General features: G+C 49.6%; 2 protein-coding genes across 3 annotated transcripts; one reads left to right on the top strand and one right to left on the bottom strand.

The window, feature by feature from the left end:
- Positions 1–6,389: 6,389 nt before the first annotated feature.
- Positions 6,390–205,867, top strand: GLIS1 (GLIS family zinc finger 1; the record flags this gene model as incomplete). 2 transcript variants are annotated; one of them, XM_084241894.1, is made up of 10 exons in its annotated part: positions 6,390–6,648; positions 125,142–125,319; positions 128,158–129,043; positions 186,903–187,064; positions 191,611–191,721; positions 195,262–195,394; positions 200,783–200,939; positions 204,105–204,283; positions 204,894–205,061; positions 205,710–205,867. In XM_084241894.1, 10 exons carry the CDS (start codon positions 6,390–6,392, stop codon positions 205,865–205,867), a joined length of 2,391 nt encoding a protein of 796 aa, XP_084098020.1. The 2 variants fall into 2 exon arrangements, with proteins under 2 accessions (XP_084098020.1, XP_084098021.1); XM_084241895.1 differs by lacking the exon at positions 204,894–205,061.
- Positions 205,868–231,393: 25,526 nt separating this feature from the next.
- DMRTB1 (DMRT like family B with proline rich C-terminal 1) lies at positions 231,394–236,883 on the bottom strand (the record flags this gene model as incomplete). Its single annotated transcript, XM_084243742.1, has 4 exons — positions 231,394–231,458; positions 232,063–232,240; positions 234,646–234,851; positions 236,304–236,883. The coding sequence occupies 4 exons, from the start codon at positions 236,881–236,883 to the stop codon at positions 231,394–231,396; spliced, it is 1,029 nt and encodes a 342-aa protein (XP_084099868.1).
- Positions 236,884–247,905: the final 11,022 nt, after the last annotated feature.

Genomic DNA, 247,905 nt, shown 5'->3' with positions numbered 1-247,905 from the left:
ACTGATCTGTTCTCCATGCTTTTGTGTTGTGCAGAATGTCACAAAATGGAATCGTACAGTTTGCAGTTTTTTGTTTTTAATCTGGCTTCTTTACTTAGCATAATGTATTTGATTCATTCAGTTATATACCAAATATATATGCCAAAATACATGTACATTATTACCAAATAGTATTCCATTCTGTGGCTTTGCCATAATTAAAGCAGCTTACCTGAGGGACATTTGGTTTCCTTTTTTGAGGGTGACAAATTGTCAAAAAATTTTCATGTAGAGGTTTTTGTGTAAACGTAGGTTTTCATTTCACTTGGGTGCATACTGGGAGTGGGATGACTTGCTTGCATGGTATTATGTTTATAAGGAAATAATAAACTTTTCCAAAGTGGTTGTATCTTTTCACATATTATCAACAATGTGTGAGTTCCAGTGGCTCCACATCCTTGCTAGCATTTGATATTGTTTTTAACTTTATTTTAAGTTTTAATTTTTTAAAATTTTTTTTTATAGAGGCATGTTTTATTTATTTATTTATTTGTTTGTTTGCTTGTTTTGTTTATACATGCACTGGGTACAGTCAGAAGTGTCGGAGGGTGAGAGAATTCACCAGAGCCAGAGCGGGGAGCAGAGCAGGCAGAAGGACCGAAGTACACTGCTGAGGGGAGCAGCGGGCGGCAGGAGAGGTCTGTGCGCCATGTGGGACACTCCTCCGGTGGCCGGGGAGCTGCCGGGGATTGAACCGGTGCTGCAGAGGCCACGGGCAGCCCCGCAACCCAGCGCTCAACCGCTGCGCCACCGGGGAGGCCCTTTATTTTAAGTTTTAACCATTCTAATAGGCATGTAATGGTACCTGAATAAGCATACAATCTGTATTCACTAATGACTAGTGATTCTGAGTTTTGATTCATGTGCTTATTTTCTTCTTGCACGTTTTCTGTGGTGAAGTATCTGTTTAAATCTTTTGCCTGCCTGCAAAAAAGTGGTGAAAGTAAAAAAGTGGTGGGAGAAGTAATGTGGATATTTCATTAATCATCATCATCATTTCTTATTTTCTGGTTGATTTATCTTTTTCCATCTTCTCATTGACTCTCCAGGGAAGCTCTGATGAATCAGGTACTGATATATATATATATATATATATATATATATATATAAAATATATATTATGTGTGTGTGTGTGTGTGTGTGTATATATATATATATATATATATATATATATATATCATGATATGAGATAGGAATCCAGTTTCACTCTTTTGCTTATGGCTATCCAGTTGCCTGAGCATCATTTGCTAAAGAGGCTGTTCTTTCTTCAGTTGGCCTTGTTTAAAATCAGTTGCCCATATGGGCCTCCCCGGTGGCGCAGTGGTTGAGCGCTGGGTTGCAAAGCTGCCCGCGGCCTCTGCGGTGCCGGTTCGATCCCCGGTTGCTCCCCGGCCACAGGAGGAGGGTCCCACGTGGAGCGCAGACCTCTCCTGCCGCCCGCTGCTCCCCTCAGCAGTGTACTTCGGTCCTTCTGCCTGCTCTGCTCCCTGCTCTGGCTCTGGTGAATTCTCTCACCCTCCCGCGCTTCTGACTGTACCCAGTGCTTGTGTAAACAAACAAACAAACCAACAAAAACCAAACAAATAAATAAGTAAATAAAACATGCCTCTATAAAAAAAAAAAAAGAAAACAAACAAAAAATAAAATCAGTTGGCCATAGGGAAAGCAAATATTGTTTAAAAATGAACAATGATGTAAAAAATAAAAAAATATATAAAAAAGTTTATGTAATGACAATAAAAGTTAAGTCAGAATTAAAAAAAAACAATTGCATATCCAAAATAAAATAAAATAAAATCAGTTGGCCATAGAGGTATGGGAGGCAGAACACTCTTGACTGAAAAATTTGAGAAATGATTTAATTTTTAACTTTTATTTTCTCACTCATTATATGAGGAAGATAAGTTTCCCCTCTCTTTGCTTTTGCAGATGGGTCCAGATGGAGATATCAAGACTATAAATGGGATAGAGGGACCTGCTAGAGGGAGAAATGGAATTTATTTGTTTTGCTTTATTTTGTCCTTGACAATTAAAATGTTAATGAGTTCTAGTTTAATAACAAAAGTCTAAAGAAAAAAAAAGCCAGTCCATTATCCCACTGCTCAGAAAACCTCTGTTGAAAAGAAGGCAGGGGCCTCCCCGGTGGCGCAGCGGTTGAGCGCTGGGTTGCGAAGCTACCCGTGGCCTCCACGGCGCCAGTTCGATCCCCGGCTGCTCCCCGGCCACCGGAGGAGGGTCCCACATGGCGCGCAGACCTCTCCTGCCGCCCGCTGCTCCCCCCAGCAGTGTACTTCGGTCCTTCTGCCTGCTCTGCTCCCCGCTCTGGCTCTGGTGAATTCTCTCACCCTCCCGCGCTTCTGACTGTACCCAGTGCATGTATAAACAAAAACAAGCAAACAAATAAATAAAGAAAACATGCCTCTATTAAAAAAAAAAAAAAAAAAAAGAAGGCAGGATAGGAAACTCTATGGGGACTACACCTGAGGGGGTGGGTGGAAGCAAATATTGTTTAAAAATGAACAATGATGTAAAAAATTTAAAAAAATTAATTAAAAAAATGAAAAAAAGATTTAAAAAAAAAGAAAAGAAGGCAGGATAATATATAGTAGTCAGAAAATACAAACAGTTTGGAAAAGTATAAAATGAAAAGTACAGGACTTCCTTGAGTACGTCCCTTAACCACTGTTAACACTTTCTTGTGTTTCCTTCTAGGAAAAGAAAAACAAAAACAATATATACTCATTGGGTTCTGTATGTCCCCAAAGGGTTCCTGCCACATACAGCGTTGAAGAGGTCTGTTTCATGGAGCAGATTAACCTTCTCATTGCTTTGCCAGGCTTCACAGACCTGGGGTGGGGGTAGGGGGTGGAGCTGTCCCTCTCCATGTCCCTCCATTTGGCCTGGGAGCTGGTTCAGGGTAGGTGCTCAGTAAAAATACCTGAATGAGCTGTTGCTGCATGTTGGAAATTTGCAGAGACTACCTACAGTTTCCGGTTGATTTAGTGACTTCTTCAGCAAATGTTTTCCAGTCTTGACTAAGCATGCAGTGCTGTGTGTGTGTGTGCAGTGCTTTGTGTGTGGAGTGGGGGAGGGAGAGCGGACAACTTGATTCCTGGCTTCACCAAAGGGCAGAACTGGAAAGGTCAAACCTTTTGCTTTCTGAGAGGGGAGGTCCAGTGTGAAGTCATGATTTGTTAAAGCCGCAGGGGCTGGAGGCTGTTGGAGGCAGAGCCAGCCTGCCTGAAGTTTCAGAAGAGTTGGGGGCAGGAAGAGCACCTGGGCACCTGGGAGGGCTTGGTGAGCTCCCCTTGCTCCTTTTTCCTCCTTCCTCTCCTTCTGTAAAGGTAGCAACAATTCCCATCTCCAAGTCCCCAGACAGAGGCAAGACCTTTGCCATGCTCTATGAAGCCCTGAGCTGTGTATAATGAGGGTGAGTTGACATCCCTTACCTATTAGAGACTGTTGGCTGGCATAGGAGGAGGGCATTGGACTGGGAGTTAAGATGCCAGGATTCCAGTGCTGGCTGTGCCAGACTCCACCATAGTGTTGTGGGCCTGTCACATCCTCTCTCTGAATGTGAGGTGTGTCTAGGGAATGATCCAAGATCCTTTCTACCATTCTTGTAATTATAAGATGCTATGTTCAGTCAATTCTAGAAATCAATCAACTATTAGGATTCTGTGGTTCTAAAATTCTGGTTTCCCAAGATTCCAGGGATGACACTTGAGGTCTCTTACTCCGTGAGGATCCTATGTGGTGAGACCTGACCTGATTGTATAGTAAGGAGGGGCTCCATATACATTTTTCACCTTGAGACCAAGGCCAAAGAGACCAGATCCCTCCCTACAGATAAGAAGCCAGGAGGACCCTTAGAGTTGGCCCAGGTCACCAGCAAACAGCCAAAGGCAGCAGAGAAAGATGAAGGCAGAGGCCATCCGGGTCTGGCTGGATCCTTCAGTAGCCCTAGCAGAGAAGCCGGGTCTGGGTGAACAACCCTGTTTTACACAGGCAGGAGGGAAGGTCCAGAGAAGGGAACTGAGGCACTGATTCCAGTTCTTGCGCAGTCTTTCTCTTTATCGGGTATTTTTTCTACACCTTGGGCAGGACTCCTGTGACTGTGAGGGGAGCTCTGAATGTAGGGGAACGTGGTTCCATGCTCCGGAGGAACGTGGACAAATAGGGTCTCAATCCCCAGGCCTGTGAGGATCTCCTGCAAGCACGCTAAAAATCTAGACGCGGGGCCCTACTCCCAAGACAGAGTCAACTGAAATATTTTCTACTTTGGATTAGGGCATCTGTTTTGTTTGTTTTTTAATTTCAGAGTTTGAGACCCTGTGGCTTGGACTCTTTCTGGTGAAAAACACTACAAAAACAAAAATGTAAGAAGTGGTCTAAAAACCCTCGGTTCGGGTCCCATCTTTGGTGTGACTCGCTGTGAAATGGGTGCGAGTGTTGGCGTGAGGGATGCTGCAAGAAAACTTTCAAAGCTCTTGCACAGCTGTTACCTCAGGGGTAAAATGGTTTCGCCCACCCTCTTTTTAAAAAAGATTTATTTATTCATGCGTACAAGAGCTGGGGTGCAGACCAGAGAGCGGAGGTGGGGGTGAGAGGATTCACCAGAGAGTGGGGGGGCAGAACAGGCAGACTGACTGAAACTGCTGAGGGGAGCAGCGAGTGAGACAGGAGAGGTCTGCAGCGCCATGTGGGTAACTCCCTGGCCAGGGCTCGAACTCGTGCTGCAGAGGCTGTGGCTCGCCTCACAGTGCGGTGCTTAACCCCTTGCGCCACCAGGGAGGCCCTCGCCCGTTTCTTTTGACGAGGAGAAAACGGACCCCAGAAAGGAGAAGGGGCCTGCCCCAGGCCACTGGGGGAGGCGGGGACAGAGCGGGCTTGAGCTCGGCTCCGGACGCGCAGTGCGCTCCGCCGCTCGGGCCAGCCCCGCCTGGACAAACGCGCCCAGCCTCTCCCGCCCGCGGCGCCGCCCCGCTGGGCTGCTGCGAGCAGCGCCGGGCTCCAGCGGCCGCCGCCTGTCAAACTCCCGCCCAGCCGGACCCCGGGCCCCGCCTAGGCCCCCAGGCGAGGAGGCCCCGCCCTCGCCCGCGATTGGCCCGGCAGGGGCGGCCGCGGCGGGCCAGTGGCTGGAGCGGCTGTCGGGCAGGCGGCAGTCCCGCCCCTGCCCCCTGGGGTGCCGCCCAGCTGGACGCGGCGCTGGCGGCGGCTGCGGGGGCTGCGGCGCCAGCGGAGGCGCGCGGAGTGGTGCGCCCCGCGAGCCCGAGAGGCGGCGGAGAGGTGAGAGGGGGCGCGGCCCGCGGCCGGGGAGGGGGCGGGCGCCGGGGCCCGAGCCGAGGTCCCAGGCTGGCGTCCCGGAGACGCTCGGACCCGGGCGCCTTGGGATGGAGCGGGGAGCGCCCAGGAGAAAGGGAAGTTTGGGGGTCCCGGGCCCGCTTTCCAGAAGAGATCATGGAAGCGCCGAGCCTCTGGCGAGAGAGACGCGGCGCGCGGGGGCATCGAGTGTGCGCCTTCAGCAGCTGGGGCGGCTGAGTAGTTATTTGAGCGGGTGAATGAGAGTGTAGTATGTGTGGCACGTCGTGTCCCCAGCGCTGGCTCGCGCGGGGGGTGGTGTGCGTGGAAGCGGGTGTGCGGGGCGTTGCAGAGTTTGCGGGGTTGCACGCGTGATGGGTTCATTTTCTCAGCTGCGCGTCGAGAGCGTGCGGCGCGCGCTGCGAGAGGCGGTTTTGCACCGCGGCAGGGAGCACCCTTGCTCGCACCCCCACTTCCCTGGGGTTGCTTGGCCGCGGGTGGACCTTGGAGGGTCTGTGTCCGCGACCCGTGGGTGTGCAGTGTGCGGGCGGTTGGGTCCCGGAGCGCCCACGAGGGGCGCGGCCGGTGACTCACCTGGAGCAGTGTCCGCGGCTCCGCCAAAGCCCAGTCCTGGGAATCTCCGTGGGAGACGCCGGACAGGCGCGCTCCCCGCTCCATGCCTCAGTTTCCCCATTTGTCCTAAAAGAGCTGGTCTCTGAGGAGGCGGATTGTGAACTAGGGCGAAGGGGCTTCGCGGAATGCGCGGTGGCAGCGGGATGAGGGGCCCTCTGCAAGCCAGGGGAAGTGGAGCCGCTCCTGCGTCTGGGAAGGGGTTTTCAGCGCGGGCGGGATCGGATGGGTTTGTCAGGTTAGGGTAGTGTGGGGGTGCTAATCCATCTTAGACACTAGGAATAAACCGAGGGGTGATGACCTGTGCAGACCTTAGCGGGGACAATAAGGTGGCGGCTGCCCCATTTAACACGCCTGTGCTGTCTTCTCTCCTCAGGAACCCGGCGCGACCCCCCAGAGGTGTGCCCCGCCCCGGCGCCATGCACTGCGAGGTGGTGGAGGCTCACTCGGACAAGAGGCCGATGGAGGCCCCTGGCGCCCCGGGACCCGGCCGCGGGCCCGCTGGCCTCGGCGTGCACATGGCCTTCAGGGTTACCGTGAGCGGTGGCGGCTGCGGGGATGTGGGGCCGCGGGACCTGCTGCCCCGGCCACCTCTCCCTCTGCCGCGCGCCCACGACCTCCTAAGACCCCGGAGCCCCAGAGACTATGGCCCTTCGAAGACCGGGGCCGCCGGCAAGGGTAAGTCTGACCCAGAAACGTGCCTGGCAGCATGTGTGGAGAGATGGGGGCTACCTGCCTTCGCCTTTGTAGGAATCCCCTCGAGAACGCTGGTGGAACTTTCTCCAAAGAACTTGGGTGGACTTTTCTCCGAAGCTCTTCTCTGTCCTAGTTGTTTGGGTCTAGCCTGTGTTCCTGAAACGATGCCGGTTTGGGAATCATGTAACTAAAGTCAGTATGTCTCTTTGTCAGAAATATGCGTATAGAAAGCTCAGATCAGGTAATTTTGCTTCTCTGTGTTTTTGATGAAAGTTCTGTCAAAGTTGAAAGTTCCGTCAACTTCTTATTATAAATTAGGTGAGTCGAAACTCAAGCTGCTACTTACCGTAATTTTTATGCCTTTAGTCTCTGAGCCCGCTAAAGATACTATGAAGGATTTCAATCTCAGTAAATAACAGACACCAATGACCTTAAAGCAAGACCCCCCTTTTTTTTGGGACCTCAGTTTCCCCACCTATCAAGTCAGGAATTAATTACACCAGATGATTTCTGAAATGCTGATGGAAAATTTTATGAGTCTTTAATCTAGTCTGAGTCATCTCCTGACTTTAAAGATGACTTTTCTGTATTTATGCTTACAAACTTAGTTTTTGGTCAAAAGTTACTTTGCAACACCCTTTTCTCTCTGGTGAAGCTGGTAGATAGAGGGTCAGGCCCCACTACAGTTTATGGGCTCAAAGTCAGTGCCGATGCCAGGATTCTCACTAATATGTTCTTTTCATCACAGTTAATTATTATTGAGCCATTATTTATAAGTTTCATGTTGACAGATAATTAACCAGAAATTGGGGCAATTGTTAAGATGCTTTGTCCCCCTCTGTGCTCCCCCACTCTCCTTTCCCCCTGGGAAATACCAAGGCTTCACGATTAGATATTAGAACTTGGGATCTCTTGGCTCTTTTTCCAGGTGATTCTCAAGGAAGATAAAGCTAGTTTATTTTACAGCTTTTTATGTATCATTCCTTTAGCGTCAGCCCCAGCAACTTAGAAAAACTAGGGTGGCTTGCTTTTTTGAGAGGCGAGCCCTTCTGGAACAAAAAATACCCAACTTTGCTATTCAGGGACTGGTAAAATGAAAGAAACATAAACAGTTTCTTTTTAATGAAACACCTGACTTCCTAGGAGAGAGCTATTTCTTGTCTCATTGTTTTTTAAACGTCAGGCTTTTTTTTTTTTTCCTCCAAGAGCTGAAGACTATTTTTTAAATGATAGATTTGGAAAAGAACGCCACTAGAGTATTATTGCTGGAATACACATACAAGGTTCGTTTTTACTAGGGAAAGGGAACGTTGTGCTGCAAAGCATGAGTAATATTTGCTGCCCCAGCTTGCCTCCTACTACACACAATCCTCCCTTAAACAGATACCCTCCTGTGATGTGCGTTGAAAAAAATTCCGTAGCTGTCATCCTAAGATCTGGTTCTCCACAGACCTGGAGACTCTTCTCTCAGCCATAGCCTTGTTCTAATTTACAGTTAGAGATTGCATCTCATGTGTTGTGTATAATTTCCACTTCGATTCCCCCAGACACCAGTTCTTTTTATTTACACCCTCACACCCATGTTGAAAATCTGAGCTCTTAAAGTCAGGGCTGTATTTGGAAAGAGCAGACAGGGATAATAAAGAGATCGGAAGAAGATCTTTCTCTGTCCCTCAAGATACGCATTCTGGTTAAGGTTTTTGTAAGAGGCTTCTAAATGGTTTTCTTCCTATACTCCAGACGAGACTGGTGAGGTAGGATTTATCACCCCCATTTGAAAGATGAGGAAACTGAGGCGTGAGGGTAGGAGAAATGTCTCATACTTAAATGGCTTCCCAGCAGGTTGGGGCCGAGTGTCTGGTTAGCCCCATTACTCACAGACCTGGGCTTGAAGAGATTTCCGATTTGGCCTCAGTGTCCCTAGGCAAGTTCTTCTTCACAGTCAGGTCACCCAGTGGCCTGAAACAAACCCAGCTTCCTGGCAGAGCTTTGGCAGCCCTGTTAAAAATGCCACAAGGAAGCAGCACCTTCTCACTGCCCCTACACCCAGTAGAATATTCCCCAGACCACGTGTGTTTGGTGTCTGGCTAAACCTCTCAGGCTTATTGGAAACAGACAGAAATACCAATTGAAAAATATTTATTGACTGTGCTGGAAATTGTAAGACCCTGCCACCTATGATCTGTGGGACCTGGGGGAATTTATTTCGTTCTCGGAGCCTTCCTTTCCTCATTTGTAAATGTGCTGTGAGCCTCACTCTGGACGTGACAGAGGGTGAACGGCCTGGCGAGTCTGGGGATCCCTAGTGTAATGCGTTTCACATTCTCAACCTCTGGTTTTTCTTTTGCATATGAGGTGTATCTCAGAGCAATGAAACTATCCTGTTGCAGGAATGCTTTTCCCAACTAAGGAGGTGGAAGCGTCATTTTTACTCACTCAAGCAGGGCACCATGCTGGGGTCGGTGATACTTCAGATAAAGAGGGTAGGACAAGTAGGGAGAAAGGTTTGACTTAAAATGTTGGCTATGAAGAGAGCTAGTTCTGGTGTACTAGCCGAGGAAGCAGAGAACAGCCTGGCTTCAGGTCTTTTGTGACCACTGCTGCCCAGTGACTGACAGAGAAGACAGTGCTGCTTGGTCTGGGGTCAAGTTTCAGAGGATCTGCCTTCTGCCTCCAGCAGACCCTAGGCTGAGGGAGGGAGCAAGCTCTTGAATCCAGCAGCTCGTCCGTTAATATTGGGGTCTTCTGTGCTTCCAGATCTGGAGTCGGGAGGCACTGGGGAGGGGGCAACGTCACGGTCTAACATTGTCATCATTTACAATAAGAATCACGATCTGTTTATGGCAGAGTCCCGTTTATCCAGATTCCAAACAGCTGGAAAGGCCAAATTACCAGATGCTGCATTTTTCTTTCTTATTATTAAACACCCGACACTCTGCTTTTGGAAGTCTTGACAAGGAAGGAAGGTAAACATCTGGGTTTTATGGAGGCGGACAGTTTTGTGGTGATGGCCGATGACGCTCATTCCCGAGCACGGCGCTTTACAGTTTTTAAGCGTATGTTCCCACACATTCTCTCATCTGCCCTCTCCCCAGCTGTACCCTGCCTACCTTGTGGCGGTTCTGAGGGAATAGATGTAGAAGCACTCTGCAACCAGCAAAGCGCTGGGAAGATACAGCAATTATTGCTACAATTCCCACTTGGTAGGTGACGACATCAAGGTTCAAGGTTCTGTTCAAAGCCGTGGACAGTAAGTGGCAGTTTCCAAGGTTTCCTGTTCCAAATATTTGATCTCGGTTTCTATAACTTGTACCTTTACCATATGTGAGTTGGTGGCCGAGAGCTGGCATTCACGGTGGCCTCTTTGAATATTCCCAGGGAATTAAAACTATTTTTGCTTTTCATATTTCTTCTGTCTTGAATTTTTGGAAATCGGTCGCTGGTATCGATGACATCGCTAGAAAATGCCTAGTTTACCTAATGATGCCGTTTGTCCAGAGTTTATTCCCAGACCAAGCTATATAATGAGCCCACTATTTAATTCTCAGCAGCTCAGCCCTTTTTACTGTGCACTGTGACTGGACAGGACTTAGTAATAAAAGGGATGCTGATGATCATGAAGGTGGGCTCTGCCATTAGTAAACAGCCTCATAAGGACTGTAAAAGTCAAAAAGTAACTTCAGAAAATAGCTAGTATGTATATATTATTCTTTAAAAAGGAAAGCGATTGTAGACTGTGTGCATGGGTGGGTGTTAGGAGCTGTGTGTGTGTGGGGGGTGGCAGAGCTGGTGGTGGGAAAGTAAAGAAGCCATGATTTTGGATGACTTTGGTGGCTTTGCTGGGGAGAGTTTTTTTCATCGGAATAAGAAGCCACTGTGATGTTCAGGGGAGGCTTTGGAGAGGCGAGTGCATCTATAATAGAAAGGTATGAGTTATTTTTAAAGCATTTACCCCCTCTGGCTCTGGTGGGCAATTTGCTTGCATTTCATCCATTTTAAAGTGCTGGTCCTGTGATCCGGAAATAATCAGATCCAAATTTTTTTGGTGCTTGAGGTTTCAAATAAGGGGGAGAAAAACCTGCTAGCCAAATGTCAGGCTCAGTAAGACAAAGAGAAACATGTATGTGTGCGTGTATACAAATAAGATAGGAACATGTTGCGTCTACAATCGAAAGAGTTATGTATCTGACAAATCTTTTATGGACATGTAGCAGAAATATAATTCCCAAAGATTCCCTGGGAATCTTATGCAGCTAGAATTTCTCTTTTCTTCCTGCCTCCCAAGTTCTCTAGGAGCTGTTGAGACTTGGCGAGCATAATGGAAAGGGGACCATCATCAGCCGATGAGGTTGGAGCTTCATCTAGCTCCCCTGGTTTCTGAGCAGCCTACCTGTAGCTCATTCAGCTGGACTGGGGTCGCTGGGCCCTCAGCTGTGCCCTCCCACTGACAGGCTGGGTTGCAGCCTCCCTTTGTCTGTGATTTAAATACATCCTCTTTTTATACATCGTGGTTTTTCTTCACACCTCTCCTCCTTCTGAAAAAAACCCGAGGTCACCCCATCTTTGAGTTATTCATACCCCTGTGTTATGTTCGCGTGAGAAGCTAAATGAGCCAGCACACTGATTTTTACAGTGCGTTAAAAACCCATTACAGGCATAAGTGCACAATGAATCATTAAAAAAATATATTCTTATGTTCTTTGTTCCGAATGTTGCATAATTATCATCATTTTCTTCGGTTTTATTTTGCGGAGTTTGGCCAGCATCCTAGAAAAGGGGAGAAACTAAAGTTTGGAATAGGGTTTTCAATCCTTTTTTGGATAGGATTAGGGAAAAAAAGAACCAACAGACCAACTTTATTTGTAAGTTGACCAGCGACTGTCACTCACTGTCACTAACGGTAGCTTTTGCATAGAAAGGATAATTTCCCTTCCTTCCCTCATTTTTCTTAGCAAATAATTCCCTGTTTTGAAGTCAAAATGGTGGTTATTTCAACCACGTCACCTTTTGTATATGATTATATTCAAAGCTAAATTAGAATGTGTGGTTTGCCATTTTTTTCCCCCTAATACAAATTTTACTTGCAATTAGTTTGGACCTAGACAGTTGTCTTGTTTCTTCTGGTTAGGGGGTAGTTTATTTTTGTGTTTAAAGAAACAAAGACATTTAGTTCAAGGCAGAGAAGAAATGAAACAAATTCTGTAATGGGCTTTGTAAAATTCAACTGCATTGTGTAAAAAGCACGGCTGAAATACCAGGGCCAGGAACAAAAGCACAGAGGCCTGAAGTATCTGTGCCGCTCGCCTTTACCACGCTTATGGTTCTAGCACACGACTTGGTGTTTGTCAACAACCACTGCCCAAATTAATAGTTTACAATGAAAAAAAAAAAAAAAAAAAAGCTCTCAGCATTAGAAGCAAAGTCCGGGACTGCTTGCTGAGTTACTGAATAAGAAAAGCAGAAAAGAGGGGGAAAGGTTTGTGGCTGCTTTGGTCTTCCAAAGCCTTATTTATAAGAAACTGAAAGAAAACAGAGGCTGGGATCCGGTGGGGGTGGAGAGAATGCAGCCCTAACCCAGTGGTCTTAGAGTTTAAAGTCACTTAAAGCATCTGTTTTCTTCTTTTTCCCTGTCTTCTTTTAAACTCCAAAGGGTTGTTCCTTCAGAAGGTTACCGCGGAATCGAAGCGGATTGTGTTAGCATTACGAGCTGTGTTTTTAAAGTCAGCATTTGAGTCAGATGCACTGAGAGGAGACCTTCTGTCCGCTAACTGAATAATGCATTTCCTGTATGGCCTGAATTTATTTGGTGGTTATGCTTGGGCTGCCTGGAGCAAACACATTCATTCGCCGTTGAGCGGCCTAAGTACATGTGGGCCACGCCCTTTACTCTGAGCCTTGGTTTCCCCATCTGTAAAATGGGAAGCAGTTCAATGGATGATCCATTGTCTCTTGTGACTTTGATACGCCAGGATTCCAGACGAACTGGGCTGGGAGGTTGGGAAGGATCCAGAGTGTGGGAAGAGGCTGCCTTTGTCTCAGTTACGTTATACTTGACCTCTCCTCGGAGCTCTTGACTCCTGAAACTCAACACAGAGGAATAGAAAGAGGAAGGTCAACTCACCTTTACTGAGCACCTACTCTGTGCCACGCCTAGCATTTTATAACTGTGATTGTATTTATTTATTTTATTTTATTTTATTTTTTAAAGTTTTTTTTAAATGATTGGAGGTTACTATTTTTTTTTTTTTAAAGATTTATTTATTTATTTATACAAGCACTGGGTACAGTCAGAAGCGTGGGAGGGTGAGAGAATTCACCAGAGCCAGAGCAGGGAGCAGAACAGGCAGAAGGAGGTCTGCGCACCACGTGGGACCCTCGACTGGCGGCCGGGGATCGAACTGGTGCTGCAGAGGTTGCGGGCAGCTTTGCAAACCAGTGCTCAACCGCTGCGCCACTGGGGAGGCCCTGCGATTGCATTTAAATAATGCCCAACAACCCTTTGAGAAAAGGAAGCATTATTATAATTTTATGGATGAGGAAACTGAGGCTTGGGAAGGTTAGGTGATTTGTTGAGGGTTGTACAGGAAGCAAGGAGTAGAGCCTGGGATTTGAACCCAGCCCTGACAACAAGGTGAGTACACTCTTAAGCACTGCATTCTCCAGGACCAGCTTTTCAAATCCAGCAGTGGAGGGGGTCGCTGCGGTTGTTGAGGGTGCCCCCTAAGCCCTGGGAAGGCAGCAGAAGGCCACAGACTCATCCAGACAGTCATCCCCTGAAGCCTGCTCTGAATCTCAGTTAATAGATTGAATGTGACATTAAGGGGAGACTCTGTCTCCATTAGGGCTCTGCCTACTCCCCTGCTAGAAAATGGGGGAAAGACAGTAGTTTCCGCTGTGATGTACGGCCCTCAGGCAAGTTCTCTCTGTGACTAAGGAGGCCCCCCACCCCTCTTAGAAGTAACCCTGTCTCAGAAGCAGTGGTACCTCCAACCCTCTCCAAATGGTTATTGCAGGTTCTCATCTCTGTTTGAGCCTGTCCTGCAGTGGAAGATTTCTTTGCCCAGGCCCCGGTTGTGATCTCCCTTCTACTGCTTCTGAAGACATCTGTTTATAGAGAATTCCTCGTGAGCCCTCCATGCCGGTGTGGAGAAGGCATGCTTCACTGGCCAGGGCAGTTTGGAATCTACTAAATAATTGTTTCTTGTGAAATGCTTGGTGGGGTGAGGAAGGGCTCCGGACGGAGAACAAGCCAGGGATCAGGGTGAACCTGAGAGTTTGTGGGAGATGGGTCTTTTGTGTCAAATGATGAATGAGCCAAATGACCCCCTATGGAAGGAAAATGACAGCCACTGCTGGGTTGTGTCTGTGGCCTTGCCTGAGGGCCTGTGTATCCATGACAATGTAAGCCTAAGGAACTCATCCTTCAGCCCAAAAGAAATGGCAGGAGTCTGTGCCTTTGCAATTTGACCCTGGTTCTGGAAGGGGGAAGAGGAAGAAGTATCAGGGATGGTCCGGGTTGTGATGTGGCCCAGCCTCTTCCGACTTGTATCCTTTCAGCAACCAGATCACTCTTAGAGGTTGTTTTGTTTTTAAATAACAGTCTTGATGGAAAATAAAGCTTTAGTAAGAAACCAAGGGAGTATTATAAACCCAACTTAAAAAACACAGATCCCACGTGCTGTTTTAAGCTCTCAGGAGGGCTGGCATTTGGGTTTATTTTGGAACGTTGCTGAACTATATGAATTATTTCTCTGAGGTTTGGGTATTTAATACCTAGTAGAAGTTTGTGTAAGAGTTGATGATGTATTTTGCGGACTCTCCAACCCTGTAAATAAATTACACGTGCCGGCTGAGGCTGCCAGGATCCACTGTGTCAATTGAAGCTTAATTTTTATCCCGAACTACTTAATACTTTTGCCTTAGTGAGCAAAGTTACCAGGTCTCTCCCAGCCCCGGTCCGGTTCCAGGAGGGGGATGGCGTAGGAGCTGGTGGCTAGGCCCTGCCGATTCCCCGGTCTTGACACAGTTTTCGGTGGTTAAGTAGCTTCAGCACTCCTAAGTCCAACCCTTCAGGCAGAGAATGATAATATAATTTTAAGTGTATCGTAAAAATGAAACCAAATCCCTTCCACTCCCCAAACCTGTCTCACTCTTCCTCTCTCTGGAGAAAACGGCTGTAATTGTGTGTTTAATCTCAGGACTGCCTGTGCATTTTATCTTATTTGAGTGCAAAGCCCAGGTAATAACGTTGGCATTTCCAGCACGAAACAAAATAGGGTTTCTAATTTGGAGACACTATTAAATATTTCATGCTTCAACCAAACTCAATTCTTTTTTCCTATAATAAGTTTAAATATTAATTCTCTGGAATGTCAGATGCCTAAAGCTAGGCATTTAGTGATCTGCAGTTTCAAGTATCTCGAAGAAGGTTTATGAAACAGGATATTTCACTGGGAGGGATGAGTAGTGTGCTTCAGAGATATCTGAATTCAAGGCAGCGTCTTCTGATTTACTTTTTAAAGGGAAAAGGTCATAAAATAAGTTGCTTTATGTGCTGAAGGATTAAGTGGCTTAGGCTGAAATAACAGCAGAGACTTTTACTGTTTTTCCCCATGATATTTTAACAATGCTTTTTGGGGGAGGGGGTGGGTCATTTTCCCGCCTGCTTGTCTCCTCCCCTCCTACCCCCACCAACCAGATGGCTTTAATTCTAACCAAATCCCATGCTGAGGCCAAATGATTGATCAAACAGTCATTTGTACTTTCTTAGCGCTCTTTGTGAGAATGTCTCTGCATCGGAGAGTCTCACTGGGGTAGGCTCTTCTTTGGGGCTTCAGATGGTACTTTTGCAACAGATTGAGGGGGCTTGGAGAGGTTGGGGGCATAAGGGAGTAAAATCCTAGGCCTTGAATCCCAAGAATTTCTTGCTCAAAACCTTTCTGTCACTTTGCATCCCTGAGAGCAGGGTTAGTCCAAGTTTTCTAAATCCAAGGACAAAAAACTTTCCCTTTCCACATGATAACAGTTATATTTTTAGTATCTGTTGATGGAGAAGATACCTAACATGGTCATTTTAAATAGATTTGTGTTTTATCACTCAGACAACCCCTCCACACATCAGTGGAGACATCTGCTTGTTTTGCGGACAGACACTCTCCCCCTAAGTTGCAGCTTGGCTGGTAGGTGGGCAACCAGTTGACAATAGGAAAAAGCAGAGTCCTTTGATCTGGTCTTCAAGGCCTTTCCACTGGTCCAGCTCCATCTCCTGCCAGTGCCAGTTTTCCTTGTTCTCGGCTAGCACTGGAGTTTGTAGCTGTTGACCTGAACCTTTTTTCTTTACTTGTCCTTATTTCCTTATACATTGTGCGCTTCTTTGATCCATCTTTGTGCCTTTTTACACCACTTTGGGATTAAGTTGAAAAAATCGTTAATATTCAAATATTTATCTTTGTATCCTTGTGTCCAGCACCAGAAAATATCTGAGAAGGTGGTATTGAGGCTGTGGGCATGGAACCAGGCCACTAGATTCCTAACTTGTTCTGGGTACTAACTTGGGAAACTTGGCAACTTATTGTGCTCTCTGGGCCTCAGTATCTTTAGCAGTAAAATGGGGATGATCAAAGTAACTATCTCAAAAGGTTATTAGGGCATGAAATGAATTAATGCATGTATGAGTCCTTAAATGCTGAGATTGACAAGTGATAAAATGCTCAGTTAATGATGGGGTCGTTGTTATTGCTTTTGCTATCATGTGGAGTTTGATAAACAGAACCTTTTGAGGGGAAATTCCTTCCTTTCCCGCCCACTGAACCAGTTCCTACTTATTCTTTAAGACCAGCTTAAATGTCACCTCTTCCCAGGAGACTTGCTTTTCTCCCTAAGAAAGGCATACGTTTTAAGTAGGCAGGCCCATGCTAGAGCCCTGGCACCTGCAACCCTCATCCTTCCTTTTGGTACAGCACTGACCACACTGCCGATTTTCTATTTCCTTGTCTGTCCTTGAAGATAGAGACAGAGTCTCATTATCCCTTCTCCCCGTGTGCCCAGCGCAGGGCCTGGCTGGGAGTACGCATCCCAGAAAGCTGGGAATGGAGTTCAGCCTAGTCTCTGCCCACAAGGAGCTGGTAGCCTGGAAAGGAGTTTTATGTTCTTGTTTTTCCCACGCAGTGGAGCACATGGCGAGCTCTCAGAGTGCTCTAGACTCCAGTAAGTGTGCGGCGATTTCCCATGAGCAGATGTAGTCTCTTTCCCGCACCATCTTGGGGCTTCACCATGAGGTCTGCGCTTGCTTGCTGGTCCCACCTGTAGGACTTCTCTGTCCTCCCCTTTCTGGGAAGAGTTGGCCTTCGTAATCACAGGCCCTTTTGGTTGCAAGCTGTCAGAGCTTCCAGGCTGGGCCAGGTGAAGCAGCGAGGAGGCTGTGGCTGCTCTGGAGGACTGGCCAGGATCGTGGGCACACTCAGCTGCCCTCCTTTTAGGCATGGGCAGTGCTGGAAAATGTGTCTCATTGTATGAAAAAGAGCAGATTGGTGGTTGCCGCACATCTGACCCAGATTTCTTAAAGATGAAGAAGAACCTTGGGCCAAGGATTGGGACTGAGAACCAGGAGCCAGATGATGGATTCTTAGCAGCCCTGCGGGCGTGAGGATTAATGGACACACCCCAGATGCCCACTCCAGTGTGGGCTTAGAGCCCAGGATAGGGGTGGCGGTGGCAGTGTAGTGACCTCCTGTCTTGTTTGGGCACTGTTGTGGATTGAGCTGAGTGAACTATAGAACTTTGCCCAAATTACTACTATTCCTTCAATCCCCCTTTGAACAGATGGGAAGACCAAGGTTCAGAGAGGCCATGTCACCGAGGTAAACACATGACTATTGGAGTGACAACTGGGTTCAGATCCTGACTAAACCTCCTATGGGGCCTTGGGCAAGTGTGTGCACTCTGAGCTCCAGGTTTCCTCATTTGTCAAATATAGAAATTCCTATCTCAGAGGTTTGATGTGTGGATGAAGATGACAAGTCTGTGGAGCAGCTACGTCAGGGCCCAGCACAGGGTTTGTGCATAACAAACTCAAGCTGTTGTTGTATGGAGGACAGAGCTGGAACCAGGTCCCCAGGCCAGACTCAGACTAATGCTGTTTCCTCTGCACCACAGTAGCCCATCCCCTTAGTTTGACTTTTTTGGGGGGCGAGGAGAAATTTAAAAAGTAAGGAGTTTGGAGGCAGAGACTGACCTTCTAATCCCAGTGCTAGAGGACACTGGTCTGATTGGTATCTTGCTTCCCTTGGTGCTAGAGGAAGGGCATGTGGCCTGGGTTGCCTATGCATAGCTCTGCAGACCCTGGCCCCAGTGCTGAGGTGTTCAGTGGGGTGTGGAGGTCGTGGTGTTTATGGAGTGGAAAAGGAAGCACAAACTCCCTACCCCTCCCCTGGTTAAATGGGTTGGGACATTGCCTTCCAATGCTAATATCCAACTGAGTTACTTGGATTCTACCTGTGAACTCCTGATGCCCTTGCTGGTCTGCTCCCCACATCCCCATGCTTGCACTCTGCGGAACTCTGGTGGCTTCCATTTGTGAACAGATAGCCCTTGAGGCCATTTTATTCTTCCTACAGGTACTCCTTGTGCGATATCACCAACGTGTTTGACAGGTGAGGAAGCTGAGGCCAGACAGGCTAAATGTCCCGTGCATAGTTCTAGAGCTGTTGGGTGGTAACTGCCGTCCTGTCTGACTCTGAGAGCTCACCCTTTCCCACACCTTGCCACCTCTCTGGGCTTGCCTGTGGGTCCCATGACCCACTGCTGCCTTGGGTCCAGTCTTACCCACTCCAGCCAGAGTTATCATTTCCTTTTTTCATCTTCTGGCTGCCCTTTGTCTCTGTTCTTTCACTCAACAGTCAGCTTATCATAGATACTTGGTCTGTGTGTCTTCTCCCATGAGATTCCAGAACTGGGTCTGTAAACACAGACTGAAAGTAAAAGGTTGGAAAACAATCCTACAAGCAAATGGACCAAAAAAGAAGGCAGGGACAGCCATGCTTATATCAGATGAAACAGACTTCAAATTAAAAAAAGTAAAAAGAGACATAGATGGACACTACATTATGATCAAGGGGACAATACATCAGGAAGATATAACACTCATCAACATATACTCACCAAATGAAGGGGCACCAAAATATATTAGACAATTATTATCAGCTCTGAAAACAGATATTAAAGAAAATACATATATAGTGGGAGACTTCAACACCTCACTCTCACCAATGGACAGATCAATGAGACAAAAAATAAACAAAGACACTAGAGCCCTAAATAAAGACATAGAATTCATGGACTTAACAGACATCTATAGGACACTGCACCCAAAAAAAATCTGAGTACACATTTTTCTCAAGTGTGCAGGGATCATTCTCCAGAATCGATCACATACTGGGCCACAAGACAAACATCAACAGATACATGAAAATCAAAATCATTCCAACTGTCTTCTCCGATCTTAAAGGTATCAAGCTAGAAATAAATCATGAAAAGAAAACAAGGAACCTTCCCACTTCATGGAGATTGAAATCCACACTACTGGAAGACCACTGGACTAATGAGGAGATCAAAGAAGAAATTAAAAAATAATTTGAGTTGAATGACAAGGAGGGGACAGCACTTTCTGGAATGTATGGGATGCAACAAAAGCAGTAATAAGAGGAAAATATATAGCAATACAGGCTCACATCAACAAACAAGAAAGAACTCAGAACTGGGTCTGTAATGAACGTGTCCTCTGGCATGGGCCAAAGAGCAGACAGAACACAGGACACCAGCAGAATTAAATCTGTCCCTTTTTGGTCAAGGTGCAGTTTCCTAGGGAGTTACCCAGGCGGATTTTCAGGATAGCAACCCAGAATGACTATTTTGGAGCCTCAGTTGTCCGTTTGTAAAGTGGAGAGAGTGATCCCTGTCCAGCCATTGTTTGAAGCCAGAGGGATGATGTGTTTGAAAGTATCCCAACAATGGGAAGTGCTGGACCTGGGTTTGTTGATTTGTTGATTTGTTCATCAGTGTCTATGGGTTTCCATCCTGAACCCAGGTATTGGGTTGGGTCTGGGTTAACAGACAGAGCCTTCGTCTGCCAGGAGCTTGCAGTCTAGAGGGTAGGTGGGTGACGGAGAGTTTGCAAACTGGCTGGGGCCCAGGTCCTCCCCTGTGCAACTTCAACCCCTTATTACCTGGCCCACTGTACTAAGCAGGCTCCTGGGCTGCAGCCAGACTACCTCTTATGCTTGACCTGGGACAATAGGAATGAGTCCTGGTTTGCCAGCTTAAAATGGAATGTTTCCGATATAAAATGGAAATATTTGCTAGCTGGCTCCCCTTACCAGGCTAGTGTGAGAATCTGTGAGATGTGGGGAGGTGGTGTGTGGAGAAGGGACGCTGGGCCTCCGAGGACAGACTGCAATCGACAGGCAGCCCTTTCCTCACACCTGTTGCTGGCTCCTGCTTGCTTGAACTTTCGTCTTGGAGGAAATGGCCTCTCTCTTTGGCTCTGGCAATACAGAAAAGCCAAGAACTTAACTTTCCTTTTGCAAGATCTTTGGAGTCTCTCATGCCCCAGCCTCACACCTTCCCTCTGCATTCTTCCAGTCTTTTGTTTTCTGTTTCTGGCTGTTTGTACGTGAAGTATACAGGAGAGCTCTGCATAGGGAGACAGGAGGCAAGTAATGCCCATTATTTCATGTGGGCCAAATAGATGGGAGTTCTAGGGCTGTTAGGAGTCTCCTCCTCCTCCTCTTCTCCCTCCTCTTCATTAGTGTAGTGATCATTTATTGGGTACTGTGAGATACTGGATCTATTTTTTTTTTTTAATGAATCATTTGTGTCATCTTATAACTACACTATAATGTTCAGTGCTCTTTTTTTTAAAGATCTGTTTATTTATGCATACAAGAACTGGGGTACAGGCCAGAGTTGCAGGGGGTAAGAGGATTCACCAGAGACAGAGTGGGGAACAGAACAGGCAGACTGACCGAAGTACACTGCTGAGGGGAGCAGCAGGCAGGAGAGGTCTGCTGCACCTGTGGGTTTGTTCCCTGGCTGGCTGGGGATCAAACTTGTGCTGCAGTGGCTGTGGGCAGCTTCACAGTGCTGTGCTTAACCCCTGTGCCACCAGGGAGGCCCAGTGCTAAGTGTTCTTATGGAAGAACTTAGAGCCATTTTAATTGAAAATAATCAAATAAAAATTAAAGGATGAGGGCCTCCCCTGGTGGCGCAGGCAGTTGAGCACTGCGCTGTGAAGCTGTCTGCAGCCTCTGTAGCACTGGTTTGATCCTGGCTGACCGGCAAGGGTCCCACATGGCACAGCAGACCTCTCCTGCCTCGCCCACTGCTCCCCTCAGCAGTGTATTTTGTCAGTCTGCCTGTTCTGTTCCCCGCTCTGTCTCTGGTGAATCCTCTCACCCTCCCATGCATCTGGCCTATACCCCGGTTCTTGTATAAAATAAATACATAAATCTTTAAAAAAAATTAAAGGATGAATTAAAATAAAAAGTTCAGGTTCTCAATCATTCTAGCCACATTTCAATTACTCAGTAGATGCCTGTGGCCATTGGCCCCCATATTGGACAGAGCAAATATAGAACATTTCCATCACCATACTTGAATTTACTCATTTGTTCAGCAAACATTTCCTGGAGCCCTGTCATTTGCTAGGCTTTATGTCTGACCCTGGAGAAGTAGGCGTAGCCCAGGCTGGCCCACTGCCTTGGGGCGTGTCCATTTGAAGGGCAGGCAGACATGCCAGCATGAAGCAGGGCTAGTGTGCTGGTCACCAGGCCTGGCTCCTATTGGGGACACAGATGTGAGCCCCATGGTCTGTCCTGTTCTCAGCAAGTTCACTGGCCAGCCTGATAGGAGAGAGAGCACAGCAGGTCTCCTTGTAAGGTGGCCTTTGAGTGGTTGGTCCTGCTTCATGGGCTCTGCTGGTTCCCCAGGCCAGGAGCGCAGAGAGGATGGCTGGTTTATGCAGAGTAGCCTCTTCTCCCCTGGAATCGCACTCAGGGCTCCCTCTTGGCTGCAATGGCAGGCAATAGCTTTATAGCTCTGTCTTTAATCCCTGCGCCACCAGGGAGGCCCTACATTTTTTTATATAGTGATATTTTTAAGATTTTTCCTTTGTCATTTCCTTCATGGCTGGTTTTTTGTTGTTGTTATTTGCCAAATCTTGTTGATTGCTCTTATTGTTATTTTGGGGAGCTTATTTTATTGATGTTCAAAAAATGAATTTTTAATTTTAGCAAAATAATACTAAACATCATTTGAAAAATCTTCTAATACTCTAAGAACTTGGAGAGAGTCAGCTCCTCTTTCCTTCATCGGCACATTGGGAAGAGGCAGCTGCTGGGATGCCTACCTCCAGAGGGCACCACTTACCCCCATCTGTACATGGTGCTTCCTGGATTTGTACCACACCGTGGCCCTGATTTCAGCTCATTTAGCTGGCTTTTCCTGGTGTCCTTCTATATGTCTCAGTTACAAAAATAAAAACAGTGATAGCTAAATATGGTGCTTACCACAGTCCAGTCACACTCTGTGCATTGCAAACCTAATTCCTTTAATTCTCCCAACAACCCCATGGAAGTGCTACAGTTATCACCTGCAATTTGCAGAAGAAGAAACAGATACAGAGGAGAGTGACCTGTCCAAGGTCACACAGCTGGTGATGGGGAAGCCTTAACCTCTGTGCTGTGAGACCTCTAAGTAAGATCTTTGCTGCTGATTCTGGAGTATTTGTACTCACTGTCCACTGTCTTACTGTGATAGATGAGAATCTCATTCTCTTAGACCCTACCTGTACTCCAGTTCTTATCCACTTGGACTGTCCCTTCTATCCCTTCTGCTCTAGTTGCAGCACAACTCTTGCATTAAGCCCAGGCAAAGGTGGATCTGTGTGTGGCAGGATGCCATGGTGGGGATTTTGCTGTCTCGGTTCTGGCTCAGGCAGTAGTTATTGACAGTAGGCACTGGCTGCTACCTTCTAAAGTGGGACTCAAGGCACCTACAATAAACTCTAGTTTTGAGTTCTTTACTTGGCACACATTTTCAGGGTAAAAAGGTTGAGGTGGGAGAAATCTCAGAATTTCTTTGAGGGAATTTTTAAGAAAGCTGTGACATGTTCTTCCTCCGGCCAGGTGGGTTGAGAGGGATTGCTTTCTCCCCACCATGACTGAATAAGAGGCTCTGTCCAGAGCACCCTTCAGAGACTAGGCATAACCCCTGAAGCTGGGAAATAACTGACCTGTGCCTGAATGTATTAAAGACCAAAGCCGTGGTTGGAGCATGGTGGCAGAGTGAGGAGAGGTGGCTGCCCTGGTGCTACCAATGATGGGCAGAGGGTCATGTTCCCCGGGATCTGCCTGGCAGTCATTTTCAGGCGAACCTCCCTGCCTGAGAGGGTTTCTTGCCAGGTAGAGGCGAGAAAGATGGGAGGTGTCCCATGGGATGCAGTGGGGGTGGGACGTGTCCACCAACTAGGGCAGTTCTGGGAACCTGTGAAAGTGGACTTTGAACATCCAGGTCCAGAATGTGTGCATGATCCTGACCAGGGAGCCCCTTCCTTCCACCCCAGGAGACAGAGCGAGAGCATTGAGATGTTGCCTGTCCACCTGTCCACCCTACGCAGGTTTGCCAACCTCTGGGCAGGCTCGAGCTGGGGGAGTGAAGAGCTTGACTTTAAATGAAGCTCAGAGTTGAGATTATTAATCTGGATGGGATATCTTAATTGCTAAACCGCGACTGTTCTTGGGACTGGAAGTGTCTGGATGATGCTGTATGATTTAAGAGTGATCCAAAGAGACTTCAGTGGGAGTGGCGATGGAGAACAAGTCTGCAGGTGGAGTTTTAAGAGACAGTGGGGATGGAAGGGGACTGGGTTTTGATAAATTGTTTCTATAGCACCCTCTGGAGTCCACTTTTTTTTTTAGCATAGTGAATGCTCATTTGGAACAGGAAGTTGAATCAAATCATGTACCAAGGGAACTTTTCCTTTGGGGAATAACATATCCTTGCTGGGTTTTAAATATGACTTTTTTTTTTCATTTGCTTAGTTTTATATTTATGTGTCTACACCCACTTCCCCCTAAATATTCCATCAGGGTTGCCTAATGCCTGCCAATCTCACTTTCCTAAATGTTCAAATGTATTGGGCTATCTTAGTTTTGTCTCTCCTGTACCCCAAAGAAGTAGGAGGTACTTCCAAACCAAGTACCTCCTGGGACTTCTCTTTGAAGCTCTTCTGTGTGTGATTCCCTGTTTTCTGACTCACACATGTGTCACATACTCCAGGTGATTTAAGCAGAAAGGAAATTTTATTTAAAGAATATTAGATGACTCTCAAAATTTCCTGCAGGCTAGAGAACAGACTAGGAAGCTAAACGGTCAAGGACCAGACCTCAAATCCCGTCACAGGCCTTGCAATGAAATAGTGAGCAGCAGAATAACAGCAGAGCCACTGTCACCGGCTGTCGCTGACTCCTTCTTTCTACCTGTGTAGATGGATTTGAGTCATTCCCCTAGATTCACACCCAGGCCTTGGCTTCAAGGGAGACTGGAAGTACATGTTTTCTTCCGTCGACAAACTTTCATTGAGCATGTGCTGTGAGATAGGCGCTCTTCTAGATGCTGGGAAGACAAGCAGACAGGGAAACATTTCTGCACTCATGCAGCTTATATCTAGAGGGAGGAAGACTAGTGAGCAAATAAACGAGTTAAATATAAAATTTGCAAGTGATGGTACACACTCAGGGAAAGCAGGAGAGGGAGTTGGGGGACTGTTCTTTTACAGTGTGGTCGTGATAGGGTGACTCTGAGGAAAGACAAAGGAGGTAAGGGATCTGACATTTTCAGTTTGGTATTTTCCACATGTGTGTGTGTGTGTGTGTGTGTGTATCCTGGGCTGAGGGGGTTTCCTCATAAAGTAATATTCCTAGTTGAAGAATGGTGTTCAGTTGCTGGGCGCCCAAGATGAAAGGCAAACCAAATGTTCTTAGTTTAACTCCATAAATTTCTGGAGCACATCTTCTAATGACTTTGTAAGAAAGGTAAATAAAGATGTTTGAAAACTGTCTTGTTCCTCATTAACTGCTTCGTTGGGGAATTCCAATAATGGTAAGAAAGAAAACTAACCTTTAAATGCTTATTGCTGTGGGCCGGGCACAGTTCTAAGTGTTTTACATGGACACTCATCCTCATGACAATCCTTTGAAGTAGGTGTTAGAGACTGTTATTATGTCCATTTTACAGGTGAGATCCAGTGAGGTCAAGTAACTAGGCCATGGGCACACAGCTAATAAGCGGCAGGACAAAGATTTAGACTCAGCCTGTCTGATGTTAGAGCTGACAGTGATGTGTGTCCCAGTATCTTCCAACTTCTTCCAGTGCTGTTGACATCGTTAGTGTCCTGCTGATTCCTGATATCTGGCACAGGCTCTGCCCTCCCTTCCCCCCACATCCCACACTATCTGTTTTCTAGAAACTTTCTGGATATTCTGTCCATCTCTGATGTTTTGAAAATTTCAAATGATGTTCCTTAATGTGAATTTTCCCATTCATTGGACAGGGTACTCAGTGGACTCATTATTCACGGAGATTCATGACCTTCAGTTGTAGACATTTTTGGATATTCTTGGAATTTTTTTGTAAGTTATTTCTCTTTGTCTCTGGGAGGGCAAGCTCACTGCGCTCACAGGACAGGCTTAGAGCTGCTCTGCTTTTTGTATTGATCTCATTTTCTTAACATTTGTCTTTGCTTCTTGATCTTTTTTTCTGAGAATTTTCTTGACTTTTTCTCCAATTTTACTTTTATTTCAATTATGTTAAAATGCGGAAGCCTTGTTGTGATCTCTGATGGTTCCTCTTCACGCATCTTCTTGGATGTAGCATCTTATCATCCTTCTCTTAGGAGAATTTTAGGATTTAAGCCACATCTTCTGCTTCCTGTGTTGTTGTTTTCCATTTGTCTGATTACCACTGTTTGATTGCTGAGGCTCATTCGGTCACATTGAGGGCTTTCTTCACATGCTGGTGACAACGATCTGACTTTGTGAAGACATCACACCTACCAGTCCTACATGTTTCTGAGACCCAGACCCCAGGCAGGCGTCACCCCATAAACGTCCCTGTTGCTGCCCTTCCCGCTGTAGTCCATTCTGTACCCAGCAGCCAGTGTAAGTATGTAAGCCAGACCACAACACTCTGTTTAAAGTCTTTCTCAGTTTCTGTCCTCCTGCCCTGCCCCGTGAGGCTGATAGGGTGTCCATCCTCATCACTCTCTGCATCCGTCCCTGGACTTCAGCCATGCTGACCTTTCTGTCCTGTGAGCACAGTGACCTTGCCCTCCACTAGGGCCTTTGCATGGTCTGTTTCCTCTGCCGGATGCACTTTTCCAGCTTTTCTCCACATGGCCCACCGCAGTGTCTGCTTTAAGAGTCTCCTGCCGGAGAGGGCTTCCAGATCAGCCACTTCCTTGTGTTATTCACTCTGCTGGATTTTCACCTGAGTGCTTGTCATTATTCAGTCTTTGATGTTCATGTCGTCTTTTGCTCTCCAGCAAGAAGACTTTAAGTAGCAGAACCTTGCTGGGCCTAGAAAGTTGCTTGTAAAGAACAGGCTTTTGCCCAGTTGGTAGAGTGGCCCCAGCTCCTGTACGTTTTAGCAGTGGTTGTGCCCTGGTGTGCTTTGTCCGTCTCTGTGTCCATCTCTGCACAGGGCCTGAACCAGTGTCAGTGGAGGTCACATTTTTTTTTTTTAAGGTACATTTCTTGTAACCATGTATGGGCCTTGGTTTTGACATCGCCTGTAGATGGGACTGAAGAAAATGTGGTGGTGGTGGGGCGGTGTGGCCCCGAATTTCCTTTCTTGAGCCCTGGGTCTGCCACATAAGATCTCTCAGTTTTCCCTTCCGTAAATTGGGATAATAACCCACACTCGGGCTCTGTGAAGTTCAGGGGAGAAACAGGGTGGAAAAGGACTTAAAAAAAACAAAAACCCAAACAGCTAAAAAAGGGGCAGTAATCTTTTTTGAAATACTTATTATGTTTTACAAGAAGGTGAAGTTGTCATGTTTGCTTAACACATTTAATATTTTCAACAGTTGTGAGGATGCTGGTGATTTTGCAGCTGAAGGAGCTGAGGCTTGGAGAAATTGAACGACTTGCTGATAATTTGTGCATCTGGGGAAGCCTCTGTTTTCTTAGGCTTAGCTCTGTTTCCTACTAGCTTTGGACCATGTTTGTCTTCAGATTTAAAAAAAATCCAAATTGTTGTTTCCAGTTTCTTATTTTCCTTCTTTCAGTAATTTATGGGGGAGCAGTGGGGTACTGGGAAGGTAGAAGGAAATGAGGAAAAGACATTAGGACTTGCCTTCTAGTCATGTATTTCAAAGCTGGGGTGTGGGTGATAGGCATGGCAGATAGGTGCTGTGTTACACCCCGTGGATTAATATCTTTCGGGATGAGGTAGCTACAGTATTAAGGGTCTCCCCTCCCCCCAATCTCTTCTCCCCCATTTCTTTTTCCTTCTTCTACTTGTTCTCTGGCCCCTATGCACTGTCTTCTTTACACTCAGATGCCTCTTGTCTCCTCTGTTGCCCCCTTTTCTGTTGTCCTTTTTTTTTTAAGATATATTTATTTATTTTATACAAGAACTGGGGTACAGGCCAGATGCGCGGGAGGGTGAGAGGATTCACCAGAGACAGAGTGGGGAACAGAACAGGCAGATCTACTGAAATACACTGCTGAGGGGAGCAGCAGGCGAGACAGGAGAGGTCTGCTGCACCACGTGGGACCCTTGCTGGCCAGCCGGGATCGAACCGGCACCGCAGAGGCTATGGACAGCTTCACAGCGCAGCGCTCAACTGCCTGAGCCACCAGGGGAGGCCCTCTGGTGTCCTTTTTTATACTATCTTTATTTCCGACTTTCTCTTTTCCTTCAGGATCTCTGCAGGTCTTTATATCTAGGCTTACTCAGAGTTTTTTTCCTTCCTTCTCTTTTCTACCTTCCTGGGCCCACGTTCTTTTAGGATCCTGTTTCCTACTATTTTGGCCAGTCCACTTCTGTGGTTGTGATAAAGAAGAGTCTGTGTTGTAGCCCACTGTCCATGGTGGCTCTTCCCTGCACTGGAATTGCCTAGAAACCCAGTTCTGGTAGACCTGGCCAGGGCCTCCAGGGTCCAGTCCTGAGGGCAGTGGGGAGGGCCAGGGCTCTGCTGCCCTAGGTGGCTGGATGCAGGCCTGAGAACGATCTCAGCACCTAGAATTTGCTTTCAAAAAAGATGCCAGGTGATCTGTGTGCATATGAAAGCTGGAGAGACAGTGGTCAGGCACAGACTTGGCCTGGTCAGGAGAGAGAACTGTTGTGTGGGCAATGCAGAGGATTTTGTTGCTGCAGGGGCATGGATGTGGCTAAAAGTGGCCAGAAGATGGCAAGAAAGACTCTACTCAAATTGTGCTGGGCCTTGAACAGCCCTCTAAGGATAAGAACAGAACTGGGGCCGTGCCTGCTGCTTCCCAGTACCTGCCAGACCCACAGGCTGCTGTGTCAGTGAGGACCTTTGGGTGCCATCAGGTCCTGCCTTCCCATGAGATGAATGGGGCCCAGAGACCCCAAGTGAGTTGCCTATGGTCACGCAGCAAATAAGAGGAGAGACGGGACCAGCTGACCATACAGCTGGTGCTCTTTTTGGAACGTGCTTGTTCATTTTAAGAATGTTGGCTACTTGTTAAGGTCGTGTGACAGGCCAGGCAGGGGTCAAAGCGCTTCCCATTGGACTAATGAAATCGTTCTTTTCTCTACTGTGATCTGCATTTCATACACAGGAAACTAAAGCTCTGAGAGGTAAAGCCATTTGCCTGAGGACGAGTGACAGGAAGCAGAGCTGGGTCTGAATTTTTGTTTGACTGACTGCAAGGCCCAAACTTCAGGGCCAGCTGTGCTCTCTCTACCACCTGGAGAAGTTGGGAGAACTGAACTTGATCCCAGAGGCAGCAGGAAGTCATGGGAGCCTTTGATCAGGGGAAGGATGTGATCAGTGGTCAGTCCTGGGTTGTGGGGAACATCATACTAGTCTGGCATCCGCTAAACTCTTTGGTGGCCTGGGGTGAGCCAGTTCCTTCTTAGTGTCCTCACCTGTTAGGTTCACATGGCAGTTCTAGTAGAAGGTCTAGTAGGTCCACTCTGAGTCTGACTTTGTGTATGTCATGCTATGGTTGCAGAGCTGCAGGTGGGTGGCTGGGCCATGGTCTCATGTGTTTTCCTGTTGGCCGGTAAGTAGTGGGGTACAGAAGTTTCAGTTCTGGGGTGAGGTCATCAGAGAAGCGTGGCTTAAGGAAGACAGAAGGGGTGGTGGTTGAGTTCGGGGGAGGAGACAGACCGATTAGCCCCCTCCAGCTCGGCCACCGTCTCGGACTCCTTCCTACATATGATTCTGATTAGGGGGCCCGTGTAAGAGTTACCTAAACACCACTCTAATTGCTCTGTTTAGGAACATTCTCATGCGTGGGCGGGTGCCTGGCACTGGCTCCCCACATGTGCTGGGGGTCTGCAGGGAGGCACTGCGCTTGCACGAGCATGACAGGCACCGTATCAGAGCTCCACGGCCGCAAGAGCCAGGGCATCCATCCTGTAGCCCCATGGGCTTAGGGAGTTCTTCCCACCAAGTCCTCAAGCCCTGGCAGGCACAGGGGCTGGAGTGACTCTTCTAGGCACTTGTAGGGGAGAGCTGCTTTAGAGTCACTTGTCTTCCTGGGAAACTGGTCTTACCCCATAGGGAATGACAGTGCCTTCAAGGGATGCGCCGTAGCAGAGCAGGTGACCGAGAGCCAACCAGATAGTCTCTGTATATGAACTGTGGGCCAGTCTCTTCACCTTTTTGGGCCACAGTTTCTTTATCTTAAGACGGCTGTCTTGCAGGCTTGGCGTGAAGGTAAATTGAGGTATAGTCTGCGAGAGGACTTGAAATGTTGCATGTCCAGGCTCCTGGGGCTCCATCGGCAGCATGAATGCACAGCCTCTGTGGCTGCACTGAACTCGGCCACGGGAAATGTAAGCGGCTATGGAGCTGGTTATTCCATGTGGTCTAGTCAGAGAGATGCCTTAGGCCAAGTAAGATTCTGAGTGTCCCCTAGAGATGGGGAAGGATGGCATTTGGACATCGTGGGTGAGCATGTGCAGCACCAGGGCTCATTAAAGCTTCAAGAATAAGGGGCCTCTCCTCTGATCTGAAAGGTGGTCCCAGAGGGGGGATTGCAGCTAGTGGACTTAGAGTATTTCCCTACTTCTTTAGGGTTTTGTGAAGGGGTGTGGGCAGCATTCCATCCCAGGGAAACTATGTCCTAGTGAAGGTTTCTTGTGCTTTGTATTCCCCTTGCCAAATGTCCCTATTCTGTCCAGGTGCTCCTCTCCCATCCTTCCATATAGCTGTGGGTGCTCCCATGTACATCTGCAGCTGTCCACTCGCCAGTCTCCCCCTGCCTCCCTCCCACAATAGGGTTTTCACCCATCCCGATAGCCACCATTCTTTCAGCCATCCAGCCTCACCTCCATCTTCATGCCCATTTGTATGAACACCCGCTGGCATTTTTTCCATCTGCCCCATCACTCATCAGCCAACATTCACCAAGCCCCTTCATGTACCTGCCCTTGGTCTGCACTAGTTCACACTGGGATGAATCAGAACTGCGTGGGGTTCTGAATCTGTGTGGGGTTCATTGGAGGTGAGTGTGACTTTGACATCAAGGAGGGTGTAACCTCTTTGACTTTCCTTTCAAGAGGAGTCAGATCAGAGAGTAAGTCTGAATGAGTCCTTTACATCTTTCCTTTCTCTTCCACCTACTTGTCTATTTACCCACTGAGCCATTTATCCACTCATGTGTCCGTCATCTAACTCTCTGTCCACCTACCCACCTATCTGTGTAACCTACTATGAGACCATTTAACTGCCAGGAACCATCCAGCTACCCTCCTTCCCCTCCTTCACCTTTATACCATCAATACATATGTTTTTAACATTCCAATATATGTGAGGTAGTGTTATTAGGTTCCAGAATACTAACTTGATATATGATCGGGTTGTTGAGTTACTGAGATTTGATTTTAAAGTACCTTCTATCTCTGTAATATGCAGAGGCATAAGACAGGGATCCTACTCATTTATTCAAAAATCCCGCATTCAGCTACTGAGTGCCTAAAGTAAACCTGATACTTTTCTGGATACTTGGGATACTGTGGTGAATAAGACAGGCAAGGCAGTCCTTGACCTCATGAGTTTATATTCTCCTGGGAGAGACAGGCAGTAGACAAGTGAAGGCATAAATAAAGATTGTAACAAGTGCCTGTGTGCGGGGTATGGGCTTGGCGCCCTCAGGGAGCTTCCAGTCTACATGGAAGTGAGACAGATCTGAAGAAAGATAACACTTGTGGGCTGTGTTCCAAACTGGAGTGTGCTTGAAGAGCAACGACTCCACAAGTGATCAGAAGGGTGGTCAAGGAGGACTTCTGGGGAGGGGAAGCCAGAGTTCAACTTAGGAAGTCACAGAACAGGGGACCTGCTGAAACATGCAAAGTGCTGTCTGTCTCTGGGTCCCTGCCTGCAAAGTAGCGATGGAAGGATCTCATCCAAGCAAAGGCACCGCCTGCCACCTTCTATACTTCCTGCGGCCAGATTATCCCACTGCCTGGAATTCCATGTTGACCTTGCTACCAACTTGCTGATGAAACCAGTCCCTTGCCCTTTCTGAGCCTGTATCCCAGATCCACAAGAGGAAGGAGTGGGGTTAGATGAACTGTAAAGTCTCCTAGACTGTGACTCTGAGATTGATGAGTTTAATGAAAAGGAGAGACACTTATAGCATGCTTTATAGAGGAATAAGGTGCTTTATAGAGGAAGAAGTGTGGAAGAAGGTGCTATCCCTGTTTTGAAGATGAGAAAACTGAGTCTTGCCATTCTCTCAAGCTTCCTTCAGCTTTTTCTTCCCTTTTGAAGCTCTGGGAGGAATTCGTATGTCTGGAAGCTGTTAGACCAGGCACACACTATGGGGACGTGAGCCCCATCTTTATCTAGTACCTTATGTGAGATGGCAAATACTCATTTTCATTTTTCACACACACAAAAAAATCAGTTAATAGTGAGAACACTGGAACAAAACCTCTGGTTATTAGCCACTTTCCTGTTAGATGAAGATCAAACCAGATGCTGGCAGCAGCTGCTGGTCCTAAATGGCAGAGCTGGGACTTGAACTCATGGCTTGTAGACTCTCCATCTCCATTTCAAGGCTCTTTTTCTTTTTTTTTTTTTTTCAAAGATTTATTTATTTATTTATTTGTACAAGTACTGGGTACAGTCAGAAGCGAAGAAGGGTGAGAGGATTCACCAGAGCCAGAGCGGGGAACAGAACAGGCAGATGGACAAAGTACACTGCTGAGGGGAGCAGCGGGCGGCAGGAGAGGTCTGCGCGCCATGTGGGACCCTCACCCGGCAGCCCGAACCAGTGGATGGAACCAGCGCTGCAGAGGCTGCGGGCAGCTTCACAGCCCAGCGCTCAACCGCTGCGCCACTGGGGAGGCCCTCCATTTCAGGGTTCTTTAAACCTCCTGGGAGAGTGCCAGGGAAGAAGCGGATTGAACGGGAAGAGGGATGGTTTTATCATATCATCCTCTCCTGCAGCCTCTGTAAGAGGAAAATAAGGGGAAATGCCCTCTTTTTTTTTTTATTTTTTAAAAAAAGAAGCTGCTTGGGCTCTCACAATCCTCTTGCTGTGGAGATGGACAGGTTTTGGTCCAGCGAGGAGTGCGTTGTGATTTAACAGGTGCTGCAGAGCAGATTCTTTTGTTGAAGGGTTCTGCAAGCACTCGCCCTATGCAAACGGAACCAGCTCCAGGTCCCTATTAATTATGAACATTTAGAAATGTTCCTAACTGTACCCAGAGTTCCTGCTCGTGAAACTCCGCAAGGTCAGAGGCCACACATGTTTTGATTTTCTTATTTGAGGTATTATGTGTTCAAGGTAGATTTATGCTACAACCTTTGTTTATTGACTTGTACTTTTCCCTGTGAACCTAATGGAACATGACAGACGATATTTACAAGGCACGTGTTTCCGATTAAATCATGTGAGACATTAAAGCCCGATAAATGAAAGCCCCTTTGAAAGGCCAGATTCTGAGAGAAGGAGGCAGTCCCTGGTGGGGCCTTGATGGTGGAGTCACCCCCTTGGCTGGCTGCAGGAAATGCGGAAGGTGGCAGGCAATGCCTTTGCTTGGATGGGACCTTCCATCACTGCTTCCCAGGCAGGGGACCCAGGCCGCATAGACGCCTGGAAGAACAGACACCACGCACCTCCTGACTCTCAGCCACCTGGGAAAGAGGGCAGGGAAAGGGATGCTTCTTTTTGAAACACCTTCTGCATGCCAGGCTCTGTCACATAAACGTTTTCTTATGATGTTAAGTAGCTGAACTTGACTGTAGCACTGTGGTGTTAATGTCTTGAAGGACAGTCGGAATAGCAAGGGGTTAAAAATGGTGACTTGGGCCTCAGGTCAGGTCCCTCCTCCACTCCTCATTGTGACTTGGGGCAAGTTACTTAACCTGGATGAGCCTTGGTTCCTCCTTCACTTGGTTTCTTGGTTCCTTGGCCTGGATGGCAATAATATCACAGTACATCAGTGACAACACTACCATAATGTTAGCCAACATTATTACTGATGTTCAAGATAAAAGGAGGCCCAGAGAAGCAGAGTGGCTCCCAAGGCCACTGCCTGTGGGGGGCTGCTGTGGACCCCCAAGCCTTCCCCATTCTGCTCAGGCTGCTCTAGTAGGGCAGGGCCGGGCTGCAGATGGGCAACAGGGGCAGCCTGCTGACTCCTGCAGCAGGACGTGGGTTATCCCTTGGCCTTCCTCAGACTTCCCGGGAGCATTAATGGGCAAGCTTGGTAGGCAGGATTAGCTTAATCGGGAGTTTTTCCAAGGAGGTAAATTAAAGGATTTGGGTAAATATAAAAAGTGGAAACAGCTTGGGATCGTAGACTTCCCCTCCTTTTTTCCTGCCTCCTTTCCTCTCCCTCCCTCCTTCTGCCTCCTTTTATTTCTGAAGGGGTCTGGGGGTGTTGCTGACCTTGGGACTGAGTATACACGGTATTTACTCCCTGCCCCACTCCCACCTTTTCTGGACACCTGGTGGCAGGTGACCCGAGAACTCTTGAGAACAAGATTGCATGTTTTTCATATTTAAATGTTCTTTTTTTAGGACCTCTAACTAGCTGCTTTATAGGAGCAGAGCCTAACAAAGGCACAAGAAGGAAAGATTCCTACCCCCCTCCACCTCCCATAATGGAAAAGCTTGCTTTTGGAAACACTGACTTTCTCTCTCTATGTAAGAGCCTTTATTGACCATCATCTGCCATGTCCCTGGGGATTGGACATCTGATTTTCATCGAGTTGCAGGGGTAAGGGAGGAATCTGTGGAGTGGTGAGGCTGCTGGCTCTGGAGTCAGCCTGCTTGGATTCACCCTCCGGCTTTGCCACTAGTCCACTAGGTATCTTGGGCCTTGCTATCCTTGTATGAGAAATAGTTGCTATGGGAGTCAGATGCCATAGTCGATGTTGTGGGCTAGGGCCGCACTGAAGTAGAACCTGCCAGACCTTCCTAGGAGGCAGCATAGGGCCTAGGATGAATCATGAGAAACTGAAAGCCTCCTTCATTCATTGCCTATTTGGACACATGCTAGGAATGGGAGTTCAAGGCCCTCCCCCCCGCCCCCCCCCGCCCCGTCATTCCCCCCCCCCCCCCCGTCATTTCCCCTCCCCTGGCCTCCCTTTACTCATCTGTAAGATGGGGAAGACAATTCCTTTTCTCTCTTCTGCGAGGTCGTGTGCATAGGAAAGCGCCTGCATAGCTGCAGTCATATAAAGATCAGCAGTGATCCCAGTGACTGCTTTACAGGGAGGGTTGCAAACAGCATTGCCTCTTTCAACCTCACTCCTCCAGATGGGTGTTGTCTCTTACAATACAAGCCGGGGGAGGACCAGAGGCCACCTAGTAAAGATTTATGTTTCACAGAGCCAGGAGCTAAGTTGAGGTCTGTCCCTGGGCAGGTCAGTCCTGCTCTGTTCCAGCCCTGTTGTCTCATTCTGGAAGAGACCCTGGACTCCTGGAGTTGGAATTACTCATAAAGCAGCCAATTCCCTCTGTCCTAAAATGAGTCTCCTCTCCTTTGTTTCCCCTCCCCCCTTCATCCCAGGCTTAGGGGGTTGTCACCAAGTGGTACAATGTGGACCATCCACTGAATTAAAAGCTCTTGCCACTAATTCTTTGTGTCCCTGGGCAAGTTACTTTCCCTCTCTGTGCTTTGATTTCTCCATCAGGAAGGTGGGAATGGCAATACCTGCTTTATTGGTGCCATAGTTTTGTTAAAGGGATGAAGAGGAGTGTGGGCAGTGAGCAGGTAGGACTCGGTTGAAGGCACTGCTGTGAGCACCTTGGCCCTGGGAGAAGGCTGTGTGTTCTGTAGCCTCCGCTTTGGGCACATGTTTCTTCCAAGTGAGGAGGGGAGAAAATTTAAAGGCCACGTACAGTCTTAAATACTCAAGTGGGACTGAGGGTTTTGTTTCTTTAGTAGGTAACACTGATTCTCAGAACAAGCTAAACAAATCCCTCCTTATTGAAGAATGTTGCTCGGGGCTAGGCTTGATTAAAATCGGAAAATCTAAGAGGCTTAAATGTGTGTGGTTTGGGTTGTTGAGGGCTCCAGCATGCTTTGCCCTGCCCTGAGTCTCCCTGGCCATGGTCACAGAGTTCTGAGGCCACGGAGGGTCAGTGGCAGTGGTCCACCGCCCAGCAGCTGGTTTTACCAGTGGGGAGCCAGAATGCCCTCTGCCCTGGACAGCAGGACTCAGAGCACCAATCCTGGTGGTGGTGGCCTCAGGGGGCAGCTTGTGTTGAGGGCTGTGTGGGGACTGTCTTGCTCCATGGACCCTTGGGGACAAGGACTGTCCTTACTCTCAGAGACCCCAAAACCTGCCCCATCTACTCAGGGAAGGGAGGATTTGTGCTTTAGTGGCCATGGATGCAGGGCCGGTACCAGACACCCATGTCTGTGTTTCCTGCTGCGTCTCTGCTTGTTTCCTCATGGGGATCACGATGGTGTCTGCTGCTAGGATGAGGGTGAAGATAAAGTGAATTGAAACATAGAAAGATCTTAGGTGCAGCGTCAGTTCCCACGAGCACCCTGCCAGGAAGGGTGGAATCACTTCTTATATTGAACGGGACCGAGGCTTAGCAGGATAAAGTCACTGGCCTGTGCTGTGTTGGGCTGACTTGGAAGCCAGCAAAGGTCTGTTGAGGGGACAAGAGTCTGGATGCTGTGAGGCACAGGTGAGTATCTTTAGGTAGCAGGAGACCCCTACAAAGGCATGAGCTGTCGTGTCTTCAGTGCTCCTTCCCCCATAAGCCCACCAGCTGGCCGAGATTCTGAGGACAGAATCCCGAGGCCTGTGGGAAGGTTTTAGCAAACTGGTCGGGACTGGCTCTTTGCTTAGGGTTTTATGACCATGCAGAGAATGTGGCCAGAATCTTCTGTGGCTGCAGTCCCAGGGCAGACGGTCCCTTGCTGACACAATCGTTCCTCATTAATTGGGCTGGGTCGAATTTTGGGGCTGTCTGCCAACTGGCAGTCACCCCCGCTCTGGAGACCAGCCCCCATCCTCCCACCCCAGCTACCCGGGGTTGCCGGCAGGGGTGCCCGGGGTCTGGCCTGTGAGAGGAAAGCTCTGACCCATGGCCAGGTGGCTCAGAGTCTGCCGTCGCCCGTCCCCCTGTTCCTGCCCCAGCCAGGAAGCTCTGCCACCCCGCCCCAATAGGCCACAGTCTGTATTCCCCAGCTTTGGCAAGGGGGCAGATGTGAGAGGAAGGGCCCCTCGTGGGAACTGACATCTCTTGTCACTTTCCCTGTGCCTGGCACTGTTCTAAACTCTTCGGTTGTATCAGCTCACTTAATCTTCACCCCAACCCTGTGAAATAGGTACTGTTATCACCCCCGCTTGCAAGTGAGGAAAGAGCCTTGGTGTCCTCCCAGAGAGGGGAGGAACTTGAAGCCAGGGCCGAGTTCTAGCCCCAGCACCATCTTGACTGTATCATCCACTTCCCTTGATGGAAAGGAGTGGAGGGATTTGAGGTAGAAGTCACCAGTGGGAGCAAGTGCAGGGAGGGGGACATAGGGGAAGCATGCCCGCCTGCCTCCCATAAACATTTACTAGATGCTGACTGTTTGCAGGGCTGAAGGCCGGGACTTCTGAGGGTAGTAATAGCTAATGGTGGTGCTGTCCTATAATTTTCTTTTTTTTTTTTTTTTTTTTTATATAGAGGCATTTCTTTTATTTATTTATTTATTTGTTTGTTTGGTTTATACATGCACTGGGTACAGTCAGAAGCGCAGGAGGGTGAGAGAATTCACCAGAGCAGGGAGCAGAGCAGGCAGAAGGACCGAAGTACACTGCTGAGGGGAGCAGTGGGCGGCAGGAGAGGTCTGCGCACCATGTGGGACCCTCCTCCGGTGGCCGGGGAGCAGCCGGGGATCGAACCGGCGCCGCAGAGGCCGCGGGCAGCTTCGCAACCCAGCGCTCAACCGCTGCGCCACTGGGGAGGCCCTGTCCTATAATTTTCAAACAAAATACATTTCCAGCATTGCCTTTTTTGACTCAGGAGGCAGAAGATTCTGGTGGTCAAAAGCCAGGGCTCTGGAGTCAGACTTACAGATTTGAACCCAATTCTACCACTTACTAGCTTGGGCAGTCATGTCTTTCTGTGCCTCAGCTTTCCAGCTGTGAAATGGGATAATAATAGGACTTAGGGCAGAGAGGAAGGTATTGGATGGAGGAGATGAGGGAGGTCAGACTCTGGGAGGCTGTGAATCCTAAAGTTCTTCCCTAAGGGAGTAGACTAGCCCTGAAACAGAAGCTCAAAACCCCGCCTAAGTCCCTATGAGATGCCACGGCACACCACCAGGATGGCTGTATAACAGAGACAGACAACAGCAAATGCCGACAAGGATGTGGAAAGATAGGAACTCTCATACAATGCTGATGGGGTTGTAAAATGATGCAGCTGCTGGGAAAACAGTTTGGCAGTTCTTCAAAAGGTTAAACATGGAGTTACCATGTGACTCAGTATCACAAGATTTATACCCAAGAGAATTGAGTTAATACATTTATTTTTAATTTTTTAAGTTTTTAAATTTTTTTTTGTGGGACCCTTGCCAGCAGCTAGGGAACGAACCTGCGCCGCAGAGGCTACGGGCAGCCTCGCAGCCCAGCGCTCAACCACTGTGCCACCAGGGGAGGCCCTTGAGTTAATACATTTACATAACACTTGAACATAACCGGTAAGCGGTATCATTCATCACAGACAGAAAGTTGAAACAACCAAAAATATCCTTCATTTGATGAATGGGTGAACAAAATAGAGCCTGTCCACACAATGGAATATTATTTAGCCATAAACAGGAATGAAACACTGATTCAGTTATAAAAAGGCATGAAAAATGCTACGATGTGGATGAACTTTTGAAAAATGTGCTAAGTGAAAGAAACCAGATGCAGGAGGCCACAGACTGAGTGGCTCTGGTATATGAAAAGCCCAGAATGGGCACATTTATAAAAACGGTCGCCAGAGGCGGGGGAGAGGGCACAGGGAGTGACTGCTCCCTAAGTAGAGAGTACAGAAGTTCTTTTGAGCTGATGAAGATATTGTGAAATTAGGTAGTGGCTATGGGTGTACAACTTTGTATACTAAAACCCACTCAATATAATACAGGTGGAAAGGGCAAGTCTGATAGTATGTGAATTGTATCTTAATTTAAAGGAAACAAATGAGAAAAACAATCCCCCTGCCTGAGACACACACATCTCATTTTGCTCTAGGGGTAATACCCGGTGCAGCCAAGTCTGGGCTTGTGAGGTTCCACACCCCATTCCTACTTCACAGTCGGTCTGGACCCAAGAAGCAAATATTTCATAGATGACATTTTAGGAAGAAACCTGGAGCTGTGGAGCCACCAAGCCTTGTGTTCACCCATTCCCACCCTTCCTTGGGTCTGAGTTGGCCTCTCTGAAAGCAAAGAAGATAGCGTCTATGGCTAGTACTGTCATGAGGGGGAATTGAGGGCAGGCAGCGGCCCTGCGTGGTGTCAAGAGGAGTATAACCGAGATGAAAATGCATGCATTGTGCAAAAATGAAAAATGATGTAAAAAATACATAAAATAAAATAAATAAAAATTAAATTAAAAAAAAAAAAAGAGCAGGAGAGTCTGAGTAACCCATCGGCAGCAGTTACTCCAGGCTGCATCCCTTGCACACATAGGGCTTCCAGAATGTGTGGGGTTGTGCAGGACAGTGTGGGCCCCGGGCCTGGGTTGAACATGTAGCTGGACTCTGCTATCCTCCTGTAGGGGCAGCCCAGCTTTAAGTCAAGGGGGCCTGAATTTTTTTAAGGTTTATTATTTTTATTTATTTATACATTCAAGAACTGGGGTGTAGGGCAGAGGTGTGGGGGGTGAGAGGATCACCAGAGACAGAGTGGGGAACAGAACAGGCAGATCAACTGAAATACACTGCTGAGGGGAGCAGTGGGTGAGACAGGAGAGGTCTGCTGTGCCATTTGGGTATCTCCCTGGCTGGGGATTGGGATCAAGCTCAGGCTGCAGTGGCTGGTGATAGCCTGATAGAGCTGAGACTTTACCCCCTGTACCACCTGGGGGGTGGGGTGGGGTGGGGTGGGGGCTGAATTTGAATCCCAGTTTTTCTCCTTCTAGCAGAGTGACCTTCTGCAGGTCACTTCTGGTGTCCTGTTCAGTGAGCAACGCTGTGGTAGGCATGCTGTGTATGACTGAATCGTGTCCCCCCCAAATTCACATGTTGAAGCCCTAACACCCATTGTATTTGGAGATGGGCCTCATCTAAATTAGGTTTAGGTGAGGGTGGGTACCTCATGATGGGATTAATGCCTTTGTAAGAAGAGGCACCAGAGAGCCTTCTCCCCCACCCTCCTCTCTGTCTCTGTCTCTGTCTCTGTCTCTGTCTCTGTCTCTGTCTCTGTCTCTGTCTCTGTCTCTCTCTGCCTTGGGAGGACGCATTGACAAGGCAGCACCCACAAACCAGGAACAGAGATCTCCCCAGACACTGACCACGCTGGCGCTCTGGTCTCGGGCCTCACACCTTGCAGCACCGTGAGAAGTAGACATCGGTTGTTTAAACCATGCGCTGTGCCGTTTTGTCACGGCAGCCAGGGAGACGCAGTCTAGGCACAGACAGGTGGATGTGCGGCTCGGCACGCTGGCATGTGGGAAGCCACCTGCTGTTATTGCCGTGGCTCCTTTATGGCTGGGGTGCTCACTGAGAGTTGTAGGACCCCGGTGAGTTGCTTCACTCTTGGAGCTCTTTCCTCCTCTGCAGAACGAGGTCAAGATGCTGCCCACGCACGCAGGACGGCGGCAGGGTCAGATGAGATCATCTAGGTCGAGGGACTTATAAACTGGGATATGGCTTGCCTGTGGGGTGAGGGGGGGCTGGGTGTTTATGAAATGGAAGCAATGGGAGAGCCCGGCAGAGGAATGGGGTGAAGCACAAGCACAGGATGGTGGGGGTCTGGCGGAGTCCAGCAGGGCGGCTCTCCAGCTGGCCCTTTGAGGAAGTAACTATCTTGGCAGCAGCACCTGTCCACCTGTGCCCAGCTGGCAGCGGCTGAGCAGGGGTCCCTGGGCTTGACCCCACAAGCTGTTGTTCTGGACTCACATGCCTGAGTGGGGAGCAGGCATGGGGGAAAGGAGAGCAGTGTCCACAGGCAGAGTGGGGAGGCGGGGGCAACCTGCAGGCAGCTCATGACCTCACCTCTGGCATTGGCAGACTGTGAGTGAGGGGGACCTTACAGATCAACCTCACTGGCTGCCCCCAGAAGCTGTCTCTGGGCAGATGAGACGCCCTAAAAGCACGGGCCTGTTGTCTTCTCTTCCTGCTCTGTGACATCAGGGACGTGAACATCTTTGGCTGGAAAATCACTGTCTGGAATGCCTTCGGCGTCATCCGCTGGGGTGTAGCCCAAGGGCCGCTGCCTGTTGCATTTGTCTTCAGAGCTGTGGGCTGAAGTTGTCCACCTCTCAGACATCCTGCAGGAGCAACCCCGGGAGGGGTGTGTTCCTGGGAGAGTTTATGGGATTTTTTGGTTGGTTCTTTAATGGCATCCTGTTTGTTTGCTGTCTGGTCTGGGGTGATCTGTGGGTGGGGTGTGGAGTCCTCAGGATGTCAGCCTGGGCAGCATTGAAGGCCTCTCTGGGACAGATGTCAGAGAACTGATGTGGCCACAGGGAGGTTTTCAAGTATGAAGGGAAAGGAGTTTGCTTGCTAGAATAACTCTCGGCTGGCCCCCCACTGACAGTGGAGCAATCCTCTGAGCCTATCCTAGGGTCCCAGGAATGCTCACTGCCTGGGCAAGGTAACTCAAGAACAGTGACACCTCAGAGGAGGGCGGGGTCAGGGAGGTGACAGAGGACTGTGTTTTGAAGGATGAATAGGAGTTGCTTAGGCAGAATGGCAGGGAACAATTGCATGTATAAGCAACTGGAGTACAAAGTCGAAGTGGGCAACAAGGTGAGGAGGCCAGTAACTTGCTGACCAAGGGCCTTGAATGCCACGAAAGTCTGAAGTCTGTGCAGTAAACAGGGGAGCCACTGAAGGAATTCTCTGGAGAACTTGTCACTGCATCACGTTGGGGTTATATGCTGTGTGATTGTCTTTCCCCTTACTGGGCTACTGTCTAGAGGGTCCTTGTCCTACCCCCTTCCTGCTCCCTCCCCCAGTTTGTGTTTTCACCCCATGTGTTTGGATACACCTGTGAAATCCAGAGCAATCCCGTGTCCAAGGAGCTCTGTTCTTGTCCAGCATGGCTTCCCCAGAGACTATCAGCCGGTGCCAGGAGGGAAGGTCTTCATGAGCAGAGGTGCTGCTGGAGTCCACTAGGGGACAACTGGCCATTGGGCGAGGCTCTTGGAGGAGGTGGGCCTGAAGCATTGGTGGGAGGGAATTCCAGGCAGCACTGTCAGGCCGGGCACAGGTACAGAGATGAGGGAGCAGGGGGTGTGGGTGAGGAACAGGCTGGAGGGGATGGAGAGAAAGAAGGTCGGAGAGTTTTATATAGATATAGGGAGCCACGAGCGCTTTTAGCTGTGCCTTGGTACCCTTAATTTTTATACACTGGTTCTTTGGAGAGGGTAAGGAATGAATTTATCAATCTCTCAGCTGGGGGTTGGTAGTAGAGCCCGTGTTTGCAGAAAGGTAACTGGTTATGAAACCATTATAAAAATCCTCAGAGATTTCTGCTTTAATGAAGGAGGCAGTTTTTCTCTGATAGATTCTCTAAAACTTGGGTTTCAAGCGAGTGGGGAAAAGCGACACGTAATTTATTTCTCCCGGTGCTTGATCTGAGATCCCTTGGGAAAGAACAGGAAGGAATTAGTGAGCTCTATATTACAATTTAATTGCTTGAAGGAAAAATATTATTTTTTATTGTTAGCCATTAGCTGCTTCTAGTTTTATTAAACTCAACCTTTTGCCGAGCATGCATTAACCACTTAGAGCTCACTGGCTCCCCGAGGGGAGGAAAGCCCTCAGAATGGTCCCACCTTGTAAATTGGGGCTTACTGCTGGGATCTGAGCAACCCCAGGGATTCTTGCATCTCAGGCATCTCCATACCTGGAATGCAGCCTCCTGACCGCAGGTTCTGTCCCCTGACACTGGGGACAAGGGTCAAGAAGGAAATGACCAGGGCCCCTGGGTCAGACTGAGTCTCTACAGAGAGGGGTTTTCCTTTCTAGGGGTAGTTGCTAAATGAGACCTGGAATGGGGTGGGAATACGGTGGTATTCACTAGGTGTTCGATAAATGCCAGTTTATGTGTCTCTAGATCATTTCCTCTTTGTTTTGACTCCAGGCTCCGAGTTCTGCCTGCTGGATCCCTGCTCAAAGGGCCAGCCCCACCCTGCTCCCCGGGCACTGGCACAGCCTGCCCCTTCCACTGTGCTGGGTGGTTCACTCCTTGATACGGGCCCTGTGCCCAGCCATGGACTGGCACAACAGAGGGCTGTGCCTTAGACAGGCCCCTGGGAGCTCCCTGTGGGACAGATGAAGACAGACAAGTGAATGGCCATGGTGGTGCAGGTACCTCAAGCTGCCCCAGGCTTCCTCTGCAGGGTGCCCAAGAGGAAAGAACTTGGGGGTGGGGCAGGAGGAGGGGCTTTTCTTCTCTGTCACGGTGCTCTGTCCACCACCTTATCTCAGGTGGAAGGTATCAACCTGCCCAGGCCTTATCTCCATGTCCTCTCTCACCCCATTCCTTCACTCTTTGGCTGCAGCTTGTGTCTTATACACATCATGTGGGTGAACTTTGACCATGACCTTGGAGGCTTAGACACATTGATCTTTACAAACGAGAGATCTGGGAATCTGGCTGGGAATCTGGCAGAGAGCAGTGGACCCTTCTACTAAAGGACCCACGAGGACTTTTTAAACAGATGTGGGGGCTTGTCACGTCTCCATCCCCAATGTACCTGGAAGCACTTGCCCCCTGGACCTGGTTCCTCATGTCAGGGAGGTAGCGAGCCAACATTCTTTTAGAATGGTCCAGTGGCCTTCTACTGAGGCTGCCCTCTCCCCTCCCTGCCCGGATGCCTTTGACTTTCCTCTGCAAAGGAGCTATATCTACATGATATATCTCACGTGTGTTAAGAAACCCTGGATTTTTTTTTTTAAAGATTTATTTATTTTTATACAAGAACTAGGGTACAGGCCAGAGGTGCGGGAGGGTGAGAGAATTCACCAGAGACAGAGTGGGGAGCAGAACAGGCAGATGGACCGAAATCACTGCTGAGAGGAGCAGCGAGCGAGGCAGGAGAGGTCTGTCATGCCATGTAGGTATCTCCCTAGCCGGCTGGGAATCGAACCTGTGCTGCAGAGGCTGCGGACAGCTTCACAGCGCTGTGCTCAACCCACTGTGCCACCAGGGAGGCCCTAGCATTCTTTTAGAATGGTCCCAGTGGCCTTCTACTGAGGCTGCCCTCTTCCCTCCCTGCCCAGGTGCCTTTGACTGGCCTTTGCAAAGGAGCTGTGCCTACATGATATAGCTCATGTTGTTATAGGACAGGGAGAGGGGCAGCCCAAACCCCGCAAACCTGCCTATTCTACATGGGTTCTGCCATCCGCCACATCAACACAAAACATAGGAGACTTTAATGGGAAGGAACTTTAATAAAACTAGGAAACAATACAGGTAAGGCAAAGAGTCTAGTTTCTAAGTGAAGCACCCAAAGTTACCCGTCCCCTCGTGGGTAAAACTCCATCCATATGGGATCGGCCCAGAGCAAGGCCCCAAAGCCTGCCACAAGTCTAAAGCATCTTCCAGTGGGGACCCACAGAAAAGAGTCAGAAACAACCAGACAAGCCCGGAAGGAAAAGAGCAAAATCAACATCAAGATAAAAGCTGCCATGGTCACCTCTCCACGGGTCTCACCCACATCTGTGTCACCCAGTCCACGACCAAAAGACAAGCACAGTTTCTTTACGTGTCTCTAGGCTCCATGCGCCTCCTCCAGGTCTCCTGGCTCCATCCTGCTTCCTTCCTCAGTCTCTTCTTCAGCTTCTCCTCTTCCTGCTCAGCTCCACCCTCCCTTGGGTGGGGCAGGGAACCTCCCCCTTTCCTGGGACCACCCTGTTACAATGTGTGTTAAGAAACCCTGGATTTTTTGACAGCCTGAATTTGTTAGCACATGACCAAGGTGTACCCTGGAACCCCAAGCAATTTATACACTGTAAAGGGATCTAGCCGTCTGTATGCACAAAGGCAAAATAAAAAAAGGCTTTTAGTGTGAAAGATTTTAATAGAATTAGTTCTATAGAGAGAGATGAAAGGATATTCCTAATAAAACTCTGAAAATTACCCATTCCCCTACTGGTTAAATGCCTAGCCAAATAGAGTTGGCTCAAGAGCTTGCCACAAGTCTCAGGCACCTTCTGGCAGGAAATAGCAAAAAGGGGGTTAGTCAGTTCTTGGAGAGCTCAGACAAAAAGTGATACCACTTCACGATAATGACAGTCATTGTCAGCCTCCCCCCATGTCTCTTTCAAGTGTCTCTACATGTCTTTCTTCCATGTGTGTTCTTCAGTTTCCCTTCCCAGTAGACCTAGGGTGCAAGTCAGGGCTTCAGAAGCAAGAAAGAGGTGGTCCCATCTGCCTTAGTGTTATATAGGTCTGCTACGCTCTGCCTCTTGTTCCCAGTAACTTTGCTGATCAGGAAGTCTAGTTCATGGCATACTGGGACTTGTAGTCCAAGGTGGCTGTATGTAAGTGTGGGCAAGGGAAATGGCGTCACTTCGCTGCACTGTTCCTTTCCCTTTTATGGAGATGCAGTCTATATCAAATTGACTCTGGTGGTGAGAATTTAGCTCCCACTGTGGAACACTTCCTGGTGTGTGCAGGTCTGTGCCAAGAGCCTTGTATAACCTTGACTACAATAACTCCTTTTATGGCAAGTCCAGGGGATGAGGCCTGGAGCAACTTGTCCCGAGTCACACAGCTCTTAAGAGCAGATCCAGGGTCTCCTGGGCCTCTTCCTGGGTGGTACTCCTGCCTCGCCAATCTCTCCTCAGGAAGCTGCCCAGTGTCACGGTCCGGTAGAGCCTGGCCTCCAATTCCAAGGCTTGCTGGACTGTCTCCCCTTGTTATAGGACAGGGAGAGGGGCAGCCCAAACCCCGCAAACCTGCCTATTTTAAATGGGTTCTGCCATCCGCCGCATCAACACAAAACATAGGAGACTTTAATGGGAAGACACTTTAATAAAACTAAAAAACAATACAGGTAAGGCAAAGAATTTAGTTTCTAAATGAAGCACCCAAAGTTACCCGTCCCCTCGTGGGTAAAAGCCCATCCAAATGGGATTGGCCCAGAGCAAGGCCCCAAAGCCTGCCACAAGTCTAAAGTATCTTCCAGTGGGGACCCACAGAAAAGGGCCAGAAACAACCAGACAAGCCCGGAAGGAAAAGAGCAAAATCAACATCAAGATAAAAGCTGCCATTGTCACCTCCCCATGGGTCTCACCCACATCTGTGTCACCCAGTCCACAACCAAAAGACAAGCGCAGTTTCTTTACGTGTCTCTAGGCTCCATCCTGCTTCCTTCCTCAGTCTCTTCTGCTGTTTCTTCTTTCCCTGCTCAGCTCCACCCTCCCTTGGGTGGGGCAGGGAACCTCCCCCTTTCCTGGGGACCACCCTGTTGCACCCTGACTGAGGGATGCCGTGGGTGGTGCCTGCTTCTGGTGCCCACACCCTTGGTGACCCCAAGACCAGGCGGCTTGTAATCAGATTGTTTTCTTCCCCACTGAGTTCATGCTGCTGAGAGAATGGAAATGTGGATCAGTGGGCGGGGTGAGAAGCTGGACTGGGGGGCAGCTCTGGCTGGGGTGCTGGGGGATCTGGGCAGGGCAGGGTGTGGTTGGTTACACACACTAGAATCAAACTAAGTAGTTCTCACCTTAGCCTCAGGGCTGTTGAAAACCATCCTAAGTGGTTGGTCAGGCCCCCGCCCACATGTGTTGGCGTCCAGAAGGTTTTGGATGGTCAACAGCAGTGTTAACCAGATTTACTCTGACCTCATTAGATTGAGTTGACTGTGGGGCTGGCCTTCCACAGAGAGACCTGGGTTCAAGTCCTGCTGGTCACTGTGCCTCTGACTTAACAAGCAGCTGTGTGAGTCCCTTCCTTTCTCTGCTTTGCTTTCCTCCTCTTTAAGAGGGGGATCATGGTAGCCTCAGAGGGGGCTAGGGGATTAAATCATGAATCATACTGAATACTGGTGATTTCCTTTTCCAAAATGGAATCATGCCTTCTTCATCTTCATTTTCCTGGCTTGGCGTGAGGTTCAGATGAAGCAGTCTGCACGCTGTCAAGTGCTATGTACCTGTCTTTGCTCAGAAGGAAGGGAGATGATGTGGAGAACAAGCTCTCAAGCTGCTTTCTGGGGAGGATAGACCCCCAGGAGCCAAGCTGGGGCCAGGCTGACAAATGGACTCAGCGAGGGTGCAGGTGAGCTGTTGGCAGGTTCCAGAAGAGTTCCGGCCTTTTCTCAGGGTGGTAGCCCTCCCAGGGAATTGGGCCTGCAGGGGGACCTGCGCCAGAGTGTGGTTCTACCCCGGAAGGGAGAAAGAAGGCTGAAGCTGGGGTGGTCCTGATTTCTCTTACTTCCCTTCTCAGTCCTGTTCTCACCACAACCCCTAACTCTCAATCAGGGACCAAAAGAGCACCCACTTGGCAGGGTTGTTGTGAGTCCGTGTTGAGGTGTTAAACAGATAGGAAGAGCTGCAGAGTGGTTTGCAGACCTGGTGGGGGGTGGGGCTGGGGTTGCCAGACAATGTCCCCAGATCAGGTTGTAGGTGTGGATCCCCCCATCCCAACACCCCCTATGTGTGAGACTTGAGGATAAACGCACTATACATAATCTCTGTGCCCTCAGAGATGCAGATGTCGGGGTGGGGCTAGTTTGATTGTGGAACCAGGGTGTGCTGGTGGTGTGACTTGTTCGAGAGGGGGTAGTGACAAGGGAGGCTGGGATTGACCAGAAGGAAGGCCATTTAGAGAACCTGGTAGTTTGATGGGGGGAGCAGTGCAGAAATGCAGGACCCTTTGTTGGCAGCTGTGGAGCTGGGCCAGTGTATGATTTGATGCTGGCTGAGAGGTTTCAGGAAGTGGCCTGTGGAAAAGCCAGGCGAGAGACCAGCATGGAGGAGGGATGAAAAGCAGGAGGTTCTGGGGAGGAAGGGAAGGAGAGGAGATGGGGGTATAGGTGAGCGGGTGCCCAGTTCCCTCTAGGGACCCTGCAGTGATACTGGTGCACCCCTGACTTCCACAGTGTGTGGAGGGGTTGATGTGGCAGAGGGTGGTATGAGGGACCCAGTCTGGGATGAGGGACCGCAGGGAGTGGGCCCTCGCTGGGCAGAGGTGAGGACCCTAGCTGGGTAGTGAGATGATGCAGTTCATTCCTGCCTGTGGCCCCAGAGATGCTCCAGCATGGCCTGATTATGCCTCCATCAGAGCACACGGTTCAGGCCTCGGCTAGACCACTCTTGCTGGGTTCCTCTTCTCTGCCAGTTCTGGCCACTGCTGATGCTAGAAACCCCAAGAGGAATCAGGTCCAGGCCTGTCTTGAGGAACTTGTAGCTGAGGGGTCAGGCAGTGGGTAGATGATAATGACCACAAAGGATGGCTCAGGATGGGGAAGCCCAGTGAAGGGCATTAGGAAACTTCATTCTAGAAGAGATGGGCTGCCTGGGTTCCTCCCTACTCTCGCCCCCTTCTGCTGATACCTGGCCTTCCCCTGGCCTCCGCTGCCCCTCCCCAGAGGGCGAGGACCTGGTCTGGTACACAGCCCCCACAGCTACTACCCTGCAATTTTGCAGCCTTTCCTCTGGTCACACGCAAGCATGTGCTCTTTCCTCGCGTCGCTGTGCCTTTGCCTATGCTGTTCCCTCTCTCTGAACTGCCCTTCTTTATGTTTTTACCTATTTTTTTAATCTATTTTTCAAAATTTAGCCTGAATGTCACCTGTTTGATGTCTTCCCTTTAATTGGGCCCCATGGCCCCTCTTCTCCCCTCCTTCCTTTCTCTGTTTGTCCTTCTAATTTCTGCTTAAGAAGTGATTAAATGAGTGGACAAGCTGATTTCACCAGGTGGTGTCTGTGGAGACCATTAACTAGCTGGAGGGAAGTGCTCAGTTATCCACAAAGTGCTACTAAAAGCAAAGGCTTTCTGCAATTACAATGGCTGTGCTTTGTCCCCCCATTGATGGCTGGCACAGACCTGGGGGATATGGCTGCTGCCAGATCTACTGCCTTTTTGGTAGACACTGCCAGTTAGTAGCCTCTAGAGTCCTCAAGCCAAATGAATCTTTCACCATTCAGTATGAATTTGAAAATTGTCCAAAGTGAGGACATTTATTTATTTACTCACTTAATATACTTTTCTTTAGCATCTATGGTGGCTCATGACACTTCAGAGGTGCTGTAGACCTGCTCTTGAGTCTCAGTGGGGAGAAAAAGTGGAGGCAAACCAGGGAGACTTCCTGGAGGAGGGGGCATTAAAGAATGGGAAGGGTTTTAGCAGTGGTGAGGGGAGGGAAAGCAGAGAGGGTGGTGGGAGAGGGAGGCACAAAAGTGTTGAAGGGGCCTGGGGTTGGCACAGGGGTCCCTTGTGCCTGGCTCTCTGACTTTAACAGGATCTTGCACATCTTTACAGGAAGGAAAGAGAACCTTCTCTGTCCTGTCCTCCCACCCTCCCACCTTTTCCCTCTTCCACTTCCCCACCTTTCCCTTGCTAAGTGTTCAGAGCACATGTTGTAGGTACTAGTCAAAATATAGACGCAGACGGATTTATCCCCTGTGAGGCCATGGTTGCATTCCTGGGCACAGGAGGGGTGGTGGGCCCGTGGAGATGTTTGCAGAGAAAACAGAGCCTAATGAGAGTCTGATGAGGTGCTTGTCACGAACCAGCAATGGAGCAGGCGTTGCCTGCCACACACAGGGCTGAGTGAGCCGGTGCAGGAAATACCGCTTCTCTGGTGATGGGGCCAGTCTGGCCTCCAGCGGGGCAGCCCTAGGTTCCACAGCAATGACACTGTCCTGATGGCTGGAAGGACTGGGGTTCTGTAAGCTCGAGGTGGCCGCAAGTAGCTGGGTTCCCCCTGTGCCAGATGGATACTTCTGGCATCCCAAATTGGGGTGAGAGATACAGGGAAGGCATAGTTGGCTCAGAGCCGCCCCGGGGGCCTCTGAACACAGGGAGAGTTATCATTGTCACCAGGTGATGTGGGGCTGCCGTCAGGGCCTGGGCTGACAATCCCAGTTAACAGCGACCTTCATTAGCCAAAATTCCTGCTTTACCAACCTCACATAGAGAGGAGGTGGCCAGGTGGTATAGGAAGGACCTCTGGGCTGGGTGGCAGGAGGTGTACCTGTGGGCTGTCGCTTCTTAACTGGGTGAACCCACCATTTGTTGAGCAAATTCTATGGACTGAGGAAGAGGAAAAATGAACCCTTGCCAGCTGGGTGACATAGGATGTCCCTTGGCCTCTCACTGGAGTAATGGTGGTATTGTGGTATCGCCCATGAGGGATTGTTGTGAGGATTGAATAATACAAGGCCTGACTCCAGGGCTGGGGGCTTCAAATTCTGCATGGTCAGACCAGTTGATAGATGCTGCCTCAAAATCTCTTTGGAATGACTGGGATAAATAGTGGAAAAACAAACAAACAAACAAATAAGCAAACAAACAAACAAGCAATTCCAGGAACTCAGGAGACCTATTCTTTCTTTCCTCCTGCCTGTTGCAAACGGCGTCCCCTGAAAGAGTATCTACATGACCTGACTGGTGGCACCTTGAAGGGTGTGTCACTGATGTAGGCCCATTTCTCTCCCAGGTCTGTGGAAGAGGCCAGGGACTCCTCTTGAGTTCAGTTGTCCTGTTTGGCTTTGGTTCCAGCCTCTACCTCTCTTGACTCATCCGCCTCCATCCTGTGAATATCTTCCTTTAACTCCAGAAAAACTGGATTTCAGGTTAGGCTTTGCCCCTCACAGATTGTGTGACCTCAGCCAAGTCACTTGCCTTTTTTGATCCTGGTCCCTCATGGGACAAATCCTGGCACTGGAATAACTCTCAGGAATCTCCTACACACACAGTTCTAAGATTCTTTGGATGTTAAGCCAGGGGATGGATTCAGCCGTGTCAGGGACTTTAGGAGACAGACTGATTCTGTATGGCCTGGTCTGATCTCCCTAGCATGTGGAGAAGGAAGACCCTTCATGATCTGGTAAATTTATACCCTACCTCCCTTCAGGCTGCCCTGAACTTTTTCCATCCTCTGAATATACCATGTGTTCTCAAGCTTCTGTGCCTTGCATGCTCCCTCTTTTCTAGGTTCCTATTTATCTCTCAAAACCCAGCTCAAATGTTCCTTCTTTGAATCTTCCCACCTCTTTCAAGCAGATCACTTGCCCTGACTAGGTACAAGTACTGTCTACCCCATGTTCTGGGTTATCTCTTCTTTTCTCTGACTCTCCCAACAGACTTGGAGGTTCCCAAGGAAGGGGGGGTCTGATTCATGTGTGCCTTCAGCCCCCCGCTCACACCCAGACCAAGCAAGGGCCATCATTCGGTGCTCAAGAGGAGTTGTGCTCCATTTTCCATCTGCTCTTCTTTTCCCCTTTGGAGGAAAGAAACAGTATTCTAGGTGAGAACAAAGCAGTGAGTGTGCTCTGTTGGAGACACATAGGGGCTGAAAGAGGAATGGGGCTGAGCCAGCGAGGGGAGAATTGTGCTTTGTGGAAGATGAGAAGGGGCCTCAATTTGATCTGCCACTGCTTCCTCTAAATCGTGCTGCAAGGGAACTAACCTCCTCCCTTCTTCCCTCCCTCTTTTCTTTAAATTTATTTATTTATTTATTTATTTATTTATTTATTTTTTAAAAATAAATAGCCTTTTTTTTAAAGGTTTATTTATTTCTACAAGAACTGGGTACAGTCCAGATGCGCAGGAAGGTGAGAGGATTCACCAGGGACAGAGGGGGGAACAGAACAGGCAGACTGACGAAATACACTGCTGAGCGGAGCAGCGGGCTTGACAGGAGAGGTCTGCCGCGCCATGTAGGACCCTCACCGGCTGGCTGGGATCGAACTGGTGCTGCGGAGGCGTGGACAGCTTCACAGTGCAGGGCTCAGCCACCTGCGCCACCAGGGGTGGCCCTTTCTTTAAATTTAGTGAGAACCCAGCCTCATGTCAACCATTGTTCACCCCCTGCCCGCCCCCGCCAAAAGAAACAATGGAGAATTGGAGAAACACCCTGCCTGAAGAGGCTCACAGCCAGGTTGGAGAGATGGAGGTTCCAGTGGCCCTAGGCAGGGTGACTGGGATCCTGGAGGGAAGGTGCCTGGGGGTACCAGTGTCTGGGAACCGAGAGGACCCAGCCCAGCGCCCACTGAGAGGAGCCTGGCATGGGAGGTGAATGGTGGGGATACATGATCCAGAAGGCAAAGGGCAAGGCATGCTTCTGATAACCTCTGGGTGAGTGCTGTGTCCATGGTCAGGTACTGGGGATCACAGTAGACTGGGGGGTCAGGAGGGAGCAGAGCCGTTGTTGAGGTCAGATGGTTGGGGACAGTGGTAGCTCTGATCAGATCTGACTGGCATGTGGATTGGCGGGGCCAGGCAGGGTCAGGAAGTTCCTGGTGACCAGGGTAAAGAGTGTGGGGATGAGGGGACGGTCCTTGTCGCTATTTGAGACTTGGCAACGGACTGGATGTGAAAGATGAGGGTGAGGGAGACCGTCACAGGCTAGTGGGGAGGTGACAGTTGTTTCAGGAAATAGCTCATTGGAAGAGGGGGAAAAACACACAAACCTCAGCAGGGATCTCTGCCACTCTGGGTAATTTTGGCTTCGGAGAGCCAGCCCTGCTAATCAGATTGTAAAAATCAGGTACTGGGGTTTTTGCAGAAAATGGAGCAGATCAAAGCCAGGGTCGATTAGGCTCTGATTAAACATTGCCGAGGAGGGTCAGACTCATTACAGAGGAATGTACACAGGCCGGCAGCGCTGACGGGGGATAATAACAGATCGCACCCGACAGCGCAGACACCAAGGCGCTCCGGGGACGCAATGCTCCGTGGCGGGGCGGCCACAAGGAATGGTATGTCCCCAGGCTCCGATGGGAATGAAGGTGGCAGGGGGCACGTGTGGAAGTCTGCTCCTCCTCTGTGGCCTGTTCTCTTCTATAGCCCCGGGTGGACGGGGACGGCTCCCGCAAGCTGGGTGCTGGCATAGCTCAGGCAGAGCACACGCGCTTCCCGGTTTCCACCTCTGCACGCTTGCTCACCCTGCCTGCTGTGTGGACTGCCTCCCTCATGCTCTGCTGTTTCCCTCCAGGACACAGCTTGCTTGCACCTCCTCCAGGAAGCCTTCCCTGACTCCCAGTCACTCTGGGTTTCACATCTGTTTATGTGTGTGTCCCTTGACCTCTTTATAGCTGGAGCCCCTTGACAGCAGCATGTTTCTTCCTATCCTCTGTGTCTGGATCAGCACCAGGCATGCAGCAGACCCAGGCTATGTTCACTGACCTGGGCAAAACCAGATCTCTGAAACCACAACTCTGAGGAAGAGCAAACCTGGCTTAGGCTCTGCTTTTCCTACTTTGGGAGCAGTTCCAGGACTTCTGCTGAGAGGATCTTACGGGGTAGGGGTGGGGTGTTACCCTACTTACACTGTGGGGTAGTGTTCTGCTGGCCAGTATAAGGAGCCCCCAGGTATTTCATTCATTTGCTTACCAGCAGAGAAGGGACAGATTTATTGGAAGGGATGATGGGTGTGGACTTGATCCTCTGGGCACTGGGGAGCCCCTGAAGGTTCTCGATTTGAGGTAGTGATAGAAACTGAGCTGTTTCAGGATATATCTCAGTTTCATCTTTGAGAATGGAATCCCTCTGGACAACCAACTGCCTGGAGAGTCTGACCTGCACAGCCTGCTTTATCTTACAGGGAAAACCGAGGCTGCTCTTGAAATCCTCCCTTGACAAGGCCCAGGCTGCTCCTGACCATGGAGAGTCTATATCAGCCCAAGAGTGAGAGGGAGCAGGGAAGTCAGGCTCAACTTGGTTTATTCACTCCATCAACATATACCTACTGTGCATCACCTACCGTGTGTGCCTTGGATGTGCTCTGAGGTTCTGGCAGCCTCAGATGGGAGAAAAAATTGGACTGCAGATGACTGGGTCTTGGAGGGGGAAGCATCCCTCTGAGGGAGACATGAATGCCCGCAGGCCTGGCTGGAAACATTTGGGGTTTAGAAGGAAGGAACACAAAAGCCCTTAACCTCCCAGCTGGAATGTGGACACTTCATCCATCCTGTGTCTCTGTCCCTCCTCCAGCCCCATAAATGTCCAATTTGGGGAAAGGATTCAGCTCTAATCCCCAGGCAGAGTAAGGCTGATTCAGAAGCTGAGCTCCATAAAATTGTCTGTGTTCTGGCACACTGGTGGGTTTAGAGAGTCTCTAAACCTTAGGCCTGGGAAGTCCTCACCCTTCTAATCCAGGCCCTCCCAGTGCCCGAGTCCCTTCTGCAGCCTCCACAGCCAGTGCCCACTGTGTGCTTGAGCATCTCCAGGACAGGTGCTCACCGCCTTCCCCATGCACCACGTCGGGACCGTAACTCTCATTCCTGGGTGAACACTTATGGCCACCTGACTTGTTTCTTCCTTCCATATACCTGCCCTTTGTCAGGCCTTCTGTCAGTACTAGACACACAGATTTGCCAAGACTAGCAGTGCCTTGCATCCCTTGTGCTCACCAAGAGCTAGGCAAGATGCTGGTTTGTTTGATGCTCTCATTCCATCCATGTGGTGCTTCTTCGTGGTAAGCATGTTGTCCTAACCCATTTTACAGATGGGCCCACACAGGCAGAGTGGGCCCAGGGTTATGCAGGGACTGAGAAGCAGATCTGGGCTTGGACCCAGGGCTCTGTTCTCTGCTCACGGCTTGTTGAGAGGGGGGGCCTTTGGTCTCAGACTCTGGAGACTGCCCCCTTGGGTTTATAGTCCCAGCCACTGGGTGTAAGGACTGTCATAAAGAAGGGCCCAGCCCTTGGTAGTTGCTCAGCAGGTGTCAGTGACATATGCCAGCTGACAGGTTAGGCGAGAGAGGAAGTAGGACCCAGATTCCACATGTCAGGACACACGTGGTCCTCCCTGGTGCACCTGGCTCCATGAAGGGTGCCACTACCCAGACCTCAAGAGTTGTGCTTGATTGGCAGCTGGCTCACTGCTGCTGGCTGATTGCCTTCCGCGGAAGCCCTGACCTTTGGACCTCCTAGATCTCTCTTAAGTGTGTCCACTTGTCTCCATTTTCACTGTCACCATCCCAGTCTAAGCCTGGTCAATTGCAGTGACCTCCCGATTGGTCTCCCTGTTTCCCGCCTTACAGTGAAGATGATCTTTTTATAACACAAATCTGATCTTGTCACATACCTTCACCCTACTTAAGGCTTTACTGATTTGCTGTTATATTCAGAATAGCACCTCCATTTTGCACGTGGGTCTACAAAAACCTACATAATATAACCCCTGACTGTCCCTTTGGCTTCGCCTCTCAGTGGCTGTCCCCTCATTCTCCATACTGTAGTCACAATAGCCTTCTTTCCTTCCCCCTCAAAACACAGATACCTCTGCCTCAGGATCTTTGCACAGGCTGTTTCCTTGGCAGGGGACATTCTCCCTTCCTCCACTGCATCCTTCACTCACTTAATATTTTCTCATTCTTTATGCCTCAGTTCAAATGATGCTTCTGTAGGGAAACCTTCCCTGACTTTTCTCTTGTGAGCTCCTGACTCACTGTAAACACCCTTCAGGCCTCTGACACAGTTTATAATGCGTTCGTGTGATGCTTTGGTTACTATCTGATCCCTTCATCAGGTGCCAAGCTCAAGGCAGGGACATCTGTTAGCTCATCATTGTGGCCACGATGTCTGGAACATTAGTATGTTTTTGGAGTGAATTAGTAATACTCTTTGAGTGAATGAAATTTCAAAGGAAAGAAGCGCAAGGGACCTGTGGGGTTCTTGGGGGGAGAGGAAGAAACTCTAGTGGCCCAGGTCCCAAGTAGTCAGCATTCCCACTTCACTGGGACACTTTGCTGGGAAGCCTACGAGTTAGGCATTTCTTTGGATTGGCCACATCATCCCTCAGCCTCTGGGAGGCAGGGGGCAGTCTGGGCTAAAGAAGTCTTTCTGCTGGACACCACACCTCGCTTTCTATCCAGACCCTGTGAGGCCTGGGGCAGTCCTTTCTCTTTTCTGGGCCTCACTCTTCACATCTGTAAAATGGCAAGGTTGTCTGAGATAATCTTTGAGGTCCTGTCCTATTCTCTGGTAGTATGATTTAAACCATGACTGCTGCCCTATTTCATGTAAAAGTTTCTCACAGATTAGCAAATGGTCAGAGAACCCCCTCCCTATCCTTTTCCTCCTTGTCTGCTGTCCCTGGCTCTGTGGTTACTGCTCATGAAGAATTAGTTCAGACAGGAGCATGGGTGTGCTCTTACTAGTGGTGCCAGACCCACCCTGGTGGGAAGTGATCAACCAGACCTTGGGTCACCATCAGGGCCCCTGGGATCTGCTCGGGCCCCAACCTTCCTTATGGGGACACATGTTGAAAGGTAATCACAGAGGAAGGCCTTGTTCTGATTATGTCCCATTTATTTCTGTCCCATCTACAGGCTGAGAGGTGAATGGCCCTAGACCTCCCCTGCACCTCCCAGACTGTGAGCTCCTCAGTATGGTATGCGGGGACTGTGCCCGTTCACCTTTCGTTCCCAGCCTAGACCAGGGTCGACCGCCAGGTGTCAGCTCTGCTGGTGCCTGCTGCGCAGCCGAAGGGGAGGCTGAACGCTTGCAGAGGGGTCCTGGTCAGGGTTGTTGCAGGGGCTGCGGAGGGAGCGTGGCTCCTCACCTTTACAACAGGAAGCATCTGTTCAGGGCTGGTGCCGAGTCCTCCTGGAATGGCCCTGCCGGCCACATGCCAGGAGTTTATTGCATGCAGCATAGCAAGTTCAAATTTCCTTTATTCTCCAAGAGCCGATGAATTGGTTGAAAGATTAAGAACACTTGCAAAGTAGCCGACAAAGTGGTTTAAGTTAGTGTAGCATAAACTCAGCACAGAAGTGTGTGCGTGTGTGCACATGTGTGTGTGATGGGGGGTGTTCAGAAAGGTCCCTGAAAGAAGGAACAAATGACTGGCTGGGTGCATTGACTCTAAGGGAGGAAATAATGGCAGAGCAGAAAACAGGTTTGAGTCCCAGTCCCATCACCTGCCAGCTCTGTGAACTGGCTTGAGAGCATCACTTAACCTCTGAGCCTTTGGGAGAATAGGAGGTGTCTGTGGTCACAGGGCAGGGCCCATGTCTTTGTCCCAGAAACCCACATGTCTGTGGGATAAACCATTGCTAGTGGGCTCAGGCTCCTTCATTTGCCACTCTTGGGGAGTCGTTGAAAAGCAGCCGCTACCCGAGAGCTGTGGAGGCGTCAGAAGTTCAATCATTCCCTTTGTCAGCATGGACCAATGTCAATGTCCTTTTTCCGGCCACCTTGACTGGACGCATGTGCCTCCTTTCTCTCACTCTGCTCATGGTTTTACACTAATTCCCCCAAGTTTCTCTCTCAGGGCCAGGTCCCAACTCCGACCAGCACGTTCCATGCACATGGCATTTTCTCGGGAGCAGCGAGGCCAGTGAGGGGCTGCTGCACTACCCAGACCAGACAGCGAGGCCCTGGCGCTCTGCCCGATGGCCTTTGTGGTGGCTGCATTCTCTGTTCTGATGGAGCCAGTGCTACGTGGCCATTACCTAGACCACTTACTCAGCTGGGCGCCATCTTCGCGCCATCACAGACGTGCGGAGATCCTGCTCCCTGGTACCTGTGTAGATCCCAGGACCTCCGGAAGAGGGCTTTAGCGTTCCTCTTTGACTTCATCTTAGAGGCTTGGAGGCTTGTATGGACCCGAGTCTAGGCCTCCTTCTGTCACTGGCAGATGGTATCAGTTGGGCCCATGGCCCGGGAGATGTTTTCCCAGTTGTGTCCAGGGTTGAGATGATCCAGCCCACGTCTGCCACAGGGCAGGAGTGTCAGATGGTGGTGTGTGTATGTGTGATCTTTGGAGAAGCTCACCTTGGTGTGGTGACAGCAGACTTTCCTCCCACAGTCAAGTCCAAGCCTTCAGTTGTATCTCGCCTCGCTCATTTAGATAGTGGTGACATTGGATCTGATATTTTATTCCTACTGCTTAGTTTTTGGGGCAGATTAGCTTAGAATACATTCAAATGGCTCTAATAGCTTTGGTCTGGGGATGTCACTCATTTATTCAATAACTCATTCATTCATCTCCTATCAGTAGCCTGTACTGACCCTTCTCAAATAGGATTGGCCTTTTTCCTGACCATGTGAGTTTTAAAAGCTTCTCAGATAATGACAGGGTGATAACCCTTCATAGTTCCTTGTTCACAGTTCATGGGGCACCTTTCCATTATTTCATTTATAATGAAATGAGGTGAAGGGGCTTCAGTATCTTTATTTCGTAAGAGAAGGAAACCAAGGCTCAGAGAGGTTAAGCATCTTGTCCAAGGTCACACAGCTCTGTCAGTAGCAGAGGACGGTGGCTGTGCCCTCTCCATGAAGTACCCCTACCTAGTATTGGTGGCATTGATTGGAAGACCCTGTACTCATGATGCAGCACCCAGGCTCTGCCAAAGAGCAGGGATTGTGGACTAGGAAGTATGTTTTCCTCACCTGTTTGGGCCTCTGATGCCATCTATGAAGTCAGCATGTTGGAAATCTCTCTCCTTACCTTTTCTGAAGAGGACATCAAGGGCAAATGCTATATGTGACATGAAGAGGTTTTCAAGCTATCAGTGACTGAAACAAGACAGACAGACTCCCTGGCAGGCCTTTCCTGGCCCAAGTGTGGGTGCCCTTACTCCCTGCTTTCTCCTTCTTCCATTCAACAGATGTCTGGATGGGGCCTGGGGACCCAGAGACTCGACCGGGACCCTGGCCGTGAGGAGTTCACAGGGCATGGTGGTCACCCTCCCCAGACTGGGACATCCCAGGTGGGCAGCCTGAGTGTCGCTCTTTATAAGAAATCAATCAAGCTGTTGAGAGACCTGGAAGGGAGGAAATAGAAGCCAAAAGAAGAGGAGACTGGCCTTGCCATTACGAAGTCCTCTATAGCCAGCCTTGATTAGGGGCTTTCCAGACCTCCTCAGAGAGGCGGGAGGCAGCACGTGGCTTTCTGGCTGAGCTGACAGGCTCCCAGCAGCACAGCCCTTGTCCAGGGTTGCACTGCTACCTGTGCTTCGCAGGCCCAGCCTTCTCTCTGGGTGTCTCCTCGCCCTCCCCAGTCCCTGTGTCTGTGGGTGAAGCTGACAAATGGCCTTCTGGGCTCTGAACAGGGGACGCTGGGGAGCCCGTGGTCTGGGGCAGGGGTCTGGGTCTCTGGTCTTTGTCATGTGTTCTGGACTGCCCCTGCCCCAGAGTACGCCAGGGCTCCTGCTGAAGCAGCAGTGCTGCAGGTCAGACGTTCAGCCGCACATCTGGTCTCTCTCCTCCTTTCATCTGAAACTCAACTCGGACTGTCTCAGTAAACAAACAGTAAATTGAACAATACAATCTTCTTACAATCTTCCTTGTAGTTATTTTAAGGTTGTTTAGGGGTTTATTTTAATTGCGGGCCAACTCCCACAGTCATCCAGCTGCTGCTGGGGGCATATTCAGCTGCTACCTCCCTCTCTGCTCTCGAGTGCCCGGTCTTCTGCTCTCTAGGGTGGCCTGAAGGTAGTGGAGGGAGATAATGTGACGTGTAAGGCTTCTCCTTCCATATCCAGCTGCCAGAGACCAGCTTTGGGTCTTGGCTTGGTGGGAGGAAGGTACAGGAACTGGGTGGTGGCGGGGGTGACTGCTCAGGTGTGTGTGTGTGTGTTGGGGGTCACTGAAGGAGTAGACCTGGTTGTAGGTTCACACCTTGGGAACCAGGACCATTGATGTACCCCATTTTATAGCAGAAATGGCCAGGAAGTGGGATCCCAGTAGAATAATTTTCTAACTAGGAAGGGATCTTGGGAGTCATTTTATCCAGTGCTTTCCTTTTACAATTAAAGAGATGGAGGTCCGTACATGGAGGGGCTGGCTTACTCTCCTCACCTCTCTGGACCCGAGCTACCCCAGTTTGTCCCTGCCGATAGACCAGGTAGGACCCTTCACACATACCCCTTCAGTGATGTTTTCCATTGGAATTAGTGCCTCTGAGAGCCAGAAGCCCACAATTCCCGAGAGAACTGGGCACTCACGGTGGATGTTCATTCTTGGACAAGCCATAGGTTGATGTTTCTGTGCTGTTAGCTCATCCCTGCAGTGGCCTCCCCATCACGGCTTGGGGGGCAGTACCAGCTCTTTCTCATTGGTGTGAATTAGAGGATTTGGGGACTGTGGACCTGGAGACCTGATTTTCTTTTTAAAAAAATTTTTTTTTATTAATTAACTTTTTTCTGACATCATTGTTGTCCCCATAGTCTCCCACCACCTTATCATCTGTGAACCGTAACATATTCCCTTGTGTTCTCCCTGGCATTGCCCCACTCCTGCCCCCTCCTTTGCCGTATGCCTCAGCTTGGTAGTTTTGACTTTTTCTGAACCTTTCGTTTGGTTGGAAACATGACTTTCTGTGTGATGCTAGGCAAGTGATACATCTTCATCTGCATGATGGGGTGAACTGCCTTAGCCCATCTCAAGGCCACATCGCTCAAGCTGCTGGAGAACTGATGTCAGTCTTTGTGTCTCGAAGACAACTGCCCAGTGGGGTCTTGGCAGCCCGGTCCCTCAGAGGTTGTGACGCCCTGGGTTGTGGTGTGGGTCTCTAGGAAGGGCTGGCAGGGAGTCTCTGGGACCTGGCCAGGGGCAAGGGGGGAGCAAGTTTGGGAATGATGTCAGGAGTGGGGCAGGGGACAGTCAGGCTCAGCAGACCCTCTGGTCAACAGCCCACAAGTTCCCGTAAGACCTGAGAGTACCAGGGACCAGTGGAGGAATTCCACACTGAGGGGGCATTTCCTAAGTGCCAAGCACTACGATAGAAGACACCATATCTTCATTTTACATATGAGGAGATATGTGTAAAGGGGGAAAGTAACATGCTGAGGCCTCCCAGCAGGGAGGCAGGCCAGAGCCCTTGCTCCATCCCTGGGGAGGGGGACGGACTAGAGGGCCGCCTCCCCCTCCCCTGGGAAATTCATGAAGTGATGACAGAACAGGGGGAGAGGCGTAGGCAGACTCTGGAGATGGCGTGAGAGTGAGTGAGAAGTGAGGGTGCCCTGCGCGAGTGCCCGGGGCCAGATCCAATGGGAGCGGGGCCCAGGCCCTGGGAGACGTCTGGTCTGGGCCTGGACGAGGCCCCTCTATTTATTTGTACATCACCAGATGTAAACTAATTTGTTTAGCAAGAAAAAACACATTTTTATTGCCTTCCAAACTGAGCTGTTTTTCCTTGGGCCGGCCATCAAGTGTTGAATGGCCAGGCCAGGGAGCAGAACTTGGGGAACTTGCTGAGGTGTTGCTGAGGCCAGGCTGTCATTTACAGGGTGTTTCTCCACTGTGAGCCCCGGAGCCAGCAGACCTGAATTCCGAATTCCAGCCCCAGCTCTTTGGTGCCACTTTGGAAACTTATGTGGCTGCTTTGGGTCTCCATTTGGTCACCTGGAAATGAGGGTGACCACGTATCCAGCACAGAAGGAGCCTAGCTGGTGCCACTAGTCTTGCTTGCTGGAGAAAAGTAGGTTCAGCAGTCAACTTGCCTGAGAACCAATCTGCAAACTGTACTCTGTTGATGGAATTGTCAGCCCCGTGTGAAGCTTATTCTACCCCTTACATGTACTTATAATTATAGGCTGTAATAATGGGATGCGCGTCTTCAGGGGGCGAAACAGGGAGACGGGAAGGGCAGAGGGAGGACTTGGGTTTCTCAGATACCTACTGTGTATTAGTCGCTCTGCTTGGTGCAATCATCATAAAGTGATGTCACAGCTACAAAACAGCTATTTCTGATATTTTCTTTTTTTTTAAGAAAGCAAACTTTTTTTTTTTTTAAGATTTATTTATTTATACAAGCACTGGGTACAGTAAGAAGCGCGGGAGGGTGAGAGAATTCACCAGAGCCAGAGGGGAGAGCAGAGCAGGCAGAAGGACCACAGTACACTGCTGAGGGGAGCAGCGGGCGGCAGGAGGGGTCTGCGCGCCATGTGGGACCCTCGCCCAGCGGCTGGGGATTGCCTGGGATCGAACCGGAACTGCAGAGGCTGCGGACAGCTTCACAACCCAGCACTCAGCCACTGTGCCACCGGGGAGTCCCCTATTTCTGATATTTTCATTTTGCTTACAAGGCTCAGAAAGGCCAGGGGTTCTGCTCAATTTATGTGACGGATTTCAGGACAGTTTTGTCCGAAGCCCATGGTCCTTCTGGGATGAGGCAAGAGTGCAAGAGAAATCTTAATAACTTCATGTGGTTATTATTAACGCTCACAGTGCCTGAGACTGAGGCTGGGGGTGCAGCTGTGACTGGACTTTAGGGGGTGCTGCAGGCACTCTGTGGAAGTGTGGATGGGTGATGTGTCAGATCCCAGGCCACAAACATCGAAAACTGGAAGTCTCAACCTGTAGGCTGGGGAAGGAGCTGACACCTTGCTTGTTTTGGCCTTAATGAACATCCGGACACCCACTCACCTGTGACGGCCTGGAAGGGGGTGATTTCTGACTGAGGACCTGCTGTGGTCAGGTCTGTGATGGCATGTGGGCCTGTCTGCAGTGGGTGGAGTGCGGTGGAAAAACCATCAGGCAGACCAGGGCGGGCGGAGGGAATGTGGTTGGAGCTCTCTGACTTGGAGGATCCAAACTGGGTGGCTCTGCCGGGGTGTGGGGGGAGTGATGACTCTGGGCTGTCCTCCCAGCAGCAGTCAGCCAGGCTAGAGGAGGAGACAGAGCTAGTCAAGGAGGGGGCCTCTCCCCATAGGCACATGCCAACTATTCTTAGAGCTTTCCTGAGAACTGGGGTTCCTGGCTGAAGGGGGCTTTCCTCACTCCCTGCCCCTCCAATGCACCCACTGAGGCTGATGCCTTTTGGGCCTGTGGAATGTGGTGTCCCCCATGGTTGTTTCCCACAGTCCTGACCAAAACCTCAAACCCCAAACCAGAGCAAACAGTGCTAATTTGCTGAATCCCAAAGTGAACCCACGGATTAATTTTTTCCCCTGAACTGTGAACCACGTCTATGAATTCTTCCTCAAAATGAATGAAGGTTCTGTTCAAGATGTTTTAAATCTTAACTGTGCCTCTTTCCCCTCTTCTGCTTTTGCTTGGGGATTCTTGGACTAGGTCCTGGTGGCTGCTGGCTCCAGGTTAGACTCTCTGGGCCAGGTACAGGGGATGTAGAATGGGGTGGGCTGGGAAGGCCCTACTCTGGAGAATGGTTGAGGGATGAAGTTGGTGAAAAGGGTGACTGGACAGGGAGAGACCGGATGGTAGGGGCCCTGGCCCAGGAGCCAGAGGACCTCGGTGCAAGTCCTGGCTTTTCTGCTGTGTGCTTTTGTGTGAGAACTGCAGGTGTCTAGCCTCTGTTAAAATGAAGAAAACGTTCTCCTTGACTGGAGCGTGCTGGGAAGTGTCTGCTTTGAGACCAGTGTGTGAGGTGACCACACAGTGCCACCTGCACCTTTCCACATCTCCTTGTTTCATCTTCTCATTGAATTTTTCCAAACAGGCCTAGGATCTAGATGGTATTTTTGCCCCTGGCTTTGGGGCATCTGGGCTCACTCAGTGCAGGGCTGTGATTGCCTAATCTGGGCCCTAATTTGGAGCTAAGCTAGGTATAAATCCAAGATTTTTTTTTAAAGATTTATTTATTTTTATACAAGAACCGGGGTACAGGCCAGATGCGTGGGAGGGTGAGGATTCACTGGAGACAGAGTGGGAAAAGAACAGGCAGAGTGAAGAAATACACTGCTGAGGGGAGCAGCAGGCGTGACAGGAGAGGTCTGCTTCGCCATGTGGGATTCGTGCCGGCTGGGATGGAACCCGCGCTGCAGAGACTGCGGACAGCTTCACAGTGTGGCACTCAACCGCCTGCTCCACCAGGGAGGCCCTAAATCCAAGATTTTAATTCTGGGAAGTGGCAAGAACAGAGCAGGCTTCTGTGTCAGGCTACCCTGCATGGCCTCGCTTGAGCTGTGTGAAGACAGGCAGATCACATAACCTCTCTGAACCTGCTCTCTAAAAGTGGAATAATCCCACCAGAGTGATTTTCTTTGCCCTTGCTAGGATTAAAGTCACCTACCTGGAGCCTCGCACACAGGAGGTACTCAGAAAGAGGCTGTTGAATGAGTAAATGAGTGAATGTAAGTTTGGGAAGGAGGCTGTTTTGAGGAATTCCAGATTGCTAGAGTCACCTAGCTCCCCCATCTTTAACACTAGCCAAGCGGGGAGTTTGAGTGAACCAATCATTACCAGGTCAGAAGCTGTGTCTTCTCATCTTGAACTTCAGTGGCCAGGAGTGAGTTAGGAGCACTAAGTTGGCCCCTGTTGTATGCAGATAGCCTGTCCCCACTTCTTCTGACCTGAGGTGAGTGGTGAGTCCTGCCATAGGTACTTATGCTTGAACTCTTCACAGTCTCCCCGAAACCCTTGTCTTAATTTTGACTCACCTTACACTGGTCGGGTGACCTGAGGCCAGTCATGTCCCACTCTGTCCTCAGTTTCCTCCTTTGAAATGGAGTCTACAGGTTCCTGTGTGTTTCTTGCATTCCTGTCGGGACAGTATGAGCTCAGTCCCCAGGGCCTCTGAATCAGCAGGGAAGTTTCACCCACATCAGACACAAGGTGCCTTTGTCCTGAGCGTGCAGTCTGGGTAAGAGAACTCTGGAGAGCAGAATGGGGCTGAGCCTGCTGCTTCTGCTGCCTCCGGTGGCTGGCTCCTGGTGTCAGCATTTAGTAATAACAACAGGCCTGCCACTCTCCTGAGCACATTTACCTGTATTGTTCTTAGTTTGCAGGGGTGGAAACAAGGATGCTTGTTACTTAGCTGAACTTAGGTACTTAGACTTATGATTGAAACCAGTATTTCTCAAACTCGCCAATGCAGAACAGTCAACTGACAGACTTGTTAATATCCAGATTCCTGCTGCCATGCTTAGAGATTCTGTTACAGTAGATCTGGGGTGGGACTTGGAAATTTGCATTTCTAGAAACTTCCCAGGTGATGCTGATGCTACTGGACCTGGCCCTCACTTTGGGTGGCACAATCCAAACCAACCTCAAATAGAATGTATTTGCAGTGAGGTGTTTTCACCCCCATCTCAGCAGATCCTTCCCACAGCTCCAAGGAGCCAAACCACCCTGCCTTCCATTCATTCTTGCCTCCATTCAGTCATTAGCATTTACCACCCTCAGGTACTGTGCTTCACTTTAGGGAGGCTTGATTCCTATTTTAAAATGGAAAAGTAGGCCCAGAGAGCAGAACTTTATTTGTCCCTCTTTCCTTCTTCTTCTCTCCCTTCCTTCCTACCTTACCCATTTGACAAATGCCCACTCCTGCTCCTCTGCCCCAGGTCCTGAGCTGGGTGTCCTGGACTGGGAGGAAATCTCCGTATAGAAGGAAATTCTTGGGAAACTCAAGGGGTAATGATTGCCCATAGATGGGGACCAATGGGGGATGTCAGGGAAGGCTCCATGGAGGAGGTGACTTGCTCACGATGATACAACTGATAAGCATAGAGCCCTGACTTGAAGCCAGGGTTTCCCCTCACCATGCTGACTCTCTGTAAACCCTTTTGGCTCATTTTTTCAACACAGTATAACTGAAGGCATGGGTTTATTTTGTTTTTCCTTTGAATGTGGGGTTGGGTTTTTCCTGGGCAGTTGGCCCTAGAGTTAATCCAGGCCCTTTCAGAGTCATTTTATCACCACTATCTCTCTTAGCCACTCTAATGTTCCACTAATAAAAGAAAAAAAATCTGTGGGGACGGTGTGGACAGGAAGTTAAAGACAGAACACTCATGGTCCCAAACTTGAGGACGGGCTCAGGAGATGGAGGGGCCTCACGGGAACCCAGACTGGAATGAGGCCTCCGTGATCACTGGCGCCGCTCTGGCCTTTATAGGCGTGAGATTGTGGGGAACATGGTGTGCTTGCCAGCTCAGGGAATAATACACCGACACTGAGCGACCTGGCTGGGCAGAGACCTGGGGACAGTCTGGCCAGGCTGGGCCTGGGGAGGGCCCCATGCTGCCTTGGCCTGGTGGGCAGAGTAAGGAGTGACAGGGGCTAGGTCTCCAATCCAGCAGAGTGGGGTGGGGGAGCCTGCAGCAGCTTTAGGGCCTTCCCTTGGATTTCTAGATTAGGGGGGATGTGGTTCTAGCACATCTAGCCCTGAGCTGGTTATTGTGGGGTATAGGAAGGAGAGAGGAAACAGGCTAATGTGGGGGGTTTGGGGGGGAAGAACAGGTAAGAAACCTGCTCTCAGAGATGTGAAATGCACAACCTTAAAGGCTGAGTTGTTTTGGGGGTGATAGAGCCCTATATTATCAATCTAGCTCTCCAGTATGCGCAGCTAGAGACCTATGAAACCTCATTCTCAGAAAGTAGGGTACCCAAGCTATTTTTATAATGTGGTATTGAGCCTGGTATCAGGACTGAGCCTGGCATCCAGGTGCCTATGTGGGTCTGGGACAAGAATTTTGACACCCGAATGTGTTTCTTCTAGCAATTTCAGCTTCAGAGCTCATCAGCTTGTTGACTTAGTGTATACAAACATCTTCATCCTACAAAACCTTCTATCCTATAAAAACATCCTCTGCTATTAAGACAGGTTTCCAGCTTCCCATCCTTCTGCAAATTATTGTTTACAAAATTCTTCACTGAGCACTGTAGCAATAATGCAGAATTAAGAATGGGGTATGGGGTATGCCCGCAGCCTCTGCAGCGCCAGTTCGATCCCCGGCCACCAGCGAGGGTCCCACATGGCGCGACAAACCTCTCCTGCCGCACCCGCTGCTCCCCTCAGCAGTGCGTTCTGTTCCTGTTCTGTTCCCCGCTCTGGCTCTGGTGAATTCTCTCGCCCTCCCGTGCTTCTGACTGTACCCAGTGCTTGTATAAATAAATAGATAGGTAGATAGATAGATATAGATAGATAGATAAATAGATAGATAAATTAATAAATAAATCTTTAAAAAAATTAAAAAATTAAAAAAAATAGTGTGTGTACTTCCACAAATCCATCCCCAGAAGAAATCACGTCTCCCCTCCTCCTTGATCTTTCCACCTCTGTCCACACGCATTGTGTAAAAATAACTTCAACCATGGCATAGGTGATACTTCTACATTTTACTTTATAATGTCTCTTCATGAGCTACACCCTCTCAAAATAATGACCACGTAGGTGTGATTACCTGGACACGCCCTAATATCTGCAATTGTTCCTCTGCGGTTGGACCTTCACCTATTGAGTGGTCATACTCTCGTAAATAATAATTTGATGAACATCTCCATTTAACCAGGAACCATTCATCTTCTGCAGGACTGGTGATGTGCTGTGTGCCAGCCTGTCGGGTCCACAGGACTGGGGTATATCTGGCTTTTTCTCCACGGTACCTCCTGCATCTAGCATGCAGCCTGGTACAGAGTAGATGCTCAGTAAATAGTTGTGAAATGAATGACTGGGAAGTTCTTGACCCCGCCTCTGTGCAGGTTTGGGAAGAATCAGGTCATCACTGAGTCTTATCTGGTAGAAGAAAATCTTCCCTCTCTCCCGTCCCCTCCACTCCCATCTTTCTTTTCTCCCTTTCTCCCATGTATTCCTTGCTAGGACCCCTGCTGGGTTCCTGCCCTGTATGCACAGGGGAGCTCTTGGGAGGGAGCAGGAGGTGGATCTGTTCGCACCCACCCCATTCCCCTGGATGTTCCCTCATAACCCCTGTCACCCTTCATTGTTCCTATGCTCACCCAAGCTCATCCAGGACAGGGGAGGACCTGCGCACGGGGCCACGTACAGAAGATGTTTTCAAGCACCCTAGGTGAGCCAGTGAGAGGAGGCCCAGGGACATGGCTACCAAAGCCCTGAGCAAGGAGGGCCTGGTTGTTTTAGCTAACAGTTGTCTGGGACAGTGTCATGCCTCCCCTGACTTACTGGGTGACCTGGTACAGGTCACTGGTTCTCTGGTCTGTGCCACAGTTACCTCATTACAATGTGGGGCTCCTTGAGGGCTGTGAGGAGGGTCAAAGGACACAGTGGTTGTGGAAGCAGCACAGAAAATGTGGTGTGCTCCCTAGAGTGAGGAACCAGTTGTGAGGGGACTCAGATCTGATCCTGTCATCATATGTATGTATGTATGCATGTGTGTATCTGTGTGTGTGTGTGTGTATACACACACCATGCAGAGAGAGGGAGGCAGAGACTGACTTCATCATGCCTGCCTGTAACTTCTCAAACTGGCCCCAGACTAGTAGAGTGGGGGGTAGGGCTTGGTAAAGTGGTGAAGAAAGAGTGCCTGGGGGTACACACGATTATCTCTCCATCCAGGGGCTTGCCAGGTTCTGTGCCTCTCTGCGATGCTAGGCCAGGGTCTGGATTTTCAGGGCCACTGCACTGGGGTGGAGGGGCAGGAGATGAGTTGGAGGGGAGGCAGTGGGATTTAGGGGCCCTAGGTCAGGGCATTTGGCCTGGCCCCTGCCTGGGTAGAGTGTCTGGCCCATGGGACCTGACCCCATCCTGGAAACTGTCAGTTGGGGTACAGGCACTGGAGTCACCGAGACCTGGGTCTGGACGCTGCTGACCTGTTGCTGACTTGAGCCCGTTTCCTCATCTCTGGGAGGTCGGGAAGCAACAGCCCACCTTAGCAGGTGTTGAGTGGTGTTTGTGAAGAGCTGGCCCAGGTTCAAAGCCTGGTCCACCACCTGCTGGGTGTGCAGCCTGGGATGCCCTGGTTTGTCCTTTCTGTGTCTCTTTTGTTTTGTAGTTTTTAACTTGTGACTATGAGAAAAGTCATACTGACCTCCTAGGATTGTTGTGGGTATGAAGTGAATGAATCCCCTCCTTCTCTCTTCCTGCTTTCTGAAATCTACTCACTCAGACTCTCACTCCATCCGGAGGGACACCACAGTCAAGGTCTCAGTGCCCTCCACGTTGCCCCTCAGCAATATCTGAGGCCACTGCCCCCTCCCTCCACCATGGAGCACTTTCTTCATTTCACTCCAGGACACATTTTAGTCTTTTCCCGCCTCCTCTGTGCTCCCTCTCACTCATCTTTGCTGGTTCCTTCCCCTCCTCATATCTGTATTCTTGTAGGTGTTAATTGACAGCAAACCAATGAGTGGGTCAAATAGTTCCTCGGGTGGTGATACCCAGGTCCTCCCTGCTGTCTCCATTCATTCTCTTTGATCATCATCTCCAAGTTCGTGGCTTTAATTATCATATTGTGGATTTCAAATTTATATTTCCAGCTTGGACCTCGCCTCTGAACTCCCTATTGCCCCATTTTTCAAATGGATTTCTAATAGCTTAAACTTAGCACATCCAGAGCTGAAACCTGGTAATAGCCCCCTCCCTGATCTCCTCTGTTTTCCTGCTTGTTCAGGCCAACAGCCTTGGAGTTCCCTCGTATCTTCTCTCCCCCACACCCTACATGGAATCCATCCCCAAACTTGTAGGTTCTACCTTCACGCACAGGCAGAATGTGACCTCTTTTTATCATTTCTCTGCTGTCATCATTCTCATGTGGACTATTGTAGTAGCTTCCTCTCTGGCCTCCCTGCAGCCAGGGGCCTGTCCATACACAAGCTCCGTGGAATCACTTCTCTGCCTAGAACCCTCCAGTGGTGCCCATCTTACTAGGATGAAAAACCAAGTCCTTATAATCATCTGACAGGTTTTTGCACAGTCTGCCCCCAGTAGTCCCTGATGTCATTTTGTATTACCATCTCCTCCTGCTGTTTCTGACACACAGGACTCCTTGCTTGTCTTCAAACACACTGACCTCAGAGCCTTTGCACATGCCATTTGTGCCCTCTACCTGGAATGCTCTTCTCCAGATCACTTTCTGTATTGCTCCCTCTCTCTTTTGGTGTTTGCTCATGTGTCAGCTTACTGGGGTTGTCCCCGACTAGCTTGTTTAAATAGCACCCCCAGTGTGCCCTGTCTCCCTTTGTTTTTCTCAGTAGCACATCACCAACTGATGAACCACTTTACCCATTTACTGGCTTGCTGTCTGTATCACCTACTAGAATATCAGGTACATGATGGCAGAGATCTTGTCTGCTCTGCTTACTGCCCTATCTCCAGCACTCAAGATAGTGCTTAGCATATAATCGACACTAAGTCACTACTGCTTAGAACTTGGCCTCCCCAGAGAAAATACCAAAAACATTGCAATTGTTTTTATTGTTATATGACATTGGAAACATGTTCTTTTCAAACTTTCCAAATTCAGAGAATCTGCTTGTTCATTTGATAATTAATGAACATGCCATGTACCAGGTGCTGGACAATCATCAGCAGCATGCCCCACTCTAATCTTGCCCCTGGTGTAGAAAGCATCAGGGAAGGCTTCCTGGAGGGGGTGGGGCTGGGAGGCAGGTTGCTCTAAGCTGGGGGCCTGTGCATAGAAGCAGTGTAGCTTTACGCCCACCAGAGTAGAGGGTGTGACTTGGTCCCTGGTGCAGGGAGGGTGGGGGTGCCATGGGGCTTGCATACCAGAATCTCTGCACGCTGGGCTCTCCCCGGGGAATGGACACTGTGTGGCCCCCATCAGGGTTTATTTCAGACGTGGGAGGGTGGTGGGGCTTGTTCCAGGTTATTCCTCTTTTTCTGAACCAGGTTCCCTATGCCCTTCCCAATAACTGGACAGGAAAAGGCAAAGGGAAGTGAGAAGGGAGGGCCACCCTGGGATGCCCCTCACTCCCAACCCTCAGTGTCATGCTGTACTCTGACTCCTTTAAGAGTTGTCTGGAGCCACATCAGAGGAGACCTTTCCCACAACGTGAACCCATAAATCAGGATTCCTTATAAAGGCCAGTGCCTAGGGCCGCCAGGCTGCTGGCCCAGAGGGAGTCACAGCTCAGCCTCAGAATGGTTTGTTCCCGACCCCTGGCCCCAGCGCCTTCCCCTGAGAGGGACCTCCGTGGAGTGTGGACAGCCAGCGTTTCCCCAGCTCCACGTCTGTGTCCGCCAGGGCGGAGTCAGCAACTGATGCTCACTCTTCTGGCCCCAACTGGATATACCCCTCCCCCAGCACAGGTGGGGAAGCTGGGGCATGGACCAGTGAAGTGGGGGCACAGGACCGGAGGGGCCTTGTGTGGGAGAATGCATGGGAAGCGTGCAGACCTGGCACCAGGTGCCATCTATTTGCTGTCTGTGGCTCCCGGTGCAGTGGCCCAGCCCCAGCCTCGAGTGGGTTTGGTTTGGTTGGCTGTGCTCAGTGCTCACGGATGCCTGCCTGCTATATATAGGCCTAGCCCTGGGCCAGAGTTTAGATGCCTAGAAAAGAACAACACAGGTCCAAGTGCAAGTGCTGGGGTGAAAGGTGCTGGTGGCATGGACAAGGGTGGTGGCAGTGGTCACAGAGCAGAGTGGGGAGATGTGAGAGACATGTAGGAGGTGGAAGAGGCAGCGGGTTGTCCAGATTCTAACACTGGCTCCAGTATTTACCAGCTGTGTGACACTGAACAGGTTACTTACCCTTCCTGTACCTCAGCTTCCTCATCTATAACATGGGGCTGTTCGCAGTGTTCTCTTTGTGGGCTAGGTGTGATAGCCTTAAGAAGCACAGAGTAGTTTTGAGGTGTGTATGACTATTAACTGCCATTATTGGTGACTGGGTGCATGGGGGATGGCAGAGGGAGGCATCTAGGATGGTGTCCTGGGTGTCTGGAAGTGGGGCAGGAGGAGCAGGTTTGGGGTGAGGTGGGAGGGACAGTAGCTGAATCCAGGGTACCTGGAAGTGTGGAGGACTTTCTGGGGTTGCCATGGCCTGTCGGAAACTACTTCCCAGTCACCTCCAGTCCAGGAAGCTGATGGCCCTGTGGGGGCAGGTCTGCTTACAGGATCTGCGGGTTGATTATATTTGGCCACTGGAGTGCCCAAGCAGGAGACAGGAGAACAGCAGTCGTCATCATCACCATCATGGTGATAATGGCAATGATAACAACTACCATTTGTGTGGGGATTTACAGTTTACGAAGTGCTTTCTTGTCCGTTACCTCACTGGGAACACATGGTTCCAATAGAAGGCAAAGGATGCGTTTATCTTGGGTTCTGTGGGGCCCACTCCCCTGAAGTCTGTTTCAAATGATGATAATGCCACACGTTTTTACAGTGCTTTGTAATTTGTCAGGTGCCCACACGTCTGTACTTGCATTTGGAGCTCACTTTGGCGCCTCACATCCTCTGGGAATGAACATTTTGTTGGACAAATTAAAATCTGAGTCCTGAGAATTCCAATGACTGCTTGAGGTGGCTCATTCATGAGTGGTAGAATGGGGGCTTAGAGGGTCTTCATTTTAAATGTCACCTGCCACAATGGAGCAGGCATCCCTCTATAGTAGCAGCTGAGCCACTTGATTGCATACCTCCAGGGCTGGGAAGCTCACTACCTGAATTGAGCAGACGTCTGACCCCCAATCTGTGGCTATCTGTCCTTCCCACTGGCCCTACTGTGTGGTCTGGTGAGGCACAACCTGAGCCCTCTCCCCCACCCTATGTACACCCCTGAGCTGGATGACCTTTCACGGGGCCTCAGACAACTAGCTGGTGTTCAGCCCCTGCCGCCCCCATCCTGCAGAGTTCGCATCTTTGTGATATGCGTCTGTCCTACTGTCCCTGCTCCCTTCCCCCATTGGAGTCTAGTCTGCGGCTTCCTCGGTGAGGGGGCAGAATAGGTCTAGGGGAGGTAGAGGAACAGACATTTGGAGGATTTTCAGCCTTAGGGATTGTTTCTGATGAAAGCAAATTAGCCTTTTTTGAGAATTTTGTTCCAAGTGCATAGTTGAGCAATGGACCATCCAGGTGGGCCTGGCGTGCTTCTTAAACCCTTCTGTTCCCCCTCTCCCCTGCGGGCACTGCCCTTAGCCTCTTCACGCCCCACCCTTCTGTCCAGGTTAAATACTCCCTTCCCTGTCCTGGCAAGGGAAGGGTTCTTTTCTGGGCTCTTACAGTCCTCAGGCAGCTCTGTCACCACCATTTGCTTTCTGTTTCCCAATGGTCAGGGACTGCCCCTGATTCCCAAGAAGTGCTGGCATTGCTCACTTTGCACCTTCTCCTGATGGTGTTTGATGCGCCAGGCAGGGCTGAAATATACACACATACATATGTATCTCTGTGCCCCATCCTACCGAGTGGTGTAGGCATTGCCCAGGGCAGCTCAGTGCTTGTACAGCCACAATTCAAACACGGGTCTGCCAGTGCATATTCTACCCTCCCCAGCTGCCTCCTCAGTGAACCCCACTGTGACTGCCGAAGACCGTGGTCCACCCTGTCCAGCTGGGAGAGCAGGGCTTTGCTGGTGGACGGCGCTTTGAATTGCAGTGACCCACTGCTTTCTTTGTAGTCTCTCCTCCTTTCTAGCCCTGGGGGGACACATTCCTGTAACCCTGAGCAGGCAGGGAGCCCCCACCTCTCCCTTACAGCCAGATGAGAAGATGAGAGGGAGGAATGTCTAGCTGGGCTCTGCTCAGGGGTCTGAATCTACATGCAGCCTCTGGGCTGCTTTTTCCCTTCCCTTCCCACCCAAAGCTGGCCTAGTTGCTGTTCTTTTCCCCATCCCAGTGCAGCGGCGAGGTTCAGGGAGACTGTGCTCCAAGATCTCTCCATTTCCCATTTATACTCAGCCCAGGGCTCCTGTGAAGACCTGAGGGTGGAGGGGGGCGCTATCCTCTCTTTTCTTTTTAAAAAAATAATTATTTTTTATTTTTAAACAGCTTTCGTTTTGTCTTTTTTTGTTGTTAACAATGTATGAGGGCCTCCCTAGTGGCGCAGCGGTTGAGCGCTGGGTTGCGAAGCTGCCCGCAGCCTCTGCAGCGCCGGTTCAATCCCTGGCTGCTCCCCGGCCACCAGAGGAGGGTCCCACATGGCGCGCAGACCTCTCCTGCCGCCCGCTGCTCCCCTCAGCAATGTACTTCGGTCCTTCTGCCTCTTCTGCTCCCTGCTCTGGCTCTGGTGAATTCCCTCACCCTCCCGCGCTTCTGACTGTACCTAGTGCTTGTATAAACAAACAAACAAACAAACAAATAAATAAATAAATAAATAAATAAATAAATGTTTAAAAAAAAACAATGTATGAAAGCATTATTTTGCTTACATTATCACTAGTCATTAAGCATTTATTTCTTATCAGTATCATAGACTAAAAAGATATGTTTTGTTATTTATTTTTTTACCATTAACATATTCTTTATTCTTTGTTTTTTTAATTTTTAATACATTTTATTTTATGTAATTCTTACATCATTTTTCATCTTTGCACAATGTATGCATTTTCATTTTGGTTATATTCCCCATACAGTTCCGCCCCCCTTATTTTGACCCTAATCCCTTCTCTCTTCCCCGCCACCCCATAGTGTGTCTTTAGTTTATAGTTGCTGGTTGATTTTGATTTACTCTCCTGCACTTCTGGGGGAAGTGCAAAATGGTCCAGCCACTATGGAAAGCTGTATGGAGTTTCCTCAACCTGCTAAAGATGGAGCTTTCATATGATTCAGCAATTCCACTCCTAGGTATTTACCCAAAGGACACAGAAACATGCACCCCTATGTTTATAGCAGCACTATTTACCCTCTTTTTTCTGCCACCAAGGGCGAATCACTTGCCTTCTCTGAGCTGGCTTCCTTGGTACAAGTGAGGTATATTCTGTTGCTGTGACTACTAGGTGAAAGCACATAGGGGAAGGGCCTGGTGCCCTGTCTGGTGCATAGTAGATGCTGAATAAATGTTAGCCACTCTTACTCCGTTCATGAAAAACCAGTCCCTTCCTTGCTGAAAAAGATTGCTGGGGCTGAGTGAGGGGTGAAATGAGCTATGAAAGGCCTCCCTAGAGGTCTGGAAGGTGGAAATAAGGCAGTGGATCCCTGGGATCCTCTAAGGAAGGCCCCAATGTTTTCAGCTGTTTCGCCACTGGAGGTCTCTGGAAAAGGGGTGAGGCTTCTTGTATACTAATAAGATGTCTCCCTAACTGGAGAATGTCTGGGAAACCCTAAAGTAATAGATGTGAGGAGCTGACAAGGCCCTTTGTGGTCACTTACCCACATTGCTCGCTTTAGGAGGGGCAAAAGGACCAGAGAGGGAAAAAAGCCATCCCCAAGCCCTCCCAGCCAGAAGGGAGCGGAGCTGGGGTCTTGCTGCTCCACGGTTCTCAAATGGTTAAAAAAAAAGTCAATGACTGACATTTACTAAGCTCTTTCAAAAAAATGGGTCTGCTTTTAATATTTTATTCTGTTAATCCTCACATAAACACTTTGAGATGGTACCTATTATTATTTCCATTTTACAGAAGAACCAACCGAGGCTCAAAGTAGCTGAACAACATTCCCAGGCTGACACAAGGGTTCAGCCTCACTGGGAGGGACTTTGGATACCTTGGACTAGAGTTCTCCATAGGCCCCCTCATAATCACCACTGGCTCTGGGTCAGCTGAGGACTTGCATGGAGTGGTGTCTTGCCTGGAAGTAGGGAGACAAGTGCAGCAATTTCTCTGCTATCAACTCAGCATGTAACCTTGAGCAAGTCCTTTCATTTCTCTGGGCCTCAGTTTCCCCATGTGTACAATGAGGAAGGTTGAAGCCACCAACCCCACCCTCAGACCTGACATTGTCTAGTCCAAGTTTGTGATGGGCAACTCACTACCTGTCTGGTGAGCACACCCCAGCGCTGGACAGCTCTCCTCCCAGGGAGCCAAACCAGCTGAGCGGTCAAGGTTTTTTCTGCCACCTGTTCCCCCGGCTCCCTCCTCCAGGGTTCTCTTCCTGAGCATGGCAGTCAAACCCAGGGCTGCTTTGGAAAGTTTCCTTCCCTTTCCTGGTCCACCCACTTCCAGAGACCTTCTCCAGGCTTGGCGTTCCAACAGGCCTACAGGGCCTGTGATCATCTCCCAGCACCCCCAGTATGTCCAGACTTTTGTTGAGATCAGTCTAGATTATCTGTGCCCTGCACTTACCACACTGTCCTGTCTCCATCCCTGCTCACAGGAGAGCTGTGGGGCGACTCGGCCAGGACAGCAGTGCTGCCAGTATACCAAAGTCCCTTGGTGCATTATTTGGGCCCCTCTGACCTTTCTCCTGCCGACAGGACCTCTCTAACCTCCCCCTCATTCATGTTGACAACCAGATACTTTGTGCCTGCTCAGGTTTGGACCCTGCATTGGTCCCTTTCTCTCAGCAGGAGGAGAGATAGCTAACCTGGTTATGATGCCATGGTAGAGGTCAGCTTGTCCCTGGCTGGGCACTGTAGTGTCAGCAGTGGTAGGGGAAAGGAGCATATGAGCAGCGTTCAGTCAGGTGAGCGCAGACAGTAGGAACACAAAGGGAAGCCTCTGTACAGAGGATTTTCTAGGGCAGATATGGTCCTCCTCTTCCAGAAAGTCTTCCCTGACTACCCAGACCTCAGTGGCTTTTCCCTTCTCTGATTGAAGCCCATGATCACTGATGTGCTTATAGGAATTCTTTGTTAGAATTCAAGTTTTCAGGTTTTCCTTTCCTATGGGCAGCTTGGGGCTAGGACCAGCACTGAACTTCCTGTGTCATGTATTTGCTATTTTTTTAATGTATTCAATAAAACTCTATTCACTCTATGCCAGGTATCATGTTAGCACTGGGTAGACAAAGTCCCAAGAGCTTCTTCCTCTCCTCAAACTGCTTTTATAATGAGGGTCATTTCACAGAATGGTGAAAACTAAAAAAGTCCAAAAGAAGGAGCCAACAGGTGCTGTGGATTTGAGTTGGGCCCTGAAGGATCAGTAGGAGTTTGCTAAGCACGCAGCAGGGATCAGGGCTTTAGGCAGAGGGAATAGCATGTACAGCAGCACGGGGGCCTTTCAAGAGTGCTTTCCTTTTGGGGAATGGTAAGCATGGGGCTGAGATAGGGGGTTCTGGGGGAGGTGCTCAAAACCCCACAAGGTTTTGAGGATTGGTGAGGTTTGGTATGACCAGGGCTTCAGCTTAGCAAGATCACTGGAGGCCAGGGGCAGTGTGGCTGGTAGGGGACCAGATGGGAAGCTGGGAATGAAGGCCAGGCTGAAGTGATGGGGCTGAAAGGGAGGGCACAGTGAGGCTGGGAAGGAAGGGGGCAAGAATGGAGGACTTATAGAAAACTACCCCAAAACCTGGTGACTTCAATCACCAAAACTTTCACTATGTCTCACAATTATGTTGGCCAGAAATTTGGGGCAAGGCTCTTCTGGGTGATTCTTCTGTTCTGTGTGACATCAACTGGGGTCACTTTAATGGCATTCATTTGGCAACTGGTATGATTGGAGAGTCCAGGAGAGATTGACCGTACGCTAGCACTTGAATGAGGGTGACTTGGAGGCGGGCTCAGCTGGGCTCTGCTCCCTCTTCATGTAGTCTCCATGGGGTATTTGTAGCGGGGTAGTCAGACTTCTTACGTGGAAGCTCAGGGCTACAGGAGAACAAGAGGGAGCTCCCGCCAGTGCTTAGAAGGGCCAACTCATGAACAAGTACAGCAGCACTGTATGTGCACCAATGGCTACTGTCAAGGTGGTCACAGACAGGCCCAGATTCAGGAAGAGGGCATGCAGACCCACCTCTTAAAGGGAGGAATGTCAACGAATTTGTGGCCATCTTGAATCCACATGCCTCCTCTCCCCCAACCCCATCTCCCTTGGAGAGATCTGATCCCCTTCGAAGTCCGGGAGCTGTAATCTTATAGATGCTGGGTGTCATCCACTTGGTAAAGAAACAACTCTCTAGCATAGATTTGAATCTGATCTGTTAGCACACACCTTAACTGTTGACCTGTTCTGTGCACCTGAGCCTCTTACTAGCTTGCATCAAGATCATCAGGAGTTTCATGCATGCCCATTTCCTTCAACATCCAAGCATACTGCTGGTGCTCCAGCTACCAACACACACCATGAGGCCCAGAGCTGGCAAACAGGTGCCCCCCCTCCTAGCCTAGCTTTGACCACTTGCTTAGTGCGGACTGGAGAATTGTGTTGAGGAATTTGAGCTTAGCAGGAAACAGATGGTGTGATCGATTAGTGACGTCTGCTGTGTCCAAGTCAGGGGACGAGGCAATGTCACCATCCCTCACCTCAGTAATTGTGGTGTCCTCTTTCCCCTTAGCATCTCCTGAGTCACTGACCTTACTAGGAAGGATCTCTCACAGCTCTCATCTAGTCACGTATACCCTGCAGAGGACCTGCAGATTTGCATATGCCTGTCCCTTCAGAAGCCTGTGAGCATGCCTCTGCCCCCAACCCATTGCCATAAACCGGACCTCCAATCCAGTGGTGTGTGCCTGGGTTTCACTGCATTAGTGCAGCCGGACTGTCTCCTATTAGCCAGTACCTGAGCCAGGCAGGGACCCAGCTCTGTGAATGGCTACATCAGCCTTTATCAGCCTCACATCACATTCCTTAACTTCACCATCTCCTTCTAGCCCCTCCGACCCCTTTCTCAACCACGGAAGGTTTAATTGTTGCAAATGGAATCCGTGTTCTACAGAAGTCCAATAAATCTGCAGTCTGTCTTCCTGGTAATCAATCACAGATTGCAAATCGCACGAGGAGCAGTCTATAAGATATGTTCTCCATGTCTAGTATGTTGGGTTATTTTCATGTCTTGTGGTTTGAATTTGGCCACTGTCATTTTAGAGGAATTTCCTGCCATCTGCGTTCAATTGAATTTTCTCACAGATTTGTGCTTGCTTGTAAATACTAGGGGCTGGCAGAAAGGGGAGCTTTGTTCTTGGTGACATTTCAGAAATCCATTAATGCAGCCTTGCAGGCCGATCTGCAGCTTGGCCAGGAGGGAGGTGTGAGGTGAAGGTGTGGACTCTCAAATGGCAGTGATGCCACTCTGCCCAGGCAGGCTCTGCTCTGGGCTTGGAGTGAAGTGTGCTGGGATGCCAAGTGAGGGTCTCTGCCCTGTGGCCTTTCCTGCCTACACCCTGTTCTGTTTTCCTCTGTGCTTCTGGTAATTATGAGGTGTAGGTGTATTTGTCCAGCTAATCCTCCCTTCCTCTTCTGCCTGAGAGGTGGGAGGGGTAATCCAAGAACCACCTCCCACCCCCTTGAAGCGGCCACACCCTAACAATCTATCCTGGCTGCACCCCTGCTGGTGAGGAGGGGGCCACTAGCACAGGACTAGGCACCCAGTGTCCCCAGGGTATGCCACCTACTCTATGACCTTAGACAAATCACTTTACTCCTCTGCACCTCCATCTCTCCCTTGGTAAAATTGAGCATCAGTCCCACCTCAGTGGATCCTGCAAGGATTCAGTGATGTATGGCTCAAGAAATGGGGGTTCTCATTCCAGTGAAAGTTAATCGCCTGCTTGCCATGTGCCGGGGCCTCTGCTATTTGTGAAATATAAGGATGGATAAGAAAGACATGGATTGTGATTTAAAAAGCATCTGCTAGTGGGGTCTGCTTTGTGTGGACCGGGCTGCTACGGTGGGGGGTTATCTATGGTGGGGTGGGGAGAATATTAGGATGTGGTTAATGTTTATGTCACATCATTTTTGGTGAAGAACGATCAAAAGGATGATCCCACGTGTCGGGCGCTGTTCCAAGCTGCACATGGCTCAGCTCGTGTGGTCCTCACAATGACCCTCTGAGGTGGGTGCTCTTTTATCTCCCATTTTATAGATGGGGAAACTGAGGCTCAGAGAGATTACTTGGGCAACTCCCTTTGATAATATATGAAAGAATATAGTAGTATATGTCTATGGTTAGTACATGAACACATTTTCTCCTGTTAGAGATCCAAAAGTTTGGAGACTGCAAATCTAGAGCAGTGGTTATTTGTGCATAAGGAACATTTAAAAAGCGGCTAACCACACCTTGTGGGGTTAGCAAGCTTTAAGCAGGGGGGTAGGTGAGGAAGGGAAGGCAGGGAGGCTGTTGTAGAGGTCCAGGTTGGTCTCGGTATCCTCATCTGGGCTGAAGGCCACCAGCCTCTGTGGGGCAGACATGAGGGCCATGCACTTGAAGCCCCTCACCTGCGCCAGGAGCCTAGTGTCTGCCTGTTCCCGGGCCTCAGTTTTTCCTCTCTGCTGAGTCATTCCTGTCCCGTGTAAGCAAATTGTTATTTCTACCATATTACAAAATAAAACAAACTTCTTGACCACTTCCTCTTCGATACCGCCTCACTTCTTTGCTTTCCTTTAGAGCAAAGGCCCTGGAAAGAGTCAACCGCGCTTTTGGCCCAGTTTCTCTCCTGGACCCACGCTGGGTGTTCATGTCCACAACCTCACGCCGCTGCCCTGTAGAGGTGCCAGCGCTGCCCAGGACACCGGCGTCCCGTGGTGCCTCTGCCCTTGAGCAGTTGCCCCTCCTGACTGACCCACAATCTTGGAGTGGGTGACCACTTTGCTTTCCCCCTTTCCTGGTCCCTCTCCTCTCACTGACCTTTCTCACACTCTGTGATTCATCCAGGCTGTGGCTTTGAAGACCCGCCATCTGTTGATGACTCCCAAATCTACATGCCCAGCCCAGCCGTTCCCCTGCAGCTCAGACGTGGCCAGGGAGCTGCCCTCCCTGACTTTCCACTGGATGTCTAGGCAGCACCCATAGTATCAGCAGCTCTGTCACACCCATCCTCCGAAGTCCCATGACGAATGTTGCTCATTGCCTGTCTCCTGCACTGGAATGTCAGCTCCACATGGGCAGGGGCTTTTTTGTTTATCTTGTTCCTGGTCAGTCCCAGGACCAAGAGCTGTGCCTGGCACAGCGGAGTTTTTGCTCAGTCAGTACTGGCTGGATGGATAGAGGGGGGTCAGGACCTTGGAATTGGCACAGTGCGGGCCCACGTGTGCAGGCGACCTGCATCGCTCTTGTGTTGAGGTGTCCTGTGTCTCTTGGCCTCAGCCCCAAGCCAGGGGCAGTTTGGTGCTGCCCTTCACAGAGAGATCCTCCTGCGTCTGCTCCCTGGCAGGGTGGCAACATTTTGGTGGGGAACCCTTTAGTGCAGATTAAACCCTGTGGTCCCTTGACACCCGTTCATGAGGGTCTGGTCCAGGTGGGGACTCCCTTGGGTGCTCTCCTTTCTCATCACCCATGCTGGGCGCCAGGATGCTTGGTCAAGGGAGAGCCAGGATAGTGCGGAGGTGATAGAGGTGAGAGGGTGGGCATGTCAGGGACACAGGTCTCCCCCTGTCTATGACCTGGGTCACATCTGGGCTTTGGGTCACTCCCCCTTTCAACAGGGATATCTGTCTCACCCTGTCCTCTCTCACTGCTTGCAAGCACTGTCTCCCTGGACAGAACACCTGCAGGCACACCTGTGCCGGCGGAGAGCGAGGCTCTCTCAGGGGAATAGGAAAGATAGATGGGTGAGGGGGTAAAGTAGAGAAGAAAGGGCGGGGGGAAGGAAGAGAGGCCAAAAATAGAGGCAGAGACACCAAGAGAGATGGAGAATGATAGCCATCTGTTGAGAAACACAGTGATACACAGTAAGTGAGATATGCAGAGAAAGATGAAAAGAGAACAGAGGGACACCTGGGAAGAGACATAGAGACATCTGGGAGAACAGAGACTTGGACAGTCTGGTCTGGTGCATGCTGCTTCAGGCACTTTTATGGGGGTCTTGGGGAGAGTATGGGTCTTGAGGGGGGGTGGTTGTTTTGGGGACACTGTATAGCAAACTGCCTCCATTGGAGGAGGAACCAAAAACTAGAGGCTTGAGTTTTGCCCAGTTCTTCATTTGTTCATTGGTCTCCATCCCTGAGACTACCATCCAACTGTCTGTCAATCCATTTACAAAGCTCCCACCTAACCAGGCAAGTGTGGCCACAGCTGCCTTTTCTTTCCACTCTGACACTTTCACCCTTGGTGATGCTCAGAACTCCCATACTCACCTCCAGTCTGACCTCTAGCCTGGGCTCCTCCCCATGGACCCTGGGGCTTTGCACACAGTAGGTATGCAATCCAAAGCTGCTGAGAGATAGAGACAGAGACAGCAGAGAGATGGCACTTCTCAATCCCTTCCCTCCTGTCATCTCATTCTCTCGGCCACTCTAGGAGGCAGGTTGGTTTCATTGCTGTACTCAGAGGTCAAGAAGTGGAACCTCCGGCAGGCCGTGTGGCCAGGAGGTGGGCCAGGTTGTCACACTACTCCTCCCTTCTGTGGCCTCAGCCTGTCCTCCTGCATCCTAGGACTGGCCCCAGAGTCTGGGTCCCCCCATGACTCAGTGTTAAGAGGGGTGATCTGGGAGGTTTGTATGACACAGGGATCCAGGCTTCCACCCAGGATGACCTCCCCCCACCGAACCACAGGAAACATGTGGAAGAGATCATTGAGGGCTCGTTTGTTTATCAGTATCCTTCACTGAGTTTTGGTCTGTTCCCTGCCTGGCTGGGCACTGGGAGTTAGAGATGAGTCAGACACTGCCCCTGCTTTCAGGGGGTTCATGGTCACCAGGCCTTGGGACGTGGACATAGAAATCATCCATCCCAGCATGGTCTGGGGCACCCAAAGAGACTTTGGCCATATTATCCCAGCCTGACCTCCTCAACTGGCCACCCCCATTGCTGGTTGGCACTGGTCTGAGTGGCTAACGGTAGGGGTGGCACATGGGAACTCGCCCCTGGGCCTCAGATATCAGCTTCCTTGTCCCCAGGCCCCCACAGCATGCCATGCCTCCTGCCAAATGAGCTGATTTCCATGGGGAGCAGCGGCTGGCTCTGTGTCCACAGCACCAAGCTGCCACAGAGGGGGAGGCAAGGGGCACGGATCAGAAGACCATCGAATGCATAGAACAGCCTCACTTTACAAGCGAAACACTGAGGCCACCGAGCTAGGAAGTGGCAGATTTGAGATTTAAGCCCATGTCCGTCTGACTTGGAATAAGTCCTGCAGTCTGACCAGCCCACAGGGGGTGCACTGTATAGCATGGTCCTCAGGGAGGCCACAGGAACTGGCATTTGTCCCACTGGCCCTGAGTCCCTCCCACTTCCCAGTCTTCAGGTGGAGCCCAGGCCTAGAGCACCTCAGCTGATAATTGGACTGAGGTACACAATAGCTCTTGGCACCCAGTGCCAGCCACCCCACTGTTGCCCACCAGAAGAGAGTGCCATGGGGATGGTGTCTCTGCTGAATTGACACGCTCGTGCTTAATGCTGGGAACATGTTCTTGGAAAGTATGTGGTTAATTTTGTGTTTTTGTTTGGGGAGGGCTGGGAGTGGGAGCCCTTATTAGTATCAGTTTGGAAAAAATACTGAGGCATTCACGGCCAACTGCTTAATAGTTTTCATTGAATTAATTTTAAAATGAGAACCTTGTTTCCCTTATTTAATAGTAGAAAACGACTTCCACATTCTGCCCGGGAACAGCCCCGGTTACGGGCTCTCCACAGACAATGTGCACTTTAAAGTCAGCGCTCGCCCATATGTGGGAGGAATAATTTTGTGCAAACTATTTATTATAAGCACACGATGCACTTAAACTTTTTTTTTAATTTTTATTTTTTACTGTCGTGGTGACAGATCCAACCCAGAACTGGACTGTTAAAAAAGACTCTGGCTCTTTCAGGCTGTGAAAAAATGGACTAACATTTGAGAAACGCCATAGGGCTGAAAGGAAATTGTTAACTCATTTGGCCCAACGTGCAGGCTCTCTGGGCCAGTGTGTGATGCCGGAGAGGATGGTGAGGGGTTTAATGGGGGCTGCACTAATTAGGCCAGTGCCAGGCAAAAGGAAACATGAGCCTGGGGGGACCCTGCTGGAGGATGGGAGGGTGTGACCAGCCTTAGGGGCACGTCTGGCTTCACCTATTTGTCCATCCACCTCTTCCCTCCCCCCTCCCTCCCCCCAGTTTTATTGACATGTAATTGACATATATAATTATCATATAACATTGTATTGGTTTAAGGTGAACAGCGTACATACATTTGATATGTGCGTGTGTGTGTGTGTGTATATATATATATATATATATATATCACAAAATGATTGCCACATAAGTTTTGTTAACATCCATCACATACTTTCGATTTTTTTCTTGTGAAAAGAACTTTTAAGATCTACTCTCTTAGCAACTTTCAAATACATAATACACTATCGTTAACTATAATCACCATGCTGTGCATTAGATCCCCGGGACTTATTTATCTTACAGCTGGAACACCCACCTCTTCATTTAGTATTTATTGTAAATCTGCTGTGTTCCAGACACTGAAAAAAATCAAGAAGTTATTCCAGTTTTGACTAAGCTCCGTACCACGTGTTTGTCTCATGCCTGTGTGGTGGATGGTGGGGGTCTGATTCCAGTGACTTTTTTCCCTGAAATGTGGCCCTTTTTATGTATGGTCAACCCTTCACCTCCCTGCATTTCTGCATCTTTGGATCTGTAACTGTGGATTGACAATGTGTATTTTGTAGCTACGTCTACGATGGCTGTGGGTGGAGTGAATGTGTAGACTTTTGTCCTTGTTATTATTCCCTAAACAATACAGTATAACAACGATTTGCATAATGTTAACCTTGTCTTAAGTATTATGATCTAGAAATGATTTGTATATGGGAGGCTGTGCTAGATCTCATGGAAATAATATGCCATTTTTTTTTAAATCAGGGACTTGAGCAGTCTCGGGTTTTGATAGGACGGTGTCCCAGAACTAGCCCCTGCAATTAAATGTTTAATCTTAAATGCACAGGACTTGGATTAAGCACCACCATTAGTTTGTGTCACTGTCTTCTTTGATCCATTAATGTGCCCATGTCTCTCTCTCTCTCTGTGACTCTCTCTTTCTCTCTCTTCCTCCCTCTCCCTCTCTCTTTCTTTTGCCTTCTTCTCTCCCTCCCCATTTCTTTGACCGTTAATAAGAAAATACATTTACCTGTGTGGTCTATCCTACCTTGTCTCACCGCCTCCAGTCTGGACGTGATCACTTTGCAGAATTTCCCCCACACCATTCTATTTTAGTTATACTTGTTATTGAAGTAAATCTTACATACAAAAAAAAGTGCATGACCCATAAGTGTACAATTGATTGAAGAGCACAGTGAACCTAAATGTGAGATCAATAGATCAAGAAATGGAATATTACAATTCCTCCAAAAAGCCCTGCTCACACTTCTTCTCTAGTGCCCCTCCCCAAGGTAACCCCAGTCCTGTCTTTCTGCGCCATAGATTGGTTTTGGTTATTTTCAGGAACTTATTTTGTTAGGATCATTTCATACACACTGTCTGGTGTTTAGCTTCTTTGACTCAGCATCACATCTCTGAACTCCATTCATGCTGTGTAGCTATGGTTTATTCATCTTCATTGATGTCTATAGTATTGTTTGTTGATCTTCCCCACTGCTGGTGCACATCTGAATGGTCGCCAGGTTTTGACCTGTGGATAGCGTTATGTGGGTGCATCTGTCCATGTGGTAGGGTGCACATGTACTGTGCATCATTACTTTATGTCACTGTCTTCTTTGGTCCATTAATGTGCCCACTTCTACATGGGTGAGTATGTAGAATGGAAGTCCGAGCTACAGGGGCTGGGTAGGTTCATTTTTCGTGTGTAATGCCACGTTTCCCCAGGGGCTGCACCATTTTGGCACTCCCACCAGCAGAGTAGCACTGTTCCCCTTGCTCATCATCCTTGCCAACACTTGGTGTTGCTGGTCTTTGAAATTTTAGCCATTCTGGTGCTGTCATTCTATTGTCATTTTTAATTGGCATTTTCAGATGACTAAATACACGGAACATCGTTTCATTAGTTTCTTAACCCAGTGAATGTGCTCTTTTATGAAGAGTCTATTCAGTCCTTTTAAAAATATTTTTTGAATTATTTCCTTTTTATGTATTGAATATCTTTTTTCTAGCTCTAAGCCTTCTGTTAGTCAGGTGTACTACAAGTAATATTTTTCCCACTCTCTGTGAAGTTCCCTTTGACAAGGAGAAGCTCTTAGTTTTAAAACAGTCTCATTTATTAATCTTGATTTTTGTGGTTAGTACTTCTGTGTCCCATTTAAGAAATGGTTGTCTACTTCGAATTGTGAAAATCATCTCCTGTTTTCTTCTTGAAGCTCGGCTATTTTACACTTCATATTTAGATCCATAATCCATCTGGATTTGGTTTGTGTGTATGGTGTGTGATAGGGGTCACATTTCTTTCTTTCTTTTTTTAATACAGAAATCCAAATGAGCCAGCAGCTTGTATTGAACACATTGTCCTTTCTTCACTCTCCTTTGTCATAAATCAGCTAAGTGAGTTTCTGAGTTCTCTATTATGTTCCACTGGTTGATTTGTTTGTCTTTGTGCCAAGTTTACCATCTTAATTACTGTCATTTTACAAGAAGGTTGATATCTGGTAGTGGAAGTTCTTTTACTTTGTTCTTCAATATTGTCCTGGTTGTTCTTGGCTCTGTGAATTTCAATATAAATTTTAGAATTATCTTGATAATTTCCACATGTGAAAAGAACCTGCTGGGATTTGAATTAGGTTTGCATTGAATTTTTAGACAATTTGGAAAGATACATTTGGAATTTTCAAATTCACATTTGGAATCTTTTGACCCATAAGTATGGTATATTACTTGATTCATTTAGGTCTTCTTTGATTTTTCTCAGTAATGTTTGTAATTTTCTGTGTGGCGGTCTTGCACATCATATATAGATCTACTCTTAGATGTTTGATGTTTTTGATATTGTCATAAATGATATCCAAAAACTTCCTTTTTTGTTTCTTGCAGATTAATGTGCAGCTGAGTTTTGTGTATTCCCTCTATGTATACTGATCATGTCAATTTCACTCATTAATTTATTCATGTTTTTGGATTTTTGATTTCTGATTGTCATTTGTATATAATAACAATTTCTTTTTTTATTCTTATCTATTTCTTTCATCCTTGCCTATCTGTTAGAGGCAATTTTATGTTTGTCATTAAGCTTCTTTAATAGTTTTTATTAAAAAAAAGTTCGATCATATATCTGTGTGCCTAAACCATGTATGTTTTAGTTGATTTTGAAATTTTTTTTCTGTATTCTGAGATTACTTACTAATTCAGCATCATGTTGCCAGTCATTGCTGGTACCTCTAGCTAGCACTCATTTTTCACCATATAACATTTCATTGTAGGAATACAGTCACAAGCCACTTAATCACCTTTTGGTCACAGACAGACCGCATGATGATGGTGGTCACAGTAGGCCATGCCACCTAGCCTAGGTGTGTAATAGGCATTGCCACTTCATAATGTTTACATGATGATGAAATTGCTTAACAAAGCATTTCTCAAAACATATCCCCCTCCTTAAGCTACAAGGAACTGCAAACACAGTGACTGTCATCTGCTCCAGTTGGTGGGCAGATGGATTGTTTCCAGGTTTTTTCCTTTTACTGTTACAGTGGTGCTGCTCTGCAAACTCTTGTACATATTTCCTGGTACACAGATGCCAGGCTTCTCTAGTGCAGCAGTTCTCAAACATTTTGATCTGAGAACCCCTTTATGCTCTGAAAGATTATTGAGGACTCCCAAAGACCTTTTGCTGACGTGGGGGATAGCCAGCAGTGTGCTAGTAAATGTTCACTGGTGGACTCTCCAGGGGAAAAGGCTTAGTTGCTAGTTTGCTGATTTCAGAGGTCTATGGACCCGGCTTTGGTAACCTCTGCTCCTAGGCATCCCTCAGATGTGGAGACCCTGGGCTGAAGGGCACATGACTTCTTTACAAGATTAAAGCCCAGCTAGTTTCCAGCTTGAAGGATAAAGGACGGAGCAGAGCAGAGCAGTGCATAGAAGATTCTGTTACCCACAGCCTCCTCTCCTACACTTGGGTCAGACAAATTTTTGCCTGTCATATGGGAATAAAATGGCACCTTGCTCTGGTCCTGTCAACTACTGTGTCTCAGAAGATAAGCCATGAACTGCCTCCAACCTCTTGCTTGAGCCGTTTCTTACAGGCCTCCATCCCGACCCAACCTCTCCCCTTCCAGCCTTTGCTCTTCCCTCTACAAAATACTTCTCCCCACTGCCTTGGCCTTCAGGCCTCTGTGCACTGCCACATTCCTCAGGCTCAACCACAGGGTCAGGCATGGCATGGCAGGCTGATGAACCTTTGATTGGATAAGAACCGGAAATCAAATATCTCAAGTTCAAATTCCAGCTCTGCTGCCTCCTGTATTCTATGACCTTGGGGACGCTGCTTAGTTTTTCTGAGCTTCAGTTGTTCCCCCAGTGAAATGATAACATGTTTGTGTGGTTACCATGAGATACGATTCCATGAAACAACTTACCAAGGATGATAGGGCCCTTCCTTCTGCTCTGGCTTCTGCCTCCAGAGCTGTGGTTTGCAAGGGTTCTGTGTTGGGCAGGGAATTCTCACCCATTGTCTGTTGTCCTGGCCTGCCATCCTGCTCACTGAGTTTGGACAAAAGAGCAGGCAGAAGGAGTTACTCACTAGTTTATTGGGTTCCTGCTATGTGTTAGCAACTTCCCTAGACCCTGGGGATTAATCAGGGAGTTTTCTAGTAGATGGATAGGAAGGAAAGCACAGAGTAGGTAATTTTGGAACAAGTGCAACAGAGAAAAAAAAAAAAACCAGGAAGAGAGATAGGAAATTTGGAGAGGGGTATTTATTTACCCTCTTAATTAATTAATTTATTTTCTTATATCGTTGTTCATTTTTGTAAAATATTTGATTTATCCTCTCAGGTGTAATCCCCATAAATCTCCCATTACCACCTCACCCATGAACCATCACCACAGTCCCTTGTGTTCTTCCCTACCCTGTTTTGACCTCCTCCCTCTCCCTCTTCTGTAGTATGACTCAGATCTATAATTTTCCTGCCAGTTTTGTCTTTTTTTCCCCTCTGACCCTTTGTTTTGTTTCCCTTTAGTCCTCCTATAAATGAAGCCATTCAATATTTATCTTTTTCCTTCTGACTTATTTCACTTAGCACGATCCCTTCCAGCTCCATCTGCAGATGGAGCTCATGCTGCAGATGGCACAGTTTATCTTTTTCATTGCAGAGTAGTATTCCATTATGTATAACCACAACTTTTTGATCCATTTGTCTGTTTCTGGGCATTTGGGTTGTTTCCATATCTTGGCTATTGTAAATTATGCTGCAGTAAACATAGAAGTGCAGATTTCCTTTTGAATTAGTGTTTTTGTGTTCTTGGGTAGGTTCCCAGAAGTGGAATCATTGGATCATATGGTAGATCCATTTTTAGTGTTTTGAGGAACCTCCACACAGCTTTCCATAGTGGTTGCATCAGTTTACTTTCCCACCAGCAGTGTGAGAGGGTTCCTTCTTTGGAGAGGGGCATTTAACAGTTTAAATAAGCTGTCTGGGAAAAACCTCAGTGTTCATGTGACATCTGAGTAAAGATCCAAAGTGTGGGAATAAATCATGAAGATATGTGGGGAAGAGCATTTTGGGCTAAGTACATAATAAGTACAAAGAACCTAAGGCCAGAGTGTGCTGTCAACTACTGTGTGAGGCATGTGTGAGGATTTGCTAGAAGGCCAGTGTGTCTGAAGTGCATTTGTTTGTTCAGTCAGTCAGTCATTTCACAAACATTTCCTGAGCACACACTGTGCCACTCTGTGCCAAGCCCTGTTCTAGGCACTGAAGAGATAACAATCAACGCAGATCAAGCGTTATCCTCATGGATCTCATATTTTTATGGAGGAGACAAACAGTAAAGCAACCAGCTCTCCAGACAGTCTGTTCTCAACACAGCAGCCTGAGTGATCCCACCTACCACTTTTCTGCTATTAATACTTGTTATTGTAAAATGAGACCCCATTTAATGCAGTGGGGGAGCCTAAGTCTTCACAGTGGCCCCCAGTGTGATCCTGGGCCTCAGGACCCCTCTGAGTCATTGTTTATTTCTCTCCTCCTTACTTTCTCCCCTCCAGCCAAACACGCTCCCTCCTCAGACGCTTGCACTGTCTGTTCCCTGTGCCTCGAATGCCCTTCCCTCTGATATCTGCTGGACTAACATCTTTCCCTTCTCTGTAGTACCCATTTTATTCACAAGTGCTGCCTTCTGTCCTGTCCTGGCACACTGGATCCATTACCCTGTTCAATCTTTTTGGAAAGAACTTTTCACTCTAACATACTATAGACTTTACTGTTCTTGTCATGTTTATTATTTATGATTTGTTTCTCCTTCTGGTACGTAAGCTGCAAGAGAGCAGGGATTTTTGTCTTCTTTATTCACTGTCATTTCCTAAACATCTGCAACAGATTCTGGTACATAATAGGTGCTCAATGAATATTTATTTAATGGGAGAAAAATTAAATAGTGTGTCTAGTGGTATGATGTATGCAGTATGAGAGGCTATAGACTATGGCCTGGAGTGGTTTTTTAGCTGGAGGGGCTCTCTGGTGGCATCTAAGCAGAAGAGTAAGTGGAGTGAGGAAGGAGCCCAGTGTTCTGGGGTGGGGATAGGCATCCAGGCAGCCTGACTACAATGGGCGTTAATGATTGGCATTGGGGTGGGACAGAGAGAAACCAAGGCAAATCTAAATGGGGTCTTTTAAACACATCTTCCAATATACTCAAGTTAACCATAAGATGGATTTCCACCATCCCTTACCACTTTGCCCCTTCTTTTCAAAACAGGTTGGCCTAGAACATTCTGTCAGGGAAAGAGTGCTGGGCTCCCACCTCTCTTGATTACAGGCCTCATTTCCCTCATCTCTAAGGTGGACATAACCTTATGTACCTCCTGTCTTGTCTGAGGGGTAAAGATGGACAATGGATTTGGAAGGGACCTGTTTCTACTTGTCAGCGCCTGACAACTGAGGGCAGTGGAAAGAGACCCAGGTGAGCAGAGTGGAGAGGCTGCCCTGTGTGCTGGGTGATGGTTTACACACTCTCCATATTAACCCCTTAGAGCTCATAGTGGTCCTGGGACCTGTGCCTCCCGATATGTCTCCCCAGTTCAAGATGGGCAGAGTAAGGCAGCGAACCTTTCATTAAGTTGCCCAAGTCACATAATCTGTACGGTTGGAACCCACTGCGCCTGCATTGTGCTGCATCCCTGAATGAGCACTAGGTCTGTCTAAAGGGCATCCTTCTCCAGTGTCAGTGTTCGGGGAGACTGAGGCCCAGATTGGGCCCAGGGAGTAGCTTGTCAGAGTCACACCCATGTCTGTGAACCAGATCCCAACTCTGTCTCTGGCTTCTTCCTTTGCACCTTGTACAGGTGACTCTACCTACAGGGTTACCTGGAGGACAGGGGCATCCCGGAGTCCCTCTCCCTCCCCCAGTCATATAGATTTCCCTCTCCCTTCCCTAGTCATAATTGGCTCTGAAGGTTTGTTCCCAAGGCTTGCTGGGGCAAAGGTAAGACTTTACAGAACTTCTGGAAAGAAGAAACCTGAGCATAAATCAGGTTTATGGCCTGCATAATAAAGTGTCTGCTCCAACTGATACTTTATTCCTCAGTCCTCTTGATTCCTTCCATATGAAATCCTTTGCGTTTGGGTCAGAGAAGTTCTGAGTGGTTTCATTAATTTGCTTGCTGGGAGTCAGGTCTTCTTGTCAGTTTGAGAAGACAGAATACCAGGACTCAGATCACAGTCTGGGCCTTGGCTTGCCCTGGCCCCTAGGCTGTTTGATAGCATGTTTCTTCAGGACGTGTTCTCCAGATGTGCACTGCATGCCAAGCTGGACTGGACACCCAGGACAGAGATCTTCTAGGTTAGGATAGACCACAAAGGTGTAAGCTGGTGATTACAGTGCAAAGGACAGGCACAGGGAGCTAGGAGGGTGGTGGCCCTCATGGCAGCCTGGCAGCAGATCATTGGGACTTCCTGGAGGAGGTGACTTCTCATCTGAGTCGATAAAGGTGACTTGGAGTTATAGTTGCAAAGGGAAAGCAGAGGGACTGGCATGTGCAAAAACATAAGGAAAAGATGGAGCCTAGTTCTTGTGAAACTGGAGAGACAACCTTATAGCAGGGGTACAGAGGACCCTGGTTCCTCTGCCTATGATTTCCAGAACAATCTAAATTATGCTGCTCTGCCGCTCATCCCCCATCAAAGCAAGGCAGCTCTCCTGATCCCACATTGTCGAGTTGCTGATGTTTATAATTACAGCATCCCACCAAATCTTTGTTCATCAGACTTTGTAAGCTTGATTTATTTGACGGAGACTGGTCCTCTCTCGTAATGGGGAACAGAAGCAGGGCAGCATGCTGCCTGGGGATTCGTCAGGGTGGGTGGGGCCTGCTACAGGGGCCTGTGGGTCCCTGATGTGTCCTGACTCTGGCTTGCTGGCCACAGGAGCAGCCATGCTGCCAGTACCTGGGTGGGTAGGTGAGGTAGACACTGTCAAGGACACTTTTAGTCTTAGGCTAGGGTGGGAGGTGTGGAAAAGCACGGCTCTGGGGTGGGACTGCCTGTAGCATGAAACCTGGATGGAGCACCGCACGCCTTGTCATTCATGTCTCCCTTGCAGAAAAGAGGTGATGAGCACCCACCCCTAGTCCTTGGGGCTGGGGGATTGACCCAGGTCCTTACTGTTCCCAGTACAGATGGTCAGGCTGATTGTTCCTTCCTGAGGAGCTCAGGGACAGCTGGACACGTGTCTGGAGGATGTGTTGGGAGTATCACCTTCACTCCACCACCGAGGTTGCCCGTTGCTAGCGCCCACCATCATCACTACCCCCCCTACCGTCGTTATTTATTTAAAGCTCCATGATTTGCAAGGTGCCTTCAGACCCTCAATCTCATCAATCTATGTGACAACCCCACAGAGCAGAGTTTGTCACCCGTATTTTTTCAGGTCAGAACCCAAGTCCCAAAGAGGGGACTTGAGTTCCCCAAGGGAACCCAGTGGCAAGTGATGGAGTGAGGGCGCACACCAGGGCTCTTCCCAGAGTGCAGGGGTGCCCAGCCTCTCCCCTCCTTCCATAAACACCTGCTGCAACTCCTGAGGGCGGTCGCTGGGAGAGGGCGCTGGGACTTGTGAGGTTGTGAGGGGAGAGCTGCTCTTCCCCCTGGGAGGAACGCTCAGGCAGGGCGGGGAGCATGTTCTGGAGGAGGTGAACTCTGGGCGCATGGCCTAGGAAGAGTGGGTGTTCTCCAAGGGGAAGGCTGTCCTGGAAGAGGAACCAGCATGTGCAGAAGCAGGGAATCCAGACTTCACTGAGGGATGGGCCTTTTCTGTGATGAAGGGTCTGATGTTTCCTAGGACTGGTTCGCTGTCCATAGGTTCCTTTTGGGCAGTGGCTTGGGGAGGGCAATAAAGGCGCTTTGTCCAGATGATGGGCTGGCCCAGGGAGAGGGGACAGGGCTCCCAGTCTGCTGAGAGTTTAGACCCTACTAATGCCTGTGCTGACCATGTGTCCCTGGGCAAGTCCCTCTGCTCTCCCGGCCCCTGACTGAGACACAAGGTAGGAAGCCTCGTCTTGACAGGGGTGAGTAATCTACACTGCCATGTGGCGAGGCCCCTGGGTTTTCCCAGGGCTGTGTTTGTGTTGCTGGCGCTCTTGGACCTTTGGGTTAGGGTTTCTCCAAGTGCAAAGTGGGGGTCGGGGTATTTGTTTCTGAGCTGCTCCGCAGAGATGGCCAAATGCTCTGAGGTCAGGGGCGGAAGAGGCAGATGGGTTGATAGGGGTTGAATTCGGAGGCTTTTTGGGTAGACCAACAGGAGGCATGAGCAGTTTCACTGGTTGAGTGGGAGGGACAGTGGTGGTGATGCAGCGGTCGCCTAACCCTGAAAGGATTTTCATTCTCAGAGCCCAGCCCCAAGGATGTTGGATCAGTTTGCTTCTCCTCTCAGAACTAGCCTCTTGGAGTCTTGTTCTTGAACCTGCTCTGGCTCCCTACTGCCCCAGCCAAACCACAAGCCCCTTGAGAGGCAGGTGGCAAGTGACAGATGACAGCACTATGGTCAGGCAGATCTGGGTTTGAATCCCAGGCTGGTTCCTTTCCATGGAAAGTACTTCACACTGGGTCCACCTCCAGGAGTTCATTTTGAGGATTCAGTGTCCCCATGTCTGTCCATCTGTTCATCTGTCCAGAGCTCACACAACTAGGGCGACCCTCTGGAGCCAGGAGGCCAGGATGCTGCTGGTTGTGGAGTCCCAGCTGGGCTGAAGATTGTTCAGAAGAGCTGGGGGCTCTTTCAAAGGAAACTGCAGTCAATTAGTGCAGAGTGGAATTTGAAAGGCCCAAATCCCTTTTTTCCCCCAAACTTCAAATCTGGTTTTCGTCAGTGGCTTTGAAAACAAATACCAAAAGAACCCTTTTTATTATTTTTTTTCCTTCTCCCCTTTTCCCTTCCCTCCCTTGTGTGCTCTTGTTTTCTTTTATCTCTTTACAGAGTCAGCTCTGACAGCCTGGCCCGGCCACACCACAGTGGCTGAGCAGGTGGCTGGCAGGTTGTCACAGGCCATATCCTTCCAGCGCTGGGGGTAGGTGGGGACCTAACTGTACACTTGTACCTGAGATTTACCCAAGATTTGTCCTCCTGAGCTCCTTATGGTCCACCCCCTTGCTCCCTGGCTCAGAGAAGATGTTGGTACAGGTGCCCTGAAGGAGGCACATGAGGACATGGAAGGTGCAGGGAGGGCTTCACCCTGGGGAGGCACAGAGCCGGTCTTCAGTGAGGTTGTTCTGGCCATCCACGCCTGCCTCATCTATCTGTTGAATTACTGACTCATTCAGGCCACAAATGTTCACTGAACACCTGCTCTGGGCTGAGCCATGTGCTGGGACCCCAGGTGAACAGACGCAGTGTCAGCCCTGCAAGAGTTTGGTGGAGAAGAGTGTGCAGCTGCTGTGTCAACCCAGGTGTGCAGGGTGGGTCAGTGAGAGGCCAGGAAAGGGGAGAACCCAGAGACACTGCTGTAGCCTCTAGTAGTAAAAAAAAAAAAAAATTTCCTGGAGGAAGGGCTATTGAATTGAGTCTTTGAGGATGAGTGGGAGTTTGCTGAGGAAAGGGGTGAGGAAGGACATTCCAGGCAGATGGGGTTCAGAGAGCAGAGACCCAGAAGCAACGAAGAGCCCAGACTACTTGTAGAAGGTTGAGTATGGCTGTACCCCAAGAGGAGATGATGGCGGGAGGTGGACAGAGACTAGGAGGGGAGGCCCTCGAGGGCCTGACTGAGACCTGTGCTGTCTGTCTTATTCCCCGCACTTGGCTGCCCATTCACTCCTGTGGGCAGGTTCACCTCTGAGACTTGTGCCATCTGGTGTAGCTGAATCTCTGGGACAGCTCTACGAGGTAGCTGTAATTGCCACCATTTTAAGGAGAGAATGTTACGGTCCTGCCGTGAATCTCAGCTAAGTAAGCGTGGACTCTGGGAGTTGCCCCAGCAGAGGCGTGAGTGTAAGTGTGAGTCTGGAGAACAAGGAAGGGTTAGGGCAGCAGAGTGGCCTGGGGTCTAGACTGCAGGGGTTTCCAATACGGCCTTGACCTCTGATGACTTTGACCAGCCCCTCAGTGCTTCTGTGCTGTCATTTCCTCCTGGCAAGCGGGTGGCGATGTACCCCCTCCCTGGTGGGCTGTGGTGAAGGGCGAGTGCTGATCCCAGCAAGTGCTCAGCCTAGCGCCGCACACAGCACCCACTCACGACACGGCTGCGCCCCTGGGTCTCACAGGCAACTTCAGATCAGGCTGAGCGCTACAGACCTCAAATCCTGGCAGCAGATGCAAAACGGAGACCAGGGAGCTGCAGGTCAGAGGGTGTGGAGTAATGGACCAGACTTCCAGCCTTTTATATTCCTCCTGCTTGATTAAACAAAAAGTACTCTCCAGTCACTTTTCTGGGTGCAGCCTCCCTCCAATATTTTTCTTGTTTTGGGGGAATTGCTCATAAAGAAAGGGTTTGTAGGACCTTGCAAAAGTGAGTTGGTGTTTGTCCTGCCTGAAGCCTGGCTGCCTGGGGTGGTGCCAGGCACAGCTCCTCAACCCTGCCTTCTGGGGAACAGGGCCCAGCACACAGGCCCTCTCACCGGGGCATATTTTCCTTTCCCATTGGTGACTGGCCACCAGGTGCCCCCATGTTGGGCGAGGCTGGTCAGTCCAGCGGGCTGCAGAGAAGGCTGAGAGCCACATGGACCCGAGCTTGCCGGCTCCGCTCCCCAGCTGGCTGTGACCTTGGGCTACCTGTGGCCCTTCTGTCAGCACTCACGGAATCACTCATGTAAAGTGACAATTTATCAAATAACTTACACTGGGCCCCATGTAAGCTCTTCACGTGTTATTTTTAATTTACATCTTACCTCATTATGTTTTGAGTGCCTTATCTCTGTTTACAAAGCAAAAGTATAAACTGAGGCCCAATGAGGTGGGCGATCTGGGTTTGAACGCAGAGCCATCGGCAGCAAAGCCATAGCTATTTGACCACACCACACTCCAGTGGTTTCTCAGGCAGAGCCTCAGGAGCAGCTGCGAGGAAAATGGAGTCCTGTGGGAGAAGGCACTCGCTGGGAAGCCCCACCGCCATGGTGGCTGCCCTTGTTACCAGCTTCCCCAACCCAGGGGTCTATAAATATGCACTGAGTAAACCAGGATAGAGGGCTGGAAAAACGCCCCACCCTGTCTCCAAGGTAAGACAGGAAAGAAAATATTATTGTCACCCTCCGGTGGATCCAGGCCCAGGCCGTCAAACTGTGAATCACCTGAGAGAGTCTGGTTTCATGGCAACCACAGAAAAGGGCCCAGCTTCCAACCCAAACAACTTGTGCGCATCTGCTTGGAATTCATTGATTGATTTATAGGGTGCCTCCTGCCAACCCTGAGGAGATGGACAGGCCTTTCTCAGAGCTGCCATCCTGCGGGCCAAGGGGGAGGGGAAGAGGGCAACCCCTCGTGAGGGGGTGGGGGAAGCCAACTGCTGCCCAAGAGGTTGCTCTAGTAGGCTGGTGTGAAGGCACAGACTTGGTGCAGCTGGGAGGGCAGCTGAGGCCCGGTGGTACCCACTGGCACCCCCTCCTCCAGCTTCCCCAGGGCTCACTCAGTATCATGCTGGCCATTGGGTGGTTTCTCTGTGCCACTCTCTATAGTATAGTTTAGCCTCCAGAACAATCCCATGAAGGTTGTGTTATTAACCCCATTTTGTAGATGAGCAGATTGAGGCTCAGATCAACAATAAGGACTTACTCAAAGTCACACACTTCCCACTGGCAGATCCTGGTTTCAGACCTTTGATGTTGAGGCTTGTGGTATCAGTGCAAAGCAGAAAGGCCTTGGGGCATCTCTTTTAACTCCTTCTCTCTACCCCCCATCCCCCTTATTCCTTGTAGATAAGGAAGTCTAGCCGAGGAGAGGTGGCTTGCCTGAGGACTTGTGTGAGTTGATGCACACCCGAGACCCCCACAGCCTTCTTCCCCCTGGTCTTGCTGCTATGTTCTAGCCTCCTGGGCATGCTCCACCTCTTCCACTGGCACCCTGACCAGACCCCTATTCGGTCACGCCCTGTTTTATGTCTGTTGGCTCCTCCTGCCCCTTCTTTGGCTTCTGGGCCTGTGAAATTTCAGGGAGAATGGCTGATGGCCCAAGGTGGCTTTAAGGTAGCTGGCTGGAAACTCAGCAGGGACATAGATGCAGGACTCCTGCTCCCAAATCCTGGGGCTGAGCCATTGCTCCTCGCTGCCTCAGTGGCCCTGGGGAGTGGACACCTCTGGGCTGGGGAAAGAGGGAGGAAAGACCAGGTTCAGGACTGGGATCACTTCTTCTACACTCTGCAATGGTGCCTAGTGTGGGTCTTAAGCTTGTGTGGGTCTTGGTGTCATCTGTCTGCTGAAGGTGGGACCTGGGCTCCTTCCTGATCAGCTGAGTCCTTCTGTCCTTTTGGGCCAGTATCTGTTCTGCTCAGTCTTTCATTCCTGCAGCCAATGTGTATTGCTGTTGCTGTGATGGTAATGACCTGGAGGAGACCCTTACCTTTGGGTCAAAATAGAAACCAAACATGGAAACCCCCCTCCCCAGATAGGCGCTGCCTGGTGGCCCTCCCATGTCCATTGCTTCTCTCAGGTCAGCCCCCCTGGGACCACTTTGGTTCTGTCTTCACGCCCACCAGAGAGATCTCCAACCAGATTGGACCCTGGCTCTCTTCCAAGCTCTGGGGCCTGTGTCCTGGCATTGGATCTTCCAGTCAGGCCTGGAAAACCCAGGTCCTTTCACAGCCCTGTCCTCTGTGCCCAGGACCTCACAGGTGGGATGTGGCCTGCGGAGGGCTCTGTGTATGCAAGAATCAGAGAAACCTGCGTGGGGATGGGAACTCTATTCATACATCCTGTACTCTTTTCATTTCTTTTTCTTGCCAGTCCTGCTGGTTATGACCTCCAGTATAATGTTGTTGTTGTTGTTGTTTTTTTAAAGATTTATTTATTTATGCATGCAAGAACTGGGGTACAGGCCAGAGGTGCCATGGGTGAGAGAGTTAACCAGAGACAGAGTGGGGAACAGAACAGGCGGATCTACTGAAACACACAGCTGAGGGGAGCAGCGGGCGAGTCAGGAGAGGTCTGCTGTGCCATGTGGGTAGCTCCCTAGCTGGGGATTGAACTTGTGCTGCAGTGGCTGCAAATAGCTCATAGTGCTGTGTCTTAACCTCTTGCACCACCAGGGAGGCCCCCTTCCAGTATAATGTTGAAGAGGAGTTGGGGGTGGAGGATGAAAGACAAGGATGGTGGGGACCTGTGTTTGTATCCAGTATCAAAGGGAAGCTTTCAACATTCACCCCTAACTTAAATTTACTGTTACCCCTTTGTAGATACTCTATCATTTAAGGAAGCTCTTTCTTTTATGGGTTAACTAACAGTTTTCTTTTTGAATGATGAGTGAATATTGAATTTTTTCATGTTTTTTCCTGCAATTATGGAGATGCTCATATTATTTTCTTTTTAATTTACTAATGTGGTAAATAACATTAAATGATTTTCTAATGTTAAGCCAGCTTTGAATTCAGTATATCCAATTTGGTCATGATGTATTTTTCTCATTTACATACTGCTGGTTTCAATTTCATACTTTATTTAGAATTTTTGTATCTATATTAATGAATGAAATTAACTTATAATTTTTCCTGCTCATGTTGTCCTTTTTGAGATTTAATACCAGCATTTTCCTAGACTTACTACAATGAATTGGGAAATACCCCTTTTTCTTCTAGTCTCTAGAAAAGTGAATGTAAGATTAGAATTATTTCTTCCTTGTATGTTGGGTAGAAATCACTGAAAAGCCATCTGGGGCAGGAATTTTCTTTGTGGGTAGATTTTAGACCATTTGTTAAATTACTTTAATGCCTGTAAGACTGTTCAAGTTTTCTATTTCTCCTTTAATCAGTTTTGTAAATTTTATTTCCCTAGAAATTTGTCTATTTTGACTACATTTCAAAATTATTGGCATAAAGATGTTCATAATGTTCTCTAAACATCTTTTTATTGCCTGTGGCATCAAATGTCTTATTTTTCTTTCCTGTTATTAGTTATTTGTTCCTTTTTCTTCTTGTGATCTGTCTTGTTAGTTGTTTGTCAATCTTACTCATTTTTTGAAGAACCAGCTTTAGAACAACTTGTTGATCTTCTCTACTGTATGTGTGTACATGTTCTTTCGTGTCGTGACCCAGTGTATGGTCAACTTTGTAAATGTGACAGTGGACGCCACTGCTCTGCCTCTTCTCCCCTCCCTTTCCTGCATCAGTGTTTGTCTCTCCTCTGGATCATCAGCAAAAGCCTGCTATTATTCTCAACATCTTACAAAAACAAACCAAAACGTCTCTTGACTCTCCATCTACCTGCAACCTCCTTCTTATTTCTCTCCTTCCCATTTGTCTTAGCTTGGCTTCCCCTAAAGGCAGAGAGTTTGTGGAACAGGTAGCTCCCCTGGGAGGTGATCCCAGGAAGCAGGAATGTGAGATGGGGGAATGAAACAGGGCAAGGGGGAGAGCCTATCAACAGTGCATTATTGAGCAGCTGCCCCTTCTAAGCAGCCTTTGAAATGCACCTTAGAGCATTGTCAAAGGGGAAAGTGCTGGGCACCCATTCCTGCTGGTCAGGGGTGCTCCGGAGGCACTAACTCCTACCCACCTCAGGGTTGGGTGTGCAAGGTTGTAGCACATGTGGTTGTTTTGTAGGTGACACTATCCCCTGTCTGTAGTCCAGGAAGCCCGCCTGCAACTGGCTGCTGTGGCTGTGACTACAGTAAGAGGTGGGTTGAGAGGAGGTCAAAGGAATGCAAGAGAAAATGAGAACCTATTACAGAAAAATGAAAGAACTATCTAAGCTCAGTGTTTCAAATTTCTTTCCTCCCACTTCCTCGTGACTTCCTGTCTGACCTTCACTCTACCCTCACCTCCAAATGGCTCCCATCAAAGTTTCTAGCAATTTCCATGTTGCCCAATCCAAGGACAACTCTTGAGTCTTCATTTTTGTTGTCCTGCCAGTAGCCTTGGATACGGTTGGTCATTTTCTACTCCTTGACTTAATCCCTCCTCACAGCTTCAGGATGCTTTCGTGCCTGGTTTTCCTTCTATTCCTCTGGCCACTGCTGGTCAGCTCCCTGACCTCTAACCTCTGGCACACCCAGGGCTTAGTCCTTGGATGGCTTTCTTTTCTGCTACATTCCCTCCCTTGGTATTCTCATCCTGCATCAATCACTGCGTTCAACACCATCTATTCGCTATTGATCCAGTTATGTCTCTGGCCCTGGTCTGGCCCATAAACTCCAGACCTGTAAGTCCAGATACTATTCAGCATCTCCATTTGCATGTCTAAATCCTGTCCCAAACTTATGTCTCCAGAATTGAGCTTATGTTGGTCTCCCCCAAATCCGTTCCTTCTCCTGTCTTCCCTACCTCAATAAATAGCAACTACATCTTTATAGAGCTTCAGGATAAAGACCTTGGTATCATCCTGACTCTTCTCTTTCTCTCAGTCCTTGCTGCTGATTGTTAATAAGTCCTGAGTTCTCTACACTCACAGTGGATCTAGGATCTAGCTACTTGTCACCACCCTGGCTGAAGCCACCATTAGTTCTCACTGATTGATTGCAGTAGCCTTTTAGCTGAAGTCTCTATCTCTGCCTTTGTGCCCATCAACACGGCAGCCAGAATGAACCCGGGAAAGCAGTGATTCTCAACTGGAGACACTTGGCAATGTCTGAATTCATTTTAATTGTCACAATTGTGTGTGTGTTGCATGTGTGTGTGCAGGAGTTCCTGGGGACGCTGCTAAACATTCTACACTGCACAAGACAGCCTTCTAGAACAAAGAATTATCCAGCTCCAAATGGCAGTAGTGCTGGTTGGTTTGGCAAACCTTGTGATAAAACATCAGTAGTTTTGTTGTTCTACTTAAAATTCACCAAAACTCCTTGTCTCATGCAAATGTAGAGAAAAAGCTAGGTCTATAGGGAAGTCCTGCCTGATATAAGTCAGTCTCTCTCTGTGTCTCTTTTACACACACACACACACACACACACACACACACCACCTCCCTGCCTGGCCTCAGACTTACTCCTCTAGTCATGCTGACTTCTTACTGATTCTGGAACATGTTAGGTCTCCTGCTGCCTCAGGGCCTTGGCACTGGTCATTTCCTCCCTGGAATGTCTCCCAGCTACACAGAGACATTCAGGTCGCTCATCACCTGTTTCAGATCTTTACCTAACTGGCACTTTTAAGTGAGGTCTTCCCTGAACATCTTATCTTGCATCCTTCCTCAAATATTTCCTATCCCTTTCCTGTTTTATTTTTCTCCATACCACTAACACTCTATGTAACTTACTTGTTTTGCTTATCTTCCACACCCCACTAGAAGGTGTACTCATGAGAGCAGAGATTATGATCTATATTATTCACTGCTATATTCCTCGCTCTTAGAATAGTCCCTAGTGCATCGCAGGAGCTCCACAAAAATGTGATGAATGAATGATGAATGAACAGTGTTTTGTAAAGTGTAAGTACATACATGTGATTTCTGTGATGATGATTACACTGGGAAGCTACTAAGGAGATGCTGGAAACCCTGCCATGAGGGGCTTGAAAAAAATAACACAGATGGGGACAATTGGGTAACTATGGGGAAAAATAAAGTTAAATCCTCACCTACATTATCCTGCAAAATACATTCCAGATGGATTAAGGAGTTAAGTGCGAGAAATGAAACCACACAAAAAAACAGAAGATATTATAGGGAAATATTTATCTTATGTCTGGTTGGAAAAGAATTAGCTTTATATGAAAGCCATAGAAGTGATCTCAACTAAAGGCTGTTGTATATGACTACTAGAAAATTTAGAACATTTTCACGTGTAAAAATTTAACAATAAAAGGCAATAAATAAATTGAGAGAAGTATTTGCTATAGACAGCAAGCCTGATATCCTTAATACCTCAAAGCCCTCCCACCCCCCCAAAAGGAGAAAAGATAAGAGGCAGTTGACAGAGGAACAGATAGCTAAAAAGTATTTTCAATAGCTACCCCCACTAGTTATAAAATCCAAATAAAAGTGAAGTATCTTTTCAGACTTTTACGTTAGCAAAGATAAAGGAAATCCTGTGCTCCTTGTTGCAGTGTGCAGTGAGATTGGACCTCTCACCAGTCATTGGTGGGAGTGTCAATTGGGAGTCTTCCTGGAGGGCAATTTGTCAGTATGTTCCATAAGCCTGGAAAATATTCAATGCCCTTGACCCAGGAATTCGTCCTCTTGGAAGTTTCCTGAGGAAGCATTTGGAGATGCAGACAGTGATTTATGTTCCCGAGTGCTCATCACAGCATCATTTATAATAGTAAGAAACTGGAAACAACATAAATATCTAGCAATAAGGAATAACTAAATAAATTATGGTACAGTCTGATGATGGAATAGTATGCAGCCATTCGAAAGGTTTTTTTTTTTAAAGAATCCTTAGTGACTAGAAAAAAATGCTTATGATTTGATATTTAGTGTAGAAAATCATAAATAAGTATCAATATGATAGGATGCTAAATATTTGTATATGTGTATATACATTCACACACACAGACACAACTACACACATAGATACAGTGGAAAAATGAACATATCAAAATCTGAGCAATCTGAGAGATAGGATTATGTAATTTGAAACAATTTTTGAAGACATTTCTCCCCAAATTGATCACAAATGAATGTGTATAGCCATCCATATATATATATATATATATACACATATATATACACACACACACAGAGCCATATATATATATATACACACATATATATTATATATATATAATTGATTTATATCTGATATATAGATCAGAAAGGAAAGCCCAAGATTTACGGATTGAATGATCTAGGATGGTCTCCTCAAGGCCTGTGTGTGTGTCAGGAATGATTGAGAAGGTTCTCCAGGCTTTCCAGAGTCCATTTGATTTAGCAATTATTTATTGAGTCTAGAGAGACTTCCTGCCCTCATGGAGGTTATGGAGTTTGTGTTCAAGTGGAACAATGAGCAGGTAGAATAATATGTAGATAATGATATTGCTAAGAAGCAAAGTGAAGCAGATGATGCAATCTGTGGGGTCTGGGGGCTGTCAGGGAACGCCTGTATACAGCATGTGAGGGCTGAATGATAAGCCCATCCTTGAGCCACCTGGGCCAGAGCAAACAGGTGAGCACGCACACACACCGAGTCATAGTAACACAATCCAGACCTCTCAACTACTTACCCTGAATACACAAACCTCCCCACATTATCCCATGCTTTACACTGTTCCCTCTCCTAAAATGCCCTTCTACCCACTTCGACCTGGTCAGCTCAGCCTGACTTAGCCTTCAAGGCTCATGGTCCTAACCTGGTGCTGGCACAGAGTGTGTGTTGAATCATTGAAGTTCCCAGGAAGCATTAGCTACCTCCCCTGTCTGCCCTCCTGCCTTTGGTGTGTGTGAGCATACTGGAGCGACAAGGAGCTCAATTTAAACAGCACTAGGCATTTGCTGTGTGGCAATGAGAGGACATAGGGATGGATAAGGTCACATTTATTTGAGGCACACCCTCTGGGAATAAATAAATAAGACAAAGCCAGAATGTCATAATTCAGGGCATGCTCTTTAGGCCAGAGAGCCACGCCTGGTCCTGGCATGAGCATGAGCTGGGATGACCTCCAAAGGCACCCCAGGTAGCAGGGGCTGCAAGGCTAAACAACCAGCAGTGGGACAGTGCATAGGTCACTTGGGGGACTGGTCCCTCAGGCTGCTGGTGCTCATGTCCTCACTGTCTGTCTGTCTTTCTGACTGTCTCAGGTCTTCTGTATTCTCACGTTGGGGGAGTGAGGGAGATCAGGCTATATATGACCCGGAACAAGTTATCATAGTCCATCTTAGAGTCTTCATCCATAAATGGGGGCAATATCATCTTCTCCACATGGCTGCCACTGTGTTGTAAAACAAGTCATGCCAAGCCCATTGCCCATCATGCAGCAGGTACATAATGGATGCTAGTTCTTCTGTTCCCTCCTCCCTTCCTGCCCACTTCCCTTGTTGAAAATCAGCTTGAGGGTTTCCAAGAGGATTTTCCAGCCAGGCAGTTTGCCCTTGCATTCTGTTATCTCTTCGAGATAATAAATACGAACAAAACCGAAATCCATTCTTAGCTTCTTCTAGACTGTCTGCATGATTTATGGCTTCAAAGTGTCTCTAGTTAATCTGTCGAAAGGGATTTTAAATTTCATCCATCTTCCCTGCTGGCAGCCTCCTCTACCTTGAATTCAGCTATTTGACATGTCTGGTACCAGGGTCCCATTTTAAAAACATTTACAGTGGGCCGGCAGGGGAAAAAAATCAGAGGTGGAGCAGCAAGCGGGAGGCTCAATTTGGCACATCTGCTTTTAATTCTACACATCTCCAAAAGTGCAAATAACTTGAAAGTTCGCCCAGGGAAGAGGGCCGCTGTGCTCACGAGGGCTGCCTTAGGTGACTTTAAAAGAGAGAGGGATAATTACTGAAAACGAATTGTCACTGAAATAGAAACCTCCAGATCTGTGGGCTGACCATCTGCTGCTCACATGTGCCGGCAGCTCTCCACACTTCCCCCTTCCAGGATGGCCAGTGCTCAGCTCCGTGGTTTTCTTAACCTCTGCCTCCAGGCCGCTAAGGTAATGAGTTGTTCAAGACTCAGGCCAACTGTAGAAGGGACGGCCTATGGTTTCAATGCGTGGTTGTGGTTGTGGTGTGGGAACTGGAATGAGGACACAGGCAGATGCTGCCCACAATTTGGTTCAGCAGATGAGTGGTGTGACCCAGTGACTGTCAGGAGAGAGAGAGAGATACATGCCTGAACATACATGTGCATGAGCCTACAGCAGCATGCTACAATGTACAAAGCCTTGCCACATTTATCACAGGTGGGGAAGCTGAATCTCATTCATTTATTTAGTTGAATTGTGTCCAACCCCTGTGCTAGGTGCTGGTTTTGGAGTAAATCAGCTGTGGCTGTGCCGTCCTGCACTCTGGCGGGCGGGGGGGGGGGGCGGAATAAGGGAGGGGAGAGTGGGGTTTCTGCCACTGAAGGGGCTGCAGGGATGTTCAGGAAGGCCTCATAAGGAGGCGCCATTTCAGCTGGGCCTTGCAGGATTTATATTCATGTGACAGGTATTTGCTGAATTTTTATTATATACCAGATTACATTCTCTTACCTGGGGGGGTGAGCAAAACAGACAAAGTCCATGCCCTCAGGGAACAGAAAATAAAGATGTGAACAAAGAAACAAGATGCTTTTAAGTAATGAGTGCTTTACAGATGGTCCCACAGGATGGCATGCGGTGCGAGTCCCCGTCAGGGAAGGCTCTCGGTGAGGTGGCATCTGTGCTGAGACTTGAATGGCAACAAGGAGCCACACTGACCTGGGATAAGCGAGGACAGAGGGAATTAAAATATGCAAAGCTCCCCAGATGTGTTTGAGGACAAGGCAGATGTAGGTGCTGGTTTAGGCTTCTACAACAAAAAATACAACAAACATTTATTTCTCACAGTCCTGGAGGCTGGGAAGCCTGAGATTGAGCTGTACCAGGTCTGGTGAGGGCCAGCTTCCTGCTTCTTAGATACCCACCTTCTCATTCAGCTTTGCAGGAGAGAGCGCAGCGAAGCATGCTCTCATCCTGACTCTGCAAAGGGCCTCATCACCTTCACGGGGGCTCCACGGAGATCTCATCTCCCCCTAGTCACCTCCCAATGCCACCGCCATTGGGGGTAGTTTAACATGTGAACTGGGGGGACATAAGCATTCTGTTCTTAATAGTGAATGTGACTGGGACAGAGTAATGAGGGGACTGATAAGAAGACTTAGCTCATCCAGGACCATCAGTCCTCGGGGATGGGGTTCCCTGAGGAGGGGTGGATATGGGGGTTCCTAGGGCGAGATGGCAGTGTGTAAAGCTGTGACTGCTGAGCTCTTGAGGACAGATCCCAAAGAGTGGTGTGGGGAAGCTGCCTTGGTGGTGTGGGGAGGTGTGTATGTGTCTGTTTATTTGACTTGCCTCTAACTGGCTCAGTGACCCCACCAACTGCCGTGGTGGGAACTTCAGTATTTGGCCAGGGTCTGGTCAGGCTGAAGAGATGTAGACTTAGAACTGAGGAGGCTGGAACTTGCCCCTTGTCCTGCCCCATTTGCCATTTCTAAGAGCAGCCTGGGCCTGGTGGCTCCATGAGGAGGCAAAGGGACAGAGCAGCCACTGGGCTGAGTGGCTGGAAAAGGGAGTCAATGAGGTCAAGACAGTGACCCCCTACAGCTGCAAGGTCACTGTAAGAGGTGGGGGCTCCACTTCTGATGGAGGAGGCAGTTGTGGTACAGGTGTTCCCATCCAAGGAAAGCATTTGCCTTTTTGCCATCAACCGTGATGTTAGTTATAGTTTATCATTGATGTATTTTATTATATTGAGAAAATTATTTTGTTTCTAGTATGCTAAGAATTTTTATCATGGCTAGGTATGCTCAACTGTGTCTGTTGAGCTGATCATATAACTTTTTTATCCTTTTGATTTAGTGAATTATATTGATTGAACTAGCACCTTGCATTCTGAAAATTTGGTCATGATGAATTATCCTTTTTATACATGGGTGTATTTGATTTGTTAATTTTTTAAAAGAGTAGCCATCAAGTTTGATACACTTTAATCATAAATATAAAATTGTAAAGACTAAAAAAACAACTTAATTGAAATCCATAACAAGTTCTAAAAGATAGGTAAAGTAACATACTAGGAATTAATGTACACAGCCATATCATGGTTTTATGTTAATAGGAAACTAAAGTTTCTTGAGAAATTAGCAAAAATTTTCTGAAAAAAGGGCAAGAGTTGGCAAAACATGAAATGGCTCAAAATAATGATCTTTAAAATGTATATATTTTTATTACACTGGAGGCCCTTATAATGAATTACCATAAACCTGGTGGCTTACAGACATCAGGAGTGTCTGATCTGGAGGTTCTGAAAGAGTCTGGCATCAGGTGCTGACTCTGGAAATTCTGGGGAGTCAGTTCTTTCCCTCTTGCAGCTCTGGTGGCCCTTGGTAATCCTTGACTCTTGGTCTGGTGGCTCCAGTGCCTTCCTCCGTGCTAATGTTATCTCCTCCCCTTGTGTCTTTCCTCTGTGTATCTCACAGGCAGGCTTCCCACTGGGTTTAGTGCCCTGGGTAATCCAGAAAGAGCACCTCATCTTAAGATCCTTAATCTCAGTACATCTGTAAAAACCCTTTTTCTACATAAAATCACACTCACAGTTTCCTGAGAGTTGACATAGACATACCTTTTCAGGGGCCACCATTCAACCTATTATCCAGTGTAATGTCAAGATTTCCTGTATGAAACATTGACACTAGATTACTGATGATGAACTACACCAAGTAATACTACTAAATAAGAAGACTAATCCAACTCATGATTCTTGATTTTGACCACTTTAATATTTTTTAATATATTGCTCTGAAGACAAAATGAAAACTTATTAACTCCAACTAAACCACCTCCTCCAAAACAAATTGTCATCTTTATAAATGGTTAAACTAAACAAGTTTGGGGTGACTGTTTGGGTAATTTGGGAATGCAGCCATTTGGCAAAGTAATTTGTGGCTAATTGGCTTTTGATGAATTGGTCATTTGACACATTGCTTTTTGGCCGACTGGCTCTCGGAGAATTGATGTTCGTCCTGTTGGACTGACTCCCCTACGGGCCTGGGGCTTGATGTTGGGGCCAGGCTGGGAGGCCGCATGGGCGCCTGGCAGGCTGAGCTCTTGGTCTGGGATCCAAAGACCATCTTAGACCAGGAGGGGAGATTCCCAGGAAACTTGGCCATCCCCAGTCTTGGCTACCCGCTTCATCCTGAGAGCCTGCTCTCGGTGAGGCTGTGTGAGATTTGAGGATACAGTAATAACAGCATGACAGTGACCTTTTATTTACTGTGCATGGAGCCCTGAGCTGTGGCCTTCCTGGTGTGATTCTCCTTTGACCCCGTGGCAAACTGTGCAACAAGTATGGCCATCTTCATTTTACAGACAAGGGAAGGGAGGCATGCAGAGCTAAGACCACATCAGCCAGTGAATGGCAAAGTTCAGACTCCAGACCAGGTGGGTTTTATGTCCCCAAAGCCCATGCTATTAACTGCTGGGCCAACATGGAGCAGATGTAGTCTTTGCCTCAAGCAACGGCTTGCTGGTGTATCAGCTCATTCGTAAAGAATTTTTCTTTTTTTTTTCCTTTTTTTTTGTTGCATAGAAGAACTGGGGTGTAGACCAGAGATGCAGGGGTTAGAGGATTCACCAGAGACAGAGTGGGGAGCAGAATAGGCAGATCTACTGAAATTTGCTGCTAAGGGGAGCAGCGGGTGAGATAGGAGAGGTCTGCTACTCCTCATACATAAAGAATTTCTGAGGGCCTCCTTGCAGCCCAGTAGTGGAGCCCTTTCCTGCTTCTTCAGTGAGCAAACTGAGGCCTGGAGGAGGTGAGATTGTTGAAGATGATATGCACATGGACCTGGAACCAGGCTGGGCTGCATTCCTCCCACCTCAACTGCCTCCACCTCCAGCCTGCCTCCTGGATTTCTGCTTCTTTGTGTTCTTGTCTCCTGAGTGGGCCAAACCCCAGCACCCTCCCTGTCTTCCATCCCCCAGCCCTCCTTGTTTATGTCCATGTTAATGGGCCTTTGCAGGCTGGCCCAGCTGCCGAGCGTGAGCCAGCGAGCCACCTGGAGTTGCGTCTGCCACAGAATGTTTACGGTGTGCGGAGCCGAAACGAAACAACATCCATCTTGTTGACTGCTCCCAAACACTGCACTCATTCATGGGCAGCCTGGGGTTCCCTGCCTGGCAATGAACTGCCACAGCTTACCCGGCAAAACCTGGCAGCAGGAAGGGTGAGAAGAGAGCAGGCCGACTTCGGGGAGTCACGCCCTGAGCCTGGGCGGCCTTTCAGTCCATTTTCTTTTCACCCTGTTCTCTAACCACATGCCTCTGAAAGATGGCACACTGTGATGTCAGAATTTCTCTGAAGAAAGATGCTGAGACACTGGACTGGTGGCAAAGGCCCCGGTCAGTGCTGGCCACAGACCTCGGTGGCCAGCCAGGAGGTCATCTGTGTAATGTGAAGTGTATGTCTTGGAGGATGGCAGCTGGTGTCCTGGAGATGGCCCGAATTTTACCCCAGACTCATCTGGCTTGAATCCTGGCATGGCCCTCATCACCCCCAGGCTCAGTTTCCTCATCACTCCAGCGGAACTTGTGATGACCTTGCAGAGCTGCTGGGAGAAACTTTGAGAAGCATGCATGGCTGCTGGCTGCATGACCTTGGATGAGCCCCTTGCTTTCAATGGGCCTCGGTTTCCCTTTTCTGGATAGCAGGAGCCTGAGATTAGATTATCTTGCAGGGTTATTGTAGCCCTGACACCTTATACCTCCTCAGGGTGTGGGTAGTTTTTCTATGAATGGCATCCTGGGGCTTGTGGGGAGCCTTGTGGGCAGGGTGTGGGATGCACCCTGTGGCCCTTGCTGAGAACTGTAGTCTGGAATCACAGGTCCTGGGGTTGAATCCTAGGTCTACTTCGTTCTAGGTGTTACTCAGAAGTCATTTTATCTCCGTGGGCCTTGATTTCCTCATCTACAAAATGGGTTAATTGGTCTGTTTAGCAAGACTATTGAGATGCTTAGATGTAATATTTAGCACATGCTCTGCCTTCCCAGGTACTTGTCTTCCCAGGTATGGACACAACACTTACATCTCATGGTAAGGGCTGCAAGTGAGGGGGTCCCGGCGTGTTTGGGAGCAGTCAGCCACATGGGGAAAGGGTCACGGGATCAGGGAAGGTTTCATGGAGGTAGTAACCACACTGGAAGAAGAATGACGGAAAGCAGGTTTGCTCCCTCATCCTGGGGGTAATTTCAGTCCTGGCACTGATGCTTCCTGGTGTCCTTTTCACTCCAGGTGTGGCCTCCCAGGGGCAGCTCTGGTGTCTGGCTCATCTCCGTGTCCCAGGGCCCAGGCCCAGCACACAGTAGGATCTGGGGGCGGGGAGCAGGGGTGCATAGGTAGGTGCTGTCACTGACCCATTGCAGAGGAAACCTCTTTTTGTGGAAAGTGGCTACCTAGGCCAGGCCAGGCAGGCCTGTTGGGCAGTAAGGAGTCCCAACAATAGGGCCTGTGGGAGGGAAGCTGAGGTCTGTCCCAGACCAGCCCCTCCTCCGGACCTGATGACTTTTGACAGGGGATCATGGTGGCTCCCTGGGGACTAGAAGAAAACACAAACATTCAGAGGCATGTCCAGTCCACTTCCTTTGTTTGATAGCAAGGAAACTGAGGCCCAGGGATGGGGATGCCCAGGACATGGAGTGAGTCTGCAGGGAATGCTGGACTCCACTTCCCAGCCAGAGAGAGGCCTTTCCCTAGACCCATGGCTGGAAGGGGTCAGGACTGAAGGCAGGGGCTGTTGGACCAAAACAGAGGAGATTTGATTCAATTATTTTGGGTGGGAAGCCAGATCCCTTCCCATGGAGACTAAATGTGACCTGGGCAGGCTCTCTCCTCTGCTGCGCTTTCCCCTCATGAGCTGCAATCCCCAGAAGCCCTCCTTGCAGCCTCACAAGTCAGGGCAGTGCGGGTCCGCTGGGCTGGTCCCGAGCAGAGCCCGGGCTGGGCAGGGCCTGAACCTGCAGTCTCCCTCACAGAGGCCTGCTCCTCTGGAACGAAAATACAGATAAGTGCCACTTCGTGTTTAATACAGTTTTAGAAATGTGCATTATGTTTCTATCCCTCGTCTCTCCAGGGAAATCAGTGTGGATTTGAGCCATAAAAGCTTTAATGGAGTGAGGTCTACCCCACTGGCCAACCCACCCCAGGGGCCTGCATGTCAGAGGAAAGGCTGCTTGTCTCTTGTCTTTCTGAGTCTGTCTTTCCTGGCAGCAGCGCATTGAGTGTCTTTTCAGCCTTGCTCAAAACTCACCTGATGCATTCATTTGTTCTTCCAAAAGGTCTCTGGTGCATAAGCCATAGCACACAGTACAGGGAAGTTCTGGGGGGCACATGGGTTTGGGGTAGCAAAGAGTAAATAAAGAGGGCTTGCTTAGTGGGGAACAGCAAGGACAAGGGAGAATAAACAGGCCTGGGGGGCTCCTAAGGGTTGGGCACAGCTGCAGGGTGGGGAGCGTGCTGGGGCTGGCAGGAGGGCACTGGACAGAGGGAAAAACAGAAGGTTCAGGTTGAAGCAGTCAGAGGGTACTCGTGGGTATTGGGAGCCATGGAGGGTTAGGAGCAGGGGCAACTGATGAGTCAGATTTTGTGGTTTGGAAAGATCAGCTGGCTGTGATGGGGTGGATGGAGGGCTTCATGGAGGAGAAGAAAAGGTGAGTGGTGTGTGAACAGAGCAGAGTGAGCATGGGGAGGCAGGCATGCACTGGGAGCTGTTAGGGGGACAGGGAAGGAAAGGAGAGAGTTGAGTCAGGGAACATAAGAGGGGAAAGGGAAAATTTGGGGTGGGGGAGGAAGGCGGGGGTAGGGTAGTTCCTTCTTGGGTCTCAAGCCCCAGCAGCTGCTGATCTGGGTCTCCGCTGTGGGCCCACACCTGCCAGCCCCGTCTCTGCCAGCCCCTCTCCCACCCGGTGCATGCCCCCTGCACAGGCTGGGGCTGCCAGCTTCCCTTCCCTGGGGAGCCACACTGGGCGCATGCACCTGCCCTCTTGGGTGTCCTTCTGGGCTCAGGGCTTTCTGTGTGTCTCTGATCTGGAGCCAGACCCTGGGTGTTTCCCACATCACGATACGGGCCTGCCCTCGAGTCTCAGCGCCAGCGAGTCAGACACACGTGAGCAAATCCTGGCTCTCCCATACGCCCCTCGCCATGTGACTTTGGAGAAGAACCCACTTTCCCCATCTGAAAACCCAGGAGTTGGCCTGGGTCAGTGGTTCTCCGTGCACTTCCTTTTCCTAACAGGGACCATTTGTATGGCCTCCTTCCTCTCCTGAAGTGAAACTCGTAGATAACGTAGCCAGCCTGCACCATAATTAAAATATTCCATATAATGTTTCAATTGTATTATGAAGAAAAATGAAAGGGAAGTAGCTCATAAGTAACGTGCGTTTCCCACCTACGTGCTTGGGCGTGCCAGTACCAGAGAGGGGTGGGGGGCAGGGCGTCAGTGGCTGCACCTGCCTGCCGCATCCCGAAGCTGAAGGCTGCTAGGGCACAAATCATAGGCAGTGACGGAGGGTGACGTGTTTTCTGAAATGGTGAACAACTCCTGGCTACATTCCAAACAAAACAGAGTACAGTCTTTCCTCAATTTACATGGTGGTTCCATTCCTGGAAAATTCAGTGTATGTTAAAATCATGAAAAAAGAACTTTGTGTTTATGTGTAAAATGGGGCTATGTTCTAGGTTTAGATGACCAGGTTGCTTGTTTATAGTTAGCTTGAATATCTGGCAAGATGTTCAAAAGTTAGTGGAGCAGTGCTCACCCACCCTTCAGCAGTGAGTCAGCCATCCTCCCCGCTAAAAGACAGTGGTTCCTGGTCATCATGACCACCAGAACCCCCAGTGATTTTCAGTGTCTCCTGGGGTGGGGGGACTCCCATTCTGGAAAATCTCTGCTGTCATCATGCCTCTTGTGCCCTGGTGGGTGAGGGTGCAGACTGGAGCACTGGGTGTAAATCCTGGAAGAGGGGTGTGCAGTGGAGGAGAGCAGAATGCCCTGTGGGAGGGCTTCCTGGAGGAAGGGCCCTGAGCACTGGATGGTTGCAGATCTGGGGCCTGAGGCAAGGTGATTTTTCAGAAGTCAATACAACTTCTGCAACTTCCCTAATTGGCTTTGCCAGACTTTCCAGCCACACTGTGAACAAATTATCTTTCCCAGAGTCTAGAAACTCTGAACTTCTCTGAGGGACGAGGAGCTGCCCCCGCTGTCTGCTCTGTGCTCCGTCTCTGTATGTGTCCTCCCTGGAGGTGCAGGCATCTTCCTGCAGGATGGCAGCTTTTTTCTCAGAACTACTGATCCTTCCCGGGGAGCCCTAGATGGACCGGGAGAGGATTTCAAGATGCTGGTGTTTCGTGTGCCTTCCCCACCAGCTGCCTGAAGCTGATTACCTCTCCCCGCCCCTCCCTTATGTCTTCTTTCTAGCTTTATATATTTTTTAGCAGTTTGGGGGAACATTTCATCAGTTAGAGGGAGAAAAACAACATGGGCATAGGCGTTAACTAATTAGCTTGATTTAGGGGAGGGAGTAAAAAAAAGGCCATTCATGAAATAATAAATATATGCCTGACATAAACATTTATGGCCTTGTATTTACTGAAAAAACACAGATGGAATATGTTTGTCTTTGAGAAGTTTTTATGGATTTCAACAGCCATTTCCTCTGGACTTCTTGTCATCCCATTACTCTCCTGACTCTTTCAGGCTTAGACAAAAACAAAGGGGTTTTTAGTAATCGCCATTATCACTCTGATGATTTGGGCTGGGCATGGGCTCACGTGGGGCTCAGGGTACTCTTGGAAGTGGCAGGGCTTCTCATCAGAGGTGCGTGGGATTTTACGATGTTTGGATCAGAGAATCTCCTTGTGTTTGATCCATGACATCACAGAGACTTAGAACCATAGTAATTTCAATGCTTTGCTTTATAAAATTACATCATCTCAGAATGAGAGAATCATAGAATTTTAGAAGCCCAGTGCATGGGAGTTTCTAATCTTACATGTTGGGTCATGATGGCTCAGTATGGCAATCTGAGCTTTTTAAGGGGTTTGGGAGTTAATTTACTGGGACCCCTCCCCTGCCTAGGAGATACTTCAGTGTGCACAGTGCTTTCTTCTGCCTGCCTGAGGGCCCTGCTTTGTGCTGCTCCCTTCCCATTCAACCTAGCGTCTCTGTCTCCTCACCCCACCCCCCTACCCCAACTAGCCCTGAGATTTTTCAGGGAAGGAACTGGGAGGAGGGGGGAGATTAGGGAGATAAAGGTGGGGGAGGGCAAAGGGGAAGGAGGAGAAGCTTGGCAGTTGTGAGTCTGCACTAGGAGGGAAAGAGATCAGAGCCCCAGACCCATCTTGAGGAGAGGAAGCTCTGGGTCCCATCAGCCACCTTATCTCATGTGAGCTCACCTGTCTCCTTAGGGCTGTCCAATGGGTTCCCTGGACCTGATCTAGGATTGTCCACTCTTCTGCCCTGGAATTGCTGGTGGTGACCTGGGAAGGAGGGACCTGGTCACAGGCCAGCACCCTGGAATGTGGTCAGTGCGAGTGAGGGCAGAAGTCTAGCCCACCTTTGCTTTTGGTTGATTCTCAAGGATGGATTCTGGAACAGTTTTTTATTATTAAGATATCATTTTGAAATATGTAACCAGAGATTTAAAATTATTTAAAAATTTACATCCAGGAAAGTTCCCTTGGTGTGTGTGTATGAGCCCTTCTGTGAGTTTCGCTAAATGAATGGTCATGATACTATCATTTCCCCCAGAAACCAGCCCACTCACCCAGCAAGAACAGAGATTTTAGAAAACACTCCTTTGGTCAACCACACTTTACTTCATTTACTCGTGCCCTTCTAAAGTCTTTTTTTCAGCACAAAACTCAAGACATCATTCTACACCATAATCGGATCTGGTGCTCTTTTGCTCACCTTTCAATGGCACATTGAGTATAAAACCTAGTCCTCAGCAGGACCCACAAGGCCAGGGACCGGTTCCGCTTCTTCTTAGGACCCATCACTGGCCTCCTTCACCCTGGCACATTAGGCTCCAGCCACACGGGCCTTCAGTGGTTCCACCCTGAAGCACATTCCTACCCAAGGCCTTTGCACGTGCTGCTCCCCTGTGTGGAATCCCCTCCCTCGGGTGTCCACACAGCTCCCTTCTTCCTGTCACTCAGGCCTCCGCACAGATGTCACCCTTGGAAAGCCCTCCTGCAGCTGTCCTCGTGTTTCTTTACTTTCTAATTTCTTCCCTTTGTTTTAATTCATATCATTTATTTCTACCTGATATTACAGTGTGTGTTTTTGTGTTCACTTTTTTTTTTTTTTAAAGATTTATTTATTTATTTATTCATTCAAACAAGCACTGGGTACAGTCAGAAGTGCGGGAGGGTGAGAGAATTTGCCAGAGCCAGAGCAGAGAGCAGAACAGGCAGACTGATGAAGTACACTGCTGAGGGGAGCAGCGGGCGGCAGGAGCCATGTGGGACCCTCGCCCGGCAGCCGGGGATCGAACCAGCACTGCAGAGGCTGCGACAGCTTCGCAACCCAGCGCTCAACCGCTGTGCCACCAGGGAGGCCCTGTGTTCACTTTTGATATCACCTCCTCTCTGATCAAAATGTCAACACCATGACTATAGAAACTTCCCTTCATTTTCCTCACTGCATTCCTGGTGCCTGATCCTAGCACGTAGTAGGCATCCAACATACACGTGAATGAATGAACAAATGATTAATATTTGATATCTTGATTTTCCACCTTTTGATTATTTAGGTTATTTTCATGTATATGAAGTTTTAAATCCTGTTCTTCTCATGTAATATAATTCTTACTAATATCAGCCCTCGTAACTCAAATCTTTAGTAAATCCAGTCAAACATAGGATAAGGCAAATGCATACAAAACAGGATTGGCTATTAATAGTCACTCCTGACTTCCCTCTAGCCACTTCACAGATGGGGCAGTAAAATGTCATCTTTTCCTTGGGGACTAGAGGAAGGGGGTGATGGGTTTAGGATATGATGGCCCCATAACCATTCGACACGTTCTTGGTTCACTGTGTGGTGTGTACTTTGTGAGAGGGGCTATTCCCATATTTATGATAGGGAAGGAACTTTGCTTTATAAAATTAAATTAAATATTAAATTAGAATAATTTAATATTATTATTAAACATTTTATATCATCAATATTTATTTAAATTAATTTATTAATATTATTATTAATATTAAAATACCCAACAGTAATAACTAAGAGAGAGAGAGAATATAAAGTTACAGTGAGGTTCTTTCACTTTTTATAACTAATAAATGAAAGCATCCCCACTACTACACCAACTAGAAAGGACACCAAAAATATCATTTTCAAGCTAACTGTGTAATAACACAACTCTGCATTTTTAAGTAATTGAAGTTTGGGGACTGTACTTACTGCATCATAGTGGAGCTTTGCTGCATCAGGTTTAATGACTACGTAAAATTCTCCTGAGTAATTTTACTGTAGTTTACTTAACCATTCTATTATTGGATATACAGGCTGTCTCCTATTCTTTTTTTCTAAAGATTTCCTTTTTATTTATGCATGCAAGAACTGGGATGCAGACCAGAGGTGCAGGGGGTAAGAGGATTCACTAAAGACAGAGTGGGGAGCAGAGCAGGCAGATTCACTGAAATACACTGCTGAAGAGAGCTGCTGGAGAGACAGCATCCTGTTTTTTTTAATTATAAATGATCCTGAACTGGTAAATTAATAATTTCTTTTTAGCAAGAATACCAAGGAGAGACTTGCAGTGAGCCTGCAAAGATGCTGGTGCTTTCCTATACTGCTAGTGGTATAAATTGACATATTCTTTTTGGAGAGTAGTTTGAATGCCAGGTAACAAAATTCTAAATTTTGCATGTCCTTTAATTCAGCAGTCTCACATCTGGGAATTTATTCTAAGGCTATAAATATGTCTGGCCATAAAGATAGATTTACAAAGAAATTCATTACATGATTGTTTCTGGTTTTAAACTTTCCTAAACAATCATAGTCCCAACTATGGAGGGTAGATTAAAATATGTGTAACAATGTGTTGGAATATTATGCAGACATTAAAAAAATCATCTTGCAGAAGGAAAATGAAAGCAAGAGGAAGGGAAAAATATTTAAATAAATATTGATGATATAAAATGTTGATAATATCTGATGATGCTTAGACATATAGAGGGCTAATATTAAAATACCCAACAGTAATAACTAAGAGAGAGAGAGAGAGAGAGAGAGAGAGAGAGAGAGAATATAAAGTTACAGTGAGGTTCTTTCACTTTTTAGGCAGTAGTAAGTTAACTAATCTATATTAGACTGCAATAAATCAAGGATGAATGCTGTACTTGCTAGGATAACCACTAATAATAAAGTGTATTAAACAAACTAATAGAGGGAGACAATGGAATAATAAAAAAATAAGCTAGGTGAATCTGAAAGACAAAAAAGGAGAGGAAAAAGAATATAGAATAAATGGGACAAATAAAAAACATAATAAAATTGTAGGTCTAATCCTAAATATGCATTAGTTACATTAATGGTATAAATGGACACACAAAAACAAAGATTGTCAGTGGATAAAATTATTTTATAGAAGAATATTATATTAATAAGGATGTTTTTGGCTCTAAGTAATAGAAAGCTCATCTGAGACAGGCTTCAAACATTATAGGAACTTTGTTCACACAGGTGGTTCTTCCTGGTTCCACCAGTGCCATGACTTAGTTTCTTTACTGTTTTTCTAGTTGAATACCTCAGTTTACTGAGGCATCTTTGTCCTCCAGCCACTTCCCTTGGGATTATAGGTGATTTCTGCTCACTCCTCGGACCACATGCATCCTCACTCCTAACGTGGGCAAGTGGGGGCTGCTCTTTCCTGGTCACCAAACAAAAGTCCCAGGCCTTTCATTAAACCAACACGCATTACATGCCTACTATGAGCCAGTCACCTTGGGAATGTACTGGGGAGATGGGGCCATGCTGATCAATTAGCTTCTGGAACTCACCTTGGAGTGGGGCTAATAGGAACAACAATGAGAGCACACAGTGCCTGCTGTGTGTGGGGGCACTGTTCTAGGAACTTTATATATGGTACATGAACCCATTTCAACTTCATAAACTGTGGTACAGAGGAGCTAAGTTGCTTGACTTCAAGAGGGCCACAGCTAGTAAATGGCAAAACCAGAAATCAAACATAGTCAGATGTGCCCCCAAATTGGCACTCTTGTTTGCTGTCTCATATTGTCCCTCCTTCTCAAGCCCAATAGAGATCATAAATATGGGAGTCTATTAGGAAGGGGGAAGGAGAGGATTGATATAAGTGGTTTGGACTGAATTTTTTTGTATCCCTTCCTCAATTCATACGTTGAAGCCCTAACCCTCAATGTGGCTGCTGTGTTTGGAGATGCGGCCTCTGCAGATGTAATTAACTTTAAATGAAGTTGTAACAGTGGTATCTGAGCTGAAGGATTAGTGTCCTTAGATGGAACAGAGAACTAGTTCTCTCTCTCTCCCCACCCCACCACCATTCCATCCCTCCCCCTATGCCCTAAGGAAAGGCCGTATGAGGAACACAGCAAGAAGGCGATCATCTGGAAGCTGAGAAGATAGTCTTAGCCAGAAACCAAATCATCAGAAACCCTAATCTTGATCTTAAACTTCTAGCCTCCAAAACTGTGGGGAAATAAATCTCTGTCTTTGGTATTTTGTTATGGCAGTCTGAGCAGAATAAGACACCGAGAAAGTAATCAACTGTATCGACCCTAAATCCCTTAATGATAGGGGATAATCAAACAACTGTTGGAAGGCCAGCACTGCCTTCCAAGTCTGAGAGAGGTGGCCTTGACCCCACCATTTATCAACTGCATGACCTTGGGCAAGTCAGTTTTCTGCTGGAGAGCCATATGACCCTGGAAAGAGTCTAGTACCGTATCTGGCATATAATGGGTATTCTATAAACTTTAGTATTCCAAATAGTTACTAATGAAAATAGCAGAGTATGAGAAAATATGTATATTATCCTGGTTTTTTGGTAAAAAAAAATGTATATAGATATACAGGAAAACACTACAGAGGTTCTATGTGTCATGTCTGCTGTTGATCACTGTGGTTGGTGGTTTTATAGATGATATATATTTTCTAATTGTTGCCTAGGTACATTTTCTAATTTTCCAACAACATACATGCACTAACCTGGAGGGAAAACTTGGCTCATATGTGTTTCTATACATGTATACCTGCACCTTCATGCGTTACCTGCCCTGAGCAGCTCACTTCCTGGCTCTGGACTGGGACAGAGCTGTGCACTCCCTCTGGTTTCTTTGCGGCGCCATCCCGAGGTGAGCCTGCTCAGGTTTTACTGGCCCAAGTCTCATAAATCTAGCTTAGTTTTAAAGGGGAATTTATGGAGTTTTTGTGATCTGGGATAAGAGCCGGCAGGCAGTCATAAGCCCGGCGTGAGGCCCCAAGCATCAGGCTCTGAAGTTTCAGAGGCCCTGCTGAGGTTATGGGCCTCCTGATGGCCATGAGCGCCCTAAGGCAGCCCCAGGGCCAGTGGGCCTCAGTTAGCTCATCCTGCAGACTGGAGACTGGAGAAGCCCTGCCGACTGTTTGCTTCTCTTTCAGAAGCCCCCACTTCTTGCTGGTCACCAAGCAAACCTGTTGGCTTGATGAGGAGGGAAAAGAGAAGAGAGACAGCCTGGTGAGGCAGAAGGGTTGGGGAGTATGAATGCAGCGTGGCCTTGACCTCTGCAGAGGTGCTCACCCTCCCTGGGCCTGAGAAGCAGGACCACATGTCTCCTGTTCTCCCGGGTCTGGAACCCCACTGCGCAGAAGGGAAAGCAAAGGCTCAGAGAGGGGGCCTCCACCCTGCTCTATACTGAGCCTGCAGGCACTGGGCTTAGACTCAAGGCCCCATTAACCTGAGCTGCCCTCTGGGGCCACTGCGACCCACTGCTTGGGAAAGTAGACTTCCTGGAGACAGGTCTCCCCAGTGCAGCTGTTGACTGTCTCCTCTGCCTGGCAAGAAAGTAAACAGAGGGACCTTTACTAAAGTGGTGACATGCCCCTACATGTAGTATCTATTCACTTTTGACAGCCATGCTCTGGAGCTGAGATTGAACCTCCATTTTACTGATGGCTCAGAAACTGAGGCTCAGAAGAGTGAGGCAGCTCATCTATATCAGTCACAAAATTCATGGTAGCAAGTATTGCACCCCAGGTGTGTGTGACAAAACTTCTGCTTCCCTAAGTCCCAGTGTCTGCACATAGCAGGCATGAGAGTGAACTTGGGATGGTCCTTCCAGCCACCCACTTTTCAGGATTTCCTTGCACTCTGTGGTCCCAACTGTCTAGAGAATCTGCCTGCCGTGCCAGTAAGGCAAGTCTCTCCCTCATCTGGATCCCTGTTTTCTCTTCTTTGTGTGTCGCAAATTGGACAGAATCATGTCTTGACATGCACTGACTTCAGCACCTCTGGGACTCCAAGATCCTGAAGGATTTAAAGACTTGTTGGGGAGGCAGGACTTTAATCACACTTAAAATCTCAGAGTGATAGTACAGAGGATTAGAATCTGACTCTGGTGATATGGTGGAGATTTAGGGATCAGAACCTGTTGAGTAGTTGGCATATGCGGGGTTAGCAGAAGCTGCTCACAGCAGCTATTTTCAGGGGCTGCTGTGAGCTGAGGTGGGAAGTTCAGGGAGGGTGGGAGAGATCAGAGAATATTCTGGAAGGAGATATACTTCCATCAGAGGACACAGAGGGTTTGGGAGGTGTCAGGCTGCCCATAACAGCAAAACACTGTGGGGGTGCAAGGTAACAACCAGGTAAATGGGTGAACCCATGTTCAACTCTGTTCAGGAGTTGACAGTGATTTTCCACATCATCAGCACTACCTTGTAACATTCTCCCCATTCTACAGATGCAGAATATATGATAGTTTCAGATTTTTAATCCCTGTCATTCTAGCTACAAAGTTCTTTTGAGCCACTGCACTAGATTAGGATTTGGCAAATTCTAGCCTAAGCACCAGTGAGCTGTTTTTCTAAATAAAGTTTTATTGAAACCGATCTACTTACCTATTCATGTATCATCTATGGCTGCATTTCACGGTACAATAATACAGAGTTGTGTAGTTGTGGCAAGGCCTGCATCACCTGCAAAGCCTAAGATATTTACCGCCTTACCCATAACAGAAAAAGTTTGCTGACTAAATGTCTGAGCTATATACTTGCTGTGTGAGCTTGGGCAAATTGCTTGCCCCCTCTGAGCCTGTGCTGCCAGCTCCTGAGGGTTGCAGTAAAGCTCCAGAGCTGATGGTTGTAAAATATTTTGTAGCCTGTAAAGTGTGATTCCCTGTTGCCTGCTTGGTACCTGGTGGGCATGAAAGTCTGCTTGTCGGTGAATGAGGAGTAGTCATCAGGTAAGCCTTCCTACACCCTGGCTGCTGGCTGCTCCTGGGACTGCAAGGAGGCGGCATCTGGGCTCTGGATGCTGAATGCATCATTGTCCCTCATGCAGACTTGGCAGGTTTTAGCGTAAATTAAAATTCTTGTGGGGAGTCACCTTATATGTGGCACTGCTTTATAGGCAAGTCATTACGGTAATTTGCAAAGTTCTCTCGTGTGTAACTGGAGCCATTTGCTTCAGATTTGCTAGCTGTGACCTCATTCAGGCTTCCCAGTCCTGCATTTGGAGCATGTCCTTCTGAGTCTGGCCTCACGGTCATCTAGACCTGACCTTTGTGGAGAGAGAATGTTTTTCATACAGGGCCTGCCTCCTGGCCCCAGCCTGAACTTGAGGAGAAGAAATCATTCGTCATTGCTTCTCGAGTGCTTACTGTGAGCTAGGCATGTGCCAAATGCGTTATGTTCATAATCTCACTTCATTGTCACCACACTCCTGTGAGGTGGGTTTCAGCACCATTTTACAGATGAGAAAGCTGAGACTTGAAGGGGAAGCGTGAACCAGATTCTTACCTAGCCCCAGGTGCCTGCCAGGTTCTGCTGTGCATTTGTTGTGCAACCAAGGCAGGTGCTTTCCCTTACTGACCCTCAGTTGCTTCACCTATTAATGAAATAGATGATCAGTCTGGCCCGGCCATGATACTTCAGGATTTTTCATCAATCTCTAAAAATGAACACAGCACTCCTCACCATCCAGAGCTCCAAAGGTGGTTCATTTATGTGGGGAAATCCAGGTCTGGGGACTGTTCTCAGCCCCCTGTAATAGAGGGGAACATGGCTGCTGGATGTCAGCTCCTACTGAGGACACCCCCAGTCTCAGGGCAACACCTGATATGCCCCTCTGGCTCCCATATCTCCCCAGAGCATCTCCATGCTTGCTCCCTGGAGATGGAGAGCAAGTAGGGACATGTCCTGTGATGCCCTTGGAGACAGAGTCAAGCTGCCAATAGGCAGCAGAGCAGTGGAGGGTCTTCTGCCCCACATGGCCCTGTGGAGGGCACCGTGGCGGTACCCACACATTTACGGTGGTGGCAGCATCTCTGGGACACAAGAGACAGCTTCTGGTTGAGTTTCCATCCTTTGAGACCTGGGACAGGGTCTGGCTTAGGCTCTGGGGGACCTGTGTTTGGCCCTCAACTCTGCCAGCAGTAGCCATGTGACCTTGGACAACCACTTGCCAGCTTATGTCCCTGAGCGATGGGGAGGACGATGCTTTTATCCAGAATGCTTGAGGACCACTCAGGACAGGGGCTAGAATAAGCTTGGACCCCCATCAGTGCCACACTGTGACCCTAGGGCCTCCTTCCTCCCACCCCCTCCCAAAGCCACTTGCTTATTTGTCGAGGAAAACCTCTAACTGTATCCATCAGAGAAGAAACCAACAGGCCCCTGTTGTTTGTCAAGTAATGACTGTTTCTTCCCATAGAGGTCATGGGTTGTCCTCTCAGCTCAGCCTCTTACTCCCCGTGTGACCTTGGCTTAACCACTGAACTCCAAGGCTCTGTGTGCTCCACTATCATTGGGGTGGCTTTTCCCACCTGGCAGAGTGTCACAAAGATTGAGGGGTAGGACTCACTGTGATGGTGTATTAGGACTTCCCGAAGCCTCCCCAGCACAGACTTCAGTGGAGTTACGAGATGGGATGCCTGTTTGGCGGGATGGGGGTTTCCACTTACTCATCGTTTGGTTGAGAGGCAGCAGAGTTTGGGCGATGAGGTCTGAGACCCTTGGGTTTGAATGGTGGTCCCTGGCCCATGAGCCCTAGTCAGAGGCACCTAACCTCCCAAACCTCAGCTTTTCTCATCTGGAAAGTGCTATATCATAGGCCTGCCTTGCAGGGATCAATGTGCCTGCGTGTATGGGAGGACTGATAAATGCTGGGCTCCCTGGTGCCTTTCTGGGGATCCGCCATCCATCGCTCCATACATCCACCTAAGTGAAGAAGCCAGTAAGTAACCCAGAGGCTTGAGGCTCCCACCAAGCCTGGTGGGTCCTTGAAGGAAGCTTAAAACTGCCTCCCCAACCCAAGGATTCTGGGAGAAAGACCCTGGCAGAGCGTGTGATGATTAAGTGCTCTCTGCTCCAAATGCTATTAATGGTCATAAAATTATCCACAGTTTTCTGAGGCCTAGTCCCGGGATTTGCCTCAATGGGACAATAAAATCGCATGCAGAAACGATTTGGAAAAGCAAAGACCGCCAAGCAGAGACGGAGTTAAACGAGCGGCAGCCTGCTCTCATTAACTCAGGCCGTTCACATTTGTTACCAGGGATTTCTTTTTAATTAAAAAACAACCAAGTTATTAAAAAATAAGCGTGTGAGGGGCTGGTCCTGCAGCAGCCAAAGCCAGCAGGAGTGAGTGTTCTTCACAGCAGGATTCAGGCCGGCTTGGTCTGGGAAGGGGGCGCTGAAGGCCGAGTCTGAGCAAATCCTCACTGGAGCCTTGGCCAGCAGGCTGGCCTGCTCCTGGGAACCTGAGACTCTTCTGAACCCCTCACCTTCCCTGGCACCTCGAGAGTGTTGCATTCTCGTCTGCACACTGTAAAGTGTGCAGAGTCTGTGGTAGTCGGGCTTCCTGCCTAGAGCCCTCAGACACGGCAGCTTAGCCTGAGTGGCTCTGGCATTGGATTGGGATAACCGGATAACCGTATGCTGAAGGTGCCGCCTGGGGGTGGGCTGGAATTGGGCCTGGGTGGCACCTCAAGAGTGGTTTGATTATGAAGAGGTCACTTTTGATTGCATTGTGACTTGGGGGCTTGGGTCTGACAGAACACAGACCCTGCCCAGCTGTGTGATCTTGGGTGACTGGTTTAACCTTTCTGAGCCTCTGTTTTCTCCTCTGTATGGTGGGGATAATAATACTTGACTTACCCAGAGGGAAGTGGAGAGGCTCCCTTGAGATGGGGTGCAAAGCTCCAGCCTTCCCAGGGCCTGCTCTTGTTCTTGTCCTCACAGTAAGGGGCTGGTTGCTCTGGTACCACCTCTTTTCTCATCTTCATGGTTTACCTTGCTCGGTGTGGACAGTACCTGGATAACACTTGAGCCGCTTATTAATGCTTTTTTGCATCTAGACGGCACCTTACCCTTTCCCAGTGAATGTTATTTTGCAATAAGAATAATTTCCACTTCTGGTGCACCTGCCGTGCTACGGGCTGCACGGTGGCACTCAACACCTCCCAACATCGCTGGGAAACTGGCGTGGCTATCTCCATTTTAGCAGGGGGCAGAGGGTCACCTCAGGGAAGGACATGTCCGAGTCATGGACTTGATTGGGGGCCATCGGGGCTCATACAGAGGCCCCAAGCCTGCGTCCTTTCCTCCTTAGCATAACTGTGCCAACTGACAGGGTGTAAGTTAATCTTCAATTAATCTTCAGAAAAACCCAGTCTCTGGACAGGACAGAGCTTGTGGTAGTCAGGCAGCATGGAGGATACAGAGTGTGAATGGCTGTTTCTGTGGTGTAACAGGACTTGGGAACTAGTGTAGATTGAGTTGGCAGTAACTGGGACAGATGCTGTTGAGTGAGCACCGACTTCTTGACACACACATGTCAGTGACGCCCCCATCGCCTGCTGGGCAGCTCAGCTCTAGCCCACCCACCTGAGCACATGCCTAGCATGTGTCAAAGGAGCACCAGGTGATTGACGTGGGGCTGATGGCCGGTGAGCTCCCAGAGACAGGAGCCCCTCGGTCTAGCTAGCAGAACCATGGGGGTGTCTGGTCCTCTGAGTGCTCAGCAAGTGTGTGATGGTCATTTGACCACTGAGCTCAGCGCCCACATCTCAGAATCGGGGTTATTACTGGGTCCGTGATGCTTAGGGGATTTAATGAGATATCTCCGGTACCTCAAATGCCACAGGGGTTTAGTTAGTGCTGGCTTGGGTGACTCTGTCCCACACTGGACCCAGACTGCCCTCTCCCTATACCCCTCTGCAGGCTGTTCCCACTCACTGTGTCTTCTGTGTTTCTCTGCCTAGTGAATGGGAGCTACGGCCATTGCACCTCCGGCTCAGAGAAGAGCCTGCTGGACCTGGACCTTGCTGAAGGCCCTGGTCCCACCTGCTGCCAAGGCCTGTTTCTCTCGTCGGGAACCCCACCGCCCCGGGGCCACCCCCCAGCCTGTGAGAGGCTGCTGCATTTCCCCCACCCTAGCAGGTATGTGCTTCATTCTCTCCCATGGGTGTCATCTGTGGACACTTCCTCCAGGCCAAGGCCTCAGGACCTCACCTCATGTGCTGGCTCATGGGACACACAGGAAGGCCCAGAGACTGCCAGAGCTCAGTAGTGCACCTTCTGCATGATGCTGCCTCATGGAAGACAAAGATGGTTTTATTGAGGTGCCTTTCCCCATTGCAGAAGTGGAGAATCAGTAAGTTCATGGAGAACAAGTGATTTCAGAAGAAGAGGATTCAGGGGTAGGATGGAGAAGGAAAACCCAGCTCAGAGTCCATAAGGTGTCAAACCCTGGGCTCCTCATAGAGTGGCTTCCTCCACCCTGGGCCATCTCCTGCCCCAGGAAGCCAGCACCCCCAGAACCCTGCCAGGTAGCCATTGTTCAGTGCTTGCACATTTCCAGTGTTGACCACCTGAACAGAGGTCCAGTCAGATCTGCCTCCTGTTGCTTCTCCTGCAGTCCCAGCTGCGCCTTTGTGTCCTCTGGTTCTCCAACCACAAACAGTCCTCTGTGCCCACCCACTCTGCCCAGGTCTCTCAGCCCACTGCCTGGGATTGCTGACCTGAGGCCTATTCACAAGATCCTAAACACTGGCCCAGTTGCCTCTTGCAGTTCATTCTGTTACCAGCCATTAATCAAGTGCCTGCTGTGTGCCAAGCTCTGTGATTGGTGCTGGGTGCCTTCGTGAAGGTAGCAGAGATTTCTTGATGGAGTTTACGTTCCAATGGGAGCTCCGCAGTGGGAAATATTAGTGAAAAAAAAGGATGTGCATTCTTCCATGTGGAATCAGTTTTCTTGAGAATTTAGATACCTTGTGACCTTCTTTGATGTTAGCGAGACTTCTGATTTTTAGGAGTGTATTAGTCTTCTAGGGTTGCTATCACAAAATACCACTGGGTGGCTTAAACAAAAACATTTATTTTTTCACAGCTCTGGAGGCTAGAAGTCCAAGATCAAGGTGTCAGCAGAGTTGATTTCTACTGAGGCCTCTCTTCTTGGCGGGCAGACACGGCCTTCTTGCTGTGGGCTCACGTGGTCTTCCCTCTGGGCACTGACCCTGAGGTCTTTTCCTCTTCTGATAAGGATACTAGTCCTACTTGGTTAGGGCCTCACCTTTATGATCTCATTTAATTTTAATTACTTCCCTTGCTTCCCTAAGACCATCTCTCCAGATAAGGTCAATTGGAGCACAGGGCTTCATACGTGAGTTTTGTTTACACAGTTTTCACACTGTGTAATCAGGAGCAAGCATCTTTTAAACTTCTAGCTGTGCATTGTTTATTCACAGTCCCATGCATTTATCTGCTGGCTTATTCACTAGGCTTTCCCAGCACTATCAGCTTCTCCAGTGAAATTCTTTCCAGCTCAGGATGGAAGCTATGCTAACTTAGAGAAAGCTAATAAACAAGTGGATGATAGATAGATAGATAGATAGATAGATAGGTACATAGATAGATAGATAGATAGATACATAGATACATAGATACATAGATAGATAGACCAGAAATCTCCTTTGTCATTTGGAGTGTCATGTTGACAATTTAGGCCATAGGAGAGCCTGTCCCCAGAACCCTACATTGGCATTAACCTGAGTTGCTGCTACCCCTGCTGCTGAGGTGTTTGATTTCATCTGACTTTCAGACACCCTAATTTTCCTAAAGAAAAAGAGGGCTCCCCAGACCCTGTCCCACACCTAGCTGGCTCCTGTGCCCTCTCCCTCTCACCAGGTTGCCTTGTATCTTGGGTCCCTTCCCCAATCATGTATCTTCACATCTTAGCCTTTGCAGCAGCTATGCTTTTCTTTTTGTAAAAAATAAACTCCATAAAGTCACAGTTTTCATAGCAGATCTTTAAGATTCCCAGAGCCTTCTGGCAATGCTGGGGCTGGTGTTTCCAGCCCTGGGGAAGGGTAAATGTTTGCTGTCTGCCTTGGAATCCAGGCTCCTGATTGCACCCAGTGACTGAGGCTGGGCAGCAGCGTTCTAGGAGGTAAGAGAGGTGTGCGGTGAATGAAGTTGAAACCTGGCCAAGTGTAGTGGAGAAATGCACAGAGGACTCCCCCCGCCCCCTAGTCTTTATCCAGGAAGTTCTTCAGGTGGGTTCCACACACCCAGGACAAGGGAGCCTGGGTTCTTCCCCTGAACCTTAGCTGGCTTGCAGCTCGTGAGTGTGGCCTTGTGCCCTCCTGGCTTCCCCTTATGTGTAGGGATGGGGTTGGGGCTGTGCTCCTGGCCTTTATTCTTCCCTGCCCATTCTTCTCCCCTGCACTTATGCCACAGCTGCAGGAAGCCAGAGGGGAGGGCTGGGGCTGCCGGGCCCCATGATGACCTCACAGCCCCGGCCCCAAAGAGCCTAGGATGGTGGCAGTAATGATGGCAGTAATGATGGCACCAGTGGCTCTGCCATCCTCTGCCCATCTGTCATTTCACTTGATCCTGGCAGCCCCTCTGAAGTAGAGAGCATTTATCCTTTCTACCTCACCAGTGAGGAGACTGAGGCTCAGATAGGGGTAGGTCTGAGGACACCTCGGGCATCCTACTCTGACTTTGGACACACAAGCAGCCTTCCTGTTCTCTTCTGAACTCCTGCTTCCTCCCAGCTCCCCACCTCTTCTTCTTCCTCCCCCACTTTCTCCGTACTTTTCCTCAATAGCCAGACCAGTGTCTCGTCTCACTCTTTCTTTGCTTCCAGCCCTCGTCCTTCTTCTCTTGCTATGAATTTCTCCATCTCTTGGTCCTGAGATCCCCGGTTCCCCTGCCTGGCCCCCCTCACTGTGGAGCACCCACCCTCTCATGGTCTCTCTGGTCACTGTCTTCCAGGTCGCCCAGATCCCAGGCCTCCTATGTGAACGGTGGCCTCCCGACCTCACAGCACATCAAGCAGGAGTCCCTGCCTGACTACCGGGCTATGACAGAAGCTCGCACGCCCCTGTCTGCCCACTGCCGGGCCCCGCCAGCTACCGGCTTGCACACAGACCTGGACCTCCCCAGCCGAGGCCTCGCCAACCCTGCACTTTCCTGCTACCTTCTGGGTGGTGAACCCAGTTCCAGCCTGGGCCCCCCGCCTGAGGCCCACCTTCCTGAGGGCAGCCTGAAGCGCTGCTGCCTCCTGGGCCTGCCCCCCACCTCCTCCACTGCCTCTTCACCCTGTGCCTCTGACGTCACGTCCATCGTCCGTTCCTCCCAGGCAGCTCTGGTCACCTGCGTAAATGGACTCCGGAGCCCCCCTCTGCCGGGAGACTTGGGGGGCCCTCCCAAGCGGACCCAGCCTGGCCCTTCATCCACTGAGAGCCATGAGGGCAGTTTGCAACTTGAAACCTGCCGTAAGGTGGGCTACCTGAAGCAGGAGCCGGCAGACGAGTTCTCAGAGCTCTTTGGGCCTCACCAGCAGGGCCTGCCGCCCCCATACCCCCTGTCTCAGTTGCCGGCTGGCCCAGGCCTTGGAGGCCTGGGACTGGGACTAGGCCTGGCAGGCAGGGTGGTGGCTGGGCGGCAGGCCTGCCGTTGGGTGGATTGCTGTGCAGCCTATGAGCAGCAGGAGGAGCTGGTGCGGCACATCGAGAAGAGCCACATTGACCAGCGCAAGGGTGAGGACTTCACCTGCTTCTGGGCAGGCTGCGTGCGCCGCTATAAGCCCTTCAACGCCCGCTACAAGCTGCTCATCCACATGAGGGTGCACTCGGGTGAGAAGCCCAACAAGTGCATGGTGAGTTCCTATGGCCGCCAGGCCAGCCCACCCAGCCCGACTGACCTGCAGAGGAACCCACCTCTCTGCCCCAGGAGAGGTCTACCTGGGACTTCTTACCTGGGGATTGGCTGAGATCCCCTGAGGTCGAGGGGGAGGGAATAGTGCTATGGTTGTTAAGATGGTCAGAGCCTCTGTCACAGGGAACCTTGCCAGAGGGCTCTTCATACTTGCCAGGTGCCCTGTCCCCCACCCCAAGGTCTACCCCATGACTTAGTGTTACACATACTCAATCAGGTAGTAACATGTGCTCTGAGGTCAAAGCAGGCTTGGGCAGATTTTTCTTTTATATGCAGATGCTCAGTGTCCCAACTGCTGATGGCCGAGTGAGTTGTAGGTCAACGTTGTCCTCCAGAGCTGGGCCTTCACCTGGCATCCTTCCCAGGGATGCTCCGTGCACCTCCTGGAGCAGCTTCAACCCACAGTCCTCCAAGAACTGGTCCTTAGAGGCACCTGGCCTGAGAGCTGTGGGTCCCCAGGGCAGTCTTTGGGGCAAGGCAAAGGGATAGCAGACAAGGCCCTGACTAGCACCTGTGGTGTTCTAGCAGGGGTTGAGACTAAGGTTTCCCAGGACACACACACACACACACACACACACACACACTCACACACCCAAGTTAAATGTAGGCATGAAGGGCTTCGTGCTTCTGACTGTTCACGTCTATGTTCTGTTGACTATGGTGGAAATCAGTATCAGAGGCTGGGAAAATAGTCTTTGTCTCTGCTATCCTCAGCCAAGCCACATGCCTGCTCCCCACAGCCCAGCCAGCCCACCAGGACAGCCACCTTGCCTGGGAGTGGAGAGGCTGGTAGAACCACCAAGGCCCAACTGTTGGCCCCACTGTTGGCTTTAGTGAGGCAGAGGAAGGAAGCAGTGTGTCTGGTCTGTAGGGCCGGTGTCAGAGCCAAGGTTGAGGCCCTCTACACCCGTGTGCCGTCGCTGTCCTGGGCCCACCTGGTGGCATGCTCAGTTGGGGAAGCAGTCGGAAGGGTGGGGGGCAGGCCGGAAACTTCAGCAGCCAGCAGTGTGAGTTCCAGCCTTCCTGCACCTGATGCTTGTCCCTGGAGCCTCATCTGCTTGAGGACCTGTGGGCTGGGCATCCAACTGGACCAGTTTCAAGGGTCTTGAGAATGATATGGACTTCATTTTATAGACCAGTGAGGGGCAGTAAACAACGTTTGAAAAGAATGGATGTGGTTTACGTGCTGGTGTGGAGGGGTGCGGCTGGACTGAGCAGGCTGAGAATTTGACTTTGTCATGTCTTTGGGCTGAAAGTATACTGGAGGGAAAGCTGGTGACTGGGCCAGTCCTGGGGACACCCGAGTTCACTCGGGGCTTCATGACATGCAGCTTGCTGAAAGGCATGCTCCTGCCTGGAGGGGGTCTGCCAACAGACATCGCAGGCATCGCAGGCCACTGCCTCTGTCTTTCTCTGATATGCTGTTGCTGATAGCTGCTGTGCCGTGGTTCTCCTCCAGGTCTGCTATCCTGGGGGTGAGCCCCCTTGTGTTTCGGGGGCCTATGGTGGAGGTTACATGGCCTTCTGTGTGGGATCACACAATCCCAGAGTCTGTGTTGGAGATTAGGAACCTTGAAGATGGTCTAGGCCTCCCCTGACCATTTTCCAGCTTGAGAAATAGAGGTCCAGTGAGTAGGGTATGATTAGCCCCCTCATTTTACACATGAGGAAACTGAGGTTCAGAGATTTTTATCATTTGCCCCAGGTCAGGTCACACAGCTAGTTAGAGCAACAACAATAATAGAATGTAATAAGCATAGAAATGATAACTATAAAAATAACTTGCCCAACCATCAGAGAAGAAGTTGAACCTACATTTTTCTAAATAGTGATGCTCTTGTTCTTATAGATGTTCTTCTGTTAAACTGGCTTTTCCCAGGTCTTAGGGCCAACCCTACTAATGCCATCATCTGGAGATGGTAGCGGAGATTTCCTCTGAGCCCCTCCCTACCTGCCAGGGGTGTGCTCCCCCTGCCCGTGATACTGGCCCAGTAGGTAACCCAGGGGAAGGGGTGAGCCCAAGTTTGCACCCAGAGAAATAAAATCTCCCTTCCCTGTAAAATTATTAATTTCTCATGACATGCCTCTGCTACCATGTGCTGTAATAGACAAAAGAATTTTGGACCCAGAGCCTCTGGAGAACAGGAAATAGATGAGACATTTTGATTGAAGAGTAAATGGCCCACTAAAATAGCAGTTAATCCTTTTATTATCTTTCCAGCAGCCCTTTCTATAGTTCTTTCATGAGGTAAGCCTTCCCCAGCCCAGCCAGCTCTCACACTCTGGTCCTCGCAGCTGGTTTACATTTAGCCAAGCTTCTGCATCAGGCAGGCCTCAAGGTGCCTTGAGGAGTCCACGGCCCTGTGTCCGGCTTCAGTTTCCAGACCAGGCTCAGGCCCGGGACTTGCCTGGACCAGGCAGACTGCACTGTTCATCCCCCACCCTCTCCTCTGCCCAGCTGCACCATTCAGAGGAAGCTCCCTAATCTCTGTGCAATGTCCTGTTTTGTTTCTTACATTGTCTGAGTTGCCTTAGCCTTATTAAATTTGGGGCTTCATCTGCATTATGATAGCAAGGTCACATCCAACCCAAATACTGCCGCCCTGCCTTGAACGCCTTCCCTTTGAGAAGGTTCAGGTCTCACTTTCTTCGGCTTGCTCTCCCAGATGGTTGGATTTTTGATTGTCTGAGTCTACAGAAATGAGCACACTGTGTAGTTCTCTTTTCTGCACATCAAGAAAAAGAGGCAGAGTGCAAAGGGAAAAGCTCTCATGACCTGAGGTTTTTGTAAAATCCCGCTTTGGTGAAGAGCTTTCCCGAAGCCGTGAGCACAGTGTGAAAGATGTATGTGAACAGGCACAGAGCCCGCGTCTGGAGCCACTTAGGCTTTCTGGACCGTCACACACCGAGTTGTGAAGGGGGTGAGAAGAGTACCCGACTTTTAGAATGGTTAAAAGAGATGACAGGGCCTCCCCTGTGGCGCAGTGGTTGAGCGCTGGGTTGCGAAGCTGCCCGCGGCCTCTGCGGCGCCGGTTCGATCCCCGGCTGCTCCCCGGCCACCGGAGGAGGGTCCCACATGGTGCGCAGACCTCTCCTGCCGCCCGCTGCTCCCCTCAGCAGTGTACTTCGGTCCTTCTGCCTGCTCTGCTCCCCGCTCTGGCTCTGGTGAATTCTCTCACCCTCCCGGCTTCTGACTGTACCCAGTGCATGTATAAACCAACCAAACAAACAAACAAATAGATAAATAAATAAGACATGCCTCTAGAAAATTAAAAAAAAAAAAAAAAAAAAAAAAAAAGAGATGACAAAGGGCAGTGCTTCTTAATTCACTTCTTCCCTCCTCACCTCCTTCATATTGATGATCCCAGAAGATTTATACAAGCCCCAGGAGTTAGGACTGGAGCACTTATGGCTAGTTGAGGAAATGAGGAAACTGAGGTGCAGATGAGCCTGGCAGTGGTGCAGCCTGGACGTGAGGTCACCTAGATCCTGTGGTCTCCACTGTCGGTGAGGTAGGCAGGGTGGCCGCACACGCTGCTGGCCCGGTGGTCACGTGTCTGCCAGCGTTGCAGAGTTCCTGTCCTGTGCCAGTGTCCGTGGGCTGAGGGGGAGCTGGCGTGCAGGCCACAGGGAGGAGCTCTAGTGCACATTCCGGCGATCCTGGTGGGAAGCCGGAGCCTCGAGCCTGGGCTTCCATCTGCCCAGTTTGCTCTGGCAGCTGCAGCCGTGCTGGCTACCTGTCCCCATCCCTTATGTCCCCGGTGCTATTTACCAATCTGTCTCTGGTGCCGCTGGACCTGGGACCGGGGAAATCTTTCCAACTGAAAGCTGGGCATTATTGACTTATGTACCAGCCCAGGAACTCAGAACACCAGCCACGGGGCTGGGTTGCCTAGCAGGGCCTGGCCCATCTTCCACATGGCCAGCCCCACCCAGATTTACTCCCATCAGCTGGGGACTCTGGCCTCCACTTTTTGCTTTACCCCAGGCCCCGCCCCCCTGAGAAACACAAACCTGGGAGCTCAGAGGGGTGGAGAGGTAAATGGAGATTCTGTTTATTGAGATGCAGAGATTATATATCCTGGCTCAGGGCTAGCCATTTCCTGTTCTGTCTTCAGGACACAACTTGAAGTCCCAGAGAAGCTAAGTCACTTCCCAAGGTCTCACAGTCTACCACATAACAGAGGACAGTTACAGCTGGGCTGTGAGTTGAGTCAGATCCTATGACTGGGGAGCTGGGATCATGCAAAGTCCTGAGGGTGACAAGAACTAACACATTCTGAGACTTGCTATGCTCAGCGGTGAATTACTTACCCACTTTACATAAGGTCCTGACATTCATGGACATGATGGCTTGCTCTGCACCACCTGGACAGCCTGCTGGGCCAGTCTGCAGGCCATGCTGCCCGCCTTTGTGCCCGGTGTCCTCTTGAGCAGAGACCCCTGTGCTTCTCAAATTAGTGGGAGGAGTCCCTGGGCATCTGCTATCCTAACCCCACCCACACCCCATCATGTCCTGAGAATAGCCTGTAAGTTGGGCATGTTTCTAAGCCAGCAGACGCCCCAACTCATCTCAACATCTCTGACTCATCCCTGGGAATTATCCCGGAGCCTGCAGGGTCTGAGCAAGTGGGTCTACCAGTTCATCCTCCTCATGTACTGAGAGGGGTTGGGAAAGACTGGCCCAGAATGGCGAGGGGTCCCGAACTGGAGAGGAGCAGCTTCCGTGGCCATGGAGTTTCCTGAAGGGGCTGGTAATTAAGAGATGGCGAAGGTTAGGCTTTCAAATGGAGAAAGACCCTCACCCAGGTGCAGGCTTGCCTGAATTCCTTGTGCTGGGAATGAGGGTGCTAGAGACAAAGATGGGACACTTTCTGGTTCAGTGGGAAGTACATATCAGTGTTTCCTGGGGTGTCTGGGGGGTGTATACCCTTTGATGCTTGGCCTGGCCTTGGAGGCAAAGGAGCTGAACCTGCTCTCTAGTCCAGACACTCTGCCTGGTGGCCATCTGACCTCCCTCCTCCTAGGCTCTCTGGGGTATCTGGACACTGTCCTCCAGGGCAGTTTCCTGTGAAAGCACTAGATTGGCGGGACCTGAAAAATGGCCGTGTCTGCCCCCTAGCTGGGTGGTTAATGTCTTCCTGCATGAGAGCCTTAACTTGAAACCTGATGTTGCTACCTATCAGGCTGTGATTATGTACAAGTGATGTCTGTAAGCCTATTTTCATACCTGTAAAGTGGAGGGAACATACTGTTGTGACTTCGATGAGGTTCTGTACGTGAGGTGCTTCTGCAGTGCCCTGCACATAGTAGGTGTTCAACAAACAATTCTGACTTTTCTGTATGGTTCACACTAGGGAAAGATAAAAAGGAAAATCCAAACGGACAGTGGCCATGTAATAGTGAATGTTCCCAAAGGAACAGAAAGGGCTGTTGTGAGTCCCAGCTCAGTGTGGACAGGCTCTCTGACCTTGGAGTACCGAGCCTCAGCTTCCTGAGTGTGAAATGGGATCATACCAGGAGCTCTGTGTTCAGTGGGGACTCAGTGGATGCTAATGCCCTTTCCCATCTGGAGTCTTGGGTTCTAGCCCCACAAATCTTGCTGGGACTGGGATGCCTTCCTCTCTTCTCGAGTTTCAAAAAGTCGTCATCAGGGTTCATAAGGAGAGGCTTCTAGGAAGCGCTGGTCTTGCCCCCTGCAGTCACTGTGCCAAGGGGAAAACTGAGAACAGGGTAGAAGTGATTCTCTGGGCAAGGGCAGAGGACTGAAGACAGGTGCAGTTGGAGATTCACCCCAGCTGTGCTGCTCATTATCTGTGCCCCCTTGAACAAGTCACTTCTCTCCTGAGTCTCAGTTTATGCATCTGTAAAATGGGTGCTCTGCTGTTCACCCCAGAAGAGTCTCTATTGGGACATTCTGCAAACTACAGTGCTCGGCAGAGGTGATCAGGTTGAGTGCCCTACCCCCAGAGCGGTGCTCCTGCTTGTAGCCGTGACTCCGAGTCCATGGCCACCCTCACAGGTATGTCCCTCCTAGGTAGGGTTTCCATCGGGGTTGTAATTGTTAGCCACATACTCTCCATATGCGCTTCCTGGCCTTTGGGCCTCTCTCCTTATAGCTCTCCTGAGCTGCCTCCTTCCCTGCTCCCAGGGAACCCCCTCACTCTCCAACCTCCTCACTCCACCCCTCCCATCCTACTCCCACACTTCCTCAGCCCCACCCCTCATCTCATCCCTGACACCCTGTCTTCCCATCTTCTTTAACTTCCAAGCCAGGGACTGGTGGCCCAGAATGGACCCGTGACTAAGCACGAAGGGTAACCACGAGGGTTCAGATCCTGCTCTGACCTTGTACTAGCTGCAGGACCTCTGGCAAGTCACGTGGCCTCTCAACCTCAGTCTCCTGTCTGTAAAGGGGAGAGTGTGTGAGAATTCGGTGAGATCATGTATACGGAGCACTTACCTCATGCCTGGTGAATGAATGCTCTGGGTTCTTGAAAGCAATGCTTTTAGGGGGCGAGTCATAAAACCCAAGCTCTCGCACAGATGAGAATTCCTGGGAGCACCAAACTTGAGGGTACAGGAATGCTGGCCAAGTTTTGTGAACTCAACACTGCTTTATGGAATATGAAAAAAATTAAGGAGGAAAAAAAACCCTTCTGAATCGAATTTAAAATAATAAAAGAAAAAAAAGCCTTTGAATTTAATGTAAGTGGAATTGAAATGATTCTCTTATTGGAATGAGACAGTCAGATAAAATCAACAGCGACTCTAAGAAAGTGTCCAGACCGTGTCTTTTTAAGAGGGACATCATGGAAATGGAAACATCACCACTGAGTGTTAATGGGCTCTGTCTCTGCAGGATGCAGACGGGCGGGCTCAGCTCCCTTCCTGGAGGGCTGCAGTGACAGATCTCAGCGCCCTGTTCTCATCCACTAATTGAGTGATGGGCCACACAACTCCTGTGGCCTTGGTCACCTCGGACACTCCCAGATACGAGGGAGACTCTGCTTATGCCTCTCCCTTAGGAGGGAGTCTTGATTCCCCTGCCTCCTGCCAACTTTTCAGGGGCTTTAATTGATGCCCACGCTGTACCAGGTTTGATGCTAGAAGCAGGGGCTGCAGTGTTAAATGAGGAGTGGCTGATGGTAAGAAAATTCACCAAGTGCCGCCCTTGCAGGGGGAGAAGGCTTCCTCCAGGAGGTGATGAGAGTTGGGTTTTGATGCATGGGTAGGAGCTTTCCAGGTGCAGACCACCAGGAAAGTCATTTCAGGGAAAGGAACAGCATGTGCAAGATTTTTGAGATGTGATGATCTAGACCTCAGGGTGAGCATTGGTATCCTCTTGTGTGTGGAATGATTGTGCAGGGGGGCTGACAGCAGAAATGGCAGTGGGACCTTACTGTGCCTCCAAGTCCTATATGGGGAACTTGGTAGACTCTACGCTGAAGGCAGTGGAGAGAGGCGTGGAAGAGTTCTGAGCGGGAGAGTGACAGTCTCAGCATTAACATTTTGAATGTCGGTTGGATGGTGGGTGGAATGGCAGTAGGCAGAAGAGGACACGATGGTCCAGGAGGGAGTCTCCTTCCCCAGGGCCACAGAGCAGCTGGGTCAGCTGTGCCCCAGGCCGCACAGCTTGGCAGTTAGCCAGGCTTAGGCACCTCGGGCTGGAGCAGCTCGGCCCAGCGAGCCACGCGGGGCACAGGGTCTGCGTGAGGTTGGGTAACAGAGCTCAGTCCCCCTTGGAAACGGCATCCAGCGCATTTACCAGTGGGAAATGGGAAAGGCATTTCCCATAATGTGGCTCCGTAAAGTTTGCACAACTGTTCTTTGTTTTCCGTCCATCCCCACAATAAATCTTCCTCCACTGCCAGGACTGGGGCCTCCGAGGTCTGTAAGTGATTAAGGCACCGACTCGCACAGTGCTGCCTCCTCACGATGCATTCTTCTGACGTGGGTAATGATAAAATGAAAGTCCTTCGCCGAGACTCTGTGGTCTTGCAAGTGGCAATTTCCAAATGGCTGGGAGGGAGCTGCCTGGAGGAGGGCAGCCTGCTCCTGCTCCTCCGTGTTCCCCTTAGTCTGTCCACTGGGGGCATGGAATACTGGGCTATGCATTTCTTGGGGATGGGATGATGGAATTGGAGGTTTCTGCAGGACTGTGCATTTGTGGAGGCAAGACTGGTCATGGGGTAAGGAGTGTATGTTCAACCCGTGTACCACCTATCATCACCCCTCACCCCTTTTTTAAAAAATCAGATCTAAAAAGCATAGGGTTTTCCAGCTGTAAGTGACATCTGCACTTTTCTGCACAATTTTAATGGTATTTCCTGTGCTCAGGGAAAGCACTGGACAGCGGCAGGGTCTCTGTTTTAGGGTGGGGTCACAGGAATCCACAGAACAGAAGCAACCTGGTCAGATGTCACTTCTGGGACTCCATTCCACCTCCTGTCCCTGGCTCCCTGCCACACCCCCATGAGTCTGTGTTCCAGAATCTGCTGAACCCCAAGTTTTGGAAGTCAGTTTGGCCTATGGCATGTTTCTAAGCAGGTTTAGTTGCCAGTGAACATGTTGTGATGGGAAGTGCAGAGTTTGACCCCAGAAGAAAACTGAGTTGCTATGCCTCAGATACTTTCTTCTGGAGGATACCGCTGCCATCCCCCGACTCCTTGCTCCCATTCTCCTCCCCAGGTATACAGAACAAGAGAAGGTGGCTTCTTAACACCACCAGTCCTGACGATGATTGATTGCCTTGTGTGTTAGGTGCAGAGGAAACTGGCTCATGCCAAGGGGCACACACACACAGGCCAACACTGCCTTCACTCTCTGCCACCCCACCCCCTTACTCCCTTCATGCACACAGGGCCACTGGGTGTTGGGGCCTCCAAACCTTCGTGTGTGAGGAGGACTTTGATTGTCCCTTAGGTCTCATGGCCCTGTTTCAGTCTAAGTAGAGACCGTGTGGGCCAGGGTTCTGAGCTCAGGTCCATACTTAAACTACCTTGTGACTCTGGGAAAGTCACCAGATCCCTTGGGGGCCTTCGTTTTCTCATCTATAAAAGGGAAGAACTGTACTCCAGGATTCCTAAGATCTTTTGAACTCAGACATTTGTAGGTCTTTTTCTCTGCTCCTGATATGGCTCCAGGGAAGAGGAGAGAGATGGAGGACAGGAAGGAGCAGGTGTTGGTCCCATGTTGAGTTCTCTGAAACCCTGCTCCTTCCACACACACTCCCTCCACACGCCTTTCTCACTGTGCTCCAGCCAGCTGACTCCTGGCTGTTCCTCAAACAAGCTAAGTTTGTTCCCGCCTTGGGCCTTTTGCATGGCTGTTCCTTTGACCACAATGCTCCTGTCTCAGGCCCAGCTCCATTCATTCAGACCTCCTCCAAGAGTGCTTCCCTGACTTCCTGTCTAACATACCACCTTCAGCCACTCTCTGCTCCTATGCCACCGCACAGTATGTGCTTGTTGGTGATCTGTTCCTTCCACTCAAACATAAGCTCTATGGAGCCTAGATCGTTTGATATTTTCTTCCCTCTAGCAGGTTCTAATGCCTGGAACCATCCCTGGCACATCGTGATCCCTGGCACATACCATGATCAACATCCATTTGCTAAATGAGTGTGATTGAATGTAAAAAGGGTACATCTGGCTCAGTGGGGTAAAAGATCTTAGAAATCCAAGCTCAATCTCATCTTCCATTTTATAGATGAGAAAACTGAGGCCCCAAAGGGCTCTGATGACTTTCCCTGAACCATACTCAGTGATGTAAAAGCTGGGAGGGCCCGGGTTGAGAATCAGGAGTCTTGTCCTATAAAATAAGGGATTTTGCAACAACCCCAGAGTTGTGGTGAGGCTTGCATGGGCTCCTGCCCAAGAGACATTTCTGGGTCAGGCTAGATGGTAGTGCCGGTACACAGTAGGTCTCAGCATGCCAGTTTGTGCCTCTCCCTCCACCCCTCAGCCGGATTTCCTTCCCTCCTTAATCTGCACCTCCTTAATCTGCACTATTGGGGTAAAGGAGAGGCTGCAGCACAGTTTACAAGCTCATGGAATGCCAGATCCAGACAAGAGCCTGGAGATCTCTGGCTCAGTCCTGTTTACGAGTCTGGAAACTGAGGCCCAGAGAAGAGTTGTTCTTGTTCAGGTTCCCACGCTGTTTCTGGGCTTTGGAAAGGAATTCACAATCAAGTCCTCACATAGTAGATGTGGGTGATTTGCTGTTGCTGCTGCAGCTGTTTATCATTAATTCAGCCTTCACAGGTCCTCTCTTTATGACCATGGGCCCAGAGATAGGGCAAGAGTACAATTTTGCATTAATTGATGGCAAAAGGCTAATACAGCCAAAAATGCAGTGAGGGAAATGATTATCCAAAAACAGCTACTCTAAAGTGTGAGGAAGACAAGTGGTATTTGTGAGGCATGTGCTCTTTTCCAGATACCAGATGAAGCCCTTTGTCCACGTTTTCTCAGTGAATCTTTTGATGTTGGCATTGCTATCCCATTTTATGGGTAAAGAGACTGAGGTTCAGAAAAGTAAAGTGCTGGGCTTCCAGCCTCTGGCCTCCCACTGCGCCAGGACACCCTCTTGGTTAATGTGGATTTTCTGTGATCCAGCATGAGCTAATACCTCCCTGTTTCCATTGAGCACATGCCAGAGGATGGCTGACAAGGCATCTTAGTTACTGCCACTCCTCAAAAGCAGTCATATTATTTGGGCATTTCATGGATTTGGAGCTGATCCCTCCACTCAACCTGCACCAGGGAGGTTTTGCTATTTCTTTTCTTTTTTTTTTTTTTTTAAAGATTTATTTATTTATTCATTCAAGCACTGGGTACAGTCAGAAGCGCGGGGAGGGTGAGAGAATTCACCAGAGCCAGAGTGGAGAACAGGTAGACTGACGAAATACACTGCTGAGGGGAGCAGCGGGCGGCAGGAGAGGTCTGCGCGCCATGTGGGACCCTCCTCCGGTGGCCGGGGAGCAGCCGGGGATCGAACCGGCGCTGCAGAGGCTGCGGGCAGCTTCGCAACCCAGCGCTCAACCGCTGCGCCACCGGGGAGGCCCAGGTTTTGCTATTTCAAGAATAGGCACCCCGAGTGACCACGTCCTTGAGCTCCTTCCTGGGCTCCTGTGTGCTTGAAGAGAGTGGGCCTCACAGGTTAGTGGGGTCAGTTGCTGCTTGAAGGGCCGCACCGAGCTGCCTGGAGCTTGGCCCTGAGAAAGAGTGAGGGAACCAGGTCAGAATGGTTGTGGTCAGGTCGTGACCACATCCATGGCAGAGAGAGAGGGGCAGGGAGAGAATGTGGGGAGGCCCCAAGGCCAGTGAGAGGAAAGGCAGCTCCGCCTGCAGTAACCACTCCTCAGGAAGATCTGGACCCTGCCTTCAAGGCTCCTACGATCCAATTCTGGAATCCAGGTTCTGTGTCCAAGGTCTTGCCTGATTCCTCATTCACCGTGACCTTGACTGGATAAGCTACTTCTTGTTCAGTTTCCTTTATCTGTTTAGTGAGGATAATAATGCTGCTTTCTCTCCCCTGCTCTACTTTCAGTCCGTCTGCCTGTTCTGCTTCCTGCTCTGTCTCTGGTGAACCCTCTCACCCTCCTGTGACTCTGGCCTGTACCCCAGCTCTTATATAAATAAAAAATTAAAAAAAAAAAATGCTGCTTTATCTCCCTGGAGTTGCTTACTGCCCTGTTCCCCTTGTTCCCCTTGTCATCCTCATGACAACCCCGTGTCTTTGGGGCCACCTTCCCAGTGAGGACCGTAGAGAGGCAAGGTCACACAGCAGGTCGACACTGATGTCTGGGGTCACTCAGGGGGTCAGCACTGGCGCCCAGGCCAGGCTGTCCCCTGGCTGCACCCGTCCTCAGTTCTGGTGCCGCTTGTGCCGGCTACGATGGTGTTTCTCAGCCTAGGCCTGCTCCTGCTGCTGCCTCATGAGCCAGGAGAAGATGAGGTGTGGTCCTGAGGTGTGAGGACCTTGGGGCCTGCTGCCCACAGTCAACACCTCCGTCAGGGAGTTCACGGCTCGTGCCTTCAAAGCGCCAGCCCTTTAATTGTCTCCACATTGTGAACCCAAGAAGATTTGTCCTGACAACGGGATGGTGAAATCAGCCAGTGGATCCCCTCCCACGGGCGGGCAGTGTTTCAACCTTCCAGGAGCTGTCTGAGGGGCTTGCTGCAGGGTATAAATTAATTTCACCTGGCAAGGCCCTACTTCCCCCCTGGAACGTTCTTGAAAGTGTTCCGTTTGGATCCTATCTGAGGGGGAAGCTTGTAGTGGGCCCAGGCCCCTGGAAGCTGTGCAGGTGGGAAGTAAGGGTGCCTTGTACTCACTGTTAAGATGAGAGTAAAGTGATCAGGGCCTTATCGTGACATTTGCTTACCCTATCACTTAGCCTTCTTCCCCTTTCTCCATAAAAAATATTAAAGCTTGTGTTTTAATGGCATTGGTGGGAAGACATATTAATTTTATGTATTAAGACATTTTCTTTGGCCTGAAAGTGCCTCTTTAAATTAAATTAAATTTAAATGTTTTCTTGGGTCCCTAAAAGAATTGTGGACTCTAAGCCCTTGTGCCTGCTGGGCCTAGTGGAAAAGGCAGCCCCAAAGTGAGGTCCGCGGAGGCAGGGCATGCTCAAGGTACAGTCCATGGCTGGCCTCGTCCCTTCCCTTTCCTAGACTTCAGTTTTGTCCTCTGTGTGTAGGGATAAATGAAGGAAACACCAGAAAAGCCTGAGATGTTCTAGTCTGTACTTTACTGCTCTAGCCATTTTATTTATCTTTGAATTTCTTGCATTCCATTAAGAATCCCTGGATATTTACAATAAAAGATCTATATGTAATTAAACGTATAGATTAGAGAAAAAAATGACATAAATACATGCAAAAAAACCTAGGCTTGTTTAGTTACTGACATTGAACCCTGTGTTTTCCTGGAGCTTCCTGGAAGCCAAGGCAAAGAAGGCAGCTTGTTGAATAGCAGGATTCTTACTGTTAGGAGAGGAAGCAGAGCAGTCGGCTTACGAGTTGGGCCAGTTTTGTCTGGATGTCAAATCCTTATGAGGGTCACATGAGCTGATGGTTGGAGAGAGGCTGTACAAATGACCAATGCTAATATGTGGTCACTAACAAGATAACAGACCTTGTTTTCACAAATAAGTCTTAATGTTCCTTGAGAAAAGCCAAGGGCAGGTAAATACTAGCCTGAGTCCTGTGGTGTGTGGTGTGCTTTCTGTCCACCCAGACTTAGAGCTAGCCATCATTATTCCCTTTTAGCAGGTGCGGAAACTAAAACTCAGAAGTTGAGTAACTGGCCCTGGTCACCCAGTGGGAGCTGAAGTCTATGGCAAGTGGCCTCTCTCTGCAGACTTCACAGTTCATGCTATTACTTGCAGCAGATTCAGTTCCTTCCTCGAGGAGCTAATTGAATCCTAGTGGACGCAATGCGTTTTAAAATGAAGAGGCCAACACAGTGTAGTTGGATTTTGAGGGGTCTTCATGGCAGTGGGAGCCTAGGAGCAGGAACAGCTGTAACCCTAGGCCTAGGGTGGGGAGAGATGGAAGATCATCATGGAGGAAGAGAGGGGACATCCCAGAAGGAGGCACTGGCATGAGCATGGAGGTGAACTAGCTAGTGAAGCTTGATCAGGTGGCGCGAAGGAGAGAAATGACTGCCTGCCAGGTTTGTCACCTACAAGCTGCAGAAACCAGCCCTGGCCATAATGAACCCTGCATCCCCCTCCCTCCTCCATCCCACAGGATTTATTGGCAGGTCCTTATGATCACAAACCATCTGTTTAAAGAAAGAGGAGCCGACTTTGAAGACAGGCAGGATCCTGGGTTCCCTAGGAGCCCAGAAGTAGGGAGCCTGTACCCCTCCAGAGACAGACAGCTCTCTGGACACCATGGTGTGATACTCAGCCTCTGTGGTCTTGCTCCAGGGCCAAAGCTGTAGCAGGGCAGCCCCACAGGCCAGACCTGTCTCAGATCCTCCCTGATGGAGGGAAAGAGGTCCTCCCCAGCCACACCTTCACTTCCCACGCTGAGGGATTCTTTAATATGGAGGAAACTGAATAGCCAATAAAACCAGCACATTGGTCAGCTACAGAAACAATTGGACCTGAGAGAGACTCAAGAGGAATAGTGAGCAGAAGCGATGGGGAAACTGTTAACTTGTGGGGGGAGAAGAGGAGCCCAGGTTGGCACTCTGCTCTCCAGCCTGGGGTCATTGAGGATGGGGAAGAAGGATGAGTTGGTTAGGGGCATATTGAGTAAGGAGGTGCCAGCCAAGAAGACCTAGTCAATGGGAGGCCTCCTTGTTCTGCCAGGATAAAGGCAGGTTATTACAAAGTCCTGTGCACCTGTAGCATGCCCAGTACCCCGGGCTGGTGCCTGAGCAGCTCTGTGTGTTGTGGGTGACACTCACTCATTGCATGTGCTGCTTTTGTGCCTTGCTTTGTGCCGAGGATTGGTCATGTGAGGAGTCCTGCCCTGGAGGATAAGCTGGGGCACAGACTTGTGACCCAGGTTACAAAACATGTGATGAAAATAAATGGAAACCAGAGGAACAGGTAGTGGGGGGCGGGGGTTGCTTCTGGTGGAAGTGAGGGAAGAGTTCCCCAGGAGCGAGAGGATGAAAAGGATGTCTGAAGAAGAGAGAACCGCATAAGAAGCAGCCTGGAGTGAGTGACTGAACAGAGAGAGATGGAGAAGTGACGAAGAAGTGAGCAGGACCGGAGTGGAGCACCTTGGGTGTCGGACGGGGGGACTCAAGCTTTGTCTGCAGAGCTGGGAAGACCTTCAGAGGGGCTGAAGTCGAGGGGTGTGCGATAGGTGTGAGCGCAGATGGGTATGTGCCCCTGTGCCGTGTGAGGGCCAGTGTGCACACAGGCGCGACAGGGCATGAACTAAAACCTTTGTCCTGCTCTCGTAAACTCACAGGTAATAAGTTAATTCTAGGGCCTTTTCCAGGAACATAGTTAGTGTTAGTGTCTTTGGTTGCACTTTCCCAGGGTTTAATAAGCTTTTTCTCTGGATTTATACAGGCTGCTGGAGAGTACTGCACTCAAAAGCACTTTTCCAACTTGGCCTAAGAATCCTCTGTGCTGGGCCAGGGTGTCCCGTGAGGGCCCCGAGGAGATGTCAGGTCCAGACAGGGCTGCCTGCTCTGCCCCCATGTGATTGCATTGTTTGTTTAGAGGCTCCCTCTGAAGGAGCCTGAGTTTTAAGCCAGGTGGGTGTCCCTCTTCCAACAGGCCTGTGGGCAGACCCTAGCTGAACTCAGCCCTCCTCCCCAACTCTTAAGCCCATTTCCGTGCAGACACCGTGGCTAGACCAGGATCACAGTGCCTCCTGTTCATTGTACAGCTGGAACCAGGAATGTGTCTTGGACTCGAGGGCCAAGTGGGGTGCTTCTTTACCCCTCCCGGGGACCGGAAAACATCAGGGTCTCATGAATCTCCATCAGATGGAGGGTGGGAGAGTTTTCTCCCCCAGAACTCTTTCCCCAGGGCGGACTGTGCTGTGTGATGTTGGGAAAGTTCCTTTGCCTCTTTGGAGGCTCCGTTTCCTCATCTGTGCAATGCTGTTTTGGGGTGTTCCACAATGAACAGACCCGGGGAGGAAGAAATATGTTCAGGTGGTCGCTCAGGGGAGACTGGGAGGGAGGGTCTGCTTCCAGGGCAGGAACAGAGCCTGCCTTCCAGGGTGAGAAAGAGCTCATTCGGGGATTCAGCATCCTTCACTGAGGACTGCGCGTCCCGCAGTGTGTGAAGTGCTGGAGCAGAAGTGACTGGGACCTGGAAGGAAGACAGGCTGATTGGGGAGGTTACAGGGGAAGCTGACCAAAGGCCGGTGACATAGGGGGAAACTGAGGCTCAGGGCTATGCTTGACCAGGGCCTCATGGAGAATGACCTCAAAGGAACTCAGAGCCAGGACCCCAGAGGTAGAGGTCAGAAATGGGATTGGTGAGTGGGAGAGGCTTGTCCCCAGTCACAGAGTCCTGCTGTCTGGAGCGCCTGGAGTGGGCTGGGGAGGAGGGGCAGGAGAGGGTAACCGACAGGCCCTTGTTAGCACAAGCTAACTGGCCTGCAGCAATTGCTGCTCTTAATTGTCATTGTCTTGCAATTTGTGCAACAATTTCTATGGCATGAAATGGAGCCGAGATTATGCCCTGGATGTCTGTTTACACTGTTTGTGAAAAAGGCCCTCCAGATGCCAGGCTGGCTGAGCGACCAAGGGGAGACCTGTGGTGTCCGGCTTTAGACTGAGCTGCCTGCGAGGCGTGCATTTAGAGTAATCCAGGCCATCTTCTAGGAAAGCGCAGAGCGCTCCTCTCCTGAAGGTCTCTGACTCTGGTTCCCTGATTCCTGGAGCTCCCAAGTGCTCTGACAGCCTGTGTTTTTATGTGTTTGCACATCTTTGGGTGCCCATCACCCGGTCTGTGTCTGCTTGGTGGTGTGTGTGCACGCCTGTTAGTTTCTGGGGGCACATTTGTATGGCCCAGGTGTCATGTGTGCTTCTGTGGGTGTGTAGGTTTGTGAGTGTGACTGTGTTCATCTGACTGTTCCCATATCTCTTTGTGTGTTCATACAACACATGTCTGGGGTGTGGGCTCCGAGGTAGGCATCTTCCCTGCAGGCCAGGATGGCCGGAGGATGTACCAGTGAGCAGGGCAGGCTGGACTGGGTCCTGGAGAGTGGGTACTCATGAGAGCAAAGAGGGTTTCTATTCCCCACAGTCCTTCCCCATTCTCAAAACTCAGAGGAAGGAAGCTGTCAGGAAGCATCTTCTGCTCAGCACCATGAAGAACCTTCCTAATGAAGGGAAGGGGTGAGGTTCCCATCCTCCAAGTGTGGAAGCAGAGGCTAGCCTGTTACTTAGCAATTTAGTTCAACAAACATTCCCTGAAGATTCTGGACCCCGGGACACAGATATTATTCAGGCTACATTATAGGACCCACCAACTATTGATGATAACCCTGGAGACTGGGTCCGCAGGAATAATAGCTAAAAGTGACATAGCCATTACTGCGCTAGGCACTGTTCTAAGCACTTATGCATTTGAGCTGAGTGTTACTGAGCTGGGGTCCCTGCAACAAAGAGCAGCACAGCTCAGAGTGGACACTGCAGCTCCTGGTTAGGGGGACTTGAGCTTCCAGCCCTCTCCTCTTGCCCCAGCTCCAGGCATAGGTGCCAGTGAGGGCCAGGAAGAGGCTCAATTCTGTCCCCAGAGCTCACATGAATCCAAGAGGTGCCGATGCCATCCCTCCTGTTCCCTGCCAGCTGTCCTCTGAGAGTCCTTAGCACCAGGCCAGGTTATTAATCACCAGGGCCTGAGGCCTCTGCAGTGCTGGCTGAGGACTTTAATCCACTAGGCTTGTAAATGTCCGCTTGGCCTCATGGGGCTCTTGGCCATGGTACTACCTGGTGTAGTTGTTCCTCTGCAAGGCTGGAGAGGGTTACCCTGCTGCAACTCACAGGGGTCTGGGGCCACCAGATGGAGCGGGCAGCTGGCATCAGAGAAGGAGCACTGGACTGAAGGTGGGGTGACCTGGGTGCCTGTCCTGCCACTATGTTTATCATTATTAATTGTAATATTAATAATAAAAAGTCAAACATTTGCCTAGTGTCGCATCCATGCCAGATACTGTGCTAAGTTAGGATTGGCTTCCACTATGAAACTTAAGGAAGAGAAGAGACATGGTACAAGCAACCCCCAAGGAAGGGGCGACACTAGGATCTGAACCAGCTCCATTTAGCCCCCGGAACCCTTTCGTGTTTCATTAAGAGAAATTATATTTGGCACATTCAAAACAATACATGCAGATATCTGTAAAGAATAAAGCGTAGCAAAATGAACATCCATGAATTTCTGGAACTTCTGTTCATTTTCTGTTAAGCATTCTCTGCTTTGCGCACACATACATCCTGAAACAATGGATTGTTTAGTCTTGCTTGGTTTAAAATTTATAAAAATCGTATCCTATTGAATATGGCCATTGAAATTTGTGTGTAGCTAAACTCATTCATTTTCATTACTATATAATATTACATTATGTGAATAATCCAAACAGTAATCGTTCTCTTGCTGGACATTTGGGTGGTTTCCATTTTTAGCTAGCTCATAGTGCGGCTGTGAATATTCTCTGTGTCTCTTTTTGGACGTGGGAAAGACTTTTACTAGAATGTGCACTTAGAAACAGATCTGCTAGGTCAGGGAATGTAAGAGAAGTGTCACATTGTCTTCAAAGGTGGTGATGCCAAGGTGCTCTTCTACCTGTAGTCTAAGGAAGTTCTTTTGTTCCACATCCTCACACATCACGTAGCTTTGTCAGAGATGGGAGATGGCATCTCGTTGTGTCTTTAGCTGATGACTAAGGAGGTTGAATGTCGTTTCTTAGTTTCTAGGCCATTCGTGATTCCTCTTTTGTGAAATACCCTTTCATGTTCTTTTGCCCTTTTTTTTAAAAAAAGATTTATTTATTTATACAAGAACTGGGGTACCAGCCAGATGCGCGGGAGGGTGAGAGGATTCACCAGATACAGAGCAGGGAACAGAACAGGCAGACTGATGAAATACATTGCTGAGGGGAGCAGTGGGCAAGACAGGAGAGGTCTGCTTCACCATGTGGGAATCTCCCTGGCCAGCTGGGATCAAACTGGTGCTGCAGAGGTTGCGGACAGCTTCATAGCACGGCGCTCAACAGCCTGCGCCACCAGGGAGGCCCACTCTTGCCCATTTTTCTATTGGTTTGTTGTCTTTTCTGACTGGCTTATAGAAAATTTAGATGTTTTCTGCCATTTCCTCTTTCTTAGTGGTAGTGTGCTTGAATAGAAGCTCTTAGTTTCAATGAGTTGAACTTAACATTCTTTCCTTTCCTTCTATTTTTTTCTGTCTAAGAAATCTACCTCTACCTTGATATCATAAATAAATCCCCTTGTATCGTGAGAACTTATTTTAGTTTTTTTTAAAGTTTTATTTATTTTTATAAGCACTGGGTACAGTCAGAAGCGTGGACGGGTGAGAGGATGCACCAGAGCCAGAGCGGGGAACAGAACAGGTAGACCGACAAAATACACTGCTGAGGGGAGCAGCAGGCGCGGCAGGAGAGGTCTGCGCGCCATGTGGGACCCTCGCCGGCTGCCAGGGATCGAACCAGTGCTGCAGAGGCTGCAGGCAGCTTTGCAGCCCAGCACTCAACCACTGTGCCACCAGGGGAGGCCCTTATTTCAGTTTTTAAGGTTTTACTCCCATGTACATTTTTAATCTATTGGTATTAGTTGGAGTGAATGAAGTGGAATGGGGGCCTAATTTAAACTTTTTTCTATCTCTATCACCAGGACCATTCACTGAATTGTCTATTCTTTTCCCAGTGACTAGCAGCCCAACTGATCATATATCAGGTATCTGTAGGAGTCTATTTCCAGATGTTTCTCTTCCATAAGTCAATGCACCAGTATCAGGCTGCCTTAATTTCAAGCATTTTATGAGAAGTCATTGCTAATATCTAATAGGAAAGTCTACACTCCTACTCCCTCCCCAGTCTTTTTAAGTGTCCCTTGGGACTTTGCTCTTCATATATATTTTAGAACCAACTTAAAATTTTCATGAAAAGCTCTTGAGATTTTTATTGTAATTTTATTTACTCTATAGGTCAATTTGGAGAAATAGGTCTTTTTTTGACACATTAATTCTTCTTGTCTATAAACGAGGTCTTCATTAGTGATTTTCTACAAGATTTTGTTTCTCCATGTATTACATATATTTCTTTTAGAGATTTACTCATAGATTTCTTTTGGGTTTTGTTGCTAATGTGAATTATATCACTTTTTAAATTACCTTTTTTGTTTATTCCTGGTGAATAGAAATTATTTTCTTTGTAGTTATTTTATATCCAGACATCTCAACAAATAAATACCTTGTTATTCCTATGAGTTTTAATGTAGATTTTTGAGATTTCTGTATAGACTCATATATGTGGACAATGGCTTTATTTCTTCCTTCTCAATCTTTATACTTTTTCTTTTACTTTGAAAATAAACAATGACAATGTATATCCCATCTTGCTCCTGATTTTAAATGCTTCTGACTTTTCACTATTTAATAATGCTTCCTATAGAATTTTTGTAGATGCCTTCTATCAGATGAAAGGCATTCCCATTTTAAAAACCAAATTTTATTTTTTGAGTAGGTTAGGGTCACGCAAATTTGAGTGGAAAGTACAGAATTCTCAGATATTCTCTGCCCCCACACATATACAACATCCTCCACTATCAACATCCTGGACTAGGGTGATGGATTTACTATCAGTGAACTCACACTGACACATTGTTATCACTGATTCCATAGTCTACAGTAGGGTTTCCTCTTGGTGGTGTACTTTTGGGGTTTTGACAAATGTGTAATGACATGCATCTACTATTGTGCTACCATACAGAATCATCTCACTACCTTGGAAATTCTGTGCTCTGCCAATTCATCTCTCTCCCACTTTCAACTCTAGGCAACCACTGTTCTTTATTTCTTCCTTTTCCACAAGGTCATACAGTTAGAATCATGATGTGTAACTATTTCACTTAGTAATATGCACTTAAGATTCCTCCATGTTTTTCGTGGCTTAGCAGCTCATTTCTTTTAAGAACTGAATAATACTCATGTCTAGATATACCACAGTTTATCCATTTATCCCCCGAAGGACATCTTGGTTGCTTCCAAGTTTGGACAATTATAAATAAAGTTTCTATAAACATCCATGTGTACATTTTTGTGTGGACAAAAGTTTTCACTGGGTAAGTACCAAGGAGCACAATTGCTGGATCGTGTAGTGAGAGGATGTTTAGTTTTATAAGAAATTGCCAAGCTGACTTTCAAAGTAGGCTGTACCATTCTGCATTCCTACCAGCAATGAATCAGAATTCCTATTGCTCCCCTCCTCTCCAGCATTTTGTATTGTTAGTGTTTTGGATTTTGATCTTTCTAATGGATATATAGTGGCACCTAGTTTTCATTTGTAACTGCCTAATGACATAAGATGTGGAGCATCTTTTCATATGCTTATTGCCATCTACATCTCTTCCTTGGTAAGGTGGCTGCTCAGATCTTTTGCCCATTTTTAAATTGATTTGTTTGTTTTCTTATTGCTGAGTTCTAAGAATTCTTTGTATATTTTGGATAGCAATTCTTTATCAGATATGTCTTCTGCAAATATTTTCTCCCAGTCTGTGGCTTGTCTTCTTATCCTCCTGACAATGTCTTTCACAGAGAGGAATTTTTTATTTTAATGAAGTCCAGTTTGTCAATTATTTTTTTCATGGATTGTACCTTTGGTATTTTATCTAAAGAATCATCGCCAAATTCAAGGTCCCCACGATTTCTTCTTTTGTTTATTCTATAGTTTTGCATTTTACACTTAAGTCTATGGTCCATTTAGAGTTAAGTTTTGAGAAGGTTGTAAGGTCTTTGTCTAGATCCTTGATTTTTCTTTTTTGTATGTGAATGTCCAATTGTTCCAGCACCATTTTTTGAAGAGTATCTTTTCATGATTGTATTACCTTCTCTTCTTTGTTAAAGATTATTTGACTATTTGTATCAATCTATTTCTGGATTCTTTATTCTGTTTCACTGATTTATTTGTCTAATCCTCTGCCAATTCTACACTGTCTTGATTATTGAGCATTGTAGTAAGTCTTGAAGTATCAGCCCTCACACTTTGCTCACCTTCAATATAGTATTGACTATTCTGGGCATTTTGCCTTCTTATATATAAATCTTAGAATCAGTTTATTAATATCTACAAAATGGAAGTTTAGAATTGCACTGAATCTATGGCTTGAGTTGAGAAAAACTGGTTTCTTGACAATATTAAGTCTTCCTATCCATGAACATGGACTAGCTCATCATTGTTTACTTAATGCCTTGATTTCTTTCATCACATTTTCATAATTTTCCTCATGTAGATCTTGTACATATTTAGATTTATACCCAAGTATTTAATTTTGAAGGGGTTGCTAGTGTAAATAGTATCATGTTTTCAATTTCAATTTCATTTGTTTGTTGCTGGCACATAGGAAAGTAAATGACTTTTGTATGTTAACCTTGGCATCCTGCAACCTTGCTACGCAAGCACAACTCAGAGATATTGCAGGTTTGGTTCCAGACCACTGCAATAAAGCAAATATCACAGTAAAACCAGTCACATGAATTTTTTGGTTTCCCAGTGCATATAACACTGTTTAGGCTATGATGTAGTCTATTAAGTGTATAATAGCATAACGTCAAAAACCAGTGTGCATACCTTAATTAAAAATAGTTTATTGCTAAAAATACTAACAGTTATCTGAATCTTCAGCCAGCCATAATCTTTTTTGCTGATGGAGGGTCTTGCCTTGATGCTGATGGTTGCTGAGTGGTGGTTGCTGAAGGTTGGGGTGACTGACAATTTCTTAAAATAAGACAAGGAATTTTGCCACATCAATTGACTCTTCCTTTCACTGAAGACCTCTCTGTAGCATGTCATACTTTTTGATAGTGTTTATATACATGGTAGAACTTCTTTTAAAACTGGAGTCAGGGCCTCCCCGGTGGCGCAGCGGTTGAGCGCTGGGTTGCGAAGCTGCCCGCAGCCTCTGCAGTGCCGGTTCGATCCCTGGCTGCTCCCCGGCCACCAGAGGAGGGTCCCACATGGCGCGCAGACCTCTCCTGCCGCCCGCTGCTCCCCTCAGCAGTGTCCTTCGGTCCTTCTGCCTGCTCTGCTCCCCGCTCTGGCTCTGGTGAATCCTCTCACCCTCCCGCGCTTCTGACTGTACTCAGTGCTTGTATAAATAAATAAATAAATCTTAAAAAAAAAAAAAAATTAAAGCCTTTAAAAAAAAAAAAAAAACTGGAGTCAATCCTCTCAAACCCTGCCATTGTTTTATCAATCAAGCTTATAGCATATTCTAAATGCTTTATTAAGATTTCAACAATGTTCACAGCATCTTCACCAGGAGTAGATTCCACCTCGAAAAACCACTTTTTCTGCTCATCTATGAAAAGCAACTATTCATCTATAGAAGTTCTATCACAAGATGGCCTCAATTCAGTCACCTTTCATGCTCCACTTCTAATTCTAGTCCTTTTGCTATTTCTACCACCTCTGTAGTTACTGCCTGCACTGAGGCCTGGAACCCATCAAAGTAATTTCTAATGTTGGAATTGACTTCTTCCAAGCTTCTGTTAATGTTGATATTTTGATCTCCTCCCATGAATCAAAATATTCTTAATGGCATCTAGAATGGTGAATCCTTTCTAGAGGGTTTTCCATTTACTTTGCCCAAATCCATCAAAGGAATCACTGTCAATGGCAGCCTTGCAAAATGTATTTATTAAATAATAAGAATTGAAAATTGAAGTGACTCCTTAGTCCATGGGCTGGAGAATGGATGTTGTGTGAGCAGGTATGAAGTATGAAAAAAATTGATGTATTGCAAGAATTACCAAAATATGACACAGAGACATGAAGTGAACACATGTTATTGGGAAAATGGTGCAGATAGACTTGCTTGATGCTGGGTTGCCACAAATCTTCAATTAGTAAAGAATGAAATATCTGTGAAGTGCAATAAAATGAGGTATGCCTGTAATTGTTAGTTCCAAGGGTTTTTTTTGTCAATTCTTTTGGATTTTCTATATTGACAGTTGTGCCAACTACCAAAAAACACTGTTTTATTCATTCCTTCTTGAGATATATTCTTTTTTTTTTTTTTTGTCTTAGTATATTTTCTCAGACTTCCAGTATGATATTGTAAAGGATTAGTGAAAGGTGACATTCTTGTTTTGGTCAACTATTCCTTTTTCTAATTTGCTAAGAATTTGAGAATATATGAGTATTGGATTTTATTAAATGGTCTTTCTGAACCTATTGAGTTTATCTCATATATACACACACACATACACACACTGTGTGTGTGTGTGTGTATAGTTTAACTCCACCCAACTTGACTACGATGACCTATTCTATATATCACTAAATTCAGGCTTTTTATATCCTTATTCATAAATGATATTTACCTCTAGTTCTTCTTTCACATACTTTCCTCATTTGATTTTGATATCAGGGTTTTATTAGCCTCACAAAATGATTTGAAGAGTATTCCTCTGTTTTCTGTTCCTTGAAGAGTTTGTCTAAAGTTGGAATGATATGTTCTTTAAATGTTTGGTAAAACTTGTCTATAAAACAGTCTGAGTCTAGTATTTGTGGTAAGATTTAAAACTACTGTTCCAGTTAATTGGCATAGAACTATTAAGGCTTTCTATTTCTTCTGAAGTCAGTCTAGGAATTTGTCCATTTTGTACGTTTTCAAATTTATTGGCATAAAATTGGTCATGCTGTTCTCTTTTATTTCTTAAATCTTTGCTGGATCTGTAGTTATGTCCTTTTTGTTATTTCTAATAGTATTCTCTTTTGTGCCATCTCTCTTTTTGTCTTAATTCATTTCCCAGAGGTTTATCTCTCATTAGTCTTTCCAAGAAATAATTCCTGACTTTCTTGTTTCTCTCTATTGTATCTTTGTTTTCTAACACATTAATTTCTGCTTTTATATTTATTTTCTTCTTCCTTTTGTATTTTTAAATGTATTTTGCTGTCCCTTTTGTAATTTCTGAAAGGAGCTGCCTAGCATATTTATTTTCAGACTTTCTCTTTTTATCATTCAATCATTTGCAAAATACATTTCTCTTTTAGTGCTTTTACTGCATCTCAGAATTTTTAATATGTAGTGTTGGCATTATTACTCAGTTTTAAGTATTTTCAATATTCGTTATGATGCTTTCATTGAACCAATGAGCTCTTTAATTTTCCAAATGTAGGGAAATATTTTCCCTTGGCATTATTGACTTCTAATTTAATTTCACTGTAGTTAGAGAACATTATTTATATGATATTAGCCTCTACTAACCTAGTCGAAGGCAATTTTTGATAAATGGTCCAATTTGCTTGAGAAGAATATATATAGTCTACTTTTGTTCAAAAGATCAAAGGCCTTGTTACAGTATTTGAAATTTCTATAGCTTTAGCAATTTCTTCATCGTTGGACCACTTAGCAATTGAAATCTCCCACCAAGATGGCAGGCTTTGCATTTCTGTCATTGTAGCATCATTTGGTTTCTAGAAGCTTAAAACTTTTATCATTAAATGATAATTCTGTCCTTAATTCTTGTTGTTTAAATTCTACATTATCTAGTATCAACATGGCTTACCAGTTTTGTTTTAGATAGCATTTGGGTCATATCTTTTTTCTGTGCTTTATTTTTCAACTTGTTCATCTCCTTATTCTTTCGGGATGCTTATTATAATTAGCAAAGACTGACTTTGTTATTTTATTTTGCTTTACTTTGTTTCAGTTCATTCTGACATATTCTCTTTGTTAGAGTTTAGTTCATTTTCAACTGTTGTGATCACAAATGTGTTTAGACATGTTTCTGATCTTCTATTTTGCTGTCTATTTCTGCTTTTTATATGCTTCCTTTTTATTTATTTTAACTTAGTTTTTGTTGTTTTATTTTGCTTTTTTGATAGAGTACAAGAGATATTTTTTTCTTCCCTCTCCCCCTCCCCCACTAGCTTGAAAGTTTTATATTCTAATTCTTTTAGTGATTACCCTTTGAATTTTTATCATGCATTCTTAACATAAAGAAGCCTAAAGTTAATAACTTCCCCTTCCCCAGTAATACAGGGGCTTTAGAACACTGTATTTTTTATTTTTTTTTAAATAATATATTTTATTTTTATATTTCCCATACAATTGCAACCCCCTCATTCTGACCCCAATCCCTCCCCTCCCGCCACCCACCCCCTCAAAAGTGTCTCTGGTTCATAGTTTTTTGTTGATTTTGATTTTCACTTTCTTATAGTTACTCATTTTCCTGGTCCCTTATTTAAGTTTTCTAGATTCCTGCTATGAGTGAGACCATCCGGTAGTTTTCTTTTTCTTTCTGGCTTATTTCGCTGAGCATGATCCCTTCCAGCACCATCCATGTTGCTGCAAATTGCATGAGAACACTGTCTTTAAATACCCCATGCAAGGGGGCCTCCCTGGTGGCGCAGGCGGTTGAGCGCAGCGCTGTGAAGCTGTCCGCAGCCTCTGTAGTGCCGGTTCGATCCCCGCTAGCCTCGGAGCAACCCACATGGCGAGGCAGACCTCTGCCTCGCCCACTGCTCCCCTCAGCAGTGTATTTCAGTCAATCTGCCTGTTCTGCTCCCCGCTCTGTCTCTGGTGAATCCTCTCACCCTCCCGCACATCTGGACTGTACCCCGGCTCTTGTATAAATAAAAAATAAATCTTTAAAAAAACAATACCCCATGCAAAATTATATTTTACTATTGCACCATATTCTAGTTCTGCCCTTGGTTCAGTCCTACTAATTAGAGAGTATTATTGTTTTAGAACACAATGCTTGTTTAACTCTAGTTTCATATATACAAATTTATTTGCACATCATTAATTCTTACATGCTTTAGAACTTGCTTATAGGATCATTTTCCTTCTTTCTGAAGTTTGTTTTTTTAGAAGTTCCATTAGAAAGACTCTCCCTTTCTCTGTCTCCTTTCTTTATCTGAAAATATCTTCCCCTTTCATTTTGAAAGATAGTTTTGGGGATATCCAGGTCTAGATTGACAGTTACTGTCAGTACTTTGAAAATATTCTATTGCCTCTGGCTTCTATTTTGTTATAGAGAAATCCCTCAATGTAATTGCCATTCTTTTGTGAGTCATCTGTATTTTCTTTCTATCGCTTTTAAGATCTGCTTCTTTATTCTGAATTTTCACCAGTGTGAGTGGGTGTGGATTTTTTTTTTTTTATTGTTTCCTCCTTGCAGCTCTGGAAAATTCTCCCTTCAAGTATTGCCCTTTTCCATTCTTTCTCCTTTGCTCTAGAGGCTTGGGTTAGCTCTGTATTATACCTCTTTATTCTGGTCTCCATAGCTCTGATAGTCTAGCTGCCTGTCACTCAAATCTGAATTCTATAAAATTTCTTCAGCTCTTCCAGTTCAGCCATGTGTAATCTACCATTGACTCATTTCATTTTTAAAAACATTTCAGCAATTCTGTTTTTCACTTCCAGTAATTCTGTTTGATCTTTTCAATATCTCACTGGTTGCTTTTGCAGTCTCTTGTTACTTGCTCATATGTGGGGATTCCATCCTTTATTTCTTAAATTTTACATCCATGTTAGTTTATATTCTAAGTCTGATAGTTTTAAAATTTGAAATCCTTAGGCAGGAGTGTCTAGTTGTATGGTTCCTCATCTTCTCTCATTCTCCCTCCTCTTGTCTCCTTGTGTTCTGGGTAATCTTTGCATGTGCCATCATGTGTCTGGACTTAGTTCTGGACACACAGCAGGCCTGGGTCAAACATGTTTTACTCCCTAGAGGATTAGTATTTCCTTCTACTAAATCCAGGAAACACTCAGAACCAGTTCACCCCAAGCCCTGGCCAGGCCGCCAAGCTCAGAGCTGGAGTTGCAGATCCGCCCCCCACACCTTGCTCTACCCTGATGCCAATTCCTGCCCTTGGTGGACCCCTCACCAGCCTAGATTTAGTCCATGGCTTTCTTTCCTCGTTTTTCCCTTATTCTCTGAGATTTCCCTTACCTTCTAGGATATAAGCAACTCAACAAACACCATGTTTTATGCAAAATGTGGTTATTTTGTAGCAAAAGAGCTCAGAAGCAAAACATCAGTTTCTTCATCTGTAAAGTGGTCACTAATAACAGGATAACAGTAAAACAATTACTCCACAAGTCATTGAAAGAATCATAAGAAGTCATATAGGGCAAGGCATCATAAAAGTATTATTTTAAGAATAACTACTATGTGTTGATCATTTATGGTGTTGAGTGCTTTACACGTATTATTTTCTTTTGTCCTGCCACAAATCTGGTTCTACCATCACCTCCATTTTACAAATGAGGGAATGGAGATGGCAAGTGGTTAAGGTTCACCTGCATCGAGTTGTCATCATTATTGTTGGGATGTTGTTGGAGGAGGAGGAAATGAGGACACCTGTGGGGAGTGAGGTGGGGTGCCTACCTGTTGGTTGGGGGGTAGTGAAGGGTGCAGTGGGGAATGCTGGTCAATGTCAGGAGGAAAGCTAGGCTTATGGCTCCGACAAGTGCTTGCTGGGTGATGCTGAACCAGCTGGACTCCCGGCTGCAGGAATCTCAGTGGCTGATGGGTGAGCTGTAGGCATGGGAGTGTGTTTCTGTACATCGTGAGTCACTACTAGGGTGCAGCCCCAATAGTTTCCTAGGGTTACATGCCTCAGAGGTCCCCAGATTCCTTCTGTGTCTCAATCTGTGTGCAGTAGAATTCTTGGGCACTGTTTTCCCACTCCGCTCCTTGGGTGGCAGGATCCCTTGAGGCAGGTGCTGATTGTTCTTGGTTCTCTGTCCCCTGGGACAGACCCGGCCCACTGCCGGAGTTGACCAGATGCGTGGTGCAGCCAGTCTCCCGGGCTAGGGGAGAGATGTGCTCGCTGAATGGTCCTGGTGAGGGTGAGTTCCCTCTGGTTTCCCTGACTGGCCTCTGGACCTGCCCTGTTTGCTGGAGTGTTTGGCCCAACCAGAGCACCCTGTGCTCCCGTGGGCCTGCGTGCCCTTGATTCCACACCTTCGGATGACAACTCCATGGACTGCTGGCCCACTGGCTCCCTTCAACCTCTGCCAAGCCCCTCATGTTCTGAGGATTCCCAGGTATGGACCAACCCCCCCATCCCAGTCCATTGCTCTAGTTCTTGATTGGCATGGAGGCAGCTGCCAGCCAACTGTTTACCTTGGGAGCAAGGTCTCCTCTCCAGCAGTGCTTGCCAGCTATGGAGCGAGGGCAGATTTATGAACTCAGTCACACAGAAACTATTTAAAGCCCTTCTTGGCCAACAATAATGTAAAGACATACAGTGCCTGTTTGGAAAAAGATTGCATTTAGGTGCCCACACTTTGGTCTGATTTACAGCATAGGCTGAGGATCCAATTAGCAGTCACAGCCATCTTTTAGTTGAAACCCGGCACTTTCCAGGATGATGCAGACTTTCCAGGTCCTGGGCTCTGATGAAATTATAGCTGGAGGCTTGTAAAGTCGTGCACGTTTATAAATACAGTGTATTCTTAGCTGCTCTGTTGCTCGGCTTACCTGCAAGGCCTGGGCCCCTTGTGGTCTGGGTGCTCGTGAAAGTGACCGTTGGAGATTATTATTAAGAGGGACCTGGTTTCAATCCTGTTTTTCTACTACTTGCTGTGTGACCTTGGGCAAGTGGTTTAGCCTCTCTGAGCCTGTTTCTTAATCTATAGCTTGGTGAATGGGGTAGAATGGAACTTGGGAAAAGTAGTAGATACTCTGGCGGAATCAAACAAGCTAGGTAACAGCTGTAGGAACCCAGCAGAGTTCCTGGCTTGTGGTAGGTGCTCGGTAATGGAGGTATGTTAGAATTTCTGGAAAGAACAAAAATCCAATATGGAGATAGCCTCCTCTCTGGTGCTCTGCTGGCTGTCTGGTAGGGGTAGGCGACATGGCAGAAGCAGGGCAGGCAACAAAGTGTGGTTTATTGTCCATGGTCCTTCAGGCAGTAGGGCTTGGGGGCTAGCGTGGTGCATCACCCTGAAATGAGTCCAAAGATTCATTCCACCACCGGGGGCTACTTCTGAGCAGCCCACTGAGCAGGCATGCTCAAGGCCTTCAGAAAGCATCTACTATATACACGATGCCCCAGTTGCTGATGCAGCCCCCCGACGCATAGCAGGCCTGCAGATATTGCGAAAGGCATGGTAAAGTCAGTCATGCTGATGTGCCCTTAGGCCAACCGGACGTTGCCCCACCCCAGCCTCCCCACTGCAGCTTCTGCACTCACCTGTGGAGGAGGGGGTGCCCTCTGGTGGGCTTTGGAAGGAGATTCACTTCAGATCAGTTTTGTGGACAGGTTTCTTCTGATAAGAACTGCTTACCAGTGGAAACTGCCCCACAAACAGAAAGTGAGCTCCCGTCACTTGGTGGATTGGATGCCACCAGGGGATTCAGTGGCTGGGCAGGAAGAGGCCTGGTTACCTCTGGGGTCCTTCTAGCCCCAGTGCTGCACCATAGCTGCTGCCCTAATACTTGGCAGAGTTAGCTATCCTTTATCTGGCTTTACTGGTGAGCTATGAGCTTTTCTAGTTTTCATGTTAGATTTTCTATATGTCTATCGAGGAGGTGGTCCCTGCCCACAGCAAAATCCCAGTTAAAAATTCTTTATATTGCTAGTGCTTTATGACGACCTAATGCACGTCTGTTCAGTGACCTGCTTAGAAGCAGCCCATGGTGGTAATAATAAGTCTTTGGTCTCACTTTATATATATGTAAAATTATTTATATTGCTAGGAATATAGCTGTGGGAGTTATGAAAGGGCACTTAACCAGGCCTAATATGTCAGGGAGGGCTTCCTAGAGGAGGAAGCACTTGGGTTGGACCTTGAAGGGTGAGGAGTTGTTAGCTAAAGAAGAAAGTAAGCTGTTCCAGGAAAGGGAATGGTATGAGCAGAGGTGTGAGGTGTGTGTGTGTATGATGTGGATGAGTGTGTGAGAGTCTGAGCATGTGTGAGCGTATGACAAAGACTGAACACTGTGATGTTTCTGTCAGGGCAACTAGCTGCAGGGGGCTGAGCTGGGCACTCCATGGGAAGATGGGAAAAAGGAGAGACTCACAAGGGGGCTCATGGCCAGGCCCTCATGCACATTTCAGCAGCCAGCCTTGATTCTGAGGACATGGGGAACCATATAGTGAGAGAATGGAGGGGAGAGTAAGGCTTGGCAACTGGACACCACTGGGCACCTGCTGGTGTCCAACACCAGCAGAGATGAGAAGATGGAGGGATGTTCAGACAGTGATCATGACCGAGGGGGTGATAAGCATTTAACACATTGATGGAGGTGAGGGCAGAATTCCAGAGCCCTTTTAACTCAGAGACTCCAAAATCCTGGTGCCAGTTCTGGGGTTGGACACATGGCAAGGCTGGGTTGGGACTTGGTGGACTCTGGGGTCTATGTTTTCTGTCTAGTCAGCAGACCCCAGTGCCTGTTCACTGTGTCACTCCTGGCCTCTCAGGAGCTTGGGCACAGCCAAGAGAGACTGGTCCACCCTCTCAGAGAAGCCAATGTCTGAAAAGGCAGGGTCGATAGAAAATGGCAGCAGCCAGCAAAGCCCACCACATTGCATGTCGCTGTTTCTGAGAAGTCCCAGGGTTCTAGAACCTGGAAAATGTTGCAGGCCCTTCTAGCACGAGGTCTGTTTCTTACCTCTGCTATGGCAACTGTTAGCAGTTTGAGATGTCTCCCAGTTTTCGGTTTCTGGGGCAGAGCAGACACGTCTAGGGCTGCCCAAGACCACCTGCTTGCTGGACATACAGAAAATCCCACATGAAGCTAGAAAAGCTCACAGCTTACCAGCAAAGCCAGACAAAGGAAAGTTAACTCTGCCGAGTCGAGCAAGTCCAGGGTTGTTGTCTACCTTCAGCCGTTATTTCGGGCCACCTCTGAACAGATTCTTGATGACCCAGGCAAGAAGAGCAAGCAAGTACCACTAATGCTAGCCCACCGGTACAAGGTTCTGAGTCATGCCAGGTCAGTGGCTCATTGAGGGGAAGGTGGGCTTTCATCCATCCATTCACTCAGCCTTAACTGAGCGCTCCAGGCCCTGGGCCAGGCACCACGACACACAAGTAGGATACCTTCTTGACCTCACCGCCCATCTGGTGGGGAAGTCAAGACAACGGAGTGAGGGAGTAAAACCTGTGGTTGACCCTCAGAGGAGGAATAGGAGTTTTTTAGAAAGAAAAGTGGAGACAATGTGAGCAAAGGAAGGTTCATGTTTCAGAAATGACTAGGAGTCTGCTGGGGCCAGTATGGGGCCTGGATGGAGACTAGAAAGGTCAGCCAGAGCTTGGTCCTGCAGAGCCTGGAATGCACACAGAGGAACTGGGACATTCATTATCTTGGAGAGCCACGAAGGGGTGAGGGCTCCATATTCATCACTGACTAAAAAGATCATTTTGATAGTCAGTGACAGAGCCCATTTGAACCCCAGATCAACTCAGCAGGACCCTGAACCTGCCTCCATGGTCATGAAGCCACCCTCCCTGCACTCTGCCTCATGCCCACCCCTGTGCTGCTGCAGCTCCCCAGCCCAGGGTCCTGGCATGTTGTTTGCAGGTTATGTGGGTTGACAGCGAGTCCTCCAGCCTGAGGAACAGTGTGCCCGCTGCAGGGCCTGGCAGCCCCCAGTCCCCATTGCTCATCATCCACAGCCCCATTCCCTGGTTCCCCATCTAATTAGTGGCTCCTTCCTGCTTTGATTTGGGGCTCTCCTCAGACGTTTGATTGGCAGTAACTGGAGTCAACTGTAAGCTCATGCAAAAGGGCAGATTATTTATGTGTTTTCTGCTGCTCTGTTAACAATGACTTCAGAGGGACATATGGAACGGATAAGGGATTATTTAGAAATCAGAAATTTGCAAGAGACTGGAAAGAACTTGATAAAAACCATTTAGGTACTATAACGTGCTTCATTTAAAAAAAGATATATATTTACCTAATCTGTCTGATGTTACAGGAAGTAAATTAGGAGAGGTCTTTGGAAATGTAATTGAAGTGACAAGATATTTCACGGCAGCCACTTGATGGCACCGAGTGCCCATGGGATCTGCTCTGTGGCTGTTTGAAGGCACCCCTGGGGGGGTCTGGGGGTTGGTCCTCCCCAGCTGCCTCAGTCATGGGGTATAGTTTCTCTGCATCTGGATACCTGCTGGCACCCCACCCCATTCCTCCAGAATCCCAAGAGGCTTCTGGACTCTTCCTCCTTTCCTTATATCTAGCTGGCCACCAAGAGCTGGTGACGCAGCCCCCCAAACCACTCTTGAAACAGACCACTTTCTCTCTGAGTGAACATGGGGTGTGTGCTTTGGTTTCTTCACCTGAAAAGTGGGGATCGTGAGGATAACACCCACCCCTGGGGCTGTTCTGGGGATGATGATGTATACATTACATCTAGTGTCCAGGGTGACCAACAAATAAGGCCCAAGCAGAGCTGAGAGATTTTTGTGTGAGTTGCAGCCCTGGCCTCTGGGATCACTGTGGGTCAGGGTCTGTGTTTCCCGGTGCCACTCCTGTCCGGGCACACGCTGTGCTAAGCCCAGGCTGCCTTCTCGAGGGTGGTCGCACCAGCTGTGAGTGGTGGGCAGGCATGGGTCTGCAGCTGTCCTCTGAAGCCTGGAAGGGAATGCTTCCCCAGTCTTGATGGAGTGCTGTTTCCCCACATGCCTGGTTTCAGAATTGAGGGCTTTTGTACCTCCAGCCTCTCCAGCAATATAGCCACAGCTCCATGGAGTGGGGCGTATCTGTGCCCCACACACATGTGCCTGCAATACACCTCTCTGTGCACCTTCACCTGCACAGCCTCTCTGCTTCCCTTTAGTCCAGGCTCTGCTGTGGCCAGGGTGGCAGTGCTCTGAACTTTCAACAGCCTTCAGGGCTACAAACAAGGTTTAAGTTAGAGGATTTATGAGTCAGTGACCCAGAAGACCATCTTAGCCCAACACTGTTTTGCCGTTACTTCAGAGGTAAAGGGGAGTGGAGGAGGCCAGTTTTTCAATCTGAGAATCCCTGTGGAACTTTCTGGAATATGGTAGCCTGTGAGTCACTAATCCTAGAGAAGCTACCCTGTGGACAGTAGAGACAACTTAAGAGAGCTGCTAGTCCCTCTTGGATCCTCAAGTCCCCTGCCCTCCGTGTGAGGCCTGCCCCATTCTGCACCCCAGAGTGTCTCCATCAAGCCTCGATAGCTCTGATGGGAGCTTGGAGGAGAGTGATCTTCGGGAGGTAGTTTTGGCAGAATTAGAGGAGATGTCAAGGATGGGGAGCCCTCCAAACCCCCCAAGGTGGTGGTTCTCAGGGCAGGCCCCCAGCCTCTCAGGGCTGTGTTGGGGCCAGATGACAGACCAAGTTTGGTGGGACCTGTACTGCTGCCTCCCTATGGGACCCTGCCCCGCTGTTCCTGTCACTCATGTGCTCAAACCTGAATCCAAATGGGGAGCAGGAGAGGAAACGGGACTAAACTAATGAGCTGGTTGATTAGTCTTATGGTGCCAGACTTGATTCAAGTCCTGGCTCCTCCTTGGAGTTGCTGTGTGACTTTGGACAGGTGACTTCCCCACTCTGAACTTTGGTTCTCTAATTATATAAACTAGCCTATGTGAATAACATGGCACTATGCCTGGCCCCTTCTGCCTGACTCTAGCCAGTTATCCAGACATTATCCCACAGGGCTGATGGGGTTGGCGGGGTCTCTGGACGCCCCAAAGAAAGAGCTTGGATTCAAATTCCTCTCATACCATTGCTCTGCCTCTTTGTACTTCTGTTTTTTCATTGTTAAAATAAACCTGTCACTTCTGCCCTCCTTTTCTTGTTTGGGAGACATTCAGATGGGGTGTCGAATGTGAGTCCCACAAGGAAAGGGAATGGAAGGGGCTGTGATCAGGTGAGATGTGTGTCCAGGAATGCAAGGTGGAGTCTTATGGCCGTGAGGGTGCGGAGTGGCATCTCCCCCCAGCCCTGCCCTGGGCACGACCCTAGCAGGCAGTCCTGAAGCCAGGCTTAGGGTGGTGGTCCAGTGCCCACTTTATGTTTAGGGACACCCAGGGAAGCTGTGGAGGATGAGACTACCCTATCCTAAGGAGCCCTGTCTCCCAGGGTACTCTGGCCAACAAGGCAGGCCCACCTTTCTAGGCCATCCTCCCCTTTACCAGCTCTGCTCAGTCACACTGACCTCCTTGCTTGCCTCACGCCCTTTGCTGTGCTTGTTCCCCCTACCTGGGAGTCTGTCCCTCGAGTCCAGCATGCCTGGCTCCTTCTCATCCGTGATGTCTCAGCTCAAATGCCACCTCTTCAGAGAGGCCTCCCCCGCAGCACTTTCCCTCCCTTCAATATTCCTGGCACGTCACCAGGTCAAGTATTTTTTCCTATAGTACTGACAAGGCCTGACACTAACTTATTTATTCGCTTACTTATTGGTGTCTATGTTGCCCTAGTGATGTATGAGCTGCACAGGGCAGAGGCCATCTTGTCCAGTTCACCACTTTGTCACCAGCAGCTGGAATGGTACCCGGCGTCCAGGAGGCACTTACCGCTGGGTGCATGAAGGATGGGTGGGTGCGTAGATGCACAGCTCATGATTGGAGGGCAAGGTGGTGGGTGGATGGGAAGAGGCAGCCTCATGAGGGAAGCATCAAGTCAGCAGTTGTCTAAACCAGGAAGAATGGTCCCTGGCAGGGGGCCCGGGTAGAATCAAACATGAGGGAGGCCTGTATGAGGAACCCCACAAGTCCCTCCAGCTCTGGTTGTACTTTCCCAGTGGACCCTTGATCCAAAGCACAACCTGTGTTCACCGAGACTCCCAGGGGTGCAGCTGCCAGAGCCAGTGGGCCAGGGGGATGAGGGCATGCCTTAAGAGAGGCAGTGACAGACAGTTGTAGGTCCTGCCTCTGGGGCTGTGGATGGGCCTGAATACCAGTTGTATTGGCTCAGTTGGGTCCTGCGACCTGTTGAGGCCTGGAGCAGTGGCTTATTATCTCTAAGCACATCTTCTTCATCTGTAAAATGGAGATAGCTAGTATCTACCCTCAGGGTCATTAAATGTTTAAAAAAGCCTGATTCAGTGAGTCTCCCTTTCTGTCATTGAGTTAGTTCGTCTCTGCTTGCCCAGCTCCCTCCTCCAGGGTTGATGATAAAAATAAAACAGAAAAACTCATAAAGACACTTTCACGTGGGGCTGGAGCCCACGGTCCAGCCAGACCCTCCTTCGCCCTCTTGGCCTCCAAGCAGGACAGAGGAGGGCTGGGCGCCCTCCCTGGGAATGAGCTGAGCGGGCTGCGGGGACAGTTGGTGGAGGGGAATGTTTCTATTAGGCCACGGGAATGTTTGCTTTTCTTCTCCAAGAACTGGTTGTGGTCATGTAAATCACCCTGGAGGAAAATCAGAGGTCCCCAAATGCATCTGTTGGTTTTTATAAAAAAAAAAAAGAAAGACAAAGACAACAATCTTTGTGGTCGACTTAAAAGTATTTTAATCATCAATGAACAAGGGAAGAATAAACCCTCGGAGCAGGCAGGAATGTGGCCAGGGGACCCGAAGAGGAAGGCCTGGTGGGGGCTGCCCATCCGCCTGTCACCTGGGCACCAGCCTGCGGAGCCTGCCTAAGAGGATGGAGCAGGGATGGGGTGGGGGGGCCTGCACGAGAGTGCACAGGAACCTGCCTGTCCCTCTCCCGTGGCGCACCTTCCCCACCCATAGAAGTTTAAGGTTGAGGTGTGTGGTATGGTCTGGAGAGCTGGTAGTGGAGAGTCCAAGAGGGTTACACCTTTGGGTGTGAGCAGGGGGAGTATGTGTGTGGATGCCTGTGCCTGGGTGTGTGTAGCTTTGGGGGCTCTCAGGAGAGGGTGGGTATGTGGATTTGAGTGATTGGATCTGGGTGGCTGTGTCTGGGAGTTGTTTGGCGGATTGTGATTGGGTAGTGGGTGGGGTTTGTTTGGGATGGGGTGTTTATGTAGTTAGTATATGTGTATTGGGGAACAGTCACACTTCCCAAGGTGCTGCCCCAAAATATCCTGAGTCGTCACTGCATGATGTGATTGAGAGAATAGATGGTGGAGATAGGCATATGCTCACTGCACCTCCCCATGTACCCCTGAATATCAACCCCCAAGCATATCTAAACACCCCCACACCATTCTCAGACACATCTCCAACACCTAGACACATCCCCACACCCAGTGTGCAGTCCCATAATACTTTCAAACACTGTTCCAATGTATGTGCATATGTGCGTGTGGCTGCACTGAGTGGGCGTGTGCATATTGGGATTGCGTTTGAGTTTGGGGAGGTGTGTGACACGTGCTTATATTGGGTGAGGGTGCCTTGAGAATACTGATGTGTATTTAGGGGTATGTTTTGTGCATAATGAGTATGGGGTGTTTGGTGCTGCGTTGGGTGTTGGTCATAAGTGTGTATGTTGGGTGTTTATGCGTGGTCAAGGCCTATATGTGTTTGGGGAGATGTGTTTGAGAATCTGGCTTCTGTGTGTGCATGTTGTGTTGGTCTTGGGCTTATGTTTGTGTTTAGATGTGTGGTGGGAGGTTTGGATGTGTGCTGTGTGTGTGCTGGGTGTAGGAGTGTTGGGGTAGAGCTGACTCAACAGGGGAAGACATGAGTCTTCCGGCTCCACCCAGGCTGTGATTTGAACCTGTAGCCCACACTCCCTTCTGTGTAACTTGAGGACTGTGTAGAGTACTGGCGGGGACATCTGGGGAAATTTCTTGGAGGAAATGAGATTGAGCAGGACCTGGACAGCACTGGTGTCAATGGGCATCCCAGCCTGAGAGCCCTAGAGGCGGGAGATGACCCAGCTCATCCAGGGAAAGCAGTGGGCAAGGGGTGTGGAGCACAGGGTGAGGGAGAGCTTGGGCCACAACTTGGGGACTTTGTCAGGCCCAGGCTCAGAGGTTTGACTCTGCAGGCAGTGGGAGATGGGATGGACTGGACTAGAGAGTTGACAAGTGGAAGAGGCCCTGGCATGGGCATATTGCCAGCAGTGCTCGGGCAGTGAAAGGCAGCCCTTCCCGTGGCTTCACATGGGTCCCCAGGGCCCTGAGCTGCCAATGGCAGAGCAACTGTAGACCTGTGTCCTTCCAGCACCCAGGAAGGTGATAGGGCAGAGATTTGACAAATGAAATTTGATAAATGAAAATCTGGGACAAGAGGGAGAAAACAGCCCGAGGCCTAGGCCTCCTTGGAGGTTGAGGAACTCCTCCTCCTCAACCAGGGTGTCTCCCCTACCTGCCAGAGGTCTTCATCCTGGGCATGGGGTGCTGAGTGTGGGTGGGCCACCTTATCACACCCCTGGGCTTCACTGCAATCCCAAGAGGTGGGTGTTTCAAATTTCTTGTGTGAATGTGACACAATAATATGCTTGAAAATTTGTGAAACCAAAAAAAGAAATCAGACGACTCCAAACCACCGAGGTGGAATGTTTTCTTTGGGCCTATTCCTGTCCCGTGGGACACCGCCCTTCGCACCATGTCTGGCACACAGTGGGTGCGCTCACCAAGGGGTGGCTTCAACTTCAGTGCTGTGGCTTTAGAGTGAGAAGAGTCCAAATCCCAGTCCATCCCTCATCTCAAATGAGGTATTTTCCTTCTCTGTGCCCCACGTTCCCAATGGAGCTGCTGAGAAGATTATTAACAGTGATTACAACTGATCATTTTAGCGTCATGACTTAGAAATTTCCCATGATTCAGTGGCACATCACTGCCTTGTTTTTCTTAGCAGTCTGTTGTGCAGATTGTGGTCCTTTATCCCACTGTTGGATATCTCAATTCTTCCCGATCTTCCACTGTTCCTGCTTCATAAGAAGACTATCTCATTAATTATCTTCTTGCATAAATCTTGTCTGATCTCCAGCTTGAATGGTGCCAAGGACCAAGATGCCAAAGGCAATTGGAACCTGGATCTGTGTGAATGTGTGTCTGCTCTATGCAGACACTCCTAACCCTCCAACTCCTTGGTGAGAACTTCCTCTCCTCTGGGCCTCATGTTCCTTCCAGCAGCCCCTCCTTCTGGCCCAGGCCTACTGCAGAGAAGGGCCAAGCACCCTGGCTTGCTAATGTGTTAATGGGCTGCGCTTCCTCTGGTGCTGACGGCTGAAAACATCCTCATCCGTGATTTGCAGTGGGTCCGTCCCTTAGCCAGAGTGTGGACTCTCCTGGGAGCAAATTCCTTTTCCACCCAATTTGGGCATGCATGGCTGGGAGGAAACAAAATGCTTTCTGAGTCAAATTGAACCCAGATACCCTGTGGTTAACAAAGGAAACAGAAAACCTCCTGAGGTAGGCTCAACCAGGTGACCCTGACTCCTTTCTGGAGGGTCACGTCTCCTTTGAGGGGGTCTCTTGCCCAGTATCAGTGCTAGGAAGCACCACTTGCCATTGGTGCTATGGCTCAAAGGCCATGGCCGCCTCTTTAATGTCCCAGAGCTTCCAGCTCACCATTTAGATGGGTGATCTGAGCAGGGCACTGCGCTGTGACTCTGTTTACACATTTGTAATATGAAGGTGATAACAACAACAACGATGGCAATAATAATACCACCTTGTGGAGTTGTAGTGGGGATTAAAACACTTTACAAGTAAAGCACTTGAGACAGGGTTCAGCACAAAAATGTTTTCACCCAAAAATGACTTTATATTTGTAGTCACATTTCTAATAAGGGGCTTGTACCCAGAATGTATTAAGAACTCTTAACAACTCAGTAATAAAAAAAATAGCCCAATTGAAAAATGGGTAAAGGACTTAAACATTTTTTTAAAGAAGATAGACAGATGATCAAAAGTATAGGAAAAGATGTGCAACATAATTAGCCATAAAGAAAATGCAAGTCTGAACCATAAGAAGATACTGCTTCACACCCACAGCATGGCCATGATCCAAAAGATGCATAATAACAAGTATTGGCAATGACATGCAGAAATTAGAACCCTCATACACTGGTGATGGGGATATAAAATGGTGCCACTGTTATGGAAAACAGTCTGGAAGTTTTATAAACAATTAAATGTAGAGTTACCATATGCTCTAGCAATTCCACTCCTAGTGTAGACCCCAAACAAAGGAAAACATGTCTACACAAAATCATGTTCCCAGCAGCATTATTCATGATAGCCAAAGAGAGGAAATAAACCAAATACCCAGTTACTGATGAATGGGTAAATTAAATATGGTAATCCCATATAGTGGAATATTATTTAGCCATAAAAAAGAAGAAAATGCTAATGCATGCTACTACATGGATGAACCTTGAAAGAATTTTGCTATGTGAAAGAAATTAGTCACAAAAGACCATATATTACATGATTTCTCTACAGAAATGTCCAGAATAGGCAAGTCTCTAGAAATAGAGTGTACATTAGTAGTTGTCAGAGTTTAGAGAGAAGAAGGAATGGGAAGTGACTGGTAATGAGTGTGGAGTTCTTTTCAAAGTGATGGAGGTGTTCAAAATTTGATTATGATGGTTTCAAAAATTTGTGAATATATTCAAGCCCACTAAATCGTATCCTTTAATTGTGTGGATTTTAATATTACATGGATTATATCTAAACAGAGCTATAAAAAAAAGAACAACAACAATACAGGACCATACTAAAGACTCATGGAAGACTAGGGGGAAATAGACACAAAACAGGACATGGACCAAAAACTTTGGCGCACCCTTGGCCTTCCTCCTGGCTTGCCTTCCCAGGTTGGGGGCTGTCTGTACCCTCACCCTGCCAGAGCATATATCAGCAACTCCTGAGCTCATGCAGGCCTGTCTACAGAAGCCAGGCCCAGAGTTGTGAACAGTGAAAGGCACTGTGGTCAAGTGGTCAGGGCCTGAGTTGAGATGACAATATCACAACAGTGTTGTCACAGGTTGAGTGGAAGTCATGGGCATATTGTGTGACCCGGAGCAGGAGTTGCCTCTTACAGCCATAACAGCCCCACTTCGTGTTGGACATAAGCAGTGCCAGGGTGACAGGTTGACAGCCTGGCAGATAAACACTCACTCAGTGCTGCATGCAGACCCCCATCCTCCATTTAGAGAAATACCCAGAGGGGGACCTTTTGTTGGAAAGTTCAAGATTCATTATTGGTGAGTAGGGGTGCCTGTATCACACATTCCCCTGAGCCTCACCTCAAGGTGTCCCGGGGCACCCGCTAGGTATGGCACACCAAAGCCAGGCGAGACCTGTGAGATTATCTTCAGCCCCCTCCCTTTTATTTTACAGTTGGGGAAATTGAGGCCCAGACTGGGGAGATGGTCTAGTGGAAAAGAGAAAATGCACTGGAGTCAGGCACCTTGTAGCCAGGGACTCCCCAGGGTAGCCTTGGGCAAGAGTGTTCTTCAAAACATGGGGTAGTTGAGAGGGTAAAGGGAGCAGGCCCAGGCCCCACTTGGAGCCTGGCAGCCAAAAGGGAGAGCTTCAACCCGTGTTCTACAGGGGACACTCCCGTGCAGACAAGGAGGAAGGCAGGCCAGCAGGCAGGAGTCGGAGAAGCAAAGGGATTCTGCCCTTGAGTTTTCAAAAATAAATATTTGTAAAAGTTATAAGCTTATTGCCGAAAGCATGGAAAATACAATAAGCATAGATTTATAAGAAAATAAACGTCCTCAGTGCTGCCCCCTCACAAAGAAAGCCTCGAATTGGACCTCGCGGCTGCTCCTGGCTCCTTGAGTAAAATGCAAAGGGACTTTAGAAGCATATTTCTAATGAGAAATTAGCGTCATCCTGCTCTGGTGATCCTTGGCAGCCCCGCTTGGCTCGTCACGAACAGGAGGCAGGGAAATAGAATTTGTCAGACCCAGTCTGAGCCCGGTTCACCAAGTTTGTGTTCCAGAATGTACAGAATGTGTTTCATCCAGTGATGAAAACCCACGGGGGGAGCATGCAGCGAGCATCTGTGTTTCAGAGCATGGTTCCTCTCGAGCGGGCCTGTGGGAACACTTCGCTGTTGCGAAGCTCTGGGGCCTGGGTGTGTTGGGGAGATTTTGCCTGGGCCAAAGGCAAGAGCAGGCGGTGAAAGGTGAAGGGGCGCTCAGGAGCCAGGAGTCGAAACAAGTTCTCTGCCGTGAGGCGGAGTGGCCCTGCCTCCCTCTCTCTGGATGTGAGGAGAGTGCCTGGATGCCAGAGTCAGGAAACACCGCACTGGGAGTCTGGAGAATGGCACCAATGACTTGCCTGGTCAGCCTTGAGCTAGTCTCTCCTTCCCTACTCCCAGTCTTCCCACCTGCAAATTGGGCAGATTTCCTCTAACATCCTTTACAAAAACTCGGACCTTCTGTGATTTAAAGAGAGCCTTTCTCCTTATCTAAGGGTGGCATGGGGCACCGATTGAACTGACTGAAACATGCCTTGTACTCCAACAGTGTGTCCAGTCCACAGCTGGGCCCTGGAGTGAGGGACCAGTTGGCAGGACCAGCACCATCCTCTGTCTGATTTATGTTCCCAACCTGCAGGAAAGAGGGACCAGAGCTGACAGTTACCATCCTGAGTCCCATGGGCTGTGGTAAGGAATGGACAGGGCTGTGGGTCCCCAAGGGACCCTAGCCCTAAAAGTAGGAGAATCTAGGAGGGCTCCCTGGAAGAAGAGGCAGGCATAGATGCTGAAGGGTTGAGCAGGATTTTGTTGGGTGAAGTGGCCGGAGAAGGGCACATTAGGTTGAAAGTGATGGGAGGCTGCGTGGAGTGTGGCACCATCGCTGACACATTGTGGAGCCACAGCAGTGATGACATGGTGGAGCCCTGTCTCAGGCCCAGAGGAAGTGGATCCTGCCATTTTCAATCTCTCTTGACCCTTAAAATAAACTACCAGGAAGGAGTGTTGGGTCTATTTATAGAAGGCAACTCTGGACCAGAGAAGCTTAGTAACATGCCTAAGCACCCAAGCCAGTTAGCAGCAGAGCTGGAACTTGAACCCAGGTCTGCCTGATCCAATGCCCATACCCCATCCAGCTGGCTCACAGCCCAGACACCGAGCTAAGCCTGCAGAGATGGGTGTTGAAGGAGCATTTGCTACCCCCGTGACTTGTGGCTACTACTGGGCCATGAAATCGAGCCTTGTCGTCCTCTCTCTAGGCTTGTGGTTCAGACCTGCCTGTGCGTCCTCTGCCCTGGGAGTCAGCCATCTGTCACCACTATTTACTTCAACTCACACACTGTCTCTTGAGACTCTTCTGTCATCTCTAGTCACTGTGTATGAAACAGCTCATTGGCTTCACCTTATGAGGAGGAATCTGTGACCCCCAGTGCATCCAGGGCAGGCCTGGGCTCCCTGATGCAGGCACACAGCTGTCGCCACCATTTTAGAAGTTCGTCATCATCTGTCTTCCTTGAACTTCAGATTCCCTGTGGAGGTCACCTTGTTGTCCCCATATTTATGCAGAAACTGAGTACAGAGGGAGTCCCCTGCCTGTGTCACATGGGGTGAAGCATGTATCATGCACAGACCTGCCCCAGATCTTTCTGGTTGCACATTGAGGAGGCAAGTGTCCCTAGGCCTGTTTATGCAGGACGGCTCCTCCACAGCCACTTCAAACTAAGAAGGAATCTCGTTCTGCCACCTGGATCTGTCTGTGAAAGTACACTGCCCACCCTGATTTTCTTTGAATGTCAACAAAACAGAAAAGTAAAAAATATAAAGCAAAAAGTATAATGTATCAAGAAGTGGAAAGGAAACAGTGAAGTATGAAGGAGAAAGAACAAGTCAGTGGTCAGCAATAACCACTGTTTAACATCTTTGATATTTTTTCAGACTTTCCTCTGTGTTTATGTGTGATAATTATTATCTTTACTGGATTGGAGTCATAACTATTTACTATTTGGTAGCTTGCTTTTTTTTTTTTTCGCTAACAGTGTGTTTTGGCCATTTGGCTATGTGCACTGAGCTGAGTGAATGAGTAGGGGAGTGAATGAATGGCTGGTGAATGACTGATGTATTACTGGACAACTGAGGCGATAGCTGCCCAGACTGGTTTCCTGGAGCCAGGAGCTGCTATTTCTATCCTGTCACTGGTTCTGTCCTCTATAGCCTTGGACTCAGTTTCTCCATCTGCTTAGGGGTTGCAGGTGGTGACGGGGAATGTTCCACTAACATCTGGAAACTAGTGTTATCAAGTGGTTTGCTCTGTGACTGAGTTCGAGAGGAGATGGGATTTAAATTTAGGATTGAGTGATCCCAGAGTACCCTGTATCCCAGAATGACCACACAGGAAGAGCCTGCCCTAAGAATGGGGGGGGGGGGTACAAAACTAGGGGTACAGGGGAAGATCTGGTAAACCCTGCCCCCTCTGGGCTCCCTGATGTCCTCACCTGTACCATGAGGGCCTCCAGGAAGCCAGCCAGTCCTGCAATGGGTGAGTCTCAAGTCCCTGCTCAGCATGACACAGCCACCCTGTTTCTACCCAGGGCCAGGGTGGATCCAGAGAGGAATCTGACCCAAGACCTACCCCAAAGCCCAGAATCTCTGCAGAAGAGCCACCACTGAATCTACGCCCTAATGCCCAAGGGAATTCTAGGCAGGAGACAGCGTATGCAAATGCCCAGGAAGTTCTGAGAACCCAGGGAGTCAGTGTTACTGGCGCCTAGAGAGGGAAAGGGAGCTTGGGGACCAGCCTCAGCCGGTAGGTCTGCAGAATCATTTTGGAGCGGAGGCTGGAAACACCAGGCTGAGGGCCCCAGTTGTATCCTTGAAGGCAGTAGGAAGCCATCGATGGATTTTGGGTTTTGAGCCTTGACCTAGACAGCCTTGCCATTTAAGAATCTCTGTGGCTGCCCGTTAGACAATGGATTTGGGGGAAGTGGCCAAGATGGAGACAGGGAGGCCAACGGGGAGAGCAGGGGATGGGTGTGTGCTTTGAGGAGTCCCATCTTGCTTCCTCCAGAACAGAGCTCACCACTCAGCCCTCGGCCCCTGCTGACCGCCCGAGCAAGGGCCCTAGCTGGGCCTAAGTACAAGGCAGCAATTTATTTTCTGTAAATTTTAATGGGTGCTCAAGTTATAGCTGAATGGCTCAGCACAATGGCATCCTTCTTCTTCTTCTTCTTTTTTTTTTTTTGTCCTCCTTATATTTAGAAGCCAATGCTAAATGTTTTAATTTTACGTTTTACGTTATTCCTGACATAATGCTAATTAGTTCCAGGCATTCCCCTGAGTCCAGGGACAGAACAGTTCTGCCTGCCCGGGCAGCTGGTCAGGCAGGCCCTGCTCTCCATACACCCTCTTAATACTCAGGGAAATGCCTTGAAATGTATTTCTCCTGAAGGATCCCTTCCCACTTTATCATAGGGTGATTTTTTTTTTTTTTTTTTTTTTTTTTTGGTGTACCTGGTCATTCTTGTGACCCCAGGGTGGAAGCCTTCCAAAGAGAGCCGCGCAGTCTTGCTGGCATCCCAGGCACAGGTGATGGGTGGCATGCCTCTCCCAGTCCTTACAGAGTTTTCCACACTCTGTGCAGCTAAATAGCTGGAGGATTTGGGTTTTAAAGGAAAAAGTACTCTTGGGGAATCTGAAAAATGAGGAGATGGCTCTTATTGCTAGCGTTGTTCTGTTGGATGCAAATTTAATTCTTCATTTTCAGTCACTCATTCCATGGCCACTCAGCTTGTCTCTGAAGGGGATGTAGGGGCGAGCCAAAGCTTCTGCAGCAAACAGCCCTGGGCCACTCCTAACCGCTACCCCCTGCTCCTTGGGTGCCCTGAACCCAGGTTCTGGGAGCCTCTATTTCCTCCTCTATGAAAGAGGGTGATCCAGCACCTTCATCCAGGGTATCCTGAGGATTAAGAGGCCACGCAAGGAAAGGACCGACTCGTGTGTGCCCCTCCATGCCAGTTTCCCTCCTTTCTCATTTCCCAGGTCTCCAGGAAGGGGCCAGTGATGGTCTCTATTTTATTGGTCAGGTCTGAACCTGAGGTCCCCAACCTGTGTGAGAGAGGGGAAAAAAAAGTAACTTTAACATTTCCTTAAACTCCCTATTCTGAGTGTCATGTGCCGGGTAGCAAAGCTCAATGCACAAAATGCTGCCCATCCTTTCCCCTATTTGCCTCTACATTCTGGCATATGGGGGAACCAAGAGGGCCTCCGAGTCCATTTTCCTGCTGCCACTGAGCCGTCCAGCATCCTGCTCAGTCTTTGGCCAGAGCACACCTGTCTCCATCCATCTGAAAGGCTCCCTGGGGCAGCTGGGACATGCCATCTCCCCCGTGTGCCGGGAGTGGGCCCTCCAGGAGACCTCCCTGAGACTTCCAGAGCTCTGCCCACAAGGAGCCTGGGTCCCCTGCCTGGGGGGAGCCCCACTTCAGGCCCACAACCTAGCTGAGGTGCTGTCGGCACATCTGGGACTGGGGCCTGGAGAAAGGGCAGAGCTCAGAGCGTCACCACTTTTACAAGCCCTTGCAAGCTGACGCTGCCCTCCCGTGTACCTACTCCAGTGGAAGCATAGTGTCAGGGCTGGGGCACAGAACTTTGCTCTTCCTCTTCATGAGGCCTCCACTAATTTGGGGTTGAGGCGGTGCCTGCCCTGCCTCATACTTCCCTCAAAGCTCATTTATTTGTTGCTTGATTCTTTCATTCATTAATAGATATTCATGAAATTCTGCTCTCTGCCAGATCCTGTGTTGGGCAACTCAGGATTTATGGCAGAAAAATCATTTGAAATATTAACTGTGGGTGACTCATATTTGTCTCCAGAGTTCTTTCCACACGACCCTGAGGTTTGGGATTTTGAAACCCTGAAGTCATAAGTCATTCACTCTTGTCTGCTCTGCTTTCTGCTGGGGGGGGGGGTGGTGGAATTGTCTCTCCCATCTATGAGAATTAGATGAAGAAAGTGTTGGTACACAGTAGGTCTGCAACACATAACACATCATATTGATGGTGGCTGGGTGATCCACTGGAGGAATGGGGTATCCACAGGCTCAGAAGCCTCACTCTGGGGTTTCTCAAGGTTGGGAGCTGCTGCCAACTGCTCCTCTGTGCACAGCAACATCCAGCAATAAACCAGGCCCTTTGCTGGGCCAGGCATGGGGGAGCCCCTGGGCCAAGCGTCCTGGAAAGGTCTTTTACTGCTGGGCCTCAGTTCTCCTCTGCTGAATGGGTATGTGTGGAATGACATTGTGCCTCTACCCAAATGCCCAAGGGAGGAGACAATTTGCGCCTGAGGCTTGGGATTTTGAAACCCTGAAGTCATTCACTCTTGTCTGCTCTGCTTTCTGCTAGTGGGGGGAATTGTCTCGCCCATCTACGAGGGTCAAACCTCCACCACTCAGTGCCTCAGTTACCCATATTAGAGAGGTCCTGCCTCTCTCAGTGTCGCTGAGATGCAGGTGGGACCAGGAAAGAAAGGTGTCCTGTAAACTGCGGCAGTTGGCCCTTGTCTTTCCCCGGCTCCTCATCACTCCATGAGTGGAACTTCATGGGTGTGTGTGTAGTTGGTTCCTATGTAACTGACCTTCTTCTAGCAGCTTGAGTGTGAGTGGCTGTCACCACTCTTCTGTCCACCCGTTGCTAAGCATCGCCAGCAACCTGATGGCAGGGATCCAGTGGCAGCAGGATGCCATGTGGGACCCTTCTTGGGGTATGGCCCTAAGTTGCTGGCACAGGGTCAGCCCATCTGGGGCCCCTCAGTCAACCTGTGGTGGATGGGTGGAGAGATGACAGTGCTGAGGCAGGTCAGTCCTACCTGTTTGTCCTCTGGGCCCCAGTAGGCTATTCGACCCAATTTAGAGCTGTGGGCAGTCCCTCAAGGTAGCTTTCATGGTACCCTCCAAGAGTCCCCGATGAACAGTTCTATCCCTTGCACCTAGGAAGGTTCCCTCCTCCCATGTAGAGTTCCTCCTGACTGAGTGCAGCGCTCTGTGAAGGCCACCCACCATCGACTCCATGGCTCCCTGCTGTCTCTGTAGCTGCACATACCTCACAGGCCTGGTTCTAAATGCTGCCCCCTCACAAGGTGGGGGCCCAGAGCCTCAGGGGCCATTCCTGAGTGGGGGGTTCCCACCTGAAAGTGCACTGGGCAGTTTGCTCCCACCCGCCCCCAACCCCAGATGGACCCTCTGCAGCTTGTACATTTGTAATGAATCCCAGTGACCCACATGAGGCTTTCTTTCAGGAGAGGTGTGGAATGTCTCAGCCTTCCCTCCCCAGGCAGCCCCAGGATGCTGTGGGTTGGTTGTGCAAGTTGGGCATGAATGAGGCTCCCAGCTGTGCACCTTCACCCCACTGCCCGTCCTGGGCAGGTGTAACTAAACCCAGGGGAGGCAGGTGACTGGCCTGAGGTCACAAAGCACCCTGTGGCAGCCAGGGCTGAAACTAGGCCTCAGCTCCCCCTGAGGGTTCTGACATCATGGATCCATCTTGGATTGGATTTCTTCTTGGAATCTGTGCCCATGCCAGGCACTTGAGTCAGGAATGTCTCCCCATTTTGTCATGAGTACCCCTGTTCATAGATACCAGGAAAAGTAGGAACTGGATGGAGCCCTGGCCGTGTTCCTGGGGGAGACTCCAGAGGAGTGAGCTTTGGAGGGAGGGTGGAGGCTGGAGAGGATGCTATTTTCCCTCATGGTCTCTCACCCTCCTCCTGAGACACGCTCCCAGCCTCACCCTGGCTGCCATCGTCTGATGCTACACCCATTTGGGGAGGTAGCTCCTCAGAAATGACTGGAGATGGGGTGGGCTACAGTATGGCACCCCCACCTATGCTACTTCCCACTGCCTCCCCTCCCAGGGGCTAACTCCTAAAGGCTGAATTGCCACCAGGCATGGTCCGGGGAGTTAGTGGTTTCTGCACGTGGGTGAGAGACACACAGTCTTGAACTCAGCTCCAGATGCTGGCAAGGCAGAATGAGCTTCGGGCACCCAGGAAAGGGAGGAACAGGGAGGACTGAGGAAGACACGGGAGCGGGGGTGTGAAAAGTCTAGAAGGACAGGCTAATAGTGGGGCCTTGTGAGCAGAGGGTGATAGGCAGGTGTGGCCTATTGTTGGAGCATGCGGGGAGGGAGTGGGCGCTGTGCTAGTGAGGTCAGTGGGGCCAAAAGGTGGCCTGAAGCCTTGTCTTGGGGTTCTCTGTGGCCATGTAATGCCCTCCACAAAGCCAAATCAGTATGGCCACCAAGTGAAAGTCAGGGCACAGTGAGCCCAACCCCACCCATCTCAGGGCTGCTGGGAGCCATGTGTGGGAGTGGGCCTGTGCAGGGCCTGCCATGCTGGGTATTGAGATGTCCTTATCTACTGACTTTTTGGAAGCCTTTTTTGGGTGTTGGGTCTGTCTTGTGTTTTTTTTCTCTGTGTGCACAAACCACAAGACCATCATTGTTCTGAAGTATGGGTCAGTTTCTGCCAGTGCTGGGCTGTGTGGTATGTGAGATATTGTGTCTATGTGTTTGGGGTCTGGGAAGTGTGTATGTTTGTGCCTGTGGTGCACAAGCATGGGTGTTCTTGAATATATGTGTGTGCTGGCTTATGTGTCTCTGTGACAAGAGTCTGTGTGTGTGTGTGTGTGTGTGTGAGTGTTGTGTGTTGGTGCACTGGGGTTCTGGGAGGAGAGGTGTCAGAGTATGTGTGAGTCTGCATTTCTGGGTTCGTGGCTGATGCATGAGTCATTCTGTGCAGCCTACTTTCTGCTAGGCCTGGCCCCTTGCTCTGTCTCTCTCCACACCTCAGTTCATGTGCAGACACAGAGAGCTCCTCAGATCCCACTTGTCTACCTGATGAGCAGACTCAGCCCCCACTTTGCACCTCTTACTTGGGGAGCTCCACACAGCCCTGGAAGTGTGGCTTAGGCCTCTTGGCCCTAACCTGCTTGAAACAGGAACCTGTTTCTTGCCCAGACAGGGATTTTCTGCTGCAGAGGAACTAGCCTAGAGCCTTCACTGAAGTCTTGGTGAGGAAGTAGTGAAGGGTTTACAGCCGAGCGCATCTTGAAACCTCCTCCCAAGAGGAAGAACAGACTGATTGGTTCTGGGAGGGAGGCCTGAGGCCCCTCTGGCCCATTCTCCTTTTGCCCTTTGTGTGCATTGCCCTTTCCTTGGCCTGCCAGCCTCTCTAGATGGTGGTAAAGATGGAGAGAGCTGAGCAGGTAGGGAGACCGCTGGTCTGGGGACAAGCCCTGGTCAGGGCACCTAGCATGGGAGTGTGGCCCAGGTGCAGCTCAGACAGAGGAGGCAAACGCAGGCCCCATCCCTCATGTGCTCCAGGACTCTCACACAGGCTCCCTGGGCCTCACTTTCTGCCTCTGTAACAGTGGGGATTGTTCTGTGCATCTAATGGGACTGAGGATATGGTGTTCAGGGAGTATGACCCAGTCCCAGGTCCAATATTAATGTGATCGCTGCTCGATGGTCCCTCTCCTGCACACATCTGGCTGTTCATTCACTTATTCACACAGCACTGTGCACCCAAACCTAGATCCGACTCTCAAAGACCTGGACAGAGCAGAGTCCAGGCTGATGCCCCTCCAACCTCACTCAGGGCTTCCCTTCCCTTCTTGCCTTGACCGCCCCCCAAGGAGCAATGAATCGCAAGGCTCTGGGGAGACCCCCATGGAAACCCCATGGGGGCTCAGAGGACAGTAACCTCAGGGCCAGAGTGTCCTTCCCAGAGTGCAGGGGTGAGGAGCGGACCTCGGCTCCTGGCTGGCTGGCCTTTAAAGCTGGCCAACCAGAGAATTATTTGACATCTTGGAGAAGGATCTGGAACCTCGCAGTTCTCCCATCCAAATCATTGTTGTAAAGTAAGTTAAAAGTTTGTACAAAAATGAGAAGTTGATCCCTGAATGGCCTGCCAGACTGTTGTAACCCAATATATTTTACCCTTAAACCAGAAATGTGTTTGTTTAGAAGCAAGTCACTGGCAAATGCCAAAACTGAAGGCATTTCCCTCCTGCCCCCACCCGTGCCCCGTTCCCCCAAACCTCCTCCTCACCCTTGTGTCCAGATTCTTAGCCAGACCATGAGAAGCCGGGCCCTCCCTCTTCTATGAGCCATGTCAGCCGCAGGGAGGAAACTTGACATTCATTAGGCACCACTGTGTGCCAGTTCCTACTCTGGGCACATCCGGTTATTTACTTCTAACAGTCCTCTGCGGTGGCCCCATTTTAGAGAGGAGAAAAATGAGGACAGACAGGGCTTGTGATGTGCCCAAGCTTGCGGCTGTCTGAGGCGGAGCCTGGCACACGCCTCCGTCTGCCAGATGTCGTGGCCATGGGCTCGGCGTGGTGTGCCACACCTCACCTGTGAAACGGGCCCTCTGTTCTGCCCGGGGACAGTCACGCCCAGCACCAAATATGTGTGTGCACCGTGCTGGGGCTTCCCGAATGACCTCCCTTAGCCCTGTACAGACGAGGGTGAGGCTCAGAGGGCAACCTCCTGAGAGAAGTAAGCCCAGCCCTGCCGGTTCTGAAGACTGACCTAGTGCCCAGTGGCTCCAGCCCCCCAGCCAGAGCTTGCTGGGTCCTCGGGCTTGGCTGGGAGGGGAAAGTGGTGCCCCCTCTCCGGCTCCCGGGATGGCTCCCCTCTTTCATCTCCTTCCCTTGGTTGTGTGCGCTGCACGCAGTGGTAATGGATTGCAGTGGACTTTTTTCAATTAGGTTCTGATTTTCCCCTGCCTGTTACTATAAAACTCCAGATGGTCTAGGGCTTCACGGTTCCCGGGGTATTTTCCCCCGTTATTTTAATCTTCTTTTATAACACGCCCCACATGTGGGAACTGGGCCTTTCAAGACTGCTCTGTGCCTGGGCTGGGCTCTTTCTTCTCCGCGATGCCGCCTTGTTTTTCCTCTTTGCGTGGTGGCATCTCCTCTCAGCGGGGCCGTGAGGAAGGAGGCAGCCACCCTGCTGGCATCGGCTGTGCGTTCGCTGCTGGGCCGGGCCTCTGCCTGGGAGTGGAACACAGGATGTGGGCCCACTTGGAAATCAGGCTCCTGAGTGTCTGCCCCATCGGGGTACCCTATGGAGGGGCCCCTAAGGCAGTGGGTCAGGGTGGTTAGGGGAGCTGCAGGCAGACTTGCCTATCAGCTTGGAGGTCAGGTGCCGGCTCCGCCACTTACTGAGGTCCTCATCCGCAGTGGGGCAAGGAAGGCACCTCCCCAGCAGGGCATGTTGTCCTGAGGAAATGAAAGAGCACGTGAAACACATACCACTGGCCACAGTAGGTGTCCGAGAGGGTGTCACCCAGTTACTTAACGTCTTCCTGAATTCTCCTCAATTTTGCCTGAAGATAGAATTTAATGTTTGTGCATTTTAAGTAAGAAAAAGTGACGCCCACCTTCCACCCATCTGTCCAGCCTGATAGATGCCTCTTTTGTTCCTTCTCCCCACTCTGCATGCCCCTTGCCTACAGGAGCCACCCCGTCTGTTGCCCATGGCAATGAGCCTTTGCTTCTGGTCAGATAAATCATTGTGTGTTTGGTTATTTGAATCAATGTATTTCAATTTCACCTTTAATAAAAGGGGCCCCGGTAATTCCCTGGGGGGATACAAATGGCATAGCCTTGGCCACAGGATGTTACCTGCACCCTGTGGTTCCTGGAGGGCACCCACCCATGTGTGCCCTTTTATAGATGAAGAATCTGGGCTCTGACAAGTGAAATGAACTTGCCCAGGCTCATCAGTGGTGAAGTGTGGAAGCCAGATTTGCAACCAGGCTGCTCCGATGCTGAAATGCGAGATGTGGGGTGGGAGATGGAGATGTCGACACCATCAAGCCATCACCAGGGCCAGCCCTCACTAGCCAGAATGCGGGGGTGAGGGTTCCTACCAGGGAGCCATGCAGCGTTTAATCAGGGACTCGGACAGACCTATAGGCTTAAGTTTTTGTTCTAGATACCAGATACCATGTGGGAATGAGTTGGGAGGGAAGGCGCAAGGTGGAAGGCAGGACTGTGACTGGTGAGCAGTGCTGGGGGGGGTTGGCATGGGAGTGGACCAGGGCAGGAGGGCGGCAGAGAACAGAAGGGGAGTAAACATGAAAGAAGTTTAAGAGGTGGCATTTCCCTGGCTTAGTGGCTGCTTGGATTCAGGAGCTGGGGAGGAGGGAACAGGTTCCTGGCTGAGGTGGGAGGTCATGGGCTGAGTATCCCAGCACCAGAGTCCCCCAAGAGAATGCCCTGTGCCACCCCAGTTACTGGGCCACATCAGTGATTGCAGAGTGGTTTAGTGGAGTCATTTAGGATCAAAATACTGCCAAACTCTCCTGATCTGGAATCACCATCCTATGGATTTGAATGAAGAAAACCTTCAAAATTCACATTTCTACTTCTACCTCTCCTTTCCCTGCCCCTCTTCATGCTGGGTCAACAGATCATTAGCTCTTTCCAGAACATACACCATCCCTTCTGGTCTCCATTCCCATTGTTTGTCCAACCTCTTAGCATGAAGGCCCAGTTCCTCTAGAAGCTTTTAGCAACCCCCAGCCTCCTGCTTGGCAGCCCTGAGACCAGCCTCTTCTTAAGGCTGAAAACATTCTGGATTTTGGGGGGGGTATGGGTCTTTTGTGGCCCGTTGCCCTAAAGTCCAAGCTCCCTGCACACTGCCAGCTACATAAGGGCAGCCAACAAGGCAAAAAGATAAACATTGGTGAATAAGAAGTGAGCTGTTGGAAGGGGGATGGGTGCATAGTGAGTGATGGGGGTGCATTTTAAGGGAGTGGATGAATAGGGGTGCATGAGTGCCTTTCGGAATCATGTTTTTTTTTTTTTTTTTTCTGGCATTGTTACCTGTGTCAAAGATTGTTGGGTCACTTCTTTCTAAAAGAAATGGCAGTTCTGACTGTGGCTTAGTCCAGCTCAGTGCCCTCTAGCATGGTAGGAGCAATTCCCCGTCAGTGCCCCCCTTACAGGTACCCAACCATTGCAGTGGTGTGTGTTGGGGGCAGTATCTCTGGAGGTCTACTCTGTGGACATTGAGCACAGGGAAGAAAACCAAGCGTCTGTCCAGGAAGAATGTCAGATATCCCCACCCCAGTGTGTCCCCCTAGATACAGATGCCATGGACGAATCATTACACCCTGAATCACAGTGGCATTGCCTGAGGGCTCATCCTCCACCCCTTGGGGCACGTTCTGAGTGCCATGCAGGTATGCTCATTGCCCCACCCCACCTGTAACCTTCATTTTATAGAGAAAAAAATGGAAGCACAGAGAGAGCACTGACTGGCCAAGGTCATAGGACTGTCTGATCTGCAAGTCTGGTCCTTGTACACCAAGATCTGGCAGCAGACAATGGAGGACCTTAAATGCCAGACTCGGGATTGAGGGGTCATGACAGGATGTCAAAAGCAACTGTGAACCCTGGAGGGTCATGAACAGGGATGGTGGTCAGGTTTACAGTTTAGAAACAGACACATCAAATATTCGAGTTGGAGGGTATTGGAGCTGCCAGCTGTAAAGCAACAGGGAGGCCTCACAAGAAACTCAAAGGCATGTGCTCAGCCTTGGAACTCAGACCAGCTCCTCTTACTACTATGTGAGCCCTGCCTGTGGCTTAGTCCTAGATCCCCAGGGTATAAATGGGGGTGTCCCATCTGTGCAGGGTGCCTGCTCATCAGAGGTGGACCCTGGACAGTCCTGGGCTAACTCCCTCATTGTAGGAGGCTCTGGGGCGTCTGCCTCTCAGCCCATTCCCTAATCCAGGCCCCATGTCTTAAGCTGACAACCCCAATATAATGAGCCTAGGGCTTCAGAGTCCTGGGGGTGATGGAAGGTTAACCCAGGTATCAGACTGGGTGGGGAGGGGATGTGGGGAGTGAGGTGAGGGTTAAAAAGAGTGAGAGGTGGAAATAGGACATGGCGGGGGGGTGGGGGATGTAGGAGGCCCTATGTCCAGAGAGGCAGCAGGCTCAGAGTGGCCACCCCAAGAGAAAACCACTCCAATACTTACCTTACAGTCACAATGGGGGAGGGGGAATTGGCGCCAGGATAAGCACCTACTATGCATTATTTCATTTCATCCTCACAACAACCCTCCATTGTTACCCACCTGTAAAACTCACCCATTTTACAGATGAGGACACTGAGGTTTAAAGAGTCAAAGGTGCTCACCTCTAGTTGCTCAGTAAGTGAAACAGGCAAGATAAGACTTCTAACTTATTTTGTAACTCCTGTTCTGGTTCCCTTGGAGCCTGAGCTCCTCCTGACAGTGGGAGAGAAATATTTGCCTGGGGGATATGGAGAAGATACAAGACCACACCCACGAGAGCCCCAGGGCTAACAGGGCAAGCACACCTAGGAGCAGCACCCTCCTCTCTCTGCCTGTTAGTCCCTCTGCACTGTCATTGAATGGGGTGGACCATGGGCACCTTGGCTGGCAGCTGCAAGCAGAGCCTCACGCCCTCCAGGCCCTGCTTCTGGGGTACTACAGCATCATCCTCTCAGTTCTGAGAGTTACAGTTCTACCTAGCAAGACACACTCCCACACTCTGGGTGCCCTGGCCAGCTATTTATTATACCTCATTTGGCCAGTCAGCTCTGGAAAGTTCCAGGTTGGGGGAAAGGAGATTTGGACAGGACAAAACTAGGCCCATACATAGGTGCAAGTATCCAGGTACTTTTATGAACACTGGAGAGAAAGGGAGCTCTCACAGGGGCACAAGCTCTCACAGGGCGCTCTCACAGGGGCACCAGGCCTGGGAGCTCCTGTCTTACTTCTATTGAGTCATATTTGTAGTCTAACCTTTGCCCCATAAGTTAGATGCCAGTCCTGCCCTCAGGAACTCCCAAACCTTCAGTCTGGAGGCATGGAGAGGAGGCAGTGAGTGTGCAGGGAAACCTGCTAACCCACAGCTTGGGTGTGACCTGGGGAGGCTGGGAAGGCTTCTCAGAGGAGGTGGTACTTGTGCATCACAAGCAGATGTCTGCTAAATGAGCCAAGGTGGGAAAGGCATTCCACGCCGAGGGAACAGCTCAAGCAAAGGTCTGGAGACACGAGCATTCCTGACATATTCAGCTAGTCCTTCACTCCCTGCATGCGGCCAAAGTCTGACACATGGGGTGTCGGCAGAGGGAGGATCTTGGGCCCTCTTGGAAGACTCTGAACACCTAGCTGCAGATCCCAGACTTATGAAAAATGTATGAATTCAATTGTCAGTGCTCTGCTTGCAGCTGCCAGCCAAGGTGCCCATGGTCCACCCCATTCAATGACAGTGCAGAGGGACTAACAGGCAGAGAGAGGAGGGTGCTGCTCCTAGGTGTGCTTGCCCTGTTAGCCAGTGTTGCTGGAGGGGAAGGTGTCCCAGGAGGGCACAGCCTGAACAAAGGCCTGGGGGCAGGAGCAACTGCACTGGGACAGGAGGTCGGCCCAGGCAGGCCCACAGACCCTTGTGAGGAGATGATATACCGATCTCCGGAGTCCTGCAGACTCTCCCTATGTCAGGAAAATCACGCAGCACGTGAGGAGTTATTGCCCCGCCACCCCAGAGGTCCACCCTCCGGCTCTGACCTGAGAGGAGCAGCCGGGTGTGCTGAGTGCCGGGAGGAAGCCCGCTCTCCAGCCCTGGCTCCTCCGTCCCACTTTGGGGAGAACTTGGCACAAGGCCACTGCAGGAGAGCAAGGTCGGTGGGCGGCTCATGGCCTGTTTACTCCCCCAAACAGGATTTCCTTCTGGTTTTGATGCGTGCAAAAGGCACAACATCTGGAAGTAGGGAGCGGGGCCGCCTCTAAAGCCCAGCTGTGGCGGCTTGCCTTGGACCAGCCCCAGCAGAGTGCAGGCCGCAGTGGCCGGGCCCTTGAGGGAGAGGTGCAGGGGACACACCCAGACCTGCTGTTATCTCTGCGTCCTTGTCCATCTCTGTGTCCTTGTCCTCGCTCCTGGGAGTGAAACCAATGGCCTCCTCTGGTCTCCTCCTCCTCCTCCGCCCACCTGCTCTGGGAAGGCAGTGGGCAGCACCACCTGGCTGAGGTGTCACACATGACCTGCGTCCTTTGCCAAGTCTCAGCCCCCATTGTTGCCATGAGAAGCCCCTATCCTTGGGGCAGGGACGTTGAGGCCACACACTTCCTGGCTGGCTGTGTGGTTAAGTACCTGGCACCACACCTGCTGGACAGAGCAGCTGTGGGTCAGTGGTGGTTCCTCCTGGCCTCTCCTCCAGGGCACGCCGGCCACGTGGGAGGAGCAAGGAGAGAGAACAGCCAGTCACTCTAGAAATCAGGGCTCTCTGCCTCGACTGGGCAGCGTTCAACCTGGACTTGAAGGCCCAGGGGGGTTGGATAGGCAATTACAAGAGAATGGACTTGAGTGAACAAAGGCTTGAAGTTGCCCAGTGGGATCCTGCGGCTGTTGCTGGACAGGGAATGGGAGTTGGAGGGGCAGGGAGGTGTGGAGGGCACAGGGGCTGCAGCCGGCAGAGCTTTAAGTGTAGAGTGACAGGGACGTTTCTGCCTTTCACCCTTCTAGATTGCTGTGTGGAGAGTAATAAGGAGGGAGGGTTAGAAGTTAGAAGATTCCAGAGAGAGGCCAGAGCTGGACAGAGGTTGTGGGGTGGGGGCGGGCGCAGGAGGAGGGCACTGTTTGTATTGATCTGTCCCCCCCCCCACCCCTGATCCATGCCCACTGTCCAGCATGGGCCTTGGGCAGGGCTGGCATTGGCCAGCTAAATGGCTCAGGGAGAGACCGGAGAGCCTGAGTGTAGGAATGCTGTGGCTGTTCTGACAGCGGTCAGCATTGCTGCTGGGCTCCAGATGGACAGAGTCCTCCCTTGGGGGCTTCCTGTCACCCCTGAGTGGAGCCCCACAGTGTCAAGCTTATAGGCAAGGACATAAGACCCAGAGAGATCAAGGACACTGTCAAAAACTCATTGGGACAGCCTGACTCAAATCCAGGTCTTGGTCCCAAATCTAGGGCTGTCCACATGTGCCTCCTGTCACGGCAAGATGTCACTTCCAAATGCATCAGAGGGGCCCTTCCAGGTCTAGAAATGGCAACACCATTCTCTTCACTCCCAGAGGCCATTCTAAGGCAGGGCTGCATTTTATTCCAGGACCCACCAGGGCTTCTCAGATAAGAGTCTGTCCCTGTGCACTTCATGGGGAATGAAACCGGGGTACCTGGAGATCTTGGCAGGATGGGTGTAGAGGGCCAGGGGATGCTAGGACCATATCTGGGCTGGGTGGTAGGCTATCCGGGGCTGCGGAACACCCCTCACCATCCTCTCCTGCAGTTTGAAGGCTGCAGCAAGGCCTTCTCACGGCTGGAGAACCTCAAGATCCACCTGCGGAGCCACACAGGCGAGAAGCCGTACCTGTGCCAGCACCCAGGCTGCCAGAAGGCCTTCAGCAACTCCAGCGACCGTGCCAAGCACCAGCGCACCCACCTTGACACGGTAGGCTTGGAGGGCAGCGGCCAAGGCGGGAAGGATGTGTGCGCGGCCCTCGGTGGTCTCATGCGGGGTGGGGGCGGGGCAGCATGCAGAAACCCTTCCTCATCCTTGAGCCCTGTTGACATTTAAGGCAGGATTATTGTTTGTGGGAGAGGAAAGTCCTGTCCTTACAGATTTAGTGGTATCCCTGACCTTTAGCCACTGGAGAGACAGAAGGTTGTTTCCCATCTCCCGGTTGTGACAACCAAAAATATCTCTGCACATTGCCCCATGTCCTGGGAGGAGTCGTGACTGCCCCTGTTGAGAATCAGTGCCCTGGCCCACGGGCACCCATAACCTCACATGTCCCCAGAGGACAGGCTCACCATCTAGCATCTGCTCCCCTGGACCAGGCAGCCACCCCCAGGACAGAGCACTCCCCCCTCTTCCCACTGCACCCCTCCTTGGAGGCAGGCCAGAGCTAAAGTGGCCAGTGGCCGTGCATAAGGCTCCAGGGTCCTGGAACAGTGATCTGGGCCTCCTGCCTGTGTGTCGTATCCCTTGGCCCCAGTTTGTGCCTGATAATGTAATTACTTGCAGCTCTATCTCAGAATCAGCCAAGCATTTTCTCTTGTGCATAAGAGCTTGTGTTTAAAAGCACTTGTCCTAAAATACCATCTCATATTCTCACACTGACCCTGCCAGCCTGAGCGTCACTAACCTGTTAGACTAATAAGGGAGGCAGGGCTCCGGGAAGGTTAGCGCCTGCTGAAATGAAGGCCTCAGGCCTGTCCCACCCGCCCCGTGTGTGTGTGTAGGGGGATGTGGTCTAGGGGACCCCAGCCCCCGTGTACAGCAGGACATGTGTCTGGGTGCCTGGCCTGCATCTCTGCTTTTCCTGCCAACGTTTGGGAAACTCTTCCAAGGGGGACTAGGAGACCTGAGTGTCTGTCTAGTCCTGCCCATTCCACACATCCACAGATGAGGAAACAGAGGCCCAAGAGATGACTGACCTGCCTAGGTTAAGTCGGAGGCCACCAAACAACAGCCTCAGTGCTGAAGGCCCTCTGGTCAGGTTGTTTATTTTATAGTTGGGAAAACCAAGACCCCCAAAGATGGGGGCGCGACAGAAAATAATAGGGAAATCGTATTTCAGGTCCAGACAAGGCCCTGGGTGGAATTTTCTATACATCTGCCCCACATGTTACACAGACCCTTCCCCAGTTTAATCCTGGTGACCACGCACAAGAAAGGGGTTGTCACCCTCACTTTGCAAAGAAATTGAGATCCAGAGAGATTAAGCCCTTGAGGTTGTCACAGTTGGTAAGTGGTAGAGCTGGGAGGCAAGCCCTGGTCTGTCTGACTCAGATCCAGTGCCCCTTTCTGGAAAATCAGGTGTGTCTGCTCCCTGGGGAGGTGGTGCTGAGCAGAGGGATCAAGGGTAGGAGTGATGAACCCCACCCTCTCTCCTCCCTCCCCTCTTAGGCTTCATTGTCACAGGCTGTGTTGGGGACAAGAAGTGAGGAAGCGATCTAACCAATCCCCCTGCCTTCCCTGCTTTCTCATATGCCTGGTCCTCAGGGCCGTTGGCAGCAGGCCCAAGCCTGAGAGGCAGGTTTATGCCCCAGCACGCCTGGTTGTGTCTTCCAGAGACCATGAGGCAGCACCAAAAGCACCAGACCTCTCTGTACCACCACCCCCTGGGCTCTTGGGGTCACCTACCCTGACTTACCCCTTCCTCCCTCCCCTCTGCATTTCCTGGACCCAGCCCCAAAGCAACAGGCCTCTGGCCTCACTTAGTGTGTGAACAGAGCTCCGAGGGCTAGGTCAGGTCAGGCCCAGAATGAGCCTACAGGGTTATCTCAGGCCTTCATCTTCCCAGAAGGTCCCCTCGAAGCCCGGGAGGTGCAGCGCCAAGCCCAGCCCCTTCTGTGCCCTTCCCCGTGTAAATACCACAGGCAGCTCCGTGCTCCTATGTTGCTCTCCCAGCACCCACGGCTCCAAGGCCCAGCACATCAGGCCCTGTGCAGGCAGGACCCAACCATGCCCGCAGCTCCCCTCTGGCTCCAGCAAATGTGGGATTTCCTACCCCTCTCCATGAGCAAGAAAGCGTGGCTGAACAGACTCGAGAGCCAGGCCTAGGTTCTAACTCTGGCCTTCCACCTGGCCCTGGAGGTCTGAGGAAAGTCACTTGCCTCTCTGGGCCCCAGTTTCTTCCAACAGCTACCTCACTAGAAAAAGAAGGGGGGATCCAGTAAAGTGATGGGTGGTCAGGTCTGACGCATGATCTGCACAGTGAATGAGCCCCCACACCGACCCCTGACAGCGCTGACCAATCCTGCCACATCCCAGGGACTCTAACATGGGGCTGAGCCACTGTCCCACTTTGGCCTCAGTATCCCCAGGGGCAAGGTGGAGGTGATAATCTCCCTTTGCCTACTCCAGGGAGTCTTTCAGGACTGCAGATGAAGAAAGCACCCCAGCAGAGTGTGACTGTGAGATCTTGGTTCCTGCACCAGCCAAATGGGGTGCTTCTTGTGGGGTGCATGTGGGACTGAAAGAACATGTGGGATGGCAGTTGCTCAGTGCAGCGCTGCCCACAGAGAGCCCATAGGGTGCACGTAGGGCGCATTCAGCAACCGAGTGCAGATCCGGAGGATGTTGTGAGCCTCCCCCATGCTCCCAACACTGTGGAACTTGTCCTCATTATTAACAAGGCTGGAGCCTGTACGGTGACTCCAGGCCCGGGTCTTGGCTGCTATTTGGGACAGCCACAGGGTTTCCTGAGGGCTCACGGGGGAGCCGGGCTGGAGGAATGTTCTGCACACGTCAGGCCCTGGAAAAACAAACACAGAGTTGGGCCTTGCTGCCCTCTTTCCAGGCGAGTGTGCCTGCACACACGGAGCTCTGTTTGTTTGCTTTTTTGACAAAAGTGTGTGGATTTGTATCAGCATTCCCAAGGGGCAGGGCAGGGGGCAGGCAGAGCAGTGCCATGGGGGGAGGTGGAGGGAAGAGGGTGAGAGAGAGGGCGGGTGCATGCACTGATGAGAGGGGCTGTGTGTGCGGCTGTGACCCTGTGTGGTTGATGGGGGCACCTTTGAGACATGCCTCACCCCTCGCCCCCATACATACTTTCCTTTCAGCAAAGCCAGCTTCTCACTGCGCTGTCTCTCTCTTTTTGCTCTCCTCCATTTCTTTAACCTGGCAACCCTCCGTGGCAGCACCAAGGTATGGTCATCTTTCCACTTCCCCACCCCACGAGGTCCCTGGGTGTGAGGTCGGACCAGCCTCTCCTCCGTCCATCAGGGGCAGAGTTCCTTGAGGTCTGGGAGCCAGTCCCTGTGGGCATACCTGACACAGCAGTCCCTAAGAGGTGACGCGGCCTCCAGATATCCTCCTGCTCCGGTAGTTCCTGGGGACTAGAGGATCCTGGAGAAGCAGAACCACTAGATGCATTCAGAAGGGAACCTATGGTAGCAGCTGGAGTTCCCAAGCAGGGTTTTGGGGAAGCCCCTCTGAGAGGGGTGAGATTTCAGTTAGTGCTACAGACCCCCTCCCCCCCGCCTTCCATCTGTCCCTGGGACCTGGATGAACCAGCTGGGACCCTCCTGAGAACGCAGAGAAGGGCGCTGAGCCAACCCAGCATCCAGGTGGACAGTGGGAGGCTCAGGAGGTAGGGGCGAGAGAAAGATTCAGGATCCTGGGCTTGAAGAGGGGGTGATGTGGGCAGGGGCAGGAGCACAGGTAAGGACTCAGCAAGGCCCAAGTCACAAAAGACCTTCAAGATGGGTTGTATCCATGGGCACCAGGGAGCCATGGAGGGATCTGAGGTGAGAGCATGGCTAGATCTGTGAGAAAGGCCATGTGGCTGTGAGTGTGAGGAACACCTAAAGCAGGGGAGGGCCTAGGCACTTGGAAGCAGGGGGAGGCGGTAGATGTGGGTTTGTCATAAGCAGTGGCGTCCCACAGGGAAGGGATACAAAAGGCACAGACCCCCACTTCCCAGACCTGTGCTGTCAGAGTCAGTGCCCTCCTGGACTTCCATGGCTGTCAGCATGAAGACTTGGGTTTCTTGAAGCACAGACAGCAGTCTGGGGACTCTGGACCCACAAGGTGTGGTCTGTCTCTCCCAACCTGGGGCGCCAGCTTGGCTCTATGTTTGTTCCCTCTCTGCCCCTTGTTGTACCCCTTTTTTTCCCCTCTACTCCTCTCTAAGACAACCACCTCACTTTACTCCTTGTCACTCACTGGTCTCAGGCTACAAGGGGTGCACTTTTCTTAGAGCACGTCAGCTGGAAGAGCCCATTTTGCAGAGGAGAAAGTGAGACTCAGAGAGGCGGACGTGACTTACCTGAAGGCCTGTGTGGGGTAGAGTGGAGACACAAGCCCCCTCCTTCACCTGTGGTGGGGCCGGCTGAGTCAGGCCCTTCCTGGCCGGGGCATGGAGGGAGGGACAGTCATGAGCCCGCAGCCTGCCTTCTTCCCGTCATCCTCGCTATTGCAAAGCAGCAGGGCCTTGGGCCTGGCAGGTGGCCCCACACTCACCCTGCCTGCCCCTCTGCTGTTACAGAAGCCCTACGCCTGTCAGATCCCCGGCTGCTCCAAGCGCTACACGGACCCCAGCTCCCTCCGCAAGCACGTGAAGGCTCATTCAGCCAAGGAGCAGCAGGTGCGGAAGAAGGTAAGAGCCCTCTGTGCCAGGCCCGCCCCTGCAGATCCCCCCCAGCATGAAGCCAGGTTCCCCCACTCCCGAGTGCATTCACCGCTCACACGTTCATCACCCTCTGCCTCTCACATGGCCCCTGACCTGTGCTTGGCATCAAGGATGCGAAAATGGAAAACCTCGCGCCTGCCCTCAGTGGGGACCTGGCGGGGCACGAGCGTGCAGAGACACGCAGTGTAACAATGGAGGTACGCAGCCACAGTCCAGGGCGCCGGAGGGCCCTTTGCCTGGTAGGGTGGGAGTAGAAGGGTCTGTGAAAGGAACGGCCCTGGGCGCCAGGCACAGTGGTTGGGGGGTGCTCAGGAGCCATCCCAGTCTGCGCCGAGCCCCTCCACTGCTAACCCTTAGGCCTTGGGTGAGTTTCTTAGAGTGTTTGTGCTTCATGGTTCTCAACTGTCAGCTGGGGGCCACGGAGGGCTTGCTTTCAAAGGCTGTTGTGAGGATTAAACGGGCAAGTATGTGTTCAAGGTTTACAACGGTACTTGGCCCAACATAAACACTCAGAATAAAAGTCGGGGGATGCTTTCACTAAATCGCAGAAAGGAATAGGCACTGGGCAGGTGAGGACAGTAGAACAGTGGACTCCAGAGTAACTGTGTGAGGACCAGATGTCTGAGGCTGAGCAGGGAGGCAGGAGTGTGTGTGTGTGTGTGTGTGCGTGTGCGTGTGCGTGTGTGTGTTGGGGGAGAGGGGTGCTACAATTAGAAGCCCTGCTGAGGAGTTGGAGCTTTGTCCCAGAACAGTGGGTGCCACTGAGAGGTCTTAAGCAGATAAGGGACATGTCACCCTGAAAAATGGCTCTGGGGACCCAGTGGGGAGTGGGATTGGAATGGTTGGAGAGAAGTCCAAGGCAGGAGGACCACTGCCTTGGTGGTGGCAGGGGCGAACCAGGGGCAGACGTGGGGCAGAGTGGGAAGGGAAAGAAAGGGCGAGGCTAGGCAGCTGCTGAGCTGGGCAGGAGGTGCGGCAGGGGTCCCCATGTCAGTCGGGGGCAGGACAGATGTCACTGCACCAGGACGGATCTAAGAAAGAAGAGATTTGCAGAACAATATGTTTAAAGCACATCTCCAGAGAACCGCTGGGACCACGGAGATACTGCTTGTGTGGCAGGAAGGGCACGGGGGTGAAGAGAATCACCAGGGTTCAATCTGGGGATGCAGGCATAGCAGAGGGGGAAGAGCCCATTCATTCATTCAGCAGGATTTATGACATATCCACTGGAGATTCAGCAGTGAATACAGCAGAGAAAAGCTTAGAGCCTGGAAAAAGCTGACTGCTTTCATCCCATAGGATGGGGTTTACAGAAATTGGGGTGCAGGCGCAAGCAGGCCTTGGTGGGAGAGACCATGGGAGGGGACACCAGGCTCCAGACTTCAGACTTCATCGGAGTCTCGGGGAGTCACTAGAAGGAACAGAGCAGAGAAGGGACGAGGCAAAGATGCTCCACGAACTCCCCGCAATCACCCCTAAAGGGGAGGCCTGGTGCTTCACAGACTCTCATTTAGTCCTCACTATCACCCCAGGAAGTGGCACTACTTTCATTCTCATTAGAGATGTGGAAACTGAGGCTGAGAGAGTTCACAGACTGCCCAGAGTCACGCAGCTCCCAAGTGACAGAACTGGGGAGGGTCCCTTCTCAGACCCTCTCTCCTCTGAGCAGTCTCTCTCCTCCGCTCTCTGGGTGAGGGGCCTGAGCTGGGACAGGGAAGGGCCCAGGCTCCGAGGCTGGAGGCTGCTGTCCTGAGCCGACTGGTGCCCGAGGACCAGAATCCTGCCCTGGTTTTCCCAGGCCCCGTGCTTGGCTCGCGCTGAGCCCCAGGGACCCGGGGCGGCAGATCTGCAAACTTCCCAACAATAAGCATTCATTAAGAGCCATCGGAGATGATGTATCTTTTCTGGGTAAAGTGACCCTTGTATTATGACAACTCCTTGGCAGCCCTGCTGTGTTTCAGAGAGAATTAGAAATGCTTTTCTTCCTTAATTCTCCTCTCCTGCTGCTCCTAATCCCATCGACATTGTGGTCTGCGAGAACATGCCTTGGCCTTCTTTTGCCAGAAACTTAATTTACATGGAAAACAGCTGCTGGGTCAGGTTGCTGAGAGCCCATCGGGAGCCTGGGCAGGCCTCCCCCAAGCCTGGGTGCTGACCCATTGGCCTGGGATGCTGGAAGAACCTGCGGGGCTGCCACTCAGCAGCTGTGTGACACGGGGAAGACCACTCTCTGGGTCTGTTTTGTCCTGGGGAAGATGAATAGACCTGTCAATCTTCAGGGCTCTGATAATCAAGGTTAGGGTTTTCCTTGAGAGAAGGGGCCCTTCTTATCCGGCTGCATGCTCCCCCCATTGCCTGCTGTCCTGCTGTCCCACCCTGCGCTTCCCTGGCGCCCTCTGGAGAGGTGGAGACTTCTGAGGTGTTCAGCTTGTCTGCCTTTGAGTGTTATCCAAAGATTTGGTTGGGTCACTGTGCTTGTCCCAGCCCAGGCTTGCTCGTAGCCAGTGACCTCAAGTCCATTTATGGATCACATGCCATGTGACCGCGTGGCACTCAGCCAGATGGAGCCAGCCAGCCCTTCACACAGCGCATTCACCAAGCACATGCATCCCTTTCATATCGCTGCTCCAGAGCAGAGGGGCGTGTGGGTGGTTATTGTTGCTTCTTACAGGTGGGAATGGGAGACCAGAGAGGTTATTTTTCCAGCATCACACAGGGAATAAGAAAAGGTGAAGTGGGATTTGACCCCAGGCTTTCTTTCCCTATACCCACTGTACCTTGTACCAGGAAGAAAAAAAGCCTTGGGGGAAGGGAGGAGGAACCGAAGCGGGAAGACCCTGCGGGCCCATCCAGCCACACTCTTAGAGCCTCTGGTCCTGAGTCCCTGCAGTATTTATTCCCACCACGCCGGCTCACCTCTGTGGCATTCCACAGAAAGGGGGAGATGACATATGCCTTGCAGCCCTCCAGCTACCTGGGAGGGAGGCAGCTGTTCTTTGATCCCCTGTCTTCCCTACCTCCCTTGGCAGCTCTCTGTCCATGACTGAGTGTGCCAGGCCCACCAGGGATGCCACAGGAGACCCCCTTCCTAGAGGACAGGCAGGACCCCCCCCACACACACAACCTGCAGGAGACTTTGGCTTTCTCAGGACTCCCAGCTCCCTAAACTCCCAGTCTAGGACACTGCCACTGGCCTTCCTCATGGTCAGCTTTGTGACTCGGATGGCTCTCCCAGCCTCTCCAGCCTACCCGGCTGTCTCCTTATTTCTCTCGTACAGACATGCTCCCTATTAAAAATCTGACATGTTCAATCTCTTCTTGGCCTTTGCTTCTCAGATCTGAACTACCACCACCACAATGTACACATTTAGCTTCATTTTATAGCTGAGGACACTCTGGCTCAGGGAGGTCAAGGGTCTCCGCCCCGAGACCACTGTCCTTCCCATCCTATGTGAGGGTTGCTGGTGGTCGAACACTGAACCCCCTCTCCCTCTGCTTACTCCCCAGCTGCACACGGGCCCTGATACTGAGGCCGACATCCTGACCGAGTGTCTGGCCCTGCAGCAGCTCCATGCGTCCACACAGCTGGCTGCTGGCGACGGGAAGGGTGGCCGCGCCCTGGGCCAGGAGCTACTCCCAGGTATGGATGAGGGGAGGCAGGGCCCTTCCACTGGTGCCACCCAGCCCTTCAGGAAGACAACAGTGCCTTGTGAGCCACCAGGGGCCACATGGGTATGACTTATGAAGGGCACCCACTCCTCTGAAGTTAATTGCCTCTCTGCCCTAGCTCCCCACCTTCAGTCCAGTGGGAGTCTGTGGCTCCCCACTGCCTATGGATGAAACCCAAGCTCCTCTCAGCCTGACCTCTGAGGCCCCCGGGGGCTGGACACCCTCGTGGCCTCCTGCCCCAACTTAGCACATTGGACACAGCCTCAGAACACCCCACGAGCTCTCTTGTCTCTGAGCCACTGTGACACCTTGCAGTCTTCCTCCCCGGCTTCACCAAGGCAGCGCCCGTGCTTCCTTCAGAACCTGCCTTAGGATTCGGGTGTCACCTCCACCTGAAGCCCCGTGTATTCCTACCACAAATCCTTGCCTCAGAGAAGAAAGATGCCTCTGAAGGAATGGACAACTTGGCTGTAATCACTTCCAGTTCATCACTAAATTCCAGAGATGAGACAACCCCCCCACCCCCATACACACATACAAACACACAACCGCTAGGACCTTACAGGCCCACCAGCTGGGTGCCCAGAGCCCCAGGTCCAGCCGAGGCAGCTGTCTGCTCCTCCCAGCAGTTTCAGGCCCAGGGCATGTCCAGGCGCCAGCAGGAATGCTCGGCCAGATAAGGGCAGTGTGACCTTCGGATCCAGCTGGCAATACCCAACCCTCCACTCTCCCCAAAGAAACCTCCCACCGTATCAGAGCAGAAAGCTCTTCCCGCTCTCTGGGATTTCTTGAATTACTCCAACCATATTTAACATTTTTATTTTCTATCCTTTCTCCTCCTTATTGAAGTAGCAGCAGATGTAAGAATGTGTCAGAGCACTTACCAAACAGCCTCAAGACAGCCAAGGGGTTGATCCTTTCCCGGGGCCCACCTGCGCAGGGCTCAGGTCCGCGAGGGCAAGGGTACCCCACTAGGATGGGTCCATGGAGGAGGGCTGCTTCTCACGGGGCCAGAAGGGACTACAGGGGTGCCCAGGCCAGGGATGAAGGTTGCACCCAATGTGCCATCTCCTATGGTGGTGATGACCGTGTGGAGCTCTGTGTTGGGAAGGGTTCTGAGACTTCTAGCAGGATAAGGCCTGTTACTGCTTAGCCCTTGTAGCCCAAGGACCCAGGTCCCACGGCCCTTTCATTTTTCTCCTGGGAGAGCTCGGACCTGGGCAAGACTTACCTAAGGTCATCTGGTGAACTCAACAGTAGCTGAGCCAGGTTAGCAGACTGTTACCCCAGATACCAGCACAGTGCTTGTCCCCAAGAGAGGGACCAGGGCCGGCAGTCACCGTCCAGAGCACCAGCTTGGGCAGGCCATGTCATAGTCATCATCTTATTCAATCCACCCTGAGGGTGGGGTGAGGAGCCCCTCCTACAGCTGAGAAAGAGAATCCATTGAGGCAACATCACAAACTGGGGAGCATCAGGTAATGTCACCTGCCTAGGCCTGGTCTGTGACACTGAGTGAGTGGTGACCTCCCAGCCTTCAGCCTGTTTCTCCCTAAGACCTGCGCTGAAAACCAGTGTGCAGGCGGATGTGATCCTTACACAAACTCTGTGACCAATAATTTTATCATTATTCCTGTTGCTTTGGTGAATGAGAAGAGTGACTATCCACTCATCCATCTCCTAATAATGCAGCTGCCGATATATATTATGTGCCAGGAACCGATCCAGAGACTGTATATGTATGTTGCATATCATAACCCGTAACATCAGCCTCATAAAGCACATGATTTAGACTATTTTCCAGATGAGGAAACTGAGGCCTTGGGAGGTTAAGTAACTATTTGCCTGAGGTTCCACAGTCAGTAAATGGCAGAGGCAGGACTTGAACCCAGGTCATCTGACTGCTGGCATGCTGCATTCCCACTACTAATGCTAGGCCTATGCCACACTGAGCATCTACTGTGTGCCAGGCCCTGTGCTGGTCCCTGTCCTACAGCTGCTCTTAGCACCTCTAGGAGCGAATGACCAGCCAGGCAAATCCAGGGGTCCTGGATCCGGCCCAAGCTCCCCTTCCTTCCCCCAGCTCTGGCTCCAGCTCTGGCCACCAGCTTCCCCTGCAGGCTGCACCACCAGCGGATGCCGGAGGCACAGTGAGGAACAGATGTTAGGGCCAGAGGTTAAGCTCACAGCTGATGATTGATGACCCTGATTTATAGCCTGAAATGGTATGTTTTGGGGAGAGGCCTGCCTGGTGGCCCCCACTTCTGCTGGTTTTCCCAATATGGTGATTCCTTCGTCCTCATTCTCTGTCAAGTGTTCAGCATGCCTAGATGACACACTAGGTCTCCCGTGTAGGTGCATCCTCGGGAGACTGCACAGGACCAGAGCAGGGGAAGCAGCGGATGGAGTCAGGGAGCTTTAGGACAGATAAGTCCAGAACAGAGGGCTGAGGGCGAGAAAGGGGCTGGTGAGGGCGAACTTTCATTGTCTGACTACAGCTAGCTCCCTCGAGCTTGTCTCTCATCAGTAAGGTCCAGCTCTCTTCCTAGGAAACCCTTGGGAATGTACCTGGCAGGCCTCCTGTGGGGTAACATGCAGACCCATGGTGACGTGATGGGCAGTAAGGACGTGAGAAGCATGAGGTCAGCATAGCTGTGGGAGAGGCAGCAGGATTTATCAGGATTCCAGGCCTTCATAGCTGTCACGTTCCCAAATTGGTTCAAGATGGCAGGTAAGGTGGTTCTAGAGAGAGTGGTGAGCAGAACAAGCCAGGAACAGCATTGAGCCAGGCTCCATTCACAGAAATCCCCTCTGGTGACTTCCTTACCATGTTGAAGGTGACAGCAGATGGATGGGTGCACTGCCCATGGGAGCAGGGGTTCCCAAGACAGGGAAGAGTAAGGAATGCGGCCCAGAGGCAGAGGGCCCTGGGGATCTGGTTCAGAGCCCTGGGTGTCATAGCCAGCCCACAGGGAAGCCTGGGCCAGAGCCGGAGTCAGAACCCTGTGCCTTTTCCTGGGCTTGACTTCAAGTGGACTGTCTCTTGGCATCACTTGAGGCAGACCTGCTTTATGGCCCACTGTATAATTTGGGACAAATCACTGACGTTCTTTAAGACTCAAGTGTCTTCATGTTAAAATGGGATCATCTCCTCTACTGACAGTTGTCGAGATGGTAAAACTAGACAATGTGGAGAGAGTTTGACCTCTAGTATATTCTTAATAGTAACTTTTTGAGGAACGCCTTCTAGAAGTCAAAATTCGACAAAGTGAAATTCAGAGAAGTAGATGAAGCGGTGTTGAAGAATGACACAGCACAGAGATATCTGTGACCCAGTAACACTGAGAGGTGTCCCATCTGAGTAGGCAACAGTCTGTCGGAAGAACATGGGGAACACTGCAAATGCTGGGGGCAGGGGTGGAGGGACGCAGGGCTGGAAATATCCAGCACATAGAACAGTTCAAAATATTTTCTAGATTCCATTGTTATTTCTTCAAGGATCCCTGAATTATTTTAAAAGCATAATTATATAAAAGCATGATACACTGGGTATTTTTAAATTATTTTCATGATTTCTGGCCCAGTTCTACTTGACTGATATGCTCTTTTTTAAATCTATTTAACCTTTCCCCTGCCCACCCTTCTTGACAACCCCCTGTCAAGCATATCACCTGCTAGTAGACCATAGTGCTTTACAGCCATAAACAGAGTTAGAAAACAGTAACTATTGTTAATAATATACATTTATTATAAAAGTAGGATTTTGCCTAATAGCTGAGGCTCTAGCTCCAGGCCAGAGTTATAAAATCTTTGATCTCATAAGCCATGTTTAGTTTTTTAACAGTTTCAAAGGCCTTTCATGGGCACGTTCTCTCCACTTTACCACAGTCCCCACTGCTCCCTGTTGTTGACCTCTACAGTTTCACCTGTTTTGCTCTCTGCCATGCTGCCTAAGACATGGACCCTACACTCCCTCTCTGTCACAGCCCTGCTCAATTCCTTGTAGTAGCTCCTTGAATTGTAGATTTGGGCCAGAGGGGCCAATGTGGAATGAGTTAGCCTTAGAACCCCAACCACCTGAGAAGATAAAATGTCCCCCTTTACTTCAACCATGATGGAGTATCTTGTGTTTTCAGGTGGGTCATGAGATAACAAAGGGCATTGGATCTGGATCTAGGAAGACCAGAGTCGTATTCAAAGTGTACCAGCTAGTGGACTCCGATCGATCGGGTGGATACTTTCTCAGTGTGGCCCTGGGGATGGGCCCCTGGTCTCAGTGTCCTCCCAAATCATCGACTTAATGGAGTGGCTTCAGGGGCAATCATGCCAATTTCTATTAAAATGGAAATAAACATAGGTAGATTGAAGGGGGATGCATAATTGACTCCAGTTTTTTTTTCAGATACAAAAGGAAATGTTAAACATGCTGCCCTTGCTTTGGGCCCCACCCCACCCCTTGCTCCAGTCTCACAGTAGGGAGTTAACTCTCTCCTCTAAGTGAGGTTCCTTGGTGAAGGCATTTGGGAAACACTGACCTCAGTTTGGCCCTGGAGCAACAGCTGACTGTGACCTAGTGCCACCAGTTGATTCATTAGCCCACCTGTCTTCTCAACAAGGGTAATAAGACCCTAAGGAGTAAAGGGCGATAACGACCCTGCTGGCATCGTCTAGGTCTAGAACGTGGGATTAGAGCACAGCTGCATCTCCCCTCATTCAGGGCCCTTGTGCAGAGTACAGACTGTACAACCATCCATGGCAGCCCTCTTAGAGATTTCCTAGGCCAGCCCATATGTAGCTAGCATAGCCATCCTCTCTTTGGGACCCTCACAGTGGATATCAGCCTCTGCTTGCACATCTCTGGGGGTTTATTTTCTCCAAAGGCCACCGGTACCCAACAATAACTCTTGCCTGTTAAGAAGTATGGCTGAGTCTTAAGCTATAGCCTACTTCAAGCTTCTCTCCATTCCGGATCCTGATCTGCTGCTGAGTCTACCCAAAGCAAATCCTCTTCTTTTCCAGAGATATGAGAGAGCTGCTCCATAACTCCCTGTCCTAATATACACACACACTCACATGCCCCACCATCACCACCGTTAAGCCCATACTTCTGACAGTCCCTTGTCACTCCAGCTCTGCTGCCTGGTTAGACCTCGGCCCTGCACACAGCTCTTCAGACAGGGCGTCAGCAGAGCAGAGTGGGCACATCATGCCCTCATTTAGGCCTCTGACCTTCTGCTAAGAGAACCTTGGTTTCCCTTCTTGCCTTTCTCTCTATAAGCAGGCCCACAGCTCCTGAGCCACCCCCAGCCATGCCTAGGGAGTGGCTGAGGCCCAGTGATGCTTGTTTGCTTCCCTGCAGGTGTGTATCCTGGCTCCATCACCCCCCACAATGGGCTTGCCTCAGGCATCGTGCCCCCCACGCATGATGTGCCATCCAGGCACCACCCACTGGATGCCACCACCAGTTCCCACCACCATCTGTCACCTCTGCCTACAACAGACAGCACCAGGGAGGGGTAGGTACAGCAAGCCAGTGGTCCTCTGGGGACAGCAGAGGGCACCTGCAGGGAGGCAGGTGTTGTGCGCGCTTAATCATTGCTGGTAATGAAAACACCGAGTTGACCACTCTCTGCACCAAACAGTCCTGTGCACAATTTCATTGATTCCTCAGAGTAACCCTACCAGGCGGGTGGTGTTGGACCTGGCTCCTTGACACCACATTTTCTGCACCCTCTGCTCCTCGAAGGACGGCCCTGGGAGATGCTATACCACCTTGACCCCTGCTTTTTGACTGCTGCACCCAGGCCTCCTCGGGACACTCTGGGGCTCTGCCTCAACTCACATCTTGAATTTGGTGAACAGACTGCCCGTTGCCCACTCCAGAGATGCCGGCCTGGATCTGGCCCCCACTTGTGGCCACCGCAGATGTGACCATTGCCTAGACTGCCAGGGCTGTCCCAGGAGCCCTTATGCAGCATCACTGCAGGGAACCCTGGCCTCTTCCTGTGTTCAATGTGGTTCTCATTGTGGCCACTTAATTGGCTGGGAATGGTGAATGTGCTAATTGCTGGCCCCTAATGCTGCTGAAATCTGTTTCCTTGCAAATGGGCAGAGGGAGGCCTCTTAGCCCCACTGCCTGCCCTCCCTGCCACTTTCACTTATCACCAGCAGCAGCTTAATCAGACTTGTCCCCCAAGGCCTGATACCAGAGCCTTCCTGCCCTGCCCTTCCTCACCATGGCTGCAGCCTTGACCTTGGCTTGCCTGTGCCTGGAGCCATCCTGGCTTCATCACCAGATTTGTGACCCAGAGCTCCTAACTGATTTCCTCCCACCATTCATTCATCTATTCATTCGATGTCCAGTTACTGAGTCCCTGGTGTGGACACTGGGTTCCAGTGCTGGGGCCATCGTTGATCCCAGGAACACGTTGAGGACGGAGAGTTGGACAGCCCGCAGGGAGTGACCATACGGGACAGTCCTCTGAGAAAGGGAGGCAGAGGGGGCTGTGGAGAACCCAGGGGAGTGGTTGGGGCTGTCAGGCTTCCTGGAGGTGCAGGGTGAAAGCAGGTGTAGTGAGAGCTTGGTGAGTTCTGGGAATCATGAACCATTGTGGAGGGTGACAAACTCAGAAGAAGGTCACTGGGGCCAGGTCACAAGCCCCATGACAGGACTCTGGCCCAAGGATCCCGAGTGATGATAATGTTGAGTTTAAGGATGAGAACACACCCAGCCTACAGTGTGGGGCTGGTTTTCCAGGGGTAGCAGCGAATGAGGGGTTCAGGATGGCAGTCTGAACTAAGGCCAGTGGGGTGGAGGAGGAACACTGGCAGACATTAGTGATGTTCAATAAACAGGACTCAAGGAAAGCCAGAGGGCGGAGACCATCAGGGATGAGCCCCCGGGTGGGCAGGAACAGGGAAAGAAGAAGATGTCTGTGAGTCAGTAGAGAGCCAGGGAGAGGCATCCTGATGGGGTGCAAATGGAGGACCCATCCTGAGCCTCATTTTCCTCCTCTGTAAAATGGGCATTAAAATACCATCCTCTAGAAGGTGGTGAGGATCAGCCACACTTGCCTGACACTGTGCTTGTCACCTGGTACAGGGGCCCCCGAACACTAGTCCCTTGCCCCCCATTCACCCACTGGCTCAGGCCACCTGCTCACCCAACCAGCCTAAAAACCTTTCCTGCCAAAGGAAAACAAACAGAGAGGCCTTTCCCCGCTCAGGGCTGTGCACTCGGCGTGCCTCATTCACCACCTGCCTGCCGCCTGCGTAAGTGTCCATCAAGAACTCCTGCGGCGAGCGGCAGAGTGATGACAAGAGCAAGACGGGACCCCCATCTGGCCAGCACCCCCTTGCCTGTGAGAACTGGGGCTGTCATCCCAACCAGCGGGGCACCCTGGCTCCTCCGGGCTGCAGGAGAGAAAGGCCCTCGAGCCTGACACCAGACCCAGGCCCGGCTTGAATGGGTTCCTTTTTTCAGCCTCTGAGAAGGGGGGTGGCGGGGAGAAGGCCTTCAGCCTCCCCTCCTGGCCAAAGTCAACAGGGAAGGCCACTCATGGCTCCCCTGTGGTTTGCTGGGACGTTTAAATAGCTTGACAGAATTATCTGATTCACTCAAAAATATGCTAAGAGGGCCTGACTTCATGACCAAATTTATTTACCCTGGCTCAGAGAAGACACCGAATAGGGTGGGTTTTTTTTAACCCCAGCCCTGTGCGAGGTATGAAGCCCTCAGTGTGCCAGGCCAGTGAGGTTTTATATTAATTTTTATAGGTTCCAATTGAAGCAAAAATATTTGATTTAGGAATCATTTGCATGACTCAGAGGAGGCGCTCCAGATGATCTTTTTTTCCTTTTAAAGAGTTCAGGTAGAGCGGCGTAACCTCCGCCGGCATGTCTGCTACGGAGAGTCGTGTTCTGTTTAATTTCACTGGCTGTGAAGGTGGCAAATGTGAATTTATGGCAGATTTGAGACAGGAAAAACAAACTTTGAAAAATGCATGTTTTCCCCCCTTCAGATCTGGTGCTCCTTCATTCTGCAGGGCTGTTCTCTGGGCTGTGTAGCGGGCGATTCTGAAAGCATTTGTTAGTGTTTATTAGCCGTTCGCTGTGTGCCCGGCCCAGTGCTGAACAGTGGGGGACCCAGAGGGTGGAGACCTGGTTCCCCTGAAGGAGCTCCCCGGGGAAAGGAACGCCAGGAAGTTGGGGAAGAGCTGGGGGTGGCTGCCAGGCTGGGCGGGCACCACACACCGGCCCCGAGCAGCGGCTCTCCACACCTGCCTCTGCCCAGAGACTGGCTATGCGGATACCCCTCGGGGCTCCAGCGGGGCTCCAGCGGTGACGGGGAATTGCTGGGAGAGTTTCCGGTGTCGGTGGAGAACACAGCACCTCTGCAAGGAAACCAGGCTCCAAGACACCAAGCAACTTGCCCCAAGTTCCTTGCTGATCGTCCGTCCTAAATACCAGAGGGAAACATTTCCTTACTGATTCCCTTGCACTCCAGAGCTTGCTGAATTTGAAAGTTGACTTCCAGTTTGAACATAATCCGAAATACAACTTCTGTTGTCCTTTAGAGCAGGTCAGCTGTGAGCTCGCCGTCGCTGGAGGGGAGCAAGCAGCGGCACCTAGGCCGCAGGCGCCCACCTCACCCCCCGAGCCCTTCTGTCTGTTCTCTCCAGGTTGGGACCCGGCCTCCTCCCGCCCATGGTCAGCCCCCTGAAGGGGCTCGGGCCACCGCCGCTCCCGCCATCCTCCCAGGGCCATTCTCCGGCGAGCCAGTCTTTCCCCACGCTCCCCAGCAAGTCACCCTACCCGCCCTTCCAGAGCCCTCCGCCCCCACCTCTGCCCAGCCCACAAGGTAAGCTCCTTGAGGGGCACTCTCCACCCGCCTGCTGATGTGGGGTGCGCTGGACAAACGACACTGAGCTGGGGCAGGCAGGCGGTGGTCAGAGTATAAGGGCGGGCCCAGAAGGCCACACCTGGAGAAGCCTGGAGACAGGGGACCCGGCACTCCTAGTCTGGGGAAGCTTCCTGGAGGAAATTTGTTCTGAGGGGTGATGAAGGGTCCATACGATCAAGGGCTCTCCCCGAAGAGGGAACAGCATGGGCAGTGGTGGGAGGGGGCTGGGAAAGGCCTGCTCCTTGGAGGGACCGAGTGACTGGCTAGCTCTGAGTGGAGGGGAGAGAGGACTGGCAGCCCTTCCCTCAGGTACTCGCATCAGCCCCAAATGCTTGGAGACAAGCACAGCCCATGAGCCCACCCCCAAGCCCCTCCCCCTCCCCTGCTGACCAGAGCCGGGGAAGGGCCCCAACTTCTGGCTGCTTCTCTCGGGGCTCTCTTCTCTCTTTCACACCGTGATGCCTGGGCAGGACAATATAAGAGGCCAAGCAGTACAGCAGGCAGAGTCCCCTCCTTGCCCTGGCATTTCTCCCTCTGTTAATACAGCCCCTGCCACCTCCCTCTGCAGGGTACCAGGGCAGTTTCCACTCCATCCAGAATTGCTTCCCCTATGGTGACTGCTACCGGACAGCTGAGCCAACAGGCAGTGGGGATGGACTGACGGGGGACACCCACAGTTTCAACCCCCTGAGGCCCAATGGCTACCACAGCCTCAGTGCAAATTTACCTGCCACAGGTAAGCCCCACCTGCACACCTCCCTTCCCTCAGTACCTCCCAAGGCCCAACCCAGTGCTGGGCGCTTCACGCACATTTCCCTGTCAGCCTTGGGACATCCCCATGAGGTAGGGCCACCCCCACTTTGCAGATGCCCCAGGACCCCGCAGAACTGGCCTTCCTCTTTGAGCCCATTTCCTCAGCTGTAAAATGGGGGTGCTCAGAACACACTTTGCAGGATTGTTGTGCAGCTCAGTGAGGTAAGACAAGAGGAGCACTTGGCACATGCCCAGTGAGAAACCCTTCTCTGGGTTTCTGGGTCTGGCAGGCAGGGCAAGGGAACCTGAAAGTATGAGAGCGGGTTGGGGCCACGAGGGGCCAGCCCCTTGAGAAGACCCATGATGTCCCATTCCTGATTCTGCCCCATAGGCAGCACCAGGTAATAAGGATCACGCCAAGCCAGCATGCCTGTCTCCCCAGCCGCCCTGGGCCCTTTGGAAGGCAAGACCTAGGTGGCTTCTCCCAGGCTCCTTCCCCAACCACCTGCCTGAAAGAGTAGGCCCTGCTGAGGACAAGGGATCCTAGGCAGGTAGTGTGGGTGCTGGGAACCAGAGAAAGACCCTATAGCACAGCCCTGAGGCGTCTGGTCCTCACGCTCTCCCCCCACAGGCTACGAGGCCTTGGCCGAGGCCCCGTGCCCCCCGGCGCTGCCGCCACAGCCTTCTGAAGATGTCGTGTCTGGTGGCCCCGAAGACTGTAGCTTCTTCCCCAATGGGGCCTTCGACCACTGCCTGAGTCACATCCCCTCGATCTACACGGACACCTGAAGAAGGCTCCGTCCACACCTGCCTGCCCGCCCACCATCTGTCCCCACCCTCCACGCACATGGGGTGCTACGTCTTCAGCAGCCGCCCAGCACTGGCCGGGGAGTGATGGTCCCAGCCCAGTCCAGGCACTCAGAGGTGCCCGACGGAATCCATGACCATGACGTGCCCTTGACTGAGTCATCCATTCCCTCCACTGCCACCACCACCAACACGGTTTTGAAATCACAGACCTCGTGTATATAAAATGTACAGAACTTGTTTTCCATCCCCCTGCCAGTTTTATATTTTTGGTTTTACAAGAAAAACATTAAAAACTGGAAACGAGATTTGGAACCTGGTTTGTGCTTTGTGCGTGAGGCTGAGATGGGAGGGCGGTGGAGGAGTGTGTGATAAGGAGGCTTGGAGGCCACGCAGAAGCCTGCTCCCCCAGGGAGAAGGGGGCCTGAAGCTCCTGGTCCCTACCATGTGCGATGGGCTCGGCAGACACCAGCGCAGGCCCCAGGATCACGTCCAAGGCAGGCTTATCCCACGGCAGGCAGGCGAGCAACAAGGCTGGAAGGAGCCGGAAGACAGACTGAAACCAGAACCCAGATCTATCTGACCCCAGTCTCTGCTCTCTGCACTGACTGCTCAGTGGGGAAAGCACTTCAGTTTTGGTGCTGGCTTTGGGCAACAGGGAGGCCCTGGGAGTGCAGGCGGGTCTTCCAGTGATATCCACACAGCCTCCAGAAAGCACAGGCCCTGCAGGAGGGCGAGGGACAGACAGCATCCTTCCTATGCTGCCGCACCCCAAGTGGCCCAGAAAGGAGGTCAGTTCTGAGGGCCTCACGCTCCCCTGCTGTCTCCCTCCCTAGCGTCCAGCACCGGGAACAGACCCTCCTTCCAAGCCTAGATGATATCCTGAATCTCACCATGTCACCTTAAAGCTCTCCTGGAATATGTCCTCAAGGAAAATTCCTGTCATCACTGCTCAACTGAAACACCGCTAGGAAGGCCCTCCGGTGGCCCAACCCCATGGGAGCCATCGGTATTCAAGCCCAGGAATCTCTTTGTTCCCCAGGGCTGGTTAGATGGGCAAAGTGAGGGGAAGAGCTAGTCAACCCCTTCTTTCTACAGAGGAACTGCGGTTCCCAGAGGCCACCCCATCAAGTGGTGACAGAATCCCGATTGCAACCCACGCTGCGAACCTGCTCCCTCCCATCAGCAGGGGGCGCTGCTCTCCACGCTACAATTGGCGCCGCTCTGTGCCAGGCCTGCAGGTGCTTCCTGGGGCTCAGCTTGAGGTTCCTCTTGTTTGCCCCCCAGGGCCACACACCACCGCACTGTGCCCAGGCCCCCCCTGTGGGGACTACTGCCAGGGCTCTCTTCCCTCCAGCCCTGAGCCATGGAGGAGCCAGGCATGGCAGGGAGAGGGGAGGGAGTCTCTCAGCCTCTGTGTTTTCTACTCAAGGTCCCGGCTCCAGTCAAGCAACCCTTTCCATACTTTCCATCCTCTGGATTGTCCTCCCACTTTGGGTATGGGTGATAAAGGGGAATTGCTCCCACTCTTAGAAAAATTAGGCTCTGTACTGACCCTTCTCTGCCTGACACCCTGCCCGGCCTGGGCAGGCCCTTCACCAGCCCTCCTCAACTGCCCCGGCCTCAACTGCCTCAACTGTTCCCTGCCAGAACCATTGCTCCCACTGCACAGATGCAAGTTATGACCTGTCCAGGTGGTGCAGCCAGCGGGTGGTGCAGCCAGCGGGTGGTGCAGCAGGATTCAAACCAGGACCTCACACTTGCACCCCTACCCCTTGAAGTCTGGGGCACCCTGGCTCCCACCTCTCCCAGCCCCGGCCCTCCACAGCAGTCCCACTCAAGCCCCCATTGAGGAGACTCTAAACCAACATCACTCAGTAGACTGGGCGTCTGGGTCGAGGATCCAAGTCTCCCGACCCCTACCCTGGCACCCCTTGTCCCCTCAGCCACCCCCCACCAGCGCGCGCGCGCGCGCGCGCGCACACACACACACACACACACACACACACACACTGGGGTTTTATGGAACTAATTAGGTCGTGGCAAAATTCCTTTAACAGGGATGCTCAGGAATCAATACTGCATGTCATTGTAAGCACTTAATCCAGTCCAGATAAGCAGAATTAAGCTGTACAATGAGGACATATTTCTATTAATAATGAAAAGGGCTGAGCTGTGAGCAGGAGAACACACAGGGAGCTGGCAGTTGGATCCCATTTAATTTCAGAGAGAGGGAGAAAAGGAGACAAAGACTAAGAGAAACAAAGAGACTGAGAAAGAGAAAAGACAAGTGAGCTGAAGACCAAGGCAGATGCCCGGGGTCCAGCACGCAGTAGGGGCTCGATGAGTCTTCGCTTTTGGGAACCTGAACAGCATATGTGATTGAGCCCCTCCCCTCTCCTCTGAGCCTCCCCTCCTCCTTGAGCACTCTGGGGGCCCTCCCCCCTGCCCCCCCCCCATGCCCTCAGGGTGTTCCTCCTGGTCTTCAGTGAGCACAGCAGGTGGGTGGGGCCCCTGAGCTCAGACCCAGGGTACTTGGAGCTGAGCGCCCTTCAGCACTCAGTGCTTTTTTTAGAGTCTTTTAGAGCACCCAGAACCTCGCCCCTCCTGAGTCCTGCCTGCCTGCATGATGGGATCTCTGCAAAGGAGTCTGGGGGTGAATTGGTCTTAGGACCTTCCCTTCTACCCATCATAGCCAGGTCCAGGGTTCCCTTGATGGGGGGCAAGGGGGTGATTGGGAGTGTCACACCAGATTTATTCCTCAAGTCGCCCCCTCTGGCTGCTGCTGTGGGCGGGGCACAGACCTAGAATGTAGACCTCCTGAGGCCACACTCCCCAGCTCCTGAAACAGCACAGATGCAAACAACCACAGAGGAGTACCTGCGGTTACACACGTGAAGGGAGCAGGAGGGGCGGAAGGAAACAGGAGTGTCTGTGAGCCTCATGTAGAGCAGGGCCGCACCAAGATTTACTAACAAGGTCTCCTGTCTAGCATCCCCTCCCCCGTTTTCAGAATGAGGAGACAGGGCCAGAGGGGAGGTGACCTGTACAAAGTGATGGAGCAGGCTGGTAGCCGGCAGTGGAGCAGCAAGGCCCCTTACGCCCTGTCCTGCGCTCTGTCCACTACACCCTATCAGTGTCCCAGAAAACTATGGCATCCCAGGCTTGCTGGCCCTGCAGAACTGATGTGACTTTTTACGGCTCTGCAAGCAGAATATGATGCCCCCAGAGGAATGAATCGAGGCCCCAAGAGAAGACTCATGTCCAAGAGAGTCAGGGGAGAGCTAAAATTCCAAAGCCCCAATGATCTGCCTTCCCCAAGGCTTGGGCCACTGGGGGGGGGCTGCTGAGGAGCTTTGGCATGCGCTCTCTTGCTGTCCGGAGGGGACCATTATGCTTTTACAAGTCCCGATTTATATACTTGCCTAGGCCTCAGTCCTGCCAGGGATTTATAGGTTTCTAAGTGATCGTTTCTCTGGGGGGAAATGCAAATGGAACATGAGCTGGGAAGGAATCGCCAACCTTGTGGCTGCAAAGCCAAAGCTCTTCAATGTATTCCCTGGGGCCCTGGGTCTGCGGTGCAATGGACCCTGCAGAAAAACCAGCAAGAGACTGCAAGGAAAGAGCCCCCAGGCAGACCTGGTCTGGCCTTTGCCACCAAGGAGATGTGCCCTGTCTGTGCGGGTGAGGCTGCCTGTGCTGCTCAGGGCCAGGGAGCACAGACCCATGTGGGTGTAGGGTCGGGTTTGGTGGAGGATTTGGGGGCAAAGCAAAGAACTGGAGCACCAGGCATCAAGGGACTGGGGGATGGAAACAGGCCTGGTCCCAAGCCCAAGATGCTAAAGCTAGAGGATGGGCCTGCTTGACTATTTATTCTATGGGGTTTATTATAGTAGTCTCTGTACTTTTCTGTATGGTTGAATTCCAGAAAAGAACCAAAGCAGCCCCACTGCTGAGACTTTCTCTCTTGCCTGGCAGCCTGGATGGTACTGGAGGCAAGTCCAGGCTAGGGCTCTCCTGGGGGAGGGTCTGACGCCCCATCTTCACTGTGACTGTTCTACCACACATGCCAGTGGCCCTGTGTCTTTGAGTTAACTTGCCAAGGACAAATAACATCCGTGCAGATCAAGGGCCAGGACAAGCAGGAGCAAGCAAAAAACTATGAAGCAGATCTGTCACTGGGTCAAGGGCTGGACTGCACAACCGTAATGGCCTCTCAGGCCCAACTGGGACTCTAGACATCAACTGTCTCACACCCATACAGGTAGCAGTGGGGCTGGCCACCCCAGCTTCATTCCTGAGACTGGACATAGGACAGAGCACGTTCAGGTGATGAACTGCAAGGAAGGCAGGTGACTGAGGCTGGGGTTACTGCCTAAACATTTTCTCAGAGAAAATGCCCAGGCAGCCCAGGACCGCAGGACAGGGACCTCTGCTCTCCCCCACCTCACGTTTCCTGACAAGAGCCCGTGCACTAGGAAATGAAGCCTGGACTGGAGGCTGAAGGGAAAGAGCTACATTAACCCAGAGGCTGCAGCCTGGAGCTCGTGAGTTTCTGTCAGTCTCTGGAGCCTGGGCAGTGGCCCTCACTTCACAGATAGGGAAACCAAGGCTCCAAGAGGCCAGACTGACCGAGAAGGTCAGTAGTGCTGCTCCAGCACTACTCCTATGGCAGGGAGTGGTTCTTAGTTATAGAAGACACGAAGTCCCAGAGAAGAAAAGACCATGCCTGAAACAGTTCAACCTACCCCTCTGCCTGATGAGTGACTTGAAGCAGATGGGTCTGTTGACTGCATGTTAAAATTTTCTGGGTGTTTCCAGGCTCCACACACAGACCCCCACCTCCTAGCGATGGAATCAGCTCTCCGAGGGTGAGCCCGCGCCCAAGTGTAAGAAGCTCCCCAGGAGGCTGCAGGGCCCAGAAGGGCTGGGAATGAGGGTACAGGGGTCACGCTGTGGCTACCAAGAGCCAGGCTCCATCGGCGTTTCACACATGTCCTTGTTTAACCTTCACCAGCCCTGCAGGAAAGGTCCTGTTGTCATCCCCATTTTATAGATGAGAAAACTAACAGCCAGAGAGGTGAAGTCAATTACCCCGGAGCATAGACAGCCACGCCAGAGTTTGGACTCATTCGCGTCCTGACTGCAAACCATGGACACCTCTGAGCCACCGCACTTGGCTGTCTCCAAACTCCTGAGGGGAGAGGCTGTGTCAAGGTGAGACGGGATCCTGGGACTAGGCGCCAACCCCTGTACAACCCGCCTCTACCACTGACCTGTGGAAAACTATTTGCACTCAGGATCTTGAATTCCTTATCCATATATACAATGAGAACCTGCCCAGGCCAGCTGGCTCCTGGGAAATCAAGAGCCATTCTCTGGAAAGACGGGAGAGCTGCCGTGCAGGGCTGTGCTTTGACGAGCTGCTATTTTCACTGATGTTTGGCACTTTACTCTCACCTCAGAATTCTTCCTTATCGGTCACACCTTTACCACTCGATGGTGAGCCACCTAAAGGGAGTGGGGCCTGAGCCCCCAGAGAAGGAGCGGGGTGGGTGCTCCTGCTACAAGGCAAAGTGGGGAGACAGAGGGGGAAGTCACTAAGCCCTGCCTGGGGTGGACTTGGTTTCCAGGAGCTCTATGGGGCCTGGATATGGTGCCCTGGAGCAAGGCTGCATATTGCCCTGTCTCCATAGAGCCCGGCTTGACAAGATGGTGCCATGTCCTGGAGAGGCCTGGCAAGAGATGAACATACCTGCTGTAGCTGATGGGGAAACTGAGACTCAAGAAAGCTTGTGGCTCCCAAAAGATGGCAAGATTTGGAGAGCTGACGGCAGGCATTCCAGAGCCCCCAAATCTGCTCAGACAGGGGCAGTGGGCACGTCACTTCACTGTTATTCTGTATGATAGGATGAAGGCCATCAACTGGCAGATTAAAAAAGGGTAATACTGTCACACAGTAGGTGCTCCAGAAATCAAGCCTGTTTGAGAAGTGCCCATGTAGACAAATGTTCCAAGTGTTATTCACCCCATAACTCTAAACCAAGCTTCATGTTACAAGGGGAAAACTGAGGCCCAGGCAGGCAGCCTGACTTGACCGGGGACCCTGGAAATTTGGTGGTAGACCTGGGCTCAGGGACTCCAGGCCCCCAGACTCCCACAGACCCTCCAGCCTGGTCAATCTTTCCACAATCTTTTTCTCAGCAGTTCATGGCCCAATGACAGGGAGGCCCTCAAGGCCGGGTCAGCTACGTCATCCTCCCACACAATGGTGCACTCAGCAAGTCCCACAGCATGGATGCCAGAAGGTGGGCTGGTGACCCCCACACGGCCATCGGGGCCCGCGCTGGGAGATGGCCTAATTCCCAAACCCCAAGGTTCAAGGTCTTTCTCTCAACAAGGCCCAGAGTTTCACCCACGTCACCTCTGTACACCCCGAAGGGAAATCCCCGTTTTATAGATGCGGTAGGGCAGGGACTGCCACTGAGTGTAGCGCCCAAGCCAGGGCTCTCTGTCACAGCTTCTTCTCCTGAAGAGACCCAGCCCAAGGCGATCGCAGGCCCAGCTGTTTCTCATTTCCCCCTTGAGGCCCTGGGCTCGCGCCGATCAATTCATCAAACTGTCTCGCGTTTCTTCTGAGCTGGGCCCAGAGAAGCGAGATTGTTCAGGCGCGTCCCAGCCCTGGACGGCCTCACAGTCTGGGGGAACACGGGCTCATGAGCACCCCTATTAGCACCCCATCACACTGTGTGAACAAATCTCACATGTTCCGACCGACGCGGGGCTCCCCACCACCAAGGCCGCGTGTCTCATCTCTTCAGCAGTGATAGGAGAAAACCCTTCCCTCCGTGTTCCGCACGCAGCATGTGATGACATCAGGCAATGTACATGGCATGAAAATATTTTAAGAAACATATTCACATTTAAAAGAAAGACGAGAAGGATGTGCTTCCAAAGTTTAAGGGTGAGTCATCTTTGGGAGAGGGAGATGATGGTGATGTTTGTTGTTTCTTCAGACTTATTTTCCAAATTTTCTCCAGCCTTTTCAGCTTTAATTCCTAATCTGTAAAATAGGGACAAAAATCTCTACCTTACTGGTAATTATGTAAATGCGATGAGGCATATGAATTACAGATACAGTGAGCATTTAATAAATAATACTTTTTATTAATATTAATATTATATCATTAGTTACAGAACACCAAAAGGGTTAAAGAAACCCGTAGTGACTATAAGCCCCAATCCTCTCATATTACAGGTAAAGAAACTGAGGTTTAAAACTTGCTTGGTAGGGACCTCCCCGGTGGTGCAGCGGTTGAGCGCTGGGCTGCGAAGCTGCCCGCAGCCTCTGCAGCACCGGTTCGATCCCCGGTCACCGGGCGAGGGTCCCCCATGGCGCGCAGACCTCTCCTGCCGCCCACTGCTCCCCTCAGCAGTGTACTTCTTTGTTCTGTTCCCCGCTCTGAAATCTGACTGTACCCAGTGCTTGTATAAATAAATAAATCTTTAAAAAAAAAAAAAAACTTGCTTGGTGGGCCTCCCTGGTGGTGCCCAAGGGGTTAAGCAGCACACTATGAAGGAATCTGAAGCCTCTGCGGCATGAGTTTGTTCTGGCAGGCCAGGGAGCAACCCCCATGGCACAGCAGACCTCTCCTGACTCACCCACTGCTCCCCTCAGCAGTGTACTTCGGTCAGTCTGCATGTTCTGCTCCCCACTCTGTCTCTGGTGAATCCTCTCACCCCCACATCTCTGGCCTGTACCCCAGCTCTTGTATGCATAAATAAATAAATCTTAAAAAAAAAAAAACTGTTGCTTGGGGCTGAAACGGGGGCGGGGGAAGGAGGAAATATAAAGATAATAATAAAAATAATAAATAACCCAATTAAAAAAAATAAAAGATTGAAATCAACATTGCTCCAAGGAACTTATCCAAATGGCAAAGCCATACATGAAAAAATGCTCTGCATCATCAGGCATCAAGGAAGTGCAAATCCAAACCTCAGTGAGATGCCACGTCACACCCACTCAGCTGGCCAGAATACAAGAAAACCAAACAGATAAGTAACAAGTGCTGATGAGAAACATGGAGAAATTATAGCCCTCCAAGCACTGCTGGTGGGAATGTGACGGTCTGGCAACTGCTAATAAAGTAAGGCATCACTTTACCACATGACCTCGCCATTCTTCATTTGAATGGAATAAAAAGCCAGGAGAGGGGAAAACACAAGCACCGACAAACTCTTACACAGGACTGTTCGGCGCAGCATTAGTCATAATAGCCAAAACATGGGGAACAACACAAAGGTCCATCGGCTGATGACTGGATGGACACAAGGCGGTGGGACAATACAATAGTATTCAGCTGTAAAAAGAAATGATGTATTAATACCTGCTACAACATCAGTGAATCTTGAAACATTATGGTTACTGAAAAAAGCCAATTACAGAGACAACGTGCTGTGAGAAGCCATTTATATGAGCTGTGCGGAATAGGCCAATCCGTAGACTGGTGGTTGGCCACGAATGGGGACTTGAAGGCAAATGGGAGTAACCACTAATGGGCATGGGGTTTCTTTGGGGGTGATGGAAATGTTCTAAAATTGATGGTGGTGATAGTTGCACAATTCCATGAAAGTGCTAAAACATCATCGAACACTTTACACAGGTGAAGTATGTGGTGTGTACACATGCAAATGATATCTAAATAAAGTCATTCATTTTAAAAAAAAAAAAGAAAAAGAAAGAGTGCGTGTACTGGATTTGTTCTTCTAAACCTCTCAGTGATGACAGGGCCCATGAGTCTGGCTAGCTGTGTTGGCAGCGGCGCCAATGACTAATCGATGACTATTCCCCCAGCTCTGTGTTTCTCGTCAGTCTGCAGCCCTGACCCTTGCTTGGTCAGCTGTCTCACCTCAGAGACAGAAAACTAACAAATTAGGCACTAATTATAAAAAGAACTGCCCTCCCTGAGTGAAAAAATGGTAGGGAAAGGTGACACCCCAGACACAGGGTGAAGCAAATATTTAACACAACCAAGTAATTAAAGGAGAGAGTTTTCTCTCCGGAGAAAGGACAAAGAAATCCTGCAAAGATGCAGAGCTGATGGGAGGTGAGGTGAGGGCTCCCCACTGCCCCGGAAGCCTGGGTCATCTTTGTGCTTACAAGTAGCTGTTGTTCCTTTTGTAGGGGACAGACAGCACAAATGTGTGGAAGTGGCACAGAACAGCGTGCAGGGAGGGCAGCTCCATCAGGCACAGGGCGGGTGGGCAGGGAGGGAGGCTGTGGGGTCCCTGGGCGCTGATTCCTGCTGAGGGGTTTAGACAGCCTCACGGGGTGATCTTGGGCAAGTCACCCCTTCGCTGAGCCCAGTTCCATTCTGTAACTGTCTCATAGGGTGGTAGTGCGAATCCCATATATAATAACACATTGTTAGATGTTTAACAGGGTTCCTGAAAGCGCCAGCGCCAGTGATATGGAGCGGTTGTGTCTGTGGGCATCAGAGGGTTTGGAAAGAATTAGCAAAAGGAACATAGAAAACTAGACAAATGAGAAAACAAGGCAATTATTAATTCCAGAAAATGGTAAAAATATGATTAAAAAAAAGTAATCAGAGTAGAGTACTTGGATTAGAAAATATGTACAATATCATGATAACATAAGCCCAGAAGATCTATTTAATGAAAATGTATGTGTTGGGCCTCCCTGGTGGCGCAGCGGTTGAGCGCTGGGCTGCGAAGCTGACTGCAGCCTCTGCAGCGCCAGTTCGATCCCCGGCCGCCGGCGAGGGTGCCACATGGCGCGACAGACCTCTCCTGCCGTGCCCGCTGCTCCACTGAGTAGTGTGCTTCGGTCCTTCTGCCTGCTCTGCTCCCCGCTCTGGCTCTGGTGAATTCTCTCACCCTCCCACACTTCTGACTGTACGCAGTGCTTGTATAAATGAATGAATGAATGAATGAATGAATGAATGAATGAATCTTTAAAAAAAAAAAGAAAGAAAGAAAATGTGCGTTATCACTACTGGGACTCTGGGAATGACAAGGGAATGTCAGACACAGGTCGGTGCAGCACACTGCCCTCCCCAGGAAGCCATAGAAACCACCTCAGAGTGAAGAGTCCAGAAATATCAGCTAACATGTACTGAAGGAGCAAAGTGAAGACAGAAGAAACATTTGAAGATTTCAAGGTAGCTGTCTCTGGAAAGTACAGCTGGGGTTGGGACGGCCTGAGGATAATTTGGGGACTGCTGATTCTTTATTTCAGCTTATAGGATATTATTTGATCATTTGAAACAATATGTTTGTACTGTTTGCAAAAAATATACATGAGGGGCCTCCCTGGTGGCACAAAGGGTTAAGACACAGCACTATGAAGCTACCCACAGCCACTGTAGCACGAGTTCGATCCCCAGCCAGGAAGGTGACACACATGGCACAGCAGACCTCTCCTGCCTCGCCCGCTGCTCCCCTTAGCAGTGTATTTCAGTTAGTCTGCCTGTTCTGCTCCCCACTCTGTCTCTGGTGAATCCTCTCACCCCCCACACCTCTGGCCTGTACTCCAGTTCTTATATGCATAAAATAAATAAATCTTAAAATATATATATATATATATATATATATATATATATATATATATACACGAGTGAGCAGTAGGTATGATAATCTCCCTTGGTAGGTAAAGATGTGGATGCACAGAGGCTTTCCCAAAGTCTTGTGTAGCCAAGTTAGGGCAAGAGTGTGGCCCCCACTGCCAGGGGGCTCTCAGGGGCCAACAGCCACAAGTAATGGCCACAGCGAAGATGAAAATTTTGGGGTACCACATGGAATCTCAAGAGTCAAGTCTGTTCAACCCTCCAAAGCTGGGAGGACAGTTTGAAAAAAGTTCAGTCCATTTATGTTATGGCTGTGAAGCCAGTTGAGTTCAGAAGAAACGTATGACCACAATTTGTGTTTATTTGATCCAAACGCTTTACTTTCAAAGAGGGGGAAATATGGGACCAGGGGAAATTCTTCTCAGTGACCGTGAATTCCCAGGCCACAGAGCAGAAAGACAATTTCCATAATATTCCACCTTATTCTGTGCACGTTTCCAGGCAGTCTTTGATGCCACAGTATAGAAAGCAGCCCAGAGTCTCTTGCTCTAAAACAGATCAGCTGCTCCAGCCACCCCCTCTCCACTACCCATAGCCCTTGCACCCCACCTCCCCGAAGTGCCTACTTTTGCAGCCTCAGCTCTCACTCATCCCGTTCCACTGCCTCCCCCTTCAACCTGCATTCCAGTGGGGGCAGCTCTGTGCTACGGTGTGGAGTTTGGGGGCCCCTGTGAGAGATGAGCCCATGTAGTTAATCAGCAGTGGGAACCCCCCAGGTTGGTGGAAACTTTCAAATGAAAGGACAATTGCAGAGCCACGTGAGAGGGAGGCCCACACTCCCCTATCCTGTTTAAAGTTCAAAGGCCTCAGTGAGACCTCAGGCCCCTCCAAATCATGGCCCTGCCCCTTCTCCATCACATCTCCCCCCATTCTTTTTGGTTCAGCCTCTTGCTTTCAAGCCTTTTCCCATGCCGTTCCTTCTGTTTGGAACACTCTTCCCGTGAGCTCGCGAGGTCAGGGCACTGGTCACATGGTCAGCTCTAGGTGGGTGTCTCTCCTAGTCTGTGTGTCTCCAGACCAGAAGGGGTGTGGCTTCTATCTGGGTGCCCGGGGCCACAGAGGGCCTCCCCAGGAGCCAGGGAGTCCATTAATGCTTTTTGAATGAAAGAAGAAAGGACAGGCACGTGTGACTGCTGGAGGGGAAACCCTGCTTGGTGCCCTGCACAAGCTGTCTTCAGGGGGCTGTGTGCCGACCCTGGCTTAGAGCCACTGGGGGGCAACTGGCACCATGAAAATTCCCTAGTCCTCAAAGTTCCGCCACCCAGCTCCAGGGTGGTGTCTGGGGGCAAAGCCCTCCCTGGGGGCAGCAGCCTTCCACTGGGCTGACGTGCATATTTGTGGCCTCTAGCCCTGGTCCAAAGGGCTTTCTGCCTCCTGGATGCTGCAGTGAGCAGGGAGGTCAGAGCCCACCCTGGCTCAGGGCCGAGCGAAGCCTTCTTGGCTATGGGCACATTTGAGCAGGGGGTTGAAAGCATTCACCTCTCTGTGCCTCAGTTTCCATACCAGCAGTCAGGGCTCCTTCACTGACTTCCCAGAGAGTTGTGAGGGTTGCGCCAGTGTGGAAACACCCTCAGCAAACTCCACAGCCCCAAAGTGGGGTGGGGGTGGGGGCACACAAGCATTGAGGGTCCCTCTCCCTCTCACCCCCACCCAGTGAAAAAGGCACCACCATCCTCCAAGGGGAACTGCCCAGCCAGCTCTGGCAGAACTTGCCCACGGTCTCTGACAGAGCTAGTGACTGAGCTGGGGCTCTGCCTTCCCTCAAGGATGGGAGGATGAGACAAACACATTCTCATTGCAGCTAGTAGTCCATTCAAAGCACAAAGAGCACAGAGCGCGCTCCCTGCAGAGTGGCTGGTTGGCTGGGGTCTTAGCGCCCCCTGGTGGCCTTAGAGTTTAATTTCACCACCAGCATTTAGTGAAGGGCAGCTGCAAAAGTTGCGGGAGATCACCCGGGCGGTGCGCAGAGGCCTGGACTCACTTTGCAACCTTAGACAAGGTCCTGAACGCGACCAAACCAAATTGTCAGGGGAGATGAGAGCAGAAGGAACCTTGGATACTATTAATCTTCCAACTTATTACACTGGAGAGGGAAGGGAGCGGGCGAGCTCAGGAGGCCAGGCAGGTGTGATAGGTGCCCAGGAAGTGAACTTAGGGGTCTGGGGAGGTGAATCACCATGCACTGGCTGGTCCTGGAGAAGGGCCTTCCAGAGTCGGGAGACGGCCCTCCTGCCTACGCCCGAGAGTCAGGACAGCCACACCCCTCTTCCCTCACTGTCTCTACTCTCCCCGTCCCACAGCCTGACTCCTCCTGCCTGCCTCACCTGCTCTTGCCCTCACCAGGAAGGTCACTGAGCAGGCCGTGGGAGAGTTAGAGTTCATGTACCAGCTTCAGCTCAGCACCAGCCTCGGGGTCCCCTAGGACCCCTCTCTCAGATCTACCCCTTCAGTGCTCACACATTGAGGCATCCATAGCTCAGCCCTGTCCGCATGCTGGTGACAGGCTCTACTGGAGCTCACAGCAATGCTTCCCCCTTCGCGCCCACGGCCCAAACCCCCAGGCGACTCCCCAACACCTACCCTCTGATGACCCTCTTTCAGCAACTGGCCACAAACCACCTCTAAGCTGCCTTCTCCATCTGAAGTCTCTTAAAAAGAAAAAAAGTTTAAACACCTAGTTGCATTTGCCTTCTTAAAATTTAGGAGGAAAAAATAAAATCTACCTCCTCTCTATTTCCCATGCATATCTGATCTTTCTTTTATTATGGAAAATTATTTCATTTTATTATTTTTTAAAAATGTGTGGCCATATATTTCTTCTGAACTCCACCGGCTGCACCAGTCATAACGTAAATGGATGAACTTTGTCACTGTCCTCACAGCACTGGTGGGTTGAGCAGACTCTCTCTTCACCCTTTCTTAAAGGAGTCTCAGCTATCTTAACACACTCATCGGAACCCCCACCCACCCACCCACCCACCCACCAGCTACTTCCCAGTCCTGTCCGTCCCTTCATATTTTCAAAAGACACTTGAGTTTACACTATTGTCTCTCCCCACCTCACAACCGTGCCAAGCCCTCTTGTTGCTAAATCCTCTCATACAATTGAGTCCCGCTCTCGGCCTCTGGATGGCCCAGGCCCTCCCCCACCCTGCTCTCATCTCCTAGAGCTCCCGGTTTTGCTAATGCTGTTCCCTCTACCTGGAACACCCTTCCCTCCCTTCTTCACAAAACACATACCTCCTCATTCTTCAACACCAGCCTGGGTGTGTCATCCTCTAAGGAGCTTTCACTGATGTCCGGGCTGGTTTGGCAAGTCCTCTAAAGGCCGCCCACCAGCCCTTCACCCCACTCTTTGTCCTCTCCACTCCAGGGGCTTTCTTTCAGTTTCTAAAAGCAGGGGAACATATGAAAAACTTTCCCACCTTAGAGTCTTTTACGTGCCTCCAGGGCTCATCTATGTCCACATTGCACCCAAATTTCTGGAAAACTGTGTGTCCCCCTTCCAGGAACCCTTTTCTGTCTCTTCGATTGACCAGAGACCTCTCCAGGTAGCCTAGGTCCCAGGATTGCTCTGCCACCCCCTCACAGATGCAGACTTGCCTGTCCCCTGTAAGAAGGGCAGCCCCTCTCCCTGCCGCCGGCCCCACTCCCGCTTCTCTCACCCGTGGCCTGTATTCACCCCATCTACGCAGCCTCTTGCACGCCCTGTTTGAAAGATGGAGACAGCGAGGCCGTGGGTCCATCCAGGGCCAGGGCCGCGCATCCAGTCTGCAGCAGGGCTTCCCAGACCCAGTGCTCCGCCAGCACAGACGCCTCCAAATCTGGTTTAAATGGGAACCAGCCTCCAGCGGCCCCCCGCCCCCCGCCCGCCCTGGATGAAGGCTCCGCATCCCCCTTTCATGCTGTTTATTCTTTTGAACAAATTGTGAGTTTTACAAGACATCCAGGGCCTGTGGTGCATAACACATGTTCCCGCGGCGAGAGCCCTCAGACCTGCTGGGCAGCGGCCACCCAGCCCTGCTCCCGCCCCTGGCCCTCTGCACCCCTGCCTCAGGCTCTGCCTGCTGTCGGACCACGCCATGGGGTGGGGGGGAGGCGAGAGCTGCTTGTCCACAGCTCCCCAGGGACCCTCTAGAGTCCCCATCACCTCCCCGGCTCCCACGCGCCAAGGACGCGTTCCCACTGTGCCGCAGTCAGAACCTCTCAACGCTCTAGAGAGGCACTCCTCCTCGCTTCACTCCGCGAGACACCCAGGCTGAGAGAGGGAAGGTGATTTGCCCAGAGTCACACAGCTAGTTAGTGGGGAGATTGGGAATTAAAACTCACTTGGCTCCAAAACTGGTGCACCCCCAACCACTTCATCCCTGCCTTCAAGGCCAAGAGAGCAGCAGGTTTTGGTGTTCTGTGCCTGGCTCGGCATTCACGGTGCCCTGAAGCATCTCAGAAGCCAGGAGGCTGCATTCTGGGCCTGCTCTGCTCCTTGGAAAGTCATTTGCCTTCCCAGGCCTGTTTCCCCATCTGAGGAATAAGGGGGTGGAGCCGCTGTGCCCTCAGAGCCCCCAAGGAAAGACCCAGCTGGCTGCCCAGCCTCAGGCAGCTCAGCATTGTGGGGCCCAGACCACCCAGGGGCCCCTGACAGTGCTCAGTTTCTCGGTATCTCTTCTACAGCTAAACCCCCAAAGAAGCCAACGCATTGGAGGTTCTTTCAGCCCGAGTTCCTGAACCAAATTTTTTTTTTTAATAAAGTAATTGAACAAGTATTCCGTAAAATGTGAAATGATGCTTCATGTCATTTGAAAGACTCAAATGTGAGGCTCTCCTGTCCTTTCCAAGGGATACTTCTTGGAGAAAGCCCACCTGCTCAGGTCTGAGCATCTATGGTAGCTGCCCTCCTCAGACACCTAGAGTAGCAGCCCCCTGGCGGCACCAGGCCTCTCCCTGGACACCAGTCCTAACGCCGGTGAGGATGAGCATGTCTTCATTGGCGTGGCATGCGAGGCCTCCCCACATCATCTCTCAGACTGCTTCTCCGGCCATCTCTTATGCCACCCCTGACCCTCTGTCCTCTAGTCACACCCTCCAGGGTCCCTCCTTGAGGCCCCAGGAAGATGGGGACTCACAGCAACAGTTCTGGAAGGGGGACCCAGTGATCCAGGGACATCTGAGAAAGCAACACTGTGCTGAGCTCAGAATGATGAAGAAAAGGCCTCCCCGGTGGCGCAGGGGTTAAAGACAGCACTAGCGAGCTATCTCCAGCCACTGCAGCAGGAGTTCGATCCGCGGCGGCCAGGGAGCAATCCACATGGCACAGCAGACCTCTCCTGACTCGCCCGCTGTTCCCCTCAGCAGTGTCTTTGGTCCGTTTGCCTGTTCTGCTCCCCACTCTCTCTGGTGAATCCTCTCACCTCCCGCATCTCTAGCCTACACCCCATTTTTCATATGCATAAATAAATAAAAATCTTTAAAAAAAATAAAGAAACCTAGACAAGCAAAAGCAGCCGAGGAAGAGAAAACAGCAGGTGCAAAGGTCCTGTGGCAGGGATGGGCTTGGAGTTTATACAAGAGGCCATGTGGCTGGTGTGCGGTGAGTGAGGGCAAGGGCGGTAGAAGGTGAGGGCAGAGGTGGGTCTACAGGGACGTGGGCAGTGATGTGCTCAGTGGCACTGCTCTCCAAAGCCACCACCATACCTGAACACCCATGCCAGTAAGGGGGAGACGGTGTGGAACCTGGGATGCCATGAAGGAATATCCTGCAGCTGGTAAAACAACTAGGGTTACAGCAGCCTTTTAACAACATGGATGAGGGTCTCTCTGGTGGTGCAAGGGGTTAAGCACAGCTCTATGAAGCTGTCCGCAGCCTCTGCAGCACAAGTTCGATGCCTGGCCAGCCAGGGAGAAACCCACACAGTGCAGCAGACCTCTCCTGCGTCACCCGCTGCTCCCCTCAGCAGTGTATTTCAGTCAGTCTGCCTGTTCTGCTCCCCACTCTGTCTCTGGTGAATCCTCTCACCCCCGACACCTGAGGCCTATACCCCAGTTCTCGTATGCATAAAAAAATAAATCTTTAAAAAAAAAACATGAAAGAGTGTGAATGATATAATATTCTGTGAAAAAATTCCCAAGACTACAGCCTAAAATAACTTTAAAGATCAGGAATACATAAGGATGTGATGAAATCAGAAAAGGAAACCAAGGGAAGGGAGTGCCAGGATTCAGGATGATGGTCACCGGGAAAGGCAGGGGGGTGGTCAGGAGGTGAGAGTGGGATTGGGGACCAGATACTGGAAGTAGGATATTGTCAAGGGTCTGGCTTTTGTCTGGAGCCATGGGTTCACGGGCACCTAGTACATTGTTAAAAACAAACAGCAAATGAAGGTGGGTGGTGCATGGACAGTGATGACTACCCTGTGCCAGGCTAGACGGGAGGGGGCACAGATCCAGAATCTCAGAGAGCAGCCCAAGGAATGGGGTTACTGAGGATAACGGAACCACTGCAGGCTTCAGGGCACGACTGTGACCAGGCTTGATTCCTATTTTATCAGGATCACTCTAGCTGCTATGGAGACTGGAGTAGGCAGGGAGGGAAGGGGCGGCAAACAAAGTGGCCAGCTAGAAGGCTGCTGCCCCCACCCAGGCAGGAGGCAATGCAGGGGGTGCAGAGGGTGAATGCTGGCTGATGTGAGGCTGGTCACTCTCCCTTTAATGTCACGTGCACAGATCCCTAAGTCCGCCAGTCTATCAATGACCCAGTAAGCTTGGAAGAGGCTCTAACCCTCAGATGGGGTCGTGATCATGGCCAACACCCCAATTTCAGCCTAGTAAGATTCTAACAGGGCCTCCCCGGTGGCAGAGCAGGTTGAGCGCAGCACTGTGAAGCTGTCCGCAGCCTCTGCAGCACAAGTTCGATGCCTGGCCAGCCAGGGAGAAACCCACATAGTGCAGCAGACCTCTCCTGTCTCACCCGCTGCTCCCCTCAGCAGTGTATTTCAGTTGTCTGCCTGTTCTGCTCCCCGCGCTGTCTCCGGTGAATCCTCTCACCCTCCGGCCCCTCTGGCCTGTACCCCAGTTCTTGTATAAAAATAAAAAATCTTTAAAAAAAGAAAAAATAGATTCCGAACAAAACCCAGCCACTCAGTCACCTCGTTGAGGACCTACAGAAAGTATGAGATGATAAATGAGTGCTGCCTTAAGCCACTAAGAGCGTAGGTATTTGTTATGCAGTAGAAGAATACAAATACCCTGGATTTTACCTGCTCCACCAGCCGAGTGCATAGTGGCACTTCTGTATTGACTGGAAATGCGGGCGCGTAGCTGGGCTGGAGCAAGCCCAGGGGCATCATAAATGCTATGAACACTTGGCTTTGGTGGCCACGGAACCTACTGCTAGTGCTTTGCCATCTCTTTGATGGGATTCCTGTTGATCAGTTAGCAAAGGAGCCCACTAGGAGTCTGGCTTACAAGCGGCACGTGGTGTGCCAGCACTAGGCAGAAATGGATGGAGGCTACAGCCCACACGGGGAAGGAGATCCTCCTGTGAACAGGACTGCAACCGGTACCTGGCCGCCTGCTTCAGTGAAAGGGAAGGGCATTATGAACTACGTCACCTGCAGGCTCCTTGGCCCTCTGGCTTCCTGTTAAGAGCTTCTTGTTGGGCCAATGGAGCCACTAGCAGGAGATCAGAGGGCAGGAGAGAAAGGTAGCGCTGTTTCTACCCAGTTCCCTGCGGTCTGGTCTGTCATTTTGGTGGCTCCTTGACTCCAGCCTCTGCATGGCAGACCTGCCTCCAGGATCTGCTCACCCTGGGAGCACTATTTTCTGATCTCTTGAACGTTTCAAGTTGGCTTCTGTTTCCTCCCAGAACCCTTGCTGCCAGAACACCATTTAAGCGTGCAGTTAGGGAGGTTGTGTAGATAAAGTTGGCACATGTGCAGAGCTCAGCCTAGCTCTTTCTGCGTACTAGGTGGAAGGTAATGGCATGAACCTGAAGGAACAGCTATAGAGAAAGCATGCTGACAAGAAAGGATGTCATAGCACTTACTTGGAGAGCACCAACATCCAGAAGGCAGGCAGAAAAGGAAGAAGAGCAGCGAAGAATGGAGAGGAACGGCTGTGAGTCATGGATCAGAAGGGAGGAGCACTCTGGGAGTCTAGACAAATGCATGTAGGACATTGTAGGCAGCCAATAGAACAGAGAACTGACCACTGGATTTGGCCATAAGGTCATCTCTGGTGACACCCCACGAATCCATAGCAGAGGCAAGTAAGTGCACAGAGTCTTAGGGGACTTGTGCAGGACACGCCTGGCATCAAAGCACCAAAGCAACACCAGCCTTCCCGGGGAGTTTCAGAGTAGGCTCCATGGAGGTGCTGATGAGGCCTCAGGGGAGGGGTGACCCAGGCTGAGGGAATTCTAGTGCAGGGGAAACAGAGGTATGGCAGACTTGGAATGGTCAGCTGGGACTCTGGGTTGTGAAAGGCTTTGCAGGCCAGTCTGGGAACCTGGAACTCGGTCCCAAAGCTGTGGGGAGGCAGAGAAGGGTTAGCGACAGACTGCTCAGATCCGGTCATTAGGAAGCCCCCATTGGGTGTGGGAGGGAAATATCCACCTCTCCGAGGAGCCCAGCACAAGGCCTGGTCTACTGAGGGTGCCTAATAAATGCTTTTGATTCTGTGGCCAGAACAAGGGACATTGTTGATGTTGAAGATGGTGGTTGACATCACCCCACGATTGATGTTAATATACCGTGGTAGTAAAAAAATTCACTCCAAATTGTAAAAAAAGAAAAACAAAACCCAAAGCCAGATGTTCAAAAACACTGACTTAATTAAAGACCTACAATTAAAACAGCCAGGGTTTCAAAACCAGGTATGCTTCACACATTTCAGGATGAGGTGCTATTATCTCTTGTTTTCCCAAGAGGAGGCGGGTTGGGGAGCAGTCGTTCCAGCAAGTGGCTGACAATGTTGGGAGGCAACTTGGTGTTTGCCGGGTAACCGGATTATAGCTAGAAATTAATTGCCCGTAAATGTGGAAAAACAGCCAAGCGCATACAGAGCATTCCACGGACTGCATCTACTATCCAGAAGAAAAAAGAAAGAAAGAAAAAAAGATGTTCTGATTCCAATTAAAAAGAGAAAAAAGATGAAGAAAAGACACCACCCAGCAGCTAATTACTGACAGGCCAATGCCTGCGCTAGCTCAAGTACAAGAGCTGACATGATAGAATGTTAGTGTCTTGCGATCTGCTGTTAATAAAACAGCACAAAGACGCAGAGGAGCGTACATCTGCTCACAGGATGCTCGCAGCTTGGGGAACCCTCCGAAGCCTGCCTACCCACATAATCCCCTGTGACAGCATGAGGTCCCCAGCCTCGGCTAGGGTAGATGTCATAAGGTGGAGTGAGGGCAGCCCCAGAAAGAGACAGACAAGGGGGTGAAACAGCTCACCCAGAGCTGGGTATGTATCTCAGCCAAGGGTCTCTGAATGCAAGGGAGTCAGCATAGTGACCCTCTTGAGAAGGGAGAAATCTTTAAATCTTTTAAAAACTTAAGTTAGCAATAACAGCAAAAGATTGGAAAGGATCTGATGAAAGTCTACACAGAACGCGCAGAGCCAGGTGCTTATTGGCAGAGTCTAAGTAGCATGAGGAAGGTAGCAGAGTCTCTAAGCACCAATGCAGGCCCCCATGGGGTCCTGAAGAGTATGAAGGGCTCAGGGAATTTGGCTGGGGAAAAATTATATCTTCATTTTCACTAACCTCTATAGAATTCAGTACTGCCTTCAGTTATGATTGTAAGGCATAAACCCTACCCCCCGCCCTCAAATTACCAGTGACTTGGTCATAGGTAGAAATCACAGATTTTCTCACATCACAAATATCTTAACACATCAGTATCACTACTCTGAAACTATTACTAATGAGGAGCCAGATCTTACCACTTCATGTGAGTAAAGCCGTGCATGTGTTGCTGAACAGCAAGTGCATTTCTCTATCTTGACAAGTATATTAAACATAATTGGTTTCCTCTGTAACCTTATGCATTTTTATTTTACCCACTCCTCAGAGAAGGGGCCAGAGACTCCCCAACTGACAAAGGGGCCTATGACACCCAAAAAAAGGCTCAGAAGCCTCGATCTGGGGATAATGAAAAGAGAAACACGCCAATCAGTGTGGATCATATGCCACGATGGTGTTTTTTAAAAAACAGATCAGGGACTCCCCTGGTGGCGCAGCGGTTGAGCACTGGGCTGTGAAGCTGCCCGCAGCCTCTGCAGTGCCAGTTGGATCCCCGACTGCCAGCGAGGGTCCCACATGGCACACAGATCTCTCCTGCCACGCCCGCTGCTCCCTCAGCAGTGTACTTCGTCAGTCTGCCTGTTCTGCTCCCCGCTATGGCTCTGGTGAATTCTCTCACCCTCCTGCGCTTCTGACTGTACCCAGCGCTTGTATAAATAAATAAATAAATCTTTTAAAAAAATAAAATAAAAATAAAAAACATCAAAGGAGCAGATTGGCAAGCTCAGAAATAGACCCACACAAGTAGACTCAACTGATTTTTGACAAAAGTATGGAAACAATTCGGGCCACCCCTGGTGGCACAGCGGTTGAGCACTGGGCTGCAAGGCTGCCCGCAGCCTCTGCAGCGCCGATTCATTCCCACCACCGGCGAGGGTCCCACAAAAAAAAAAAAAAAAAAAAAATTATGGAAACAATTCAATGGAGAAAGAATGGCATTTTCAATGCTGGACAGTTGTGGGCAAAAAAAATGAACTCCAACTTAAATCTCACCTCCTGTACAACAATTACATGAAAAAAATGGGTGGCTGCGCCCTGGGTGGCTGCGCCCTTGTCAGTGCTCTGGCTGTATCCCCCTCGACCTGGTATCTCACGCCCTGGGGAGGAAGTGGGTAAAGAGGCCAGGAGGTGTCTCCATACTATTTCTTAACAACTGAATGTGAACCTATAATGCTAACAAAATTAAATTTTAGTTAAACAAATAAAACAACAAAATGCCTGTACACAACATCTCTAGAAGAAGATTGAAAAAAAAGGAAGATGTCTCTGAGAAGAAAACCAAGAGTGGGGCTCTTGGGATGGGGTGGGATGTGTTACTGGCTCACACTCAGCGGCTTCCCCTTTTCCTGCATTCCTCCTATTCACCATTCTTTTTTTTTTTTTTAAAGATTTATTTATTTATACAAGAACCAGGAAACAGGCCAGATGTGCAGGAGGGTGAGAGGATTCACCAGAGCCAGAGCAGGGAACAGAACAGGCAGACTGATGAAATACACTGCTGAGGGGAGCAGCAGGCAAGACAGAAGAGGTCTGCCTCACCATGTGGGTTGCTCCCTGGCCAGCCAGGATGAAACCGGCAGTGCAGAGGCTTCGGGCAGCTTCACAGTGCGGAGCTCAACCGCCTGTGCCACCAGGGAGGCCTTACCATTCATTATTTTTAAACACAAATAAAAAATCTGGAATAAGGTGAAGAAATGAGCAAGAAAAAAAATCCCAGTAGGAATCAAAACTGTTACCCAGGTTACATTTGAATTAAAGCATCATTATTGATAAATGTCTCATCTACCTTGTGAAAGGGTTTAGATTCAAATTTTAATATTCTATTAATACTATTTTAAAAAATGACTTCACACTTTTTTGTTCATTTTCAAAAGGAAATTACACGAGCTTGAAAAAAAATATTTCAATGATTTCATTTTTTAAAAAATGTTAAGCCGAGCTAGCTTGTTCATTGTATTTGGCCTGTTCATATGCCTTATAAGCCACTTGGGGGTGGACTGCAGTCTGGGGGGCACCATGATGCTGACTGCCATCTGGCCCTGTGGGCTTTTCCCACTTCGACTCAGCATGATGCCCATGTCAGCATTCTCTGGAGGCTTTGCAAGCTGTGGTCAGGGGAGTGAGCAGTGGTTTAAGGTGGCAAACATGCTTAGGTGGTTCTTCCTGTGCTATGCTAGAAACTGCCCAGACACTGGGGTGGTCCGATCATGTACATGGTCCATATTCAAAAAAATCTCAAAATGGTAAATCAGGGCAAACAGATATTTAAAACTATATACTTGGTGCCCAAACATGTATGCTGCCTCTGCACAAACTGTGCATCTTTGGGAAAACAACTACCCCTCTCTATGCTTCACTTCATAACACAGGGATGACAGCCCCATGTTTTGAGATCAGTGTGGGAGAGGGTGCAGAGTTTGGCAAAGAGTACAGTTTCAATGACCCCCGACTCTCTGTTCCTCTGACCTATGTGGGATCCCAGCAGAGACACCACAAGTGTAAGGCAAAAGATGCTGCAGTGAGTGGCCAGAGATAAGGCACCTCAGACCTCCACCCAAAAATACGTTAAAGTGGCCTGAAATTCAACTCTTCATTTGCCAACAGGGTCTCCAGGACTACAGGACTAAGCAATGTTGCGCTCCACCAAGGGAGCTGGGGACACAGGGACAAATGAGACCATGTCACTGCCTCCAGGAAGCGCAGACTTGTGGGGGATAAGAGAGGGGGCGACATCTACACAGTGGAATGGACATAAAGGGTGGCGGGGGCCAGGACAGCTTAGTCCAGTCTGAGGGGGCCTGCAGGCAGGGTGCCTGGATGAAGTATGAAAGGATAAATAGATCAGAGTAATATGGCCCAAAGGAGCCAGCAGGAGACTCTTTATGTGCAGAGGCACAGGAAGGAGAGAAACTGGGAATACCTATGGGACTCTGAAGACAAAGATGGAAGGGTTTCTATTTTACAGACAGACTGTGCAAAGGTGAGTTGTAGAGGCTGGTGATCACATAGCCCAACCTATAGGTTCATCATTTTCATTTCGCAGGGAAATCCCATCTCCATAGAAGGGCCTCAAGGAGGTTCTTCAGAAACCCAGCGGAGATGCCAGGAAATTGTAGGCCTGTCGCTTAGCAACAGATGGGGTGGGCCCTGGAGGTCCTATTTCTGCTACCCCACCCATAGCTGCTGCCCTGCGCCCTCTACTGGCAGGTCATCTGCCAGTGCATCCGGTATCAAGGAATGCCTCATGCTGCCTTCCAGGTTTTTCTGGTCATAGTCAAACTGGGATGAGTAGGCTACCCTTATCTGCTGATCTGCTTTCATCCTCTTCTCCCTGATTCAGAGTGTGCCAGAGAGGTGGCTGGAGAAGTGGGGAGGATAAAGTGTGATGAGAAACTAGGATCACTGATCCAGACCTGCCCGGCCATACTGAGGTCAGAAGTCCACTCAAAACGGGGGTGAGGCTAAGTGGAACCAGAAACTAGGCCTTCTACACCCCTGCTTCCATGTTCCTGCAGTGCAGTGCCAGTGGCAGGACAAGAGTATGGGTGGCTGTCACACCAAAACCAGTGTAGTCCAAAATCACTGCCTTATCAGGTCCACTTTGAAGCCCATGCTGCCCTGCAGGCCTCAGAATGTTGGTTTTGGGGCCTTCCTGGTGGCGCAGCGGTTGAGCGCTGTGTTGCGAGGCTGCCTGTAGCCTCTGCAGCACCGGTTCGATCCCCGGCCGCTGGGCAAGGGTCCCACATGGCGCGCAGACCTCTCCTGCCACCTGCTGCTCCCCTCAGCAGTGTACTTCGGTCCTTCTGCCTGCTCTGCTCCCCGCTCTGGCTCTGGCTCATTCTCTCACCCTCCCGCACTTCTGAGTGTACCCAGTGCTTGTATAAATAAATAATCTTTAAAAAAAAAAAAAAAGAATGTTGGTTTTGTCCTGCTAAAAGCACTGTCTGTGAAATTCCTGATTGAGCTGCTATGCCTTCCCATAGAGCAGGTCCAGGCCCCCAGCCATCCCACTGACATTGAGAATAGCTGGATGCTTGGACATCCCTGCCCACAGGCAGGACGGGAAGCAGGTCAACTATATCCTGCGAGCCAGTCCTTCCATGAATGGAGAACAGGACTCTGCCGCTCAGTGAGGAATCATTCACTCCCGGCACCTGCACTGATCAAGGGCAAACCAACATACCCCAAACCCAGGACCGGCCACTCTACCCAAACGAGCCTTCTTCAAGGATTTAGAGAGAATAAACCATCCACAAGGATTTTCACTGCTCATTTTATTTCAAGTCAACTGTCCCCAGAGAAGAAACTGCTGACATCATAGGTGATTTGGAAGCACTATTCTGAGAACTGCATCAGTGCTTATGAACAGCCTACTTTTTAAAGTTGGCGATCACTATAAAAACATCAAAATAGTCAAACTTTATAGTTTTTTTGAACAAAAAATGATGCCAATAGTGGCTTGAACTTCATGGAGGTGAGGTGAAGTAGCCCCAACGGGCAGGATGCTTACTAGAAAGCCCTTTGGAGAAGGCAAGGGGCTGTGGCCAGGGAGACGAGCAGCAGGAAGGACGCTGCAGAACCCGCTGTCAATGCCCTGGTCCTGGCTGCTCGCACCAGCTTCCAGAATGTGCTGGAAGCTTGATGACTATGCTGCCCCGAGCTGGGGACCAAGCAGAGGTGGCAGAAGCAGAAGGCTGAAATAGATGGTGCCTCCTGTCCTGGAGTGGGGCCTGAAGAAATCAAAGACCACCTCTGGGGTGTGAGTCTGAGAAACAGCAGCACAACCCAGAGATGGTTAAATTCATTCCTAAATGTGAGCTTCCACCAGCCCCCCAGTGCTCAGAGCCCTGGCCCTTCCTTGGTAACTTCATCCTCTACGTTCCTCCACAATCTCAGGACAGAGAGAGCCTGAGAAATCACCCTTTTTCCTCCTAACTTAAATGGAAATTAACTGTTACCTTATGCCTATCACTATCCTTCCTCCTTGCACATCAATGAATAGAAACAAACTCCTGTCACACCCCTAAGGGCCCACTCTGCTGGCCCGAGGGCCTGGGCCTAGTCAGACTGCTCCCGAGACGATGGCTGGCTGGGCTCCCCCAGCACCTCCGCATCCTGGTCATCTGCGAAGGACAGAGGAGGAGGACTGGATTTAGAAAGAGAGAACATTACCTACCCACAGATACAAACTGCAGACACATAGCATTTGCATCATTTCCAGGCCCCTACTGAGAATTCATCTGCCCTAATTTGCCAGGTGTTGGGAAACTCTGAACACCTGCTACAGTTCAAGGTCTCCAGGTCTGCTGGTCACAAGCGGCCCCATGAAAGCCGCTCTGCTCTGCAGCTTCTGTCAAAGGACCCCCGAGTGTGGGGACAGGGTGAAAGGAGACGCGAGCACTAACTTAGCACAGCCGCTGTCCTGTACCCGGCGTGAGGTGAGGGAACTGGTATATGGCCTGGAGACAGGCAGAGATGCCACAGAAATTCCAGCCCGCCTCAGCGTCCACAGGGTGCCCAGGTCTCTGGCCTAGGAAGGCATCTCCCCACATGCTGGCCTGGGCATCCCCAGATACTAGGAAGGTGTCTCCCAGATGCTGGCCTAGGATGTGAGAGTGCAAGGGAAGTGCTGATCCCAGGCCAGCACACTGACATCCTGCTCTCTGTGCCCCGCTGTCCTCCAGGAGGTCCCCCTGGCTCTCCCTAGCTGGGCCAGCACCCACTCACCAGTGGTCTCCCTGTCCGTGTCCGCCAGGAGGGTCAGCGAGAAGGCGGCCGGTGGAGGGGGCGGCGGTGGCGGTGGCAGGAGGTGGAGCGCAGCAAGGAAGCCTGGGGGCAGGAGTTGGGGGGGAGGCTGGGGGGGCGGGTAGTAGCTCGGTGGAAAATCCCCCGCTGGCTCTGACACCTGCAGGGCACACGGGGAAGGGTTACTCTGTCTCCTTCCCACACAAGGGGCTCCCTCTGGCCCCACGGGCGTGGGGGGAATGGAGTCTCCAGCACACCCCCACCGGGTGACTGGGGCGGGTGGCACTGGTCCCTCAGCAAAGCCTGGGTTGGGCGCAGCCACTACGGTCCTGCACATACCCTCTCTACCCCCAGAGGGAGACTCTGTTACTCCCTTTGATCTAATGATGAAGTGTCCTAGAGAAGAAGCCATGGGCCCAGGCCACAGGGCTGTTGGGCTGCTGACGCAGACCTGGACCCCCAGTCTGTCCTGCCCCACTACTCCAGCTAGGGGAGGATTCTGGCGCATCCTAAGCACCTGTGGTCCCGTTTTCTGGCACATATCATGACTCAGACTCAGGATTGGGGCCCTTTGGGGACCCTGTTCTAACTGCACAGAAGTCAGCAACCTGGGTGTGATGCAGCAGTGACTGGGCCAGGGGAGCTGGTGGCATCAGCAATCAACCCGTCTGTTTCTGCTCCTTCTTTAGGAGAGGGAAACGAACACTGTGTCACAGGCCCCCACGGCTGAAATGAGGGGATCTGGAAGCGGGATGAGCTCAGAGCTTAACTGAGAAAGACTGAATGTAATAGAAAATAAAAATGAGTTTCAGATGTAATTCCTACTATTTATTTCTCATACAACACTTCAGAGCAGCACTTTACAAGTTGTGTTCTGGAGAACTCCAGCTTCCTACTGAGATATTTTTAAGTGCTCTTAGAAGTATTCTTTGTCAAGGGAGTTTGAGAAACTCCATATAGTGCCCCTACTCCGGTGAGTCACCCATGAAGAGTATTAAAGCCTCAAGGCCGTCTAGAAAACAATCTCCTTACAGATTTCAGAACTCACTTTAACCACAAGGAAGAAAAGAAAAGCCCACTTTCAAGAGCCCACTACACGCCAGACCCTGTGTCAGGCATTTTACCTGCCACTATACCTTATTCAGTCTATCAAGGGTCTATGGGGTAGGCACACGGATCCCACTGCACAGACTGAGAACATGAGTGAGGTCCTCAGAGGTGAGGTACACGGCTAGGAAATATTGGAGGGAGGATGGACCCTTGATCTAACTCCAGGTTTGTGCTCTTCTGTGGGAAGAGAACAGAGGAAGCAAAACAGCAGCAGGTATGGCAGAGGCACCAGAGGGCAGAGGGCAGCAGGACAGTGTGAAAGCAATTCATAGGCTCTTGGGTTTGAAACAGCTTCACAAATATTGCCTGATCCTCTAACCAGACATGAAGGGGGTCGGAGGGGGATTATTAGTGTTTTAATTCCAAGCTGCTCAGCCAAGTCTCTCCCTGAATCACAGTTCCTGCCTGGGGCCTGTGGTGGCAGCTCAGGCCCAGATAAACCGACTGAGATCACACTCTTAACAAAGGCCGTCTGGCAAGCCTGTCAATCAGTGGCCTGCCCTGGACGCCAGGCTTCTGTGAGCAGACGGTGGGTGGGTGCTCCACTTGGCCAGAACCTCTCTTTGTGTGGAGGCTGGAAATGCTTTTGCTCTCTCTGGGCTGCCACGGGGTGTCCGGTGCCCCTGATTTGGGACTGGGTCGGGTTTAGGGCCATGACTGCTCTGCCTCTGAGAGAAAACTTAGGGTAACAGAAAGTGCCTGAGCTCTAGAGACAAGGCGAGTGAGGTATACATGCTGGCTAGTCGCTGACCAGCGGTGTGACTTGCACCTGAGTCCCTCACGCTCCAGTTCTATGACTTTGGGTGAATATCTTCTCTCAGCCTTCTGCCTCAACTCCTCAACGGGGTAAAAACTTGGATCTTAAAGGTCCATATTAGGCACCTGGGAAATTACCAAGATCAGTGCTTTTTAAGCATTTTCCTGTTAATGCAGTGGAAGATAACTTACATGTATATGAATATATATATAAATAGCTTACAACACCCAAAATAGAGAGATGGGCCATACCTGTGGCAGGAGACCTATGCTTGCTCCTAGCTCTGCCCCCAACTGCACGGCTCCAGGAAAGTAAAATTCCCTTTCTGGTATCCAGGAGGAGTCCATGCCAGGAGTCAAGGCTGATGGTGATGGCTTGGTGTTACCGTGTGGCTGCTCCCCAGGCTTACCTGACATGTGTCTGTATTCTGTCTAACCGGACTCCCCGGAGACTTTTAGGCCACAGCTCTGAAAAGCACATGCCACAGCCCAGGCAGAGTGGTGGGGTCCTGGCCACATGTGTGCCCTCCCAGAGGTGCACACTGTGCAGGATGAATGCTCTGTCCCTCTTATCAGCCCCTTAGGGACATGGCACAGAGCAGAGCTGCCACTTGGTTTCCTGGTATTGATGATCCTTAAAGGCAGAAATGGCAGCTGGGACAAGGAAGAACAGGGAAAGAAATCAGGGATGGGACTCACCAAGCTTCCTCCATGGTAATGGCTATAAGACACATGCCGGAAGCCGCGTTGCAGAGGGACCCCCGAGGTCGAGGATGCATCCTGGTAGCCCAGAGGGAACGGGCGGTAGGAATGCATACTGGAGCAGCTGGGGTACAGCTTGGAAGGCTCTCTCTCCAGGAACTCAGAGCCCACCACACACTCTGAATTGATGCTCAGAGAAAGCCCTGAGAAGACCAGCAAAGAAGGAGGTGTTAAAGAGCATCGCATTACTGTCTAAAGGTAGAAATATAATAAATATATCCACTTACAAAGAACTTCCACATTCATTACTCTTTTAACCTTTCCTGCCCTGTAAATCTTCAACCATGTCCCACTGCTCTTAGAAGTCCTAGATACAGCCACAAAGCCCCTGTGACTAGTTCCAGCCTCCACTATAGCCTCCTCATACTATATCTAGCAGCTGCTTCTTTGTCATTCATCTCAAAGACTTTACAGATATCCTTCCCTGGGCTTGGAAGGCTTCCTCCTCTAACCCCATTTTGTCTTCTGGAGTCCTCAGTACTCAGCTTCTGCTCTTTCTTCACACTACACCTAACCCATCAATTGTTAAGAGCTCTGGACATTCGGTCGTGTGAGTCTTTGACCAATGCTATCCCTCCCACAAGGACAAGACCCTGAGGGCAAGGAATATGACCCCACCCCCAGTCACAGGGGATGGCTGTGTTTGACACATCATAAATGTTCAGCTCCAGTTCACTGGGGCAAAAAAAGGCATCGTGTCTATGGAAAGATATCCTTCTCCTAGGTTTGCTGTTCAGCAAACATCTAGGCCAAACCATTTAGTACAGAGGGGACAGACGGCAAAAAGGGAGCTTGCCTCAGATTAGAATGAGCAGCCCCCACCCTCCTGACTCAGACTGGTGCTCTTTCTCCCACACTGCCATAGGGAAACGCTTGTCTGCACCCCATAAAAGCCATTTTTAAGCCTCAAATCTATACGTGAAATTGTGCTTTAATAGTGAAAGCAGCAAGCCATAAGGAACAATGTAATTTATGCACATGGCAGGATGGGTATTTAAAAGAAAAACAGAGGTAACCACAAAAAGAGGTAACCACAAATTGACGGACCAATTTGACGGGTCTCCAGGGAAGAGCAAGTCCGCTATCTCAGCCCCCAACCGTCCAGAGAAAGGGCCCAGTGCGCAGGCGCATTCGGTCAGCACATGGCTGGAGAAAGGGCCTCCAAACCGCAGGGAGCAAGGGTGCGCAGGCGCAGTCCCGGTTGGGCGGACGTCCTGGGGGAGGAGCTCCAGCCCGAGGAACGGGCGGGAAGAGGCGCACAGGCGCAGTAAGGACCAGCTCCCAGGAGCGTGCGGGGGGAGGGGCCGCGGCCTGAGCCAACCGGGGGCCATCTTTCTATTGCAGTACGAAAAGGCAAAAGCTGTAGCTAAATATTAAAAAAAACCATCTGGTCATCCTATTCCTTCTCTTTTTACCTGTTAGGCGAACCCAAACCCGTACGCAAGGGGACCCCTGGAAAGCATTCCCCATCCCCCACCCCCAAGCGCAAGCCCGCGGGGCCCTGCTGGCCTGGCCCGCCACGTGGGTCGCGGGGAGGCCGTGGCCGGGAGAGAAGCCAGCGTGGGGCGAGGCCGCGCAGGGCCTAGGGGTCTTACCGAAGTCAGCAAACGGCGGGCTAGGCACGGGCCGCAGCGGCCTGCGCAGCTCCAGGCGACCGGGGCTTCCCCTGCCGGCGGCCTCGGCCCCGAGCAAGGGCCCCACAGGCCTGGGCACGGCCGGCGCGGGGCGGCTGCTCAGCCCCACGTGGCCGTGGACACCCAGAACTGGCTGGAAGGCGCTCGGGCCAGGGCTTGGGCCACGCGGGGGCCTCTCAGGAAAGCCGGGGACCACGCGGCTGTCGCGGCCCAGCTCCACGTCCCCCGAAGCGGCAAGCAGAGGCAGCGGGCGAAGGCTTGCGCCTGGGGCAGCAGCCGCAGCCCCGGGGGCCAGCTCGGACCCATGGGCGCTCACGGCTTCCTCCTGCTCCTCCTCGGAGGCCTGCTTCTTGAGCACCTTCTGCGCAGCCATGATCTTCTGGCGCTCCGTGATCAGGTAGCACTTCTCGCAGGTGCACTGCTTCCATCGGCACTTGCCCGCATGGCCCTTGACCGGCACCAGGAAGCCATGGTTCCGGCACCGCGAGCATTTGGGGGTGCGCAGCGTCTTGTCGGCCAGCTTGGCGGGGTCTGCCTTCATAACACAACCACCACCGCTGGGAGCTGCAGAGCGAATGGAGCAGAAATGAGCAGTGCCCCACAAGTCTCTGGTGCTGGGGACATTGGATACACTTGTAACAAAGCGGCTCTCAGCACGTCCCAGGAGCTGCTGTAAGACCCTTGCATTTTACCTTCTTTTTGGGGGTGCAAAATTTGGAGTCTGTGCTTTGGCTAATGAGATGCAAGGGATTGGGTTGGATAAATTCTTCATGGAATACTATTGCATGTATGTCATCTGGATTATCTGAAGTTTTAAGCATTTAATTTTCCAAACTTTCCATGCCTGTCACCCCACAGAGTATTTTGTAACTTCAAAAAAAAAAAAAAAAAGGCAGCATGATATTCAACGGTCCACAGATTTAAAAAGCTCCAGAGGACGCAGCTCTCAATATACCCACTCCAGCAAAAAACATTCTAAGAGTTAAGCCGTTTCTCCTTCCAAAAACTGCTGCGTCTGCTGAATTTCATTTCTTTCCCGACAGAGAGGACGCCATTCAGTGATGCTTCCAGAATATTCTCCAGAGCTCAGTGCAGTGTGATCTTCACCATGGGTGCGCCTTTATAGTAATTCCTATGCGTAAGAATCTTGTTGGTATAGGAATGCAGTTCTGGAAGACAGCGTGTTGCTGTTGTTGACTTCCAAGTAAAGCATACTTAGAATGCTTTAAAGTGAAACAGCATGAGCTTGAATGGTTGCTTAACCTTCATGAATTTTGTTATCCCTATAAAGCAGCCAAAATAATCCATTTTCTTGTTTGATACAAATTTGTAACACCCAAAAGTCTTTCTTTTTGGGTCCAAAAAAAAAAAAAAAGACAAAAAAAGGGAAACTAAGTTGAAAAGCTTATAATCATGGAATCAGTAATATTTAAGGATGTAGTTATCTTTAGTACCTGGCTAACCCGTGTGCATTTTAAATTCCCCTTTCTCTGCAATTCTGTCCTGGTGGCAGGACGGTGGAAGCAAGGCCTGGTGTCCGCTTTGATTTTCCTGAGGTTCCCCGTGCAGCTGTGCTTTGCCGTTCTCACCAGCTGCTTGAGAATAGGAAATGGTCGCCATTTTGAGCTGACTAGAAACTGGAAAGCCGAAAAGAGGTTCCTAAAGCCTTTTTCTGCTTGGAAGAAAAAATATTCCTCATATTAATAAGACAAAACTACGCTTCCTGCATTAGTCCTTAAGGAATTTCATTGTTCACTTTGTATTTCACTGTTAGCTAGGTTTGTCTCTGCTCTAACACCCTCTATCTTAATTTTTGATTTAAAAAAAATACGGTCCTATACATAAAGGGACAGGCAAGCTCCTTTTCTGTCTCCACTCAGTTCACATATCTTTTTTACTCTGACTTTGTCATTTGAAAATGGTACTTAAAAATCAGAGTTTCAATACTGCCGTCAAAAAAAAATCTGGGGCATAAGCTGCATTGTCTCATGATATTGCAAACTATAAGGCCATCAGATTTAAATTTTAACGTCAGGTGACATCAGATGATAAGGCCTAAAGAAGAAAACTACTCTCATTTACATTTCATGCTTGACCACCCAGGCTCTCTCCATTTTCCTATTAATGATTTAAAGGAAAATTCTATTCAAAGCCAACTATTTAAATTAACATATTTTAGCCTTATTAACAAAATGCTTCCATATTTACTTTATAGCTTTAAGGGCAAACTATACCCAAGGTGATTTGAATTTGCATAGTGCTTTGAGAACCTTAGTAAACAACCATATATCTTTTTAATCAGTAGTCATAAGATGCAGAAACCCCAGGGTTTATACTGTAAACAAATCTAAAAAAAAAAAAAAGACTAGTTTATTTCTCTCTTTCCTACCAAAGTCTCAATTTGTGTAGGTAAATTCCAGCAGAGCTTTATTTATTTCACTCTTGGAAATTCGGGCAAATTGATAGGTTTGTTTTATTTAGGGTGATGACTGATTACTTGCTAGGCTGCGGATTTTTTTTTTTTTTAAGATTTATTTATTTATTTATACAAGCACTGGGTACAGTCAGAAGCACGGGAGGGTAAGAGAATTCACCAGAGTCAGAGCAGAGAGCAGAACAGGCAGACTGACAAAGTACACTGCTGAAGGGAGCAGAGGGCGGCAGAAGAGGTCTGCACGCCATGTGGGACCCTCGCCTGGTGGCCGGGGATTGAACCGGCGCTGCCGAGGCTGCGGGCAGCTTCGCAACCCAGGGCTCAACCGCTGTGCCACTGGGGAGGCTCTAGGCTGCAGCTTTAAAACACACACACACACATTTCTTTAAATTGTTATTTTAAAAAATGCTAACATGGTGTAAAAAGAAGAACTGGAATAAAAAAAAAAAAGGATGGGGGGCCTCCCTGGTGGTGCAAAGGGTTAAGCACCACACTATGAAGCAATCTGCAGCCTCTGCAGTTCGATCCCTGATCCCTGGCGGGCCAGGGAGCAACCCACATGGTGAGGCAGACCTCTCCTGTCTCGCCCGCTGCTCCCCTCAGCAGTGTATTTCAGTCAGTCTGCCTGTTTTGTTCCCCACTCAGTCTCTGGTGAATCATCTCTCACACACACACACACACACCCCTGCATCTCTGGCCTGTACCCCAGCTCTTGTATGCACAAATAAATAAATCTTAAAAAAAAAAAAAAAAGGATGGGTACAGTAAGTCACTGTAAGTAAGCACAATGACCACCTTCCTTTTCCACACCCAAACCTCAGGAAGAAAGTCTGCATCATCCTAAGCAATGGTTTATAAAATAATGAGTTATTGTTGCTGAGGAATCCTTAATTAACTACAAAGGGGCTGGTTGGTGGTCATTACTCCCAGCTTCAGTTATGGCCCCTTTCCCCTTTAATCCCAAGTTTCTTACCTTGAATAATGCTTCTTCTCTTTGGTTAATAGGATTGTTGTTGGTACTGTTTAATTTATACGCATTTTAAAGAAGAGTGCAAAGGGGGACATCATTTATAATCATTCAATATTGCCTGCTCTGTGATGTTTCCTTACTGGCAGCGCACAAGAGTAAGGAGAGGCTTTTTTGCCTATAGTATCTTTCCCCCAGCAGCTATAACCCAGATATCTGCTATCTTCCCCTTCTTCAGGCTCTCTCTAGTGAGCAATGAGAAGTTTATTGAAGATTTTGTAGGGGATGGAAGGGAGGATTTACACGACACATTCTATAGCAGAGTCTTAAAATCCTGCCTTAGCATTTCTGTTGTCTCCAGAGCCTCCTTTGCTGTGCCACATCCACTGAAGGGAAACTAGTCTGTCTTTCCTCTCCCCACCATTACCCGGCCTTTATAGCTTCTGTCTCCTTTCTTGATTTTTTGAGAGCTCTGTAAGAGCTGTAGCAATCTCATTTCCCTTTCTATCCAGCACAAAATAGACATTCAGTAAATATTTGTTGAATGTACAAATGAATCCTGCCAATGCCAAAGTTATTTCCTGCCTAACTGGCATAGTAAATTAACTTGACTTAAGCAACTTTCCCCAAACATCATACAAGTGCTCAGCAAAATAAAACCGACAGTAAACAGGCCCATTCTTCTGACAAGGAGAATTTGGGGATCAACTTGTTTCCTTGAGTTCATCCCATACCCTAATGGCTGAATAATAGTAACAATAATCACTAGCACACTTTTATTTACTAAGTGTTTATATGCATCATAATTCCTAAGTCCTTTGTGTATATTAATTCATATAATCCTCACGAAAATGTTGTAAAGTAAGGACTGCAATTTTTACCTCCATTTTATACATGAAGAAGCTGAGGAGTGAAGTGAAGTAGCTCACCCAAAGATTTACAATCAAGAGACACAGCCATGATTCAAAACCAGGAAATCTATCCTCAAATTCCATGGTTTTTTTTTTTTTTTTTTAAGATTTATTTATTTATTTATACAAGCACTGGGTACAGTCAGAAGTGCGGGAGGGCGAGAGAATTCACCAGAGCCAGAGCGGGGAGCAGAGCAGGCAGAAGGACCGAAGTACACTGCTGAGGGGAGCAGCGGGCGGCAGGAGAGGTCTGCGCGCCATGTGGGACCCTCCTCCGGTGGCCGGGGAGCAGCCAGGGATGGAACCAGCGCTTCAGAGGCTGCGGGCAGCTTTGCAACCCAGCGCTCAACCGCTGCGCCACTGGGGAGGCCCCTCAAATTCCATGTTCTTAACCACATATATGATATCTCAGTATTTCTTCTAAGCAAACACAGTACTCTCAGACTCTTTCAAGAAAACTTTGGTAATGAGTAGAAGTGTTTGTCTTACTACATTACTTATTACTCTATTACAATTGGCACAAATGGGGTGAAGGTGGTAGCAATCTAGGGAAACTTCCTAGGATTCCCTGTTTAGTTGCTTTCCAGAGCTGATATTTATTGAGAGCCAACTATGTGCTAAGCATAAGGGACACAGTAGTAAATAAAGACAGGGTCTTTGCCTTTAGCCATACATCCTAACTGGCAGTACAGACAGTAAACAAATACTTCCAGATGAAAGCTGGGAAGTTGGGGGAGAGTCAGGATGCTATGTGAGCTCATAGGAAGGTCCTAACCTGACTGGAGAAATCAAGGAAGACTTCCTTGAAGGGCTGATTTCTAAGCTGAGGCAGAAGCTTCTGTATTAGCCAGATACAGAAGCAGAAGAGGTGTGTTCCGAGCAGAGGGAACAGCATGTCTGAGGCCCACAGAGTGGCTATAGTACAGTGCAGTCAGGAGACTGCTGAGAAAGGATTAGAGATTAGAGGATTAGAGATTAAACAGCAGTCAGGTCACATAGGTGTCCTGGGCAGAATTTATGGGAGTCAGCCACATATGGCCAAGGAGAGCAATAACATGGCAGGTGGCCAGGCCAAAGTAGAACTCACATATCCAGACCTCTAGTACCTGCTCATGGTGGTTTGCTGTTTTTTACAGATAGTGGAACAATAATAAATTAGGACTCGCAGAGGCATTTCAAGATTAAAATGGAGTTGAGTGGGGTGTTCTTTGGGGTGGCTTTCCAGAGCCACACACTTGAGCATAGCCATGGTCCTGAACAGTGCTAGGCAGAGTTGTTCCTCCCAACCCTGGCCCCCTGTTGACTGAATCATCTGATCCTAAGACTCCTGAGGCGGCCAAGCACAAAGCAGCAGTGATGGAAGACAATGGGGTGAGAGGAAAGAAGAGTAAGATGCAATCACACAGCCACTGAAGAGGTTGTACAGGAATAAACAAATCCGTGGAGCAACTGAAAGCACACCATCAGGCCAGAGAGGGCACATTCAAAGTGGCATTGTTAGTGGAGTTAGATGCAATAGCACTGACTTTTGTTTGTCCTGTTTTCATTTGCTCATTTGACGAAAAAAGTTTTGACGCACAGAAAATTTGACAGTATTTACAACTGACTACATGTTCTTTTGACAGTACTATCAAATGTCCATGAATATCAAGGATTTTTTTCCTTAAAAAATGAGACACATATCCCTATAAATACATTGTTTTTTGTTTTTTTTAATTTTTTTTTATAGAGGCATGTTTTTATTTATTTGTTTGTTTGTTTGTTTTGTTTGTTTATACATGCACTGGGTACAGTCAGAAGCGCGGGAGGGTGAGAGAATTCACCAGAGCCAGAGCGGGAGGCAGAGCAGGCAGAAGGACCGAAGTACACTGCTGAGGGGAGCAGCGGGCGGCAGGAGAGGTCTGCGCGCCATGTGGGACCCTCCTCCGGTGGCCGGGGAGCAGCCGGGGATCGAACCGGCGCCGCAGAGGCCGCGGGCAGCTTCGCAACCCAGCACTCAACCGCTGCGCCACTGGGGAGGCCCTAAATACATTGTTAATAGGGGATAATAGCCTTTAATATATCTGTCATTTGGTGAAATCAAATTTGGTTTAAAATAACAAACAGGAATTTACTGCCAATATACGCAGGTCTCTGTCTCCTAGTAAAAACAGTCAAGAAGAACAGAGGAGCAAAGAATACTCAATATACCCTTCCTTTTCCTCTGTGTGTTCCTTGTCTATTTCCCAGAATAGCAAATTTGTATTTAAAAAAAAAAAAGCAGAATTTTCCTCTGCATTCTGCTTCTATTAGAATGGCAAAAAGATATCAAGAATATATCTTTTAAGAGACCTTTTTATTTTGTCACTGAGTCAGTATAAATTCAGTCCATGTTGTAACTGTAACATGGCGGGAAATACTGCTCTAGAGACAGGCAGGCTGTGTGAGCGCCTGATCATTACTTATCAGTTGTGTTACCTTGGTTAAGTCACGTCACTTATTGAGCCGCAGTAGTAATACCGTTTGTATAATGTGCTGTAAATTCTGAAGGGTCCCTACATTTATCCCATTTAAAGATTCATATTTAATGAATGTTTACAGCTTTGCAGGCATGGTATCATTTAAACCATAGAACACCATCTATAAGGGAGGTATTTTCATTGTGACCATTTGACAAATGGTAAAACTGAAGCTTAGAAAAGTTATGAAATTTCTGATCTAGGGTGTACAGGAAGTGGCAAAAATATGTATGAAGAGTCTGCAAATATGTACTCTTAAATACTATACTATATTGTCATTCTGTAGTTATTTAACTACAAAGTAAGGTCTCTGATTCTTGTAGGATTAATGAAAGCATGCATTTAGGATACACAACACAGTGACTGCTGTCTATTTGTAGGATTAGCATGCATTGCTTGATATCGAGGAGGAGGAGCAAGGGAATGGGGAATAAGGAGAAAGTAGTATCTCAGACTTACTTATTCAAGGCCACTTCCAATTGAAGATTTGATTCAGCGGCACAATCTTTCGCATGGCATTAGGCTCTTCAAGCATAGATTAAACCCAAGCTGTCCAATACCATGTCCATGCCCCCATGTGGCTATTTAGGACTTAAAGTATGGTAAATTCAAATTGAGATGTGCTGGAAACACAAAATAGACATCAGATATCGAAGACATAATGTTTTTTAAATGATGTTAATACCTCTTTAATAACTTTATATAGATTATATAATGAAGTAATGATATATTGAGTTAATGTTATTTTTAATATATTACTTTTTTTTTTTTTTTGGGTGGGACCCTCGCCTGTGGCCGGGGATCAAACTGGCGCTGCAGAGGCTGCAGGCAGCCTCACAACCCAGCGCTCAACCGCTGTGCCCCCAGGGGAGACCCTATATTACTTTTTTTTACTATCAGAAAATTTTAAATTACATCTATGTCTCCCATGTTATAATTCTGTTGGATAGCACTGAATGAGAGATTTGTCTACTCAGTCCATTCTCCTTCCACTTGCGAAGACCACGTTTTCACAACAGCTCACATTCAAGCTGGCACACCATCTTCTTGGGGAGCGCACCACTCTCATACAGCCCCTCCTTATGTTGCTTAGATACCTTCACTTACTTGAATCTATTCTTTGTCATGTAAGGCCTTTCCAATGGAATAAAAAACTCTCATCAGTTTTACTTCAGTTATAAAAACAAACCACTGGTCTCATGCTTTAGAATTGGGAAAATTTACCTGACTACTAGAATAAGCCAGTTAAAAGTATTTAATAAAACTCTAGTTTGCATTTGGATGTTTGAATATATTGATGTTTGAGTATATTTTTATAGGAATATTTTCATATTTATCTTGCCTGGCATACATTTCCAGGAAAATATCGTGTAAACTAGAAAAGAGAAAAGGGAGCCATTATATACGAAGGTTACACCATTCCTGTGATCCATACCCATGAGGCAGGGGTCCATTATTTACATGCAGGGGTCCATTATTTACATGCAGGGGTCCATTATTTACAGGGGTCCATTATTTACATACCCAGAGGCAGGGGTCCATTATTTACATGCTGCTTGAAAAATGGAGACCTTTGGACATTTAATGTTGTTAAGAACTCTGGATATTTAATAAGAAATTATTTGATTTATATCCTTCTCCCCCAGAACTCACCCCAGGTAAATAATTATTACCTCTAAAAGCACTAATGCTGCTTTGCACAAATAGTTCCTTAAACAAAGAAAGGCATGAAGACTTGCTCTGAACAGTTTTCATCTGAGCATATAGAGATTATACCTCCCACAACATTTTCTTTAAACATGGCTAGACTTACTTAGTTTAATGAGGTTGGGGGATTGTTGATTTTTCCCCTTTAACTTGCCAGATAAATCAAAAATATTTATTTTAAGAGACAGTTTAAGGAACTCTGTAATTCCCAATCTGTCAGAGTTTTACAAATAAATCTTAGTTGAATGCCTGTCGTTGTTTCCATTCTGGTCAAGCGAAAAGAAAAAAGTATACAATTCATCAGAACAATTAGTTGATTGAGGTTAAATAATTCTAAGAATAAACATTTGACACCCTCCCACCCCCAACCCCATGCACCATAAAACTCCTCTAGTAAGAAGGATTATAAATTAAATGTACAAGATTTAAAATGGTCCAGATACACCCTAAACATTATTGCAGACTCGAGGGACACATTTAGAGAAGTTAAGACCAAGTGTAGTTTTAGAGTTTGGCCATCTTTGTTCAGTCATTTAACACAGTTTATTGCTTTGGTGCTAAGATGGGGGCATGCTGAGAAGTACGCAGCAACTGGGGAATAGTAGCAACAGTGCCCCCTGCTGCTCGAGGTCTACCTCCCTTAAAACTTCAGTGTCACGGATATTGAGAGATATGATACCTCAGGGTCTAATGAAACTCTTAGGTATAAGGAAGTAAGGAAGGAAATAATGAACATCATTAAGGGACTTCAACATTGTAAGCATTGTGCTATCACTTAATAATAATACGAAGTTCATTATAAATTCTGGAAAAGAATGGGATGAAATATATAAATAAAGAGACTGAGTTTCAAGAAAGTTAGATAAACCTTAGCAAGATTCATAGCTAAAAATGGAACAGCCTAGGTCACCTCGTATACCTGGTTCCAAAGCCAGGGATTCTTACACGGGGAAGTGACTGGAGGCCATTGGCACAGCTCAGACTGCTAAAAGTATTGTGACCAACTGTGCTGATTTGCCTGGGACCGAGAGGGTCTGCGACACTGGACCTTCAGCACTACAACCAGAAAGGTCTGGGGCAAACCAGGACAAGTTGGTTGCCCTAGCTAGAGTTCAGTTTTGAATAAAGCACAAGGCTGGAAGGGTCAGTTTGGAAAAGGCGGAGACCTGCCCAGTTATCCGTCCTCTTCTTCTCTATGGCCCAGGCTGCTGCAGCACACGTGAGCAATCTCTGCCCTACTTGTCTAACACTGTGAGATACCCTGAGGCACGGTCAAAAAAAAGTTCACATTTCTGCCATGTATAGTTTTTTCAGTTCCTATGCTGAATCATCAAAGTCAGTTGAAATTTAGTTAATGAATAAATCACCCATTCAAGTGCAGAAGAAAGAGCAGAGTTCAGAAACATGGGTTCTGTTGAGATTAGGAAGAGCCAGAGAAGTGGGATGAGTAACAGAATTGACATTCATGGGATGGCTATTAATGTACAGGGTGCTGGGCTAGGTTTTTGTGCACACTATTTTTTTCTTGTAACAACTCTAAAAGAGAGTTACAACTAGCCTTAAATACATATTTTTGAAAGTAAATGAAGTGCAAAAAGAAGCCAAATAACTTGTCTAATGTCACACAGCTAGAAAAAAAATGAACTCGGAATTTATTTCTGCCCAAAGCTGTGGGACTTTTCCCACTATATCACAGTGTCTGACACATAGTAGTGCTTGATATTGAGTTTTTCTTCCCATTAAGTTCCTAAGAATTTAAAATTATTAATTTCAGTATCCCTCATGTGCTCTTTTTTTAAAAGATTTATTTATTTATGCACACAAGAGCTGGGGTACAGATCAGAAATGCGGGTGTGTGTGTGTATGTGTATGAGAGAGAGAGAGAGAGAGAGAGGATTCACCAGAGACAGAGGGGGAAGAGAACAGGCAGACCAACGAAATACACTGCTGAGGGGAGCAGCGGGCGAGTCAGGAGAGGTCTGCTGCGCCATGTGGGCTGTTCCCTGGCCGGCTGGGGATCGAACTTGTGCTGCACAGGCCGCAAACTGCTTCACAGTGCAGTGCCCAACCCCTTGCACCACCAGGGAGGCCCTCCCTCATATGCTTTTAAAATAACATATCAAAAATGCAGATAATATCAATATGTAATATTTAAGTATATATGACATATACGAAGCATGTAACATGTATATACATAATAGTTAAAAAGTAAGATAACAGACAAAACATAAAAATAAAATTACCCAAACTCTAATGTTAGATATAGAGATGCAAGATGGTAGATGAAGTTCCCTGCATAAGTTCACTATACATGTTAAAGCTGAGAGAGCAATTCAAGCAACTACTCCAGTTCACTCGCACTGGTTGAGTTGATCAGTACTCACTAAGGCTGGATAGAATACTAAATCACAAGATTATACATGATGTAAGCAGTGTCTTTACAATTTCATTTGAAGTATCTGCTCTGCAATTTTTTTTAAAATGGCAATTTATCGGGCCTCCCTGATGGTGCAAGGGGTTAAGCACAGCACTATGAGGTTATCCACAGCCTCTGCAACATGAGTTCGACCCCTGGCCTGCCAGGGAGCTACCCCCATGGCACAACGGACCTCTCCTGTCTTGCCAGCAGCTCCCCTCAGCAGTGTATTTCAGTACATCTGCCTGTTCTGTTCCCCTGCTCTGTCTTTGGTGAGTCCTCTCACCCCCCACGTCTCTGGCCTGTACCCCAGTTCTTGTATGCATATATAAATAAATCTTTTTAAATAAAAATAAAAATGGCAATTTACTAACCGAGATGAAATTAAAAAGAATGTCAGGCAAATTACTTAAACACTGCAATTACAAGAAAACACAAGAGAGGTGGGTTAATAAAGTTTTCTGATATACTTTGCACCTGACTCTATACAATAACAGGTACTGGCAAAGTAGAAGGCATGGACAAATGGATAAGGACATCTCGTACATACATGTCTGTGTAATCAGAATGGAGAAGCTATTAATGGGCCTAAGTATTTATGGCTGAAAATCAACTACCCTGCATAAACAT

This window comes from Talpa europaea (assembly GCF_964194135.1).
Source record: "Talpa europaea genome assembly, chromosome: 9".
NCBI lineage: Eukaryota > Metazoa > Chordata > Mammalia > Eulipotyphla > Talpidae > Talpa > Talpa europaea.
This window is presented reverse-complemented; position numbering and strand designations above follow the sequence as displayed.